The sequence below is a fragment of the Mustela erminea genome, chromosome 7 (assembly GCF_009829155.1).
Source record: "Mustela erminea isolate mMusErm1 chromosome 7, mMusErm1.Pri, whole genome shotgun sequence".
Lineage (NCBI taxonomy): Eukaryota > Metazoa > Chordata > Mammalia > Carnivora > Mustelidae > Mustela > Mustela erminea.
In genome coordinates, this window is record NC_045620.1 from 83385848 (window position 1) to 83616405 (window position 230558).

The following is a 230558-nucleotide window of genomic DNA, read 5'->3' on the forward strand; positions in this document are numbered from 1 at the left end:
TGAAAATGGGATAAAACTTTTGGGACAACTTCTTGACTGCTGGGCTTTTCCTTCCAAGATCCTTAATTATCAAATCTTTAGTATAAGGGATCCAAGCATATCTTATCCATTACATTTATTCATCTGACAAATGTGGGCTTGAAAAGTTAAAGCTGGCAAGGAAGATTTTGTGGTTGGAGGATCTCTTAGTGTTTTCTGAGATTGAGATTACTTTTTTTAAAAAAGCTTTTCAAGGTAACAATTGGCATCACAGAAGGCCCCACGTCACAAATACCAATCCTACACAGAGTAATTCATTAGCTGTACTTCTTTATCCTTGAAGAGTGGTCACTGCTGAAATATAACCTATTCAATGAGATTTCTTGTAGATGGAAACATCATGGCTCCTCATTTTCTATTTCTAGCAACTTTTTGTTACTCCAGGAATGTCAGCCCAGCTGACTTTCCCATGGACCCTGAGTCCCATTATTTATGAAATCAGTGATTCTATTCATTATGATGTCACAGTAGGACTGGTTTTATACTAATTTTAGAAACTCTGTTCTCTTTGGATCAGACAAGCCATCAAATGGCCTGGTTTGCCTTTTAGAAGGTAAGAAATCAAAAGTATTCAGTTATGATTTTTAAAAAATCTTATTATTCGGGACGCCTGGGTGGCTCAGTTGGTTAAGCAGCTGCCTTCGGCTCAGGTCATGATCCCAGCGTCCTGGGATCGAGTCCCACATCGGGCTCCTTGCTCAGCGGGGAACCTGCTTCTCCCTCTGCCTCTGCCTGCCATTCTGTCTGCCTGTGCTCGCTCTCTCCCCCTCTCTCTCTCTGATAAATAAATAAAATCTTTAAAGAAAAAAAAAGAATATTAAAAAAAAAATCTTATTATTCTAGAAAACTAGATATTTTTCTTGGACACATAGTAGAGAGACCCATGATTGCTTTAAGGATGATCATCCAATTACATTCATTTTTAAAATATTCCAGTTAGAAGAAATATCATAACAAGTATGTTAAATATTCACTGTCAGGAAATGCACCATAGGACCAAGGTCCTGCCAATCCCAGATAGCACCTTCAGGATTTTTTTCAATTTAACATTACTAAAATTTTGTTGCTTTGATTGAGGCAAGATGAAGAAATAGTAAAGTAATGCAATGTGTGTAGATAAAAATGTAAATGTTAATTACTGTGAAGCTGTCATAGTTGTCAAGCTTTGTGCTCTATGAATCAAAGGAAGGATATGATAAGGATATTTTACCCAGCCTGGGTAAAATATATGTGAATCCATGTTTTTCTTAAATACAATTGGAAATATTGGTCCTTATATTTTTGTCCCTTCAAAATATTAAATTTGTCCTAAGCAAATAATTGGATATGTGCCAAGATTTAGCTACAAGTTGATAAATAAACTGGAATTAACCTAACATTTAAGTTGTCCAACTTTAGGAGAATAAGTAAATAAATAATGGTACATGCCTACAATGGAATTCTTGTAGTCACTTGAAAAGATATTGAAGGGGAGCATTTAATGACATAATAAGATGATCAACATGTACTAAATGAAAGATGTAGTTTGCAAAATAGACAGTATTAGTTTTCAGTTCTTTTTGGGTCACATATCTCTTTTAGAATGTGAATAAATGTACATTTGGTCTGGGTTTCTTATCTCCTATCTCCTCTTTTCCCTGGCTACTGTTATCACCCTCTTGTTTTATCATGAGTGGTTTTCTCCAAGCTTTGATCTTGGCAGTTTACACACACACACACACATATATATATATATATATATTTCTCATTGATATGCAAATCAGGTAATCATATTACAGTGGACTTTGAAATTTCTTCTAAATTTTATGTAAACAAAAACTTTCATACATAACTTGTTTAAGATGGGATCAACTGTTCGTTCAGATGATTTTAATGTTCTTAGTGCTCGTTTTTTGTGTTTTTTTTTAGATTTTATTTATTTGACAAAGAGAGAGATCACAAGTAGGCAGAGAGGCAGGCAGAGAGAAAGGGAGAAGCAGGCTCCCCGCTGAGTAGAGAGCATGATGTGGGGCTTGATCCTAGGACCCTGAGATCATGACCTGAGCTGAAGGCAGAGCCACCGAGGTGCCCCTAGTCCTTGTTTTTGATGGTCGTTCATCCATCCATTCATTCTCACATGTAAAACACTGAGCACAGCATCAATTTATCCATTCAAGTCCTTTCTGAACAACTACCTTGAACATGGCTTGTCAATGGTGAATAAGACAAATCTGGTTCTGTTTTCTTTATGTTTCTGAGAGAAGCAGACATCAATCAGCCACTAAAAACAAGATGATGGTGCTACAAAGTACAGAAAGACAGGAGCATATGGGCATATACTGGGGCTCTCAGCCTCTTCTGAGGTTATCAGGGAAGCCAAGACCCTAAGGGTGAATTGAGATTAGGTTAAAAGTTAGAGTGCATGGGAAGGAAACAGCATTCTGAGTAGAGGGAATAGCACGTGCAAAGGACCCTGAGTCAACACTTGACCTGGATTCCTATAGGTTTTCATAATTTAGAGAAGTATATGCTTAGTCATTGGCAATCAAGAGAGGTATAAATATAACTGTTTCAACGGACTCCATTCTGTTTTCAAAGTTTGTTTTCCTTAGTTGTATTTAGAAACCAGAAGATGTATGTCTGTTGCAGTTATGGTGAACTTCCCAATAGCTCCAAGGATACGCAGGATATCTTGTCAGAAGTAAGCCAGCAAGGTTTCAACTATAAACCTCAGATGTGAACACCTGACTCTCAATTGCCTGGAGGGTCCCCTAGGTGACTCAGTTGGTTAAGGGGCTGATCTTGGTTTCTGCTGAGGTCATGACCTCAGGGTCCTGGGATCAAGCCCCATGACCAGCTCCATGTTCAGAGAGGAGCCTGCTCATGGATTCTCCATCCCTCTCCTTCTGCCCCTCCCCCTGCTTGTGCACTCTCTTTCTTTAATACAAATAAATAAATTTCTTAAAAAAAATAAAAATTGCCCTGGAAATTTAAAAAGTGATATCTCAAATTGTTTGAAAAAATTAAATTCCAAGTTCTGTGTTCATAAAATCCTCCATATTCTTAATCTTTCATATTCCTTTGATATTATGTGAGATTAATTGATACTTCAATAATATTTGATAACTATTATTTTGGTGAGGGCAAAAAGGGTTCTGTTTGCCCGTAATGTATATAGATGATCTGATGTGCTTCCTTTGAAGCCTGTTTAAACATCTAAGTAGATGCAAGTTCACCAGAAATTATAGGTAGAGTAGATCATTTTGTAGTTATCTTCTGATCACTTGACTGCACTGAACCTTCTTATCAAGTTCCAGTTATATCAAATTTTGCAGCAGGCTTGAATCCATGCAACCAGACTTTCTGGAAGAGAAAGTTCAGTATAAGTTCAGAGGCAAAGGATGTGACAGAACCACTTTGCAAATATGAACGATTGAAAGAAACATTATTTCCCCACATTTAAGCATTACTGCCCTCCCACTTCCTGTATAACATCATGTAAGATAATATTGCCCACAAATGCCCAGACAGATGCTGAATTATTTATAAGAACAGGCTACTGATGTGAATTGGAGAGAAGAAATAACAAAACAAGAAATAATAATGTTATGTTACTGATCAAGTAAAAGGACATAAGCAAATGTGAGTGAACAATATCTCTAGAGATTTACACCCACAGGAAAGCTGTATGCTGTCACTTGGTTCATGTAGATCCTTACTTGAGAATAGAAACAACACCTGGGGAATTAGCTGTACTGTATTATTTAACGTTTTATTTATAACTTTTCAGCAATTTCCATAACCAGCATTATTTAGTCACAGATGTCTTTGCAATCAGGATCACAGGCTTTGACAGCCATATTTTTTAAGAGAGATGATTTGTGGTATCTCTCCAATATTCGACAATTTGGAATCTTCTGGTCCTTGCCTATTCACTATTGTGTTTTTATAACAGACTACGTCAGCAGTGGCAATTAGAAGATTTAGAAGCTCTATTCTAGTAGTCTTTTCAAAAGAAATGTCTAAAGACTCTGTTTCTAAGGACTTCATTGTTCTGTCTTTTCAGATGCGAGGGGCCTAGATAGTATTTAGATTTTGGCCATAAGCCAAGAGGAAGTCTCAATGGTTACCCCTGGGCTTAGGGTACAGGAGAGCCAGAAGTCTTAAGAGGGCCCTTTCTCTTCTCAGAAAGTTATTTTAGTTTGGAGATGTGTTCCCCAAACCTTCCTGATGAGCCACATTTACTAAATCCTTCTAATTTTTAAGGACCAAATCAAAGTTCTTTATCATGTATCAAACCATATCTAAATGAAATTGTAGGGGCGCCTGGGTGGCTCAGTGGGTTAAGGCCTCTGCCTTCGGCTGGGGTCATGATCTCAGGGTGCTGGGATCGATCCCTGCATCGGGCTCTCTGCTCAGCTGGGAGCCTGCTTCCTCCTCTCTCTCTCTGCCTGCCTCTCTGCCTATCTGCGATCTCTACCTGTCAAATAAATAAATAAAACCTTTAAAAAAAACTAAATGAAATCGTAGCTTTAACAATTAAAATATAAATAATTCTCTACACTCCTTAGGATTTAGAAAGCACACAATGTACCTTGCAATGTATTTTCCTCCATGAGAGTAGGGACTTTATCAGGAAGTCAGATTTGTCTTCCTTTTTTTATCTTTCATTCTCAGTGTCCAGAACTATGCCTGGCACAGAGTAGGTGCTCCATAAGTCTGAATGCATGAATAAATGAGTTTAAGCAATTAAAGTAAACCAGAGCAGGGTGTCTGGGTGGCTCAGTCAGTCAAGCAACTGCCTTCAGCTCAGGTCATGATCTTGGGGTCCTGGGTTCGAGTCCTACATTGGGCTCCCCGCTCAGTGGGGAGTCTGCTTCTCCCTCTGCCTCTGCCCTTGCTTGTGCTCTCCCCCACCCCCACTTCTCTCAAATAAATTAATAAAATCTTGGGGAAAAAAAAAAGTGAACCAGAGCAGAAATACCAGTATAACATATACATATAGACCTTAGTAATCTGGAACCACAAAATTAATTCACACTTAATGCCCACTTTATGATGACTTTGAGTCTCTGCCTGGCACTCAGGAAGTTAACTCCCATCAAATACATCCAGGTATTTTTTAGGGGTCCTGAGAGTGAGAGCTCATGTGTGTTTAGAAATGTAGAACCTGCAACTCTTTTTCTAGTCAGACTGCCTGTAGCATTGGGAGAGAGGTTAATGATTTCCCCTTTGCCACTCCACTCCAAGTCTGACCCCTGACTTCCCATAGCACAGCTGAGACTAAGCTGCAATTTTGGGTAGGACTTGTTTGAAAGTTTAGCACAGGGGAAGTACAAGATGGTGGATATCTCAATGATTGCTTCTCTTAGAGCCCAGCAGACCCAAATCCAGCTTCACGGGACTGGTGGAGCTCAATCTGTCTCCAAGTAGCAAGTGCTACTCCACGTAGTAATGCCTGCCACTGGGAATCCCTTGAGCTTGTCTTCACTACTTGAAATCCAAGTCTGAAAGAGAAGGAAGACTCCTCATCCCTGAGATTGATGGCTTTCCTCCCAATTCTCTGTCCCAAGAGCAGTCTTCTCCCAGGATGAGTGACAGTGGGAACATTCTCTCATTTTAAGGAAACTCCATTCTTCTCCTTATGACCATCTCTCACAGAGGTGCAAAGCCAGCATATACATAGCTTTAACCCAACTAAATTGCATAATAGACCTCTTAGTTTATGTTGAAAACAGACAGCTAGTATCATATTTAAAGTTATTTAAGGTTTTTCCTTAGGCTTTAACAGACATGTAGTATGGGTACTTGCTTTATATTTGTGTAACTAAGTATGTGAGTATATTTTCCTCCCAAACAAAGTAATGGTTTGCCCTAGGGATAAATTAATGTACTTTTTTTTTTTTTTTGAGAAGAAGTCTTTTGCAAATTTTAAATAAACAAACACTTTCTAGTTCCTAGTCATTAAATTTCTTAGGAGTGATTTTCAGCCAGGAGGCCATATTTCAATTAACGCAGGCTGGGGTAAACGCACGATAGCACCCTCAAGCAGAAAAAGAACATTAGTGGAAAAACAGGTGATGTCCAAACAGAGTCTGTGGCTGAGTTAATAATACTGCACCATGTTAATTTCTTAGTTTTCACAAATATACAAAGAATAAGTAAGATGTTATTATTAGGGGACACTGGATGAAGGGTATATAGAAACTATTTGTACTATTTTGTAACTTCTCCATAAATCTAAAATTATTCCAAAGTAAAAAAGTTTATGAAACATAAAACAAGCTGGGACATTGATTTCAGGCACCAGAATGTAACCAGCTATTATAGTTGATTGTTAAATTTAATGTTAATCTTCTTAGAAACTAAAACAAACAGGGGAATGGGTAAATTGTATGGTTCTTGTAAGAAAAAAAATGATACATTATATTCATTTGAAGATAGAAGATTTTCCAGCTTAGCATTTTAGAAGGAATTTACTGCATGAATGCTTATATAAGAAATCATGTGTAACTTAAAGGATAAAGTATTCAATTACTGTTTAATGAAAAAAAATAATTGATCCAAAATAGTATTTAAAATATTGTGCCTCAACAAGCTCAAGTGCACAACTTAAAAAAACCTCATAAATTTTTTTTGTGATGTCTGGGGGACGGCAACAAAAATTATATGTCCAAGGTATGTGACTTTTTAATTGTCTAACCTAGAGAAGTTAACGATATAGGAAGTTAGGATTATTGCTTAGAGAACCTAAATGAGTGAAACTAATACATCCTTTAGGCTGTGTCTCTTCATTAAAAGGTGCTGCAGCTTACTTTTTACCAGAGATGGGTCATAAAATCATTGATTAGTTTTAGAAATGGTCAGTAAAACTGATTAAGGTGTATTAAATTGAGAATCTTAGGGTGGTAGGTTATCCGTCTTCCTTCTTATGACAGCCTACGTGAGGCCTATAGGAAGTACCTGTATTTATTTTTATCCCCAAATCTTTGAATCTGCTCAAGTAATTGAGCAAACACATGAAGAGAATTCTGTAACAATTTATAGGTAAAAGATGGTTTGGGCTTGAGTATTTTTATGAGTAACTTACCTGTCTACTACCGAGGTAGTACTACACAAACAAACATTTTAGTATATTCCTGTAAGGTGTCCACCTTTGAGTGAAAGTGCAGACTGTGCATTCCTTACAAGGCTCACTAACTCCTCTGTGGTGGAGAATGTTAGCTGTCTACCAAAATCTGTGCTCCCATTTCTCAGCCTCCTGTAGAGCTGATGAGGATTTCTTGTCAGAGAAATGTGGGAGAAAGCAATATGGTCAACTTCTACCTCACTTGTCTGGCCCTGGACTGCTCTCATCTTTCTTCTGGATAGCTAGAATTGAGCAGCCTTGGAAACTACACGTTGAAGATGGGGGACCCAGAATGACTGTGTGGAGCAGAGTTGTCTGCCAAACCAGAGCCAGTCACCTTAGGTTGAAACACAAGAGAGATGATTCCATACTCTCTCTGATTTAGTGGGTCTTAAGTTATAGCCTCTTAGCCTACCTTGTTTAATACACCTTCAAAAACAGGAATTCTGGCAAAATGTGGTAGGAAGTATGAGTTGGATCTATGATCTCCTCTCTCTGACCCTGAATCTCTGCCTTGGGTTTCATGAATTCACAGGTGCCTTCAGGGACAGGACAAGACCTACGACACAGTTTACACTAACCTGGCCATGTGGATAGGTCAGACATCCTCTCACTCACCCATCAGAGCTGAACAGAGAGGGAAGGAGAACGTTCCTCTTCCCCTTGTGAGAACCCCTTTCTAGTTTTCTGACTATAGCAGTGGGCGGGAAGAACTGAACTCATAGGCCAGACACTGTTTCTCCTATTATGAGACCCAATCATCCCACCATCCAGAAAAGTATGGCAAAATAAATTCAAGGTTTGGGGCGCCTGGGTGGCTCAGTGGGTTAATGCCTCTGCCTTCGGCTCAGGTCATGATCCTAGGGTCCTGGGATCGAGCCCCGCATTGGGCCCTCTGCTCAGCCAGGAGCCTGCTTCCTCCTCTCTCTGCCTGCCTCTCTGCTTACTTGTGATCTCTCTCTGTCAAATAAATAAATAAGATCTTTAAAAAAAAATAAATTCAAGGTTTGACCAACTGAATCAGCCATTCCTCCCTTGGATAGCAACAGCAAGTTGGTGGGGATGGAAGTTGGAGATCCTCTTCCCTTCAGTCCCCAAGAAGAGAGGAGAGTGGAAGTTCTATGTAAAAATGTTCCTACTCAAACAAGCCAGTCCTTCAACGTGTTCCCTCAGTCGATCTGTTGCAGGAGCCAAACAGGCAGCATCCACGTCAATATTAGAGGATGCCAGCCAAACAGGATGATTTGGGATTTAGTATTTGGTAATAGTGACTTTTTTGGGCTACACCCTCTGGGAGAAGACCTAGGAGCCTCAGCTATAAAGGTAATGAAGGCCTGACAGCGGAGTAACTGCCTGGGGTACTCCAGTCCTGCGGCCGGTCCTGGGTCACTCGCAGACAGACCCCTGACGTTTGTGGAGTCTCAGCCAAATACATCAACAGGGTTATTTAAATGTTTTAAATCAAACTATCAAATTATAAAATAGCTGCCATTCTTCAACCCACAAATTAAAACATTAAGAAAAAAAAAAGCAAGAAAATTGTCTTACAGCAGCTACTGCAAAACAACACTTTGTTAGGCAATCTGCTATCCCATTAACGCTGAGGAGAAAGACTGGGCCAGTTCATCTTCTGCTTCTCTTACCCCAGCGCTTTTGCTGCTCAGATCCCACCCACCCTTTCTGATGCAGCGTTCATTTCTGAAGTCCACCGCAGCTGAACCCATAATCTGTGACAGCATTTGGAGGCAAGGCAAGGGATGCAGGGTAATGTTTCCCCAGCGGCCTGAACAAAGTCAGTCAGGAAAACAGATGTGGAGGGGTGGGGTCTCAGAGCACCACAGCTGAGACGCAGACCCGGAATGACAAAGCCCATGTGTTCTTTAACACTTTTTTCTTCCTTTTTTCTTCATGTTTGTGACATATGGGGCGCTCCAAAGCATGGTCCTCCCCGGCCTGCATCTAAGGGCAGGGTGTCTTGCAGCTTCTCCTGGGAAGGCATTCAAGTTGCCTTGCCATTGTCGCTGGGGCCACTCCTGCTCTGTCTGCAGATTTAATCTGCGGCTCTGAGGGTGAGAGTTCTCTCTAATGATTCCTTCATTAGCGTCCTGAGGAGATAGACTTATTCAATTTCCTAATAGACCTCTCCCTGGGGAACATGAGACAGGAGCCCTCGAGTTTGCCCAGAGGATATTTGGGTAGCATTAGCCTGTGTATTATCTGAAAGCATCCTTCCACACCAACAGTCAGCCAGGGCCCCTGGGCAGAATTCAGGCATCTGGGATTTTGACTCCGTCTCCAAGCTCCCTTCATTTCCAAAGTTCCCATTTTCATTCTTTTTCCCTCAGGGCTTACTGAGTCCTTCAGCAAATAAACAGGGCTTCTGCTTCCTAGTCGGGCTACCAAATGCCTGAGCTGGGGCTGCATCTCAGCATTGCCCCTTCTCTAACCCTTATTGCTACAGTTCATGCTCAGCTATACCTTCCAAAAATATCAAAGGTCAGGGCCAGCAGCTTCATACGTCTGTCCCAAGTGCCTAACAATAAACTCACATGGACCCCAGGGCAGACTCTTGTCTTTCAATCCCCTCTGGCTGGAGGGCATCCGTCTAACTCACCTGAGAGCTGTGCCAAATCATTGACCCCGATGGTCAGAAGGGAGAGGGGCTAGCATACAGCCCTGTTTTATGTCATTGAAGATTGAGACTTCATCTCTCAAAAGACTATTCCCACCCACTTTGGGTTTGGACATGTGCATTTAAATAGGATTTATAGCCTGAAATCTACACCACGATTATACAGATAGCTTTTAGGGGCTCACAGGCTCGCAGAAAACCTGTGGATAGTGAATCAAAGATGCAGCTGCCCTTAACCATAGTTTTGGTGAGATGAGGCAGAGGGCTGCAACAACCAAAAGAAAAACCTTGAGCCTGAATCTCATATTTAATAACATGATATTGAGAGGCTTTGTCCTTGAGAATGCTGACAAGAAAACGGACGTTCAATTTTGAGGGAAACGTAGCAGACTTATCTCAATACTTGGGGCGATAAGTTGTCTCCTTTTCGAGCATGGGATTGCTTGCTCTTCAGTCCTGAGAAACCAGTACAGACATAATTAGGGCTCAGCAAGGATTGAGAGATCCAGTTAGAAAGCTTCATTCCCATGTCAGGCATCTCTAGGTCCATTTGTTTTACTTTTAAAGTAATAACTGAGCATTTGCTATGTCCAGGCACTAGACTCAGCCCTGCCCCGTATTTACTCCTCACCGAAAACTTCTGTAAGTCAAGTATTTTGTATTCACTCTCCAAATGACAGAGCTGTGGGGGCGGGGGGGGGGGGGTAAGTAATCTGCCAAAAAGTTCTCAATGAGCAAATCTCAGAGCTGGAGCTGGAACTCCCATCTGTCAGACTGCAGGACCCTCTCCATGAGATCACTCTGTCTTCTACAGTATTTGCAAATATGTGAGTGTCTGGTGTTTGGTGCAAATAATGAATGTTAAGGGCATTCAGGTCCGGTGTGGGTTAAGAGTACCTTCACTGCAAATGTGAGAGCTGTCACTGCTTAAAAAATAGAGAAATGAACTGATGGCCTTGTTATTAGGTAATGCAGTTAAAATCACATTTGAAGGTAGAGAAATTTATCTGCTTCTCAGGCTAAAAAGCCAGAAAGTTTAACCTGGGTAGAAACAACCCTGAAGTAAGTCAGAATGCCAGATCCTATAACATGTTGGCTTCATGTTTTCTGTAAAGTTAGGCTAGATTTTTTTCTTTCTTTCTTTCTTTCTTTCTTTCTTTCTTTCTTTCTTTCTTTCTTTCTTTCTTCCTTCCTTCCTTCCTTCCTTCCTTTCTTCCTTTCTTTCTTTTTTTCTTTCTTTCTTTCTTTCAATTCAGGAATCTGTAACAGGTCTTTCATTTTTCCCTAGTTAGGTTGAAGTCTGCTTCTGAGGATAAATACTGGAAGGAAGGAGAGGCAGCAGAGAAGGGTCTTCACGTCGACACACACCTGTCTTTTCCTCCCCACCAGGGCAGAAGTTTCAGTGGAACATTCGAGGCCTCCAAATTCCATTTGTTCTTCATGTCCACCCTTAATGCCCCCACTGTGTGGAAAGAGCTCATCATCCCGGGTTCACGATGTTATGACACATTTCATTTGGGAGTTTTATGTCACCAAGGAAGTGATTATAGAACAATATGTGTTCGACAACCTTTAGCAACATGAACCTTAATGAGCATGGCTTTGGCATTTCCTTTTCTGTCCATATTGAGCTAAATCTGTGGCATGAAATGGAGGGAGGCTGGTGTTGCTTTTGAGATGAGAAGCAGGACTGTAGACCTGGCCCCTTCACAGCCTCCACATACCAGCCCAGCTCTCCATAGATAGAAACTTGTAAGGATGGGTACTTTCACTGAAGTTGTTTTGTTGTTGCTGTTGTTGTTAATGATTCCTTATGTCTACCTCCTTATGTCACCTTGAGTCTTCCATGTTTATTTATATCCCATGAATTAATCTTTTTGAAGAGAGAAGGTGTGATGTAACAGTTAAGTACAAAGACTTTGGAAACAAATGGGTAACCTCTGTCATTTTCTAGTTGTATGACCTTGGGAAATAATTTCATTTCTCTGAGGTTACTTTATATACTGGGGGGTCTGAGGGGGAAATTCCTCCTGTTGAGGGTTCTGCTGAGAATCTTATATGTAAAAATCTATGAAAGTACCTAGCAAAATGCCTGCCACACCATCAGGGCTCAAGGAGGGTTAGGTACTATCATCCCTGATTTTGTCTTTCATGTTCTAGTGTCCTGGTGAAAGGGCTATCACTATTTTTAATTCAGCAGGTACCCAACAAGGCTATGGATGGTGTCTGTGTCTATACCAGCATTTCTTGATCATCAGTACCGGTCATGGAAGCAACGTATTCCTGCCTTAGCTTTATTCCTCTCCCTGTTATGTGTCTGGGCAGCCTCCACCTTCTCCTTCTCCGTCATCCTACTCCAGCACTTATCACCTGCTATCAGAATCAGGGTGGAAACGGTAGGCATACCACTACAGTTCTTAGTATAGTTTTAATCAAAACACTATTCCATATAATACCATAACATTAGGTGACTCCTGCTTAAAAACAAAACCAAAAACAAACGCCCAAAACTATTGTGTGGACCAAAAAACGTATTTGGTGATTGGATTTTTCTTTTGTTGTTGTTGGTTTTTTTCCTACCAGTCATGCAATGTATATGTAATACAACTCTGAGACTATTTCAGAACCAACTAGCAAGAAGTGAAACATTTCACAGACTAGAAATTCCATTTAAATCTTTGTTTCTACCTGAGTGGACAAAGAGTTAGGAATTGCTGAGTGGTCTACCACCAAGCAAAAGGGTAGGGTAGGTTATCACCAGTGGGGTATCCTAGCCCAGTTGACATGATCTCAGCCACACTTCCTTATGCTCCTGCAGTTGCCCCTTATGCATCACTCCTGCTCTGGCCAGCTCACCCCCACTCTCCCCTGCTGTTGTGGCCATGCCCACAGATGTCTCATCAGTGCAGTGGTCTCTCTTCCTGTCCCAGGGAATTAATGCATTCATGGAACTTATTAAAAGGGGTACCAAATCTGAAAAAGGAAATCAAAATGTGGTAGAGTGGGCAGAACACAGTTTGGGGAGTCATTGGTAAATCTGAGTTCAGTCTGAACTTTAATACGTTCTGGCTGTGAGCCTCTGAGTAAGTCATTTAGCTTCTTGAGCCAGTTACTTTATCTGTGAAACAGTGCTTCTTTCATTCACAATGATATATTCGTTAGGTACTTATTAAGTGCCAGGCATTGTTCTGGGTGTCCACTGCCAGCAGAAGGGGGTTAGGGGTTGTAGGTTAATGGTGTGGGTACAAAGAGTCCAGTTTTAAAAGAAGTCAGAAAAGGATTCCTTTAGAAGGTGACATTTGAGCGAACACTTGAAGGAAATCAGAGAGTGAGCCATGAGGCTATCTGGGGGGAGAATGTTCCAAACCAAAGAAATAGCTAGTTCAAAGGCCCTGAGGTAGGAGGGAGGCTGGCGTGTCCTAAGAGCAGCATAAGACCAGTATGACTGGAGCAGGTGAGCAAAGCAGACAGTGACAGCAGATGGGGTCAAGGGAACAAGAGGGAGCTGAGTTGTGTGCAGTCTTGTAGGCCATGGTAAGAACTTGGGTTTTTGCTTTAGAGAGGATGGGAAATCACTGGAGGGTTGTGAGACTAGGACTTGTGTTCTGGAAGAGTCATTCTGGCTGCTGTGTTTAGAATAGACTGCGGGTGGGCAAGGCCAGGAAGCAGGAACATGGGTTAGGAGGAAAAGATGATAATGGTTTGGATCCAGGGAATAGCTGTGGAGGTGGGTTGGGAGTTGGTTACATACTGGACATTTCTTGAAAGTAGAAATAATAGGGTTTGCTGATGAACTGGATTGAGTGTGAGAAATAGGAAAAAGTCAAGAAGGCCTGTGAGGTTTTCAGTCTGAGCAACTGGAAGAATTGTGTTGCCATTCAGTGAGATAGTTAAGGCTGGGAGAGGAACCAGATTTGGGATGGGGGGAGCAAATGGAGAATTTAGTGATAATAACACCTGCCCTGCCTCCCTCACAGAATTAAATGTGATGATTTATGTGCAATTTACCCTCCAAATCTGCCCGTTACTCCTAGTATTAAAGAACTCTTTCTCTTCCTACTCAGAAGTGGTCTTTTCTATGGATAGTCCCCACTCTTTCATATGCTGGTGGTTCCAATTGGTGGTGGGTGAGGGGTTCCTAGCACATGGACTCTTGGATCGGACAGGTATTATCGGAGCTATGTTTAGGTGGATATTTTAGGATAGGTCCTCCAACCATGACTCAAGTATGACTTAACAGTTAATACTTTAATTTATCCTTAGCAGAATATTGTTTCTAATTTTTCTTTCCTATAGCAACTGATGTTGCCATGCAGATCTCTTGGTTGCTATGAGATGGTAACATTACTCTGCCCAGTGATTGGTCCGGGCATCCTATGCAGTGTGGTTCTCACTCAGGCGACTGACACTGAGCTGTTACTATGGTGAACTTTATAATTTCCTTTGATTGGTGGATTTCATAAATAGGTCATCAGTGGAATTCATTATACTCCATAAGTAAAAATGAAAAATAAATATCATAACTTTTCCCTGTTATCAACATGAAGGAAATTTTAGCTTACTAACATAATGAATCTCCTTTGGATGACTTCAAGCCCTTCTGAGAACTGGAGTGTGATGATGATGGTGTGCTCAATTTTGGGTGGGAAATAGCATCCCTCTTGCTTGGAGTTGATTCTTCAGAGTTCAGGACATCAGGCTGACCAGAGTTTGGAAGGAGGAGGTGTGTGTGGACCGAAATGTAAACTCCTTTCTCTCTGAGGGATTCAGGGTGACTCTGGGGGTCCGGGTGTGGAAGCTCAGAGGGATGTGCGAATTAATGCAGCATTTTAGGATCAAATACTCTTGCGGTATCAGGAAGGCGCTAAGATTTGGGTTATCGGACTCACTCCAGAAAGGAAAGCCATGAGATCTTATGGCTTGACCCAGGGTCCCAAGAGTCCAGGCAGACTTAGACTAGCTGAGTTCTCCGCCCTCCCACCCCCTCTCCAGCCTCATATGCAGGTGGGTAGGCAGATTCTTTGCTTATCTCTACTCTACAGTTAATGGGGTGGGGGGTGGAGATCGAGGAATGCTTTTTAACCCTTCTAATTTTGTGACCGAAGTCCCTTCTCTAGAAGAAGAAGTGGGAGAACGATGGAAGAACAACTTCGGAGGAGAGATGAACTATTTAAAGTAAATCAGATCTACCTTCTCTAACACTTGACTAACAGGTCTTGTTTGGAGGGGTGGGTGGGGTAGGGGATGAGCTGTATGAGAAGCAGAGTCAGGGAGCTCCAGAAGAGAAGAGGCAACAGATTAGGGCGCTAATATTTGACTCCCAGAGCGGATCATTTCTAACACCCCCTTCCTATAGGACCAAATTATTTTTGGCAATAATCATACAGTGAAACCAATAATAATAGTGGCCAGAAAAGCAATGCCTTTTTATGAAATGTTCTATCCTATCATTAAAAAGTTAAAAATAAAATAAATATCATATTCCATAAAAGGAAAAGTCTTCTGGAGTAATACTTTTAATTTGATTAACGTATTTTTTGAAGAAACAGATGGAAACTATGCCTACTTCTTGGTCTTTCACAATAATGAACAGTAATCCTACAGTTTCTGCTTTTGTCATTAACTTCTGCAAATTTGTCAGTGACTTTGTCAAACTTGTTTTTCTTCCCATTTCTATGAAACATCGGTCTCTGATCAAAGAACACTTATTAATTTTAATTTTGAAAGGCTTCTTTCACATGAAGCAACATATTTAAGAAATAGGAAAAGTCTTAAACGTAAGGACATTTTTGGCAGAGATGCGTAAAAATCCTCTTTCACAATAAATAACAGAAAATTTTACACACAGTAAAAAACAAACAAACAAAAAACTCCAAGAAGTCACATAGCATGACAGAATTGAAATAAACCAAGTTCTGTTTGTCTTTACAATGAACTATGCCATCATTATATATTTTGAATCAGTTGTTTGTATGTAAGAATACATAGTACCAGAGAGATACGGGAGGCTTGTGCCCAGGGCAAGCTTTACTGTGTACTTACCCTCAGAATGAATGCGTGGAGTTGATTCTCTGAATTAGCTTCCATGTAGAATATGTTTATTAAAGGAGAAGCAATAAAAAATGTGCTAAATTGAAGTTTATGCTTATATTATTAAAACCCAATAGCAATTGCTACAGTTCTTTAGAACTTAGCCCAACAAAAGATCTTTTTTGGTTGGGGGAGAGCGGTATATTACTGACTTTTTTTTTTTTTAAAAGATTTTATTTATTTGACAGAGAGAGAGAAATCACAAGTAGGCAGAGAGGCAGGCAGAGAGAGGGGAGAAAGCAGGTTCCCTGTGGAGCAGAGAGCCCAACGTGGGGCTCGATCCCAGGACCCTGGGATCATGACCTGAGCTGAAGGCAGAGGCTTTAACCCACTGAGCCACCCAGGTGCCCCTATTACTGACTTTTTTTAGAACTGCTCGCTGTGGTGCTAATAGAAAGCAGACTGACTTTTCAGTTGGTTTATGATTGCTTTTAAGTCTTCTCTAGGCCAGGCACCACCCCAGACTGCTTGCCCCTGGGGTGGACCGCTCCTCCTGGCCCTGGGGCCACGAAGAAGCAGAATCACTATGATCCTGCCTCACTGGAGCTGAACGGTGTAGTCAAAGGCAGTAACGCAGAAGTTTGAAGGAATGACAGAAAATCACTGAGATGCATTTGGTCAGCAAATATGTGCTAAATCCTTTGACCCTGACACAACCAAATGGGTTTTCTTTTTTTTCTTACTCTCATAATAAAAGGGGGAAAAAAAACAATCATGCATCATTAGCTGAGTGTCCTTTCCCATTAAAACATTAGTGATTCTTGAAGTTTCGTGTGCTATTCGTGCTAGCTCTTGTGTGGCCCAACATTTCCACCTGAATTTTTGCCTTTTTTCCCCCCTGTTCCATGGCATTGTTTGTTTGTTTGTTTTAAAGATTTTATTTATTTATTTGACAGACAGAGATCACAAGTAGGCAGAGAGAGACAGGAGGAAGCTGGCTCCTGCTGAGCATAGAGCTGGACACAGGGCTCGATCCCAGGACCCTGAGATCATGACCTTAGCTGAAGGCAGAGGCTTAACCCACTGAGCCACCCAGGCGCCCCCGTGGCATTGTTTTTGACCCTTAATTTCATTTTGCACTGAACTCAGCACTGAGTTTATCTCTACCAATAAAACACGGGATATGCTTTGCTGAATCTTCAGAACTGGTTTCGTCAAAGGGGCAGTGGAATTGGAGGCATGAAGTTGCAGAAACCATTATGAGGGCTAGAATGATTGGTAAAAGAAGAAGGAAGAAAATACAGCAGGATCAAGACTTACCCTTCCAGGTTTATTATGTATGATGCTCCCTTTTTCTCCTGTTGCCTCATCAGACGGATATGTTTAGATCCATACTTGTATTAATAGATGGTCTCGGGTGTAGGGTGATTTAAAAGCTCTGGAATTCTACCACTAATTCTGTATATTCTTCTAGGTTAAACATTTGCTCTCCCGGGACCTCTGGGAAGCACGTACTTACGGAGTACAGATGCCATTTGGAGAAGTCGCACATTAAATCTCTAATACTTCGGTATAAATAAGTATATTCGTTATCCTCGGTTATCTGAGGAAGGATGGGACCCTTGGGTATTCAGAAAGTCATGGAGACATCTCTCAGCTCGGGTCTGCTCAGCCTTGAATGTGTGCCTTTGCTTTAAGGAATTTCAGTTCTCATTCTCAGGAAAAATAACAACAACAACAACAACAAAAAACAAAACCAGAAAAGACCCACCCTGTTGATGATAGGCCTGAAGGAACTTAACATGTAAAGGATAACGTGTTTTAATCTCTGTTCTCACTTAAGAACCCAGAACATCCTTTTGGTCCACAACACAGCCCCTCTCTTCACCACAAGAGTGCTGGGGTCTTCATGCTATCATTTGTGTCTCATTTTTATTCTACTCACATATGTCTAGGGAGAGGGTCCTTTGAGATTTCTTCTTGGCTCTGCTTCAGGCTCCATAATAGCAATGGATCCATGCTTCTTAATACAGTGAGGGCAGGTGGCAGTGATCCAAAGTGGCCTTCACGGAGTGAGTTTGCATGAGTGGTATTTTCAGCATGCATTAAAAAATCTGGAGCCAGCCAAGACAAAAGCCCAGACTGACAGCATGCCCCTAAGAAGGGTGCCTGCGCTAAGGTTTAAAAAAAAGAAAGAAGGAAAGAAAAGCATTTTCTTTCCTAATGAATTGAGTTAATGTGCTGTGCCAGCTTTTGTTCCTAGGACCATTGTATGTGTGCGTGTGCATGTGCGTGTGCACGTGTGTGTGCGTGCCTAGTTGCTCACACAGCTACTACTCAAAAAATCAAAAGGTGTGGAAAGTGTAAAAGTGACACTGGAGAGGGTTAAGAAGGCAGCCAGGAGGGTATCTACAAAAGTTGGTAAGAGCAAATGAGGTGAACTTGACTTTGTCCATGGTTTGCCTCTTAAGTTTTAAACATGTATTTGTGTCAATATATAATCCAAGAATGTTCATTAACTGCCTGTCTGGATATTCTGGTCATCATATGTAACAAGTTGGTAATCGGACATACTAGAATGGATCTGGATGTGGAATAGGATCCATTATTCTATGGGTTAGAATTACATATCTAAATGTACTACTGTACTTCAATCCACTCCCTGCTTCTTGAGCCCTTGTCCATCACTCTGTATGGGTACTTCCCCAGGAATGTGTAAGTTAAATATTTCAAAATAAAAGTCGTGCTGATTGTTCCAAAAAATTTGAAATACCTGTGGCAAAACTTTCCTCTCTGAAAAGTATGCGTTAGGAATGAGAAGGTCACTGGCCTGGTCATTTTCCCTCCGTGGGCTAAGTTTTCTCACCCATGAAAGTAGAGGATGAGGCCCACAGAAGATTTCTCAGACTTCTTTCCAGTTTTATTTTTCTGGGTTCTAAAACTGTTTTGTGGTGTGGATAATCTCCTCACAATTTACTCAGGGCTGCCTTCACTAAGAGGGGTTCACCTGAATTGGAACTAGCAGGTTGTCTGGATTCGTTCCTCATTTCCTGGGACGCCTGGGTGGCTCAGTTGGATTCGTTCCTCATTTCCATTATTCTTTTGGGATGAAGTAGAATGAGTCCTAACTGAGGACATTACAAGAGCACACACAGGTCAGCATGAAGACAGAGAGGTACCGAGACCTGTCAGCATTTTCCCCCAGACAGCTGGAAAGAAAGCAGACTGCCGTTGCTGCCTCACAGCTTTTGTACACTGACCTGTCAGCATGAGAAACCCAGCCATAGCTGTGCAGCCATGAGCCTTTTCTGGAACCCTGCAGGCCTTCCATGTAGCAGCTGTCCTGCAGGTGTTTATGCAGGAGAGAGAAGTCTGTGAACTGTATGAATTACAGGAAGTGAGTCTTAGGGTCAATATTAGGGCAGGTTTCCCCCAACCTTTACCCTGTTGGGCTATTTCTTGAAATTCGCTCTATACCACAGAGTGCCTTGAAAGGGTTTTTTGTTGTTGTTTTTGTTTTGTTTTGTTTTTCTTTAGTATTTCCCGTGTAGGAAATCAAAAGGGTCTTCTACTAGCCTCTAGTAAAAATTAAGTAATTCTGTACCATTGGTGGCTTGTGGTGATAAAAACCCATTCTTCTGGAAAAGGCCTATTGGCTAAGAATATTGATTAATATGTTGTGGAGGAAATTGGTTGCAAGATATGATCTGCCTCTACATCACACATATTATTCAATTTGTAGATGTAGAACCATACTACTTACAGACAAAACTAACTTGGTTTGCCTTTATAGCCATTTTCTGAACTCCTACTCTTTGCCAAGCAATGTGCTAGGGAGGAAGAGATCACAACTACCTTGCCATAGTTAATACTCCTGCATGTCCCCGTCTTATGGACTGAATATTTGTGATGCCCCCCCAATAGTTCAGATGTTGAAACCCTACTCCCTACCCCGCTTGTGGTGGTACTGGGAGGTGAGGCCTTTGGAGATAATTAGGATCTGATGATGTCAGGTGAAGGGAGCCCTCCAGAATGAGAATAGTGGCTTCAAAAGAGCCACAAGAAAGCTTGCTTCCTCTCTCTGCTCTCGGCCATGTACAAGGAAGAGTTGACAGTTTGCCACCCAGAAGAGGACACTCACCAGGATTGGGAGCTCTTGCTACCTATGACCCCTGAGCAAGAGAGGTACTGAGCTCAGCTGGACTTTGCCGTTTCAACTAGGGGATGATACGGGCTCCCAGAACATTTAGAGGAGGAACAGAAAGAGATCTAGCATGCTCTGATGAGAAAATCTGATGGTGGTTGGATTCTTGATAATGTGTAGGCTTGAAGGAAGTGTCCTATCTTAGCAGGATTCCCTGTCATGGGGTGACAGAGACATGCTGAAGGGGATGGCCACCCACCCACTTGCCAAGAAAAATTCTACCCTCCTGCTAGTGGTATGTTCCCTCCAGTTCATAGATGCTTCCATTAGATGGGACAGCACCTGAATTAATGGGGGAGATAGACTTGATTGGGACAGAATAAGTCTTGGCTAAGAGAGAGAACCAGGTGGGAGGCGGTTGACCTGGATGGTGATCAGCTCTAATTAGCTAGCTCAGAAAGACTTTCATCACCACCCAAACCATACCAAGTTTAGACCATGACTGTTCCCTTCTTGATAAACTGTGTGGTACTTACTGTTCTGTATGAATTCAGTTCTTCTCAATAAGGTTTTCTTTATTTCTTTTTTTCTTTCTTAAAGGTCCCCTCCTAGCACAGGGAGGTCTCTGAACAGGGCTGGCAGAGGTCAGTTGTGCCAGCTGTGCCTGGACAGTGATGCCTTGTCTTGGGGAAGGACAGAAGCAGCAGCTGGATCTGGCCTGCTCAGCTTCCTGAGCTGAACTCTGGCCCAGGACTGGGTCAGCTGGGGGAAAGGAATACCTTTGCGTAATTGGTCTGCATTTTTCTAGTTTGTGCAAATCCTCTTAAATGCTAGTGGTATGTGACCACCTTCCCGGGTGGGGCCAGGAGCCCTGTGCAGTGGCATCCTGGTACTCAAGATGAATAGCTCATGGGCACATCTGAGTAGAGTCTACGCCTCTTCAGTTGGCCATATAGTACTCTTGTACCTAAAGGGAGCCAAAACCTTGGCATTCAAGCGTTCCATGAAGGATGGTGCTGGTCTATCTGGATTTGATGAGGGCCTAGGCTCCCTCCTGTATGGGCCCGAAGAATCAACCCTCTACTCTGAGAGAACTCCAACAGCTGTTTGATCTAGGGTGAGTCACTTATACCTTCAGATCCTTCGTTTCCTTACCTATTTAAAAGGGGATGACATTTTTTACTTTAAAGGACTGTACTGAGGATTAAACAGGAGGAGTTTCCAGAGAGCATTTTGGGACCTGTATATCCTGAACAAATGCAAATGTTAGGGATGATCATTACTCCCCATGCACACTTAGCCCCTGATTCACCTCGGGATGGGAAACCAGATGTTCTTGTTTCCACGTTGTGCAGTGGCCACTTCAAAGTCTTGGAAGTTTACTCAGTGATGCTGGTATGAATGGAGCCCCCATGTCCTGAAAGGAATGCTCTCCTGTGAGCTCTCGTTTGCTTTTGTAGGAGACTTCCTTACAGATAAATAACGCTGCTCATGGAAACTTTAGAGAGAAAAATCTTCTATGTGCCACGAAAGTTCTGTTTTTGTTTTCGTTTTGTTTCTGGGTTGGTTTTTGTGTGTGTGTAAAGTTGGATATCCATGAAAAGTAAAAAAGCAAAAGATTAGGGGACAAGCAAAGTTACGAATCTGACTCCCTTAAAATGAACTACAAAATGTTTTTGTTTGTTAATTTGTAAATGGTAAGGATAAACGTTTCAGTCAGACTGAGACAAATACCAGTCTCCCGGGCTGTGTGTGCCCCACACCAGAGAATGCCATCTGCAGCATCCTTCCCTCTTTCCATCCTTCCAAACCTCCCTCTCTTTTGGGTCTTTCTCCATGCCATCATAACCCTCTCAACTTCAACAAAGTCCTCAACAGGGGACCCATGGCTGGGTTCATGGGTGGGTGGAGTATGAATAATGAGCTTAAGAAATTCTCCTGCCCCCAAATGTTTCCTTAATATCTCATTGCTGATGACTGAAACCCTGTTATGAGCCAATTCCTTTAGATCAAAAAATCACCTCCTATTAAAATCCAAGTGGCCCCTGGAAGAGTAGCATATAAAACTGTTACACCTTAGCGTGAAGGACTTGATCCAGGAGCCAGCAAACTTTTTCTACAAAGGATCAGATGGTGAATGTTTTAAGCTCTAAGCAGTATAAGGTGTCTGTTGCTGCTACTAGCTCTGTCACTGTGGGATGGGGACAGCCATAGACGGTACATGACAAATGAGCACAGCTGGGTTCCTATAAAATTTCACTTACAAATATAGGAATTGAGCTGCATTCGGCCCGTGGGCTGTAGTTTCTGACCCCTGACCTAATTGAATCCTCTCAAAGGGAGCGACCAGCTGTGAGCAGGGAAGGGGGCACCTGCGCCTGATGTGGGGTAGGGGGAGGTGGTCAGTAGGATGTGTAGAGGTGGGACAAAAAGCCGTCGGAGAGGTGGACCTTATAAGCCAAACTTCATAAGAGTTAATCCCGTTTCATGTAGACATTTTCTTCTGAGTTGAAATTATCTGACTCAGTTTGTTTACTACATATATATTTCTAAAATTTTTATGGGGGTACACATTTTTCACTCATTTTAATTTTATTTAGTCTATCATTCTTATTTAGTATATCAGTTGATATTGTTATATACAGTATACACACACACACACACATTATATTGAATACTTTCTGACGCTGGAAATACATTGTGGACAGTCTAAGAAATGAATGGTGTTCTGATTTCCTTGAAGCTGTGCATGAAAGAAGCTTTTACTCTTTTTGTCCAGACAGCAGTTTATTTCTGGATCAATAGTGATGGATGCATGGTGCTTGGTCTTAGCTGGGACATGTTCTTGAGGTAAAAAAGAGATTTGTAAGTCTTTTTGAGCCTCATTAAGGTGTCAGTGGGCACACAGGGGAGGGCCCGCAGAGCTGGTGTCGCTGACCCACACCACAGAGGGTGTGAGCTTGTGCAGTGTTCCAGGAGCAGGGCGGGATTTGACCTCAGACATTACTCCTCTTTGCCAGTCCCTCCTGTGACAGGCAGCGCAACATGGAAGATGACAAATTTAGAATGAGGAATGGAGCCTGGAGCCATGGGCTGGCAAGATGGATCATAAACACGGCCTCTGAGACGACTAAAATTGACCACGGAAGTGGGGAGAGGAAGGGCAGTGGGGTCACTGAGTGGGTGCCTTCATTTTACCCTGAGACATACTGGCTTCTCTCCGCCTTTGGGAATAGGCCCAACACGGTGGAGACATGTGGAGACAGTCTAATTATCTTTTTATACATTCATAAAGAAGTTTATTTTTGGTGAAGACACTCCAACTGGAATATACTTGATTGGTTTACATTGGAAAAGTAATTCGGGGCTCATCATCCAAATTACATTAAAAATGCTGAACTGTATTCCAGTTATTACCTAGTCGTGCTTGCTTCATACTGTATCAGGCAGATGGAGTAACAGGGAATCACAGGGCCTGCATATACTCGGTGTTCCTAAATATGAACTGATAAGAGACAAACTGTGCTCTTAACAAGGGATTATTAATGGGGCAACTGGGGTGGCTCAGAGGGTTAAGCCTCTGCCTTCAGCTCAGGTCACGATCTTGGGGTCCTGGGATGGAGCCCAGCATCGGGCTCTCTGCTCAGCAGGGAGCCTGCTTCCCCCTCTCTCCCTGCTTGCCTCTCTACCTACTTGTGATCTCTCTCTCTCTCTGTCAAATAAGTAAAATAAAATATTAAAAAAAAAAAACAAGGGATTATTAACATCCACTAGATGTTTCATACATGGGCCCCTTTCCTCAGTCTACAGAATCTTGTCAGGGGTCAGAAGACCCACACTGTCCGGGCCGCACCGTCAGCCCTGAGGGAGAGAGGGGTGCCGCATCTATACCAGTGAGGTGTGTCCAGAGAAACAGGATTTCTTGTTCCACATACACAGTCTGTTATTCTTCACAGTAATGCTCCAGCAAGTCACCACAAACACTGAATGAGCAAATACTCAGCCATTGCTCCCGGGGGAAACACAAGAGTTAGGTTCCTTTGAGCCCCTGGTCACGACATTGCATCAGCAAAAGATGACCTCATTTTATCTGCGTTTCTTTTTAAAGACACCTAATTCAATAGATATTGTACATTAATGACCACTGAACTCACAGCTGACAACACCACAGCTTAACACCTAAATGAAGCTCATCTAATATGTGTACATTCTCGAAAGGCACCTCACAACCTCCTGGTGTTAAGAATACAAGACAGCACTTTAGTAGGACTATGCTTAGGGGCTCTTTTAAACAGCGTAATCAACACAAAGAAGCACAAAAAGATGAAAGTCATGACTGAAGAGAGAAGGAAACACTTCTTTGCAGTATGGGAGCTAAACAGGAAGGCAGAGTCACTGGAAACATGCCTCAGCTGGAAACGTGCATTAGGTGCCTTAAATTTTTTGTCACTCTGCTCATGTCTGTGAATGACTGCAGAAGCTCTGTCAGTACGGATTTGGGGGTTACAAAGCAGGCAAATCCACAAAGATAGGATCTGTGAGTAATGAGGATTGACTGTATCTCTAACAAGACTTGTTGCAAGGAACCGGTGTATACGATTGTAGGGCCTGGCAAGTCTGCAATCTGTAGGGCAGGCCAGCAGGCTAGAAATTCTGCAGCAGAAGCCAAAACTGTACTTAACAGGTGGAATCTCGACTTCTTCAGGGAAACTTCAGTTCTGCTTTTAAGGCCTGTCAAGTGATTGGATGAGGCCCACCCAGAGGATCAAGAATCATTTCCTTTATTTACAGCCAGCTGACTGTAATGTTAACCACATTACAAAATACAGCAACACCTAGACTAGTGTTTAATGGAACAGCTGGGCACTACCCTCTAGCCAAGCTGACACACTAAACTCACCATCACAGCACCCAAGTTAGAGCCCGGAAACGTGGCCTGGGAGGAGATCTTCCTTTTCCATTTTCCTAGAAGGCTCGCGTGAGAGCAGTAACCCATAAACCCCACGCTCTGGCCTGGCTCAGTGTTTGTTCAATGAACTCCAACTTCAACTCTGCAGGGGGACCTCACTCAGAGCCCTGACCTCAGGGGAGTGATGAGAGTCCCTTTCCTGAGGTGTTAAAAAACGACACAGATTGGAAACCTCCCTTTTTAATTTGCCAGATATGATATGCCATCTTTGTTTCCAATTAATTTTCTTATACCCATTGATTCAGGCATTTTCTGCTCTGGGCCCCATCTAGCAGCCAGTTGCTTAGTCCCCGCCCTGGAATGAATGGAGGGCTTAGACTGCTCCCAATCCGTGGGCTAATGTCAGCACTGTTACTGGGCAGTAGTGGTATTATTGCCTAATCTAGAGTACCAGTACCTATTTCTCTTGGTCCTGTGATGGTTAGTAAGAAAAGGGGGAAGGACCTTGCCCAGCATGTTAGCCTCTTGCTATTTAAAGTATAGCGCATGGGGCCCGTGGGTGGCTCAGTCGTTAAGTGTCTGCCTTCGGCTTAGGTCATGATCCTGGGGTCCTGGGGTCAAGCCTCGCATCGGGCTCTCTGGTTGGCAGGAAGCCTGCTTCTCCCTCACCCACTCCCCTTGCTTCTTTTCCCTCTCTTGCTGTGTCTCTCTGTCAAATAAATAAAACCTCTGAAATTTTAAAAAAAATGAATAAAGTATGGTGCATGAACCAGCAGCACTTGAGAGCTCAGTGGAAATGCAGATCCCCAGACCTACTGATTCAGAACCTGCATTTTTAGCCAGATTCCAGGTGATTCATATGCACAGTGACTTTGCAAAGCATGCTTTGTGTAGCTATCTGTAACCCATGGTTTGTCCCTCAACCTCATTGTTTAGGTTTTGCATCTTGACCCATCTTTCCACCTATTTTAAATTGGATATCCCAGAATAACCTTGCTCTACCTGGTACTGGTGGATGGATACCTCCATCCTGCTCCCAACAATTGAAAGTCCCTGTATAATGACACCTGCCAAACCTGGCGGGTTTGCCTTCCCCTGTTTAGGCATGACTTTCTATTTTTAGCACCTTCCCAGGAACACTACTTTTGCCCCATCCTGCCCTGTGTTTCTGCCAACTCCCCTCCCCCTTGGACTCCTGTTGGGTTCTACGTGCCAGACTTGGAGGGTGGTGGGGGACGGGAAGCGACTGGAACTTCCTTTTCAGAACTGACTTGGACAGATTCAAACACTGATTAGCACAGTTTGGAGAGGAAGTAGAATCAGCTGAGATATTCAGGGAATAGGGGGTCAGTTCCTGGATGTCTCGCTTTTGGAATGAACTGAGGTCAACATGTGACCTCTATTTAAGCCTCCATTCCTAAATTGATGAGAAAGCTACCTTTGAACAACTTCTGTGAAACCTATTAAACCAGTTTGGGATCTTAAAGGGTTTTTATACATCTGCTTTTCAGGACATTTTAACAGGGGATCTGTGGCCAGCAAAGAGTTACAGAGTTGTTTTTACTAGAAGTTTAATGGTCTCTTTTTATTAAGCATGGAATCCATTAACCTGTCATTATGGAGTATCATCACGCCATGCAGCAAATGGTTAATTGAGTGGCATGCCTTTAATAGTATAGTCTGTAATTATAAAAGCTATTTTCAAAACCCCACATTTGATCATTCCTGAAGCAGGAGGATTTCTCACCATGAAAACCAGCTTTAAGCTTGGACAGCAATTACTCATATTTCCTTTTCCTGGCATTATGACTAGAGGAGTAGACAGTGGATTGGTTCCAAAAATAATCTTAAGCTTCTCTCACTTAAAGTCTGTCTGTTTCTAGGCTCATCTCCCATGTCTCCAGAAGTGGAGAACATATAGTCATAAGCTGAACAATCGACTATAGCCTGCAATTTGCTGAGGGTCATTTTCCTGACTTGTCTGAATCACCACATGGTTGATATGATTGCCACTGTAGCCAGATGGACTAAGTGCATGTTGATGGATATGCAAATCTACTTGAGCTAAGTAAATTAATTATATAAGTGAATTGACTTACACATGCCTGGAACATTCTGAACTACTGCACCACACAACTCTAGGGGTATGACTCTTGTCCATGTAAATGTGGTTCATGTGCAGTGCACAACCTGTGGGACTGCATGTAATTGGTGCCTATTGGTTTCAGTCCAGATATAACCTCCTCAGAGGCTCCTTGACCATTTAACACAAAGGAGATACAGCTTTACTCCCCACTCTAATACCTTCATGATATTTATCATAGTCTGAAATGATCTGTTTTAGTCTCTGCGTCTCTACATCAAACTGGATGTTTCTGGAGGGCAGGGACATTGTCTGTCTTGTTAGAAGTCTGTTTAATACATAGTAAGTCCTTAATAAGTGTCTGTGGAATGGGGGAATGAGATACTCACTATGTACATTTAAAGCAATGCCTATAACATGGGAGATTTCTTTAGGGATCTTCTATCCCATCACCAAAATGATAAAGTAAACTTTCTTCTGTGGTTGGTTAGTCTTTCTGGAAATTTTTATTTTGTATGGTTTCTTCTGTCCTGTTTTACTTTGTCTTGTCTTTACCCCCTGCTCCTTCAAGGTACAAATAATGACTTTAAACCCCCTCAGAATGAAAAAATAAATAAAATCTTTAAAATAAATAAATAAATAAATAAATAAATAAATAAATATTTTTTAAGATTAAAAAAATAAATAAATAAACCTCCTCAGAATGAAAGAACCAACTAGTATCTGAGGGGCTACTGAATATCAGCCAGGGTTATAAATACAAAGTAGTAAAAACCATGGTCCTTACATCAGTGATGAAGTAAGACATAAACATGAAACACAGATACTTTTTGATTATTTAAGCTATACCAAAGTTCTTAAGCACTGATAGGGAAGGGGATTGTCTTTCTTGATTTTCCTTTTTTTTTTTTTTTTTTTGCACAGTATCCTCAGATTCAGAAAGATATTCCTTTAAAATACATTTTTTTTTCTAGTACAATAAAATTTTTGACACCAATTTAAGGAAGGAAGAAGAGAGTTGTCACAGGAAACACATGATGAATTACCAAATTAATGGTACAACCATGATTGCTACAGAGGCCTGTGAGTTTGTTTAGCCTGAGATAGAAAAAACTTTATGAAGATTGGTGCTGAGTCCGAGGTTCTTAAAGAGAATGTGGTGAGATTCCTGGTTTGAACCTACACTCTTTCCACCAGCAAGATTAGACACTCTCTGAGCACCTCTGACAAGCCAGCTGGGCAAATAACTCTTGGGTATCCATCTGCATGAGTAAATTTTTAAGACTGCTTCTGTGGGGCTCAGGGCAAGAGAATGGGAAGAACTCTGGTCTGAGCCTTTGGAAAGAGGGCAGACGTCCAAAGAGCAGTGTTCAGGAAGGATCTGAGTCACGGAGAGTAGTGTCCTCTGCCATCCAGAGGATGGAGGCTGGCCACGCATCTGTACCTTGAGGACTCCAGAGGCTACAGTTCTTGAGGACTGAGCCTTGGGTTCACCAGAAGGAAAGACAGTACGGTGTTTACAGAGGGCTTGGACAGGAGTGGTGGCCTCAGCTGCAAGTATAAATGTGGGGTATAAGGGTGGCTAGAGCGAGAAAGGAAAAATATTGCAGAGATCACCTGTTTGTGGCATATTGTGAGTCAAACACTGCCTGGGGTGAAATTTCTGGGTGTGACTTTGTGGGGCCTCCTAGGCTTACATTACTCAGGCGGAGCACTGTAGGGGACCTGCTGTTGCTATGACTCATAGGCCAGTAAAGCTAGACAAATTCGGGTTGCAGAATTTGAATGCAGACATTTGAATAGAAGACTTGGGCCCACAGTGTGGTGGAAAGATGTGAGCAAAACACGGGAGTAGTGTCATACGTCTTGTATTCTAGAAACAGGGTCTTACAGGGGGTGATGGAAAACCAGAGTGCAAAGGCAGACTGTAGCCAGAAGCAGAGGGCTCTGAATGGCCGAGCCAAGGAGGTGCTACGGGAGGCTAATCAGAAGGAGAGTGAAGATAAGAAAGATGGACTCCAGGAGGGCCACCTTGCCCAGGTGGTTAGCAGTCGTTTTTGAACTTGCTTTAGCAGTAGAAACATGTTGTGACATAAAATCCAAGGAAGATACTTCGCAGATGTGAAGTAGATCAAACCAGAGTAGGACAAAGGGAAGAGGAGGAATAGGATAGGGCCTACGCTGCAGGAGTCCAACAGTTACCTTTGGGTCATGGGAGAATTAATGAGTTGAAATTTTTTTAACCTCTATTCCCTTCCTTTCTTCCTTCTTCCCTCCCTCCTTTCAAGATTTTATTTATTTATTTGTAAGAGTGAGAGAAAGAGAGCACAAGCAGGGAGAAGCAAGCAGCAGGCAGAGGGAGAAGCAGGACCCTGAGATCAAGACCCGAGCTGAAGGCAGACGCTTAACTGAGCCACCCAGGCATCCCAACCTGTATTTTCCAAATTGAACAGTGATTAGTTTAATGATCAAAAAAACTTTGGTTTTTGAAAACTTAAACAATTCATTGCTTTGCTTTTAGAATCTGTTCATAGCTCATGTCAGGAAAATGTTTCTTCTTATTCTGGGCTTCGCAGATTTCCTTTTAGCATATCTTGTACACTTGTTGCTAATTGTTGGTAGAGTCACAGAGGAGCTGTCTTAGTCCCTTCAGGCTGCTATACCAATACCATAAACTGGGTGGCTTATGAACAATGGGAATTTATTTCTTACAGTTCTGGAGGCTCAAAGTCCAAGATCAAGATGCTGGCAGATTCAGGGTCTGCTGAGGGCCCACTTCCTAGAGGGCCATCTTCTCACTGTGTCTTCACATGGCAGGATGGGATGAGAGAGCTCTCTCGGGTCTCTGGTGTAATGGCATTCATCCTTTTTTTTTTTTTTTTAAGATTTTATTTATTTATGTGACAGAGAGAGACACAGTGAGACAGGGAACACAAACTGGGGGTGTGGGAGAAGGAGAAGCAGGCCACCAAGCTGGGAGCTCAGTGCCAGGCTTGATCCCAGCACCCTGGGATCATGACCTGAGCGAAGGCTTCATGACTGAGTCACCCCGGCATTCCACTCATCCTATTCTTGAGGGCTCCACCCTCTTGACCAAATCACCTTCCAAAAGTACCCACCTCTGGTTGCTGTCACACGAGGAATTTTCAGTATATGAATTTTAGGGGGACACAAACATTCAGTCTCTGTAGAGCAGCTACCTACAGCCCTAGGTGTGTTAATGTTGCCTCCCTAACCCAGTCTGTAAACTAAGATCTGTAAACTTACTAAGATCAGCTTGTCTTTTTTTTTTTTTAAGATTTTATTTAAATTCAATTAATTAACATACAGTGTATTATTAGTTTCAGAGGCAGAGTTCAGTGATTCATCAGTTGCATATAACACCCAGCTTGTCTTCATCTGGGTATCCTTCCTAATCATCAATAGGTGCTCAATTAATGCCTAGCAGCTAAGGAAAGATCCTTTTGCTAAACTAAAGGGGAACAGGGCAGGAGCCTCCAGGGTAGCCATTAAAGCCTTGTTTGGAATGTTGCCTACAGCTTTAGGAACGCTTGCATCTGCCTTGGGTATTGTCAGGTTTGTAAATCAATCACGGGATTCCTACTGCTATCTGAAATGACAGGGACACTATTTTTGGACCTAGCCAAAAGAGACTGCACCTGAAGAGATTCTGCCACTTGCCCAGGAGAACTTAATCTTTTACTAATTATGTTAGGAGAGGACACAGAAAAGAAGTGTGGGTGGCTGGATGCTAATACAGCACGGCCTTGAGGAAATGCCAGGGTGATGGTAACAGGGATCACGTGTTACTCTCAGGATTCAAACCTGCCACATGTGTGTCTGCTCAGAGGTATTTCAAGTCACACCTCCTCCTGCCCACACAAGAACATTGTGTTCTCTCACCTTGTCTCCTTCTGCCCTGGTGTCGCGTGTATGTGCATGCACTTGCGTGCGCGCACACACACACACACACACAATCTCATTGTTGGGCTGTCCTTGTTAACTCTTTCAGTAAGCCTTTGGTGTTACAGATTGTAGCTTTTGGTTAAATACCAATCCCTTTGGGATCATTGAACTCAGAGAGGATCCCCTATCTCTAGCTCTTCGTTCTTCCGGTAAGTGCCTAAGGGGAAACGAACCCCAAAAGAGAGACAAATGGCAAAAACTGGCCCCGGGGGGCCATTTCATTTTACATCACATTAAAGCCATTTCATTACGTAACAATAAAAAACCCTAAACAAGTGGAGACCAGGATGCTGATGGGTGACTTACTCTGTTTGATATGAATAACATCTACAGGAAGTTGTGGTGACAAATCAGGGATTAATATAGTTAACTCTTTATATGAATGTCTGCTCACCCCAGGGTTGAATGGGATGGAGTAGTCTCACTCATGGTCATCACGTTACCCAGATTGTGTAATCAGGATGGATTTCGCTGTGGCTAAGGAAAACAAAGGTATAAAACCAGGGAGTTCTAGCAGAAAGGAAGAAAGGAGGCTTCCTGCCAATGAAGCCTTCCACCCAGAGGAAGAGAGGAAGAAAGTGGAAGATATTTCTCAGAGATGAGCCCAAAGCAGTTTCTGTTTTCTTCTAGCCTCAGGCGGGGTCTAACTTTTAGGACTCTAGGCCCCAGAGTGACTAGAGGGAATTAACTGCATCCTCCCACGAACTTCTACCAAGCTTGGGCCAGAGACACTCATCTATTCCAATGTGGAAGATCGCTCAGTCATGAGATCTGTGGTTTGCCTCCTTCTCCACCTCTGGAAGCTAGCCAAGGCTTCCTGGCATGGGATTTCCATCTGGGACAACTAGGACTAGTCCTAGTGAGCTCTGGGCTTCAGCAGAAACTGGACTTATGGGTGTTTCCAGGGCGATTCTGCATTCTGGGGTCATTCCTAGAGACATCCTTGACCATCAGGCTCTGTGAACCTGTCAGCTGAGGCTGGGTCATGTGATGTTCTTACTCCTTCTTTTGGGTCTCCTCCACATTCCCATCACTTCATCCCCGCTGTTAAAAACCTAGCTCAACCTGTTGGGATGAGCACTGGGTGTTGCATGTGGGTGATGAATCACTGGAATTTGCTCCCCGAAACCACTGCTGCACTGTATGTTAATTAACTTGAATTTATATAAAAACAAACAAACAAACAAAAAAACACCCAACACAAAAACCTAGTCCAGTCTTATTACTTTTCATCTGGACCCAGACTGAAAGCAGTTTCCATCTCATGGACCAATTCCAGTTAATGGGCAGGGGCTATAGGAATCCATGTTGACAAGAATTTTGAGTTTAGCAGGAAAGAGTGGTTGTCCATTAATAGTGGTTGTTCAATAATTAATGTCTATTAATAATAAATGGGCACAGGGGGAAAATAGCAGCATGCGTCCCAATCCGGTCTCTTACCTTAGCCTTCTGAGGGCAATGCTTACTTCTACTTACTTTCAGAAAAAGGTTAATCTTCTAGAAGCATTAGTTGATAACATCTTATCTAAAACTTCACCCCCACCCCACTTTAGCAACTGACACCTGTTCTACCTTTGTTATCCCTATCTAATTACATATGTATGTACATGTGTATGTGTGTGTATATATATATAATCACACCATCCCTTTGTCTTTTAGCTCCATCACCCTCTTTCTCCCAGTCTATTGTCTGTTCATCTCTACTCTGGTCTCCTAGCTCATCACTGACATCATGGCTGGATCCCAGCGTACAACTCTTTGGTCACTCTCTCATCAGCAACCTCTACCTCCTTGTTCCCTACCTTCTGCTATGTCAGTCCTGCAATCCTTTCCTGTGGATAGACCTATTTTCTGTCTGTCTTCCTACATGAGGGCTCCTGAAGGCAACAGAAGGAATTCACACTCTTGCGGTCTCTCCTCTGACCTCAGCTGGATCCTCAGCATGGCCACCCTTGGTCAACATCCATTCCTCCCTTGTTCTCCCAACTGCTATCTTATACCTTCACCACAGCACCCCTGTCCTCTCCCCAGCCATGGCCACCCTCCTCTTAGCAAATGACCAAGTCTTCTGTTTTAGCTCAGGCTGCTATAACAAAATACCTTCAACTAGGTGACTTAAACAACAATATATTTCTCACAGTTGTGGAGGTTGGGAAGTCCACGATCAAGTGTTTGCAAATTCAGTGTCTGGTGAGAGCCCTCTTCCTGGTTTGCAAATGGCTGCCTTCTTGCCATGCCCTCACATGGTAGACAGAGGGAGAGCTCTGGTCTTTTCTTCTTATGAAGGCGCTAATTCCATCATGGGGGCTACACATTCATAAGCTCGTCTAAGCCTAATTACCCCCTCCTCCAAAGGCCCCACCTCCTAATACCATAACATTTGGGATTAGAGCTTCAACATATGACTTTTTAAAAGATATTTTATTTATTTATTTGACAGAGAGAGAAGACACAGCGAGAAAAGGAACACAAGCAGGAGGGATCGAAGAGGGAGAAGCAGTCTTCCTGCTGAGCAGGGAGCCCAGTGAGGAGCTCGATCCCAGGACCCTGGGATCATGACCTGAGCTAAAGGCAGATGCTTAACAACTGAGCCACTCAGGTGCCTCAACATATGACTTTTGTGGGGACACAAATATTCAGTCCATAGCAGCTTCTATTTTATGAACTCCTTCCACTCCCACCCTCAGAACTTCAGCTCTCTGGCCATCACATCCAGCCCTCTCCTCCACTTTCAAGGGAAGAGCTGGATTTCCTCCTGTATAGAGCCTCCTCTGGGACTATGTATCCAGTTTCTTCTGGCCTTTTGCTCTCTCCTTTCTCCTTCTTCTCCCCACTTCTGAACCCTTCCCAGCAGCCTAGAAACATGGTCATGTCTCTCCCTTCTTAAAATAACACACTCTTTCCCCAGCCAGTCTGCCACTGTCCAGCTCCGTCACAACGAAGCTGCTAGAAAGAGTCAATTCCTTCATGACTCTGTCCACTTTGCTATCTTACCTGTCCACTTTGCATGGAGCTGATCACTGTTCTTGGCCTTTTGGATACCAAACTGTCCTGGTTCTTCTCTTTTCTCCTTGACTTGTCCTCCTTGAGCCTTACCCTTTAAATGATGGAATAGCCTGGACATTTGAAAGTGGTTTCTAATGCCGAAGGCTGATCCTGTAAGCCCTGTGCCATGTTCTAGTTCTTTCAGAGCTGTTATCAGATGAAGAGGCAATGAGCTTCCAGGGCAGGCTTTGGAAGGTGGGCTATTGTCACTCCTGGGGATGAAGAAGATGGAGAGAGAACATTGTTTCCAACGCAGGGAAAAATACGAAGAACATTCATGTTGCACGGATTCCTAATTGAAACTAAGCCTTCAGCTCTGGCTAAAGAATGTGAAAAATGTAAATTTCCTGTTTGAATGCCTGTATTTAATTGTATTGTCATGAAGAGGGTACCTAAATACCTGTGTGCAGTGAGGGCAGCAGCTAGAACTAACTTGTTGGCCCAGTTCAGGGACCTGAAACATCCAAGACACCACCAGGGTTTCGCTTGTTTCAAAGAGGGTCTGCAGAAGGCCCTTTTCCAAGTCCTGGATGTCGAGATATGGCCCTCAATAAAGGGCAGAGAAAAGAAAGACTTCCCTTAAACTCCTTTATGAAATGGAGAACTTGCCCTGAGTGGGAGGGTTTGAGCTCAGGGTCCCAAAAAACGTTTGAGAATCAGACCTTGCCACTTTCTAATCGGTCTGGTTGAGACTGGTCCTGGAGTCATGGGACCGGGCAGGAGATCTGAAGCTGGTAGGCCCATATTTTCTGAGGCCTGCAGGGCAAACTTGCCTCCACATGGAGCCAGGAAGCTCAGAGCCCAGGGCAGGAACAACCCGAGGAACCTCTCTGAGCTCCGGTGAACGTTGATATCCTACAAAACCAGGTGGTGCCTAAAATAAAATACCTCTTTGTAACTCGTACCCTTGTTTTCTCTTCCTGTAGCCAGTGATACTTGGAAAATAAGCTGCCTTTGGAAACGTAGACCAGAGGTAAACAACTGAGCAGCACACCAACCCATTGGAGAAGTTCCACTTTGTCTGCCGAGTGTGGGTTTTGGAATAATAACGCTCTTCTTCATAAGCTGCATTCCAGTTTCGAGAGCCCTGTGACTGTAACCATTCATGTCCATAGACAATTAGTCTCTCAAAGTCCTTTTCAAGCTGGGGAGGATTTCGTGTCTGCTCCATACCAGCTCTGGGGGGGAGGGGGTGTGCCACAGCGAGGCAGGGCCCGAGATTTGAAAATATAATCAGATTCACCATTTGAGAAACCAGAGTGCTAATTTCCTAAAGTGCTTAGTCACTTTGAACCCTTGACTGCCTCCTCTGTGACTGGGCCCAGTGTGGATCTGAGTGAGTCATTTATGGGGGTAGGGCAAATGTAGGAGAGAAGAGCAGGACTTTTTATCAATCTCAGACTTATTGGCTAAATGAATTTGGCATCTGGTTGGTGTTCCTTGCATCTCATCATTTTATTTATTTATTTATTTATTTTCAAAAAAGGACATTGGGAAATAGACTTCAGTTGTTTCAGTGGAAGATAGAAGCAGTAGTTAACCTACATTTGGTGCTATAGATCCTTCCAGTATCTGTCCTGTGTGCAGAATCCCCACTTTTTCTCAGTTTCCAGTGAAGTTATGGAGTCCAAAAGAAGATGGAGAGAGAGCATTTGGAAGAGCTGCCCACCCAAAATGAACACAACCCAATTCCAGATGACTTGCCTCCATGTTGAATGGGGCTTTCATATTGTTTTCTTTTTTCCTTTGAGATTGGTTTTCATTATCCATTGTTTCTGTAAGTGGATGAAAACTGAAAACTATGGGTATTATATTTTTAAAATTATTTTTATTAACATATAATGTATTATTTGGGAGTATTACATTTTAATTTGGGCCAGTACTGTTCTAACAATTAGGAATTTAACTGATTAAAAAAAAACAACAAAAACTCAATTTGCTGGCATGAAAAAAAATCATTTTCCAAAATTTTTCATATGTTGACACAGAAGGATAGGGAAAGCCATTTATGACCAAAATAAAGTATTTTCAAATAGTAGACTATTACTCAGTTCCACATTTCTTTTATTACCCACAGATAATGGGGTCCTTGTAGGAGTCCCCAGCAAGCTGGTCACTACCAATCTCATCCCATAGCATTCTTTCTTTCCTTATTAACCTTATTGAGTGGTTTGAGACAGAAAACCATTCTTTCCAATATTAGAACTTCCAAAAAGAACGATTTTAAAGAATTAATCATATTCATTCTTTAGAGCAGAGCCAGAATAAATGTGATGTGATGCATTATCACACATCCTCCATTTGTGAATAGAAAGACATCAACTAGGAATTAATGTACTTGCTACAAACTTAGGGAAACAAATTAAAATCCCCATTCTATATAAAAGATCTAGTTAATTTATCTGCTATTTGCCTTATCACTTGAAAATGTAAAAAAATGCCATTTATACAAATTATATAGTTTTGGTCATATTTTATTTTCTAGACTATTTCAGTAATTTCTTACCTAATAGATTTGCAGCTTTCATATGCTTTTGTTATTTATTATTGTCGTTTTTATAAGTTAGAATATACTACTGGTGGTCAAATTGTTCTTTAAGTTGTATAAGCTATTTACCTTAAAAACTGGGAAATTCAATAGTTTAGTATCTACCTACCTCCAGGAAATAAATATCTGACCTCAATACCAGTCTACACTATTTCACAGAGCCTAGATTTAGTCTTCAGAATTCTGGAGGGGAAAGTGAAAGAGGAGAGTGACTTGCTTAGTTTTTAATGGGATAGAACACAAATGTGCTCACTGCCCCTAAATGGTCAAAAGAGAAACCACTTTGACCCAACAATCTGTGAATATTTAAAATCTGTCTAGTTCAATTCTTTCCAATTCCTGGAACTTTCAGGAAAACACATACACACACACACAACAAATGCACATACACACACATACCCCACACACACTTTAAAAAATGGTTCAGCCTGGTTCCTTAGAGAAGGAGTAATGAAGTTACTAATCATCTCATTAGACCTGTTTCCTTAAGAACTCACAGAATACTTATGACCTTTTCATTCATACCATACTTGCTTGTGTTCTAGACATCAGGGTGTTTGACTGGTCTTGTCAGTACATTTCACTATCAGGTAGGCAGGGTCAGGGAGACGCTGAGTGAAATTGAAAATCAGAATTGACTGATTCTTATTATTTGGTTATATAACCTGTAATATAAACAGAATTTATGTAGCTCCTTAGGATTTAAGTTAAGGCACTCAAAGGAGAGTGGACCTGGAAGAGACTCATGTGATTTGTAAATGGATCCCAATAACTCTTATGAACTACTTCTTCAATTCCCATTTTTGATTCCAGAGTTTGTTAAAATACTGGCCCTCAACTCCCACTTGATCAACCCCTTATTCTCTGGACTAGATATTGAGTGCTATACAAATAATACTCCACTTTGCATAGAAGTCATCTAAGGATGCGAGTTTCACTTATATAGCTGTAGCTCCAAAGACACAGCTGGAAGACACAACTGTATTCCTGTGCCCCTGGGCATCTGAGCTTCAGGAGCAGGGTCAGGACATGACAACTGACTGGCTGGCCTTCTGGGGATTCCACAGCTACAGTGGCTACCATAATCAGGTGGGCTGGGGGATTCCTGGGTTTTCCATTACCTCTACCTCACCATGGAGTGAAGATACTGTAGAATCACCCACAAAGCAGAAGCAGAAAAGCAGGTGTTTCAGCCACTAACAAAGCAAATGTTAATCTCTCCCCATCCCTGACCATCCAATCAGTTGAACATCTCAAGAAAAAAGACTGAGAACCCCCAGAAGGAAGGAATTCTATCTTTGGGCTTGACTGTAACATGAACTCTTCTTCCCTGAGTCTTCAGCCTGCCATGTAGATTTCTTGTTAATTCCCACCATTGTGTGAGAGAATTCCTTAAAACCTCTTTCTCTCACCTGTCTCCTATTGGTGCTGTTTCTCTGGAGAACCCTAACTAATAAAGTGGGGAAGGTAGGCATTGAAACAATGGGTACAATAATATTCCTGAAATTTTAATGTTGTTTCATTTTCCTGTTTTTTTCTCCCTTTGTCTATCCCTCAAGCCAAGCTACTTGGTACTTAGTGCCCATTTCTTTAAGGCAGATGTAACAGAAAAAAAAATGAAACTTTCTGGCATTGGCCTCCAAAAACCTAACAGCCCTTAGGGAATTCTGAGGACTCTGTTTAGAGTCAAAATATTTGGGTGATACAGAGAGTCAGGGGAGCAGTGTTTCCCCTGGACTGGAAGTGATGCCTGAGGAAAGGTAGGAGGAGGGACATGAAGAGGCAAGAAATGTTATCAGTCCTGAAGATCCAGTGGGTGCAGAGGGTGGATCAAGTGAAGGCAAGACCCTGGCTACAAAAAGGCTGTGCAGTGAGTCTGGACAAATATTTCTTACTCAGAGAGAGTTCTTACACTGTCTCCGGGCAGAAAATCCTTTCTCCCAAATGAGACATGAAAGCCACAGTGAGAGTCCACTACCACTTGTGAAGGGGCAAGTAGCCCAGGATCTCCTCTTGACAGTGATCTGCCTGTCTCCATGGCCTATAATTAGGAGGATGAAGGATGTCTCAGTTGACATCCTTGTAAACAGGAGAGTCGAGATCAGTGGGCCTTCACCATTCCAACAACCTGGCACAACTTAAATGTTTGGAAGTTAGACAATACCCAAGAAGCTCCAGATTGGCTTAGATAAGTTTCCACCACTCTGTAGAATGTTTTCCGTAGAATGAAAACTCAATGGTTTTGAGAAAAATATATGTCTTAATCATCTAAACTGAAACAAGCAGCATACAAGAATGGGATAGTTTTGCAGAACTGAAAGGTGGCCTTGAGGCCACATGGAGCACATTGAGTGGAGGAAAGTAGCCCAAGGTGAGACTGGGAAGATGGGCAGCAGTCAGATTGCATAGGACTGCATAGAACATGTCAGAGAATTTGTATTTTAAGTGAGTTGGAAGGTGTTGAAGTATTGTAAACACTGCCCAATTTTTAAAGATCACATCCATTGCTATGTGGAGAATGGGTAGCCTGTGTACAGGTTGGGACAGCAGTTGAGAAGCCACTGCAGCCTTCTAGGTGAGAGGAGATGGTTGCTCAAACCAGATGGGGGGTAATGGAGCAAGTGGATGGATCCTTGAAGTATCTTATTGGTAGAATAAGCATATCTTGCCATTGGGGTAGATTTGGGAAGTGAGGCAAAGTGAGGAGTCAATAAGAACTCTCAAGTTTCTGTTTGAGTAATGAATGGAAGATGAAACCATTTACTGAAGGGGGGATATGTGGGGAGAAAGCAAGTGTATGTAAAGAAATCCAAACTTCTTTTGTGGGCATAAGTTTGAGACACCTGAGAGATAACCAAATGGAAATCTCCAGAAGGGTGTGGAGCAGACAAAGAAGATGTCTGGGTTGAAGATAAGAATGTCATCACCATTAGGCTTCGCTTCTTTTTGTTTCTTTGTCTTTGCCTTTTCTCTAGACCCTGCACCTGCTCAATTCCCCATCATCCTTCGGGTCTCAACTTCAATGCCGCTTTCTCAGAGACACCACCTCTACCCCCTACCCCAGTATCAATCAGTGTGAATTAGGCTCTTTACTGGACTCTGTATTTCAATTTTTTTCTTCAAAGCACTTATCATGGTTTGAAATTAGAGATTTATGTCTGCTTGTTCTTTAGGAATGAATCTCAGTCCACGATGAGATGCTCTAGAAAAAATGACTTTACTTTTCTATGAGGAAATCATTTTGGCTCTAATTTGAGGAAGAGAAGGCAGGTAGAAAAGAAAAGAAGGCCCAGAGCGGAGTGCAGATTGCCACATTTACAGATCATACAGATGAGAAGTTGACAAAACCACCCAAGAAAGAGCTAAGAGGAAGCAAAGGATCTGGGCTGCCACGGAGACAAGAGTTGGGCGGGAGCATGTCAGGACCAAGAGTGTGTCACTGTATCAGATGCTACTGAAAAGTCAAGTATGTAAAGACTGGAACGACTGTTAGATTTATAGCATGGTGGGCGCGGGGTCCTTTGTAAGAACAGTTTGGGTGGAGCATTGTGGGTAGAAGGCCAGCTGCAGTGAGAAAAAGAACAAATGGAAAGGAGGAATGGGAAAGAATATGTGAACACTCCTTGTTCCAAGGAGTGGTATTATTGGAGGAGAGAGAAGAGGGCAGTAGCTAGAGGGTCTATGGGGTTAAAGGGGATGTTAGAGCTGCATGGTACAGAAGCAGGTCTGTGTACAGGCGGGAACCATGATTGAGAGGTGGAGTGGAGAGAAATAATAACAAAAGGAATTAGAGATGAATAAGGATGGCAGAGGAGGGGAAAGAGTCCTTCCCAAAGGGAATGGAACCAAGGAGACTTTGAAGCCCACCACCAGAGCAGCCCCCAGCCATGCCCAGATCCAGACGAGCCAGGAGGCTCCCTTGCAGCCTGCAGGCCAAAGAGGAGATGGCAGCTGCTCATGGAGAGGAGGCCATTGTTCCGGCTAAGTGGTTAGGCAGTCGGTCGGCAGCCAGACCCTGGCCCCTGGCCAGCTCCATGTTGGGAGCCGAGTAACGAGTCTTCTGGCAGGTGTTGTAAAAGAGGAAGGCCCGTGTGGGTGAGCACTGAGCAGCGAGCGGGAGGGCGGCCAAGATCCAAGTCAGAAAGAGCACACTCCGTGGGAGTCTGCAGGGAAAGGGCTGAGAGGTATCACCACCCCCCCTCTCCTTTGTTTCCCTTGACTACACAGCCTCTAACCAAAGGGGTGGGGGTGCAGCTTAACCCATTTCTCTTATGACCTCTCCGTTCTGCCACTTCTGGGTGCCGGCCCCTACAGACACCGGGCCCTTCTGTAGGAGCAGATGGCCACAGCTCCCAGCTGCCCTGGAAGGAAAGCAGAGGGATGCTGTTGAGGGGGCCTCTGCAGCCCCCCCCACCCCCCACCGCTAACCTCACCTTCACAGGGGAGAGCCTGGAGTGAGGAGGCCCAGGCGGGGTGGAGGTGGGGGGGCCAGCCCTGGCTGCTCTGTGGGAGGCCCCAGCTGGCTAAACCACAGAACCACACACAGGAGCAGAGCTGCAAGGCCCCAGAAGGAGGTCTGCAACAACACACCAGAACAATCGTCCAGCGTCCCCACCCGCCTTAGGGCAGTGCTTTTCAAACTTAACATGCAAGAGAATTAACAGGGGTATGGGTTAAAATGCAAGTTCTGAGTTCACAGATCTGGGGCAGGGCCCGAGAGTCAGCATTTCTAAAAGCAGGGTGATGGGCTGCGTTTGTTGCTCCCACCACACCCTGCATAGCAAGGCCTGAGACCCCATGGGGGTAAGACCTGAAAACCACATAGAAGTTGATACCACAAACTCTTCACCACATGGCAGTCACATATGCACAAGGGACAATCTTCTTTCCTTTGACACCCAAGACAGTGAGCCCAGTCCCACATGCTTATTGCCAAATTGTTGCCCTATCCCTTCACCCCTTCTCAGAGGCTGCCAGAATTCAGAGGCTCTCAGAATCACCTGGGACACTTGTTGAAAATACAGGTACCCTTCCCCTCTTCTCTTTCCCAGGGGAGCCGATTCAAGAGGTCTGGGGCAGGACTCAGGAATACATATTTTTATTAAGTTTCCCCAGCTGATTCTGACCCAGGTATTTTCATTGTACACACCCGAGAAACACTAAGTAGAGGCCGAGGGTTCATGGTTTTCCGGGGACACATGTTTTGAGATCTGCAAATCTGAAGGCTTGACAGAAAGCTGCTTTGACTCAGAAGCTTAGGTGACAGGGTTGGCATTTTGGGCAGGGGACTCTGCTAAATCTTCTCTCACATCACCCTAAGGGGTTATTTTGATCACACATTGGATTGATCCTACCTTTTGGCACACCAGCTGGTGCCCCCCCGCCCCCGTTGGTGAGAATATTTTTCAACATTGGTGATGGATTTGAACAGATCAGGTCCCCCAGGAACTAGTGAAACGCCCCTACTAACTGCTCTGTCCTCTCCTTTGTGGGAGGGTGTGTGGGTCTTTTAGTCACTTCCGTTCGGAACATAGGTAAGACAAACCCGCTAAGGTGGTAGGCAGGAATCTTATCCCACCATCTACGTTATGTGACAAATGTCACATTAATTTGCTCTATTTACACGTGATTCTCAGTCTCAAATTCCCCAAATTTGAGCTCAGTCATTATTGGAGATCTTAATATACCTCCAGGATAGTGTGAAGATTCCCCACAGACCCTCAGGTCTTTCAACTAGCTCTGGTCCCTTTTCAAGATTGTTATCTAAGCTTGCATGGCCCCTTTGATTAGTGACTTTAATCAGGGGCCACACTCTGTACTTAGATCACCTTGGAGGCTGGGAATGCTCTGCTTGGGATCCAGCTCCCTGGGTGCCCTGGTCAGCATTCTCCTCTGGAAATCCTGCTAGTTTTCCAGGACTCTTTGAGAGAGAGTAGGCTAGAGGTCAACATAAACTTTAGAACCTGTGGGCCCATAACCTTCTCAGCCTCAGGGAGTCTGCCCCACTCTGTCTTGCTGCTTCTGCCTTCTTTCCCTCCCCACTTAGCATAAACCTGCCAAGAAGCTTAGGCTTTGGCAAAACAAAAGCCAGAGAAAGAAGTTGTCTGTAACATAAACGGTTTTGAAAGAACATCGAATTTTCAAAAGGTTAAAAGGCACGGCCTTCGCATAAATATAAAATGAACACATGTTGAAGACTGTATTCAACTCCAATTTATGAGGGAACCGGCAGGACACTAAACTGCTCTAAACAGCAACTGAGAATCTTGTACATGACCTCGTAGATTGCTGGGTCAGATACAAAACTGGTTAAAATGCCAACAGGGCCACAAACCATAACCTTGAGGGTTATCTGTTCTGCTGGACACAAATTATTTGCATCTCTACCCAACAAGGAGCTCTAGGTTAACCTTACCCCTGCATAGTTGTAAAATAGCCTTAATTAGTAAATAGAAAGTCAGGTCCAGCACTGTTCTAAAATAATACCCAGTTCTACTCTCTCTTGGCTATTTCCAAGTTTGGACACTTTTTCTACTGGAAGAAAACTCAAAGAGCCCAGCTACCTTCTTGGAACAGGGAAGGAGAAAACTAGCCAGGCTAAACCTCAGAATAATATCTCAATTATGCCATCACAGAAATATATAACCCCCTTTAATGTGACTCCATTCTTAAGCTAGGAAAGAATCTATGTCTTTGCCTTGTCTCACCAAAGGACTCTTACCCCTTCCTACTAGGGTAGGGGGATGAAAAGGACATAAAACTTCTTCTCGCACCATATTAAACACCCATGTGGATCCTCAGCTCTCTGGCCTGTCCCTGAAGCGCATTTATAGACCTTCTGCACACTGCTTAAAAATCCATGAAGAAACAGGGAAAGCCCACTTGATTTCATTACTGAGATGATAGCCCACCATTCCAGTGCCAAAACCTGCATACTTTCTACAGTCTGCTGTCTGCTAACCTGACTTAGTCACAAGGAGTGCCTGGGTGGCTCAGTTGACTGGGCATCTGTCTTCAGCTCTGGTTGTGGTCTCCAGGTCCTGGAATCGAGAATCGAAGCCCATGTCAGGCTCCCTAGAGCCTAATTCTTCCTCCCCTCTCTTGCTTGTGTGCACGCTCTCTCTCTCTCTCTCAAAAAAAAAAAAAAAAAAAAAAAAATCTTAAAGAAAAGAACCTGGCCTAGTCACAAGATGGAGGAGAATTTCTGGATACTTTGAGACAACCTATGGTTGTCCTAGGTATAGTATGTCATACCTATGGCTGCGCATTGTTACGAGGAGGGGACAGCCAGAGAAATGCACCTGTGGGGAGACTTCTCTTTCCTTAGTCGGCTGCAGTGGCCTCTCTCACTTTCCCAGGTCTTGCTCTGTGCATCTGAGCCGTCAAGGGGAGACCCACTTGCTGTGAGCAGATAGTGTTTGCCTTCCTTCGTTCTTCTTGGGTTTTGCCTTTGAGGCTCGCAGCTGCTCCCTCTGCCACATCTTTTCTTTATTTAATATGAAGCTCATTGGGAAGTCAGCCTTCGGGCAGGCGTCAGGGTAACCTCTGGCAGAGATCCTGAGTGGGGGATCAGAGAGATCGTGAGAAAAATGTCAAGCCATCGCTCTAACCGGATGTGTCCCAAGATGGGAGGAAGGTGGGTCTCCCAGAGGAGAAACTGTTATTTATTCCAAGTCTTTTGGATTGAAAGCCAAAGCTACACAGAGAGGTTAGAGAAGTGAGTTAACCCCCAAACCTCTCTGAAATACTCAGCTGCCCAGATTCCCTAGTGGATTTGCAATCTGAAATTGTTGCTTTAACCCTTTAGGATTGTGGTTCGGAAACCATCAATGGACGGCCTGTTAAAACGAAATCCTGAACCTCATCTGCCAGAGTGTCCAATTCAGCGGCCCATGAATTTGCATTTCTAACAAGTTCTCAAGTGATGCTGCTGTTCCTGCTTCAAGGAACACACTTTGAGAATTCCTGCTCTAGACCAATGCTTCTCAAACTTTACACGATAATCACTCAAGAAATCTTTTTTAAAATGCAGATTCTGAATCAGTGGGTCTGGGGTGGAGCTTGCTATTCTGCCTTTCTAACAAGTTCCTTGATGATGTCTACACTGCTGGTCCTCAGACCACACTTAGAGTGGCAAGAGTCTGACCTAGTGGTTCTCAACCCTGATTGCACATTATAAACATCTGGAGGAGTTTTCGAAAAATCCCTACACACAGAATTAAATCAGAATTTCTGGGAACGAGGTCCAGACATCAAAAGATTTTAAAGTCCCCCTGATGAATACAGTGTGCAGCCAAGACTAAAGACTATTGTATTAGAACAGAGGTTCCCAACCCGACTGCATATTTTAAATGCATGAGATCCTTTTGCAAAATACCTATTCTTGAGTCATATGCCTAATACCCTGCTAACCAGTTTCTGCAATCTGTTATTCAAGTACACACACACACACACACACCCCATCCTTAAAGCCTTCTGTAGTTTCTCCTTGCCTTTAGAATGAAAACAAAAATCAATTTCTGGACATGGAGCCTGGTGTCTTTCTATTTTAAAAAATACCCACAGTGATTTAACCGCACAACCAGGATGGAGAACCACTGCTTAATCACATTCTACCTCCTCTTTAACCTTTGACCATTAAAGGCAGTCTGCTCTGCTCACCCAGGCAAGTAGAAACCTGCTTTAGGCAGCAGCCCTGGATTACTGACCCATCTCACTTGCCTGCTCAGCCTACTAGTCCTACTTCCCTCACTGTCTTTGCCTGACCCTCTGCATTTATTCCTTGCCTCCCCACAGCGGCCTTGGGGCTCCTACATGTTTTGATTCAGTGTTGGCCCCCCTTCTCTGGTTTGGACTCTGCTCCACATTCTCCCATACCCTGGCTTCACTCTTGGTTCTACTACTCTCTCAGCCTCAGCCTCTCCCCCATCCTCCAATACTGGCTGCCCGTTTAGCCTCCCATCTTCCAGGTCAACTATGTAGACCTTTTGCAAATATTTACCATGGGCCTCCAATGTGCCAAGCAGCCAAGCACTGTTCTGGGCAGGGACTGCCATGTGAACCAAAACAAACACAGTCACGACCCTTGGAGACCTTTACATTCTGGTGTGGGAGACAGTGATCAAAAATTTCCTAGGGAAGTAGGCCATAACTACTGATTATTAGAGGAAGAGATAGGTACCATGGTTTATTTTAGCTCACCAGGCACAGGTAAAACATCCAAAAGGATGTTCAAAATGGACTTCCATTTTAAAAAAAAATTTTTTTAAATCTTTATTTCAATTCAATTTAGTTAGCATATACTGTATTAGTTTCAGGGGTAGAATTCAGTGATTCATCAGTTGCATATAACACCCAGTGCCCATTACATCAAATGTCCTCCTTACTGTCTGTCACCCAATTACCCCATCTTCACACCCACCTCTCCTCCAGCAACCCTCAGTTTGTTTCCTGGAGTTCAATGTCCCCTATGGTTTGCCTTCCTCTCTATTTTTGTCTTATTTTATTTTTTTTCCCTCCCTTCCCCTATGTTCATCTGTTTTGTTTTACTCATATGGTATTTGTTTCTTACAAATAGCATATGAGTGAAATCATATGGTATTTGTCTCTCTTTGACTGACTTATTTTGCTCAGCATAATACCCTCTAGTTCCATCCATGTCATTGCAAATGGCAAGATTTCATTCTTTTGATGGCTGAGTAGTAGTCCTGTGTGTGTGTGTGTGTGTGTGTGTGTGTGTGTATTACATCTTCTTCATTCATCTGTCAATGGACATCTGGGCTCTTTCCATAGTTTGGCTCTTGTGGATATTACTGCTATAAATGTTAGGATACATGTGCCCCTTTGAATTGTTATGATTCTATCCTTTGGATAAATACCTAGTAGTGTGATTGCTGGGACATAGGGTAGCTCTATTTTTAACATTTTAACCTCCATACTGTTTTCCAGACTAGCTGTACTGGTTTGCATTCCCATCAGCAGTGTAAGAGGATCCCCTCTCTCTCTGCATCCTTGCCAACATCTGTCAGTTCCTGACTTGTTAATTTTAGCCATTCTGACAAGTGTCAGGTGGTGTCTCACTGTGGTTTTGATTGTATTTCCCTGATGCCAAGTGATGTGGAACATTTTTTTCATGTGTTTGTCTTTTGTTAGCCATTTGTATGTCTTTGAAGAAATGTCTGTTCATGTCTTCTGCCCATTTCTTGACTGGATTTTTTTTTGGGGGGGGGGGCTTTGAGTTTGATAAGTTCTTTAAGGATTTTGGATACTAGCCCTTTATCTGATAAGACATTTGCAAATATCTTCTCCCATTCAGTAGGCTGACTTTTAGTTTTGTTGACTGTTTCCTTTGCTGCGCAAAAGATTTTTTTTTTATCATGATGAAGTCCCAATAGTTCATTTTTTTTTTTTTTCTCTTGCCTTGGAGACATGTCTAACAAGAAGTTGTTGTGGCAGAGGTCAAAGAAGTTGCTGCCTGTGTTCTCCTCTAGAATTTTGTTGGATTCCTATCTCACCTTTAGGTCTTTCATCCATTTTGAATTTATTTTTGTGTATGGTATAAGAAAATGTCCTAGTTTTATTCTCCTGCATATGGCTGTCCCATTTTCCCAACACTATTTGTTGAAGAGACTCTCTTTCTTCCATTGGATATTTTTCCTGGTTTGTCGAAGATTAGCTGACCATAGAACCATGAGGGTCCATTTCTGGGTTCTCTATTCTGTTCCTTTGATCAATGTGTCTGTTTTTGTGCAAGTACCATACTGTCTGACGATTATAGCTTTGTAATAAAGCTTAAAGTCCAGATTTGTGATACCTTCAGCTTTAGTTTTCTTTTTCAACATTACTTTGTCTATTTGAGGTTTTTTCTGTTTCCATACAAATTTGGGGATTATTTTTCTAGCTCTGTGAAAAATGTTGATGGTATTTTTATCATGATTGCTTTGAATGTGTAGATTGCTTTGGGTAGCATAGACATTTGAACAGTATTTGTTATTCAAGTCCATGAGCATAGACTCTTTTTCTACTTTTCGTGTCTTCCTCAATTTCTTACATAAAAGTTCAGAGTACAGATCCTTTACCTCTTTCGTTAGGTTTATTCCTAGGCATCTTATGATTTTGGTGCAATTGTAAATGGGATCGATTCCTTGATATCTCTTTCTTCAGTCTAATTTTTAGTGTTTAGAAATGCAACTGACTTCTGTGCATTGATTTTATATCCTGTGGCTTTGCTGAATTCCTGAATGAGTTCTAGCACTATTTTGGTGGAGTCTTTGGGTTTTCTACATAGAGTATCATGTCATCTGTGAAGAGTGTAGGATTGACTTTTTTTTGCCAATTTAGATGCCTTTAATTTCTTTTTGTTGTCTGATTGCTGAGGCTAGGACTTTCAGTACTATGTTGAACAACAGTGGTGAAAGTGGACATCCCTGCCACATACCTGATCTTAGGGGAAAAGCTCTCAGTTCTATCCCATTGAGGATAATATTTGCTGTGAGTTTTTCATATATGCTTTTATGATATTAAGGTATATTCCCTCTATTTCTACATGTACAGTGGATCCTATTAGTGAGTCTCTTGATGAGAATTTTTGCATCCATGTTCATCAGGGATATTGATCTGTAATTCTTCTTTTTAGTGGGGTCTTTGTCTGGTTTTGGGATCAAGGTAATGCCTATCATAGAATGAGTTTGGAAGTTTTCCTTCCATTTCTATTTTTTGAAACAGCTTCAGAAGAATAGGTATTAGTTCCTCTTTAAATGTTTAGGAGAATTCTTCTGGGTGGCCGTGTGGTCCTGGAGTCTTGTTTGTTGGGAGATTTTTGATTACTAATTCCATTTTCTTTGCTGTTACGGATCTGTTCAGGTTTTCTATTTCTTCTTGTTTTGGTTTTGGTAGTTTATATGATTTTAGGAATGCATCCATTTCTTCCAGATTGCCTAATTCATTGGCATATAGTTGCTCATTATATGTTCTTATAATTGTTTGTATTTCTTCAGTGTTTGTTGTGATCTCTCCTGTTTCATTCATGATTTTATTAATTTGGTCTTTTCTCTTTTCTTTTTGATAAGTCTGGCTGGGGATTTATTGATCTTATTCATTCTTTCAAAGAACAGGCTCCTAGTTTCACTGATCTGTTCTACTTTTGTTTTTTATTTCTATATCATTGATCTCTGCTCTAATCTTTATTAATTTTTGGCTCCTGCTGGATTTAGATTTTTTGCTGTTCATTTTCCAGCTCCTTTGGGTATAAAGTTAGGTTGTGTATTTGAGACTTGTTCTTTAGGAAGGCCTGTGTAGTTATATACTACCCTTTTAGGATCACCTTTGCTGCATCCCAAAGGTTCTGAACTATTGTGTTTTCATTTTCATTTGCTTCCATGTATTTTTTAAATTCTTCTTTAACTTCCTGGTTGACACATTCATTCTTTAGTAGGATCAAAATGGCCCTTTGTTTTACATTCAAGTTGTGCATCTTCTAATTCATATGCTGTCCATAGAGACTAGAGATCTGGGAGACACTTTTGTATCTGATTCAGTTGCCTCCAAATCCTTAGCAGTGAAGTGTTTTCCTCCTCCTTAGCTCTTGGAGGCCATCCCCATCTCGTCCAGTCACTAGAGAACAACAGCAAGAAGAAGAAGAATCTTCCCCTTGTGCCCTATTTATAATAAAGTGTTCTGGGAGGAGTTGACTGACAGAGTGAAGGAGGGACTGTTCCAAAGGACTTCATGATTTAGCAGGGAACTCCAGAGCATCTGACCTATGGGGTGTGCTCCTAAAGAACATAAGTGGGTCTTTGAGTGCCAAAAATGGGTGAGAACTGGCCTCTGCACTTGACCCACTGAGAACAGCCTAAGGGAAGATGCTGAAAGAAATAGCTACAATTTTAAGTAGAGAAAAATGATGTGTCAAAAAAAAAATCTATAACTTCCTCAACTTGATAAAGACGATCTATAAAAAACTTACAACTAACATCCTACTCAGTGGTAAGAAACTCAAAGATCTTCCACTAAGATCAGGTGCATAGCAAAGATGTCCCTTCTCATGTCTCCTTTTCAATATAGCACTGGAAAGCATTGCAAATGCAATAAGGCTTAATTAATTAATTAATTAAAAGATGTACAGATTGGGAAGGAAAATATCAAACTTTTTGTCCACAGATGACATGGTTGGGGGAGAGCAAAAAGGGGAGGGGAAGGGAAAGGGAAAGGGAGAAGGAGAGATAGGCTCTATTTTCTAAACTGGCTCCCATGAAATCCCCTCTCTTTCTTTATGATTCCTCCCTGCTTTTTTTTAGTTTCCTTAAATGTATTTCAGTATTTTATAACCAAAGAGTCTCAAACCAGACAAGTAGAATCAGAATGTCAGAGATGACCACAATGCCATAAACCCAGGGGAAAACCTAAAGAAGACTATGAAAACAATGAGGTAGAAATACACCATGCCTGATGCAGGTTTTGACTCTCCTTACTGAAGGACTATTTCCAGTACATGGTTACCAGGAACATACAGGTTACTAGTCCAAGAATTTCAGAGAGTAGCAAACAAGGTCTGGTGAGGAGATGCTGCATGCCTAGGAATCTGGAGCACCTAATTTATATCTGACCCACAGAGAGATCTGATCATCTGAGATTGACATGAAACTTTAACCCAGGTGAAAAAAATCACCCAGAAATAACGGTATCTCACTAATCATGTACATTTAGATGGTTCTAGTGGTATGCAGTTATTCTTTTATGCAGTTATCCATCCATTGATTCTATATATATATTTATTTAGCACCTACTAAGTAACAGACATTGGAGGTACCAGAACAAATGAGCCATACTCTGTGTTCTCAAAGGGCAGTGAGTACTGCTCATTCATAGAACTTGAATGGCTTCTAATGATATGCTTTTGTGGGATTCTTTGTTTAAATTCTCTCTTTCCTACTATGTCGTTTTTATAATGGCACGAATCACGTCTCATGTCTTTTTTGTGTACTAGCAGCTGGCACACAATGGGCACTTAATACATATTTGGTGAGCAGATAATGAATAAAGGGCTTTCAGTTTATTTAAGACTTAGAATTGTCTTTCTTCTGTTTTTACTAACCCTTATTATATCCCGTCCTATAGAAGGATCTCTTTATAGAAGATTCAGGCAATAATACATTTTGAAAGCTGACTTATGTCCCCCAACATTTGAAAATTGCAGACTCTGTGATGGTTGCCCAAGCTAACAGAACCTGATAACTAAGAATCCTCCCTACAATGTATATCCGAGGTGTCTAGGGACTCTTCCTTTCTCGATAGCTCTCAGATTAAAACGGATCAGGAGAAGGTGCATAAAATGCAGCTGATTCATTGACCTTCAGGAAAACTACTCTGAAAAGCAGAAGTGAATGAGAGAAATGACATCTCTACACTGGCAGGAGGAAATGGGCAGATAGGACAAGGGACCCTACGCACAGCCGTGCAGTTTGTGCCCTGTGCAAGGGCATTCAACTAAGGGCATATCTAGCCAAGATCTTCTCCTTGGCAATGAACCCTGGCAAGAGGTTGTGTCACACTAAGGACCAAAGGTGGCCCACATTCACTCTCAGCGGGGAATCCTCAGGTTCTTAGGAAGACTGACAAAGTTAGAGGGAGACTGTAGAGGGAAACTGCACTTAGCATTCAATCAGAAATCAGTGAGGTGGAGGGTTGCTCACCCCACGGCTTTCCTCTGTGAACCATTGACTGCTGCCCCTCACCTACCCACACCCCTATAATCCCACTCTGGCACCTTCAGTTCTCAGAGTGATAATGGCTGTCTGCTAGTAACTGCAGGAGAGATTGGTAAGAAACATCTAAGACCGAAGCTGTCAGAAAGAGAAGAAGGCCCTGCCTGCTTCCCTGAAGATGAAGGGAGATGGGAGAGCAGAAAACAGGGCTGCTGGCCGGCCAGTCCAGGACTCTGGACTGGCTGGCAGTGAAGTCTTCTTTTCCCCAAAGGTTGGATAGACTCTACTGACTTTGGAAAGGACTCATATACGCAGCCTAATAGAAAAACAATTAAGTACCAAATAGCTTGAAAAAAACAGTTACCCACACCCATCCCGATTCTGTTCTTTCTGGTACTTGGAAACTGCAGGGCTATTTCTAGCTCGAGATGCAGGGGTGCTGATGAACAGCAGGGTTTCTGCAGCTAAGCTCTGATAGGACCGAGCTGGTGCCACCCCGCAGAGGTGCTAGGGACAGGCAGCTTAACTGCACACGGCCAGCACATGGTGGGTGGGCGGGAGGACGTCTGGCTGGTTGGGGCGAGAGGGAATGGAAGCAGCTCTGAAACTGCATTTTGGAAGCAACAAGCCGAATCAATGTGGCTCTGTGTGCCTCTAACACCACCTTGCTTCCAGAGCTCTGTGCTTAAAAAGGACCAAAGAAAGAGAAAAGAAAAACCCCACAGATAACAGCGCAGCTCCTGGTGCCGTTTCTCTCTCGCTTCCAATCGGCAAGGTCATTGCGGGGGGTCAAAATGCAGTTCTTTTTTCCTGTTGGAGAATGGGTCCTGTTTAGGAAAACCATCAAAACATCATGGGAAGGGGAGGGACAGAAGGATCAACTTCATCAGTAAAATTTCATAGACTTCGAAACCGGATGACTTTGAGTTCAGTTCCTGTCTCTTTTATGGTCAGCGGGGTGACCGTAGGCAGCTGCTTCATCTTTCCATGTCTCGTTCCCCCCACCAGGCATGTGGGGATAGTCCTAGAGGTAATGGCATGAAATGGTTTTTGTTTGGTGGGGGCCACCCCTGCTCCATCAGGCCTTTGTCTATGGTTCTGCAGGCTTGCTTCCTGTGAGTCAGTTGGTTTTTCCCAGCCCAGGATCCTGCTGACGCTCCCTCAAACTCTCCTAGGACAGTACTCATCGGTTTTCTGCATTTTTATATTTTATATTCCTGGAAAGCTTGCAATTTTTGCACAAAGAACAAGTAGAAATGTGACTTACATATGTGACATTATTTACAGAAAATCCAAACCCTGTTTAAATGGTTTAAAATATTTTTGTCCTATAGGATATAGGATGTCGGACATTTCTCCCCATCAAAGCTGTGTATAATTTAATGGTAATACATACACGGAAATGATTTTTGTGAGATGTTAGCATGTCAAACTTAACTCCAGTCCCGGTATGTAAATGCTAAGGAAAAACAGTGGTTTTGTGGCATGTATGTATTTGTAAACAGCACACTTAGGTGCAAAAACATCTCCCTGATTGCTTTCTAAATCAAATGACATCTTATGCTGAGCCTCCACTCTCTGCAGCTTATTCATTATTCAAACTATTCCCCTCAAGCTAGGGGAGGGTCTGAGGAAACTTACACAAAGCAGAACTTTCCAGGAGGCCTTCCGCTCACACCAGTCACTTGTTGATGTGCTTGCTCACTATGCAAGCACTTAGAGGGGGCCACTCTGCTGCTCTCATTCCTTAAGTTCACAGAGTTGCAGTGGCTGAAACTCCAGTTCCTAGTAACCGGGTCCACCCACCTCCCAAGCCCCCCAGCTTGCTTTTTTCCTCTGAGACTGAGGCATCTCTCTGATGACTACAAAGAAGCAAAACCTCTACTACTTGAAATCCCTTATGACGCCTGGAGCCCAAGCCATCGTTCTGTTCCCAGACTTGCCATTCCCTGGAAAGAAGGAGGGGCCAGACAGCCTCTCTTCCTCCGAGTGTCAAGTAAACACCTTCCAATGCAGTCATTTCTCTTTTAATTCATATTTGATTGCATTTATCGTTATTATTTTTAAACAAGATATGTCATCTGATCATAGGAATATAGGATTCTTTTATCATGTTTTTATTTTGAGAGTCATGAACACTCAGAATCTCATCTAGTCTGACACCAAATGAGGACCCAAAGACACAGAGCAGAAATTAGCTCAGGCCCATGGAGAAACAGAGCTCCATCTTCCAACTCTGTTTCCTGCTCACTTCAAGATAGCACTGTGCTTAACTTCCCAGCCATTCTCTGCGAAATATCCTCTGCTTACCCTTCTCTGTCAGAGACATTTCCTACCTCATCTATGATTTGTTTCCCTTGACTGCACTGTGTACGGGGGAGAGAGAGTGGTTCTGTAGGAGTCTGATCCTCTCAAGAGAGGAAATACGTTTGCCTGGGATTTTTTTCTGCAGAAGGCAGCCAGCAACAGTCTTGTGGCCTATATGTAAAACATCTGACTTTCTCACCAATGTGGTTAAATCTTCTGTTTTCTTACTCAGCAGGAGCTTGCTGAAAACTGACATTGTAGTTGCTGGCTGAGATCACAGCTCTGCAAATTCTTTCTAATGGTATGCAGTTTTTCTAAAGGGAGTCAAGCAAGGTCAACACAATGGACATTTGTCTGATAGCCTCCGGGGTTAACGGGGTTAACGGGCATTTTTGTTACAGCAAGGAGGAAAAGAGAGGAAGGAATAAAGACCTGAAATCTGCAGTTCAGAAAAGTTTCACTATTGGCTATTATCACAGATGTTTCTCAATTTTTCCTTCCGTGAAAGAAATAACAAATATTTGCAAACTTAGCAGTTAGCTCTCAGTGGGTTCACTTCTGCTATCATTGAGTGCTTTTAAAAAAAAAAAAAAAACGATTTCAGTTAATTATTTGACAGAGATCACAAGTAGGTAGAGAAGCAGGCAGAGAGAGGGGTGGGGAAGCAGGCTCCCTGCTGAGCAGAGAGGCCCGATGTAGGGCTCAATCACAGGACCCTGGGATCATGACCTGAGCCAAAGGCAGAGGCTTTAATCCACTGGGCCACCCAAGTGCCCTCACTGAGTGCTTCTTAAAAGTCATTGGAGTATTGAAGAAGTAGATGTGCCTTTGTTGACATTCCAAATTAAGTCAGGAAGCCCAAAAGGAGCAGGATAGGAATTGGCCCAGACAGACGGGGCTGATGACAGAAGGACAGACAGACATTGTCCTCTCTATCGCAGACTTGCCAACCTCTGATTCATTTGTGAAACTGAGAGATGTTCTGCAGAGTTATAGGGAGGACTTTGGCTAAAGATAATAAACACACTAGTGGAAGCCCTTCACTTACTCTGGACAGTATAGAACTTCTAGATGAAATGTAATCAAAATGTTTTTGTGTATAACTAAGCATGAAGTCAAGAAAGGAAAATTACCAAGTTGCAAAAGTAAAAAGAAAACTCAAAGTCAGAGGTGAATAGAAGTATGTGCTTTAAAAAAAGGGGGCGGGAGGGACTTGAGCTCCTATGTCATTTCACACACAGAAATCAATTCTACGTAGATGAAATAGTTAAGTGTTAAAAAGTCAAAACTTAAACATTTTACAAAAAATGTGGAATGTTCTTATGACAACTAAGGAAGGAAAATTTTCATAAACCAGAAAATTTGTAAAAATATAAAATAAATTACTTGCAATTTAAGTATGTTAAAAAAAGTAAAACAGCAGTTCATCATAACGTGCCTCTAAAAGAGTGAAAAAGCAACATATAAAATGAGAGAAGATATTTGAAATAAACATAACTAGCAAAGGATTAATATTTTGACTATATAAAAACCTCTTTTAATAAGAAAAAGACGTAGCTAATGAGATACCTGATGTATTTGAACAGGCTAAGAGAAGGTTTAAACAACGGGTTTGGGATTACATGAGCAATAAATTCATAGGAAAATAAGCAATTGAGAAAAGCAAGTATTGGTTCCATGGGAAATAAAACTGTTACTGGAAAGGAAAAGTATTCTTCATACATTACACTGCCTGGCCATCAAATGTGTTTATATAGTCACAACAATCCAAATACTGAGCAGTGATCTAATCAGATGAGAGCATAACCATAGGAAGGATGGAGTGTGAGGAGAATGGGTGACGTGGGGAAGCATGAGTGGAAGCAAACTCAACCCTTATCTTCTATAGTGGGATTGCAGCGTAATGCCAGGTGCCCAAGCTAATAAGTAGGCAAGAAACAACAATATGAACACGTTGTTTAGAAAGAAAGCAGTTAACCCCAAATAATTAACTAATAGAGCTGAAAGTGACCTCTCTGAGGAGAACAGAGGATTCCCACATAGGACTCTTTGTCTCTTTTAACAACGAGTACATGTAACGTCATAAAAATAAAAATGGATTCCATGACTGACTAATAATAACAAAGAACCAAACTAGAAGTCTTGCCATTGGAATTAAAAGCTTGAGAGATGGATTCAACCTAAGAATAGACACAGCTCGCTCAGGAGTTTTTTGGTCCAACCCATTAAGTTGGAAAATGAAGATCAGACCGCGGCGAGTGAGAGTCTCCACTAGGAAACAGGCCTACTGGGCAGAGGGGGTTGATTTCCAAACCAGTCAGCACACCCAGCCCTTTCTCTCTTCTCTACAGACTGGCTAATGGCCCAGGAAGAGAGAGGACAGCTGGTGGTGCCACCTCCTCTTCGCCCTCTGTAGAGAGCCTTGATTTCAGCATTACCTGCCTGCCCCACACCAACAGTAACTCTTCACAGTAAGTGAGCACCTGTTCTAGGTACTTCCCATGTGTGAATGTCTTAACATTTCATCCTTACAATCACACTAAGAAGTAAGTCTTATTCTCATAATTTAAGCTGAGGTACATGGAATTAAAGAACTCACTTAAAGTCACTCAGCTAGTTAGTGGTGGATTTGGGATTTGAACCCAGGCAGTCTTCCTTCAGAGTTCACATTGCTGTGTCTTATTACATATACACCCTCCTACCTGAAGTGTTCAGTGAAACAGCAAAGAGCTTATCTTTGAAAACAGGTTAAGATTCCCTCCTACAGGGGTGCCTGGGTGGCTCAGTGGCTTAAAGCCTCTGCCTTCGGCTTAGGTCATGATCTCAGGGTCCTGGGATCAAGCCCCACATCGGGCTCTCTGCTCAGCAGGGAGCTGGCTTTCTCCTCTCTCTCTGCCTGCCTCTCTGTCTACTTGTGATCTCTGTCTGTCAAATAAATAAATAAAATCTTAAAAAAAAAAAAAAAAGAATCCCTCCTACATCACAAATGAGAGTGAGTTAAAAGCAGAATGAATTCACAAAACAGGGGATTGCAAATGGTTTATTGATTTTATTTATTCCCTACCTCATTAAAAAAAAATGAAGTAGCTTCCAAAAATGTCATGTATAGGAAGTAAATAAAATAGGAGCAAAATAAAAAAAAATAAAATAAAATCAAACAGAGTGGATAAATAAATATGTCAACCAAAAAAATCCAAGAAGATTGTTGAATCTGAAAATAAAACCCAAATATGAGCCTCCTGGAAGCCAACACAAAGAAAGAAATGCAAGCAATCACAGAACTCTCATTATAAGATAGGAGAGAGTTGATTGAATGTTTATGTGATATACAAGTTAAGTGCATGATAGAAAAGTAAGAGTGGGTGGAATATCGTGTAATTATATATTGAGTCACTATGATTTTGAGAAAGTTACCACTTTCCTTCAACAATTGGGAAAGCAAATTTGGAAAAACTTCACATGGCCCCTCTATCTGCCTTAAAACTATCTGTCTCCTTCTTTAGACTCCCAACGTTAAAAGCACACTGCAGATTGCTTTCATAAATCATTAGAGCCATCCTTAATAGGAATCAAGCTACTGCAGGGTCAACAAGAAAAGCATCCAGCAGAGGTCCAAATGGGACCTGAAGCCAGGGCTGGGAAAGTGGAATGTGAATGTATTTCCCAAGCTCATGGGGCTTGTTGGCAACCTTCTCCTTTTGCTGTGTGGAGGAATTGATAGTGCAGATTTTGGAAAGCTGTGGTGTTCTTAAGTCAAGCTGGGATGGAGGCCAGCCGTGGACTGGCAGCCAAGTGTGCCAGACACTGGAGTCAAGAATAGAGTCCTTAGGTGCTCCTGGGATCCTGGTTGCTCAGAGAAGATATCAGCCATTGCCACAGTGATATTTAAGAGAAGATAGCCAACCAGCAAGCAATTCAAGTGTTGCATCCTTCGTTACCTCCTTGACCTGCTAGCCCAGGCATCCTGGGGTGCTTTCTTTTCTGGAAAATTAGTATTCATCCTAAGCACAAGAAGACTTAAAACTCAACAGAAATTCAAATAATCATTTGAAGTTACGCAGATGAGGCTGAGCCCCTCTCAGCACAGCCATCACACCCTCCTCCAGCCTATCTCTCTCTGCCATAGCCAAGCTTCTTGAAAGGGCTGTCTACACTTACTGTTTCTACTTCTTCATCTCCCATCCAATATTGCGGCGAAACTGGTCCAGGTAGAGTAGCTAATGACCTTCTCGTTGCTGGGTGGGCACACCTCAATTCTTGTCTTTCTTGGTCTCTTTGTCATAGGAGATTTTTCTTTCTTTGGAAACACTCATTTCCCTTGGCTTCTATAACTCCACCATGTCTTGACTTTCCTTCACAGGGTCATCTCCAGTGCCCTGCATTCTTAGTGTGCCTCCTTCTCCATGTGATCCTGGTGCCCTGTGAGCTCTTTGAGGGGAGAGAAGGTTGACTTGCTCACCATTGTTTCTCACTCTACAGTATGATGAAAGTTCCAAGAGGAGGGAAGGTAACTAGTGGTACCATCTCCTCTTCACCAATGTGGAAGTGCTAGGCAAGTGATCAATGAATATTTTTGAAGGAATGTATGAATGTGAGTTTTATTCATATTTATTTAGGATTTACATCCTGATGACAAAAGTACAAAAAGGTTTAGAGGTGGTTTACAATGTTAAAATATATCCATAAATATAGCAAAACTTTTCAAGATAGAAATAATGGAAACCAGTTAAAAGCAGAATGAGGTAGACACACCAGCTTTTTGGGATGAATCTGTTATTGCAATGGAGCATTCACTTTAGTGCTGAGCTTCCTGGTAGGCAGAGAAAAATGAGAAATACACCAAGTTGTATAGCTCTCATTGACAAATAAAAGAGAGCACACAAGTTCGAGTATGGATAGAGATATCCTCTGGTACTGAATTTTGATACATGTTTTATCATGCAGTTACCTTCATAAGGTAAAACATTAGGTAATATATCAGGCACTGTCTTTGACCATTTTTCAAAATGTCTAGATGCTTCTCCAAAGTGTTCTTTCAGACATTCAGAGAATACTAATGGAAGGGGGTAGGTAAGCCAAAGCATATTACAGTTGTCTTAATTAGGGAAGGAGATTGAGATGACAGAGGATACACTCCAGGGTATCAGGCACCCACAAGATGCATTTGTAACGCGAGCTCAAATACTGTGGCTGGCTTGCTTGTTCTTGTTGGGAGGCCTGCGTCAATTTTGGTAGAGGCCAAGAAGATCTAGCTCTACTGATTTTCACAGGAAAGCCCACACAAAGAAATCCTAACTCCATTTTCCTTCAGAGATTCAACACTCCTGCATCATGAGAAATCCAACTTGGAAGTGGGGAAGACCTGTGTTCTAACAATCAAGGCTCTTGGGAGCGTGTGATGCTCAAGTCCCCAAGGGAGGCCAGCCAGGATCTGTGCTCATGCTTCCCTCTCTTACCAGGTTTGGGCCACATCCAAAGAACCAGGAACAATAGAAACCATGTTCAAAAAGAGGTACAAAGAAATTATTTATAATGCCCTCTCAACAGACAACTTAAAAACAGAGCTAAGAGGCAAGATTTTCATTAAGGATTTCTGGAGAAAGCCGATGGCATGCTGAGCCGAGGGCTCCCACATCTTTGCACACTTGTGGAACCGAGGCAGGATGCGCCTCCTTCCCCTCCCCACAGAGGGGCAAATGAAGAACTTAATGCATGTTGCCTTCAGTTTGGGGGTCACTGTGGCTTGGGCCAACCTGGACTAGTCTGCATGGACTAGGGCTGCTGGCCTCACTGGCAGAGCTGGGAAAGAGGACTGGCCGAGGACATGCAGGACAAAGAACACAGCCACACACTGTGTATGTTTAGAGAACCAGTATGGGGGCATGGGCACTGCACCCCGGGGAGTCACCTTGAAGGCAGCGTTGCTAGGAGGTGGAGTGTGAAAGGACTTCTGCTAAGAGAAGCATAGACATCACTGAATTTCCAGGAACCAAAGAAGTAGAAGAAACCACTTAGATCTTGTCCCATTCACTGCTGTCCCCCGGCACACAGGTGAGAGAACCCAGCAGTGCTGGTAAGGGGGTTGGTGGGGTCTCTGAAGAAAATGGAACTGTCATATTGGCCAAGTCTGGAGAAGGTCCACTCTGGCACTTTCTTGCTCCCTCCTCCAGTTCTCCTTTCTCCAGCTGTGTGGGGTTGGGGGGCAAGGTTGGGGAGGTGGGGGGGGCAGCATGTGGGGAAACTGCAATTTGTGCTTTCAGAGAGGAGAAGTAGGGGAAAGAATCAATCAGGGCTCTCCCCACCCCCACCCCAGCCCAACAATTGGCCTGAGCTGGGAGCCAGGAGAGGCCTCAACTTTCAATCTGGTTCAGATTTTTCATTATGACAGAAGACTGGACCTTTTAATTTCTGGATTGAGACTATTTTGTGACTACAGTGACCACAGGGCTCTAGTTTTTGCTAAGAGGGACCATAAAAGTCAGAGGTCCTGCCTGGGTTTCTTTCCAAGTCAGGGGAAGAGCCCACACTACAAGTTCAAAGGCATCCTGAAAACCAAAACAGAGCTTCTGGCCCGTCACATTGACATAGAGTAGAGGGACATGGACATAAGCGAGCCCATTCCTGCCCTGAAGCCGGGACAACGAGGGCACGGGGTCCACCCAGGGCAGGTTTGGGAGTCTCTGCCCGGTCAGAGGAAAGGCTCTTTCCTGGCGCAGAGGCAGGAAGCTGAGCTGCCTCCCTGGCACCGGGGAGTCTGGGGAGCCAGGGCGGAGGTGGAGAGGCTCAAGAGGCAGGGATGAGACACAGCCGGTTCAGCACTTCTAAAAACACCAGAGGCCCAGCACCAGGGCAACGGAGAGGTGAAAAGAGCCTCCATCAGATAACACGGAGTGGGAGGGCAGGCCAGACACCCGGGAAAGTGAGCCCGGGTGATGCGTTCTTGGGCCTCGGGCTCTGGGAAGGGAGATGAGTTTAGAACCAGAATCAAAAGAAGGTATAATTAGAATCTGCAGGTAGACACAAACGAACTTGTAATACCTGCCCTCACGCCGCTGAGAATGCTCTGAGCGCTTTGGAAGAAAGGCACAGGGAAATGCAAAGTAATATTATTATTCTCTTAATTATAATTAGAACCTACAAGTTGAGTCTTGAAAGACATTTATAGCACATCCTTACTTGTGTAGGTCATCTTCCCAGAAAGAGGGGAAAAAATAGATGTGGACGTTTTTAATTTAGACAAGAAACAGGCCCATGTGGCAGGACAGCTATCTGGAGCTCCCCTATTTTAAGGAGGTCCTTTGGGGCTCAGGTATATTAACGTGATGGCTGGCGCCGGAGAGCTCAGTATGGTAGAAAATAGGCTTGTTTTGAAGATTGGGAGGGCTACAGGCCAAATGGAAGCTTCCACCCACTGTGAAGTAATGTAACTGGTAAAAAAGCTGGTAAATCATCCATGACGCAGGGCATGTTGAGTGATCTGCAAAGCAGAGCATGAAGGGAGGATGCTGAAAAATATCTAGGGGAACCCCCTAGATATGCTGAAAATATCTAGGTGGTTCTCGATGATTCCAGGGTGTCTTGTGTGGGTTGAGGACAACTCAGAGGTGCTGACCTTTTCCTTTCCACCTCCCAGCCCTCCCGGAGGGCAGGAGGTGGCAGCAGGGGGCCGGAGGGGAAATGCTCCCGTATTAGCTGTTCCAGGCAGTGACAAGGTCTGAGAGCAGGTTGGGGCTGCTGGTTGTAATGAGCCGTCCACCTCTGTGGATTTCAGGCACCCGCGCTCCTCCTGTAGGCAGAGTACTTTGGAAGTGAACCATCCAGAAGTGGCTGTGATTGGTAGTTCCCCTGGAAACAGCTGCGTAGACATTGGGGGAAGAGTCATGTCACTGTGTGGCATAGCCGGGTTTGCAGGCTTTGTGATGACTGAAGACAAGTCTTGCATAACAGCTTAGGAAAAACTGATGAAAGAAATAGGTGTACCTGTGTCATAGTTGACGAGGATTTAATGGAGAGGCAGTCAGGGATGATTTTCATTCTATCCCACCTCCTAGTTCTAAAACTCAGGCACCCAGGTTCCCTTGGCGACCTGGGGCCACCCTTCATGCATGGCACTGTCCCATCTTTTACTCTGAACCTATTTTTTTTTAATCTTTTTTCCCTTCTCCACTGGGTTCCCAATTTCTAGCTTTACCCAACCCTAGGCTTTACTTTGGAAAGTAAAGTAAAATTTTTTGGAAATTTTCGAAAATCAGTTATGTTGGATTGACATATCCCTTCGTCCAGATAACATATTATTCTGCTTTGTAGAGATGTACCTCTACCTAAAAGGAGACTGGTGGGAGTGTTTGAGGCATCCCATGGCTCAGTGGGGTAACTAGCTGGATGTGAGGTATCTTTCAACAGCACCAGACACATGCAAGTCTGAAAAGTCTTGGAACAACAGGATTTTTCCCCCCCAATTTTGCTCTGAATTTTTTGGCTACAGTCCTTGCTCAGATAAGTTTTCCTCTTTCTAAGTTTCTAATCCCTAGGTTTGTCATGACTCACATTTAAAACAAACAAATTTTACTTCTTTCCCCCTAAGTGTTATAGCAGTTTTTCCCTGGGTGGAAAGAAACTTCAAGTTGGCTCCAGAAACTTTGGAAAAGGAAACCCCCAATCTCTCCAATGATTGCTCTAGATTTTTCACATACAGGAATCATTTACTGAAGTAAAGAGCATTTTGTGATGCCTTCTAGGTAATTTTGTGCAAAAATTCACAATGTCAAGAGGACATGGGTATTAGAAGCAAACTGTACAACATCTTATCTGGTTCTCTACAGGCTCAAACCATGGTGGGGGTAGGGGGTTGGGGGGGGTGTGTCAGAGCCATGTGCCAGCTCTTCGTGCTAAAAACGTTCACAGTTTGGTCCCTGCCAGCAATGAGGACTGCAGAGTGAATTTGTGAGAATTTTTGCTCCAAACTGGCTCGACCCACACTCTGTAAATGTCATTTCTTGGGATCCTATTTTATCTGAGAAGACACATTTCACCAGCAGCACTGAGACTAGCTGAAGATGCTGTACAAGTTCTAAATCCCGCAGGGAGAAGTTCTTTGGAGGCCCTTTTCCATGCCAGTGACACACTTCTCATGTTTGAGCCTCTTTAGGATGAAGTTGAACTCCCAAATCACTATCAGTCTGACAGAATGAAAATCAGATTCAGTGGTTTTACAGCTGCTCAAGACTATCTTCTCACTTATACATTCGATGTAACTGTTCATGTAACAGAAAATCCAAAAACCCTCTTCTTCCTCTCTACCTATGGGGTAATACAGGTTCAGTATACACCAAAATACAGAACTGAAAATACATCTTCTATTTGAAATACAGATTTTTAAAATGTAACAGGAAGGTAATTCTGGAGCTTCCCCTTTAAAAATTAATGTCATAATACAAAAAGTATTTTTGATCAGGCAAAGTCAGTATCAGATAAACCTCCAGTTCTTCATTCTAAGATAAGAGATACTACCTTAAAATGGAAGAAATCATCTTCTTCCAGAATCATTGAATACATTATTTTACTTGAATAGTCTTCCAATGAAAGAGTGAAGCTGGCTGTGAAGCTGGTCCCTAGGTCCTAAGAATGGACATAGAGGTGGTTGCCAGAGGCAGGGGGTGGGAGGGATGGGCAAGATGGGTGGAGGGGGTCACAAGATACAAACTTCCAATTATAAAATGATGGGGATATAATGTACAGCAATGGCAACTATAGTTATATTACTTTACACATTTGGAAGTTGCTAAGAGAGTAGATCATAAAGTTCTCATCACAGAAAAAAATAACTATGTATATTGATGGATGTTAACTAGATTTATTGTGGTGGCCATTTCACAACATATATTCAATCACTACACTGTCTGCCTGAAACTAGTATAATGTTATATGTCAGTTATACCTCAACAGAAAAAGGTGTAAGAAGTATACTATGCATACAATCTTCAATCAGACACTTTGTGTTTTAAAATGAACTTCATTAAGGTTTAACTAAAAAATTTCAACACATGTATTTTCAAATGAAATATAATTTTCCTACAAAATACAAGGTTTAGTGAAACTGTGTGTTGTTAGTTTGGCTGGCAATAAGTAACAAAATGAGTGAGCTATGTATCTGTTCAGTCGAGTTGGGGTTGAAAATGACCATTTACTGTTCAAATTACAATAAATTCTTATTTGCCTGGAATCAAACTACTAGAAATGTCGAGTCACAGAAACATGTTGGAAACATTCTGCTTTTATGGTTTCTGTGATGTGGCTAGTAACTAAGTTGATAAAGACATGTATGGAACAAAACCAAAAACAGTACCTTAATAGCCGTGTAGTTTTAAGCCAGGATATTTACCATCCGAGGGTAGAGTCTTCTGCACTAAGTTTTGTGCTCATGGTTCTGAAGGGTTGTGTGTAACCAGGGCCTGAGTGTAACACCTACAGAATAAAGAGGCAAGAAATGGTAGTGACAAGTGTGTGGACCCTGATGGCAGCTGGCCTGGGTAAAAATCCCCTGCCAGGGGTGCCTGAGTGGTTCTGTGGGTTAAGCCTCAGACTCTTGATTTTGGCTCAGGTCATGATCAGGGTCATGGGATGGAGCCCTGAGTTGGGCTCCATGCTCAGCAGGGAGTCTTCTTCTCTTGTGCTCTCTCTCTCTCTCTCTCTCTCTGCCTCTAGCTCTCCCCCATCTCTGCTCACTCTCTCTCTCTAATAAATAAATAAATAAATCATTAAAAAAAAGAATCCAGGGGGCCTGGGTGGCTCAGTCATTTAAGCATCTGCCTCCAGCTCAGGTCATCCCATGTTGCGGGGGGGTGCTGCTCAGCAGGAAGCCTCATTTTCCCTCTCCCTGCTACTCCCCCTGCTTGTACTCTCTCTCTGTGTCAAATAAATAAATGAAATCTTAAAAAAAAAAAAAAAGGATCCCCTGCCAGACCACTTACTTGCTCTGTGACTATGTGCCATTTATTAATCTCCCCAGCCTCAGTTTCCATATCTGTTAATATGCAAAAAAAAGTTGCATCACAGAATTGCTGTGAATAATATACAAATGGAGCATAATACTAGCACAAAGAAGGTGCTCAATGATCATCAGTGATTCTTATTCCCAAATGTTCTTTTCCTAATGGATCCCAACCTTGAGTCTATGCCTAACCTGAATAAAGATGGGATAGCACCATATTTAAGAGGGTTTCCATAGAAATGCCTGTCCCCTTTCCATTGCCCCAGGGGCAACCCCTTAAACTCCATCACTTGGGGCGCCTGGGTGGCTCAGTGGGTTAAAGCCTCTGCCTTCAGCTCAGGTCATGATCCCAGGGTGCTGGGATCGAGCCCCACATCGGGCTCTCTGCTTCCCTTTCTCTCTCTCTGCCTGCCTCTCTGCCTACTTGTGATCTCTGTCTGTCAAATAAATAAATAAAGTAATTTTTTAAAAAATAAATAGAACTCCATCACTTGAGCAAGTGTAAACAGAATATATTTGGATGTTGAACACAAGTGTTACTCTCAGCAGTAAGGACAGCAAACACCTTCCAGCAAATGTTACATGCTCTGCCTCAAGAGCCAGTCCAGCTATGGATTCCAGCTTATCCCAAGCTCCTGTTCCCTATGTCTCCAACCACCTGGCCCACTATTCCATCTTGGCCCTCTGACCGATGACAGATTTTCTCACTTCTTCTAATGATCATGTACTCTAGATTTAAGAGGAACAGATCTCCTGTAATCCAGGCCAAAGCAGAGAAAGCAAGAAGGAAACAGTTGTTTCCCTTCCCATCTTGGCTGTCAGGGCTTTGGGAGTGGGCCAGGAGAAAGATGGTACCATAGGGAACTGCAAACCAATCTCAGCTGCCTGGATATCACAGGCTATAGAGACATCTTGGGGTGACACTTTTCTCTAACATTCAAGCAGAGTGGCAGAATGGTGAAAGCCAGCATGCTCCTTCCCACAATATCTCTGGGGACGCTCAAGGTGCTTATTTGAGTCCTAGGCACCTCTTGCTCAGAGTTCTCGCTTCCTACTACACTCCCGAGCTAAGCCTCAGTCTTGCCTCCTAGGACTGCTTTGTCTCATGCTTGACGCTGCTCTAAATCTTTCATTTTCTCCAGAGCCCCATCAACACTTTGGCTGTGGTGTACAACAGTACTTGGAACAGTGGGGAGGTCATGGCACAGAACAGGACCCTACTGGTCATATCATCTCTGAGGCCTTTCTTGATGCCACTTTCTCAGGTCTCTCCTTGTCCCTTCTCCAGGCCCTCTTTCCCTCTCTAGAAGCCAGTCTTCCTCCAAACTCGATTCTTTCTCCTTATGCATAACCTCTAGCTCTATTCCTTAAACCCATTAAGTTCAGGTCTACTTTTGCAGATCTGCCCCCTCACCAAAGTGCTTTGCTAAGCAGAGGCCTCTTATTCTGGGGGTCTGCCCTTCACCTGTTTAAAGACCTGGCAAAAGCTTTGAAATCACATGATCAAAATCATAGCTGGGACATTTGTTCCCCACAATCTCTGTAAAAGAGACGTGGGCAATAGAGTGGTTAGAACAGGATATAGGTGTGGCTTAATCTCAGTGACCTAAAATTACAGTGGCTTAAATGAAATAGAATTTTAGTTTCTCTCACGTGTACTTGTCTGGGCTGAAAGTAGGGAACTGCCACCTGAAGTCATTCTTGGGGACAAAGCTTCCTTTTATCCTATTGCTCCGCAGCCCCTATGGTGTTGTCTTCATCGCTTAGTTCCAGACGGTGCCCAGCTCTGTCCATCTCTGGCCCGCAAGAAGAAGTGGAAAGCATTGAGGGGTGAAGGGAACGTCTCTTCCCTTGAGGTCATAGCCTGGAAGTTGTCCACATCACTTCCCCTCACATCCGTTGGCCAGAATTTCATCATATGCCTGCAAAAGAGGCTGTGAAACTTAGTCTTTATTTCAGGTGACCACGTGCTAGGCCACAGCTCAGGGTGACTCTAGAACTCAGTATTCAATACTGGTAACCATTAGCCACAGGTGGATTTTAAATTTTAGTGAATTAAAACTAAATAAGATGTCTAATTCAGTTCTTCAGTCAGTGTAGCTGCATTTCAAGAGCTCGATAGTCACATGTGGCTCATGGTTGTGATTGTATTGGACAGTATGGATACAGAACATTCTCATCACCACAGAACAGTCTACTGAATGGCACTGCTATAGGAGAAAGAGTGAGGGGCGCCTGAGTGGCTCAGTCAGTTAAGCATCTGCCTCCAGCTCAGATCATGATCCCGGGGTCCTGGGTTGGAGCCCCTATCAGGCTCCCTACTCAGCTGGGTGTCTTCTCCTTCTGCCCTTCTCCAAGTTCATGCTCTCTCTCTCTCTCTCTCTCTCTTTCAAATAAATAAAATCTTTTTTTTTTTAAGATTTTATTTATTTATTTATTTGACAGATCAGAAGCAGGCAGAGAGGCAAGCAGAGAGAGAGAGTGGGGGTAGCAGGCTCTCTGCTGAGCATAGAGCCCGATGCGGGGCTTGATCCAAGGACCCTGGGATCATGACCCAAGCCAAAGGCAGAGGCTTTAACCCACTGAGCCACCCAGGCGCCCCAATAAATAAAATCTTTTAAAAAAAGAATAAAGAGTGAAGTCCCGGGACAAAATGGGAAGTCATTCTCACAGAAATAGAAAGATTTATGCTGGTCATTTCAGGAGTAAGTCCCTTGGTGTAGGGAACTTTTCCAGCCCTACAGTGTGACTCTGTACCAGATTTGCTCCCTTGTTTGAGCACGACCTGCAGGCAGTAACACAGGGAAAGTCTCTAACACACACCTGGCCCATTCTAGGTAGTGAATAAATGTTGGTTCTCTCTCCCTGTGCCCCGCCCACCATGTCTCCAAACATACTCACAGTCCTCCTTCCCTTTGTGGAACTTAGTTGCAGAGACTTGTGTTTCCTCCTTTGGTAGAGAAACATTATTAATGCCCACCCCATCAAAGAAGAGGTACTGACCAGTGTTGGCTTTACCAGAGGGGGCAGGGAGAGAAATGTCTGCCGGGTGGGGACTGCAGTTCTCTCTCCCTCAGTCTGGGTGTCTTCGGGTGTCTGCACTGATGTCATTGGAAGGCTGACAGTGACAGATGACCACTTGGTCATGACTTTTGAAGAATGCATGGAAAGAAAATCATCACATAAACTTGTAGAAGAGAGGTCAACCTCTCTCACTAATTCAGCCCTTAGCCTGCAGGTCCATGAGTCTTGGACCACATCTGCTGGGCACCTCACGGGCCACCTGAAAGCCTGCGCCAGATCTTTGTTCTGAAAAACTGTAGGCCCGGAGCGCTGGGGCACTTGGTCTCCTTGACCCTTGGCCTCTGGGACCCTGTGGCCTCAGCTCCCCTCTTCTGAGACCAGGAATTTATATATGGTGGCATTAAAAAGCCCCTAGATGGTGAAGGGTGGCGGCAGAAGAAGAGGTAAGAAAACAGAGTGAGGGAGGAGACACAAGGTGTATAGACGTTTCAATCAAAGTCCCTCCTGTCAAACATCTGTTTTGGGGCATCAAGTTGCTAATTTTCAAACTTCATGTGGTCACATACGCATCTGAGAATTTGAGACTGTCCCCTCAGAAAAATGCAGGTAAACACCAAAATATACAAACATCTTAGAGTTCATGGACCTACTTAATTAAATTTAGTTACCCTTTGGCTTGGAGTTCTAAAAGCGCACTGTGGTTTCTTAACATTTTATGAGAGAGCATTATTAGGCTTAAAAAAGTCCTCTGGGGCCCCAACATCATTAAGGGCCAGGCTTAATAGAGGCCAGTCATAAACTGAGGTCACAGCTTCTAGGTTCTATTTTCTTTCTGCCTCTTCTTTTCTTTTTAACGTTTCTTTGTTTCCGGGAACATGAGTAACTCCTTCTCTAGAATTACACCCCAGGGATCAAGGCAGCCACATCCACCAAGGCTGAGAAAGTTTCAGCCAGGAGCAAAAATGACCCAGATTGGAAGAGAGAGAAATGAATGAAAATGCATGAGGCTCTACTGCCCAGATTTTCAAATGAGAAGATAAAATTCCTGATTTGAAATCTCCTTGGGGAAGAGAGTTTTTTGTGATGCTATGGGAACAAAAGGTTATTGCATGGTAGATGTTTTCTCATGAGAGTGTGGGTTGACAAGGGGCTTCCTGGGGGCCTCTTGGCTGGAGTGCAGGGAGTGAAGCAGGAGGGAAGAGGGGAGCAAGGCACGGAGCAGCCCACGTGTAGTGACTCTGTTATTATGGTGTGTGCAGCGTCACCTGGGGCTGCCACCAGGGACCATGTTAGCTCTTCCTGCATTGTCCAGAGCCATGGCTCTTGGGGAAGCTGGTGCTCATGGCCTCCTAGAGGCTCTATGCCCTTAAGGCAATGGTCTTCACCCCTGGCTACACATGAAAACCAGCTTCAGAACTCTTTTTTTAGATACTTTCTTTTTTTTTTTTTTCCATTTTATTTTATTCCTTTTCAGTGTTCCAAAATCCATTGTTTATACACCACACCCAGAGCTCCATGCAATACGTGCCCTCCTTAATACCCACCACCAGGCTCACCCAACCCTCCACCCCTCTCCCCTCCAAAACCCTCTGTTTGTTTCTCAGAGTCCACAGTCTCTCGTGGTTTGTCTTCCCCTCCAATTTCCCCCAACTCACTTCTCTCTATCTCCCAATGTCCTCCATGTTATTCCTTATGCTCCACAAGTAAGTGAAACCATATGATAACTGATTATCTCTGCTTGACTTATTTCACTCAGCATAATCTCCTCCAGTCCTGTCCATGTTGATACAAAAGTTCGGTATTCATCCTTTCTGATGGAGGCATAATACTCTATTGCATATATGGACATCTTCTTTATCCATTTGTCCCTTGAAGGGCATCTTGGTTTTTTCCACAGTTTGGCGACTGTGGCCATTGCTACTATGAACATTGGGGTACAGATGGCCCTTATTTTCACTACATCTGTATCTTTGGGGTAAAAACCCAGTAGGAAAACCACCTGCAGAACTTTAAATGGGCTGCCAGGACACCGCCACTGACTGGACTGGAGTGGGACCTGGGAGCCCTTGGAAATCAATGCACCCCAGGTGAATCCGTTGCTCACTTAGGGTGGAGAAACCAGTACTTTACAGTGTCGCTAGAAACTGTTGTAGGTATTCTGAGGATCTGCAGGGCATTTAGATATTTAATAATCAGAGAAAAGCTAAAAGGACTGTTCTTTTAACAAATGCAACTGCCTTCAAGTTAGGATAACTGTGTTGTCAAAGGAGGTTGACCAGAAAAATGGGTCGGCGTGTCTGACATTCGTTCTCCTTTCAGTCATTAAATAACAGAATCCGATCAGCTTCGGTAATGAAGCTGAACTTCTGTTAAGTACTTAATAAGATGAGATTTTCCAGAGAGAATTAATCAAGAATGAGTTTAATACTATTCCAATTAGGTGTGGGTTAAATAATGCACTACATAAAAATTCAAACCAAACATCAACTGGGCGAGGAGACTGTGGGAGTCCCTCCAAATCAGGGTAGAGGTCATGGACAGAACCATGGTCAGGAACGCTGGCCGAGCATGGTACTGGCAATAAAACCTGGTGCCTTTACACTTGGACAGGGTTCAATACTACAACTCCAAGGAGGTGTCGGTGAAGTACCACATCCTTTACAACTTTCAATACTACTATTCCAAGGAGGTGTTGGTGAAGTACCACTTCCTTTACAACGAGATTATTCTTGTTTCTAGGAAACAGAGGGTTAAGGGTGAAACCTGGGGACTGTTTGGTCACATGTACAGAGCAGTCGATGAGTTGGGTGTCTTAAGTTGGTTCTCTAGAAGCAGGCTCTCAAACACCTGACAGTCGGGGCAGGAAAGTCCTGTCCTATCTTTGAAGGCTTTGCTCCTGCCAACACAGCCCTTCACCTTCTCCAGACCCAACCAAAAGCACAGATTCTTGAACAGCTCTCTGACGTTTCTTTCTAATAACCAAGAAATCAAAGAGATTCTCACCAGTGAGAAGCCAGAAAGGAGCCAGAATCTAGGGAGGGGAGAGAAAGGGGCGGCATGGTCTTGGGTAAATGCAGTCATTTCATGTGCGGATTCTTTGACTTGGCCAAAGGAAAACACACACTAAGTCTTTGGCTTTTAAAAAGCAAGCATTACTATGAAAAAAAAAACCAATCTCCCACCACTGCTGGCCTTCCTTCCTGTATTGGTGAGTGGGCGGGTAAGGGGGCTTGGGGTGAAGCAGAAGTTGAGGAAGGAGACAGTGAAGGGAGGAAGGATGACACCACTCGGCCGTAGAACCAGCCTCCTGTTTGGCCTCCATCTACTTAGCTTACTTAGGAGGCGCCATCCATCAGACCAGCAAGCGGGTGCCCTTCTCTGAGAAGCTACTTGTCTCTTCATGGTCCGCCTCTCCAATCCTCTGCTGGATCCCTTAAAGTTAACAAGCCATTGTGATGAGACAAGGAAACTGAAAGGACCCCATGAAAAAAAGACCTTTTGTTTGTTTGTTTGTTTGTTTGTTTTTTACCTTTGCTCCTTTTTTGGCTTCTATTCCAGCTAGGACTTGCACCCCTGCCCCACTGTACACATGCCTTGGGATGTGAACACCGTATGTCCTCTTGTAAGGGACAAAGAGATGAGGATATCTTTTGAGTCTTCCAGCATAAGAGCCGATATCTAAGGAACCACGGAGCAGAGCCACCGTGTGCCTCCCCAAGGCCATTGACGCCCTGGCTTCAGGGGATGAGTGACTTATGAAAGACACCTGGACCCTGTCCTTGTTTAACCAGGTCCCAGATTTCTGACAGGACCCATACACCACAGTTGCCAAAAACAACAACAACAACAAAATGCAGACCCCAAGTAAAGGAGAGACTCCCTCCTTTGCTTTCCGAGTCTCTTAGAGTTCATCCAAATTTGCTCTCTATTTTCAACAAATTCTGCTTTCCCTTCCTGCTGGCTCATGTTTGCTCTCCATCCTGTGTGAAACCGAAGACACCTCTTGGTCGGTTCTGCAGGACCTCCTCTTCTGGGTCCTTGGACCAAGCCAGCCGGCATCAGGGGTATGAAGACAATGAGGACATTTGAACCATACCATTATCTCTTTTTCTTAACTTTAGAATGCCCAGAAAAAACTTCGGTTCAATTTCCAGCGCTTCTTTAACTAGGTTCAATGAAGGACCTCCGTTAAATTTTGATTTTTAGAGACAGAATTAATGTCCCCTTAGAGTCTTACCCAGTTCTGACAGGCTACGAACATTCTCTTTATGGTCTTTGCTGATTATAAAAATAATTTACCTTCTAAAAATTCAAACAAAACAGAGATCAAGCAGACTGGGAGCGTCCCTCACAGCCAGGGTGGGGATTGTGGGCCGCACAATGTTGAGCGTGTCAGCTGTGCATGTTAGTTGGCAATAAAACCGAGTGACTTTGCACTTTGACGGGACACCAATGTAAAAATGACTTCATCAAACTGGCCTTTTTAAAAAACTTCTTGTCTTCTGGGACTCAAGAAGTGGAGGCAGCAGGCTCCTGGTCTTTCCTGCCACGCACATCCTGCAACATCATTCCACACGTGTTTACCGGGCGTCAAACACTGAGGAGACACTGAGGAGATGGACAGGGACCCCTGGAGGAGACATGCGCTCCAGAAGCCCAGCACTGGTGGTGAGGGAAGATAGACCTAAATAAAATAACCACACCCTTCAGTGCACAATTACAGTCAGTGAGGAGAACACCTGAAGAAGGCAAGAGAAGTTATAACAAAGAATCTGCCCTAGACTGGGAGTTGAGAAAGACTTTCTTGAAGAAATAATGCTAGGGGCAGAAGGAGGCAGTGTGAACCAGAGGAAGGGGTGGGGCAGTGGGAAGGGGAGGTGGCAGGAGGAGCATGTGCAAGAGCCCTGGGGTAGGAGGGAATCTTCCCAGTTCTGAAAGAAGGCACATGTGGGGCCGGGGAACAGAGAAGGGCAGATGATGCTGTTAGACCAGGCAGGGCTTGTTAACCAGGTTAAGGGTCTGGGAAGCTCAGGAAAGTTTAAGTGGGGTTTGTGAGCCTGTGAATAGGGGGTGGAGACATGTTTTTGCTGGTTGCCATTGGAGGGTGGATTGGGCAGCGGGGGGTGGGGGGGAGCGGCAGCATTGTTGATGGGTGGAACCCCAGTTAGTGGGCTATGGCATTTGTCCTGGCAAGAGCAGTCAGAGGCTTGCGGGAGCCCAGCATGTGTCTGAATCCTTTTACAACTACAAACAGAGCATAACTCTTTCTTCTACTGGCTTCCAGATGCCCATTCACCATGCCAGGCTTACTGCATCAGTTCCCCTGGGGGAGCTTCCTGGGTTCCCGCACACATCGATTCTTATTTACAAAGTCTCAGGAGTGCCCAAGAATTTGAAGTCTTAAAGCTTGGCATACACATACAGATGTGTATCTGTATTTTTTCTACTTTCTCCACAAAGATTTACCTGGAAAGATGGTGTGGAACCCTGAACCTAGCACTAAGTGTTATTTCTATTCGGCCACTCCTAACAGCATGACCTGAATCAAATGGCTTCACCTCAAGAGACTTCATCTGAGTCTCAGTTACACTATCTATAAAATGGGCATGACTGTTTTCTTCTAGTGTGCTTCATGGGGTTGTTTTGAGGATCTAATGAGATAAAGAATTTGAAGGCATAACAAAAATACCTGATATTCTTTATCCACAAACAAACAATAGTTTTCATTGTCGGAAAAAGCACGCACCTTTATTATGTGGTATTATTGTCCTTTTAAATCTTGGCTCCGCCAGACAAGTGAGGCTTTGGTTCCAAATGCCCCCTCCCAATTCCCTGAGGTGGGTGTGCTCCTCCTTCCCTCCTTCCCTCCTTCCCTGAGTGTTTTCTTCCTTCCAGGCACTAGCGACCATTTCCCCACCCACCCCCTTGTACTTGCTCACGCACTCCTCACACAGTGGCTAGTGTTGACAGCTCCCGCAGCCTTTGGCTGCACATGAATTAATGTTTGCTATGTGCCACCAATTGAACTACGCTCTCTACACATATTATCAAAAATTGTCCTATGAGGGGGCGCCTGGGTGGCTCAGTGGGTTAAAGCCTCTGCCTTCGGCTCAGGTCATGATCCCAGGATCCTGGGATCGAGCCCCGCATCAGGCTCTCTACTCAGCGGGGAGCCTGCTTCCTCCTCTCTCTGCCTGCCTCTCTGCCTACTTGTGACCTCTCTCTCTGTCAAATAAATAAAATCTTAAAAAAAAAAAATTGTCCTGTGAGGTACCTGGGTGGCTCAGTCAATTAGGCATGCAACTCTGGATGTCAGCTCAGGTCATGATCTCAGTGTCATAAGATGGAGCTCCAAATCATTATCACGAGTCTGCTTGAGATGCTCTCTCCTTCTTCTGCTGCCCCCTCCCCAACTCATGTGCATGCACACTCTCTCCCCTGCTCTCTAAATAAATAAATAAATAAAATATTTTTTTAAAAAAATTGTCCCTCTTATCCCCTTTTAAGAGGTGAGGAAACTGAGCCTTAAAGAGGTTACATAACTTACCAGAGGTCATGTGGCCAGGAAAGAAAAGGGCTATTTGAACTCATTGACCACTCTGTTTAATCCTCCTTTATGGGAGCAGAGAGTTTCCGTCCTCCCTGGGGTGTGACTCTCAGAGCCAGCATGGCCTTATTCCCACTTCCTATCTGACTTCTTAATCTCTCATCCTAGAGGTCTGAGCATCAGGATCAAACTTCACTTTCACCTTTCCTCCAGAGGAACAAGATACCATCAGGCAACAGTCACTCTTGGGGTAAGTGTGTGGACCAACCTTGAGACTCATGAAGTTATGGAAATGCTCATAAGATCATGAGCCTCCCCAGGGCAAGGACCCTCTCTCATTCATTTTTTAAAAAGATTTTATTTATTTATTTGACACAGAGAGAGAGAAAACCCAAGCATGGGGAGCAGGACAGGGAGAAGCAAGCTTCCCGCTGAGCATGTCAGGCTTGATACCAGGATCCTGGGATCATGACCTGAGCAGACAGCAGATGCTTAATTAGCTGAGCCACCCAGGCGCCCCTCTTATTTATTTTGTGTAATTGGCACAAAGTAGGTGCTTGGTACAGTATGTTGATGGACAAAGCATTGGCAAGATAACTAAGGGTTTGGGAGGGGGACCACTGATCAGTCTAGTGCTGGCTTCTCATAACCTGCTTTGAATTGGAGCAATAAAGATGCTAATTTAGAAGGTGAGTGGTGCTTTATAGTCTCTGTGCTGCATCAACACTGCGATGTTCATTTCCCCCACGAGGAGATGTTTTTTTATCACCATTTGAAGGAAGACAAAACTGAGTCTGGGGAGGCTAAGTAACTTGCAGTGCTGCAGAGTGATTTGTGAGCCCTGGCACTGAAGTTGGGCAGATGTGTTTGAGGCTTCCAATAACTAGTACGATGTGGCCATGTGGCGCAGAATGAGGTGCATACGCTCCGGAAACCATACCCTCCCCATAAGGAAAATGGAGATGGTGATAGCACTATTTACACTCGATTTTCTAGAAGATTAAATGAGATCATGCCTAAAAGGGCCAGGCACCACCTAGTAAGTGCTCAGCAACTACCTGCTCTTAGCAGGGTTATAGAGCTGGTGAGCTCTGGGCACCTGACTTTAGCCGAAATGTCTTTGCCTCCCTTTGAAGTCTCTAGTCACAACATTTATATTGAAAAAACACAGGGCAGAATATTTCAGAAGACTTTATGACACTATTTTCCTAAAGAGTTAGCTTTACACTGATCATAACCAAAAGTAGTACCTTTAGGAAGGGGCAGGAAGAAAAACTGGAGGTGTCTTTGACAAACTTGGGTCATTATTTTGGACCTAAGAAAGGATGATCCCTGCTGCTTGTAATTACAGTGTCTGGCCCAGTGGCTCTGGCTGATTTCCATAGTTCCCTGAGGCATCACGGCAGAATAGAATATTACTCATTTATTCAAAATACATTTATTGGGCACCTCCTAGGGGTTAGCCACCATACTTGGAGGGATGAAATGGTGAGCAGAAGAGGCCAAGTCTGTGACTGCATGAGAAGCACAGTCTAGTGGGAACACTGGAGGGGCTGTCCTTAGGCCTGGAGAGTCTTGGCACCCAAGGAGCCCCACCCCTCGTGCGACATGAGACTATCAGGTCAAGTGACCAAGGTCTGTTATGATCCATTTTCTCTTAGTGAATGTTGTGACTGTTTCTTCTTAGAGGAAAAAGAGGCAAGAACTGGTCCTAGAAATAAAGTCCGAAAGGAGAAATCTTTCTTTGGGTGGTGTTCTAGAACCCATGAAGACATCTCCAGATGGCGGACGTCCTCTAGCTGGAAGGAGAATCCCTTGACTTATCCCGACTTAACTGGATTGTCTATCCTCTTAAATGCTATCCCAAAAGATGTGTATTCTTGGCTGAATGGGCCAGAGAAGGGAGCCCCTTTGATTTCCTTTGGTGAGAATTATCTCCTTTCAATGTTGATACACAGAAAGAGGGTCCCTTCCTAGAGAGGTTTTTTTTTTTTTTTTTTTTTTAAGATTTATTTGACAAAGAGATAGAGGATGCACTAGCAGGGGGAATGGGAGAGGGAAAAGCAGGCTCCCTATTGAGCAGGGAGCCTGATGTGGGGCTTGATCCCAGGACCCTGGGATCATGACCTGAGCCAAAGGCAGATGCTTAACCAACTGAGCCACCCAGGTGCCCCTCCTAGAGAGTTCTTAATTATCCAGATTAACAACTGGAAACATAAAATAACATTTATAAGAGAGGCTAAACAACATCTATAGTCTTAGACTCAAAGATCCTCAAACGGAGTCAACCAGAGCTAACCAACAGTTTGTAAAGGTAGCAGCCCAGCTTCTGCCTTTGAGGAGCTCCAGAGAGAGAGGGCAGGGAGTCAGTGATGAGCTGGCAGAACTCACAGAGTAGAAGAAATGGTCCCATGTCCACAGGGATGGAAAGGCAGGAGAATGGGGTTTCCACTGGTCTTGCAGGGTGAGTGGGATTCTAAAACACGGCAAGCAGAATGGAAGAGGGAGCAGCTATGCGTGAAGGGAAGCAGGACCTTTTGACCGACAAAGTCAGAGAGAGAGAGTTGAACAGATAAAGCATCTTGGCCATTAGGGGGTGCATGAGGGCTGCGGGCCCTGGAGGTGGGGGTACAGTTTCGCTGGCATGTTGAGTTTTTTGGCAAGGTAGAATTGGAGTTGGAGCTTGACTGATTGGTAAGATGCAGGACAAGGGGTGCCCTTTGTGGAGATGGAGTGGTATAGGCAAAGCATGGTGTCCAACCAGCAGCAACCAGTATCATCTGGGAACTTGTAAGGAAAGCAAATTCTCCACCCACCCCAAATGTATTAATTCAGGAGCTCTGGCAGTGATGGACCCAGCTGGCTAGTGTTAACAAGTCCTCCAGGTGATTTTGATGACTACTCTAGGGCAGTCAATGTGCTGAAAGCCTCTTAGGGAACTGGACAGGCATGGCATCTGATTGCAGGGTCCTAAACACCGGATTCTAGAATTAGGGCATTTTTTGCTTACCATGGAAAAGCTACTGGAAGTTTTTGAATGAGAGTCATTTAGTCCTACCTTCTTTCTTGCAACCAGTATTTCGAGAGCACCCCCCTGGTGCCCGGCCCCACAAAGGGCACAGGGATCCCACAGTAGACACACCCACCTTAGCTCAGAGCAGTGTTTTCAGTACAAGCTTATCTGGAGACAAGATTGCTATTGTCTCTTTTTTTAAAAATCTGATTTATGAAAGGAAGGATACACCTATTATGCTCTCCAGAAACAACTGTGCTGCTTGTCTGTGCCATCCAAAGTCGCTCAGGCAGGCATTTACTCAAGTCTTGAACACTAGTGATGTTAACTGATGAAGGCAAATCAGGCACGGGCACAAAATGGAAAGGGTGGGGTCCGGAGGAGAAGGTGTTTTCTTTCAGGTCTCTGTGGCCTGCCTGAGGATGGCTGTTTTCTCTGGTCTCAGATGGACTTCGCAGACTTTGACTTTCCCCACGTGAGGGGTCAATTAGCTCCAGGTGTTTCTGTGTGTCCCTCCCAGTCCCAAGAGGCTGTGGGCCAGGAGGCTGGGTTGGAGGGGAGGGGAAGAGGATGAAAGAGGCAGGCTGTGGGAGGTTCTCTCCTGATCTCCCACACCCGTTCTGCTGCAGCTCCACGAAATTGGAGCATGATTTCAAAGACAGATACGTCTCCCATCTGAGTTCAATGAAACCAACCAGCGTGCTCTTCTGGGAGGCCAGATGTCCTCAGGATGGCTCTTGGCCCTCTTTTTGGTTTGGACAAGGAACCAAACTGGGGATGAGGATAGAGAGGCCGGACCCCCTCCCCGGTCCCCATCTCTGAGCCCCTGGCTTCTCTGGGGGTTCTTTCAGGCAGGTTGAGCTTGGTGGCCTGACCAGGAGAGATGAGTTCAGGCCAGTGATGGTCACATCTGGCAGCAGAGGACGGGATTTGGAGGCGTCTCAGGGCTGTTCCAGTCTGAGCCCGGCTCCCTGACCTTTAAGAAAACAGAGGTGGGTTTCTGATGTGCCCCAGCCGCTGTGTCTCCCACAATTCACACCTTGTCAGGACCCCCAAAAGAGGCCAGTTTCCTCTCCAACCCCAACAGAACAAGTGTTTCCTTCGTCCTCTGAACAATCCCCAGCTCACACTAGATCTGATGCAGAGGAAAGGAGCAGAAGAGGGACACAGAGAAATCTGTCCCTGTCCAGCATCGTGCTGCCAACCCTGCATCCATTTTCCCTGTCCTGTGTTAGACCCAAGCAGCCTGACCCTCGTGAGCCCCCTCTCCTCGTTCGCTCCCTGGGAACTGCGCGCAGGAGCCCCGCATCTCAGAGAGCAAGTGCCACTTTAACAAATCTGTAGGCAGCGCACCGTCATTGTACCATGGGTCTTATTTTAAACTAATTACATTATGGAGGGGTGGGTGGGAGGGAGGAGAGGGGGTAATGATAATCGGGGACTTTTTTTTTTTTTAAAGACCTAGTTTCAAAAACCTCAGACTTAATTTAGTAAATTTCAATTACAAGAGGAGTTACTAAGCTGGAGATCATTTGCATTCTATCCTTAATTACACTTCATTTGTACCCGAGATCATCAATAGAGATTCTTGGGAATGTATACCCAGAATAAGTGATTGATCCTAATGAGGCCTTTGTTCTCCCCAAGCCTCCCTTATGAAGCTATTTCCTCCCTGGTGGAGAGGCACAGAGTTTGCCAAACCGGGTAGAGACATCTTAAATTAGAAATGGAGCCTGTGAAGAAATCAAGAGGTTTCAAACTGGCTTTACCACCAGGGAGAAAAGGCCACGCTCAACCTCCATCTCCCTACCAGCTCTTTATCAGGGTCGAATTCCTCTCCCCTGGAAGGCACTAGCTCTGCTGGGCTGTTGGGGATGGTTCCCCTTGGCATCAACCACAGACGTCCATCTTTATTACCTGGCAGTTCAGGAAATATACTTTTGAGGCCTTCCTCCTGCCAATAACGGACACTGTCATACATCTTCCTGGTTTTGCTTTTCCTGCCTCCCCTAAAGAACGACCTGGGGACCATGGGGTCTTTACTGGAAAACCTTCTTCCCAAGGTCATTAGTTCTGAAAAAGTGCTGACTCCTCAGGAACTATGGGAGTATGTGTACGTGTGGGAGGTAATGTCCATTTTGTAGAAGGAGACAGATGTCAGGGGGCAGTTAGGGAAAGGGGAAAGTGAATAAAAAATCTCCTACCTAAATCCTGCTCATGCCCGCTCTTCCTACATACGGCCCCTCCCACCCTACGGGCTTTGCAAAGCCTTGTTCACCTATTACCTCACAGGTAAGAGAAAAATGGCTTCATTCTGCAAATGAGGAGACTGAGGCCCAGAGAGGTTAAGTGACTTGCCCAAAGTCTGTCAGCTGGGGGATGACAGGGTGGGGATTTAAGTTCAGGTCTCTGAATCTGGTGCTCCTTCCATTACCCCAAACCACTTCCCACGGACTGCCAGTACCTCAACATTTACTACATTTGTGGAGGTCAGGGTCTGCATTCCCCCGCAGTGTGTTACCCCATTGAAACTCTATTTCTAAATCTGTATATTTAAGAACTACGGATTATTTCTAAATCCATATATTTGTTTCAGAGGCATCCAGAGAGTGACCTCACTTCACTTGGCTCTGGAGGTGTGTCTGTTTGGTGGAGAATGGTGGAGGGGGTCACGAGGGAAGGGAAGGAGTAACCAGCAGGGAATTTCCCCATTTTTCCACTGGATAAGGCCAAAGCCCAGGGAGCTAGAGACAAATCCCTGATTCTCCTGGCATCCTGAACATTTGCCAAATCCCTACTCTTTGCTCTCATTATTCTTCTGGGGTGGTTTCCAACTGTGGAGGAGTGTAGCCTGTGGAAGTGTTTGCGTCAGGGTGGGAGTAGCAGGACAGATGCTGGGAGGGGGATGTTTATAGGATTAGGCCAGCCAAGGCTTGGGGTCCCAGGGGCTGGTCCTGAGTAAGACGTGTCCTCTGAGCTAGAGCCGTGTTTATCTTTTCTAGAACCTCCTGGATGTGGTGGCTTCCTCCACAATAGCTGGCTACCCCCGACGGAATAACCCCAGGAAGTCACTTACCCTCCCCAAGAATCCAATACCAATATCCAATATCCAATACCAAAGTACCCATATCCACTCCCTGGACTATTCTGAATCTTAAATTAACTATGTAAAACAAGTAGCAAATGGTTTTAAGTAGCAGAGGTTTTTAAGGCAGTTCAGAAGTGGAACAGTAAAGAAAGGGGACGGTTTGGTCCGCGAAGCATTAACAAGGAGCAGGAGTGGGTTCAGTGATGAAACAGCTTGCAAGTACTTTTGTAAACACCCCATATGCTTGCTGGCTCTAGGCAAGCACTGAGAAACTAGTTTGAAAAGCATAGAAGTCATAAAATAGCACCAGTGTTTTTTGTGGGGTTTTTTTTTTTTTTTGTTAGTGTGAGCAAAAATATTCAAGCAGACAAACCCAAGCCAATCTTCTGGGACGAAGACTCTAAATATTACTTGTGAGTCACCCCAGCTTCCTTCCAAGAGAAAGACTCCCCCATGCCCTCACTCAACACCCCCATCTGTGACGCATTAGGATTGTAGCTTTTCAGCTTCTCCTACCAAAACCCTAGTCTTTCATCGTGGGCATGAGGACAGCCCTGTGCACGGGAACGTGTTTCCTCATTTCAGTCCCCCTCCTGTCTAAAGCCAGTTTCCCGCAAAAAAAAAAAAAAAACCCTCAGCAAAAGAGCAGGGTGCACGCCAAGCCCCGAAGATGACGCTAGATGGCGCTGGACCCCACGTTATCCGGGCAGTTCGCCCTAACACTGCACTCTTTTCTGGACAAGTGTTTCTGCGGTGAGGTCGTCTCCTACCCAGAGACCCGGGGGTACTGCAGTTTATACTATGAGCATAAAGCGCCACCATGAGATAGCCCCTGGCTTTGCTGCTAACTGGGACCGCAGCCCCGGAGTGGCTGCAGAAGGCAGTTGACCTGAGGCTAGAGACCCAGCATTTGCTAAACTATAAATAACATTAGGAATAAGTAACCCACTTCTGCTCTGCCCAGAGGAGCCGGAAGAAGACTTTTCCCCCTTTAGATGAGGGGGTGGAGGAGTGCCAGGTCCCTGAGGCTCCTTTGTGAGAACTGCTCAGCCTCTGCCCTTCCATCTGGGGCAGAGCAGAGGACTTTTGTCCTGACCAAAGGCCATTTCTTTCCAGGCCCTGCCCTCTCCAGAGGGAGAGCAGCTTCAGGGCTCCTGGGGAGCTGAGTTGTGGGTTTATTTTCTGTATGGAGATTGGGGCTGAGTGAGGTTGCCTTTAAATGTTCATTTCCATTGTACTGAGAGTACACCCTCATTTATATCGAGAGCATACTGGGACCCTTACTGCTGCAATCCCAAAGCTCTTGTGAATAATAATGGGAAGTGACAGTTATAAAGCAATTTCCAGTTTTTTAAGCATTAGGAGCTCTCTTTGTACCTGAAGAGGCAGGTGACTTGCACTTTGTGTTTGCAGATAAAGCGACTGGCACTCCAGGGTCTCGTTGGAACCATAGGCACTGATGTTGTCTCTTTGAAATTATGATGATCATTGTTGTTTATTATCATTTCCACTGTTATGTTTCCTTTGATGCCCAAGCAGAACACTTGCTTAAATACAGCTTTTGGCTAATGGGTTTCCGTTTGGCTGATACCATCTAGGCAAAGAAAGGCTGAATGTGGAGACCCACAGAAGGGAGAGGAATGCCTGAGCAGACCCTTGACTTCTGGGCCCCAGGGGAGTTTTTCCCATCCTGGGAGGCTGGGCTTTGCAGAGTCAGAGGGCAGGTGCATTGGCAATGCTGCTGAGATGACTGGAGAGTCCCCCTCGATCAGCCAATCAGCACATTGTACACACCTACCATATAGAAAGAAATGGTGTGCTTCCGTGAGGTCACAAAGACCTTCAGTCTTTGCCTCAAAGGCTTTCTGGCTCAATGACATTGGGGCAAGGATAATATACACAAATAGAAAAGTCCTAGCAAGAGTCCAGAAACCCAAAATCAGAACTTGGTTGTGCAGAGCTTCCCTTTAGAGCAATGAGGGGGCACTGGGAGGAGGTGGAAAGAAGGGACCTGGGTCAATATTCAGTATTCCTGGTGGCTTTCCCTGCGGAAAGCCACCATCTGCTTTCCCTGCGGAAAGCCACCATCTGCGTAAGAAGGGGCTTGCCCCTCGTCATGTCTGGCCTGGAGATGATTTGCTGTGGTCAAAGTGGAATCAAAGGCCCAGAGTGTCTGGGTGATGGTTTGTGCCTACTGAAGGCTTGTGCTGTGGCCCAGGAAATCATCTCGAGGCAGGCAAATCTTCCACCCTCTAGTCCTCCTCACCACAAGGTTCTGTTCCCCAGGTCCTCAGAGATGGGGACCAAGTTCTAGGCCCATCACCCCTACTTCCACTGAGCCACCAAATCCTGGCGACTGGGCTCCTGACTTTCCCCCTTTCTCCTACTCCCCAACCGCCACAACAGTTCAGGTCCTCCTCATACCTTCCCCAAAAGGCTTTTCTTTTCAAAATAAACAATAGTATTTTTATAGAAAATAAATGCACATGGAAGTAAAAACACACACATAAATCCAACAAAAGGATATATAGTAAAGAGTAAGTTTCCCTTCTGCCTCCAGGTTCCAGCTTTCTAGATCCTTACCCAGGGGCAGCACTGATCCCTACCTCCAGCCCCTTCTCTCTCTACCCACCCAAGCTGCTTCCACCCACCCTATTCTGGTTTCCAGAAGTGCATTTTTTTTTCAGAGCTCAAATATCCTGTGATTCCTCATTGTCCTCAGGGTTTGCAAAAATGCAAACTTGATCAGGCTTTACAGACATCTCCAGCCTTGTCACCATCCAGATGCCACTCACCAGCTCTGTTCCAGCCAGGCCTAGCCACTTGCAGTGGCGTATTATAACCCAGAGTAATTTTTTAAATAATTTTTAATTGACTTTTTCGAGTAGATAACATGTTCACACATACACACTCCCCCAAAGATAACCGTTGTTGAATCATGTCATGTGTTCCCATCTAGATAATTTTTATTGCATAGTCAATAGAATACAACTATGTCCTCCATTTTTTTTACCCAAATGATAACGAGCAATTCACACTTTCTACATCTGCTTTATAAAAATTCAATAATAATATCCCAGGAACCTTTCCATGGCAATACATGATGGGCTTCTCCATTGATTTCATATCTCTGCGGTATTCAGCTGCTCAGGGACCCCGCATAGTAACCATGTTTTGTGGGCCAGCCAGTCTCTGTGGCCACCACTCAGCTCTCTGTTGCAGAACAAAAGAAGCCACAGATAGTGTTCACACAAAGGGGCGTGGCTGTGTTCCAATAAAACTTTACTTGTGAACGCCAATATTTGAAATATATGTGATGTTTATGTGTCACAAAAAAAAAACCATTCTTCTTTTGATTTTTTTGAGCCGTTTAAAGATGTTGAAACCGTTCTTGGCCACAGGCCCTACGAAAGCAGGCTGAGGGCCACTTGGGCCCATTTGTCAACCCCTGAGGTATTTAACCAATTCTCTATTCATAAGCATTTAAGTCCTTTCTAATCTTTTGCTGCAATTTCTAATCGTCAGCATATGTTACTTCACATGCAGAGCAAATACATCTACCTGTAGGGAAAGCTCTAGGACACGGGATTGCTTTGTCAGAAGACATAGGCGCTTACTTTGATAAATACTGCTACGTTGCCTTCGAGGGGCTATCGAGCTGATGTGTCCCCAGCAATGTGTGGGATCGTCTGTGTCCTCGCAGCAAACCGTGTGTTTTCACACGCAGCTTTCTGCCAGTCTGGTGGGTTTAATAAAAACACAAACAGTGGGGCACCTGGGTGGCTTAGTGGGTTAAAGCCTCTGCCTTCGGCTAGGGTCAGGATCTCAGGTCCTGGGATCGAGCCTCACATTGGGCTCTCTGCTCGGCGGGGAGCCTGCTTCCCCCTCTCTCTCTGCCTGCTTGTGATCTCTCTCTCTCTCTCTCTCTGTGTTAAATAAATAAATAAAATCTTAAAAAAAAAAAAAACCCACAAACAGCATCTTAGCACTTAACAATGTGCGTTGGCGGTTGGACATCTTTTCCTACTTTTAACAGCCCTTTATATCTTTTTTTTTTTTTTTTTCCTGTGAGGGATCTTTTCATACCCTTTGCTCATGCTTTCACTGGTCTTTCTTCAGAGATTTGTCCATGTAGCTTTATGATTTCAGGAGATTCACCCTTTGCTGAACAGCATGCATTCTTTCCAGGTTTTCATTTGTTTTTTTTTTTTACTTTGTTTATGTACATTTCCTTTGTTTGTTTGGCATGCACAAGCTACGAACATTTTTGTTTGTTTGTTTTTACTTTTATTGGCAAATTTATCAATTTGTTACTTTCTAGCTTGTAATTGGGAAGGATTTTCACACTCTAAGATTGTAAAAGAATTCTCCCACATTTTCTCTCGGTACTTTTGTGGTTGATTGGTCGGTCGGTTGGTTGGTTGGTTGGTTTACATGTAAATGTTTAATCCATTCGGAGTTTATTCTAGTAGATCCTGTGATGTACGGCTCCAGCTCAATTTTGTTTCCAGCTGGCTGTCTGGGGAATCTCGACACCACTTACCAGCTAGTCACTGGGTTTGGTAGGCAGCCTTTCTCATACATGAAATACATTTATATTCTTCTGAAGCGGTTCCACTGATCTATCTGTATATACACTAATACTATGAAGTGTTTAATCATCCAAGTGCTATAAGCCTTTTTTATATTTGGTGATCTAGGCCAGAAAGTCTCAACCTCGGCACTCTTAATGTCTGCCAGATAAGATTCTTTCTTGGTGAGGGCTATCCAGTGCCTTCTAACATATTTAAGAGCATCCCTGGTCTATACCCATTAGATGCCAGTCATAGATGTGCACACATACAGAGTTAAGATAAGAAAGAAAGGAAGGAAGGAAGGCAGGCTTCCAGATGTTGCCAAACGTCTCATGGGGGACAAAATCACCCCTGTTGAGAACCACTGGTCTAGGTTGCTTTTTGCTTTTTCATGGCTTCTTGTTTATTCTTACTTATTTCATCACTGTGTGTTTGCACTGTTCCCTCTACCTAGAATGTCCTCCTCCTCCTCACTGCCACATCAGAGTTCATCTTAGACACTGCCTCCAGGAAGCCTTCTTGGATGACTCTGCTCCATCCTGTGCTCCCTAAACTCAGGTGCTGACCCCCATCATTCTCTATGAAAATGAGCCATCTGCCTGTCTCTCACCCCTGACCAGGGTGTCAGCTATGAGAATATAAGGGTTTTGTTAATCTCTTTTTTGATCTCTGGCCTCTGTCACTGAGCCTGGCACAGGGCAGGTGTTCTATCAGTCTCATTGGGTCAAAAGGTAAGCAGGTATTTCTGTTACCCACCTCTTACCAAGAGTCATGAATCCAGTTAAAGACATATGTGAAAGATGGGACCTCAACTGTTACCCAGAGTGAAGCCCTGGTGTTGAGAAGCAGCAGGGTGTGGGGAGAGTCTTGCTCATGTAAAGTGTCTACTGTGTGCCAGGCCAGGAAGTAGATGAAGTGGACGCAATCTCCTGTTTAATATCCTGCAGCGTAGTCTGATGAGCAGGAAAAGGAGAGCTGTGGAAGCCCGAAGGGCCTGAGTCATTCGTTCCTGGGAAAAGCTGGATAAATGGTGTCTTCAGCATGAGTTCAGATGTCAAACTCTTAACTCCATTCACTTAGGGGGTGCTTAACCTCTGTAAACCTCAGTTTCCCCATTAGCATGGGGATACTAGTCGCATCTACCTCAGAAGTCTCCTGTAAGAATGTACGGTGTTTCAACTGTACTGATGCATAACAAACATTCAGTATACAGCGGGCCCTTATTGTTTTTATTTTGTCTGCTAAGCTTGGACTTAGCTGGAATTTTTTCTAGCTGGCGGTTGGTTTAAAAAATCTCTTGAGGCTACTATAGACCCAGGGCAGGATGGTTTTCAAGGGGTGGCTCCTTGCAAAGAGGTAGGGGATCCCTGGCAGGAGCCTCCCCGAGGAATCAGCAGTGTCCCCTTGAGCTGGTAGTTCCTATTTGACTCGTTCTCCCAGATCCCCCAACCCTGAGAGCCTTGGGGAGAGAAGAGGAAAAATGAAATAGTTACTCTGGGTATGGGCCAGGCTGTGTGTGAGAGAATGACGGTGTTAGGGGGCCTCTGATTGACTTTTTTCTGAGGCAAGGAGACCCCAGAATAACTGTGAGCCTCAGGGGGTAGGTAAAAAGTGCTCCCCCCGCCCCAAAAGTTAGCATCAAAAGCATTTACCCAAGATCTTAGATGAAGCAAGATAATTCAGATATGCATAGGAGGAAAGGATAGCAGTAAATGGCATCTGTTAAATGCCAGACACTGTACCTTGACTGGTTGACACAGAGTTACATGCGCCATCCACACGTCTCCCTCTCTTAGAGTGAGTCTTCATCTGGTGATAGGTGGGGTATAGCTGTCATACCCAGCGCCCCAGCTCCCAATTTCAATTCTCTTATTAATTCCAGGCTTGTTTATCTCTAACTCCAAAGCCCTCTCCTATCAGCCATGCCATGCTCTGTGTAGGTTCGGCTGGGAGCCAGAAGAACACGCTCAGTCAGCCACATGTGGATGCAGGCCTTTTCCTCACTACCACTGGGGCGGGACAAGGGGCGGTCCAACATGGCCCCAGCAGCCTGGCCTGCACCCTCAGACCTCCTGCCCACAACGCCATAAAGAGCATACTTGTCCCCCGTGAAACTCTCTTCATCCAAGGAAGAACGCGTGCTCCTCTTCTGAAGGTCCTTGGATGCCTGCTGAGATGTTGTTGGTGAGTTTGCTCCGGTCTGAGTTACAACTCTCGGGAGGTAGCCCATGCCAGGCGGTAGGGTACCGAGGCCTCCTTTCAGAGGTATTTCCGAGAAGGGAAAATGGTGTCTCCCATTTATTCTCCCCTTTACTCCCATTTCCTCCAGAGTCTTTGTCCAGGCTGTCTGTCACCCTATCTCCCAGAATCTACAACACTTTCAAGATGTCTCTGCTCCTGGCCTTACCTGCCTGAAATAGTGATCCATAATAAGAAATATATATCTGGTCTTTGTCCTCCCATGAACTTTACCTCATGAACACATCAGAGAGCATGTAAATGTCCTCAGAAAGGCCTACCCCCAATGAGTCATTACCAACTGTCCTGGCTCCAAGTACCACTGCTCATCTCAGCTTTGATTTCATATTTATTTGTGTGATTATTGATTCGTCTTTCCTTCTCTAGTCCATGAGGGCAAGCGGTGTCTTTTGTTTTCTTACAACTTATCCCCAGAGCTTAGCATAATGCCTGTACATAGTACATACTCAATATATATTTGAGTGAACAGCGAATGAAAGATAGCATAATTTAGTAGGTAATGCTAAATATTTATGTGCCAGTGATTTTTTAAGTGTGTTTTAAATATTTCAATCTTCCTAATGATCTATAGGAATGAGTAGTATTACCCCCATTTTATCTATGAGGAAATTCACTTATAATCTCATAACTATTAAGATCCAGGATTTGAACCCAGGGAGTCTGGCTCCAGAGCCTGAACATTTAACCACCATATTATTCTGGCCTGTGTTGTTGTCCCACGTTTTAGTAAATCCACAAATTTCATTTGGTGCTAGATTGTTATTATGTCATGCCTTGTTCTTCTTACTTGTGATGAATTGTACTCAACATGACATTGGAAAATTTCTGTGACAAAACGTTTTATCTGCCAGATAGGACTCCAGGAATACACATTCTACATTTTAGCAAACACCAGTTGTACATATTGATCAAAATTCAGTGGCAAAGCAATGAAGAATGGACATCATAGCACATGAGCTTGAGAACTGTTGGTGTGCTCGCTAATAACAAATGCTTGGTATCTTCAGTCATTCCATTCTCTTTTACAGGGTATGCATAAAAGTTTACCCACCTCTGTCCTGAGAAATTGTCTTCCTGGAGTTGGCAGTATGCTTCATATTTTTTTTTTTGACAAGCCTTTCATCCTGGGGAGAAGCAAGGTCTCCTATCCCTAATACCCTCAGAACCCCTCTCTGTCCTCTGCAGTGGTCAAAATAATGTGGGCCCCTATCTCAAAGGGGATATCCATCCATCTCTTGTATTCATAGGTTTTGATTTCTTTTCAGCTGCCTTCCTGGTTCCTTTGTACTTTGCAAAACCATCCTTACCCCTTGCAGGAAAGTGCCGGGGACATGATTCCTGGCTTCCTTAGGTAACCTGCACTTTTTTACTTTTCTAGACAGAATTGGAAGTGGTCTACCACCACTGGAGATGATTTTAGCACCTGTGTCTTGGAGATTTGTCTGGCTCTTTTGCCAAGATCAGTCCATGCAAAACAGTGGACATCAGGGAGCTGGCCGTGTAGCGGGGGCTCTGGGGACTCACTTAGGATGGCTGAGCCAGATCCCATGTGAGCTCAGGCTACTCCTTCAAAACACCAAGCTGACCTGACATGTTGAACTTCTTTTGTTTGTTTCACCGTAGCCCCCTGCCCAGATCCATCCCCTACCCTTTGTGCCCTTCCCTGGTTCCAGGTGGGTTTGGCCAGTGGGATTCACTGCAGACTGCAAAGGATCCAGGGATGGGAAGAGAGGGTGGTCTAGATATTTATCCTTCCTTTCTCATCCTGACTGACTGAGGTCCTGGCCATGGCTGGGGTCCTCTGTGACAGGGGAGCTCCAGTAAGAGCATTTCTTCCCCTTGCTTCCTTTAGGGCTAGGGGAGATAATGGCTCCCCACAGTGGCTAGTCCCTCTGTGGTACCTCATTACCTTTTGTGGTTCTTTTAATCTTGCCCACCTCCATCAACAATCCCTTCAATAAAGCCTCATTTTTTAAGCCCTTTCAAGAGTGCCATCTTCCTGCTTGTACTCTGGAACTTTTTCTAGGTGCATCTTTACGGTTTTCTCAAAATGTGTACGGTCCTTGACATTTCTGGAGAACTGCAGCAGCCTGGGCTGCCTCTCCCATGTTCAGGAGCTCATGCCATCTCCTGCATGTGGAGAATGCCTACACCACTCCAAGTACAACCCCTGTGCCTGTCAGACCCTGATCCCAGGCTCTCAGGGGAGGGAACTAGAGTGAGGGGGGACGCCTCAGATGTTAGTGCCCATAATGCCCTCTTGGTCAGACCAGATCCTTATTATACTCAAGCTTTCTCACAGCCTCGCCCTCCCTCTACCTCCAGCCCCATTCATTCACCAGATCTTTCTGGGAGACCTGCAGACACACTGATCACACGGCTCTACCATCTGCTGTCCTATCAGCACTGCACTTGAATGATGTTCCTTTCTGGGTTTTGCAGTGGATGCTCCTGGGCAATGATTCACTTAAAATCTACATTTGCTCACATTTAAAATCTTCAAATACCAGAGAAATACAAATCGTCTATCACTTCATTCCTGGGCCAGTCTTTCAAAGAAGCAAACCCAGTTGGAGGCAACCTCCTTAAGGCATCTTGTGCTTTCCTATTTTCTGACTGTGGGACACTTAGATTTTCTGGGCTCCAGCCCTCCCATGTGGTCCCCAAGGAACTGGACCTTGGCGACAGCCACCAGCATGGCTCTAGGTGCGGTGGTGCGAGGATCTGAATGACGTTGGGTCTTATAGGGGTTCTTGCTCAGACCCAGGACAGTGCTTCCCCGACAGTAGAGGGGCTGACTACCTCCAGGCCACACTGGGGACAGCTGCCAATGTGGATGATAGCAAACATGTTACTTGGTATTCAGCCTGCAAAGGTTAAAAGTATTTACTTATATGACAGTGAAATTTTTTAAATGACTTAAATATCTACCAATAGGAAATAAGTAAGCTGGAGTACATATGTCATTACAGAATATTATACTGCCATTAAAAAGAATTTAATGGATCTATGCGTACTGAAATGGAAAGATGTTGAAAACATGACTACGTAAGAAAAAAACAGTTTCAGGATAGCAAATATAGTAGAATTCTGTGTTATAAAAATACTTGAAAGCTATATATGTTTTTTAAGAAGCCTAAATGTATATGTGTGTGTGTGTGTGTGTGTTACATATATATAAATTATAGAATAGAGATAAGAAAAATCTCTAGCAAGAGTAGTCACCTCCAGGGGCGCCTGGGTGGCTCAGTGGGTTAAGCCGCTGCCTTCGGCTCAGGTCATTATCTCAGGGTCCTGGGATCGAGTCCCGCATCGGGCTCTCTGCTCAGCAGGGAGCCTGCTTCCTCCTCTCTCTCTGCCTGCCTCTCTGCCTACTTGTGATCTCTCTCTGTCAAATAAATAAATAAAAAATAAAAAATCTTAAAAGAGTAGTCACCTCCGGAGACAGAAGTAAGAGAGGAAAAGATTTGATGAAGGCGGTCTTCTTCAAATCTGGGGAGGTGCTATGCTTCTGAACATTTGTATCTTTACAGTAAGAACAAATTCATAGATCAGATAATTAACTCCTTCTTCCCCCAAAGAAGAGAGACAAAGAAAGAAAGAACTATTATTAACACACAGGAAGGGAGGGAGGGGGGAGGGACGGTCACTGAAAGAGCTCTTTCATTTTTTCCTCTGTGTACTTCTGTATTCTCGAATTTGTGCAATAGGAACACACTTGCACATTTTTGGTGTAGCTATTTTTTATCATGCAAAGGCTCATTTATGTATTCAACAGCTAATATTTTTGTCTTCGCTCAATGCTGAGCACCGTGTTCTGCAAGGCTAGAATCCTAGCAGTATTCTGTGAGTCACGTATTATCACCCCATCCCTCTTCTGAGGAACCTGGGGCCCAAAGACCAATTAGGTAATCGGTAATCTGCCCAATTGCCCATCTAGCTAACATATAACAGGGCTGAGATCCAAATAGAGATCTCAAACAGAGATCCTGATGGCAAAGCCCATGTTCTCACCTCCTGTACTCCACATGCCGGCCACTGTGGTAAGTACCAGCAGGAATGAGGCTTCCTGCCTTCATGTAAGTGGAACCTAGTGAAGAGGGGAAACTTGAGAGAAAGGTGGAAGAAATAAACAGACTGAGGAGAAGAAGCAGAAGCATTTACTGGAAAGAAGTGCTCACAGAAATAGCCCTCGTAAAGTTGAGTGACACCAGGAAGACAATCAGAGGTGGTTTGTTGTGCAGGAACACCCATAAACATTTTCATTTGGTTCTGCACACCCAGACGCCTCGTGTCACACTGCAGCTCCGTCCAGATGATTCTAATAATAGCCCAGTGGAATCCTGTGGTTGGAGGAGACTGAGAGAGGTCACTGAGTCTGTCTTCTGCCTGCAGAAGGGAGTAAGTGTTCTTTTTGTGGGAAAATGGAGGCAAAGAGTAACGGGTTATTAGATCAAAGTCAGCTCCCCACCGTACCCCTGAAGTTGGCGAAAGAGTGGAACCGTGTACTGGCTCCTGGGGCACTGACAGTCTCATGAGTCAGCATGTGGAAAATTATATTCATACTGCAGCTCTCTACAAAGGAAACAACTGTCCGCCCCTCTTTTCCAGCTGGTAGACATCTGGAGGGGGGAAGGGTGTCCGCTGGGGAAATGAGAAGGAGTGACCAGACTGCCCCTTTTCGCACAGTGGCGTCCAGAGGAGGAATGGGGACCGTTGGAAGGAGCTGGTGTTAGCTGTTCATGCATCATTGGGTCACTCTTCCTTCCTGTCACCCTGCTTCATCAGGACACTGGATCAGGCAGAGTGTGTTTCGAGTGATTAAGGGCCTTGCAAGAGATTAAGAGAATTACATTTGTAGACTCCATCTAGCCAAAGGCTCAAGGGCAATGACTGGTGATTCTCTGAGTAGCTTTATGCATGGAAAATAGAGAATTACTGGAGTTGGTTCCAGGGCTGAGGGCTTTGAATAATGAGAACAATGAAGAAACAAGTTCTCTGAGAGAAAATGGCTCCTCAGTCATGGCATTGAGAGGACTGTCAAGTTGGGTAGGATTTGAATGAAGATGCAAATCTGACAACAGTGATGCAGGAAGCAATCCATAGGGCAAAGGTCACCTTTGGGTTGCTTAGGTTAATTGGGCCAGAACTATGGCGAGATACTTGACTTGAGTGCAAAATTTAAGGGAATATAAAAAAACTCAGTAATCAAGAAAAATAATATTTTAATGTTGTATTTCTTAAAAATCAGAATTATGCTCTCAAAATGCCGCAAAACATCCATGATGAACAAAATAACCAAATTTCAAATAAAAAAGTCAGTGCCAGTTTGAACCATATTAGAGCCTGAGACAAAAGGAAAAAATGTGTGCCCCTGGCATTAGCAGAAGAAAACTCCATATGGGGATTTTCCAAATATGCTTCTTTGCTTATCTCATTTTTAATTGAGATAATTCCCCTGTCTGACAATTGCTCTGGACTAAGGGACAATCCTAAGTAATTTTTTAAAAATTTAAGCAGAACTAAAGTGGCAGTAAATTCTACTTGGGCAGAAGTCAGATATTTAAAGTTAAAATAATGCTGTGAGTTTTAATACACCCACTTTTCGATCTTTTGATATTTTTCACCTACTTTAATGTTCTAGATGGAAATTAATCATTTAAAAAATGCATATGGAGATGCACAGCTTTCCTTCAGACTCCACCATAGCCCCTCATGTCTTGGTAGTAAATAAACCACAGCCGGCAGTTTCCCCCTGAGAGTGGGGGGTGTCTGTGTCAGACATGGTGGGGATTTTTGCTGATTACTCCTCCCCTCAGTCTCCAAAAGACCCTTCTACCTCTCTGGGGTCCCCTTTTGGGGTTGGGGTTGCAAGGAATCATCTTATCTCATTTCACACTTTTCTCAGAGGCCATGAGATTATAGAACCAGGGATGACATTATCCCATATTCATTGCTTGAGGAGTTCCTGGCCTTTGAGAGGCGGTCACCTTGCATCAAAGGCCAAGGGCATGTAGCACATGCCTGATAAAGATCTACTGGTAGGAATTCTCTTCTCTAGGCAACTTCAAGAAACACCGTTTGGAAATTCTTGGCTAGAAGAAACTTCCTGAGACAATGAAGTTTTTTTTCTTATTATTTAAAAAAAAAATCCATAATATGATCATATGGTTCCAAAATTCAAAAAGATATGAAAAGGTAAACATTAAGAAGGCTGTTTCCTACCTACACTCTCCTCTTCCCCCATACAAACAGATAATAACATAGTAGTTTTCTTGGCAATTAGGGCTTTTAAAAAAATAGTATTAAGACAAGTTTCATGAGTAAGACTGGGACCCACACAACTCTTTCTGGATCAGAGTGTCTAGCTCTGCGCAGAGAGGTCATATCTTGCATGGAGTTGACACTGGCAACTTGGAGCTGTTGTACTTGGGTGATACCAGAGCCCACAGGCAGGAGGCCTCTCTTGCAGACAGGCAAGATGTCTAGTGTTGGTGCTCCTGGCTAATGGGGAATGGTCTGAGGCCATCAGCATGGCTGGGGTTTTCCTCCTGTGACATCTTAGGTCTAATAATAATCCCCAAAGGAAAGGGTATCAGTGTTTCTTGGAAACACATGCCAGAGTTTGTAATCTGTCCCACATTCAACCACAAGCAAACTTCTGCATACGCAGGATTACATGTATCCTCACAATGGGAATGACATTCCAAACCACAAACACAACTCTTTGTTTTTGTGGTCACCACGAACCCTCAAGATATCAGTTGCTCCAAAAGCAACTGATTTCCTTTGTTTTCTCGGCTATGACTGAGTAGATCACTAAGCCAGGCATGGAGAAGCTCCTTTATGAGCAAGGGTCCCACAGTGCTCAGGGCTGGAGTGTAAGCAGAAGCTGGGCCAGGAGAGAGCTCAGTATGAACCAGGAGAAATGCTGACTAAACTGCCATGCCACATTAACTTTATAATGTGTCAAAGGCGTCTTCTCTTCACGCCTCTCTTGGCTACATCCCTACTCATCAGTCTTCTCTATAAAGTTGTTTCCCACTGAGTCACCCTCTAGGGCTTGCTGGCAGGTTCCCCATTCCTTCTGGTGTTCAACTGAGCATCCGCCCCCCCCCTTCCCCCACCAGACTTCTCCACTCATCCCCACCCTTCACAAAGCCCTGGAAACATCACTGAAAACGTGAGTGGTGGTGTGATCTCCCAGGTGCTGCAAGATGTCTTGAGCAAGGTTGTCAAGGAAAGCAGAGTGGACCCTATGACTTCCTCTGGGCCCTCTGTCTCGCTTGAATCTGGGAGGGCATGGAAACCATAGAGTAAAGAAAACGGAGCTTGTGGTCCCACCCTAGGGCAGCATGTCAATGTTTACCTAACCCAGAGTCGGCACATTTTTTTTTTTGTTCAGTTCAACTAGTGTTAATTAATGAGTTCTAGAAAGTGGTCATTGCTGTTGGGGGCAATAAGAGTAAGAATTCACCTGTGAGGAGGAGGGGCAAAGAGTGGTAGCCAGTGTTCAGAGATAGGAAATGTCTAAAGAGCTCTGGAAAGAAAGCCTGTGAAATTATGACAAAGATCAAATGCTTAAATACTGAAGGAAATTACAGGAAGAAAGAGGAAGCTACAGGTTGTATTCTGAAGGGAGCACTACTCATGAAGCAAGATCCCAAGCACTTTCCCTGGTTTCCTTAAGCCCACGGAAACTTCTCCGTTCCTTCATTTGTGCAATGCATATTTGCACTTACTTAACTGGGGACGCTCAAGAATCAGCTAAAACGATGTCTTCCTCTGCATACTTTTCTGTTTCCTTGGATATCTCTTCTTTGCTTTTTGAGAAGAAATACAAGGTTTTTTAAAAATCCAAATAATTCTTCTCTGGAAGACGAATTTCACCACCAGTTGTGCATTTCCAGAGATCTATGCTCTGTCCAAGGAATACGACACCCATCAAACTCACTCCTGAGGGTAACTGATTGTTCTTCTGTTAGTGAGTATGGGTAAAGACTAGATCATTATTTCACAAAGTTAGACAAAAACAGAGTAGAGTGGTGTCACGTTGGCTTCCTAGACTATTTGACTGCAACACGTGCTGTATTTTTTTTTTTTAACTCTACAATTTTTGAGGCCTGTGCTGATGAAATGTTCCTTTGTACTTTTGCTGTTGTCTGGAAATATTTGTTTTCATCTTAAGGATTAAAGAGAGCTCAGATTTCTGTATTTTAATAATTGCGACCTAGATAGTGGTAAACAGCCCACATTTCACCCATGCCCTTTTGATAGTATAAAGTGCATCTACATAAACCTTTTGAAATTCTGATTAGCTCAGGCAGGCTTCATTCCAATGTCAGGAATCTTGCTGTTAAAGGAGACTTCTCCCAGGCCCGCCTATAAACACAAACCACCTGGAGGGAAAGAAGCCAGAAACACTTTATCTCACAGCTAAATTGAATAACTTTAACTCCTTTCCTTCACACATGAAGTGTTAGATATCTCTCATCTTACCAAATGCCAGTTCCCCTCTCCTATGGGATGACCTCCCCATCTTCCCAAAGACGTTAGTCCTTGGTTGGCATTGCCCCTCTTTCTCCTTTCTGCTGCCTTGATGCCTCCCCTTCTCTTCTGAATCATTCCCATCTGCATAAAAAAAAAACATGAAAAACTCCCCTTCTCTCATATCCCCCAGGTACAGCCCCACCTCTCTGTTCCCCCTCCCACCCAAATTTCTAGAATGACTTCTCTACCCACTATTGAGGTTCCTACCTTCCTGGAACTACTGAAATGGGCCTTGTCAAGACCCCCGTGACTACCATGTTTTGTCCTAATCCTTTCAACCTGACCCCTTCCTCTTCCTGGACCCTAGGTTGGTTTCTGGGTCAGCCTCTCTCCTGGTTTCCTTCCTCCCTCCCTGCCCACATCTGCTTAGTCTGCTCCACCCACATTTAAACACTGGGGCAGCTCAAGGTTTTGGTCTCATGTTCTGTTTTCCTCTGCCTACACCCTCTCCCAGGCTCATCTCATCAGTACCTAGGGACTGAAATGCCTCTTTCTGCTGTTGACTCCCAATTTCTCTTACCAACTCAGATCTCTTCAACCCAAGACTGTCCCACAGAACTACCTGCCTATGTAACTTCTCCTTACTTAATCTCATGGATGTCCCTAGTCTGACCAATCCGAAACAAGGGATAATACGCATGCTGAAGATTTGAGAATTAAAGGAATTTGTCCTTGTCTTCTTCCTGGATGGTGATGTCTGCTCATGAAATCTGTGTGTGTATGAAGTGTGGTTTAGGGGTGTGTGTGTGTGTGTGTGGCGCCTAGAGTTCTACTTCCACTCACCATATGTACAGTGTCTTGATTAGCAGCTGTGTGTTATTTTTTCTGGGCTTATCTCTAGTAGACTATCTTTCCTGTTGGTTCTGTGATATTTTGAATCAGAACCTCAACACCAACAAAAGCCCATATCTCATACATTTCCTGGAATGTTGCAAAATCTTCTATAAATCTTGATGGTTGTGTTGCTGGGACCACAGGGCTAGGTCATACCCTTCCAGGTGCCGGTGGTGAGAGGGTCTACCGGGAAAGAAAGAGATCTTCTCAGAGCCATCAATCCCAGAAGTGTTAGTTCAGGGTCTCAGATGTAAGTGAGGAAAACCATAATCCTTGTCTGTGTTCAAGGCCTTGAGACATTGAGGATTACAGCAATGGGCAGGTCCCTGAGTTACAGGAAGATAAGACAACATTTAAAACTTTTATGTTTAAATCACCTTACTCACTAGTCCATCTCCTATCCTGGCTGTTCCCCTAAGATCCTACCTCATCAACCATGATGCTTCCCATCAAGGCAGGTGGTGGGGGGGATATAGTGGGGGGCAGGTATTCCCTGAAGCAAGAACACAGGAGGGGCTGGGAAGCTCTGGCCAATCATTCTCCCTGCTAGACATTGGAATAACTTGTGAGGGGCAGGGCTTTAGAAAATGCTAATGACTGAGACTTTCCCTGGAGATTCTAATTTATTTGTTCTGGGTGTGGCCTGATCCTTGATAGTTTTCGAAGCTTCCCAGGTGATTCTAATGCAAATCAAGATTAAGAGCTCTACTCTGGGCCATGCTGGCACCAGCTTCACAAAGTTTTTCACCATAGCTAATTTCCAGCGGTAGGATTTCAGCTCCAGAGCCTGGGGCTTGTATCTATCAAATGGCCCTTCCGTAATGATCTCTTTCCCCAGTAAACTTCGAGGACTGGGCTGTGTCGTTGGATCTCATTCTGTGTCCAGTATACAGTGGAGCTCAATACTTGCTCAATGCACGGATGAGTGTCCCGGAAGTGAGGGAGATGGTTGCCACTAGTCCCCATGCCCTTAGTCATGGCGACCTTCTGAGACTCTGCACCAGCAGAGCACATTGCGTGTGCACTTGGTATCACAATACATTCCAAGCTGAGTCTCCCGGGTTCCCATGAGGGCACTCTCTGTGGAATTGTTCTCCATGCTTTCATTGTTCTGCTGCTGCCTCCTCAGGGCGGGGACACTCTCCCCAATAGGTCAGTTCTCTATTTGCTGTGGCTGGAGACTGTCACCTGAGGATAATCCAGCCACTCCAAACCTGCTCTCCCACTGGCCCGGGAGTGTGGAGCCTTAAGAGCTGGAAGGTCTGGAACCTAATGGGTGGTCCTGAGAAAGCTCCTGAGGGCCTAGGAAGCCAGTGTTCCATGAGGGATGATTTCTCTTGGGGATGTGTCCCTCATTTCACATTGTCACCTGTCAATCTCTGAGTCTCAGGATGACAAATGACATCATTTAGCTTGGGACTCCAGGTGTGTTGTATGCGGTGCGAACATTGTTTGTGCTCTGCCGTTGTGACTGAATCCTTCAGGTTGGGGGATCTTAATGCCAGGCCAATAGATGGGTCTTGGAGAGGATCCAAGACTTCCTAAAATTGTATGTACAGTATTGCACCACTATGATTTAAGCCTATCTCTCTAAAGGAAGAGCCCCTTAATTTTCTTCAGATTTAAAGTTGTCCAAGAGACTGCAAAAGTTCTGGCCCATCAGCTTCCTACTGTCTTCCCCACAGTTTTAACTTCCTACTGATCCTAGAAGGCCTTGAGAATGTGAGTTCTGCCATTCTGCTACAAAGATCTGGAATGAGATTGTCCAGGTTAGACCTGCTTCTATGTACATAGAAAGAGACTATGGGTTATTTGGTTTTCTGAGAAGTTGGAAGGTAGAGGAATGCATTAGTGGGCATCCTTCATTATCCATCTTGCACACTGATATTGTGTGTGTGTGTGTGTGTGTGTGTGTGTGTGTGTGTGAGAGAGAGAGAGAGAGAGAGAGGTGTGAGTTAGAGAGAGAGAGAGGGAGGGAGAGACTGCCTCACACTGAGCATGAGTGTAACAATCTGACAGGCAGCTATGTCTCATTTTTCCTGTGCCAACCCCTGTTGGCAGGTCCTAGTTTTCCTGAGCTCTATAATGCTTGTTTAAAATGGCTGGAATCTCCAGAGGGAGACCAAGCTCCTGCCACCAACATTCCCACCCCCTGCCCATCTTGAACGCCTCACATAATCGCCAATATCATCCCTTTCTCCAGAGTGGGTTTTGTTTCTTTCCAACAAGATGCACGCCCTACCCATCCCTCCCTGGGCAGTAGCTGTGCCTGAAAGGCAGCATTGTTTTCCCACCCAGGAGAGGCAGCAACTGGTGGACGAGCACCTCCAGCGCATGCTCAGCTCATTCCCCTTAGCAGCGGAAAAAGGGACAAGGAAGGATTAAAACTGGGAAGCCAGTGTGGGGACTGCTAAGGCTCTAAGAAGACCGTCTCAGAGAGAAGCTGGGGTGACCACACCCAGAACTGAGTAACATCGGAGTCAGCCTGGGCTGGCCTGGAAACACAGAGTCAAACCTGCTTTCTACCCTCTGACAAGCTGGGGACTCTAGTCCACCGCTGTTCTGGAGAAAACAGAGTGCGTGGGGACTTCCGTCACTGCCCTCCCTACTCTCCCCAGTGGGGTGATTTCCAGCCTTCATTTCCACGACCTTTTCCCACAGCGTCTTGTACATGTTTCTTCTCAGAGAGCAGGCCGGGGGCCTCTTTCATCAGGCTCTTGGTGCTGGTGTCATGAAAAGGTGGGATAGTACCAGGGGACACTTTTCCTGGCAGATGCCCTGACCCAGTGCAGAGGTCCTGGGCTTTGCTGTGAAACTGATTGGGGTGCGGGGGCTGAAACTTTTGTCTTCTTGTCCGGAATTTTCTATGTGTAAACCCCACACATTATTAAACACCTACTTCAGTACACAAGGTACTGCAGCTGGTGCCTGTCTTGGATGGCAGTGTAGTGTGGAGATGTATCTGCACATAAGAATATGACAAGCCGAGTACTGAAGTCTCCAACCATTTCTGTGGAGGAGTGTGTACATCTCCTCGATTCTATCCTTTCTTGTCATGTATTTTGGGGCCCTCTCAGTAAGAGTGAAAAGTTCATAATCATCTCCTTTAAGAATGGCTGGTTTTGTTACTATAAATTGTCCTCCTTTGTGTAAAAAATGTCATAAACTTTGTCTTAGATTTAAAGAAAGAATAGTGACAATCATTTCAAAACCATAGCTGGCATTTATTGGGCATGGATCATGCCAGAGACTTTGCTAAGCACGTCATATGGATTACCCATTTTAATCCTCACGGTACAGCTGAAATAGGTACTACTGTTACAAATTTTACAGAGGAAAGTAAAGCTCAGAGGAGTTAAATAACTTGCCCCGGGTCACAAAGTAGGCAAAGGTTTAAGCTGAGTATTAAATCCAAGTCCATCTCCAAAGCCTGTGCTCATAACTTAGCATAAGCTCCCCCTACAAGGATGGCTAGGCAGTTGGAGTAGTTCAGAGAGTGGATGATGCAGGAATTTAACTACAGATGTTATAGGAATTCAGAAGAATGAAAAAAATCAGGTAATAATAAGAAGGGAGAGTGGAGTGGGAAGGAGAGATATAAATCTGGAAAAGAAAGCTTGGAGCTCTGCCATGAAAATCCATTGGTTCCACAAAAAAGAATATTGAGAGAACTTACTAGGGAGACTTACAGTGATCTCAGAAATCATACCCGATCTCTCCACTCTGATAAGCCATCCCTGGCAACTGTGTGCGAGCCCTTGGTCTTATACTCCAAGCCCCACCCCATGTCCACTGCTTCCAGCGGGGGGTAGTCACCCCTCACCTCCCCATACTCTGGTGATGCTCCACCCAGATCCTCTCAGATCCCTGCTTCTGGCTGTGTGTGCTTTGCTTTGAACAACCCACACCTGTGCCTTCCTCAGTGGCACTAATGGAGCCACCTTTCCCTCCAGGAGCAGGAAGTGCCTGGGAATGTATAACCCCCCAAGGTCTCCTGTAGCCAAGGACTGAGGGTTGATGAAAGCTCAGCAAATTTGCCTCAAGGTGTACAAAGGCTAAGGTGTAATTTCTACTCAGGAGCTCCTCAGGAGCCAGGCTGGTGCAGGACTTCACCAGAGGTTGCATCCTTGCTTGACACTGTCCCTGCCTTGTTTACTTCCCCACTCCCTTGTGATTGCTCCTAGGGGCACTGCCTTCATAATCCTGTGCACACACACCTAATCTCAGGCTCTGCTTGTGAGAGCCAGACTGAAGACCGTGTGGTGGTGACATCCTACCAACATCGCTGGGAAGACCAAGTTGACTTGAGCTGACTAGATACCACAGGCTTGGGGACATTTGTGGGTCAAAGAGTCCCTAAAGGAAGTGGGAGGGACTCCAGAGGGCAGGGAAATGATATGGGCCAACATCACTCCTCCCAAAGAATTGCCAGTTGCACACAGTGACTTCTGGGTTGGCAGAAGGCTTTGCTTCCAGAGATGGAACTCTGCCTTTCCGCTCTGCTCCTTTCCAAATCACAGGCATGTGAGGGGCTAGACTTAGCAGAAACAGAGGAGAAATCAGTGGGTTCTGAAGGATAAATGAAGGGTGAGGGAGAACGTTCTGGGGGGTGGGGGAAGAACAAAATGAGCAGTGAGGAGAAGGTCCTTTTGGGACTTTCATCCTTCAGTGGATCCAGAACAGCACCACAACCCTGCAGCCCTTCACTGAGGGTCAGCCCTCTTTGGTCTACCTGCAAAACCCTCACCCCATGGCTGGAACAGCCACTGACTATGAGCTTTTCCTTCCTTCAGTAATCCTACAAACCACACCACACTGAAGTGAGAGTAGATTACCTTACCTGAGGAGCCATGTTCCTTAAGTTTCAGGTAAGAATGCTCTAATGAGAAGACACACAGTGCATAGGACTCCCTCTGAGGAGATTCCACATCACCTTCTAAATACACACACACACACACACACACACACACACACACACACACACACATATCTTTCCTATATTCTTTCATCCATGGGTTGCCCTCAGTCAGGGCCTGCTGGGTCAAGGAAGTGACCAGGTTTTGAGGCCTATTGTAAAGCCAGACTCTGTGGCTCATGATTTTTCCTGATTGAGGAAGCCCAAGCTGGCTGGCAGCCTGGCAAAGATAACTACCAACTCAGGTCATAGGAAAAGTAGTGGGGTTGAGAGAAAGAAAGTGAAGCACCCCAGGGCCTTAGGACCTGCCTGACAGAAATACGCCACTCCCCTGCTCAAGAGTCATCTCAACTCTCTCCCTCCACACCTGCTCAGAGAGTGTGAGCTACTGCCTGGAGAATGCAGGTGCCTCCTCCACAGCCTGGCCACAGGGGAACACCTGTTCTACCTCTGGGGAAAAGGAGTCTCTCCCTTGACCTCAAAGGGATGCCCTCTCTTGCCTTCTTCCTCATTCCTGAAGTTGTGGCAGTTCTTCCTCCCTGGGTGATGCCAGGTGTGGTCTTCATGGGAGTTCATCCTCCACTCAAGGGTGTTTATCTATCATGAACTAGGAATGTGTTTCCTCCTCTCACATGGGAAGGTCCTGAGGTGGTGCACAATTCCTCCTCCCTAGTGAGAACTTACACTGATACTTCTCATTGCCTACTTGGGCTTCAGAGTAGCCTGAGAAAATCTTCAGCAAGAAAGATAGAGTTCCCAGGGGTTTATTTCTCTCCACTCAGGAAAGGCAGCAAATTCAGATTCTCTCAGTAATAACTCGAATCAACCCTCTGGGACACTGTGGACAGTTGTGTAGGCTATATACCACACACATATGCCTTGTTGAGGGGATGAGTGGAGGCTGAAATTCAACCAGAGCTTTATTTGCTAAGCTGTGTACTCTGGTGTGGGATGCATTCTTCTCTCATTGCACAAAAACACCCCTAGTACACTTTCGTAATTCATACAAAGACTCTCTATTATCTAGTCTCTGATGGGGCTGCTTTGTTTCCTTACCTTCTTACCTTCTTCTGCCTGAAAGTGTTTTCACCTTGGCAGTCCCAAAAAGTAGTCTTTTCCTTTTCCTCTCTTCCTCTTCTGTCTGGGATGGTCTAATAGAATCAAAACACCGACAGTCTACCATTGCCATTGAGAAAGCGACTTCCATGTGCCTTCTCGAATTCCCCATCTGCAATGAGTAGGAGTCCTAGTCAGTCTGGACAAAACTCTCAATGCTGCTTCACTCATCCATTCTGACTGGTCTTTCTTCTTTTCCTCCCACAGCATCCAGCAAGATTATTTCTTATGAGGCTTTCTCTTGAGGAGGTGAAAGAGGCCAAACCTGAAAGATCCCTTTGGCCCTCCTGTAGCCTTAAGTGGCAGCAGGTGGAGTGACCAGGTCTGGCTCCAGTCCCCCCCTTGCTCTTCTAAGGGATATTTCTTTTCCTTTGTTGTATCTTCTTCTGCTGGGCTTCCGGCTAGAACTAAGCACCCCAGCTGGAGGCAGTGCCCCACCCCAAGAGCAGCTTAAGCAAAAAATCATGGAAAGCACCTGCTTGGGGTAAATGGCCCTCGCCAGCTTCAGTCTGTCTGATGTGGTAGAGGCACATGTATATCCCACACAGATGCTCCCTGTTCCTTTCTTTCCCAATAGTCTCTTTGCAAATTTTTTCCCCAGCTGTTTTCAGGAAGCACAAAGCAAAAGTTTGTTCTTGTGTTGTTGGAGCCCCTCAGGTTTAACTCTGAAGCCCCCATTGGGGCAGACCTCCCTTGGGCCCATCTCAGGGATGGGACTAGGGGGCTGGACAGAGAATTTGGAACTAGTCTGATCCTACAGGGGGACACAATCTGCAGCCCAAACCTTCACCAATGGCACAGGAGGGCCCAGGCCTATCTGTTCACAGTGTGACTGAAAGCATGTGTCTTGGGTTGGAGTTCTGTCAAGCTCACAGCCAAGCCTCAGCCTTTTCCTATGTCATGTTTGGGGGTTCCAAGCATAGTTTAGAAGGATGGAAAGAGAGGCTCAAACAGACCCAGGACTTGGTTTGTAAACACCATTCTCTTCTAAGAGGACTCACACTCCTTGGAAAAATAGCCATTTCTAGGGCTGGAGTGGACAAAGTACATGAGCCTGGAATATCTTGAGTCAGAGAACCAGGAAGGACTCACAGAACAATGGGAACATGTCAAAAAGACACAGAAATTAGCTTTAGGAAATTCCCGTTGGGCATGTCTGGAATGATTTGTGCACCATAATCATAATGATAGTGAATTACAATCCAGTCAGTAAGATTGGGATCTTTGAGTTCATAGTCATATAAATAAATGAATGAATAAATTGTTAAAAAACAAGGTGTTTATACAATCTGAAAGGACTTGTTTATGGAAAATACTTACTCATTACGGGGGTAGGGGGAGGGAAATAATATACCATGGAGAAACTGGCAGACATCTAGTGATCTAGGTGAACATCACCTAGATCCTGTGATCTAGGTGATCATCAAGTGATTTAGGTGATCATCACCAATTAAGGGGACAACTTGAAATTGGGTACCACCTGATGAAATGCAATGTCAGGGGCACAACATCATTGCTTTGATGTAACTACTCAAGAGGCAGAACATGAATCTATTTGAGACAAAATTAAACTCTACAAAATAAATGGTCTGGGATCTTCAAGAGTGCCAAAGACGTGAAAATCAAGGAAAGTTACAAGAATTATCCCAGAATGAAGGAGACTCAAGAGACTTGACCACTAAGTGCAATGTGTGATCTTGACCCAAATCCTTTCACTGTAAAAAAAAAAAAAAAAAAATCTGAGACAAGCAGCAAAGCTCAAATATTGTGTAAGAATTAGATGGTAATATAATATCCATCTTCATTTACTGATTTTAACAGTTGTGGTTATGTAAAACAATATCCTTGTTTTTAGGAAATACATGATCAAGTATTCAGGGGTGCTGGAGTATCATATTGTAAATCTACTCTCAGTTGTTTCAGGGTAAAACAGTACACTTCTTGCAACTGTCCTATAAATTTGAGATTGTTTTCAAAATTAAGAAAGAATTTAAATTGATTACATTAAACCTTGAAGCTTTGGTAACTTCAGGATAGAGAAACCAATTTTCTCAGAAGTTCGGATACAGAACATTTGGGGATTCTATTTGGACACAAACCCCATACATACAAAAATGGCAATGATAATATACAGCTTGAAATGTTGCTAGGATTAAAAATAATTCCACTCAGCTGTGAGGGCAGGAGTTTATCTGTTTTATTTACTACTATAGTTTCAGTACAGTTTCTGACATTTATACATACTTGTTAAATAAATAAATAATATGTGGCAAATAATCATCCCTCAATAAATGGTAGTTTCCACTATTATTGTTACTAGGAAGAATGCAAGTCAATTGTCTGAAGCTGCCAAAATGTTGGTCTTCTGGGTGGTACAAGGTAGACGTTAGTGCAAACACATACCATTATGGTCACCTAATGTGGAACATCATGAGTAGTTCTGAATGCAGCATTTTAAGGAGCATCAGATATAACCGCTTTCAGTTGTAAATAACATGAAGGTTGGTTCACAATGTCCTAAACAATTGAGGATTTACTTTTCTCATGAAGCTGAAAGAATGACATTAGGCAGTTGGTGGCACGAATTCTACACCTCAAAAACTTCATTCCTAGAGCGTCTGAGATTTCTTTTTTAACTCTTCCTCATGGTCATAAAATGGCTAACCTAGCTCCAGACACCACATCCACTTTCAAGGGAGCAAGAAAGGATAAAGAGACTGTGCAAGTAGTGTCTATCATTTCAATTAGAAAAATAAAAGCTTTGGGGCACCAGGGTAGCTCAGTGAGTTAAGCATCTGACTCTTGGTTTTGGCTCAGGTCATGACCTCAGGGTCATGGGATCCATCCCTGGGACAGGACCTGCACTCAATGCAGCATTTGCCTGAGATTCTTTTTCCCTCTCCCTCCGCTCCTCCTGCTCATGCTCCCCCCACCCTCTCAAATAAATAAGTATATCTTTTAAAAAAAATAATAAAGGAATGGTAGAAGGTACTGAAGATGTTTGGACTGAAAGAGAAGCACACTAGAACATGACAGTCACCTTGTAGAATTGTCACATGGAAGGGACATTTACTTCCTCTGTGCTGTTATTGAGAACAAGAGTAAGAAAACAGGCAGGAGACATGAAGAGGTGCCCCACACCTTGGGCGGACCCTGCCCAGGCCTGGAGCTGGCCCTACAAGGCATGGCTGTCTTGTGAGGAAATGAGGGCCCCTGGTCTGGGAGTGGCCCGCAGTGGCTCAGCTACCGCCATCAGGGACATCATCCATCTCATGGGAGATTGGAGTGAGGAACATCTAGGACCTCTGGCAATGTAAAGAACCCCCGGTTTTCCTGTGACCCAGTTAGAAGCCGCCCCAAAAAAGGGGAGCTGATTTCTCTCTGCATTTTGTCATCACCACAGTGTCACTCTATCTTCAGCAACTTGGTGAAAGAGAGCAGCTTGCTTTCAAAGCGCTTGTCTCTGCTCATATCCTCCTGGGCCTCTTCTCTCCTGCTTAGAGCTTCAGGCACGGTTTATCTGCTCGGCCTCTTGAACTTGGTGTACAGTTGAAGAAGGAACAATACTTCCTAGCCGACAAATGCAGCAAGATCTCAGGCTGGGCAGAAGATAGAGCAGAAAATGTCACATTTTGATGCCAGGTCTCAAGTTCTCCTTGGGGATGAAGACAATACGTGATCTGATTGATTCACACAGTCGTAAGACCTCTTTGGTTAAAACGCTTTGGTAGCCCTTCCAAGGCTGAACTAAGGAGAGTCAACATTATGATAATCTAGTCATTCTGTCCTGTCCTGTCAAGGAGACAATATTGAACCCACAGAACCTCTCTATTACTAGAAGTCTCTCACCCCCAAACATAACTGTTTTCTCCTCATTGGTCCTTCATCGGCCATCGTTCAAATGTTTCATAAGCTTTCCTTCACATGCTCCAGATTAGTGGTGATTTTTCTACTTCCGTCTCAGGAGGCTGAAGCAAAAAACGACCAGTCTGGGCTTGTTCTTCTCAGCCGTTCTAGCTACACCCCTGATCCTGCCACCTAGCACTTGCTTCAGAACATGACCCACAGAACGGGCCCCGGCAAATATAAAATACCTTCAGACAAAAGTGTGCTTTTCGGAATCTGAAGAGGGAAGCCATCGAGGGAGCTGTTGCTAAACAGAAGAAAGACAAGGGCACTGGGGTTAACGGCACGTCTAGCATTCTCTATCAGGCACTGTGTTAGGTACTTTAGGGTCAGCACTTGTCATTCTCCAACCAATTTGTACAAAATAAAGAGGAGTGTCCTTACAGAACAAGGGAAATGAAAGCTTCAGTGAAGTAGCTTGCCTGAATTTCCACACCTTACAAGATGCAACTGGGTCTGAAACAAGCATTTTGACTTTGTCAGTACATGCGTGTACTGACACAGTACACAGGGTGGCTCAGCTGATCCCAGACCTTAAGGATTTTAAAGCTGGCATGACGGGAAAGGAAGCAGGGCAGGGACGCCATGGGGCTAAGTGTTTTAAAAAATGACCAGTATTTTAAAAGTGCAGAGAGTTTTTTAGCTTTTAGATAGGGACCCTTCTATTTGCCTTTAGGAATGAGTACTCCTCGGTTTGGGGGACTAGCTAGCCCCAGCGGGGGCTTTCTGGTACTGAGCACCACTTGCAGAACTTGAGGCGAATGGTCTCCTGAGAGACTTGGGGACCTGGCTGTGTGCGCAGCTCAAGCTTGGCACACATTAGAGAAGATACCAGGACCAACCTCAGGGTGTGGGAGTTCCCAGGCAAATATTTTGTGGAGTCTCTGTCTATATAGGATGTTAGAATATATGACCAAATACACATATCCATAGTAGACATAGCCATCTACCCATAAAGATTCAGAACAATGGGCAGAAAAGAGAGACTTCCATATGTGTGTGTTGTTCAGTCAGTACACCCAAAGATCCTTTATAAACACTAAGCATGTAAAAAGGTAGCCATGTTGTTGTTCCTCACAGTTCCATGGATCTTAGAACTCTGTGTATCGAAACAGTGTAGATCTTCCTACCTCTGCAGTTCCCTAGGACTGTTATTTAATACTGGTTATATCATTACTCACGGCTACATCATCCATCATGCTACCCACTGTCACCCACTCTCTCAAAGGTGGCTCTCTGCATCCTTGATAATGGCTACAAATGGTAGGCTTACTCAGAGTATGCAGGAAAATGTGAACAGTAATTTGCTTTTTAGTCACATGAAGTTTACTGATAGGAAATTTACAGTGAAAGCATTAGAACATCTTCTGATTTTGTCTTCGCTTAAACTCATGAGGCCATAATCACCACATTCCTAGAATGGGATCTCTTTCAAGAGAAGGCACCCCTGCCTTCCAAACATCTACCACCAGCAAGGAGGATAAGTGAGGGACTCAGGGGTGGGGCAAGGAGATTTTTTCCATGAATGCAAAAAAAAGTCAACCTCTTGTCCTGCAAGACCCACCTGGTAAAGCATAATGTCATTGATGGGAAAGATCTAGTAGCACTGCAGAGCAGCTGCTCACAGTTCACTCATCAGGCATCTGTCCTGGAAGCAAGGCTCGACAGGGGTCCTAGAAACTACCCTAAATTTCAAGAAAAGTGGACCAAAGCAGGGGTAGAGGGAGTGTTGAGGTAGATGCCCCACTCTCCCACTCTCAGGATGTTAGACACTATCTTCGCGTGTCTGCCTGAAACTGAGCCACTCTGGGATGAGACAGTGTCTGCAGGAGGTGCTCTGTGCACTGGGGCACCAGGACTGGAAGGGGAGGGACCACAGCCAGAAGTAGCTAGAAGGGAGAGAGAAATTCCATAGATTCTACACAGTGATGGCCACAGACAGACTGGGTTTGTAGGCTCATGGGTGATAACTTTGTAAGGACTTCCAGAAATTCTTAGAAGACACTTTGGAGTGGATGGAAGTGCTTGGGCCACAGTGCTGAGATCCAACAATCCCTTCTCATCTGGGAAATTGCAAGTTTGATCTCATTTTATACTCACAAGTGAGGGGACCCACAGAAGTTTAGTTCGGTGGTTTTTAAAAAAATTTTAGTTGCTATAGATACTCAAATATACTTTACAAGTAATTACATAGCACAAGATGTTTCAAACCTGCTTTTAATTAAACAGTACAGCATGGTTAACTTCCAAGATCAATGACTACTTGCTCATTTTATTATTTTAATTTTGGAGGTAAAATTTATATACGGTGACATGCATGGATCACAAATATATAATTTGGTAAGTTTTACCAGATATATACAGCTGTGCAACCCCCACTCCAATCAAGATATAGACTGTTTCCATTGCCGTAGAAAGTTCTATCATCCCCGGCCAGCCAAACCCAACTCCATTGGCAACCACTGTTCTGATTTCTATCACCATGGATTGGCTTCATAGGTTCTAGAATGTCATATAAATGGAATCCTACATTATTTACTCTTTTATGGCTGGCTTCTTTCACTGAATATGTTTCCAAGATTCATCCATGTTACAATGTACACTCATAGCTATTCCCTTTTTTGCTGAGTTTAGTCTTTTTATTCTTTTTTTCCCCATTGTATAGATGAACACAGCTTTATTCTCCTGTTGATGGACTTTGGGTCGTTTCCATTACCTGTGATTTCAAACTGTGTTCTGAGGCACTTTAGGGTCATTGTAGGGGTCCATCTAGGATTAGTTGCTAAAGCAGAATTCAAAACAACTGTGTTGTACCTTGTGGGGAAAGAGTTGTTTTGCTTTCTAGGGGCTGGGATCCCCTTGGCTCTTTTGTCCTTGGTGCAGCATCGTATCAAAGGAGAGGCGACCAAGGTAAATGAGAAACCAGTAAACCAGGTATAGGTGACGACTGGCTGCCAAGTAGACCTGTCCAGATATGTCACTTCAGCTCACTGGGTGAGTAACTCTGGTCCTGAAACAATGGCCCCTCTGTAATAAACAAAGTTTGCAAAATGAATTGGACTCTGACCATCTGCTACATTCCAAAACAGTGAGCTAACTGAAGGCCAGGATGGGAAGCTCAGCTTCGGCTCAGATTTAGGACAGGCTTGAAATACAAGGGGATAAGAAGAAACGTAACTGTCTGCAGGGTATCTGACTTGTCATTCGTCCAAAAAGTGGAATATGGGTGATACAGTTCTTATAGGAGGAGCGTAGGGGAGTGGCAAAGCTGGGGTTCTCAGTGGGTTCATCAGCTGGGTTTGCTGAAACCGAGCCCAGAGAAGTGGAAAAACAGGAGATGAGGCCATTTACAGAGCTGGAGTTTCTAAGTGAATCCTCCCTCCCAGCCTTCTCTTCCTCTCCACCCCTAAATATTGAACCAAGAGAAAATGTAAAGCAGGGTCTCCAAACCCAACCCCACTAAAGAGGCCCACAGTGAGCCGCCTACATTCTCCCATCAGCCAGAGTCCCTCTTTCTTCACCTAGGTTCATAAGAAGTTCAGTGCCTTCTGCTCTTGGCCACCGGGAAACTCAGATGTATTTGCCACTCTAATATCTCCAGTGTATAGAAGGCCTTGTCATCTGGAACATCTGTTCTGATTCCCCTCACTCTAATTTGGTTCTATATTTATACTTCACTAATGCACTGTGTATTTCTTATAAACAAGACCTAATCCTTTATGGAATGAGGTGAGGTATGAATAAATAAATCAGTCACAAAGCCTGACCTCAAAGCTCAGAAGAAACAACTACCTCTCTTATGTACCCCTACCCCACAGGGGCAGCAGTACAATGGCTCCTTCTTCCCACAGAAAGAGTGAGCCAACAGGAGTTGAGCCTCCTCTGGAGGTGATGCTGTCCAAACTTCTCACCAGTATTTTCACTCACTCATTCAACAAGTATCTACTGGGCACCTACTATATGTCCAGTGCCAGGGGAAATAAGAAAGGTCCCGCTCTTAAAGAATCTACATTGCAGTAGGGGAGACAGCCAAGCAAGTAAGCAAAAAAGTAAATCATATGATTTCAGATAAGTGCTACAGAAAAGGTAAATGAGGATAAAGTGGTTCATTGTTTCAGCTAGGAGGGCTTGGGAAGGCCTCTGGGAAAGGAGATATTTGAACAAAGACATTCGAATGAGGAAGTGAGCCAGAGAATGTTCTGGAAAAAGGGTTTTCCAGGGAGAGCGAACAGCTCTGAGAAGCTTCTGTGATGAGAATGTGCTGGATCCATTCTGGGACCTATAAGAAAGTTCCAGGGAGCGACTGGAGTGTGACAAGTAAGCGGGGGAGGCAGTGTTGGGAAGTGAGGAGCCGGGTCGTGTAGGGCTGCACATACACATAATAGGAAGCCGTCGAAAACTTTTGAGTAAGAGAGTGAGGTGAACTGATTTATAATTTTGAAAGATCTCTCTGGCCGCTGCATGCTGAACAGACTGAAGTGGAGGGGGAGTGGAAGCAGGGAGATGGGTCAGGAGGCCACTGCAGGTGTACAGTGAGAAGATTCTGGATGGGACCAGAACGTTATGGAAGAGATGGTGAGGGTGGTCAGATTTCACTCTGGAAGGAAGCTGACATTAATTAAACTATGGTATGCCATCAACTCTAAGGTGCATTCTGCGTTCATAGATGCTATCATATGGGGAGGTGTGTCCTAGAATAGATGAAATGCGGTATTCAGAAAGTACAACCCAAGATTCTTGCTACAGATTGGATATAGAGGGTTGAGGAGAAAAGAGGAACCAAGGATGATTTCTAGGTTTTGGGCCTGAGCAAATGGGTAAGTGCTGTGCTCTCAGAGATGAATGGGAAAGAGAGAAAGGCACTGAAGCAGTGGGAAACAGTGGGGAAGGTGGGGATTTGTGGGTCTGTGCTACATTTGAGCCACCTATGACATAGCCATGTAGAGAGATGAGGCAGTTTGGGCCAATTTAATTTGGGTTTATGAGTCTGGACCTTGGGGGAGCTAAGGGCCAGATTTAGAAATCTGGGAATCCTTAGCATTGGGATGGTATTTATAGACTAAAACAGGGTACACCCTTTTCCCCTTTTCTGGAACCCCACCTAGAGACCCTCTCAGGCCTGCCACACTACAGAAAGTGGAGGGCAAGAGCAAGAAAATCTTAGGTCATGTTGCACCCCCTAGTCTTTTCCCAGGGACCCTCCAGTATGTCTATCCTACCTGGATTTCCCCCAAAAGACAAAGCCCAAATCTAGGGCTTTTGTATAAATAGTTTATTTGGGGAGTGAATCCAAAGAGCCAAAGTTCAGGAACTTGCATGACCAAATGAGGAAGGAGGGAAAGCCTTTCCAAGGGTCCAAGGGATGATGCTGGTCACCACTGTGGGCAGCTTGATCCCACTGAGGACCTTCTGAGGAATCGTGTTGAATGCACCTGAGAATCTTCTACCTGAGACTCAGGAAAAGGGATTATTCATCCACTCTGTTCCATAGCCCATTGGCCAGCATTTCCCCTCAAAGTCCCAAGTGTATGCATGCCCCAGCAAGGTTAGGCAGCTCTCACTGGCTTCCCCCACCAGTAGGGTGGAAGCAACACACAAAAGGGCAGCTGAAGCGAGGCACTGCCCCAGTACACTTGCAAGTGGCTGCTTGCGACAATGGCTAGAGCCAAGAATGGACCAAGATTCTGAGGCGGGATATGAAATCTCTGCCAGAGTCACCTTGAACCCTGTTGTAAATCCAAGTCAGCGTTTGAAGGCATGTGTCCTCGATGCCCTAAGGATACATGGGACATGGAAATGCAATGTAAAGTGAGATAATTAGTCAAGGTCAACTGGATTTTAATATTTAGTCTTAAGAGTTCTGGAGGCAAGAGGCTTTTCAGAACAGATTCTCTAATATTAAAATGCTTCATTCCAGTCCTGTCTCCTTCCCACTCCAGATACAGAAAACTTTTTTTCTCAGGATGGAAGCTCTCCTAGGGTTTGCCAGAATCCCAGGTCCTGTTTATTTGTGTTTGTGACTTGGGTAGAGATGTGTGACTATTGTTCCTGCTTTAGAGGTCTTTGGCCTCTCACCTAAAAGTGGGTAGGTAACACCTTCCTTGACCCAGAAATGATTTCATTTGACTCAAATCAAGGTCATATTGCCCAGGAATCAACACCGTCAGCACAGCTTGGCTCTGTGCCAGGGCCTACAGTAGACAAGGTAGGACTCATTATTGGTAAGCAACTCTAGGGTGCTCAACCCTGCAGTACAAGGTCATGTACCAACAATACAGGATCTCTCAGTGTCCTCTGATCTGGTCTCCATGAGCTCCTATGGTATTCACATCACCCCCTTCACCATCACCACCATCACCACCACCACTATCACCACTACCACCACACCACCATCACCACCACCACCACCACCACATCACCATCATCAACACCACATCACCATCACCATTACTCCCCTCACCACCACCACCATCACCATCATTACCATCACCGCCATCCCACTTACCACCAACACCATCACTACCACCAACCCCCTCACCACCACCACCATCATCACCACTATCACCATTACCCCCCTCACCATCAACACCATCATCACCATCACCACCATCACCACCACCACTACCACCATCACTATCACCACTTCATGTTACACCAAAGCTTCCACAATAATTATACTAATTATTATATATATATTCACTAGTAAATATATAGAGAGTAACATATATATGTGCATATGGAACCTATTGTGTGCCAGACACTCTTCTCTTTTTTTAAGATTTTATTTATTTGAGAGAGAGCATGAGCAGGGGAGCAGCAGAGGGCCAAGCATAATAGCTCATTTAAGCTTCACATTTAATACATAAATTTATATATAACTTATGTAAGTTTAATTTATATATAAATGCAAAGCCCACATTTTCACATAATAGCTCCTTTAAGCTTTAACAATGCTGAAGGGAGAGTACTATTATTATCATAATTCCCAATTGACAGATAAGGAAACTGAAGCAGGGAGTGGATGAATTAATTGCCCAAGGTTAACTGGCTAGTGAGCATAGAGCCAAGATTCAAACCCGGGTGGTCTGGCACTGGAGTCTATCTGTGGCCATCTTCGTGCTACGCATCCATACCTCCTATGCCAGGGTCAATGGCTGCATTGCGGGATTTGAGGGGAGGGGCATGCTCCCCTTCCGGCTTTCCCCTATGTTTCCAGCTGGGATGTAGAGTGGCGGTGAGCATCTCAGAGAAAACAGATGAAAGCAATAACTGAAATTTAGCAAAGCAACAAAACAGAAGGAACCTGGGTCCCCGATAGGATGGAGCCCCTCTATCTATTCTGTACCTGCTTAGGGGAGAAAGAAGTCAACTTCTGCTCTGTTAAGCCTCTGTTATTTCAGGTCCTAATATCAACAGCTGATGCAGCAGGCAACTCAACCTGGAAAGCAGAGGTTTGACAGCAGAAGAGCCACCTGCCCCCATCTCAGAAGTGACTGTCCGTAGCTGTGACATACCAAGGGGACAATTCTGTCTCTGTATAAGGCTGGAGCTTTCTGGAGACTGTGCACTCAGCTGTACAAACCAGACTCACGGGCTGGAGGTGGGGAGGGGCCCATCTCCATGACAACGAAGTGGTAATGTTTTTATTTATGTAGAGCCATAAATGCCCCAGTAGTTTTTATGAGCGTAAAGCAGAAAATTATCAAACCAGAGTAAGCCTTCCTAAGCAAAGAGCTGACACTCTAAAAAGAGTCTTCCCCTCACAAAACAGGGTGTGTGCCTATTTGGAGAATGTAAGATGACAGGAGAAACTAGATAGGCCATCTAATCTGATTTGAAGTCTGGGAAAGAGAAAAGGAGAGCGAGGCAAAGGAAGCCAAACAGAGTTGAAAGGTTTGAGCACAGTGGTTTGGGAGGTGCAAAGAAGGATCCGAAGTGTTTTTCAAATCACATTTTCATTGAAAAATCAATGTAATAGTGAAAGAATTGTTTTTAAGTTTCTATAATCACTAATCTTTAACAGAACTAAAACAATATTTTATATGTCCATCCCTTCTAGTCTTTGTACCCATAATTATCAAGCTTATCTACAAATTTGTTCAACTTTTTTCACGTCTAATTACACTTTCTCTATTTCTACATACTCACTGTAGTTGTTGGGAAAGTCACTTAATTCACAGTGCCTCAGTCTCCTCATCTTTAAAACGGGGCTAACAAAATTTACTATAAATGAAGTTATAAGTAAGTAAATAAAGCTGTAATAATTATTACTCCAACAGAATAAAATAAAATGGGACTAACAGTTCCTAGAGTAGTTGTTATAAGGATTAATTGAAGCAAAGAGGTTTCATATGCCCTCCACACAGCGTAACCCAGAGACGTCTTCCCCCCAAAGGGTTAGAGTTTCCCCAAAACTCCAGTTCAAGGCCCCTGAGTATTCAAAACATCCCATGCACTTCTGGGAATTCCTAACAGTGAATTTCCTCAAGCTTCCCTCTGCGTCCACGCTCATACTTCTCATCTGTTCACATCAGACCGGTAAAGGGATAACTTGAGTGACGGCTTGGGTACATGAACGGATTACAGTAAAGTTGTTTGGTGAAGTACGGCCAGGAAGAAGAAAAGCCATTGTCACACACAACAACTGAGATGCACGATGCTGGGTGGAAGGTGTTCGATCTCCTTGTATAAAGCTTCCGGACAGACAAAACTCCTCTGTGGGATGTCAGAATAGTGGTTTCCTTTGGGGAAGATGATTGACAGGGGAGCTAGGGGTAGCTTCTGGGGTTCAAGTAATGGCCTGTATCTCAATCTGTGAGGTGGCTACATAGGTGTGTTTGCTTTGTAAAACTACATCACATAGTTCACCCCTGATTTGTGCAGTTTATTGTATGTTCAGAATAAGATCTCATAATAATAGCTAACATTTTTGAGCATTTACTAAGTGTTTGACATAGTTCTAAAATGTTTCATAAACATAAGCCTATTGAATCCTCACAACAGTAAAGTAGGTGCTATTATTATCTCTATTGTACAGATGAGGCAGCTGAACACACAGTGGTTGAGTCACTTACTCAAATTCACACAGCTAGTGCATCTTCGAGCCAGGATTCAGTCTGGGGAATCTAGAGCTTATACTCTTTTCTAATCACCCCTCCCAGAGAAAGGAACAAAACCTGCTTTCCACTAATGCCAGGCTCCAGCCAAGCATGACCCTGAGCTAATCCCAAAGTTGAGATGTGGACTGTTCCTCTCAGGATGAGATGGGTTAAAAATAGACAAGCATGTTGGGTCCAGAGGCTGCTTTGTGAAACTAGTTGGAAATGCACAAGAGGGCTAAAGTCTTACAGGACATTCCTGGGGGAATGTGGGATCTGGCTACTGCTTAATAATCCCTTTCCTTCTCATTTTCCACAGTGGCCATACCAGAGTGCCCTTGTCTGCAGAGCCCACCTCCCTCACTCTCAGCTAATGGCCTTATTACCTGTTTTTCCAAGGAAAGAAAGTATGAGCCCCTCAAATTCCCACTCCCATAAACTTACTAGTAGCTCCAAAAAGTACTGGGTTCCTGTGTTCAGAATAAGAGGATGTATCCTTTATCTCATCCAGAGCTTCCCTTTCACTCCTGACCCCATTCCTTGCTCCCTCTGGAGATTGTTCCAGGCCTGGCCCAAGTCCCTCCCAAAAAACAAAAACGGCAAAAATCCAACCACCAACTCCTTTTCATTGCCACACTTTATGAAAGAGGTCTACAGCAGCGTTTTCTACTTCCTCAAACCCAGTCCTTCCTCAGCCCTCCATCCTCTGATTTGTGCCCACCACACCCCTCCTTTTACACATTGTTCCTTTGTCTTGACATGACTTGACATCCCTATAATGTTTGAATTGTGAGTATGAGTCGTAGAGTGTAGCAGTAGAGAGTGCTAGCTCAAGAGACAACGACCTGAGTTCCAATCCCAGCTTCTACCTGGGTGACCTTGGGTGAGTGACTTAATCTCTCTGAGCTTCATTTTCCTCAGCTATCCCTTGGCGTTGACAATCTTCTGCCTCACAGGGCTGCTTAGGGATGAAGTGAGAGAATGAGTGTAAAGCAGGCGTCTGCACATGCTGTGCGTCCTCCATCCATCACTGACCACCTCCCTGCCCTTGGTGCTGACTTCAGAAGCAGCAGACATCTACAGAACTGTGTGGCCCCCTTAGGGGAAGCCCTCAGGGACCCACACCCTGGCCAGAGAACATGTCTCCCAGAGCCCTTGGCAGATATGTGTCACACTGAGTATCAGTTAAGTTCTCTTCTCGTTTATACTGTTTGGTCTCAAGTAGGTCAGATTCTGAGATTTCATCATTTGGGGGTATAGCCAAGGTCAGATTCCTGGGCCATCAAAGGGTGTTAGAGTGAGGTACCAGTAATCGAGGGACCCTGCCACAAGCCGCCTGATCTGCAGCCAGGTGTGAGGGAGAAGGAAGCATCTAGAACAACACTCAGCTTCACTGTGCGTGATTGAGGACCCACAGGAGATGGGGCTGATCCAGGGAAGGGGACTCCCTCTGCTGTGAAATGTTAGAGGCACGGAGACGTCCCACAGCCAGTCTCGAGTTAGTTACAGACTCGGTGTCCCCAGCATGAGGATGGCCCCAAGGAGAAGGTTCCGCTTTCTGCTGTTCTCCCCAGATTGCTGCTGGTTACCCTATGTCCTTGATTCAAATCAAAATCCATTTTCTCATCCCAGTGACCACGGATTGTGTTTGCTTCCACCATCTCAGCTGAGATCCATTTACATTTTCCTCTTCACATTACTTAGACCACATTGGGGGTGTGACTTCAGACCTCAGGCTTGTGTGAGTGCTGTTTGGGGCACAAATTCCCAGGGCAGATTGTGTTGTGTCCTTCAACCTAGTGCCAAGGTGGAGGCATTCAGGCTAGCCCCTTCTGCAAATTTCTCATTTATCCTTCCACTGAGAGCGGAGCCCTTTGGTGTCCTATTCTGTGTCTTTCCCATCAGAGGTGTGTTTTCTTTCTTAGAGGCACATAGAACAATGATAGGTCTTCCAATCAGATACCTAGGATTAGATAAAATGGGGTACCTTCCTAAATACAGAGGAATGTATGTCTCCCTTTAAAATCCTTCATGGCTCTCTTTTGCTTGGATTATGAAGTCCAACTCCTTAGCCACAAATACACAACCCATTCTCATCCCTGGACATTCTCCCCCAATGCCACAGAAACTTTGAGTCTATGAACACCAGATCACAAATATTCCTTAACAAACTATACTCATCACAACAGGGCACCAGTGCAGAGGGAAATATGAGGGGATGCTGCTGGAACCTTTTTATGGAAAAGAGCAGCGAGACCTGCTTTCTGAGCTTTCCTCCTGAATTATAGCTCATATTTTATTTTTCAGTAAGAAATAAAATTGGTAAATTTTCGGGTTTTATCTTATAGAGAACAATTTGGGGGAAAAGAAGCACTTAAACTAGGATTAAATTTGGCAAATAAAGAAAGAGAACGCATTTGGAGAAAAATAAATGTTACTTTGTAGATGTATAGCTCAATATACAGGTATTTTTAAACCCAATATTTAAATGGTCTCCATATTTGTCATAGAAAGAGTTGATTTGAGCAAGAAATGTAGTACTTAACTCAAGCACAATTCTACAATAAACATTTGTTAATAGTGTTCTTGAACTTGGTTGTTGCTTTTTATTTGTTACTGTTCATTTGGAAATACTTTTAGACACAAGAAATTGTAAAAACAGTAAAGGAACTTCTGTGTACTCCCCGAGACTTGTTCTTAACAGATGCCAGAAACTAGTATAATAAAACCTTCATAATATTTGAAAGTTCAAAGACAATTTAATAAAGTGCGGTTTCATGCATTTTTGTCTGTTATATAATAAGCCTGATATTGAAGCTTTTCCTAATTCAGTACTCACTATCTCCTACTTCCCCCAGGACTGGTGTGAGCCTAATCACTCACTAGGTTTTAAAAATTAAATATCAGGAGCACCTGGGTGGCGCAGTCGGTTAGGCATCTGCCATCTGCCTTTGGCTGGGGTCATGACCCCAGGGTTCTGGGATGGAGCCCTGAGTTGGGCTCTCTGCTCAGTGGGGAGCCTGCTTCTCCCTCTCCTCCCAGCTTGTGTTCTTATTATCTCTGTCTCTCTCCGTCTCTCTCTTTCTCAAATAAATAAATAAAATCTTTCTAAAAAAATTAATATCAGGACGCCTGGGTGGCTCAGTGGGTTGAAGCCTCTGCCTTTGGCTCAGGTCATGATCCCAGGGTCCTGGGATTGAGCCCCTCATCGGGCTCCCTGCTTAGCAGGGAGCCTGCTTCCTCCTCTCTCTCTCTTCCTGCCTCTCTGCCTACTTGTGATCTGTCAAATAAATAAATAAAAATCTTTAAAAATAAAATAAAATAAAAATGAAATATCAAATCTCTTATAGATTGAAAGCAAATAATTAAATCTAATGATCATCTAGTGGAATCATGGAAAGAGTGTGTTTGAAACCTATTATTTTGCAAAAAGAGCCCTACACATCTCAGGGTCTGACTGTGTGAATTTCCTCTTCCTGCTTCCTTGGTCTAACCAGACTGTTCTGAGGCTGATCAGGTGAGGTGGTCCTCCCTGTGGGAAGTCTGGGCTAGAATTTTTCTACAGAACTCCCTCATCTGGTTCCCCCAACAACCAGAGTAATTCTTCTCAGCCACAATATAGAGACTTGTGTGTCTTGCTCTCTCAGTAGATTATAGGAAAGCCATTCAGTATGGTGGGAAGTACAAGTTTTAGAAGAGAAACACTGTATTTCAAGTCCCAGCTACTCCATTAATCTAAGACTTAAACCTTTCACTTATAAAATGAAGACAACCTTAGTTCAAAGTTGCTAAAACATCATCTGGCACAAAGGACTGTTGATATTACAGACATTGAGAAGAAGAAAAACAAAAACCATTATTATTTTTAAAATTAACAGTTGTTTGAATAAATGCTTTTAGCAGATAAGAGAAGTTCTCTTAGAGACAACCGTCCTTTTATCTAAGAAAATTTCATAGATCCTCCCACACTTGGTTGTAAAAACTGAGGCTCCCCAGGACATGGTATAGAAGGGAAAAGCTGAGGTTTAATTATAAAATAATAATAATAACAAGCATGAGTGAAATTCATCATTCTTTTTCCTCTTCTACTTGTTGCTTCCCTTTTCTTCCAGAACCATTTTGTCTTAAAGCCATTAGAGGGGAAGACGAGGTAGGTGTCCCCAGTGGAGACCTTGGTGGCCCAGAGCATTGCATTCAAGCTCTAGAAGGGGAAGGATGATATCCACATGGAGGGACAGCCCTACGTGCAGTGTTAGAGCCTCTATGTGGTGAAGAGAGCAGAAGAGCTGGGAGACAGATTACATATGGGGAGATGGATCAGCTTGTGAATATATTAAGGATAATAGATGTCACTGTCAGAGAAGGGGGTTACAGATATGGAAAGAGAGAAAAGTGAAACTTTGCAATGGCTCCATTGGAATTGTAGGCATCAGAGTGAACTCATAGTTTTCCATATGTACAGATTTAGGAATCAAAATAAATGCTAAATGTGTGTATATATGTGTGTGAGGAGAGATTGCTAAGTAGTGTTTCTTTGTATGACTATTCCACAATTGTATATCCATCCTGTTGATGGGCATTAGGATTTTTTTCCAGTTTGGGGGCTATTATGAATAAAGCTTCTGTGACATCTTTATAGAATTCTCTGTTGGTGGTATATGTTTTCTTTTGGGTAAATACACACAAGTGGAATTATTGGGTCATAGGGTAGGAATCTTAATACATTCAGGCTGTTATAACAGAATACCATAGAGGGAGGGTCTTACAAACAACAGAAATTTCTCACAGTTCTAGAGGCCAGGAAACCCAAGATCAAGGCACCAGCAGATTCAATGTCTGCTAAGGGTCTGGTTCCTGGTTCAAAGATGGCTGTCTTCTCACTGTGTGTTCATATGGTGAAAGCGGTGAGGGAGTCCTTTAGAGTCTCGTTCATAAGGGCACAATTTCCATTCATAAGGACTCCAACCTCATGGTCTAACCACCTCCCAAATGCCCCATTTCCCAAACCAACATACAAATCTGGGGAGAGGAGAGGATATAAACCATCTATAGCAGTAGACCTATCGTTAGTCTTACAAGAAATCACCAAATGGTTTTTTCCCAGGTAGCATTTTTAGGACCAGTAATATAGGAGAGATCCAGTTGCTCCACATCTTCACATTTTAATTAGGTCATTTGAGTAAGTTTGAAATGATAATCACCTTTTGATTTTAATTGTCTTTCCCTAATGATTAATGATGTTGAGCATCTTTTCATATTCTTATTTTCACTCATATATCTTCTTTCATGAGTTACCTGTTCAAATCTTTTGCCCATCATTTAAAATTGGGTTATCTTTTTTATTTTGACTTGTAAGGGTTCTTTCTATATTCTGAATATAAGTCTTTTGTCAGATACATGCATTGCAAATAGTTTTCCTGCCTATTTATTTTTTTAATTATTTCATTCAATGAGCAGGACAATTTAATGTTGTGGAAGTCTAATTTATCTTTACTTCTTCTTTTTTGACTATTGTTTTCCATGTCTTAAGAATTTTTGCTTAATCTGAGAAAGATATTCTTCTTTGAATCTCTAGAATGTTAGCTTTTGTAAATACGTCTACATTCTATCTGGTTTTAAACTTTATACTGTGTAAAATAGTAAATATTGAGCTTTGTTTTATCTAGTTTAGTTTATCCCAGTTATTACAGAACAATTTGTTGAAAAGATTATAGTCCCCATTGACAGCTGTTGATACCTTTGCAAAAATCAATAAACTGTATATTTATGGGTGTATTTCTGTACTCTCCACTCTGTTCAGTTGATTTGTGTATTTGTGTCTCCTTACCTAAATAACACATTCTTGTGATTACAGTAGCTTCATAAGAAGTACTAACATCAGGGCATGTGAGTACTCCCGCTTGGGGCTTTTTTCTTCCCAAAATTGTTTTGGCTATTCTAGGCCTTTTGTATTTCCATATAAATTATAGAGTCAACCTGTAAATTTCTACAGAAGCCTCTCAGGGTTGTAATTGAAATTGTATTGAAACTTTAGATCATTTTGAGTAAATCTGACGTTGAAACTATATTGCATCTTCCAATCCATGACATGTATCTTTCAATTTTGTAGGTCTCTAATTTCTCTCAAGATTCTCTTACAGTTTTTAACATAGATTTATTATACATCTTTTTATCAATTTAATCCCTATTTTATATTTTTAATTTTTATTTTCCAGTTGTCGGTTGCTATTATATAGGAATAGAATTTATTTTTGTATATTGGCATTTACAATCCTGTCATCTGCTACTACTATTTATTCTTTATTTCCAAACTTTAATTCTTTTATTTACATTCTTATCTTATTGTACTGGCTAAGACCTCCAATTACAAGTTGAAAAGAAGAGCTAGAAATGGACAAACTTTCATTTTTCCTGATCTTAGGAGGGAAATATTCAGTATTTCACTATCATATAAGATATTAACGTAGGTTTTTTCACAGATGTACTCTATGAGATTCTCTTCTATTCCCTTCTATTCCTAAATTTCTTGTTGTTGTTTTGTTTTGTTTAATCATGAATGGGTGTCCTATTTTGTCATGTGTTTTTTCTGCCTCTACTGAAATGATTATATAGTTTTTCTCCTTTATTCTGTTTGCATTATGAGTTAAATTGATTTTTTTCAAATGTTAAACCAACTTTATATTCCCAAGATAAACTCTATTTGGTCATAATGTATAATTTTTATGTATTTTTGAATTCTATTTGCTAATATTGTGTTAAGAATTTTTGTGTATATCTTCACAAAAATATGTATATATTGACCTATTTTTATTTCTGTAAATGTCTTTATCAAGTCTTGACATCAGGATTATGCCAACCTCATAAAATAAATTGGGAAATTTTTTCTTCTTCTCCCTTTTAAAAAGTGTTTATATAAAATTTCTATTATTTTTTCCCCCTTTCAATGAATCAAATTCACAAGTGGAATCATCAGGTATAGAGTTTTTTTTTTTTTAAGATTTTATTTATTTATTTGACAGACAGAGATCACAGGTACACAGGCAGGCAGAGAGAGAGAGAGAGAGAGAGGAGGAAGCATGCCCCCCACTGAGCAGAGAGCCCAATGTGGGCCCCATCCCAGGACCTGGAGATCATGACCCGAGTGGAAGGCAGAGGTTTTTAACCCACTGAGCCACCCAGGCATCCTAGGTATAGAGTTTTCTTTGTGGGAGGATTTTGATAGTGAATTCAGGTTGTTGTTTTGGTTTTTTTTTAAGATTTTACTTATTTGACAGAGAGAGAGAGCAAGAGAGCACAGGCAAGGGGAGCAGCAGAGGGAGAGGGAGAAGTAGACTCCCCACTGAGCAGGGAGCCAGAGTTCCATCCCAGGCCCCTGACCTGGGATCATGACCCAAGCCGAAGGTAGTCACTTAACTGACTGAGCCATCCAGGTGCCCCTCAGTTTCTTTATAAAATATAGGCTATTTAGGGGTGCCTGGGTGGGTCAGTCTGCTTACATTAAGCAGCTGCCTTCAGGTTAGGTCATAATCCCAGCTTCCTGTGATAGAGCCCCACAGTGGGCTCCTTGCTCAGCAAGGAGTCTGCTTCTCCCTCTCCCCCACTTGTACTCTCTTTCTCTCTCTCTCTCAAATAAATAAATAGAATCTTTAAAAAATAAGTAAAATATAAGCTGTTTAGATTTTTCCATTTCTTCCTGAGTCAGTTTTGGTAAGTTGTATTTTTCAAAGAATTTTTATGTTTCATCTAAGTTATCAACTTCATTAGCATAAAATTGTTCATAGCATTCCTCTATCATAACACTTACAGGATTAGTAATGATATCCCTTCTTCCATCACATATATTGGTCATTTGTATTTTCTTTCTTTCTTTTCTTTAATTGAGCAACCCTGCTAGGGATTTATAAATTTTATGAAACTTTTTAAAGTACTGATTTCCAACTTTGTTAAAAATTCCTACAGTTTGTTTTTCAATGTATTGATTTCTGCTTTTGGTTATTATTTTAACTATTATTGTAGTTATTACTTCCTTTGGGTTTAATTTCCTTACCTTGTTTTTTTCTCCTTTTTAAAATGGAAATTTGGATAATTAATTTTAAAACTTCCTTCTTGGGGTGCCTGGATGGCTCAGTCAGTAGAGCACATGACTCTTGGTCTCAGGGGTGTTTAAGTTCAAGCTGGGCATGGGCACAGAGTCTACTTAAGAAATAAATAAACAAAATAAGTAAACTTCCTTCTTTTCCAACACGATCAGGTTAGTGCTATTAACTTCACTCTAAGCACTTCTTTACCTGCACCCTACAAATTTTGAAATATAGTATTGGATTATCATTCAATTTGAATATTTTCTAATTTCTCTTAAAATTTCTTCTTTGATCCATGGTTAGAAGTGCATTATTTAATTTTCAAATATTTAGGATTATCTAGGTAGTTTATTAATTTTTAATTTAATTCCACTGTAGTCAAAGAACATATTCTGTAAGAATTCAATATTTTGAAACTTTTGAGATAAAACAAGTGTGTAATTTATCTTACAGAAGTTGGAAAGTGGACATGAGAGAGGTGTAGATAAAGTTACATGGGAGTTAGAGAAGAGAATGGTAAATTCCAACTGGGGTCTATCATGGAAGACCTATGAAAGGAGGTGACATTTGAGCTGCATCTTGAAGGATGGGTAGAATCAGGAAATAATGAGACAGAGGACAGTGCCTGAGGCAGAAAAAACAACTAGACTAAAATTCCCTTAAAAGGAGGAATTGAGATTATCTTTTATGAAACCCAAGACCCAAGAGCATTGCTCTTGGGAAAGTGACTACAGACTACAGACTATAGACTCATGGCCCCAATATTCTCCTTTAAGCTACCTTGAAACATCTGCTGCCAAATAACTACTTAGACATTTTGAACTCTGGGTCTGACCATCTCCTATTTTAGACACTAACAGCACCACATACTTTAAAGTAGCCAGATTCCATAACTTGAAAAACAATTTTCTTTTTCTTTTTAGTATACTCAACATTCATAGATTTTTTTTCTGCCCACAGGCCTGGGAATGTAATAGGAGGGATACACTGGGAAGTCTATTCCCAGTCACAGTCTCTCCCTTCTGGGATGTTTAGAATTATTAATGGCATCATCAGAGAAAAGCTTCATTTGTCACTATAGTCATGTGGCAAGAGTCACTCTTACAAGTGTCACAGGCAGGAGGCAAGTGCCTCCTGGGGATCTATGTCATCTGAAAATAGCTCCTAGTTAGAGTCCCCTGATGGGTGAGTGATGCAAATGAGTTTAGGCTTGACACCATTATCTTTCAGGCAAGCACTGGTAGGCCACCATTCAGCTCCAGACACATCTTGGGGCCTTATAGTTACCACCCCAGAGCTCAAGACATGGATGGTATTCTATTTTCCCCTTCACATGCTTTAGAGTAGCATTTGTGGAAGTCCATCAAGTGAATGAGTGGAACTGAGCTGAGTTTCCCTCTTATCCGAGTGCTGGCACATAGCAGTCATGGCCTTTACCCTATACTTCCCTCTGTGACATGGGACAGTTGCCCTTATTGTGATCGTTGCTTAGGGGTTGAGTTCCCAGTGTGGAAGAGTTGGTTTGGAATGTCTTCTCAGATCTACTTTGATATGCTAACACCTACATTCCCGGCTCAACTTAATACTCCTGCCAACCCTGCCAGATGTCATGGGCTTATCTGTGTCACTGGTGCCCCAGAAGGGGGTGAAGGGTTGACCCAGAATAAAAATGCACTTTTGAAAGTTGACTCTCAAAAGACTGAGAATCCACACCGTGGTCTATCAAGACCTTCAGTTCCAGATAGAATCATTTAATACAATTCCTGGCAAGAAAAGTTAGGTAATCCAAAGTCAGGCTTAGGGTTAGTCCTCTGTGAGTCTAATGAACCCTATTTTAAAAAATCAACTTGCTGTTTCCTTTGGCTTTGCTGAAGACAGTGTCATCTAGCCAGAAGCTATATACAGGGCACACTGGTATACCTGCCCTCATGTAACACATTTCAGCCATGTGTTTGCAATGAAACTGTCCCAAGGACCCCACCTCCAGTGACTAGTTCCTCCTTGACTTCTGTAACTCCAAGTCTGTAAGGGTTTCCCAGCCAGGACACCATGGCAAAGATGAAACCCTCTCTGGAATATCTGCCCTCAGATGTGCCTGACAATTTTATGTCAGAGACAAAGACAAAGTGTGAGAGCAGAAAGTGCTTCATCTAGGAGTGTGTCATCTCCAACAATGGCATCTGGTTATGTTTCAAGGCTGAATGATCTTGACAAAGCCTGCCAAGTCATTTTATAACAAAGGACAGAGACTGGGCATCTCGTCCCTCACCCTCCAAGTGAGGAGGACAGTATTACAAGGTGCCTATGAGCTAGAGGCTCCCCTAGGTCTGTTTAGCCTACATGAACCTTAGAAAGTTTAGGGACAAACTCTTCAAACTCAAGTCTGGTACCTTCTTCCTTGATGCACTGTTTTATGTTGCTAGTTTTGTGAAACTTATCAGTGACTTTTCCACAGCTCCCTCCCTGCTTTCCTCTCCCTTTGTGGAAGGGGGGCCAGTATTTGAGAAGAGCAAGATTTGGGGGCATCGGGGCTGAAACTAGAAAGAAACCCAAGTGAAAAATCTAAATGCCTAATTAATCAGGCATATCTTTGTCAAAGGAGAGAAGGAGAGAATGCTGATAACCAGAAAGGCCAAGAGAGGCCTCCTTGCAAATGCTTCCTACAGATTCTGAAAATATATTTATAAGCCAAGCCAAATGCTACAAGGAGACATACTCCAAATGTAATGAGTTCAACATACTGGAGTGACACCAATGTCATACTTGTTTGAGATGTTTCCAGCATCTTCCCAGAATGTGCCCAGAGCAGTAACTATTACAACAACCTCATCGAAACAGGAGTGCCCAAGAATGCTCCACCTTCCACTTTAAGGATGAGGCTTTGTGCATTAGCATACATTCCCTCCACGTACTAGAACTCCCTCCTTGTGTATAAGATGCTTGGGCTCCGAAATAATTGGTTTGCATTTAAATGCCCAAATGTGATTATATAACCTTGATTCAATTAACAGGTCTGACTTGATTCAAGCCTTGCTCAGAAATGAGCCAAATAGTCATCTAAATAATAATTAAAACAAGACAAACCAGCCTTGCCGGTCTCCGATGTTGGGGATTGAAAGAACTTCTGAGTCATCAGATGGAGTTGATGGATCTGGAGGTCCAACTCCCAACACTGCTCATTTCCCTTTGAGGTCCAGGGCTATAGGTCTGGGGTTCCCATCAGGGCTCTGAAAATTGCTCCCTCTTTTGAACTTAGCAATGATAAAATGGAGCCCCGGAGAGGTGGTGTTCTTGGCCCAGGGCTGTTCAATCAGCTGAGAGCAGAACAAGGACTTAAGTTCAGCACAAAGGGGTACAGAGTTCATCTGATCCAATCTCCCACCCAGTTTGGGAACCCTTGACTCTCATCATACCTCTGCTTGGCCTCTATTGGCAACAGAAGTCCACTGCCTCCCCCAGTCTTGGATGACTCCAACTATGACAAATTCTTCCTTGCTTTGGTCCCAAACCCACTTTCCAATAACTTTATCCAAAGATCCTTTTATCTTTTAGGCATCCCAATGTCATTTCTTAACTTACTCATATTTACTCCTTCGAAACAAATTCTGAATCCCAGAAAAACTTGCTCTGCTAAGATATGTTGATAGCAACTTAGACTCATGGTTTCTTACGAAACCCAGTCATGAGCTTTGCCTTGACTTTAGAGTATTTCACCTGCCTCAACAGTGAACACCACCACAGCCTCAGACCTGGGTGGGGGTGGGTCAGGAAATTAAGGAATCCTTAGCATTGTTGGACAAAGTTGACTCAAAGACTAGAACAAAATTGGAGAAGAAAATGAAATGATTAATTCATGTTTTTGCCAGTATAGTGACATATGTTGATGAGAGAATCTGAATTTTTTCTGAATAGATTTCTGTATTAAACTGACAGTGTCATTTATGATTAGTTCATAATGGTATTGTGCAATTTCCATGATGTTAGACATGGATCCCCATGTATAACTGCTAGTTTGCAGAAGGGAAAACCAGATAACTCAGTATTTTGATTAGATATTCAACATGAAGACATTAGAATTAATCAGTTTACATAATGCATGGCGCCCAGAATGCCATACCATAGTGACCTGTATGCCTACCTGTCTTTGCCTTTAGACCATTGTGGGCCTTGGAGGCAGAAAATGTCCCCTCATCACTATGCCCTCAGGGTTGGCACAGCTGGCTTCTTGGCAAATAGTTATTGGATAAACTGATCCATAAAATGTTTTCATTCCTGGCTGGTTTGCCAGTTTGAGGGAGTTAAGCCCTATATTCTGATGTCGACCTTATACTGTGTATCTCAGTACACCTGTATACTGGAGATTTAGATCAGGAAGCAATTTACCATACAAGAGAATTATTTCCTTAAAAAATGGATTCGCCACATATCCCTTCTAAACAATAACCCCCCTCCCCCACAACTTTTTAAATGATCCAATTTACAAAACCCTGGTCAGTATTTCGTAGGAACATGTATCACAAGTGGATGATACCCCATATAGCTTCTAGAGATACAGCAGTCCATTTTGAATGATATGTTTGAGTTCAGCTATGCCAAACTCAGGGATCAATCTTAATGCCATTTTGATCTTTTCCACACCTCTGCTGGCATATGCCATCAAATCAAAGGGACTGGAGGATAAGCAGGAAAGAAGGAATTTCAATAGTCAGAAATCAGCTCCTCTCCACATCCCTGAGCTCCGGGCAGGCAAAGCTCTGGAAATGAGTGGGGTTGGAATGAAATGGATTATCAGTCCTGTCTTTCATTGTTTACCCCAGCCAGAGGAAGCTTTGTCTAAGATAGCTGTGATTGTATCAGCCCCCAGTTAATAATCTCCTTGCCTCAACACTTTACCCTTGTGATTTGCTCAATCACAGCCCTTTACCCCTGGCCCCACCCAGCCTCCTCCAGCCTCTCTTTGCCTGTCTCTGCCCATGCTTTGCCCTCACTCTACCTGCCTTTATCCTTAAACACACTATGCTCTTTGACACATGGAGACTTTGTTGTCCCTTCTATCTGAAAGAGCCATCCCCCATTCCTTTCTTTGCCATGTACATCCTGCTCAGATGTCACCTCCTTGCTGTAGATTGCCACAACATACCAAGTAAAATGAATTACTCCTATCTGAATTCCCCATAGTACTCTGTACGTCACATCGTTGTCACATGGTATGAAAGTATTCACCTGTCTCCCTAGTTGGATGATGCACTCTTTGGAGGAGAGGGGTCATTTCTCATTCTTACTTACACTTCTGAGAACATAGGAAGGGCTCTGTGAATGTTGTTGGAAAGTGGCCACAGCAGCAGCAAGGGAAGACATATTTTTGTGTGCTGCACATGTCCTGGGAAGCTCCTTGGGGTCAGGAGCACAGGAAAGGCTCCTGAGTGACAAGACCTCTCGTCCTTCCCTCACTAAATTCTCTAGAGGGGCTCAGCTTGGGTCCTGGAGGACAATGTCCACCAGCTATAGTGCAAGGAGGGTGTGCAGGGGAACAGAGTTTTGTTTTGGGGGACCAAAGTACCCTTTGTAGGACATCAAGGTTGTTTTTTAAACTTATGATGATGGCTCCCCAGAAAGGAAGGTAGACAGGGAAATGGGGTCATCATTTCTGACCTGGGTAATTTTGAATAAGTTACTTAATCTCCCCTGGGCTCATGATCCTCACCTATACAGATGGGGAGAGAATGCATACCTTGTGTTGTTATGAAGACTAATAATCACTACTTACTGAATTTATTGTAGTGCTGAGGGTTTTTTTAAACTTCACCCAGGGAGAAAGCAATGGAGGCAGAATCAGAACTCGAACCACTACACCACATCCAAAGAACAAGGAAAACTGCAAAAGGTGACACAAAGAGTAGTGATCATTAGCTACTGAAAGAGCGTTTAGACCTCAAAACCTCTGTCCTGTTAGGAGTCAAAACTGGCGGGGGGGGAGGGGGACCATTTTTCTCCCTGAGCCATGGCAAATAGTTGTTACAGGAAGTACAAAGGTGAAGGAGTGGCAGGGACACCAACAAATTGTGCCTCCCCTTCCAAAGACTGCCTTCCTTCTGGGAAGTGGCTGCCCAGCCAGGGATTACGTGTCCTGATCACGCTCATACGTAGGTGGAACTCTGCAATGGGTTCCCTTATGGAATGCTGTTAGAAATGACATGGGTCACTTGTAGGTCGAGATGGTTAAGAAGAGGGTGTGAAGAACAAAAGGTAAGAACAACCAAAGTGTCCCTTAATGAAAGAATTGATAGATAAAGTGTGGTATATAGTTATGATGGAATAGCATTTGTCCTTCAAAAGGAAGGAAATTCCTTTTTTTTTTTTTTAAGATTTTATTTTTTATTTGAGAGAGAGAGAGGGAAAGCACAGATGGAGAGGGAGAGAGAAAGAAGCCGACTTCCTGCTGAGCAGAAAGCTAGACGTGGGGCTCAATCCCAGGATGCTGAGATCATGACCAGAACTGAAGGCAGACGCTTAACTGACTGAGCCATCCAGAAGCCCCCAAAGGAAGAAAATTCTAACACATGATGTCACAGTTTCCCAAAACAAGATGGCAGAAAGCTTCAGAGCTTGGTTGGGGCTCTTGGTTTTCAGAGCTCGGTTTGGGGCTGAGAAGACATTTGTGCTGAGGGCTCACTTTCACGTTCACAGTTCTCACAAACAGAGTCACAACCCCTTCCTTGGCTTCCAAGGGATTCCAAGGACTTTGTTACTAAGGAAACCTATTAAAGTTTGCCTCCTTGAAAGGCACTTCACTCATTCACTGAGAGGAGCTGGGTATGGGCTCAGGATATAGGAAAGCAGGGGGAGAAAGGAGCAGTGGCTCTGGGTCAGCCGAGGCAGACATGGGAATCTGGCCTTACGCCGGCCTGCGCAGGGAGGACTAGGCCCGGGTCTAGGTTGCCTAGACGTAGGCCTGGTTTGACCTGCTCAGTAGGACATGGCTGCTCGTGGTTCCAGATAGGCAGCAGCCTTCACTGAGTATAGCATCGAAGGGGCCAGGGATGGTCCTCTTTGTACTCAAAAGTGGGACATGGGCTAGGGCTGCTGGCTGTGCCACAGACTCCAAGATCAGCAACCAGAGGAGTCCCAGCCTTGGGGGTGCAGCAACCAGGACTCTGGAGCTTGAACAAGGCCATGACCTTATAAACTGGCAGCAAGTACCAGCCATACTAGCTGGTTGTCCAGGCTCTGGCCCCGCTGGTTTTGGTGGCCATCTAGGAACCCTGGCATGACTGAGGGGACCCCCAGCCTGAAGTCATGCATCCCAGGTGACTCTAGTGGCCCAAAAGATCACAAGTGACCCTGGGGTTTCAAATCATCATTCCAGGACCCTTGTTATCTTGGGCTTATCACAGGACAGTGATGCTGGGAAAGAGAGATGGTCAGACTGACAATGCAGGGGGGCCGGGGGAGGGGATGAAGCTGGAACCAGACTGGGGAGCCGATAAAAGAGATACAACTTCAGCTTATTATCAATTTTGCAAAGAATTGACTGCTTTAATGAATTTGAGCAATTCGGTGTTACCGTCTAATGAAAATACTCTTACATGCATTCTCCCTGTGCTCCCAGGCTGGAGAGGCAGAGACGGAATTAGGACCAGGGAGCTAGGAATTGCACACAAATCTGACAGTTGTCTCAAAATCCTGCACTGTCCATGGGGCTGAGTCATGCAGGGAAAGGTCATGTGAATTGCATTAAAATAAAAGTTGAGAATGATTGGTTTTTAGAGATTTTTTTTTCAGGGATTCAATGTCTGTTAAATGCATGAATGTCTCCCTCTCCCTTATTCCAGATTAAGATCTCCAGAATTCTCCCGCAGCAGCCATCAACATTGCCGTTGGCTCTTACATCCCTTGCCCCAGGCATCACTACGCTGATGGGCCACCAGAGCCTGAGGCATTCCGAGATGACACATAGCACAAGACACAAAGCACAGATAAGTGCCGAGGTGGCCTCTTCTTTACATCTCTTGTCTCTTGGAGTCTCTTGGAGTTATTACCCCCCGTCTTCTCACAATGTAGTGTTTGTGTTTCCTCCAGCTCTGGGCTACTGTTGGCATTTGCTTTCACTGAGGCCAAAGAGGTGTGTAAGTACCCTGCCTACAGCCTGAGCCCTGTCTAAAGAAAGCTGTGTTAGCTTCCCTGCATTTTCAAAATTCTTATACAGTCTCAGCCTGGGCCTTGTGCAAAATCCTGCGGATAAGCTTTGGAAACCAGCCTTTGAAGTGGTGTCAAGGCCACCTGGGTCTTTTGCTGTTTCCCGGGAACTGGTCCCAGCGTGATGCTGAGCACGGGCCCCTCCCGCCTGCCAGACCTGGGCTGGCCCTGCGGAAAGGGAGGCCTGGCCCTTGCCAATCAGAGGGTGACTCAGGACTGCCAATCCGGAATCCCATTTCCCACAACATGACTAACACTGTCCTCCCCACCCACTTCCAGAATGGTGCACCCCCTCTGGCTGTCACTGCTCCCTGTTGTGGGAGGCAATCCCTGCCTCTTGAGAATAGTTTGCCAGTCCCTTCAGCACCATGGTAGGTTGGTGGCTTTGGTGACTTGAGGTCATTCAGAGACCTGCCTGTCATCTCTCCTGTCCCTCCTGCTCTCTTGCTGCTGCTAAGAACGGGCTGAGCCATCCCTGATACCTGGGGTTGAGCAGCGCCACAGAGAGGCCAGGCTGGAATGAGGGTCACAGGGCTGGGTTCATCACACCTGAACCCCAGCCTCAGGCCCACTTCCATGGGAAGCCTAATGCCTCCAGATATCTGCCTATTCTTCGGTGGGAGGGTGAGAGTGGACTCACGTTCTCGGGCTCACCCTGGCTACTAGGTTGTGCTTCTGCTGGATTCTTTCAGCTTGAGTCACTCTGCCATCTGTGTGCTCTGCACCTGCGACTCGGGCCCTGGCCTTGATTTCCACCAAAACCGAACAGCCATGCAAGACCTTTGTGTCGGTCAAGGGCTGCTTAGGCGGAGGAGTGTTGTAGTGATGCAAACCACTTCAAACAACATCTTTGATCATTAATGATCTTCTCTGAGGCCTCCCTCACCTCTGGAGAGGTCTCCGACCACCCCACATCGCTAACTGAGCTCATTTTTCTCCAAAGAGTAGTTCATGAACTCCCCACACTAGTGTAAGGGGGGGGGGAGTGTCTCTTGGGTGTGTGTGTGTGTGTGTGTGTGTGTGTGTGAGAGAGAGAGAGAGAGAGAGAGAGGGAGAGATGGGAAGAAGTGTGTATTTTTGGCTTGTGTATTTGGATTTGGGTTTTGTTAGAACACTTGTTTCCAAGTGAACTTGTACATTTGGGGATGTATCCCCATGATATTTACAGCACCCACTCACTAGAGTGACCCCTCAGATCATATCTACAAAATCCAAATTGTTGAAAGGAACAATGAGTCCCATCTAGTTCAGGAGTCTACAAGCATTTTGTTTGCACATCCTTCAAAGGAATTTTGAAGTCTTATGCACTCCCTTAAACATTTGCATGTTGGTCTCCGAAAATTTTCATCTTAAGTTGAAATAGGGCAAAAGATTAAATTCCACTGTAAATGTGAAACATTTTAACATTTAACAGTTTAAACATTTTGAAATAACTATTGTCACTCATTTAAATGTATCTAAGTAGAATTTAAATGTGATAGCAATTGATACTATCCCTTATCCTTTTTAAAATATTATGAATGAGCTCTTTGTTAGAAATTTTACATGATTTCATTTCCTCCTTGAATATCGATTCCCATTTCTCTTCCCCTATAGAACTTCATATGATATAATATACATTTATGATTAGAAACTTTTATTAATCACCTTATCATATTTCTCTTAAAAATGTATACAAATGCAAATTTAATTTCTTTCTTTTTCTGTGGTCATGAAGTTCTACAGCCACGCTGTCTAATACCATAGGCACTAGCCACATTGTGGCTATTTACATTTTTTTTTTAAAGATTTTATTTATTTATTTGACAGACAGAGATCACAAGTAGGCAGAAGGGCAGGCAGAGTGAGAGGGGGGAAGCAGGCTCCCTGCTGAGCAGAAAGCCCGACTCGGGGCTCGATCCCAGCACCCTGAGATCATGACCCGAGCTGAAGGCAGAGGCTTAACCCACTGAGCCACCCAGGTGCCCCTATTTACATTTTTTAATTAAATAAAATTCTAAATTCAGTTTTTTCTTTTTTTAAGAATTTATTTATTTATTTGAGAGAGAGAGCGCACAAGCAGGAGAAGCAGCAGAGGGAGAAGCAGACTCCCCATTGAGCAGAGAGCCAGCCATGGGACTCAATCCCAGGACCCTGGGATCATGACCTGAGCAGAAGACAGACACTTAACTGACTGAGCCACCCAGGCGCCCCCAGTTCTTTTTTAAGATTGTATTTATTTATTTGTCAGAGAGAGAGAGAGAGAGCACAAGCAAGGGGAGTGTGAGAGGCAGAAGCAGGCTCCCCGCTGAGCAAGGAGCCCAATGTGGGACTCAATCCCAGGACCCTGGGATCATGACCTGAGATGAAGGCAGACTCTCAACAAACTGAGTCACCCAGGCATACCCAAAATTCAGATCTTCCTTCCCACTAGCCACACTTCAGGTGCTCAGTAGCCATGTCTGACTCATGGAACCGCACTGGACAGAGCAGATAGAGGACATTTCCATCATTGCAGAAAGTTCTATGGAACAATGATGATTTACAGTATGAAAAAATTGTCTCCCAGAATTAGTTAGCAACACAATTAGTAGCAACACACAATTTGTAAAAACAACATAAATGTATCACCTGTTTATTGAACATTTGGGTAAGGTACTATTATTAAAAAGGTAAAATTTTATTAGAAACGCCTTTTTGGGGGGTGCCTGGGTGGCAGAGTTGTTAAGCGTCTGCCTTCGAGACTCTGGTCATGGTCCCAGGGTCCTGGAATCAAGCCCCGTATCGGGCTCCCTGTTCTGCGGGAAGCCTGTTTCTCCTCTCCCACTACCCCTGTTTGTGTTCCTGCTCTGGCTCTCTCTCTCTGTGTCAAATAAATAAATAAAATATTTTAAAAAGAAAGAAAGAAAGAAAGGAAGGAAGGAAGGAAGGAAGGAAGGAAAGAAGGAAGGAAGGGAAACCTTTCTTAACGTGATGGTTAGTACTTTTTTTCATCTATCCGTGGACGAATAGAACTTTCTCTGAGAATAGTTTCCACATCAATTCTCATCTGTAATTTTCACTTTTAAAAATATAGATGCCGGGCGCCTGGGTGGCTCAGTGGGTTAAGCCGCTGCCTTCGGCTCAGGTCATGATCTCAGGGTCCTGGGATCAAGGCCCGCATTGGGCTCTCTGCTCAGCAGGGAGCCTGCTTCCCTCTCTCTCTGCCTGCCTCTCCATCTACTTGTGATTTCTCTCTGTCAAATAAATAAATAAAATCTTAAAAAAAAAAAAAAAAAAAAAAAAAATATATATATATATATATATATATATATGCCAGTCAAATGCTCAGAATGGAGGTGTATTTTTATAGTGGCATTATTTGATTGTGTGAACTCTTTCTGAGTAGTGTGCCCAGATCACACATAATGACAAGACTACTGTTAGCGATGTATCATCTGATAGCATTAAATGTTCACTAGTTTCTCCTTCACCTTTGTTAGAGTAAGAGGATAATGTCTGATTTGCCAAAGGATTTGTAGTCCAGTCATTAGTGTGGTTCACTTACTCAGCCTTAACCGGTACTTTGAATTGTGTCTGATGGGAGTCGAAGATTTTTACAAATGCTCAGATTGAACAACATAGACCACATCCTACTTCTGCCAAACATGGGAAAAGGACAACTTCTGCAAGAGGGAAGGGGGAGAGCGACCCAAACACGGGAGCATTCACAGGGAGACCAGCTTTAGTAAAAGGGGACACTTGAATGTGAGCATCTAGAAATGAGTATCTCTAATATCATCTGCACCACAAACCGTTAGAATGTCTTTGTGTTCCCTGGGCATAGCCCACCCCAGTTTAGAGACCGCTGCTCCAGGCATTGCAAATGCTTCTCCGCCCGCTCTCGCCTTCCCCTCTCTCAGCCCCCAGGTTTTTTTTAATCCAAATACATGAATTTGTTCAGCACAATTATGGGCCTATTCTTTCTTTCTCTCCTTTCTTTCTCCCAATATTTTATACTTAAAAATGATACACATATATAAGATATATACATATACAGTATATAATAATAAACATAAATCTATCTATAAATATATGTAGTATGTAATCATTAGCCCTCCACCCACCTTTAGAAGTGGAACAACACCAAATGACCCTAACATCTCACTTTCCTTCCTGGGTCCATGATCAGATTATACTTGAAGTTACATCCGGCCGTGTGATTTGCTCCAGGCAATAGAATGGAAGCAGAAGCAACAAGTGCCGCTTTGAGATGGCCTTGAAGAGGACTTGTCATGCTCCCCCACCCCCACCAGTTTTACTGGAGACATGGGCGGCCCATAATGAACCTTTTCTGTCCTTAAGCTATGAAGATTTCAGCACTTGTTCCTGCAGCGTAACTAGCCCATTATAACTGAAGAAAGTGTTTCTGAAACTTCAGGTCTATTCCTCAACATGGTATTACAGAGACCACCACCATCCTTGCCATTCCTTAAGGTTTTACCGTAGATATACACCCCTAAGTGACATATTTTATATGGTTTTGATTCTTTTAATATAAAATCTTTTTTTTGTTTTTTTAAAGTAGGATTTGTGAGATTCATCAATACTATGAATATATCACAATTTAGCCATTCTACTATTTATAAATGGTTAAGTCGGGTTTCTTCGCTGTTATAAATAATGCCACTCTGAATATGCTCGTACACATCTGCTGGGACAGATATAGGAAATTTTCTCCGAAGCAGCAGTTCTCAAAGTGTGGTCTGGAGACTTCTGGAAGCCCCTGAGACCCTCTCAGGGACATCTACAAAGTCAAAACTAGTTTCATAATAATAAGATGTTATTTGCCTTTTTTACCCTCATTCTCACCTAATAGTGGCATTTTCCAGCAGCTACAAGCCAAGAGATATCTCAACACACTGATGTGGAAGCCCTGACAATCCTGTCCTCTAACAAATCAGATTTGCAAGACTATTGAGCAGTTCTACTCATCCCACTGGAAAATGTAGTTATTTTTCACAAATACATAATTTATGTTGTTATGTTATAGCTCTGTTACTGTTATGCTTACATGAATTGATTTTTTTTTAATTCTTAGTTTTAATTTCTAGCATGGTAAATATGAGTCAAGTGTAATATAACTCACCTACGCAAAATTATTTCAATTACTTGGTGTCCTCAATAACATTTCAGAGTGTAAAGGAGTCCCAAGACCAACAGTCTTGAGAACTGCTGCTCTAGGACATGTAACCAGAAATGGAATTGCTGGGCTGTAGCTTTTGTACATCTTGAACTTTCCTATATCATGTAACAAGAGTCTCCCCAAGTGGTTGTAACAACTCACCCCCCCCACACACACACACAATGAGCAAGGCATGGGAGTCCCTATAGCAGCCCAGATGATCTACCATCTTGGAAAGCCTGGTGGAGGCAGTGGGTTTGAAAAGCACCCATTTCAGGGGCACCTGGCTGACTCAGTCAGTTAAGCATCCACTCTTGATCTCAGTTCAGGTCTTGATCTCAGGGTCTTAAGTTCAAGCCCCCTGTTGGGCTCCACACTGTGTGTGGAGTCTAGTTAAAAAATAATTAATTAATTAATTAATTTTTAAAAACCTATTAATTCCCTCTGTCTCCCCCTACCCAACCAGTTTTCCAGGTGAACCAGATTTGAAATCAAAGCGATTGTGAGCTGCCCCAGATTCACTGAGGACAGCTGTGGGTTGAGGTTCTGGAAAGGAGAGTGGGTTATTGCAGACTGGTGGTTTGTTCATCCACTTTGGGTCTTTTGGCAACCATGCAATTGATCTTTTTGCAATTGAAAATGGTTACTATTCCCCCCACTCTCCTCATTAAGACCCCTTGGTCTCTCCCCCACCCCCACCCCCACCCCACCAGCCTTCCTTCCCAGAGTTCAACTTGCTGAAATAGCGAGGGCAAATTTTCTGCACATCAAGATTCTTTAACCTCTCTGGCCTAAAAAGAAAGCCCTGAGGTGGCCATTATTGGCCCTCTGGCTAAACTGAGCTGGAAAGAAACTTCACCCCAGAGAAAAAGTAAGTTTCCCAGCCCTGTCCTGGAAGGAAGAGCCGAGAAAGCCTGTTCCTGTCTCAGAAACCTGAAGAGGTAAAGCTGATTTTGCATTCTGTTATCCCAGTGCATTCCCAGGCAGGGGCCATTAATAGCTTATAATATTCTTTCTTTAAACACAGACACACACACCTGGGAATAACTGTGCTCCCAGGAAGTAGGCCAGCCATGCGCACAACAGCCTGGAAGAATAAAAACTCTCCTGATTTTCAGAAACATGTTTACTTCAGAGCAGGGTTTTTACCAGGAAAAACGCTGCTGGCTTGTGTTGGCTCCTTCAATGCCCTCGTCCCCCCTCCCTTCTCACAAATCTCCTACTTCCGTCGCAAGTTGGCAGGAACTTGCTGTTCCCCGGCCCTGGGAGTCCTGCCAGAGCCCTCCCATTTTCCGGAGAGGTTCTCTTCAATTTCTAAGGAGAGTTGTTTAAAACCGGATGCCACACGGAGCCCGGGCTCCTTGCCCTTCCACCCCCGGGCCCCCCCACCCCCAGGCCCCATGGAGCAGGCGCCCTCCGTTCACCATTCTTGACTTTGGAGGCCACAGTGTAACTGAAGCCAACCTCCTTCTGTGGGGCAGGCAGGCACAGGCTCCCGGCCAGTGTGGGGAAGCTGCCAGAGGAAATTTCGCTGGGCGACGAGGCTCCCAAAAGCCTTCCAGCCACCACTTCCCTCAGCCCCTCCCGTTACATTCTCCCTGCCCCTACGACCAGGAATTCTGAGGCCAGAAGAATTAGACAAACTCATCTAGCCAGTCCTTCAATGAGGGCCAGATTTAAACCATCACAGATTACAGGGAGATATCCAGCTAAAAAAACAACCGAAGGAGTGTCTACAGCTTTCATTCATTAAGTCTGAATACACTATTCTTTGAGCAGAAGGTGTTCATTCATACTTGTATTCATTCATTCATTTGCTATTCAGCGACTTATCTAGTGTATACCAACCACTGTTCACAGCACTGTGCCCCCTGTGGATCTTACCTACTGACGAATGTTGGGAAATTAATACAAAGGAAGGAATAGGAAGTCATTGGAAATATGACAATAAAAACAGTCATTAGGAGGCTGCTGAGTGCCAGGGAACGATGATATCCCCTGACCCTGTTGCAAACTTACAGATGCATGCAAGGCTCACCAGGCCTGAAGCCCAGATCTGGCCACCGGGAAGGCCAGAAACCCAGCCAGAGTATAACAGCTAATGGGAGTAGGAAATTGGAAACGTGGCTTTGGATTTTCCCCAACATATGTGTGGAAGGAGGTGGGCCATCTGAAGCTTTGGGGAGGGGCTGGAACCAGCAGCCATCGATGTCACCGCCCATGTCTGGGGAGCAGCTGGCAGTCAGAGGGTCTCCCTCACCACCCATCCAGGTTGGGGGAGGGGCCTTGGTCTCCTGGCCTGGTGCTGCTATTCTGGTTGTCGCAGGAGCTGGGACATTATTATACCCACAGGTCACCCATGATGACAGAGGGGGAGAACCCAAAAAGATGCCACCACTGCCTTCCTCGAGAGCTGTGGTCATGTCCACGGCTCTCCAAATCAAATTCTGTTTTCCTCAGTGAACTAGTCATCTGCGTGGGGCGGCGTTATCACTGTTTCTGATTATGTTTCTTGAGCAATGCCTCCACCATTTTGCTTTCAGTTTCTCTGTTTAACTGTCACAGCTTCCTGTTTAACTGTCACATGAATTGTGACCTATAAATACTCTTTCATTCATTCGGCAAACACACACTGGGTGGCAACCATGTGCTGGGCTCTGTGCAGGATACAGAAAATGTGCTTTGGGGGGTAAGGCAGGTCCTGCCCTGAGGGTTGTAACAGGAGAGGAAGGCACAGCACACACCTGAGAAATGTTCTCTCAGAGGGGTCACTGAGCCGAGAGCTCTGGGGACCGAAGTGAGGGCATGCCTTTACCATGGGGTCACCTCGAGATCTCACTTGGTGTGGAGTATTTTGTGCTTGGCACAGAGATCTCAAAGGCCTCAGCTCAGAAGGGACAGTGAGCTCATTGGAGATGAATGAATAGAAGTTTCCAAGGCAGGCACCTGATGGGGAAAGAGTAAGGGAGTATTACGGTCAGAGTGCAAAGGCTGAGAGACAGGAAAGAGCAAGGTTCACTGCAAGGCAAATGCACGTTCCCAGGGCCAGAGCCTGAGTATGGGGGCGGGGAGGTGGCCTATTGGAGGGGACCTGGGGACAGAGGGTGGAGAGGCCAGAGGTTATGGAAGCCGTGCCAAGGAGTGTTTGGACCTTATCTTATAGGAAGCAAAAGGGGACTGTGGAAGGTTTTTAAAGCCAGGCATGACCCAATCAGATCTGAGAGGTACACTCACATACATACACTCACATACATACGTCCATACATATATTTATATATTACACACATACATGTTTGTAAACACAAATAGATATCTATAAAGTAAAATCAATGAAAATACCTAAATATTCTAAATATGTACCCACTTTAAATACATATGTGTTTTATTTCTCCCATATAAACCTGGATACATCAGTTGCTATGCTTTTCTTCTTCTCTTCTCTCTCCCCTAGCCAGTCAGAAACTTGAACATTACCCAGGAGAATTCCAGTTTTCTTATTAGAAATATAAAGAAAAAGGGGTGCCTGGGTGGCTCCGTCGGTTAAGCACCTGCCTTCAGCTCAGGTCATGATCCCAGAGTCCAGGGATCGAGCCCCATGTCGGGCTCCCTGCTCAGTAGGGAGTCTGCTTCTGTCACCCCTCCCTGTTCCTTCTCTCTCTCTAATAAATAGGTAAAATCTTTTTTAAAAAGAAAAACGTAAAGAGAAAAACATAGTTAATACTCAATTGGGTTTTTTTTTTTTCCCTTTTCTTCCAAAAGATGCTTTTGAAAATTAATAGGCAAGGCTATAGAGAGGTGGATTCGGAAGTGAACAGGAGGGAGGGGTAGGAAGGTGACAAAGAGGCCTCCTCCTTCCCCACCGCTGGGGTGACGCATGGCATGGAAGGAGGCTGGAGGCACTGGCCCTGACGTGGGGAAATGGGATCCAGTGAAAGGCTGCCAGCACCTTGGATCTGATGACTCGAGGGCCATGCAGAAATGATGCCCACCCCTGCAGCCCCTTCCACCTCCTTCCTGGGAGCAGATCTCTGCATCTGGGCAGAAGCTGTTGGCATCTCTCTTGGCCAAGCTATCCATCAATAGTTGGCTCTGTGGTGCTGGTGGCAGTCCTGAGGCTGCTGAGCTCAAACCAGCCTGGCTGAGTTGAGAGTCTAAGGCAGCCCTCGCTCCCCTTCCTCCAAAGTACCCCAGAAGTGCAGTGCCCAACAACCATGCAAGAGGAGGAGAGAAGTGGTGGGGAACTGGAAGCCATATACATATCACATATTATTAAAGAGTATTTTGAGGTGACTTACAAAATCCACTCAGTAAGTCAGAGATTTTGGGATTACCCGTAATTCCTCCCTCCTCCTCACTCTTCACGTTTAATGCACCTGTCAGTTCTTCCTCGGATGCGTATGGCAAGTCCACCTACATCTCTTCATCCCCGCCAAGTCCAAGACCCGTCATCTCTCACTGTGTGGGTGAGTTCGCTAGGGCTGCTTGTAACAAAGTGCCACGGACAGAGTGCTTTATAGAAATTTATTCTGGGGGCACCTGGGCACCTCAGTTGCTTAACCATCTGCCTTCAGCTCAGGTCATGATCCCAGGGTTCTGGGATCGAGTCTTGCATCAGGCTCCCCGCTCCATCTGTCTGATGCTCCCCCTACTTGTGCTCACTCTCTCTGTCAAATAAATAAATAAAATCTTATTTAAAAAAGAAATTTATTTTCTTGCAGTTCTGGAGGCTGCAAGTCTGAGATCAACACATCAGGAGGGCTGGTTTCTTCAGAGGCCTCTCTCCTGGATGCTTTGATTCCATCATCTCCCTGTGTCTTCACATCATCTTTTTCTGTATGCGTGTCTGTGTCCTAATCTCTTCTTATAAGGAGACCAGTCCTATTGGGTCAGGGCTCACCCTCATGACTTCATTTAAGCTGAATTTATCCTGTCTCCAAATACAGCCCCATCCAGAGGTCCTGGGCACTAGGACTTCAACACAGGAGTTTTAGGGGAACAGAATTCAGCCCATGACCACTACAAGAATAAAGGCAGATGCCGACGTCTTATGACTGCTCTCCCCACTTACATCTTTGGCCCTCTCTAATTCTCTCTCTGCACAGAATCCCTAGGGAATTTTTTAAAACATGCATCTTATCATTTTCCTCCTCTGTCTCCAACTCTTCAGTGCCTTTCTATTGCACTGGAACAAGACCTAAACTCCTTGCCCTGCATGATCTGGCTCCAGTCTACCACGTCAGTCTCTTCTCGTGTCCCTCCCTGCCTCAGCCACCGCACTGCTTTCCCACCCAACTTCTCTCCACTCCCCGAGCAAGCCAAGGATTTATCCAGCTCAGAGACTTGGACAGCTGATGCACTTGCTTGAAAGCTCCTTCCCACTTGTGTAGCGTGGCTGTCCCCTCTGTAGTCTTCCTGTCTCAGGTGAAATGTCCCTCCTCCGTGTTCTCCTCTACCACAGCACGTCCTCCACGGCGCTCACACATGACTGCTATCCCTTTGTCGGGTTATCTATTTATTGACTGTGTTTTATTTCCTCTACTAGGAGATGAGCTTCATGAGGACAGGGACTTTGTCTCCTTTCCATGGCTTTCTCTCTAGCACCTGGAAGAGTGCCTGCGTATTACAGGGGCTCTGTAAACACAAACTAAATGAATGATCATGCCAGAGTAAATTATGTGGAAGATGGACCCATAAGAACTGAATGACTTGAGTTGTATAAAATAGTGTTGGATACACATTTATTAAATTTCAAAGACTTTTGCCAAAATGACTATTGTAGAATGGTTGTTCTCGAACCTGCCTTTCTGGCAATAGTGGAAGAGCAGGAGCAATTTCCTGTTGAATCTGCTTCCAGTTCTCCACCATTAAATCATCTCATCAGTGGAGGAGAGCACGCCCCTTTAATTGCCTAGGGCATGGCCAGCTGGCCATTAGAGTGCCCCATTAGAGTTGCACAGCCTTTGGCATTGACATTTCCAAATGGTTCAAATCTTGCCTCTGCTATTATAAGCTACATGGCCTGGCAAGGTCTAAGATACTCCCTGATCCTCCCTCTCCTTTAGAGGTGGATTGGAGAGAAAAGTACCTACCTCTCAAGAGCGTTCTGAAATTAAATGACATAATAAATAAAATTCGATGAAACGCATGACACAATGAAGTGTCTAACATAGTTCTCCACACGCAGGGAATGTTACTGAGTGGTAGCCATGATTACAGATCCGGGAAGCTATGAGGCCGGACTTTGGAGCACAGTCATGGAGGCAAAGAACAAGAGATAAATTAACCATGTGATTATGAGATGGCACTATTATTTGAAGTGAGTGTGAGAGATGAAGCAACATTAATAGAACGGAACTCAAAATTTCTAGCCAGTTGATTGTGCAGTCATGTGTTGTCATGCCATCAGCAGACACTTAGCTGCCGTGTAGAATACCTCCACAAATCATTTTGAATTCAGATCACTCACTGCTTGATCTTTAGCTCTGGATATCTTGAAAATGGGGCTTACTTGTATTTAAGAAGTCTTTGTGAGACCTAGTCACTTCCTGGCCAGTGGGGAGAAGAAATCTTAAGCCATAAGGAAAACCTGGAGTGTTTTTCTTTCTGTGTATTTCTAAGTTGTATTCATCACCTGGCCTTTCCCTTCATATGTGACTGAATCTTCCCATTTCTTTTGCATGGTAAGGGGAAAGGCTCCTTCCCTCCCTGAAGGAGGGAGGGAAGGAGCCCTCCTACAGTCCTCCCAAGGTTACAGATTTGGGCCCCTGTCCTCTGGAGAGCTCCACCTGCTGCTGTGGAGGTCTTCTGCTGTCCAGGACTCTCAGGCAGGAGCATGCTGAAACTACGCACCAGGGAAAGCATAGAAAATAGTGTTCCTGAAAACTGGAAACCTGTATCCCACTGAAACCAGGTTGGCAGCTGCAAGGCAGTCTCTCAAGTTTAAGATGGGTGAAAGAAAAGCTAGAAGGGAAAGGAATCATCAGGAAAGCATTAATAAAATTGGGATCCAATCACCACTACCTTTGACAAGGGGGGGAGGAGGTGAACGTAATTGTCACAATGAAAGTCAAACTCTTTTATCCTCCAGTTCAGTCCCAAGTCATGACTTTTTTTTTAAGATTTTATTTGTTTATTTGACAGAGAGAGATCACAAGTAATCAGAACCCTGAGATCATGACTGGAGCCAAAGTCAGAGGCCCAACCCACTGAGCCACCCAGGGGCCCCAAGTCATGACTTTTAAAATTACAGCAAGAAGGGCTGAATGTAAATAAGTGTTGAATAAAGTAAGTTACAGGAAAAAAACCCAAGCATGCTCCAGAGAAATAAATGCATATGTTCATCTAGAAACATGTAAGAGAATGTTTAAAACAGAGTTATTCATAATAACCAAAAAGTAGAAACATCTCAAGTATCCATCATTAGTAGAATGGGTAAATAAATTGTGGTCTATTTATGTAAAGGAATGCTACACAAAATGAAAAAAAATGAACAGTGAATACACTCATCAACACAGACAAATCTCAAAGATATCAGGTTGAACCTAAGAAGTCAGACACAAAAAAAATGTGGCAGATATACTCTACAGTGACCCCCAGGAAGTCACATCTTTATATAAGCTCCTTCTTTTGGCTGCAGGTGGAGACTGTGACTTATTACCAACAAATAGAGCATGACAAAGGGGATGGGGTGTTTCTTCCTTGATCAGGTTATGGTATATGTCATAGTAATGAGACATCACTCTCATGATTTTTTACTTTTTTTTCAATAGATTTGTTACTTTATATAAGACTCTGTCTTTGTAAACTAGAGAGAGATATTCTTCCTTACCCTCATGAAGTAATTTGTCCATTGTAAGAGAGCCCATGAGAGGGCCATGTGGCAAGGAACTACAGTTGTTCTCTAAAAGCTGAGAGTAGGGTGCCTGGGTGGCTCAGTCAGTGGAGCGTCTGAATCTTGGTTTTCACTCAGGTCATGATCTCACAGTTGTGAGATGCAGCCCTGTATCAGGCTCTGATCTCAACCCAGAGTCTGCTTCAGATTCTCTCTCCCTCTCATTCTCTGCTCCTGAATCCACTTGTGCACTCTCTCTCTCTCTCTCAAATAAAGAAATAAATGAATAAAATCTTTAAAAAAAAAAAAATAAAAGCTGAGAGTGGCCCTTAGCCAATAGTCATACAACCACAAGGAAGTGAGTTCTGCCAACAAACTGAATGAACTTGCAAACAGAGCTTTCCCAAGTGCAACTTTCCCAAGGACAACCAGATGAGAACACAGCCCAGCCAACACCTTGACTGCAGCCTTGTAAGATCTTGAACAGATGATGCACCTAAGCTGTGTCCTGACTCTTGACCCACAGATATCGTGAGATGATAAATGTGTGTTATTTTAAACCACTAAGTTTATTGTAATTCTTTTTTTTTTTTTTTTAAGATTTTATTCATTTATTTGTCAGAGAAAGAGAGAGAACACAAGCATGGGGAGCAGCAGTCAGAGGGAGAAGCCGGGTCCTGGGATCATGACCTGAGCTGAAGGCAGACACTTAACCAACCGAGCCACCCAGGCATCCCAGTTTACTGTAATTTGTTATACCACAATAGACAACTAGCAAAAAATATACTGAATGATTCCAAGTTCATGAACCAAAAAAAAAAAAAAAAATCAGTGGTGAATAGAATTCAGAATAATGGTTACCTCTAAAGTAAAGGAGGGATTATTAACTAAGAAGAAGCAAGGGTTACTTTCTGGAATGCTGAAAATGTCCCATATATTGATCTACTTACACCTTTGTATACATATGCAAAAATTCATTGAGTTGTACACCTAAGATTAATGCACTGTAGACACTCTACATATATATTGTATTCTTTGATTTGAAAATTTTAGAAAATCATAAGAAAACCAAGGGAGAAAGGGAATTCTGAAGGAGGGTCCTTTGTCTTTCTCTTCACCAGTCTTTTTTTTTTTTTTTAAGATTTTTATTTATTTATTTGACAGAGATTACAAGTCAGCAGAGAGGCAGAGAGAGAGAGGAGGAAGCAGGCTCCCCGCTGAACAGAAAGCCCGAGCGGGGCTCAATCCCAGGACCCTGGGATCATGACCTGAGCAGAAGGCGAGGCTTAACCCACTGAGCCACCTAGGTGCCCCTCTCTTCACCAGTCTTACATCCAGTTGAATCTCCAGCAAAGAGAGTGGAGGCTCATAGAATTTGGGTTCTAAGACATTTCCTCAGCCCTCCCTTGACCGATATGCACTCCCTGACTCACATGCTCCCTCCCTAGTTACAAAATGGACACTTGCAAAATTCTGGGCAGAACTAAGAATTTTTAAGTAGACTCATGGTATAATTTTATGATGAGGGTTTGATAAGCCCTTATGATGCAGAATACCTCTGATGCAGATGTCCTCTGGATGAGGCTCACTTGTGATTATCTCCCTCTGGAAGCTTGGTACTCCAGAGTGTCCCTTAGCTAGTGTGAGCAAACTTGGCCAACTGTGCAATAACTACATCACAAGAAGAGTTTATTGTTCTCTACTGTCTTTGTGTCCATATTCCACTGGGTGAAATATACCTCACATATTTGGGGATTCTGGAAGTTTTTGGTTACCTCCTGCCTCTTGAAGTTAATCACCTAGACAGGCACGCTCATTGCCCAATCCCACCACACCCCCCAATTTCAAGCAGAGTTTCCTTTCCCTTCTTTGCTGGACTGTCCTTCTGCTCTGCTCCTAACAGGACATAGTCAGCTTTTTTTCTCTCTTTTTTTTTTTTTTTTTAATTTATTTGACAGACAGAGATCACAAGTAGGCAGAGAGGCAGGCAGAGAGAGAGGAAGGAAAGCAGACTCCCTGCTGAGCAGAGAGCCCGATGCGGGGCTCGATCCCAGCACCCTGGGATCATGACCTGAGCTGAAAGCAGAGGCTTTAACCCACTGAGCCACCCAGGTGCCCCCATAGTCAGCTTTATTGCTGAATTTTCTGCTGATAATCTAGCTCTGCCTGTGTTCTCCAAGTGGGTGTCAAGGAAGTGCTACTGTTTCTCAGCCCTTCTTCTAGGTACTTATTCATCCTAGAATTTTCCTCCCTGCTTCTCTTGGAAATTAACCCTTATCTTTATATAGAGCAGAGTCAGTGAGGATAACTAACTGGAGAATAGCAGCCAAGATGCTTGGACAACTGTGACTCTGACCTTCCTGACTCCCAGGTGGGGGTTGAGAGGCAAGGGAAGGACAACAGATGAACCCTCCACCCTGACCACTGCCATGGTCACAGCACGTCACCCTAGAGGTATGTGCCTGAGCCTTTCAAAATACTCAGAACCCTCGGGGAGGAATCTCAGCCCTGTGATTCTCACAATCAACCCTGGTCTCTGTCCTAGCATCAGAGCAGAGGTGGATCTATTATAAAGCCAATGAAACTTTAGACCCAGGTACTCTCTCTGCTTGGGCTTCTCCTTGGCTCTTGAGAGGTGCTAGCAATTGGTTCATAGGACCATGAATTTTTATAAAATTGGCAGTGCGTGTGTGTGTGTGTGTGTGTGTGTGTGTACACATATATATAGTATATTGGACAGGACATAATATACAATGTAGTCACATATGCAATATATTATAATATATGATATATATATATATATACCATTTATGTATCATGGATATATATTGCATAATGTGTTTATATGTGTGCATATGTTTATATAAAATGTACAAGTCACAGGGTTCATCTGTAATATATATTATATGATATGCACACATAAATATAGTTCTAAGTATAGTTAGACATAACATAGTTCTAACAGAATAGTTTAAAACTACTCTCCCTCCTCCTCTATCATGCATCCCCCAAGGTTGGGCAGCTCTGGAGTGGTCATAGGCATTCTGGGGATCTGGCTAAGAAGAATTAAGTTGGGGGGTACATTTGGTGTGGGTTTAAGGGAATGTTTGCATGTCATTTCCATGTGCAGTTCAATGATGGCTTGCCATCCACTCTGCCAGGTCAGCCAGAGTCCTAATGTGAAGGTCAGGGGTAAGCTGTGCCATCAGTGTGACCTGTGACACCCAGCACCAGAACTCATCAGGTAATAGAGGGAAAAAAACAAGGATTAAAATGTATAAGGTAGTATATGGAAAAATTCTTCCAGTTATTTTTTAATGATTTTTTAAAAGATTTTACTTATTTATTTATTTGAGAGAGAGAGAGCCCACACACAGCCACACATAGCAGACATGTACACATGAGCCCACATACAGAGGAGAGGAAAGTATCTCCACACTGAGCACAGAGCCAGACTTGGGGCTCGATTCCATGACCCTGAGATCATGACCTGAGCTGAAACCAAGAGTCAGATGCGTAACTTACTAAGCCACCCAGGTGCCCCCAGATTCTTACAATTCTTAAAGTTCTGAAATGAAAGAAACAGTTAAGGTTTTCCCAGACTTAAATGCAATCCCAAAAAAAGCCCACAATATTACCAGTGAGTTGTGAAGCTGAAAGAAACTTTACAAAACTATCAGTAGCTTAGAAAAACAAATTTCAAATATATTAGAGTTAAGTCTGAATTGTCTTCCTATTCTCTCCAGAGAAAGTGATAATACAAAATTATTGTCACATGAAAAGAAAGAGCGTATGCAGACCAAAAGAAAAAAAAATTATAAAGGTGTGTCAAACAACAAATTAATAAAAGTGTTATATTAGTTCTCTGGATTCTATATTTATGGCATTTTTCATAAAATATATAATTTGCAGTGATTTTATTACCCTGAATCAAGATTCACTTTTCCACATAATTTTTGAAAGATTTTATTTTTAGGTAATCTCCACACCTAAGCCAGGGCTTGAACCTACAACCCTAAGATGAAGAGTCACATGTTCCACTGACTGAGCCAGCCAGGTGCCCTCTACACTTAATTTTGTATGGTAATTTTGTATTCATTTTCTTTTTCTTTTTCTTTTCTTTTTTTTTTTCTTTTGTATTCTTTTCCTTAAGGAAGACCCTTCAAATTATATGTGTCACAAAACCGGGATCAACCCTGATGAAAAGGCCACCTGCCTGAGACTCCCACCACTTGTCTCTCACCCCTCTTCCTCTCTTTCCTGTTGCATTTTGTCCCTGCGCCTGCATAGAGATCTTCACAGAATCCCTGAGCTCCAGACATTAGTGTCATAGACAGTCTCTGAGCTCTAATGTGGATGGAATGTTGACACTTCCTTGGTCCACCACCCATTTTACAGGTGAGGAAACAGACCCAGAGAGGCAAAGCAACTTTTACAAGGTCACAGAGCAAGCTGGTGGTGGAACTTAAACACACGACCCTGATTCTAGTCCAGTGCTCTTTACAGTGCTGCTCACACTCTATTATTTGCTATTCCAGTGATTTGCAAGCCCACCAGTACATCAAAATTACCTGGTTTTCTGAAATGTAGGTTTCTGGGCCCAACCCTCAGAGACTGTGATTCATTAGAGTTGGTTTAGAAATCTGAGTTTTTAAAAATTTCTCCAAGTGAAGCTAAGGCAGAGCTGGATGGGCCTAGCTTACTTCTCCCAACCTTCTTACTTCTCACACCCTACACTGTTCCCTTCCTCTTAGCCACTCCCTCTCCCCATACAGTGGGGGAAGGGAGCAGCAGATACCAGCTCTTTTCTTAGCTTCTTACTCTCCCATCTCCTTCCAGACACACACACACACACACACACACACACACACACTACTACAGACCTCTTCCCTAATACCTTTAGCTTGTAAGGATAAATACCCAGTAAGTTCCAAAGATTGTCTAGAGTCTAAACAGCAAAAGACCCCAGATTCTGTAGTGATTTTATTACCCTGAATCAAGATTCACTTTTCCACATAATTTTTGAAAGATTTTATTTTTGGAAAATAATTCCTGGTAGATTTCACACATGCTTCCTCGTCCTCCACATGAAATGTAAAATCAGGACCTGTCATATCCAGTTTCATTATTGACCATGGGGATAACCACAGGGTGAACCAGAGAATAGTTAGTGTGATTAATTTCTGACTCAGGCCTTTAACAACACCTTGATGCTAACTAGTAGTGATCTGATCTGTCGGCTCCAGATGTCTAGGGCCTCGTGAGATGAGAAGCCAGAACAAGACACACACTGCTAATTTCCAAACAGAGTAGATGCCTTTTGAGGCCTTAACAATCATGGTGCCCGAACTTCACCTGCTCCTAGGAGTCCAAAAGAGGAACGTTTTTGCCTATCCCCAGGCATAGTTGGATAATGTACATGAAACTCTGCAAATTCTCAGGAGCGATATAAATGTAGTGTTTCTACTCACTGTCTTTATAAGTCCAGATTTGGAAGTCCTAGAAAGATGTTTTGGGGCCCAGAGTCATCAGTTGGCTCTCCCCTAAAGCATGTATGCATGGACCTGACTAATAAGTTGGCCCCAAAAGAATTCCTCACACCACTACAATTCTATTTTTATAAGAGGTACCAGGAAGATTATTAATGGAAGTGCTTTTTGTTATGAATAATCAAGCTTGCCAAAAAGTTTCCTATGGTGTGCGAGTCCTCGAGCATGGCTTGCATGGGGTTCCCTGGGAGCTTCTGGCTTTTTCTGCCATCCTTAAAGCATTTTATGACTATTTTATGTTCTTTGGCCTTTCTGCTTCTTCTGTGTTTGGTGTCCCAAGACAAGGCCACTTGTTTCTCTAAATTAAAGAGACTTATATTCTGTGCTCCAAGAAGACATTTCATCCCTACCTTCATGCCCATGGTGGTCCTGATTCTAGAGGTAATAGCTAACTAGCAGCTTGTCCCAGTGGCTTAGGAAATTCTTTTCTCCCTTTATGGGATCGAAATAAATATTACTCAGATGGATCTGTGATTCTGTCTTGGCAGAGAGTTTCAGAGTCTGGGAACCAAAATCTATTTGATGAACATTCATAGGCTTCATTTCAGAAGCTCAGATGACAGAAATATTCCCACTGATTGCAAATGAGGACCAAAATGCTTAGCTAGTTTTGATATTTTTTTAAGATTTTATTTATTTATTTGACAGAGAGAGATAAAGAGAGCACAAGTAGGAGGAGCAGCAGGCAGTGGGAGAGGAAGAAGCAGACTCCCTGCTGAGCAGAGAGCCCAATGTGGAGCTCAATTCCAGGACCCCAGGATCATGACTTGAGCCAAAGGCAGAGACTTAACTGACTGAACAACCCAGGAGCTCCTAGTTTTAATATTTTAAACTAACACCCATAAAACAATAACAAAGACCATTTTTTGATTTTCCTTACATCAAATGTATTCTCAAACTGCCTCAACAAATAAAAGTTGAAGTTCTATCATTGAGAAAAGTGCCTAATAAATTATCAATAAACATTAGCTGATATGCAAAGAATTAAGCTAAGTACCCTGGTGCCACGAAAATTAAAAGGACACCATTTCCACAGAGAAGGCCTTACAATCCAGTCAGAGAGACAAAACACATACATTGGTGTTTTGTACAACTAGACTATGAGAGGTACCACAAAAGAAGTACAAACAAAGGTATAGAATTTCTGATGCAAGAGATTACTTCTGGCTGAAGGGAATCCATGAAGGTCTTAAAGGAGGTGACATTTGAGCTGGGTCTCAAACATGTGCACTGTCTCGCTACTGGATCTGCTGTGTGTTTCTCCAGTTACCCACTCAATGAAGTTTTCTTGCCAGTACAGTTCATGGTTATGACACGTGTTCATTTTCCATTGTTGTATAACCCATTACCACAAACTGGCTGGCTTTTGTGCACATTTATCATCTTGTAGTTTTTGTTGGTCAGGAACCTGGGTGTGGCCTAGCTAGATTCTCTGCTCAGGGTCTCACAACACTGAAATCAAAATGCCAGCAGGGCCACGTTCTTTTTTTTTTTTTTTTTTAAGATTTTATTTATTTGTTTGACAGACAGAGGTCACAAGTAGGCAGAGAGGCAGGCAGAGAGAGGCGGGGGGAGCAGGCTCCCAGTTGAGCAGAGAGCCTGATGCAGGGCTCGATCCCAGGACCCTGGGATCATGGCCTGAGCCGAAGGCAGAGGCTTAACCCACTGGCCACCCAGGCGCCCCAAGGGCCACGTTCTTATCTGGAGTTCTTCCACGTTCCTTCAGGTTGTTGGCAGAAGTTTCTTACAATTATAGGACTGAAGTGTCTCTTCTCTTGCTGGCTGTTGTTTGGTGTTGCTTTCAGTTCCTAGAGGCCACTCTCATACTGTGGCTATATGGTCTTCTCTCAATATGGTGGCTTGCTTCTTCAAAGCCAGCAGGAGAATCTCTCTCTTTAGGGCAGGCCTAAACCTTCCTTTAAAGGACCCCCCTGGTTATGTCAGGCCTATTCAGAATAATCTCCCTTAAGATTAACCCAAAGTAACTAATGCAAGACCTTAATAACCTCTGCAAAATCTCTTCACCTTTGTCATCTCATGTAACCTATTCATCCCAGTAAAATCCCAGCATGTTTACGCACCCCCACCCCATCCCAGACACTCAAGGGGAGAGGATTATTCAGGGCATGTGTACCAGGGAGCAGAAACCTTAGGGTTTATGTTGAGGCCATTCTGCCTGCCACATAATTCAAGCAAGAGTGTAAGCTTTAGCACCCACACAATCCTTACTGCAAATTGCATCTCTGTCCACAAATTTAAACCAACAGGACTGTAAGAGGCAAAGAAAGGGATAGTAAATGTGGAAAGAAATGCAGCCGACTGTATTTCCAAGCACAGCTGCCATGATAGAGGGCGTGCTCGTTACATGCACAGGACATCACTACATATAATGCTTTGTACACTGCACACACATGAACGCATACACGGCACGGCACACATGCTGTGCTTTCAACTCCCCCTGTTGAGTAGTGAGGTCTGTGTCACCCCCTCTTGGACTTGGACAGGACTTTGTAACTGCCTCGGTCCATAGAGTATGGCAGAAGTGATATTGAATGACTTTTGAGATGAAATCATAAGAACAGTATGCACTTCAGCCCTGTCTCCTCAGACACTCACTCCTGGAACCCAGCTGTCATGCTCTGCGAAGGCCGGTCACATAGAAAAGCCACATGTAGGTGTTCCAGTCCATAGTCCTGGCTAAGTCCCAGTAACAGACACCAGACCTGTGAGTGAGTGAGCTTTCGATGACTCCAAGCCCCAACTGCAGAGTCACCCATCACCTTCCAGCTGCCCGAGCAGGTGCCATGTGGGAGCTGTGTCCAGGCCAAATCAGACTCGTGAGTGAAATGCATGATTGTTTAAAGCCACCGAATTTGGGGTGAGTTGTTAAGCAGCAACATGTGACTGGGCTAGATACAGAGGAGAGCTGGACCCTGGCAGCTCTGTACGTCCCCAGAATCAAGAGGAAACCCTCCCATAACCAGGAAACTGGAAGCATCAAAGACTCTGAAGCCTCGCAGCCTGACAGTCATGGAAAGTCTAATCCTCCCTGCTTTGGGGAGAGAGGGGACCTCCAGGCAGCGGATTAAGAACGCTGAGCCCCTGTCCACAAGGCGCTTGATGCCCTGCTGTGGGGCAAAAGAGAAAAGGGTCTGAGAGGTGAATGAGGAACAACAGAACCAGAGGAAGAAATGCAGAGGAAAGAAGCTGTTTTCAAAATTGGAGTCCAAATTGCAAACGTGCATATAAATGGCAGAATGCTGGAAAAGATAGAGGTTTTTATGAAAGATACCTCCTACACACACACACACACGCGCACACGCACCATGCTACTGCCAAGAGACAGTCCAGCCTCCACCCTCTCTCACCCTCTCAGGTTTGGGACAAGGAATCTGGCTTCCAAATACAGACTGCATTTCCCATTGCCATGCCACGTCCCTGGTTTTCTACAAAGCATGTAATTCCAGCTGTTTGGCTGCATCTCAAGAGGCACTGGAATGGGAAGGGCTTCTCACATGTGTTCTTGCTTACTTGGCTGGTGTGGGAGAGAACGTTTCTGAAGGATCTGGAAATCCAGCATAAACGGGGCAATGTGGGTTGTTCTGGGCAGCAAGAGTAAATAGTACATGACCCACCAAACCCATACATACTGTACACACAACCCACACATCATACACAGACACACAATACATGTTGTGCCCATGTACCACAACACACACACACACACACAACACATACACACACTGCCCATATATGCTATACCTATACCACACTCTATACACACCACACATGTACACACACACATTTATAGCCATCTAACTTTCAGGAAGAGGAACCTAGCGACAGGGAGGGTTTGACGTAAATACTTAGAAGAATCTAAATAAAATAGCAAATTCTAGAACTATAATACTCTGCCATCACTTAATCTAACCCCTCACTTTATAGACAAAGAAGTTGGGGGTTAAAAAAAAAGAAGTCGGGGTTTAGCTGACAGTAGGAGTCTCTATTCTCATTCCCAGGCTGGAACTTTCCCTCAAGATTTCAGTGCTAGGAAAGCCCTCCCTACGCCTCTCCTCAAGTTTTAAAAATATCCACAGTGGTTAAGACTTCAGCCCCAGTCTCCCCCACCACACACACACACCCTCATCTGTGCAACTGTTATTTTGACTTAAGTTTAAAGAAAAAAAAAAAGGAAGGAATTTGTTGCTTCCTTTGTCACCCAGGCATAAAACCATGGATTTCCTTTTGCTCCAACCTCTATAATCTCATCCTTTATTTTTCAGTTTGAGTACCAAATCCACATCTGAAAATTCCAAGAATAAAACTGAGTAGCTGAGGCTCAGGCCAAAGTGAGAAAACGAAGGTCACAAACAGAGCCTCTTGTTACCCAGATGTCCCTCACTTCCCTTTGTGCCCAACAGTCACCACCTGAATGCCTGAACGACCCCAGGAGGCCAGCCTTTCACTGGATCCTCTATCCAAGGCTTTCTGGGATGTCTCAGGAATGCAATCCCATGAGTCTCACTGTGGTTGGCTGCTGCCATGCTGGTCACTGGCCACTTTATAACTGGCCCTCTAGTCCATCCTGGGTCTGGTTAGACAGGACACACTTCCCACCAAGTCAACTGAGACAACTTTTGGATTCTCAGCCCCATGAGAGAAGGAAACAAATTTCCCCTCACCCTTGTCTCCCAGGGCCCTTGGGCGGCTACATAGTCAGGTTAATCACAATCTACAGGGGTTCAGCTCTACCCATCACAAGGAACTTCTGCATCTGATGCCAAGAAGGTTTTCTCCATAGTCCAGCCTGACCCAGTTTCCTCTGCTGGGTCTTCCTCCTCCACACAACCCCCACCCCTCTTGGGCCACGGTCCTTCCATCCTGAAGGGTCTTACCAGTGCCCTGGGCTGCTGTTAAGCAGCCTTGTCAAGGGTGGCATAGATGGAGTTCAGCACAGTTACTGGGTGCAGAATAGTGTCTTTTCTGTACTCTATGGGAGACTCTCCCTAGATGCCAATTATCTTAGTCTTGCCATTGGGCTGGGGCTGCCAGGATAAAATACGACAGACTCGGTGGCTTGGACAACAGAAATTTATTTTCTTATGGTTCTAGAGGCTGGAAGCCCAAGATCAAGGTAACAGCAGGTCTCCCAGGTTTCTTCTGGGTCCTCTCTCATTGGCTCATAGATGGCTGCCTTCTCTCTCTGTCCCCACATGGTCCTTCCTCTGTGGGCATATATATCTGATATCTCTGTGTGTGTCCAGATTCTATCTTCTTATAAGGACACCAGAGTAGATCAGGGTCCACCCACTTAATCACCTTTAAAGGCCCTTCCTCCAAATATAGTCACATTTTGAAGTACTGGCTTCCACCTATGAATTTAGGAGGACACAATTCAGCCTATAATAGCAGGAGAAGAACTGCCATAGGGCTCTGATCCTGATACTCAAATGATACAGAGTAGCCCCCATGGCAGGGTCCCCCAGCTTTCTCCCCTCCAGTATAGGAGATCTCTGAGTAGTCTCCCTGGAGTGTAGGCAGCTGAGGAAGGGATGGCTTTTCCTTTCTCACCTTTTTCTTGTCTTTGCTATGGCATAAACTCTGTGCCCCGAAGCCCTCAGAGCCCTGTCTTTTACTTTGCAAGGACCTGATTTGGAAACGTCCAGTAACCTCGATACTAGTATTTTCTTCTTTCCAAATTCTGACTGTAATAGGCCCTTTGAAAAAAAGGGGTCCAGGATGAGGGGAGAGAAGGAACAGCACAACAATTAGTATTTCAGGACCTTCTTTCTTAGCTCATTTTAGTGTCCTGCTCTATAAAATTCATTGTCCTAATTTGGAGGTCCAATTTCAGAACACCCCTTTTATAATCTTCCTCATCATGGCCAAAGACTTGAGAAACCAGGAGGTAGGAAACTTTTACCATGACTAACAGGAATAATTAAATCAGTTAACAGCTGAATATCAAAGTACCTGGCACAAAGTAGAATCTAATCTAAACCTGTCTGTATTTCAATTGGCTCCTGTGTGCACTGTGGATAATTATCAGGTACAGATGTTATTTCAATGTGAAATCTCATGTTTCACCCACAGTACATGCTCAATAAATATTCATTAAATTTTGAAAACATTTTCATTTTTCAGGACTCTGAATTATGTCCAGTAGTGTCCAGGTTCAGATCAATGATTCCAAGAACAGCAATGTAATTCCTTGGGATTTATATAGTGTATAATTTCTCCTTTTCCTGGAAGGCTTAGTATCAAGTCTTCAAATCCAGCACTTGGTTTCATTTTCTATATATATTTTTTTCTCTTTCAGTCTACATAGGCAGAAGTAGTGACTCCAGAATTTCTATATAGGAGGTGTAAATTGGATTAAAAAGATTAGTCCAGGAGACTTAAAGATGCATTTACGTAAAATATAGCTGCCTTATACATTCACGTGCAAGTACTTCTGTGAATGCGAGGCTTGGTTTCTCTGGGATAAATGCCCAGGAGCATATTTGCTGGGTTGTATGGTAGTTGCATGTTGTTTTTTTTTTTTTTTTTTTAAGACACCATCACACTGTTCTCCAGATTGGCTGTGCCACTTGACATTCCCACCAGTGATGTGTGGAAGATCCAGTTTCTTCACATCTTCATCAGCATTTGGTGGTATGGTCATTAATTTTTATTTTAGCCATTCTGTTAGGTGTGTACTGCTGTGGTTTTAATTTGCCATCCCCTGATGTTTAGTGATGCTGAACATATATTCAGGTGTTTATTTGTCATCTGTATGTCTTTTTTAGTGAATGTATCTTCATGTATCTTTCACCCATTCTCTAACTGGATCCTTTGTTTTTGAGTTTTAAGAGTCTTTTCTATATTCTAGATGCTACTTCTCGGTCAAATATGTGGCTTACAAATATTTTCTTCCTGTCTGTAATTTGTCCTTTCATCCTTTTATCAGGGTCTTTTTCAGAACAAAAATGTCTAACTTTGATGAAGTCTAATTTATTAATTTTTACTCTTATGAATTGTGCTTTTGGTGACAAGCTTAAAAACTTTCTACTTTGACCAAGATCCTGAAGATTTTCTCTTATGTTTCTTTCTAGAAGTTCTTTGCTTTTACATTTTAAACTTTAAATCCATGACCCATTTGAAGTTAATTTTTGTATAAATGTGCAATGTAGGTCAAGGTTAAATTTTTTTTTTTTTAGCTTATGGAGGTCCAATTGCTATAGCACCATTTATTGATCAGTCTCTCTTTCCACGTCTGAACTGCTTTTGCACCTTTGTCCGAAATCACGTGGGCATGTTTGTGTGGGTTTATTTGTGGGTTCTCTGTTCTGTTCCATGGATCTACGCATCTATCCCTATACCAATATTACCACATAGTCTTGATTACAATAACTACATAACAAATCTCAAAATCGGATAGACTGATTCCTCCTATTTAATTCTTCTTTATCAAAAATATTTTAGCTATTCTAGTTCCTTTGCCTTCTGACATAAAACTTAGAATACTCTTGCTATAGCTATAAAAGCCCTTTCTAGAATTTTGATAGGAATTGCACTAAACCTGTGTATCAGTTTGGGGAGAAATGGTATCTCTGTTGAGTCTTTTAATCAATGAAGATGGTATGTCTCCATTTATTTAGGTCTTCCGTGACTTCTTAAGTGTTGTGTAGTTTTCACCACAAAGTCCTGCCGTATCATCTTAGATTTACATGTAAGCATTTCTCTCACTTTTCTCTGAGCAATATAAATGATACTGTATTTTTAATTTCAGGGCCCACATGTCCATTGCTAGTATATAGAAGTACCATCTGTTTTTGCATGCTGGTTTGCACCTAGTTAACATCTTGTCTCCTCTGGCATTGCTGAACTGATTACTTCTAGGAGGGTTTGTGTGTATGTATGTGTGTGTAGAGTCCCTGAGATATTCTACATAGTCAGTGATGTTATCTGAAAAAAAAGGATATTTTCATTTCTTTACTATGCTTTTGCTTTTTATTTCCTTTCCTTGAATTATTGCATTAACTGGTTTTTCATTTTTCTTCCGGTCTATTTTCTCTCTGTTGTATAGACTAGGTAATTCCTATTGTTGTTTCTTCCAGTTCACGGATTTTTTCCTCTCTCTCCTCCATTCTGCTGTTGAGTCCACTCACTGAGTTTTTTGCTTTCCTTTTATATTTTTCACTGCATTTCATTCTTCCTCACATGCTTTTATTTCCTCTATTTCTTTTCTGAGACTTTCTCTTTCTTTGCTGAGGTTATTTCAAGTGTGTTTATAATTGCTGAAAGAGTTTTATTATGACTGCTTGAAATCTTTGTCAGATAGTTCTAGCATCACTGTCATCTCAGTGTTGGCATCTATGGATTGCCTTTTTTCATTCAGTCTGAAATCTTCCTGGTTCTTGGTATGATGATTAATTGGAATTTTAGACATGTTTGTATTATGTTATGGATCTTTACTTACACCTGTTTTTAGCTGGCTTTTTCTGACATGGCTCTGACAGGTGAAAAAGAGAAAGGTTACCTCTTTACTCTCGGGTGGAGGTAGAAATCCAAGTCCCCCACTCAGCCAATGAAAAGGGAGGGGGAGGTCCTTTGTTACTGCTGGACAGGGGTGGGAGTTCCAGCTCCTCACATGGTCACGGTTGACAGTGCGGTGGAGTGGCTTCATTACTACTGTGTGGTGGTGGAAGTCCTGACTCCTCACTAGGCCTCCTGTGGCACCAACCAAGCAAGGGGGAGAATGGGCTCCTCATTCCTGCTGGGTGGGGGCAGAAGTCAGGCTTCGATGTGGTCTTCATCAGAGAACCCATCATTAGTAAGCTGTGGAGCTGACACTCAAGCCCAAGTATCTTGGCCTCCAAAGCCCAGGTTCTTAACCACTCCATCATAAATAAAGCTGTGAACTATTGTTATAACCTCATACCAATACTCTTATGTATGACCAAAGACTGGGCAGTTATGGAGCCATGAGAGTTGTAATCGTGCTAGAGTGAAAGATGATGACCCTTTTATTTAAAAAATATTTTAAAGTACTTTTGCTTCTAAAAAGATGGAGTACACATACTTTTCTCTATTTCTCCAAAACCCTGGATATTACATATAAAACAAACATACAAAAACCCTGAGAGGTGGAGAGAAGAGAGTAGACAAGCAAGAACATCAAGGCCTGAGGAATGATAGTGGTGAGTTCTCCGGTTTGTACGTCATCTTCATAAACCTAAATTTCTCCATCTATTAAATGCAGATACTAGAGGTACCCCATGAGGTTGTTGAGAGGATTCAGTGAGAGAAGGAGCCCTTGTCATAGGGTTTGGCCTGTAGGAAGCGCTTAATGTTAGAACCATCATTGTTTTTAATTGTCATAATCAAGCATGGCTTTTAAGGCAAGGAAATCCCTGTTGCCAGTGACATATCATTATCATTTTCAAGTTTGCCATTTCCACTCAGATTGATTCGAGTAATATGAGGTTATAGATTTTGAACCTTCTTTCTAAAACATGTATTGTCCAGTTGCTCCAAATGACAGTTCACTCGCTATATCAGAATGATTTGGAGCCCTTGTTATAAATAAAATTTCCAGGACCCACTCAACCTACTGAATCAGAAAAATTGCGGGTACACTCACTTATTTTCCCTTTCATTGTTAACATTTCTGGACAGTTTACTCTTTGCTTATCCCTTTGTTTTCTTACTGACTCAGATTTGGAATTCTTTCCTGCCTGCTTCTGAAATTTTGGCATAATAAAACTCCTTCAAGCAAGGAATAAATTCTCCTATCCAGATTTTTTTAAAAGATGCAGTAATGGCATTAACATTACATGTGTTTCTATTTAATTGCTAAATTATGGAAATTAAATAGCTTTCAATAACATTCAAAAGTTGAATTAAGTGAGACCTCGGATCCATAATCTTGTATCTATTTGTGAAGGTTTATATTACCAGCCATTCTAAAATATCTTAATGCCAGAATATCTGTGCTGAATATTTTCCACTTGTTCTTCTAAATGCACTCCTTTCTTTTTCATCTTACTTAGAGCTTAGGAGACTGACCTTTATAGATGGCCTTAACCACCCTCTGGAATTTGGGCTGAGTCAATGAGAGGCATCCCAGGAGATCAGAGGTTAAGTAGAAATCATCATCGAGGTCAGGATATTCATTACCCGTTCCCTCCCCACTGGGTCACCATAGGCTGACAGTGTCTCTCCAAAGGCCACACCTCCTCTCAGGCAGCCCTTTCCGACAACTATCTCTCTGGGTTCCTTTAACTGGTGGGTCCTCCCTTTACCACTTCAGGCCTAGAAATAGTATCATTATTGCTAGTCTGGGTACTGTACCATTCTCTTGTTAACTTCAATATTCAGCCTCAATTATTATCCAAACACAGATTAAGCAACGATGAACTCTGTTTTCAGCCAGTCTGTTCCCATTATGCTGGCAAAAATATAAAAAAATAATGATATTCCTAGTTCTGGTAAGGATATGGTGAGACTGGTTGACTCATACTTTGGTAACAGGTATAACCTTTGGAAACCACATTAATTAATACAACTTTTGGAAAGTCATTCAGCAACATACTTTGAAAACTATTCACTGTTCACCGTTCTAACCCTTTGGGGCAATAACTCTGCTGCTGATAGTTCATCCAAAAGGAAATAATTTATAAAAATTAGAGGGCTATATTAATGTTTAAGTTAATTAGATCATTGCTTAAATAAACTTAAAAAACAACATTGGAAACAGCTCAAATTCCACTGATGGGAAAATTATTGAGTAAATAAAATGATAACTAAGAAAATTAAGTAACCATAAAAGAAAAGTCTTAGGGTATAATGCTAAGTTCAAAAGCATGCTTCCCCAAAATAGCTATGTAAAATGTATATAAGCACATGGTCAAAGACTAAAATACAAACATTAAAGTAAAAAGAATTTATTATTAAGATGATAGAATTATGGCTGATTATTTACCTTTTTCACTTATTTTGTCTGTACAACTAATTTTTTAATGGGGCCAAAAGACATTTCACTAAGACAACTATATATATATAATAGAGTATGTATTATGTTGATACTATGTTGTACACCATTTACACCATATTACATGGTACTACAATAGGCACTTACCTATAACATAGAATCTATGTAATCCTCATTTTTACATACGAGGAAGCAGAGGCCTGAGAGGTTATGTAAACTTGCTCAAGAACACAACATAAATAAGAAATAGAGCTGGGAGCCAGGCCCAAGCCCCACACCACATCATTGTCTGCTATAAGATCTGGCTGGAGGGAGAGGACCTTGAACCCTTCTAAAGGCTTTCCTTCCCTGACATTTGTAATGAAGTTCTTGACCGTTTGCCTCCTCTGGCCATCTCTACTGAATCCCAAGAGCACAAGCCTGGAATGTAGGCATTCCTGTGGTTCTATTCTTGGCTTTACACTTCATCCCTTGGAACACCAAGCTATCCCCAGAGTTGGCTCTGTCTGTGGATCTTGACCCCTTCATTCCCTTGTGTTAGAAACCTGCATTTCCAGCTGCCCAGTAGGCCTTCATATATACTGGCCATCTCAACCTAAGCATGTCCAAGACCAAGGCATCCTCTTATCTCAGAAAGTATTCTGGCCTGGCCCCTAACCTTTAACTTCCATTAGTGAAACAATCACCTTTCCCAATAACCCAGGCTGAAAACATCTTTGAATTGCTCCCCATTCAATCTTATCCTCACATTGGATCACAAGGCATGTAGATTCTTGCCTTACTTAGTTTATTGCATCCTTCCCACTTTTTTTTACTCCGGCTGCCTCCATCCAAGTACTACTCTTATTAACTTTCCACTGAACTATCATAATCCTCACAATTAATTTGGACTCATAAATTCCAATGTTAGCTTTTGCTTCAGAATCACACACACACACACACACACACACACACACACACACACACAATATCCCACGCCCAGCCCACACCTACTGAATCAGGACTCTAGAAATGCCGTGGAGTCTGGGAATTTTTTAATCCCCAAATGATTCCAATATGTAGCCAAGTTGAGGAGTCCCTGACCTAATGATTCCTTGTCTCTAGTATTTTCTTCAAGCGCCCTCTTCCCCAAATTTTGATCCAGGTTGTACATTGCTTTCAGAAATCTTTCTAAAGCAGTTGTTTACATGACTCATTTCAAAGACCTGCAATGCCCCCCAACTGCCTCAGCAGCAGCTTCCAAAGCATATACATTTTAACAAGTAATATAAGGAGAGTAGGGGAGAGAGGAACCCAGAATGGATTTTAACCAGCTCCTTTAATGCAAAACTTCTCTGCATTTAAAATGCAATTACAGAGTGTGAGTTTTCAAGAGAGAGTGATGTAGCATGTATAGTTCCCAAAATTATCTGACCATGGAATCCTTCTTTTATGAAATATCTCATTGCTCTGGATTTCTAAGGAAGCCTTTGGAAAAGACCAGCCTACAGGATAAATTCCAAACTCCCGAACCTGGCCCCAAAGGCACCCTGTTAGATCCCTGATCTACCTTTTCTGCTTTGTCGTGAGCTGGCCTCAAATACCCACTCACCCTGAACTATTCATGGTTCTACCAACACTTCTTGCTCTTTGGTAGAAAGGCATTTATTGTGAGAGTCAAACAGGAGTCCACACCTCTGATTCTTATCCTATCAATCCTTGGACCCATTTCTATTTGCCAAACTACAGTGTTTGTTTACACAACATAAACTAGATCTTTAACTGAGGGAAAGGAAAGTCTAGGTTCCTCATCTGTGCTAAGGAACAGTATCAGTGCTACATAGACATACTTGTCCATGGGCCCATAAACAAATGGGCACACACTAAGGACATTTTGATTATTTGGTAGAGCAGAATATGAGACTGACTTGTTCTTGATGTTCTCATTTATTAGAGAAGCTTGCTGGATGATTGGGAGAGGGAACCTTTTATATAAGCATTACCAGGGGTGCACGGACTGACTCTATAAAGTTACCTTCTCCCACTAAATCTCTGCAAAGTTGAGACCATCAGACAAATATCTTCTTGCCTTTTGGGTCACAGTGCCTACTGGAAGCCATTCAATCATTACGAGGGGAATCTCCGAGTTTTCTTTTCTTTTCCTTTTTTTTTTTTCCAAATCAAATCCTCAGGATGTTTGAAAATTGGTCTTTCTTAAACCCTAAGTGCAGTGATGTCATGGGAGAGCTGAGCCACTCTGGTTTAGAACCAGAGCTCCTTGGGTAAGTACCCAGCTCTAAGGAAATGAGGCAACATGTATTAGCACTTCAGATGCCTGAAACAGAAACATGACTGCAGTGGCTAACACAAGTGGTTTATATCCCTGGCATAAGAATTATAGAGGCAGCACTGCAGGGCTCACCGTCTGAATGTTTCTGATGCCATCAAGGACCAATTTCTCCTACCTTCCAGCTCTGCCATCGCTAGCGTGTAGCTCCTGCTCTCATTATATACATGCTCCTGTAAGAAAGAAGTAGGAAGAAAAAAGAACAAAAGACACAGATGAGCTTTTTATGGGAGAATACAGTGGCTTTTCTGAAAACCCCTTCAATCAGGCTTTTATTTAAATCCCATTGGCCAGCTCTACATTACACGACTACCTTTAACAACAACGAAGTCTGGGGAATAGAGCTTATTAGCTGGCAAATAGCCACTCACCTCAAAATAGGTTCTTTTTGCAAAGAAGGGGAGATTGGAAATTAGATAATCGGCCAGAAGTGCTTAACCTAGCGGAAGCACCAAGCTCCCTGCACCATTAGGCAGAGAGCACTTGTAGCTTCTGTCTGGGCATAAGGTTAGTAAGATAGCCAAGATATCTCCTCTCCCTTCCACCAGAGCACTTGTAGCTTCTATATAGACGTAATGTGGAAACCTTAAATTACGTGCCTTAAATTAAAAGGCCTAAATAAATGTCCATGCTCTGTTTACCTGTCTGTATTGCAAGGTGCATACACACTTACCATACCTTTGGGCATTCCTTCTATATTTAAAGCATTTGGCAAATTGCTTACCCAGGAATTACCCAACATCACTGAGATCTTCTGGTTACTAAGCATTTAAAGCCAAATTTCAGCATATGGAATAGAAAACATGGCATGTCCTGAAAACAGCAGTTGTTATAAAAACTAAAAACTACTTTTGCCCCATGACAAAAAGGTCAGTAGGCCTTTGAAGGACAAGTTTTTTTCGTGAATTCCGCCAATTCAAGTATTTACACAAAGCCTAGATAAGGGAAGGATTTTCTTTCTCGACTTGCTGTTGCTGGATCCACTATAGGTTTTTTAGAAGAGATTGTTCCAGAAGAGTCTAGTGTGAGTTTTCTGTGTATTAAATGACTTGAATGTAAGAACCTGAGCAAACCTCAGAGCAAATAATTGGGGCAATGAAAATGAGGGACTGGTTCCTTCTCTAAAGGTCCAAGAGAAATAACCAGGAAAGACGTAGACATTTTCCAAAGAGCTTTCTTGCAGTTTCTTGCAAGGCTTTCGGGAGCTTTCCACTTGTGTGACAGCAAAGCCAAGAGAATTGAGCTGGTGCCTTCTCTTTCTCTGCGACTCAGGCCAAGTAGGTCTTTTCAACAGCACTTGTTAATCTTGTTAAATCTTAAGTGCCTCTTAGTTTTATGAGCTACACTCACTTTCTCTTCCAGCCCTCACTGACCTTGCTGTCTTTGTGGCTTGAATGTCATCTCATGAAAGAAGTGTACAGTTGATTCTAGGACAACACCAGACTGGAAAGTCTGTGTATGGCCTGCATCATGGGGAGAGGCACAGACCAAGGGTCCATACTGGATGCCATCAAATTCATTCTCAATCTGTTAACAAACATCTTTTAGAGACTAAATATGGTTGAGCTGCATGTTGCATTTGTCTTTGTTTTTTAGAGGGAGAAAATGAATTTGTCCTCAGGGTCGTTCGGCAGAGTGGAGGTGCATAACACATGGGAGCAGAAAATGTATTTAGTTGCTCCAGCCATGCTGGACAGAAACTTAGCCGTATCCACAAAACTCAGACGTGCATTCCCTGTGATCTGGCAATTTCATCTCTAAATGGGTCAATGCTTAGATGTTTCACAAGAGCATATCCTGGTTTTGCTTGTGAGGATACCATTCAATGAAGCAATTCACTTTTTAAAAAAAAGATTTATTTATCAACTTGAGAGAGAGGGTGTGAGAGTTGGGGGCGGGAGGGAGAGGAAGAGAGAATCTCCAGCAGACTCCCCACTGAACACGGAGCCTGACTTAGGGCTTGATCTCACAACCCTGATACCAGGAGCTGAGCTGAAACCAAGACTTGGAGGCTTTGCCTATTATACCACCCAGGGGCCCCCAAATCAGTTCACTATTTTTTTTTTAAGATTTTTTATTTTATTTATTTGACAGACGGAGATCACAAGTAGGCAGAGAATCAGGCAGAGAGAGAGGAGGAAGCAGGCTCCCCGCTGAGCAGAGAGCCGGATGTGGGGCTCTATCCCAGGACCCTGAGATCATGACCTGAGCTGAAGGCAGAGGCTTTAACCCACTGAGCCACCCAGGCACCCCATCAGTTCACTTTTTGATACTAAATCCAGCTTCTTGGGAGAGACAGAAATTCTAGAAGCAGAGGTAACTTCCAAGTGCAGCATCTAAGGATACAGGTATCTCAAATCCTGAAACAGCCTACCTTTTCAGTACCACCTGGAATCAGATCCATGTTCACTGGGTTCCCTGCACTATGCCCCTCTAAGTGACTGCAGAAATGCAGCTCAGAATCCTCAAAGACAAAGGGATAGGATGAGGATTTCAAGATCTCTCCTCTCCCTTCCACCATCACTCAACCCCTCCAATGACCATCAGTGACCCTCCAGACTTATTCCCACTTCTGCCTTCAGAAGGCTGTGGCATTTGGGAACACATTCTTCAATAAAATCCTCTAGAGTTCAGGAAGAAATTATTTGTCCCCCACCCCAAATACAAACCATTTGCTCCAGGAAACAGCTGTTTTTCTCTGAGATCATGCTGGCTTTCAAGAAGATGGCATTAGAAACACTGTGCTCCAGATACAGAAGCACCTGTTTACATTCCCCCAGCTTGGGTCAGTGTCAAAGGAGCTGGAGGATCTCCTTTAAGGAAGATCTGTACTTGGCATCGTGAGTTCTCCCATAGTTGTAAATTACTTTTTAACATCTCCGTACTTCCTTTGCTCTGTGAATTCTTTAGAGAACCATTATGCTGTGAGTTATCGGTTTTCTAAGACAGATTTAGGTGTTATGAAAATGGGTGAATCTTGTTGAAATATGCATAAGAGAACGGAACAGAGCTTACGAGAAGGAAAAGAACCTGCTTCCATAAGGGTCAGTGACAGTGATCGAGTTAGTTCGGTAGCAAGAATGACCTTTGTTCAGATCCCAAGTAGAATCCTTTAATCCCTCTGGCTCGGAGAACACATTTGGTCTGCTGGGCAGTTTACACAGCATGTTGCTGAATGTTATTCCTGATGACTATTTTTGCAAAGAGCACTTACTACCAAGTTTTGTTCCAGCCTTTCGGACAGGATCTCACATATAAATAAAGTTAGGGATTAAGACAAAATTTCTCTCTTGGGCTCAAAGAGGGGATTTTACCAAACATCGGCAAAAGGAATGAGAAGCCAGTAAATTCTACTGGAGCTAAAAGTCTTAAGGATAATGACCGGTACTTTGTGAGCTCTTCTGGGCAGAGATAGAATTGCATGTAGGGGGAGATGTGTTCTGCGTCATCCAAAATAAAACTCCTCATCTTCGGATCTCTCCCTTACCTAAGCCTGGTCTTCAGAAATAAATCTAATTCCATAGTATAGGAAATGATTTAAAAATATTTTTAGGGACGCCTGGGTGGCTCAGCTGGTTAAGCGGCTGCCTTCGGCTCAGGTCATGATCCCAGCGTCCTGGAATCGAGTCCCGCATCGGGCTCTTTGCTCAGCAGGGAGCCTGCTTCTCCTTCTCCCTCTGCCTCTGCCTACCACTCTGTCTGCTTGTGCTCACTCTTGCTCCTCTCTCTCTCTCTCTGACAAATAAATAAATAAAATCTTAAAAAATAAAATTAAAAAAAATATCTTTAAAAGAGTACGTGTGGGGGCACCTGGGTGGCTCAGTGGGTTAAGCCTCTGCCTTCGGCTCAGGTCATGATCTCAGAGTCCTGGGATGAAGCCCCACATCAGGGTCTCTGCTTAGCGGGGAGCCTGCTTCCCTCTGACTCTCTGCTTGCCTCTTTGCTTACTTGTGATCTCTGTCTGTCAAATAAATAAATAAACTCTTAAAAAAAAAAAAAGAGTACATGTGTGTATAATGCCAAAAATGGTGATGGAAAAAATGTTCTACTGGATTTCCTCTTTTTCTCTCCTCTTCTAAGTCCACACACTTCCCCTCTGAGGAGCAGCCCGGACCCCTGTCTCTTTCCTCCTCTGTTGCCCTCCTGGTCCTTGACAGTGTCGTACTGTCTTACACCCTCTCTGAAGGGCCCAGGGCCCACCGTGCTCACTCCTGCTGAGCCTCACTCTCCTTCCTTTACCCTCTTCCCGTGGGGCCACCTGCTAATCTTCAGGTTTTTTTAGCTAACTCCTCACTCCTGTGCCTGGCAGAGCACAGGACTGTATTTTAGTGGCTTTTTTCTACCTACTCACTCTCTTACCCTAAACTCGAAAGGGGCCCTTCCTTCTTCCTGGCCAACATGAGAAGCTTAGCACATGCCGTCTTGTTCTAGACTTCAAGTCCAGTCACTGTCCCTGAGCGTCTAGTCCTGATTCTTAGATTTTTACAGGCAGGATTTAATATTCAAGTGTAATAGGTAACCCAAAATGATCATTCTTTTGATGTTGTTCTTAATAAATTTACTAGTACCAAGCGAGCATGCACACATAAATACACACATACACACACACACACACAGAGGCAGGCTTGCAGGACTTTGGAAAGAACTAATAACAAACAAAATTGCTACTGTTACTATTTTTAGGTACTCTGCAACCCTCTGAAGGAACAGCTAAGACAGCATTGCTGAGTCCTTAAGAGCTCTGATCCTGGATCTGCACTACCTGGATCAAATCTCAGCTCTGTTACCTGATCTAATTTGGCAAGTTAACTGATTTCTCCATGCCTCCATTTTTCTCATCTGTAAAATGGGAATAATTAAAGGACATACCCCATAGGATTGTCTGAGGGTTAAATGAGTCAATATTTGAACAGACACGGAAATGTACTGCCCAGATCCCCCTTCGTGGGCGAACTTGCTGCCCAGGTGCAGAAAGGATGGTGGGCAGACTCCAGCTCTCAGCACCTTCAGTGCATCTCAGGCAGGACTTGCCTAAGGCTGTGCACTTCCTTGGGGAACACATGCTTGGTGACTAAGTGAGGCGGGGGCAAGGGGTTATTAAAGCAGGCCATTCTGGTCTGATGTAGGATGCTGGTGGGCACACTCGTCTCATGCTCCTGCCATGCTGGCCAAGGCTTTACTGAGCCTGAGTTGCAGTCTGACATTTTCTTGCTTTCTCCCCTTTTCTTCCAAGGTGTTAATTGCTAATAAGCATCTCACATCCCAATCTCTGTCTCAACTGCTACTTCCAAAGACCACAATGTGAGATGGCATTTGTCAGGTACTTAGAGAAGTCCCTGGAGCACAGTGAGCCCTCTGTCAGTGCTGTTAAATAAAATCAAATAAGGATTCTGGAGAGGCGGCACCTTCACCACTCATCCCTCTTAGAGAAGAGGTTATAATTAATGTTCAATATCAGGTTACTTTAAAGAGCCTAAGAGTCTCCCTAATCAGGATGAGGAAATGGTACCACTAGTATTAACCATTTCATTGCTATGTTTATGCTTTAGGATTTTTTTTTTCACTGTTATCTTTTCTGTGCTTGATCTTGCCAACCCAATTTTTTTATTGCTTGCAAGAGTATTTTCTGATGTTTTAAACTGAGGTTCAACAATGTCTCCTAATGGCTAACATGAATTTCAATATAACTCCTATGGCTTCTAGAATTAAAACTTCTCAGTGGTGGGAAGGACAGCTCAGTGCCGTCTTTACAACCCAAAGCCTAAACTCTCAGGGCCTAAACTAGGAAAGGCCCTCGTGGGAGGGAGCACTTAAGGATGGAAGGGTGACAAATCAGAAAAGTGCCTAAGGAAGCACATTCCAGGCAGGAGGAACAGCAAATGAGAAGACCCTTCGTAACAGGTGCACTTGGCTGCTGAGAGAACACCAGGGAACCCAGTTTTGGCTGAAGAGCAGCTGAGCAAAGGAGAGTGTGGCCCCCAAGTGAAGCTGGAGACATAAGACCAGATCTCGTAGGCCTTAAAAGCCACAGAAGGGAATTAAGGTTTCATTCTAAATACCGAGAACCCACCTCATGATCTTAAGGAGGGTTGACGGGGTACAACTTATTTTTTGAAAGACCATGCAGGGGGGTGCCTGGGTGGCTTAGTGGGTTAAGCCTCTGCCTTCGGCTCAGGTCATGATCTCAGGGTCCTGGGATTGAGCCCCGCATCGGGCTCTCTGCTCAGCGGGGAGCCCGCTTCCCTCCCCCCACACCACCTGCCTCTCTGCCTACTTGTGAACCCTCTCTGTCAAATAAATAAATAAAATATTTCTAAAAATAAACAAACAAATAAATAAAAATAAAAGACCATGCTGGCTCAACACAAGTTCAACATTGAAGAAGGGAGCTGAACTACAATTTACTAAAAGATGCCTTTACGAAGATGTCTTACGAAAAGATTCCCGGGTAACACTCTATTTTAACACTGTATTATTATTTCAAAGGGCTTTTAGGTGAGTCTGTGACTGTTTTATGCACCACTAGGAGGCCACTGAGAATGAACAATATTACATAGATTAAAACCATCACTAGACCTGAAAAAAACACTCATCCTGCCCACACTCAGAAAGGGCATCCGTCATTTGTTGTCACTAAGCCCATTCCTTCTCATTTCCATTTATAGCCTATCACCTGGCATCGACAGTGTAAATCATCTCTGTAAATCATCTAGAGCCAACCTTTGGTTGTAACTTCTCTAGAATAATTGTTAGCTCATCATTTTGCCTTGAAATGCGATGATACCTACTTTTTGGCCTGTCCTGGCTATGGCATCAGTCTGTCAACAGTGACTAGAATTAAAAAGGATGGCTTTCCTCCTGCCATGGCAGCCGCAGCCATGATATGCTCAGGTTTCAGAAGAGGCTTGCCTCCAGGGTCCTCTGCTGTGACAAAAGAAGGTCTGGTTGGCTCCAGGGAGACCAAGGAGATCACCAGTGCCTATGCCTATCTGCAGATCCGGAAACTAATCAAAAACAGACTGATCATCTGGAAGCCTGTACCCTCCATTCCTGTGCTCCGTGCAGGAAAAATACCTTGGCCTGCCAGAAGGGCTCTGGTGAGAGAAAAGGTTCTGCTCCTGCTGGAATGCCCCAGAAGGTAACCTGGATGAGGAGGATGAGAATTCTGCACTGGAGACTGACCGCCAAATGCATCACAGCCTGTACCTAAAAGTGAAGCGTTATGTGTTCACGAAAAAGCCTATTCTTGTGGAACACATCCACAAACTGAAGGTAGACAAGGCTTGCCAGAAGCTTCTGGCAGACCAGGCTGAGGCCCACAGATCGAAGACCAAGGAGCACACAAGACTATGAAGAGCGGCTCCAGACCAAGAAGGAGGAAATCATCAAGACTCTGTCCAAGGAGGAAGAGACCAAGAAATAAAACTCCCTCTATTTTGTCTGTACATAGTGGCCTCAGCAATAACACAGATCAGTTTTTCAAGAAAACAAAACTTTATCTGCCCAAAAGAGAAGGGGAGAGAGAGAGAGAGATGAGTATTGGCCTCCTGAAAAACAGGGACTTCTGCTTTCCAAAGAAGGGCCGCATGTAAACAAGATGTGTTTGTTTTTAATTTTCTTTCAGGCTGAGAACCTACTCACTAAAGACGGGTGGAGGAAGAGCCTGCCCAAAAGAGCTCAGAGCTAACAGAAGGAGTAGGGAGGAATCTAACAAGCTAGGAAGGAAATGGGCCAACCTGTCCAGGGAAGAAGCTGCGATTACCAGGGCAATGAGCTACTTTGCATCACTCAGTGCAGTGCCTGTGCGAGGTGGACAGGACTGCCCAGGAATCCAGGGGTGTGCGGGCAGATTCCAGATTAGTGTTAAGGTGGACCCTGGTTAATAGAGAAAGCTTCAAAGGATATGAATTTAATACTTGTGTCTCTGCCTCATTCATTTCAAAAACAAACAAGGCAAAGCAAAAACAGAAACAAAACAACAACAACAAAAAAACTTTTTTTTAAAGCATCAGTTTCTTCTCTTCTCTTGATGGAGTTTTTCCCGGGCACTAAATGGATGGGATCAAAGGCACGGGCAGGCCTTTTGTTTCCTCTCCCCAATGTACTTGTGTTTATTCTTGGTAATTAAAATGAGGACTGGCTTTTAAGATAAGTTGGAAATTTCCCTCCCTCCCCATTCAACTCAGCCTTCACACACACACACACACACACACACACACACACACGCGCGCGCACAGAGGCACCCGTGCCAGCATTCTTAAAAAGTCACGTCTAGGCCAAGCCCTACTGAATTTATAGATTTCCAACTAATTCTTACGTGTAGAAGCAACACTAGCCAATCCAGGCCAAAGCTGTGAATGAATGAAATGTGACGAGTTTCATCAGTGTAGACTGCCAACTTGAACTTCTGCGATTTAAAACATTTCTTCAACTTTTCACTTCCTCTTCCTCTGTGAGATAAATTAATCATTTAAACAATTCAGACCTAAAATAAACACGTTGCAGATAATCTAAATTTAGATAGAAAATGTGTTATCTGATTGGCAGCGGAATATAACCAGCCTCTGGGTTCAAAACATTCTGTTTCTATTTTCTGGGCTATATTGCCATGTTGGTGGGGAGCTCTTAGCCCCATTCCGAATATTTTCAGTTGGAAGAGGCAGTGTGCAGGAAAGGAATCTACAGTCAGAGAAGACCAGACATACTCTCAAGGAAGTCACATGGAAGAGGAAGCAAGTATTCTAAGTGTGAGCATGTGTATGGTTGTTTTTCTTTTTCTTCTTCCTCCTCCCCCTCCCCCTTCTTCTTTCTTTTCCTCTTCCTTTTCCCCTTCCCCTTCTCCTCCTCCTTTGGAAAGGAAAAAATTATCATAGTAACGACCAAAATGGAGCCCGGCTCCATAAAGAATAAAAAAATAAATAATAAATGAGTGAATAAATAAATGAAGTCTCTTTTCTCTGAATCTCTTTGTTTGGTCAAATTTGGATGCCAAGTTTCCATTTCCAGGGCTCTCCTGGCTAGCGGTCGACCCAGGAGCTGCGCTGTGTTAATGCCTACTCCGTGTAGCTCACCTTTTACGAAATCCAGAAATCTGTGTCACTCAACCCCACTTCCTCTAAACACCAAAGGAGCAGCTGGCAGCCTGCCTCCTGAGTTTTCCTCCCCGCTAGCAGGGATCTCCAAATGTCATGACCGCCGAATCCGAATGGGTCGGTCTCCTTCCACCCAGCTGAGCCACCCAAGTTTCCACGAAACTACCAAACCAAGAAACCCTTTATGCCACCTGACGACAAGAAAGTAAAATCACAGAGGCAATAAAAGGGAGGACTATAAACCAGCAAATGAAAACCGAAACATAGAGCATAATGAGAAGAGTGAAATTCGGCCTGGGGCGCTGTCACACAGGCCTGTCACATTCCTGGTAGGCAAAAAGACTGGCCGAAGACCAGATCTGCCTCTTGGAATCGCTGAAAGGTGAGGCTGGGGAGAAGGCACAGAAGCGCATCTGTGGCTCTCAGGATACGCCCAGTGCCATGCTGGAAAGAATCTTAAAATATCTTTCATTCATGCTGCCAATTCCAAACGCTGGAAGCAGTGTTCTTTCTGTTTTCCCTGGGAGAAGGCTTTCACTTCCCCGTCAGCAATTGTCACCCTTCCCAGGAGTGAGCTCTCAGGACAGGGTGCACCCAGAGGCTCTCAGACACACGAAAGGGCCCAGAGTGACATCCCCTGGGGAGGAAACAGCAAGTCCCTCTGAAGCCCTGAACTCCTCTGGGGGATGGGTTCGTCATTATCTCCTTCAGCGCCGAGGGTTTCTGAAATCAATCCTTCTTGTGCTAAGTAATTAAAACACAAGCAGCAGGCTAGTTCTAGTTTCCTCATAAATAAACTGAAAATAATGGAATGTTAGGAACTGCCATTGACTGCCAAGTTTTATGGTTGTCCTCTAATTACTTTGGTACAACACAAATGTGTGCGTGTCTAAAATAATTATTTGATAATGGTCACCATAGTTCCTGCAGTAATTAAGAATTTTAATCATGTATTGAAATACAGAAAAATAGCTTGATAAATGTGTGCCCTCCTACCTAAGTAGGTAAACAAAAGGATGCTGACTTTGTGTATTTTACCGCTTACTTGAATATTTATCCTGAGCAGAGACTGGCCTGGCAAAGACCATCATGGGGAGCTGAAAGCCTGATGGGCTGATAAAACTGTGCAGTGTCTTGTTCCTCAAAGGAGGCTGCAAGCACCATTTGGGGTCTGGGGTGGGAAGGGCATCAAGCCGTCAGATAAAAGAAGGTAAATATTTGGGATGTTTCCCTTTTACTGTATTTAGAGGTGCAGGGAGCACATTAGGTTTAAATCAAAAATAAACATGCAATATGATAAAACAGAATGCAAGTTTCTCCATATTATAAAGACATTTTGAGCTGGGAATTATAGCTACGGGGACTTTCACGGGTCCTGCTTCATCTTAGGTGCTCCTTGTGGGACCACTTGGGTAGTATAAGGAGGCAATGACTCGCCAAAAAAAAGAAGGCGTTTCTGGTGTGCAAGTTTCTACTCTAGATTAGACTGGATAAATTTTGTATCATGTATAAATATATGAATAACGGGAATCTTAAAGCAACTTCCACAGTCCCGCAAAAGCATGTCTTCCAACACCACATCGCAGTTCCACTTATGGCCCGAATTCTAAATCCACTCTTCCCTATTCTCTCTGGCCCAGCAACTAGCTAGAACCCTGCTTCCAGAGTAACCCTGTTATCTTCTAAAGAACGGGTTCTGAATCCGGGGCAATTTTGCACTCCCCACCCGCATCTCGTGGGGTCCATCTGTCAGTGTCTGAGGTCCTCTCCATGGAGTAGGGGGTGGCATTACTGGCCTCTAGTGCTCAACATCCTATAATGCACAAAACAGTCCCCCACAGCAAAGAATTTCCCTCAAATGTCAATAATGCTGAGGTTAGGAAACCCCGCTCCAGCCAGAGTGTCTACACACACACACACACACACACACACACACACACACACGGAAAACAGGTGGTCGGAAGGTCAAAGTCAGGCCAACGGGATCAGGACCCACAGAAAGCCTACGAAGGCAGTCACAGTGTAAGGGAGGGAGGCATGTCTCTGCACCAGAGCAGGAGACAAAACACAGCCTCTGGAAACAGGGTTCTAGCTAGTTGTTGGGCCAGAGAGAATGGGGAAGAGCGGATTTAGAATTCGGGCCATAAGTGGAACTGTGATGTGGTGTTGGAAGATGTGCTTTTGCGGGACTGTGGAAGTTGCTATACACATTCCATCAGAAGTTTGCCACCTCCTCCAGAAAGCGGCCTTAAATATGGGAGTGAATCTCCCCACTCAGTGCTCAGGCTAGAGGTGTGAGGCTTTTATTACCTTACCAACCATGACATTCTGCCATTGTTTCTCAGAGTGAGCTGTAAGCTCCTCGAAGGCAAGACTTGTGCCTTTTCCAATATTTCTTTTTGGTCCATGGTATTATAGAACAAAACACCCATACAAAGAACATAGATACAATACATAGATACAAAATACATAGAACAAAATACCCATAAAACAGTTGTTGAATGGACATCAATGTTGTAGTCTCCTCCCAATATTAGAAATGCGGCATGCGCACATATGAATAGAACACATTAAATGGGAAGGAGAAAAGGAAGTGATCTACTCTTTTCATCTGGGAAGACCATTTAGCAAAATCTTCAAAGACCTGTTTATACTTCTTTTTTGATGTTAACCATCTGTTTGACAGGCCTTCCCCCTCTTCTTTAGCCTTTTTAGCAGTTTCCAGTAGTAAGGCTGTTCATCTTGGAATTTCACTGGTGTATCCCATAAAAGGGTCACAGTCGTGGTTTATGTTGTTTTTGACACAAATGCCTGAAATCCAAGTATAGAGCAGTCTGCCTTCACCATAGAACTAAGAATAAAAATAAAGCTCTGCAATTAATTTGCCAATAACCTTCTTCCGTAAAAAGTAGATTGACTCTGCTCAGCTTTAATTGTAATAAAAAGTCATTCAAGCTTTCTCCTTCCTCTTCATATTTAAAATGAGACATTCTGTAGACTGAGAAGGAATCAAGCATTTGGGGGATAAAAGGCAATTTTCCACGTTAAAGTATTCTGGGACAGTTCAGTACCTTCCTATTTTTTAAATTCCCAAGATGTAAGAAACACATCTCAAGCGATCCAAATATCTTCAACTCCACTTACAAAACAAATCAAAGGATTATTCTTTACCTTATAAAATCACTTATCAAGCCGAGATTCAACCCAAGATTGCTTTCATTCAGCAGCCCTTACTCTCAAACCCATTCAAATTCAGATGGTATTTACACATCTTTTCAGGAAACCCAAAGAACTTTCTAAGAGCTAAGAAGGATGAATGAATGAATCCAACACTTCATTTTGCAGGTGAGGAAGGAGGTTCAGAAGTCAGTATGAACTGTCAAAGCTGCAGAATGGTAACAGCTAGGACTTATCAAGGGCCCACAGCTTCTCACATCTTTATCACTTCCAAGGGTTTCTGAGCCGCCATTATATCTTGCTGGCCTGGTACAGGAGTCCTGCTTCTACCCTCCCTCCTGGGCACTCCCCTCCCCACAAAGGCCAGTCCACACAGCAGCCAGCGGGATGCATCTACTACAGAGGGAATACTCTGTCACTCCTTTGCTCAGACACTTCCAATTCTTCCCACTTCTCTCAAGTAAAAGCCAATCCTCACCTGGTCTGTGTGCTCTAATCTATTTGTAAATACTTATCTCTTCTGCCTGAAGCAACCAACACTTTTCACATACTTCACCTGGGACTTTTCCATTGCACTTCCCTCCACTAGAAATCTCTTCTTCCAGACTTCCAAAGGACTCCCTCCCCCTTCCCTTTTTTCAGAGGTCTTAGCAAACATCATTTACCAGAGGTGGCCTCCCTGTCCACCCCTATGTAAATAACATCACTCTACCTCCTACCCCTCTCTCCCCCCCTTACTTTCTTTCCTGTTTTCTTCTAACACTTTTATTGCCTGACATATTATATATTTATTTGTTTATGGACTGCATTTCCCCATGAGAAGATCAACAACAACAAAAAATTCCTGCTGGATCCCTAGTACCTGGTACATGACAGGCACTGAGTATTTTTGTAGAGTAAGTGCTGCTATGTGCCAGGTACTATTCTAAGGAAGGTACAAGAACCCATTTACTTAATCTTCCCAACAAGAAGGCACTATTGTCATCACTGTCATCTCTGGTTCACAGATGAAGAAATTAAGGCACAGAATAGCTTAGAAACTTGTCCAAGATCACTCAGCTAGTAAACTGTAGAGTCAGGATTTGAACCCAGGGCACAGGCCTTTTAACCACTAAGATGTTCTGTGTCATGCTTAACTAATGACAAAAAAATGACTTCGGTGGTTTTTCCCCATACCAGACTCTCGGAAACTGAGATATATTCAAGTGCGCTTTCAAAATGTCAATAGTTTCTTATAACTTCCTAATATATTAACAATCACTAAGGTGTGATTTTGAGTTAAGATTTGCAAACAAGATAAAAAACGTGAACCACAACTGTGTTGCATTGGAGTCTAATTCAGAGCACACAAAGGATAGGACTGTGGCATTACAGACGTGTGCAGGTAATTCTCCCTACTGGACTGAGATTACCACGATTAGCTCTGGTCCATAAAGGGAAAGCTAAGGCACAAAAGCTACAGTGATGTTCCAGGCCACAGAGCCAGCAGCACTGGCTGGAAGTGAGCCTGTGAGGGCCCCTCTGGGACTGCAGTAGGTCACACATGCTCCCTGCTTATTAGCGTAAAACACCCTGGTGATTCATACAATGGAATGTTTAAGCCAAGATGTCACCTAATAGAGGGTATGTTGATACAGCTTTATCTAAGAAGTTACATAATCATCCTAATGTGGAAATGCCAAAAAGGAATTTGTGCCTTGGAATAAAAGACGGGTATACCCCTGGGAATTACTCCACAAAGGATATAAGGAGTTTTCCTGTGAGAAACTTATTGGCGCACACTGAGCAGGTGACTTGTGAAAAACAGGGCCCAGTGGGGGCTGAGGATTCATTGGGAGCAGTTCTGCTTGGTAAGAGGTAGCCAGACCCCTGCCCTGGAGAGCCTCCAGGGTCTCCCAGACCTGCCCATCAGTCCACAAGGGAGAGAGAGGCTTATTCTGTACCTAGCTTCCTGGGATTAAAAAATGTCTTTGCCCTGAGTCCTCTCTGCCTTTTGCTTTCGCGTCAAATATTTATTTATGCAAATGTAGAGTCCTCTCATTATCTTTCTACCCTAGAGGGCTGAAGGAATCTTCTGCTCCACTTTGTTGGAATTTTCTGACAGAAATCTGGAGCTCTGGAATACCGTCCCCACCCTCCAGTCTTCCCTTGACCTCGGCCTCCACCGTTCCACCTGCCCCAGGACGTGACAGTAGGAAGGAGGTTGGCTGGAAGGGAGGGGCGAAGGTGTCACAAGCACCTGTCACCTGTCAGGCCCCGGTCCCCACTTCCCCAGCCCCCAGGGTCCCCGCCCTCCCGCACGCCCCGACTGCGACTGGCCCGTCCCTCCCCCTTTCAGTCTCTCGCCACCTTCCAATGGCCGAGGGGCAGGGCAAGCTGAGCAAGCCGCGGCAGCCCAGCCGGGTCCCCGCCCTGTTCCCAGTTCCCGAGCCGGGCCCCGGCGGCCTTTAAATGCCGCCCAGGGCCAGCGCGACGCGGCCCTCGTCACCTTTCTGCCTCGGGAGGCGACAGCAGCACCCCGAGGAAGAAAGCAGCCGCCACTCGGCAGCGCCGGTCCGGGCAGCTGCGGCCACCTCCGACCTCCCGGCCCGCGCCGCCTCCCGCTCCCCTCCCCCTCCACCCCGGCCCAGCCTGCCCGGTCGGCGCCTGGCCCCAGGCGTGCGCGCGCGCGCGCGCCCGCGTGTGTGTGCGCACGCCCGACCAGCCTCGGACCCGCGCCCCCGCCCGGCGCAGGACCGCCCCGGGATCCCCGCCCGCGCGCCGCGTCCCACGTCCCCTAGCCGCCGCCGCCGCGGGGCCGCCAGCCGTGCACCCCGGCGCGCTGTGCAAGAAGATGGCGGGATCGGTGGCCGACAGCGATGCCGCGGTGGTGAGTGCGGAGGGGTGCACGCGAGGCGTCCCCTTCCCGCGGCCCCGCACGCTGCCGCCCGCTCAGCTTGGCTGCGGCGCAGAGGAGGCTGAGGCCCAGCCAGGCGCCCCCCGCGTGGGAAGGCGCCCGGTACCTGTTAGCCAGCGCCGGCTGTGAGCTGCCGGCCTGGAGGGGGTGCGGGGGGCAGGCTTGATGCCCCGGGTGCACCGGAGAGGGTGCATGGGGGCGGACGGCGGCGTGGGGGTGACAGACAGCCCCCGCCGTGCCATGCAGCCGGCGGCCAGGTGTGTGCACGCTGCACGTGTGAGCGTGCGCTTGTGTGAGTGTGTCTGGGGCGCGCGCCCCGCGGCCGCCTCCGACGTCCCGGGGATTCCCCTTTGGAAATGGGTCTGGCCGGGACGGCGGGAGGGGGGCCGGGAGAGAAGTTGAGCTCGGCCCTGCACCCCGGCCGCGTCCCTCAGGACAGGCCTGGGCGACTGCGGGTCCAGGGGCGTTTGCGGTTGAAGACGGGCCTCCCCTCCTCCGACGCGGGGCTCTGGCTCCCCGGCGTGCCTCGACCTGGATTTTGATCTAGATCTGAAGGTCTGGGGATCTTCGGCAGCTTAGCTACGGGGTGGAAAGGACGGGTTTTGTTCCCGGGCTTTATGTGGTTGTTCAATGGGCTGTGAGGTGGCAGCATCTGCAGACGCTGCCTGTGTCCTGTGAAGGCTGCTGGATTCAGCCAGACTCGGATAGGTGCTTCCCCACTCCCTCCCCTTCTCCTCCCAGCCCCCACCCTCCAAAACTAGAGCCTCTGGAAAGCCAATCTGTGTGCTGCTATTTTTAGAAACTAGATGATGGGCATTTAAACAACTCCTTGGGCTCTCCAGTTCAAGCCGACGTGTACTTCCCACGACTGGTAAGTGGTTTAGTTCTGTGCTCTGTGTCTCTGCCTGTACCCTTTTCCTTTCTAATTACATTTTCTAATGAGTCAGGTACTCAGGATCTGAGGGCTTGGCTCTTCTCAGACAGGCAGTAAACTTCCTGTTCTCCTGTCATCCTTTGCAGATAGTTCCATTCTGTGGGCACATTAAAGGTGGCATGAGACCAGGCAAGAAGGTGTTGGTGATGGGCATTGTTGACCTCAACCCAGAGAGGTAAGACAGAGAGTCCTTTCACCCCAAGGCTTATCAGGCAGTTACAAGGCCCTGCCCACTCTTGTTGTGGTTGTTTGCTCCTCCTCCTCCTCCTCTCCCCATGGCCAGTGTTGCTAGTTGGAAGTGCCAAGAAAGTACCATGTTCCCATGAAAAGAATGTGTATGAATCCCAGCCATCATTTCTCCAGACAGCTATTTATATCAAAGATTATAAATATAGGCCCACATCATTTTCTCTTTGACCCTTAAGGAGGCCAAAGTATTTTTTTTTTCGTTAAAGGTTTTTTTAAACATGGTGCTTGGAGCAAGATCTATCAATATAAATGACAAGCGACATTAGAGGATACTATTTCCCCTGGTCAATTTCTGGGGCTGTTTTTGAGAATCTGAGGTGGATATAGACACAGATGTGTGGGTGGTTTGGGGTATCTGAAAGTCCTAATGTTAGTCATGTTCAACTCTACCAGAGTTTGTTGTTGTTGTTTTTAGATGTATTTATTTGACAGAGAGAGAGGGAGAGAGTGATCACAAGCAGGGGGAGTGGGAGAGGAGGAAGCAGGCTCCTCACTGAGCAGGGAGCCTGATGTGGGGCTCGATCTCATGACCTTGGGATCATGACCTGAGCCAAAGGCAGATGCTTAATGACTGAGCCACCCAGACGCCCCTCCACCAAAGTTTTTACCAGAGCCTCCTTTCAATATTAAGATGTCGGGCTTCATTTTAATCCTCCTCCTGCATACACGGTGTAATCTCCTGTGCAAACAGTAGTGGCCCATTCAAGGCAGACCAACCCCAAGGAGAAGGAAGAACTAGGGGAACCTGGGTCATTGATAGCCAAACCCAGAATAAATTAGAGGATGTTCTTTTCAGCTTTGCCATCAGCTTGACCTGTGGTGACTCTGAAGACCCTCCCGCCGATGTGGCCATTGAACTCAAAGCTGTGTTCACAGACCGGCAGCTACTTAGAAATTCTTGTATATCTGGGGAAAGAGGTGAAGAACAGTCTGCAATCCCTTACTTTCCATTCATCCCAGACCAGCCATTCAGGGTGAGTACCTCGAGCACTTCCAGTCCAGCTCCTGGCAGAGTGATGGTGCTCTGCTCCTCCAGCAGATGCCAAGAATGCTTTAAGCCGCCAAATTTTTGCATGTCTAGGAAATTTGTCACCTGATGGTGAGAGAAAGAAAAATGATGAAAAGAGCTCTGTTTGCTAATACAAACTAATACTCTCCATAGTAGTTCTTGGCTCTGTTTACCCAGTACATTTATTTAGTAAATAAACCCATGTCCAGATTGTTAAGAATAAATACTTTTCTGTGTAGTACTACTCAACCTGGTACTAGGCATGTAATCTATACCTGTCCCAAAATATCCTGATTGATTAATAAATACTAAGTGCTAGAAGTTTCCTCATTTTTTTCCAACCTATAAGGAGCACTAAACCTTGTTAGTTGTGACTTTTTTAAAAAGAACAATAGCAATAATCTTTTCATTTTCTCTTGTTACTTTTGCTAATGAAGTCTGGTCCTTGTTTCTCCTTCTGGGTTGACAAGCCTCAGTCTGCTTTATTGTCACAGGCTCTGTGGCTGACAAGTTCCTTCCCTTGGACCTGGATGGGTATAACTTGGCTCTCCACCATCTAGTGGGCAGGAAGCACAACCCAAACTTCCCATCCAACCAAGCAATGTTAGTAGAACCTTCCTCTGTGAAGGACAGTGCCGAGTAAGAGGTGCAAGTAATGTGGGTAATGCGTTAGGACAGGATTTACTGAACCACCGGGCCTGGTGATGAAGTTGTCCATATTACACCTTGTTAACACACATCACAATAATAACAGCTCAGTTAAAAGTTCCATGTTGCGTAAATGCCTAATAAAGCACAACTGCCCTTAACCTGTTGCTCTTTGTCTAGACATTCACAAGGGCCTTATGAAGAAGTAATAATTTTTCTTCTCACCTTACCATCTGGTAGAGGGAATAAGAATCTATGACTTTTATGTCTGTGATGGAATTGAGATTGTTGCCTTCTAATCATAGTCTGGGGAAGGTACCCGTACGTAACCTGTGCCCTTTCCTTCTCTAGAATGGTAATGGCCCCTTAGCTTCCTCTTGACTGTGACAGTTTCTTTATCTCATTTTTTTTTTTTTGACTGTGACAGTTTCTTAATGATGAATCGTAATGCATACGTAGCTCATGAATATGAGTAACCAGAGCCTCTGTCTGCCAAGAGGCATATAATGCTCCCCAGCAACCAAATTGAACTGAAATCAGCCCTTCTTGGTGATATAATTTTAGTAATAATATGAATTAAATGTGACTAATATCACATATGAAGTCTCTTCTTACATGGTAGCCACTGATGCTTTTAATAAATACACAGCACAGAACCAATGATTAAAATCTATAGCGAATTACTTAAGGAAAAGAGGAAGAAAAAGCTTTTACCATATGGAATCAGCATTTCTGTTTGGCTTAACAAAGCCTTGTTAATTACACATCCTTGGTCCAGTGGTAATTACTGTGTAACCTTCTGTCTGCTTTAATGTTTACCATGCTTGGGTGCCTGGACTGTTATTACATGCTACTAAGTGGAGGCCAGTGGATCTCTGTGAGGGTCTCTTCTGGGGGTGGGATAGGTTCAGGGGATGACCATGGAGGCATTAAGTGCCATATAAATAAATCTGTTCTGCTTTATGTCGCTTTGGAGAACGGAGAAGTGTTCAAGCATGAACAAATAAAACCTTTAAAGGATATTGAAGAGTGAAGAAGAGTGGTTCTCAAAGTGTGTTCCTCATTCCAGTGGTAGTAGCATCATGCTAGAACGGGATGGAAATGCAGATTCTCAGATCTTACCCTAGACCTGCTGAATTGAACATTTGGGGGGTGGGTGGAGTCTAGTGGTCTCTGTTACACTTCTGTGTGATTCCAGAGTTTGAGAACTGCTGAAGATGTTGCCTTTCTCTAAAATAAAGTATTGTGTGTGTGTGTTTTCCCCAGCAGATTCATTGAAATTCTGATTATGTTTCTTCTAGGTGGAAATTCTCTGTGAGCACCCACGTTTCAGAGTGTTTGTGGATGGACACCAACTTTTTGATTTTTACCACCGCATTCAAACGTTATCTGCAATTGACACCATAAAGATAAACGGGGACCTGCAGATCACTAAGCTTGGCTGATGCTGTTTAAACCTCCTCTGTTTCACGTAGGATCAGGTGCCGCAACTGCCTGACTGTGGGTCTGGAAGGAGTGCTAGCAAGACCTGGAGACTTAAAAAGAAAACAAAAACAAAAAGCAGGCTTTACTGTCTCTTCTTTCTGTGCAGTTTAAACCCAAAATGACAACTCCAAACTGTGGTTTGCCCTTAGGAAGCTGTCAGAACAAAGACACCGAGCCATTATTTCCAGAACAAAGTAATACATTTATGCTGGATTTTATTCAGACTATATTGACATGGATTTGTGATAATTTGTGATCTGGTAGCAACTTTTTCATCTTTTCAAAGCAAGGTGATACTTAGAAACAAAAGTGCTAAAGACTTAAACAACACCACCACCAACAAAGACGGTACACCGAAATCAACTCATTTCTGCACTGAAGTGAAGTGGTAGCACAACCAACATTTTAGTCAGGGTATTTACATAGAATGTAGGTTGTTCAAGGTTTGGTTGGTTTTGGTTTTTTTTTTTTCTTGTTTTTTGGTTTTTGCACAGCATAATGTTAATTCAGATTTTTAAAGCTTTCTCGTAGTTATTTATTTATACTCAATGTATGTATTAGAGAATGATTAATGTCTCAAAAACAGCAAGTTATGAACTTTTGAATGTACAGATATCTTAGGTCCAAAGGGGAAAATTACATATTACAATCATGAAAGAATTGTTATCTTCCATACCCCTAAACTTAGGATCTCTTGATATAAATTGCTCTAAGTGCTTTTGGGAAAAGTTTGCAACATTTCGATAAAATTGCTTTTCAAGTAATCGACAATTACATAAATTCTATTTATATCATGTTTTCTCCTTACTGTGAATTAGCACAGTATTGGCTTCCTTAAGACTAATTAACTACATTTCCCTAGGTCTTTATAACAGCTCATTAAGTTGTTATTAAACTAGGTGAAAATATATGAGACCATTTTTTAAAATAACTATTATATAAACTTTTCAAAGTATACTATGAAAACGATTCTGGAATGCAGTGTAAAGCAGAAGCAAATGGCCCCAGATAACTTACTTGGAAATAATTTATATCAACTTAAGCTGTTAGGTCATTGTGTTAACTTTTCTTATGTGACCCTCACCAATATCCCTAAGCAATGTCTTTGGAACTTCAGAGGAGAGGCTGCTTCCTACTGTGTTAGCTGCGCTGAGACATTAGGATGGGGGTGGGGGGCAGGGGGAGGATCCAGATTAGGAAATGATCCAATTAGTTTATCTGGAAGGTTAACTCCCAGGACTCCAGATCCCTGGAGTCCAGCCAATAGTGTGAATGTTTCAAATTAAGCTGTAAGAGTTTCCCTGCGTTTGTGGAGCTGATCTGACCGCAGACCATCTCCAGGAGGAGGTGGCCGTGGTGTGAATATCACGGCCTGGCAAGGGATGGCTGGAGTCTGGGTGCATTGGCGCTAGAGAGAAGGACCCTTGGCATTGCTTTGGTCAGGTAGTGGGGGTGGGGGGAGGACAAAGGGGTGCTGGGGTGGGAATGTATTTATATATAATTTAGGTTTTGTTTGTACAGCGTACTGCATCATGTTAGGACGCGTCCTTGTCCTGCTCCGCTTTTGCGTTTTTTTACACGACATGCAGAGGCACGGAAGTGCCCACATCACTTCCACGTGTCGAGAATGTAGACAGTGTTTCAGTACCAAAGTCTAAGAAAAAGCAAACTAAAATTGTGACTTTTTTATAGGTGATATATTTGGGTTCTTCTCAACTTTGAAACTGTTTAGCACAGTTCCATCGCGTTATATAAGAAGATAACTTTATCCAACAAGACTGGCTGAGTGTTGAAAAGCTTTATGTACCAGCTGACTTAATCAGCCATATTCAGCCAAGAGGGCTCTTCTTCGGCTGCAGGTACTTGCAAGCCTGTGATTCACTTCTCGTGGCTTGTGAAGCCACTAGATTTTGAGGTGTGTTCATGCAGACACTTTGAAGACACCCTAAACTATATTTGTAGGCGTTTTGGAGGAAGACCCCCACAGGAGGTTTCCTCTGAGTGGCCGTCCATCCCCATGCACTGCATAATTCAGCAGAAACCAGAGGAGCTGGGCTTGTGGCTGGTTGGAAGGGACACTGTTCTCTCTGCTGATCAGCTAACCGCTTAGCTGCCAAGCCCTTAGGCAGTTCAGTTTAAAGATACACTGTTAACCCTTTGTCTGAGAGGCCCAGTGGGAACCTCTTGGATGAGCCTGCTGGAATTAATCTAAATGATGTGATGGATTGATTCAGGTGGAGCTCAATTAGCAGGGGGCGGGTGCTGTGTTACTCATTAGCTGTCAACTGGAAACAGTGTTCTTGCCTCTCATTGGCATGTGAGGTCTAAGGTGAGAATTCAGGGTGGAAAGTGCAATTTAAAGCTTCACAGGAAAGCATTTGGTAAGTAAGGAGTTATTTCTGACCAGAGCCCTAATTTTGCAACATGACCAAAACCAAGGAATATAAATAACAATCAGACTCTGGGAGAATAAAAGGCAGGCTTTAGACAATCTGTCCACTTCTGCATCATAATTGGAGTGAATGTATATATCTATTTAAAAATTAATAGAAGTGACTTTATTTTCTGGGCTGTCCCAGAATTGTCTTAAAATTATTATTTTTTTAAAATCTGAAACCCCATTTCAAATCTTGCCAACCTCAGTTCAAACCCCCTAAGAAATCACTCTGGGAAATGATGGCAACTTGTTAAAATGGCAGATCCTTTCATTTCTATTAAGAAGAAAATATCCAAAAAGGGAGGGAGCCCTGTTGCCTTGAGAGAAAGAGCCTTGGCATTTTCCGGCATTAATGTAGGAATAATGTTCTTATGATGACATATTTTCAAAGAAACACTTTCTTATTTACTGCGTGGTGTAAAATGTTGCTAAATGTGTTCTTACATTATTATGTCACTGCTGAAAGTTATTTGCACTATAATAAAGGAATTTTCTACAAAATGATTCCAGTTTATAAAATGCTAAATTTGGCACCAGGTATGATATACTGAGCCTAAACCATGTGTTATAGCAGTGTTCTCTCCCTTTCATACATGCTCCCAAGAACCAGCCGTTCATGTTTCCCTCCTTGATAAACTGATCAAGAGAAGGAGAGGGTCTCAGAGACCTAATGAGCTTAGGTTGTGTGTGCAATGGGGGTTTTAAAATATAGTTTATATACAGTAAATTAACTTTATTTGGTGTACAGTTCCATGGGTTTTAACACATTCATTAATTCCTGTAATTACCGCCTCAAGCAGGATACAGAATTGTTCCATCACCCTGAAAAATGCCCTTGTGCTCTCCTTTCGTAGTTAAACTTATCCCCCTTCCTCACCCTAATCAGGCAACCACTGTTCCCTGCCACCTCCCTGTAGTTTTGCCTTTTCCTGAGTGTCCCATAAAGAATATCATACAGTATCTAGTCTGTTGAGGTTAGTGTTTTTCCATTTGCATAATGCATTTGAGATTCATGTGGTGTACGTATCAATAGTTTTTTTATTGCTGAGTAGTGTTCTGTTGTATAGATGTACAAATTTCTTTATCCATCTACCTGCTAAGGATGCAGTGGTTTCTTAATAAATCATTAAATATAGTCTTAGCACTTTGTATATACAAAAGCAAGATTGCATTTCCCCCATCTTCTCTTTCCTGTGGTTTGAATGATTAGGAAGGAAACTTGATTCCTTGGCTCTTCTGCCTGCAAATAAAACCATGGCTTACAGAAGTTTGCCCCAGCTTCACTTATGGGAGATGAGTAGAGAGGTATTTACTCACAGGCTGGGTCTGGTGTCCTACTTATGTCTTGTTTTTATTCCCCCTTATTTTCCCTTTTTTATTTTTTAAGGATGCAAAGCTATGAGGCTGGTCTCTGTCACAGTTTTTGCGGTTAAGTACAGGCAGAATGGCATCTATGTGGGCACCTGTTAAAATAGGGACAATTTGCTGAGCTGTTGGACAGAGATGGGAGAGTCTCCCCTGCCCCACAGCCTCTCTAGGAGGATCCCTTGTGGAATATGACATTTCACTTGCTGTGCGACAGCAGTGTGGATTAGGTGGTGTGGAAGATAACCATAATTGGAGCCTCCAAGTGCCTCAAACGCTTGAGGGCCTCATTCATTCAACAGGTGTTTATGGAGCTGTGTTAATTGCTGTTCTAGGCACCAAGATACATCAGGGAATAAAACTGACAGAGGTTTCTGGTGGCTTTAAACTTTAGTGTACTTAAAAAAAAAAAAAAAGAATCACCCAGAAATGGCTTAAGGTTAAGTGTCCAGCTCTTGATTTTGGCTCAGGTCATGAGCTCAGGGTTGTGAGATCAAGCGGTGTTGGGCTCTGCACTGGCATGGAACCTACTTAGGATTGACCCTCCCTCTCCCTCTTCCCCCAAACCCCCATCTGGCTCGTGCACTCTGTCTCTCCTGGAAGATCGTTTTGATAGGTCTGGAGTCGGTCCCAGGACTTTGTATTTTTAAGAAACATCCTGATATTACTCAGCCATCAAAAAGAGTGAAATCTTACCATTTACATCGACATGGAAGGAACTGGAGGGTATTATCCCGAGCAAAACAAGTCAATCAGAGAAAGACAATTGTCATCTGGTTTCACTCATATGGGGAACATAAGAAATAGTGTGGAGGATCATAGGGAAAGGGAGGGAAAACTGAAAGGGAAGAAATCAGAGAGGAAGACAAGCCATGAGAGACTCTTAGCTGTAGGAAATAAACTGGGGGCTGCTGGAGGAGAGGTGGGTGGGGGGACAGGGGAGCTGGATGCTGGGCATTAAGGGGGGCACATGATGTAACAAGCACTGGGTGTTATATACAGCTGATAAATAACTGAGCTCCACATCTGAAGCTAATGAGGTGCTGTATGTTGGCTAATTGAATTTAAATAAGAAAGAAAGAAAGAAAGAAAGAAAGAAAAGACAGAAAGAAAGGAAGGAAGGAAGGAAGGAAGGAAGGAAGGAAGAAAGAAAGAAAGAAAGAAAGAAAGAAAGAAAGAAAGAAAGAAAGAAAGAAAGAAAGAAAGAAAGGAAGGAAGAGAAAGAAAGAAAGAAAGAAAGAAGGAAGGAAGAAAAAAACCTCCTGGATGTCATCAGTCATCCTGGATCCTGAATTAAGCAGATCTGCCTTGGTGAATTCCATTCACCGAATCAATTGGATTGTTGGATTGTATGGGGTTGTGATATGCCGATCTGTGGACCTCTTCCTCTGAAAACTGCATTTCAACACGAGGGGGTCCTGCCGCCCAAAATCATGTGACTGTCATTATAGCCCTACAGCTGTGGGTCATTATCCCCGATTTAACCTCCTCCTCTCTTCATTCTGCCCCCACCTCCAATATAAGACCCTGTAGTAAAAGAAAGAAAGTGACTTTCAACCAAGTTTTATGAAAATCTCCCTCATTTGGGTTGTCTTAGGACCTCAGGAACACCCTGACACCTAGTTTAAACAGTGCATGCTCTGAGAAAGATCCAGGTTCTGGAAGAAGCCTGCCTTCCTTGCTGGTAAGCATTTCAATTAGTTATTCATTGGAGAAACGCCAGGGTGGGGCCTAATTGTTCTCTGAGGCAAATACACAAAGTGGCTTATAACTTGGAAAGAGGGCAGAGGGCAAGCGGTAATGGCCCCAGTGAGCTGTTCATGGCATTTTGAAAATGAATTTAGAGTCTTCCTTTCACAAGAAAATGCTGGTGAGTTGGTACATGACCCTGCATGCTTGCCTTGCTTACTAATCACCATGTTCATTTCACAATGATTTTCCCCTAAAAAAAAGTCTTCACAAGGCAAAGAACTGCCTTGCAAGACATATACTTAATAATTAATTAATATGGGTGTATACAAGATGCCAAAACAACACTCAACCAAGAGGGAAGGGGAGAAAAGAGGCGCTGACTCTTTCTCTTGCTTTGATACACCCTTCCATCTCCCAGGGAAGATTGACTGACTAGGTGAGCAAACACTTCTAAAGTTAGGAGACATCATTGTTTCATAAGGCAACATAGTCCCTAAATAATAGGCCCTGGGAAGCAACAGGCCGGCCACAGGCCTTGGGGATGATGTCAGGTTTTGGGGGCCTTCCAAGCTTTCATGAGTAAGAATGATAACAAACATTTTCTAATGACCCCAGCACCTCCCTTTCTGGCAGTATTCTGTCATTAATTCTAAAATGATAGATGCAAATAATCAAACTTGCTTCAACAGCTGGTCTGGGAACAGGAGGAGGAGAAGCGGTAAGGTCATGGTGAGACGTGGGACTAGGGCACCCTGGCCTCCTCGGGGATTCCTTCTGTAAGCCCAGGTGGGCATTCTTGTTAAAGGATAAAAATGTTTTGGTTGTTGAAATACATTGGTAAATTGAATAATCAACATTGCAATACTAAGTGGTTACACATGGTCATCACCAAATTAAGAACTTTCCAGGCGTGCCTCGTGCCCAACTCCTGTTTGGCTTAGGTCAGATCTTAAGAGTTGTGAGATTGAGCCCTCCCTCAGCACGGAGTCTGCTTGAGACTCTCTCTCCCTCTATCCTTCCTCCCCGTGTGCACACACACTCTCTCTCTTTTCCTCTCTCTCTCAAGTTAATTAATTAATTACTTTTAAAAAAGAACTTTCCAAATACCCCATAACCATCAATCACAAGTTTAGGTGGGCACTTAAAACTTCCAGCTTTACTTTGCCTCCCATGAGAAATGGAAATAAGGACACCTGTGTCACCAAGTTTGTACAGCTAGAGTTAACAATAGATTTTGTGGGAGTTAAACATTCATCACAACTGAAAAAAGCCAGAGTTAAAATAATTATGATGCCGGGGCACCTGGGTGGCTCAGTCAGTTAAGCGATAGACTTGATTTTGGCTCAGGTCATGATCTCAGGGTCGTGAGACTGAACCCTGCGTCGGGCCCCACGCCGGGTGTGGAGACTGCTTGGGATTCTTTCTTCATCTCCCTCTGGCCTGCACTCCCCCAAAAACAAATAATAAGAAGAAGAATCATGATAACAATTTCTATAACAATCCTCCACAACGTTGTAAAACAGTATTAAAAGTGCTAGTCTTTGAGACTATATCTAATCCCTTAGAATATGCTTTTTATATTGTTTCACTGAAGTCTATTTTATTTCAAATCTAGCCAAAATTAGCAGCGTATTAGGCAATATTTAGAATGATGTTCGTAAAATATAATTAGGGATATTTTTCTACCCTAAATTATTACAGCTGTTCCAAAATTAGAAGCATGGGTTTCTTCTAATGCAGTAAAAGTAATCTTCAGTTCAACATAAAATGATTTTTCACATTACATTAAAAAATGAACAAGAAAGATATATGCACAAAATGATAAGGAACTACTGAAAACATTCTCTTTTAATGAGAATCTTCATGGGGTACATGTGGTCTGTTACTCTAAGATTCTAATTCACCATTCATTTACCCTACATTTTTTAAATCCTCAAATTAAAAACAAAACAAACAAACAAAAACCTCATATTCTAGAACATAAGACCAATCTCTTTATTTGAGGAGGTTGGAAAAGACCTGCTTAAAAAAGACTCTGATTAAAGTTGAATATTGGGGTTACCTCACAGTTTGGTTTTTTTTTTTCTTTTTTTTTTTTAAGGCAACTAACATTATCTCTGCTTTTGTAAGCAGTGTTAATTCCTGACTTGGGATTCCCCTTGTAGTCCTCAATAACTTTGAAATTACGTAAATGATTTTTAGAAATTCAGCTTGCCAAGTGGAAAGGGCAAATACGTTTATACAATGTGTGCTCTTAAAGCTTGTCTGCATAGCTATTCAGGTCCACAGCTCCTCTCTCCAGTCAGATAATCACTCAAAACTGATTCTAATGAAGTGAAGCCGGATATTAATGGAGCACTTTTATACAAAGACTCCCTATTAGGCACTGTGGGTTACAGAAAGAGATAAAAGAAAAATGTCACCTACCCTTGAAGAATTGATGATCTAACTGGAAAGACAGGTCATGTACATATAAAATATACATAAAGATGAATGTCAGTAAATAGGGCCAGACTGAGTGGGCAGAACATTGCATGTTCCAGAGGGCAGAGCTTGCTGGGGAGACCCAGGACAGTGTCTGGGTCCAGAAGACTTCAGGTGGGCTTCCAAGTGCCTGAACGCCCTTGGCACCTCCGTGCTACCCCAAAACTCAGCAACCTCTGCACAGCTGCCCGCAGTCAGTACCACTGATGCCACCGACTCGAGTCGGGAGCACAGCTGTCCATCTACATGGCAGTGATGATCAGAAGCCTTCATTTATTTGTAGGACGAACACGATTGTGTTTATGTGTTTGTCTAACCCATGCATGGCTGGTCTCCTGTGAACAGTCTTGGGTTCACTTGAAGCCAGACTTGGAGGAGGATGCAGTGCTTTTTCATAGCCTCAAAAAGCCAGACTACTCCAGAAAGTGTTAGGCAGCAAGAGATTTTATTGGCCATTTTGTGGGAAGAAGAGCATTTTATCACATACACCTAATGAACGGAGGAATAAAAATCCCTACTAGACATTTCTTTCTTCCCAAGTACCTCTTGAACTTCTAGCCCTCCCCAACCCTCTCCTAGGCAGCTTCTGCCTCTCCCCAATTCCCGTTATCATGCAGAGCTATCTGGCCTGTACCAGCTCTCCGAGGGGGCTGTTAAAAGGCCATTTTCTCTATGGAGAAGATTCAGGCCCAAAGAAAACTAAGAATTCTCTATTATTTCATTTGCTAGTATCTTTAATACCTTGCCTCCTTTCCAAAGCAACTCAAGGCAGCAAAGAGTGAGGACATCAAGACAGATGGGGAGGAAAATGCCAGAACCTCCTGGTTCTTTCTATCCTCAAGACTCAGGTTTAATATTTCCCCTTCAACCTTCCCAGTAAGTTAATTTTAAAGATGGTATTTCCTTCTTGGTGTTCTCTTATTTGCTTGCTTGTTTAATATCCCTCCCTCCCAAGAGATGATTATTTCCATCAGGACAGATACCATATTAGTCTTGTTCACTACTTCATTTCAATCATTTAGCAGGTTGCCGGTCACAATTAATAGTAAATAAATGTTAATTGGGTGAATCCATGGTAGCCAAGATGATGTATGTTATCTACTGCTTTGCAACAAATTATCCCAAAATTCAGAGGCTTAAAACAGACAGTAAACATTTATTATCTCACACAGTTTTTATTGTTCAGGAATTTGGAACAGCTTAACTGGGTAGTTCTGACTCAGAGTCTCTCATGATATTATCATTAAGGGGTCAACTAGGGCTACAGTCATCTGAAGGCTTGCCTAAAACTCTGTAATTGGGGTGCCTTCTTTGTATTTGACAAAATCTTGGAGAGGAATCACTTTCTCTCCACTTAGAAATACTGTGTAAAGCACATAGATCAAAGGAATAGTATAGAAATCCTAGAAATAAATGCATATTTACATGGTCTATTAATCTTTGACAAAGGAGGAAAGAACATACAATAGGAAAAAAACAGTCTCTTCAACAAATGGTGTTGGGAAAACTGGAGAGCTACATGAAAAACAATGAAACTGGACCACTTTCTTACACCATCCACAAAAATAAACTCAAAATGGATTAAAGACCTAAATGTGAGACCCGAAACTATAAAAGTCCTAGAAGAGACCACAGGCAGTAATATCTTTGACATTGACCATAGCAACTTTTTTCTAAATATGTCTCCCGAGGCAAGGGAAACAGAAGCAAAAATAAACTATTGGGACTACATGAAAGTAAAAAGCTTCTGCACAGGGAAGGAAACCATCAACAAAACTAAAACACAACCTACTGAATAGGGGAAGATACTTGCAAATGACATCCTCAATAAAGGATTAGTATCCAAAATATATAAAGAACTTGTATAACTCAACACCGAAAAAACAAAGACTCCAATTATAGAATGGGCAGAAGACATGAGCAGACATTTCTCCAAAGAAGAAATACAGATGGACACATGAAAAGATGCTCAGCATCCCTCATCATCAGGGAAATGCAAATAAAAACTACAATGAGATGTCACCTCACACCTGTCAGAATGGCTAAGATCAACCACACAAGAAATAAGTGTTGGTGAGGATGTGGAGTTCTAGGAACCCTCATGCACTGTTAATGGGAATGCAAACTGGTGCAGCTGCTGTGGAAAATGGCAGAGTTTCTTCAAAAGTTAAAAATGAAACTACCCTACAATCCAGTAATCACACCGCTGGGTATTTAGCCCCAAAATACAAAAACACTAATTCATTTACATGCACCTCATGTCTATTGCTGCATTATTTACAATAAGCCAAATTATGGAAACGGCCTAAGTGTCCGTCAGTACACACACACACACACACACATGCACACACAATGGGATATTAATCAGCCATAAAAAAAAGAATGAAATCCTGCCATTTGCAACAACATGGATGGATCTAGAGGGTACAATGCTATGTGAAGTGAGCCAATCAGAGAAAGACAAATGCCATATGATTTCGTTCATATGCAGAATTTAAGAAACAAAACAAATAGGCAAAGGATAAAACAGAGAAAAAGAGACAAACCAAGCAACACAGTCTTCACTCTAGGGAACAAACTGATCATTACCAGGGGGTATGTGGGGGTGGGGGGTGGGGTGAAATAGGTGAAGGAGATGAAATGTACCCTTGTCTTGATGAGCACTGAGTAACGTATAGAATTGTTGAATCGCCATATTTGACATCTGTGTGTTAACCAATATAACACCGTGTGTTAACTACACTGGAATTTTTTTCAAGTTAATTAAAAGAAAGAAAGAAAGAAAGAAAGAAAGAAATACTGTGCAAAGGAAGAGCCTTAGGACAGAAAGATTGAGGTTCACATCTTGCTGCTTGCAGCTCCATGATCTCCCTGTGTAAGTTTTGACCAATCTGAGCCTGTTAGAATACACAAGAAGGATGTCTCCCTCACTTGATACTTAATATTCTGGACCTCAGCTCAGCATTTCTGAAGCTACCTAAATAGCAGAGCTTGCTAGGTTCTCAAATGGCAGGTGAGAAAAACCAAGTCCAAAGAACTCAAGTGACTTGTCCGTGGTCACTTGGGAGGAGGGGTCCTGGGCAGGGCTTTCTCCGGAGACACAGTGAGAACCAGCTGAGGAAGGGTGATGAGTGGCCTGAGACAGCACTGTCCTGCCTGAGCTCCTTGGGGTCATTCTGGGGTGAGTGGGACACTGGTTACTATCTTGGTTGATTCTTCAGGGGAGGCTTATGTCCCTGACCCAGCTCCCAGCGACAGTCTGAGGGGATTATTTAGTGGCTGGTAAAACAGCAGAGACGGGGCAGCCTTATTCCAATAAGCCACCTGAGTGCATCCGGCAGCTAGAACCAGATGGAAAACAACCACTTAGGCCTTAACGAGCTTGCTCAACTGTAATTCTGGGGAGTCCTAAGAGCCTTACTAATTATCCCTTCTTGTTGTTGGTGTTGTTTGGTGTTTTGGGGTCTTGTTTTGCTTTTCCTTTGTTATGGGGTTTGGGGGCTTTTGTTTTGTTTTGTTTTGTTTTAAGTTCCCTCACTGGGAAGATTTCTGCTTTGATTAGTCATCCACACTTCCTGGCAAATTTTAAGTCATTTGCAAATGTGAGCTTATGAGACTGTGTTTGTATTTGTCTGGGTCTCCAAGTCACTTGAATGGCTTCCCTCTTCATTCCAAAGACCACACACTTCTTCTTTTAATCCATTCTAGAAAACCACCGCAACCTATCCAGGGCTCTAGAGCAGAAAAGGATCAGCTTTTCTCTTTTCCACAAAAAGTAACTCCCCCGTTAAGCAAAGAAAAATGCACCCAACCTTTTTAGGTCAGGAGGATGGGAGGTCATGCCCTGCACAGGCTTTTATGAAAAACTCTGTATATATGAAGCATCACCATGAAAGTTAAATTGGAAGTCAATCCGTGTTCTCACAGGACAGTAAATTAAAAGGAACCCCCTAGCCCACCCATAGCCTAGGAGAGAGAGAAAACTCCTACTTATGTGTGAAGTTTGCTACAAGTGAATTGTCTGGGCACGGAGAAAAGAACCCCTTAGACAGGCAAGTTCTGGGTGGCTGACTGCAATGAGTGGTAGACACCACAAAATCAGGCTCCGGAATTCCACTCACACACCTGATGCAGGCTGTGGCATTCCCATCAGCAGAGTCAAGCCCTGGAGATGAGGCCTGCCTCTAGAAGTCACCCGGGGAAGAATTCAAAGAAAAGATCTGGAAAGACAGATATGGGACTTGGGACTTGGAGCACTGGGACTTGGAAGGCTGGGTCTCAATAAAGCGAGGGAACTGACAGAAGGCATAGAAATCATTTTTTTTTTAAAGATTTTATTTATTTATCAGAGAGAGAGAGGGAGAGAGAGCGAGCACAGGCAGACAGAATGGCAGGCAGAGGCAGAGGGAGAAGCAGGCTCCCCACTGAGCAAGGAGCCTGATGTGGGACTCGATCCCAGGACGCTGGGATCATGACCTGAGCCGAAGGCAGCTGCTTAACCAACTGAGCCACCCAGGCGTCCCGCATAGAAATCATTTTTGAGGTGATCTAATAGTGCCATTTTACAGATGAGAAAACTGAGGTCCAGGGAGATGACGTCAGTGGCTTAAAATCGCAGTGTGTCAGAGGTAGATGTGGAGATGGAATGCAGATCTTCTTCTTCCTAGACCCAGAGTCTTTGCAGGGCAAAGGCAGGGGCAGGAGGAGGGGGTGTGAAAAATAGAGGTGAAATGGAGTTCTAGACCACTAGAGAGGCCCTGGAAGGCAAGGAGTTGGATACCCCAAATACATCACACGTTTTTCCAGGATTATCCCAGCTTAGAAAGTAATGAGGGTGGCCCTCCAAGAAATTGAGCTTTGCTACAAGGTCAAGGAAAACAGATACAGAAAGAGAGAAGGGCCTCATCCGCTTACTCAGATGCCCTACAGAAGAGAAGGGCTGAGACGAAGCACTGTCAGGTGACCTTGGAAAGCTGTCTGCAAACACCATAGTTCACTGGAAGCATTGTAGATGGTTCAGATCTACAGAGATGCTTCCAGCAGAAAGTCTGTTGAAAGAGAACAGAGATAAATTTATCATCTGTGGTACCCAAGAATAACATTGTTATCTAAAGACAGGTGCCAAGGGCCACCTTTGCCAGACATGCCCATTGCCCACACTTCGAACAGGCATTAGTTCACCAGGATGGCTCACTCATGGCTCCTTGGACTCTCCGCCTTGTGGAGACCTGTTCATCCCTATAAAATGGGGAGGGCGAGGATTCCTGAGAAGCCCTCCAAACTGTAAATAGGAGTATGAGTGCCGAGAGGACATGTCGTGGGGACAATAAGAAGGATGGCTAGACCTTAAGTTCCCTAAGTGTACTGAGGCCCCCACTCATATCCGGAAACAGAGTCCTGAGTAGTCCGTGTGGGTGATGAACAGGGCATGCATTGGGCTCCCTGGTGGGCAGTTCTGTGGAAGACAGTGTAACCCAGAATGGAAGGGTGAGAATATTCATCACAGGAGAGTGGAAAGGCCAAACCATGAAGACTTGGGAAACAGATTCTCAAATTTCAAACTGCCAGTTACTAGCTGTGGGACCTAGAGCAATTCATGTATGTTATGAACAATTTCTGTGGCCTCGATGTTGGTCATTGTGATAAGGAAATAATCTTCATGTGAATATGCTTTACGATGTAGGTTTTATCATCATGCGTGATACATCTTGGTTCTCAGGGCATTGATAATGAGCCTAGCCATCTAGGGCTCTGGCCCATCTCCATTCCCACATGGGAAAGAGCCAGGCAGCAGCCTTGTGTGGTCCTCAGACTCACACTCCTCTTAGTAGACGTCACGTCCCCACAGCTTTCTTATCCTGTGGCCCTTGGTCTTGAAAGGGCTCTGTTTCTGTGGACTGCATCGTAGAAAGAAGTCTCTTTGCTTGTCATACAACACTTAATGGACTGCAGAGTGTGTGAGCAGAGTGTGTGAGACTTTCTTCTTTCTGCTCCTCATTTGAACTGCTAAGGGAAGCTTATGGGCCAAGAGGCTGCTCCAGATCTACCCCCCCCCCCATGCAGCCAGCATGCCACCTCCTGGAGTACTGGAAGGCCCAGGGCCAATGTTTCCTGTCTCTCAGGAGTCTCACCTGGACAGGAAGAACCAACAGCCCTTCTAAACACATTTGCTAAAGCCAAAGGAGGCTTTTTAAAAATCAGACCTTTGAAAATAGACACTCTCAAAACACAGGTAGAAGCATACATTGGAGCAGTCTGTTGGACGACCAGTCAGCAAAAAGCATCCCAAGTGCGTCCACCATTCGAGCCAGGAATTCCACTTCTAGGAACATACCTCGTGGAAACAGTCTAAGATAGACCTGGAAATTGAGATGCCAGGGGATCCATTACAGCCTGCTGTGTGTGTGGAAAATCTGGAAACAACCTAAAAGGGAGAACATCTTCAACAAATAAATGGGATCATGGGATGAAATCCTAGAGTCACTACAAATGAGGTCGCAAAATACTGTAAAGTGAAAAGAAGAAAAAAGAAAGGATGAGAGGAAGAGAGGGAGGGAAGAAGAAGATAGAATAGTATGTAGAGTAAAATCCCATTTTTTTTTTAAAGATTTTATTTATTTATTTGACAGAGAGAGACACAGCGAGAGAGGGAACACAAGCACGGGGAGCGAGAGAAGGAGAAGCAGGCTTCCCGCTGAGCAGAGAGCCCGATGTGGGGCTCGATCCTAGAACCCTGAGATCATGACCTGAGCTGAAGGCAGTGGCTTAACCCACTGAGCCACCCAGGCGCCCCTAAAATCCCGTTTTTATAAAAATGTATGAAGGTCACATTTCAAGAGGTAGTGGTGGAATTCTGTGTGAATCTTATTTCTTCCTTAGACTGCTCAGTATGTCCCATATTCTCTGCAGGCAACAAGGGTGATCAGTCTTTCAATAAATATGTATTGAGCGCCTACCAGGTATCAAGGGCAGTGCTAGGCTGGTACTGAGTGATAAGATTCCAATCCACCAGAACTTCTTGGTCTGATGCTACTTGAGCAATTACTGATTATGTGGAACACAGAGGGACACCTGTGGTAAGAGATGAGCGGCTGGAGGAAGAGCCAGGCTGGCTGTGGGAACAGCCCTGCTGAAGCATCTAGGTGGCCTGCAGAAACTCATGAACCTCTGTGGGCCACACTTTCCCTTGTGGGAAAAATGAGAACAGTGACGTCAGTTCCGCCTGTGTTCCATCTGAACGAAATGAGGGAAAAAACACCAGCCCTACCTACCTGCATGGAGAGGTTGGTTCAGTTCTCACTGACCCTCTGCAGAGCCAACCTCACCCCAGGCTGGGCCTCAGCAGCCGGTGGCCCATGGCCACCACTGACTGACCTCATGCAGTGCCAACCAGACTTGCTGTCCTGCTATCTCAGAGTGGGTATCAGAACTGAGACTCAAGTTCCATCTGGGTTGGTGTTTTTTGAGAGGGAGAAATAAAAACCTCTGTTTCTGAGCTTGGCCACCCTTGATAGAGGAAGCCAGGTTACAGAAGAACCAGCAGCTGATTGACAGTCCTGATGGATTTCCAGTTCTGGAACCCTGACCTGACCTCAGGCTGGCCTTTATGCCAATCCTTAAATCTGTGGAAATGCCCCAATAGGTTTATCATAAATTCCCCAATTTTGCTTCAGCTAGCTTAAATGGTCTCTGATTCTCATACTAATGGGTTCTAACAAAGCCTCTGTTAGAATCAAACAGACTCATTTTAGGTGAAGGATTTGAAAACTCCTCTGAAAAGGCTGTCTACTGACTTTGCAGAGTTAAGGTGGGATCTCAGGGTCTGGGTGTCTTTTTAATCTGAAAATGCAAACAATTCTAATTCTAATCCCACCCTTGCCCCACATTCAAAAGTATCTGTTTCTGGGCACCTGAGTGGCTCAGTCAGTCAAGTGTCCAATTCTTTGGGCTCAGGTCATGATCTTGGGGTCATGACACTGAACCCCGCATTGGTACATTGTTTCCACATTTATCACAGAGTCTGCTTGAGATTCTCTCCCTCTCCTGCTGCCCCTCTGCCCCTCTCCCACTGTCTTGCGTACTCTCTCTCTCTGAAATAAATCTTTTTTAAAAAAAGTATATATTGCCCCCAATTCCTGGACTTTCTGGGTGTCTGTGGCACAAAGTAACATGATTCTTGGGTTCTGCACTGGTTCAAAGAAGTAACCTTGGTTGCTATAACAAACCAACCCCCAATTCTCAGCCAATGTGCAAAATGAAAAGTCAATAGCAAAAAAAAAAAAAAAAAAAAAAAAAAAAAGTCAATGGCTACTTCCTGTCTAAGTATGACAGTGTCGGCTGGGAAGCTCTGCCAAACCCTACTATCTGGGAATGTAAGTTCCTTCAACCACATGACTGCAATTTCTGGGGCCTCAGATTTCTCCCTGGGCTCCTACTGTACCAGCCAGCAGATAAAGAAAGACCAACCAAGAACACAAAGGCCAGGCCTGAAAGAGGCATGCCTTATTTCTGCCCGTATTTTGCTCTTCAGACTCAGCCACATGGTCCCACCTAACTCTGAGGGGAGCTGGAAAAACACAAACTCATACGTCTATACAAAAATGGGGTTTGGTGAACACATAGCCATCCTTGACTCCATTTTCTAGCTCCATTTTCTCCCCCTTCTATTTGTACCTATCTCCAGTCTGTTATTATTTAACCAATAATACAAGGACTGGCCGAAAATGAATGGCCTGTGGCCCATATCCAACCCATGACTGTTTTTGTAAATAAAGTTTTATTGGAACACAGCCATACCGATTTGTTTACTTACTATCTACAGCTATGGTCATGCTATCAGTACAGATACCGGTACAGATACCATCATGCTATCATGAAAGAATTAAATAGTTTTGACACAGACCACATAACCCCCAAAACCTAAACTATTTGCTACCTGGACTTTTACAGAAAAAAATTTGACAACTCGTGTAAAAATACAGCAGCTTTCCAAACTCCAAGAGAGTGTTGACCTGTCTTGACTGTGTCTTTTTTTTCTGCTTCTTTCTCCCTTGTGGGTCAGCATGGTGCACTGGGAAAACCACATGAAGAGACATCTAGAGAAGAGTTCCGATGTGTTGGAGAAGAACGCGGTGCTTGTTTGCTTTCAGGCTTCATTGGAGGCATTTTGGTCATTTTGTAACATAAATGAAATTTCTTTTATGTTGTTGAGGCTTAAGAAAATTCTTCCTGAACTTAATTTCTTTCTCTTATGCACCCTCTAAAAGAAAGTTCCCATATCACCTGGAAGTTTTGTATGTATTTTCAACTAATGGAACAGAAAGTAAACCATCTGAGTATGATCAACTAGAGAACAACAACAATAACAAAAAAAAAATGGGTTCTAGAAGAAATAAAAATTGGGAAGAGATGAGGGATGTTACAAGTATCACAGACTGTTACGCCAACTCTACTCTTCTATTATCTTCTTGCTGTTTCTGAAGAAGACCAAGTGCAGAATATGCTGTATGGTGTAAGTTGTGCTCTCTTTGTAAATTCAGAGATTATATGGCACTTCCATCATTTTAGTTAAGCAGGACCATATATATTGCCTCGTTGTCCTTTATCATAGACTAAGTCATTAAACTGTGCTGTATGATCAAGGCTTCCCGGATCCTTTATTTAATAAAAATTCTGGTACTTCAAAAGAAGCTGCCTCTTGCTCAGATGGCCTCTTCTCGCCCGGATCTCCTGTGATTCACAGCAGCGCCCTCCCACTCCCAGGGGCTCTGCCAAACCCTTCTGCGGTGTTTCTAAGGACATAGGTTTGATTTCAAAAAGCACCGACACCTCCCTGCCTCTCCCAGCGCTCAGAAAATAAGTTTCCAGCCTCCTGGTTTGCTGGCTTTGGCTAGAGCCCACACCCTATTCCCCTGTTTGCAGAAGGGAGCCTGGGCCCTCTGGCGGAGGCACTGTCCTCTCATCCCACAGAGTCGCTGGTGGGGAAGGAGTGTGGGTGCCGCCCTCCCAAGCTGCAGGGAGACTCTGGGTGGGGTTGAAGGCTCTCTCTGGGCCCCACTCCCAAAGGGCTGTTGTTGCCTACAAATCATCTATGGAACTTTGGCTTTCTGCCTCCTGGGCCTTTTTAACTAATTCCCCCCTTTTTTTGGGTCACCGAGGCCATCTCAATGGCCTGACATCTGCCCCCCTCCTGCTGAAATCTCCCTTTCCTTCACTCCCTGGAGGGTCCTACTGGAATGTAAGCTCTGTGAACACAGCACTCTTTGTCTCTTCCCTAATGGATCCTGGAACAGCCCAGTACATGTTAGGTGCTCAGTAAATATTTGTTGAATGAATGGTTCTCACATGATTTACCTATATGATACTTGGGAATGACTCTGTGTCTACTTACTAGTGTTCCTGTAGAACCAGGCCTTTTTTATTTCTTATACCAAAGAACTTTTATTTAGGTAAAGTTTACACACAGAGAAATGTCAGGTTTTCCATGCACAAGAGGTTTGAAAAATATATTCCTTGTGCAACCAAAACTCCAACCAATATTTATAATATTTCCATCACCCCATAAAAGAAATAATGTCCTTTAGTAATCAATGTAGGGCCCTACCTCACTTTACATCCTCCCCTTTAGGGTTCTTTTTTTCATTTTACACTTTAGAGGGGCTCGTGTCTGCCTTCATCTACCAAAGTATAACTTCAGTGAGGTTGGGGATACCATGACCCACTGTGGCCTCTCCAGAGCCAGGCAAGTGAATAAATGTTGGAGGGCCCTCCTGGATAAGCAGACGGCAAAACTTCCATTACAGATGCCCAGATGTGTGGTGCCTGGGTGGCTCAGTCGGTTAAGCCTCTGCCTTCAGCTCAGGTCATGATCTCAGGGTCCTGGGATTGAGCCCCGCATCGGGCTCTCTGCTCAGCGGGGAGCCTGCTTCCCCCTCTCTCTCTGCCTGCCTTTCTGCCTACTTTGATCTCTCTCTGTCAAATAAATATATAAAATCTTACAAAAACAAAAACCAGGACAGGCTTCAAGAAGTGCCCCACGATGGGACGCAGAAACCTATCGGTTTTGCCTCAAGACGGATGCACTTTTCTTCCAAGCAGAAGGATTCTCTTTCCAATCATTCAGTGAAAGATTAGCATGGTTCATCTCTGCACCAAAACCTACACCCTGGGTTTACAAGTTAGGGCTTTGCAGCCAACAGATATTCAACACATGATTCTTGAATAGAATTTCATGAACACCTGTCTTGTCTCATGATAGAGCTGCACCTGGTCCACCAACAACAAAGGCCTCAAGGACCCTGCAGGAAACCGGCCAAGATCTGGCTCCAGCCAGTAAGAGCAGCCTGATGAACACCAGCTCTGAGCCAGGCTGACCGAGTTCAAGCTCTGAGACCAACACTAGACAGGTGACACCGTGAGCGTCGCTTAGCCTTTCTGTTCGTCGGTGTCCTCATTTGTAAAGCAGGATGATGAGGAGAACAAGCTTCTTGTGAGGATTAAGGGGAACAACACACGTGAAGAGCTCAGCACGGGTCTTGCTTATACTAAGCGCTCAGCAAGGGTGTTCATTATTAACAATCCTCCGAGAAGGGCGAGTCTTCCAACAACAGCCCCCGGCTGCAGGAAGTAGGTAAAAAGTAGCCAGTCCATTCCACGGCCAGCCACAGCCTGGGGGAGACGTGGCCGCAGCAGGTAAGAGTCCGGGAGAGAGGGAGCCTCGGAGAATCTGAGAGGAGGGAGCAGAACAGCCCAAGGAGCCAGGAAGAAAAGCTTGGAATGGCGGGGGTGGGCAGTGGGGATTGAAGACGAGGTACAGGGAAATCCTGATGAGAGGATGGAAACTGGAAATGAATGACTTGTCCCTGAAATGGGAAGAAATCAGTTCAGCCTTCAAACCTCAGACATCCGATTCCTTCCCCATTTTTTAAATTGGGCTACGGGCCCACACCAGGTATGTGCTGAATATTGGCGTGTGTACAAATATAGCACAAGTCTGTCATGAAGAAATGATTGCGGCAATAAACATAGGCCTTTGAAAATATAAATGGGGGGAAAAGAAGATGTGACACGTTTCTGTGGGAGCAGTCTCTGCTGGACAGGTGATTGTCGGCTCTATAAATGAGCTAATACCACAAAGCAACTGCAAGTCAGTAAGGCCCGTGAGGGCTTTGCTCTGGAAAGCAGACCTGAGTTTTGCTCATTCCTCAATGAGAGCAGGGAAGGGGAGGCACGAATCAGATGCAGAGCGGCTTCCCAGTGATGATTTTCCTGTTCCAGGCTACTCTCCCAGCATCACGGTGATTAATTATCCATCTCTGTAGTCCCTATTAGAAGCATCCTCCCAGGGAGAAAGCAATTGACCTTTAAAAAATGTAGCCCCTTCAGGGGCGCCCAGGTGTCTCAGTCAGCTAAGCGGCTACCTTAGGCTCAGGTCATGATCCCAGGGTCCTAGGATCAAGCCCTCACGGGGCTCCTGGCTGAGCGAGGAGCCTGCTTCTCTCCTGCGTCTTTTGAAGGTTTAGGTCTATGACTGTCCCCTCGGTGATGTTCTAAAAATGCTTCCCTGGGCAGTTCGGCCATGACTCATCTGGCATAGCGTAACATTTCAGGGCAATTATTTTCTCTCTGTCTCCAAAACCAGGCTTATGGTCTAGTCGCTGTTGTAGGTTTCTCTTGCTGGGCTGATGGGACTTCACACAGCCATCTTGGTGATGGAATCGGAGTTACGTCTGTGCACAGAACCTCTCCACTCTGTCTGCATGTGGTGTGACAGGAGAAGCTAAGGCAGAGGTTTCCCACTTGGTGCTGTGGAGGCCTGGGACATCCTCTCTGGGCCCTGAAATTTCTGGCTCCCTTTTCTGCCGGAATGGGCAGCTGTCCTCAATAAACAAGGGCTGTCGCTGGCACCTGTGGGAGCAGGTGGCCCTGCGTCCTCCCTGGCACGCTCAGTCTTTGATTGAACACAGAAACAATTTGACTTGGAAAGTGAAGAAGGGATTCCTTCCCAGGGGATTTGTTCACCTGGCAGCAGGTCTGGTTAGAAATTTACGGGCTGGCACAGAAAGAAAAGGAGAGAGGAATTCTGTGGAAGCCATACAGTCAAACTGGGCAGTCCTCTCTGAGTGAGGGCCTGATGTTGGTGTCCATGCCCCATGAGCAGGAACAAGTGGGCCTATTATTGGATAAAAACAATTACCTGCATGCCAGGAGGCAGCAGGCTGCTGGGGAATGGCCAGGGTTTTCTTGTGTCCCAGCCTTGTCCCTTCCCTGATAAGTGATCTTGAGCAAGTCACATCAACTCTCCAGGCTTCAGTTCTCTTACGTGTAGAAGAGAACTAATAAACACAAAAGTAGTGTGTGGGGGAACGACTAAATTAGATCAGTCACTGAAAGTGCTCTGCAAAGTGTTTGACACATAGAGGCTCCCCATTCTTGTGAGTTTCCTAAACTATTTCTCCTTTCCCTTTCCTGCTCGCTCTTAGAAGAGCATGGAGAATGGGAAAATAAATAAAGAAAAAGCATGAAGAAAAAAAAGGATAATCCAGGCAGGAAGGAACACGGAACTGGAAGGAAAAGTCTCAAAAGGAAAGTTTAGGATGGTCAGAAACGAAAACAATGGTGGTATTTTGTGTCCTAATATGTTCTATGGTGGATAGCTATCTGTTTTTCCTATCTGCTCAGGGTCATTCCTTCTTGTGCTGGTTTTCTATTGCTGTGTAACAAATTACCTCCAAACCCAGCAGCCTAAAGCAATGCATATTCATTATCTCTCAGTGTCCATGGGTGGGGAATGTGAGTGTGGTTTCGCTAGACCATGCAGCTTAGAATCTCTCACAACTACAATCAAGCAGTTGGCCTGGGCTTCCCTCTACTCGAGTCTCAGGTGGGAAATCATCCACTCCCAAGTCCACTTGGTGATTGCCAGCAGGACTCAGTCCCTTGGAGGCTCTTTGCCAGAGGGAACCCTCAGTTTCTTGCCACATGAGTCTTTCTGCAGGGCAACTTACTTCATGGGAGCAGGCTACACCAGAGTGAGTAAGAAAAAAGGAAGGGGCAGGGGTCCCAGACTTTGGTTATGCAATATCAGAAGGGATAGCTCATCACTTTTACCATATTCTGTTCATTCTAGGTCAAGCTCACAGTCCAGGGAAGGAAAGGGGATTATAGGCCTGGATACAGGAGGTGGTAAGGATCATTTAGGACTGTCTTAGATGGCTTATTACCTCACCGCTCTTCTGATAAGAGCAACCCTCCTTCCTCTATAAAACCACAGATGATTCTGGTGGAGCTGCTCTCCATAATACCTGCCATCCCCTCCCCTCCCCCACATGGGGATAGCATGAGACCCAGGTCTGGTCAGTCATCCCAACACCTCCAGATGGCCACAGTGCTTGGGCCAAGAAGTATCCATGTGACCCAAGTTTGGCCATCAGTCTTTCTCTGGGATTGATGTACACTGAAACAAGGAGACAGAAGTTCTCTTATCTAAAATCACTAGCATGAAATGGTATAGCCTGGGGTTTCCTGTGGTCATATCTTCTACTAGCCATATAAAGGATTTCTAACTATAATAAGAACAACTGAAGCCAGGACATTTTGAAGTAGAGACAAAAGATTTGAGGTTGAAAAGAGAGCTCAAATCAACCAGTGACATTAAAAAAAAAAAAATTCCCTGAAGCTAGCCCCACACCTGAAAGCTAATATATTTCTTTTTTTCACTTGAGATAGCTTAAATTGTGTTGTTTCTTGAAGCAAAAAGAATCTTGGTTAACTCAACCTCAGTTTTTGCATCTGTAAATCAAGAAGCTGAGCTAAATGATCTCCCTGTTTTTTCTCCTGTATTTTGAGTTCTAAGATTCAAATTTAAATGACCTGATCCTTTACTAAGAAATAGATTGTTTAAAAGTGGAAAAGGAGGGGCACCTGGGTGGCTCAGTGGGTTAAAGCCGCTGCCTTCAGCTCAGGTCATGATCTCAGGGTCCTGGGATCGAGTCCCGCATCGGGCTCTCTGCTCAACAGGGAGCCTGCTTCCCTCTCTCTCTCACTCTGCCTGTCTCTCCACCTACTTGTGATCTCTGTCTGTCAAATAGATAAATAAAATCTTTAAAAAAAAAAAAAAAGAACATTTAAAAAAATGTAAAATAAATAAATAAATAAAATAAAAATAAAAGTGGAAAAGGAGCAGGAGGAGCAGCCTGGAGGAAGAAGAACACATAAGAGGGGACCAAAGGCACTCCTGTGACCAATGGGAGCCACAGACCAAGACTGCCTTCTTCATAATGTGGGCAAGGCTCCAAGTTTTAACTCAGAGCTTTAAGAATGCCACCGAAAAGGACTCATGCCTCTAGTGATCCAGGGTGAGACCCAGACATATGCCTCTTTCACATGCTTCTGGAGCCGTGATAACATGGTGTAAGGGGCATGGGCTTTATTAACTAATTTACAGAGTGCTTACTATGTAATGTCTCACATCCCAGCTCCTTGACTTACTAGGTTTCTAACCTTAGGCAAGTGACTTAACTTTCTATAAGACTCTGTTTCCTCATCTGTAAAATGGGCATAATTTAAACAAGAAAGAAATTTAAACAATTTCTTTCTCACAGGGATGTTGTGAGCATTCCATATCCATCAATGCCAGTAAAGCACCAAGCATAGTATTTGGCATTGCTGTTCTTAAAATACTTCTGCCTTGCCTTTTACATCCAGCTCAAATATCAACTCTTCCACAAACCTTCCCCAACTGCCCTCCACCTCCTCAGTACTCCCACAGTACTTCATCACTCCCTGTCTTTCTAGCCCTAAACACCACATCACGCTTCCCTGCTCACACACTGATCACTCCTGGCAGACTATACCTTAGTTATCTTTGCATTCCTGAAGGCTAGATCAATGTCAAGCACATAGTGGGAACTCAACAAATCCAAGTGGGTTGATAGACATCCACTCAATCCAGGATTGAGTCTCTCAAGAAGAGGAACAGACAGGCTGATTAGTATTTGACCACACCTTTTGGTTTCACTGCCTCATTGGGCATGAAGGGTTTTTGTCAAGTGAAACTCTGATGTGTGTTTGTAAAAGCGCTTCTCAAATGAAACCACCAATTGCTCAAGTTAAAAGTAACAATTCCTTACAACTAAGAGGCCAGCCCATCAGTCCCTGGTGTGGAGCCCAGTGTTAACGGGTGCGGTGCTGCTGGTTTGGAAGCTGACCAAAGAGACAGTGAGTAAACACGACGGTTGCCTGGGTGCATAAGCAAAAAACCAGTGTCTCAGCGCCTCATCCCAGAGACACTCCAGCCACTGCATAGGTGACGCCCACAAGTGGTTACTTGTCAGCTCCTGTCAAGTGCAGCAGCAAGGGCCAGCTATACCCAAGATGCAGATATTAAGGACAAAACCAGAGTAACAGCGTGTGTGTGTTTGGGAGTGTTCAGAAAAAGAGATTTTTCTTTTTTTTTTTTTTATTAAAATTTTATTTATTTATCTGACAGAGACACAGTGAGAGAGGGAACACAAGTCGGGGAGTGGGAACACAAGTCGGGGAGTGGGAGAGGGAGAAGCAGGCTTCCTACCAAACAGGGAGCCCAATGCGGGGCTTGATGCCAAGACCCTGGGATCATGACCAGAGCTGAAGGCAGACACTTAACAACTGAGCCACACGGGCACCCCAGAAAAAGAGATTTTTCTGAGAGTAGAGGACAAGGGTCTGTGTTGAAGGGAGAAGGATTGCTCTACTTTCGACACCATATTCTTTTGTCCACCTAGAGGCTGGGGGGACTAGAAGGGACATTTTGTTGGAAGCACCCACCCACCCGAGCACAGAAAGTCCCTCTAGAGAACAGTCTGCTATGCTACATGAGCCTGACTGTGTGGCACCTGATTTCTCATTAGCACAAATCCCAGGAAAGTAGTCCAAAGTACTTTTGGAACTGTAAGGGAAGTAGGGGAGGAAATGAGAAACCTGCCTGGCTGGGGTGGCATAAATAATGGAATAAATCATTTTAAATACAATTTATATTCCCCTGTGTTGACTGGAATTCAATTTGAGGACTTACAGGACTGCAGGGGAAGGGGGTGGCGCGGGTCTCCTATCACAGGACAGGAGTACAGTAAAACTCTTATTCCCAATTCCTCTTCCCCATCTGTTTGTTTCTGTTCATACCCTGCCTGGTTCCTGAAAGCAAGGCAATCTCACCCTCTATAAGCACTGAGGAGCTATTAGTGGCTTTTAAACAGGGGAACTCCATAATCACATATGACTTTTAGATCATCTGGAATCAGCATTGAGAATGGAATTTGAGGAGACAGAGGCTAAGAGGCTATAAGGCTAAGACACGTCTAAGAAGACGTGAGTCCTCACTGGTAGCTGTGGAGGGGAGAGGACAGAGATTATTTAAGAGATAGAATCATCGGGACGCCTGGGTGGCTCAGTTGGTTAAGCAGCTGCCTTCGGCTCAGGTCATGATCCCAGCGTCCTGGGATCGAGTCCCACATCGGGCTCCTTGCTCGGCAGGGAGCCTGCTTCTCCCTCTGCCTCTAGCCTGCCACTCTGTCTGCCTGTGCTTGCGCTCTGTATCTCTCTCTCTAACAAATAAATAAAATCTTTAAAAAAAAAAAAAAAAAGAGATAGAATCATCAGGAACCTTTGTTGGCCCAATATAGATGGCAGAGAGAGTAGAAAATAGAAAGTTTCTTGTTTAGATGACTTTGTGAACGCCGACAGTAAAAAAGCAGATTGACAATACTGGAGGGGGCCAGCTTTGGAGACAGGGAGATCGAGAGCTCAAGGAACTGCCCTAGTGCCAAGTACCACTAAATGATGTGTCCATTACCAGTGTATGGGACAGATAACATGGTTCCTGAGGGCCAGTCATGACTCTGGCAGTCCGTTGATCATTTAGTATTGCTCTGTCCTCCATCCACAGCTTGTCTTACATGTTCCACCGGCATGGTCACTATGGGCACTAGAGAAACTTTGAGAGAGTGAAGGACTAGAACAGTACTTCAAGCCTAGAATCCACCTTCAAAGAGCCAACCAGAAGGCCTCTCTTACTGAGACTGAGGCACATGGGGTACCACTTTCACCTAGAACTATCTGGAAACTGGACAGAAATCAGCACATCCTGGAAAAGTGAGTACAGGATAGATAATGTGACTGTTGTGATTTTTCTCATAGTGCCTTCTTTTTTTTTTTTTTTTAAAGATTTTATGTATTTATTTGACAGAGAGAAATCACAAGTAGATGGAGAGGCCCGCAGAGAGAGGGAAGCAGGCTCCCTGCTGAGCAGAGAGCCCGATGCGGGAGATCTCAGGACCCTGAGATCATGACCCGAGCCGAATGCAGCGGCTCAACCCACTGAGCCACCCAGGCGCCCCCTCATAGTGCCTTCTTGAGTCTCTACCCAAATCTGACCTCCTAGACTGAAGGATGGACAGGAGAGAGAAGTCCTTTCAAATTAGCCTAGTTATCTCTCTTTTGCCCAAAACACCTTCTTCCCATCTCAGAGCCTCTGCTGCTCCTTGCATGTCCCCAGAATGCCTTCCCTTTCCACTATGGACAAATCTATAGGCTCGCCAGCTTCCTGAGCTGAAGGATTGCTATCTCTTAGAGCAGTAATACCTCTGGATTTGGTAGGCTGGCTGTTTGTAGTACAAAAAGAATACTGTTGTTCAGGTTGGGAATTTTTTGTGTATTGCTTATTTATTCTCATCTTGTTTTTAAATACACCTTTGAGACATTTTGTAGTATAACTTTTATTCCCCCCCAAATAAGTACAGAAGGACTGGCGGATGTTTCCCTTGGCCTGGAGAACCTACAGAGCAAATGTAGAGGCTCCCCCTGCTGGCTGGTTTTGCTCCTGCAGCCCTGTGTCCGCTAGCCTTGGAGAAGTCCTGTGTCTCCTCAAAGGGGAGAAGGAATCACCCAGCTTCAGAGGACACCCTTGTCTTCACAAACAAGGCTTGGTGTCCCTAGTAGACTGACTGTGTTTAAAAATCTTTCCATCCCGAGGCACATGGGTGGCTTAGTTGGTTGGATATAGGTCTTTGGCCGGAGTTGTGGTCTCCGGGGGTCCTGGGATGGGGCCCTATGATGGGGATCCCTGCTTGCCCCTCTTCCTCTGCCCCTCCTCCCATTTGTGCACTCTCTCATGCTCCCTCACTCTCTCTCAAATACATAAAAATAAAGATTTAAAAAACTCTTTCCATCCCTTTCTGCCCTTCTCTTTTCACTGGCTCTTGCACAAATACTCAATTCAGGGTCTTATAGTTCCTTTGTGGAACATATATCGGGTCCTGAGTCTGAGCCAGCCCTTTGCTAGCAGCGGGAACACTAAGGTGAATGTGACCCACTCCCTCTGTGCCTTTAGGAGTCCCCCAATAGCAGAACTGTCCTCTTTCCATACTAAAGCCCCAGGTACCCCATGTTGGGAACACTCAGATGGAAGGGGCTCCCCACCCAAGGGCCCAGATAGATAACATCTGTCTAGGACGTCCAGGAAATAGGAGTATTTTATCAGCAGTTAACTTCGAGGTTATGGTGGGAGTGCTCCGCTTCACCCAGGGGGAACTTCTTCTTTGAGGGCTTCCCTGCCTGGGTGAAGGGGAGGGCTAGAGCAGTGGTCCTCAACCTGTGATTCCCACACTAGGGGCAGCAGCATCACCTGGGAACTTGTTAGAAATGTAAATTCTCAGGTCCCACCCCAGTCCTACTGAAAGGCAACTGGCAGAATGGGACCCGCAGTCCCATCCAGGAGATTCTGTTGAACCCTCAAGTTTGAGACTCTCAAGGTTGACATGGTCACATCTGGCAGCGCTGCCTGCTAGCTTGGCTTCATGAGATCCGGCACCCTCTTGCCTCCTACCAGCCTCAGATCCACACTTCAGAGGTCCCTGCTGCATAACCTTTCCCTCACAAATGAGAACAGTGAGGCAGGCGGATGCGTGGTTTGCCAGAGGCCATCTTGTCAGGGAATCTTCCCCCAGGCTTCCCAAATTACCAGAGAGGAAAAGGGAGGCCAGCAAAAATGACCATCCGGTGTCCCTCAGACCCAGCTGCTCATGGTGGTCTTCCTCTCCCAGGCCTAGCCGGGTACCTAGGAGCCCTGGGCCCAGGCACAGGCTATGTGGCACCCCACCTGGTCCCCCTCTTCTCTCCTCTGGGGTGACATTGCAGTCAGCTTTTTCCTCTTTGATCACACTGGTCCTGCCTGCCACTCACTCAGAGATGAACACAAAGGGCCCAGCTGTGAGAAGATCACAACAGGATTTGGTTTTGTTTTTATCAATCCCCAGCAGCTAAACTCCGTGCCAATCATAGAGAGATGGGAAGTCACTAGAAAGACAGGAAATGTTTGAGGATGGAAACGCACCCCCCTTAGCCTGTTCATATGGCACAGATGTCTTTTCAGATAAGTGCCAGGGTCCTTTGGGCAGACTGGCATGGGCAGAATGCTCTGCCCTCCTCACCCCACAATAGTCACAGGTGTTGATTTTCCTAGAAAGGAAGTGGGGGGGAGAAAAGGAAAGAAGAATGCATCTTTGTTAATGTTAATATCTTTATTGGTATCGTCAGAAGCATAAGGTCACGAAGGGGAGGTTGTGCTTTTAAGATGCAACTTTCTCTCCAGGAACAGAAAGATGATCATTCCCCCCGCCTTTTTTTTTTTTTTTTTAAGATTTTATTTATTTATTTGACAGACAGAGATCACAAGTAAGCAGAGAGGCAGGCAGAGAGAAAGGGGGAAGCAGGCTCCCCACTGAGCAGAGAGCCCCATGTGGGGCTCGATCCCAGGACCCTGGGATCATGACCTGAGCTGAAAGCAGAGGCTTTAACCCACTGAGCCACCCAGGCGCCCCCTCCTTTTCTGAGCACTGTCTGTGTGGGGCTGCACTTAGCCCTAGACAGTCTTCCTGTTCCTCCCCACCTGTTACGGCCTCTGCAACAGGTCCCGTATTCCTTTGTTTCAAAACAACACCACATACACACTTCCATCGCTTGACCAGTGGGCTGGGCAGGGAGAGGAAAGAACTGTATACAAAGGAAAAGCTATTGTTTCTCACCAAGTGTGGAGAAGTCATTCTCACAGGGTGCTCTAATTGGACATTGCAGGATTGAGGAAGCGCTGGGGAAATCATCCAGTTAAGAGGACAACCCTTTCTCACACTCGCAGTGGGAGCTCCTCTCCCTCCAGCCCTCTTGGTAGGTGGGCTTTACAGAAAACCCTGTTCTGTTCAGAGGGGTTTCGGAAGGTATTCGTAGTCTAGCTGGACTTTGGGACTAGAATTAAGAGGATTTGTAGCTATATGGTAAGGGGGGCTCAGGGAATAAAAGTCTTGAGAATCTTACACACACACACACAAACTTACACACCTACAGCTGATTCTGTTTTGTTTTCTGGATATCCTACTTCATTCCAAGATAGTGGCCCATCTTATTTCTTAACCTGAGGAGCACTTGCTAGGTGGAAAGCTGATGTTTCTAAAAGATGAACTCTTTCCCAGGCTTAAATGGAAGTTTAATCTCATTGTGGATATTCTGGAAGTAGGCAGTGTCTGGGGAAGGGACATGGGTTGAGCTGAAGGAGGAGGAAGATTCATAGGTTCATTCGTGGATTGGGACCAACTCTCTGTGCCCTATTTGTGCCCCAGGGATATGGCAGGGCCTCTAGGAGGAATGAGCCATCCAGGGAGGCTAGAGCTAGGTCTGGAGACTACCCAGTCCACACAAAGGGAGTGTCTTGGTTAACAGAAATAAGATGGCCTGGATTTGAACCTAGGCTCTGCCACTTGCTGGACATGAGATGTGGGATAGCTACTTCCCTTTGTGTGTCTCAGTTTTCTCACCTGTAAAAAGCATTTATTGAGCTATATGCTAGCTACTGTCCTAGGGGCTTGCAAGACAGGAGTAAACAAAATAAAGATCCTTGTGTATGGTGTAAGAGAATGGTCAAGTTTCATTCTTCTATACATAGCTGTCCAATTTTCCCAGCACCATTTATTGAAGAGATTGTCTTTTTTCCACTGTACATTTTTTCCTGCTTTGTCAAAGATTAGTTGACCATAGAGTTACACGTCCATTTCTGGAGTCTCCATTCTGTTCCACTGGTCTACGTGTCTGCTTTGTGCCAGTACCATGCTGTCTTGGTGATCACAGCTTTGTAGTAAGGCTTGAAATCAGGCAATGTGATGCCCCCAGTTTTGTTTTTCTTTTTCAACATTTCCTTAGCAATTTGAGGTCTCTTCTGGTTCCATACAAATTTTAGGATTGTTTGTTCCAGCATTTTGAAAAATGCTGGTAGAGTTTTGATCAGGATTGCATTGAAGGTATAGATTGCTCTAGGCAGTATAGACATTTTAACAATGTTTATTCTTCCAATCCATGAGCATGGACTACTTTTCCATCTGTTTGTGTCTTCTTCAATTTCTTTCATGAGTGTTCTGTAGTTTCTTGAGTACAGATCCTTTACCTCTTTGGTTAGGTTTATTCCCAGGTATCTTATGGGTTTTGGTGCTATAGTAAATGGAATCGATTCTCTAATTTCCCTTTCTATATTTTCATTGTTAGTGTATAAGAAAGCAACTGATTTCTGCTCATCGATTTTGTATCCTGCCACATTACTGAATTGCTGTACGGGTTCTAGTAGTTTGGGGGTGGAGTTGTTTGGGTTTTTCATGTAAAGTACCATGTCATCTAGGAAGAGAGAGAGTTTGACTTCTTCATTGCCAATTTGAATATCTTTTATTTCTTTTTGCTGTCTGATTGCTGTTGCTAGGATTTCTAGTACTATGTTGAACAAGAGTGATGAAAGTGGGCATGCTTATGGTGCTCCTGATCTCAAAGGGAAGGCTGTCAGCTTTTCCTCATTGAGGATGATATTTGCTGTGGGTTTTTCATAGGTAGATTTTATGAAGTTCAGGAATATTCCTTCTATCCCTAGATTTTGAAGCGTTTTAATCAGGAACGGATGCTGTATCTTGTCAGATGCTTTTTCTGCATCAATTGAGAGGACCATGTGGTTCTTCTATCTTCTCTTATTGATTTGTTCTATCACACTGATTGATTTGCAAATGTTGAACCCATCCTTGTGGAGCTTACCTTCCAGTAGGGCAGGCAGACAGGAAACACTATTAATATAAACATCATAAAGCATAGTATATTAGAAGAAAGTGCTCTGGGAACAAAAGTACCACAAAGGAACAAGATGGGTGGCTGTTGGGGGTGAAGCCCAGATGCAGGCAGTCAGACTAGGCCTTGCAGGGAAGGCAACAATTGAGCAAAGACTTGGAAGAGACAAGAGAGAACCGTGAGTCATCTGGGAAAAGAATGTTCTAGACTGAAGAGTAGCTGCATATGAAATTATTCATGTGAAGCACTACTGAGTCCCTGGCACTTGAGTAACATTCCATAAACACGAGCTGTTGTTATTATTATTTTGATGCCCAAGTGTGGCCCAGCAGCTCCCCGACACCAGGGTACCATGTGGGCGTGGAAAAGGAGCATCTCCACAGTTACCAGCATGCCCTGAACTGGGGCAAGCAACAAAATGTGCCAGCAAAAGAACAAAATGTGCCAGCAAGGATCCTGCTGTATCTAGTGTCTGGAGATACTAGAAGTTGCATAGGTAGGAGGGGCTCTGCCAGCAGGGGCGGGGGGATAGCCTTAGTCAGAGGGGTCGGTGGTGTGGAGGTAAGGAACAAAGGCAAAAGATACAATTAAATTTCCTTATAACCTGCAGCCCATGGACAAATACTGGAGGCAAGCAAAGTAGGCTATTCCTCCAGGAAATTCCTCTATCTGTCTTAATGTCAATGGTTTGCTAGGGGGGAAACATAGCTTGGCAATAGCCAGGTCTCCAGGATCCTGTGAGTCTTAACCATATGCAAGCTCTTTTGGAAATGGCCCTTATCCTTACTACCCTGAACTCCACAGTATATAATCGGTTGTTCCTCACAATCCAGGGGCAGCCCTTTCTGCCCAAGAGTCCTGTCTCTGTGCATTAACAAAACAACCTTTTTGCAATGAAGATGTCTCAAGAATTCTTTCTGGGCCTCCGAATCCCAACATTTCCTACATCAGTGACAAGGCAGAGCGGCATGTGACTCTGGGGAAACAAGTTCACCTACAGTCAAAAATGTTTGGGCTCCATAGACTGGGGGCCTTAATTGTGTTAGAATTCTATAAAGTGTTGAAATCCTGGAAAAGGCTTTAGTGCTTTTCTAACCTGACCCACTCCTTTTTTTTTTTTTTAAGATTTTATTTATTTATTTGACAGACAGAGATCACAAGTAGGCAGAAAGAGAGAGAGAGAGGGAAGCAGGCTCCCTGCTGAGCAGAGAACCCGATGTGGGGCTCAATCCCAGGACCCTGGGATTATGACCCAAGCCAAAGGCAGAGACTTCAACCCACTGAGCCATCCAGGTGCCCCCTGACCCACTCCTTTTTATAAGCAAAGGAACTGAGACTTGGAATCATGAAACAACTTACCCAAAGTTACATTCAACTTGTCAGGACTCTTTGATTCACAGTGACGGAAACCCAACTCAAACCCAGCTCAAACCAAAAGGGAAGAAGACACTGACTCTTATAACTGGAAAGACCAGGACTGGTCTACACACCAGGATCTAGACAGAGATTTAGGAATGAAATCCAGGATTTATAATAGAGACAAGATGAAAAGCAGACTGCTGTCCCAGTATTCAGAGAAGACAAAGGCACCCATGAGGCTCACTGAAATATACAAGACTTTTCTTAAAACGCATTGTGGTCTATTTCCCAGAACAAAATAAATCAAACATCTACTCTGTGGGAGGCAGAGGATTGCTTGCAACCCTAAATGGCACTTTTCTCCAAGGTCTGCTCTGTAAGAGTCTAAAAGGGAAGTTGTGAATTTGTGGCCCTTGAAACGAATCAAATCTCCAGGTGTGCTTGGTCTGATTCACATAGTTAGGGTGTTTTTTAAAAAACATTTACTTAACACAGAACTTTGACCACTATTTGCCAGGTATTGTTCTAGGCACTTGGTGTACAAAAGCCAGCAAATTAAGATAAACGATTATTGCCCTCATATTCCTTGAGTATGGTGGTAGGAAATGGGCAAAACAATCATTAAGTTTTTTAAATTATTATTTATTTAGAAGGTGATAAATAGTATGGAGGAGGAGGGAAAAAAAAAAAACAGGAAAAGGGGAGAGAGCACAAGTGGGAGGAAGAGGGTGTTGCAATTTTAAGAAGGGTAGTCAGGAAAGGCTTTGATAAGATGATGACATTTGGACAAAGACCTAAAGAGAAGAGGGACCAGGTCTTGCAGATGTCTAAGAGGAAGATCATTCCAGAAGGACCAGCAATTGCAGAGAACTTGAGGCAGAGGCATATCTATGACGTTTAGGAAATGTCAAGGGTATCTGTTTTTGGTTTTGACTTCATTTTGTTTTGAATCCATATGAGCTGCCAACATTTAAATTTTGAGGGAGTTCACATTAACATCCAGATTTCCAACTTCTCTCAAAAGAAGAAAAACTCAGTTAAGACCTAGTAATGGTGGCCCCAAAATATTTCATAAGAGAACGAGCTAGATCTGAGCCCTGCTCTTCTATAATGGCACAAGCACCTCCAGTTCAACACAGTTCCTCTCCCACTCCCAGGTCACGGACAGCTACTTTATTCATTTTAATTGTGTGCTAGTCAGGCCCCTTGCAAGGATTTAAACCCCTGTAGTCTGCATATTAGGTTAGGCTAAGCTGTGATCATAAATAAACCCTGACTGCTTGATGGCTTAATTTCACAGATTTGTTTGTTTGTTTGTTTGTTCAGACAAAATTCAGCAGGGTGGGGTTATTCTTCTAGGCTTCTGTCCTCCGTGTACTGACTCCAGGATCCAGATCATTTCCATCTTGTGGCTCTACCATTTCAACGTATCAGTTTCCCAGTCACCACGGACAGGAAAAAGAGAGCATGGAGGGGACACACTTGCCCTTAAATACTTCCCACTGGAAATGAGACACATCACTGCTGCTCACACTTTATTGGCTAGAATTAGTCACATGGCCTTGCCTAGGTTTAGGGAAGCTGAGAAGTGTAGCCTTCAGTGTCCAGGGAAGGAGAAAGAACTGGATACAGGTAAGAAGTATCAGTCTCTTCCCTACCGTTGTTTAAAACTCTCTAAAGGGGCGCCTGGGTGGCTCAGTTGGTTAAGTGTCTGACTCTTGGTTTCAGCTCAGGTTGTGGCCTCGGGGTCATGGGATCCCACCCTACATTAGGCTCCCCATTGGTCAGTGAGTCTGCTTGAGATTCTCTTCCTCTGCCCTTCCCCCCACTCATACACACACATGCTCTCTTTCTCTCTAAAAGAAATAGATAAATCTTTTAAAAAGAAGAAAAAGAAAAGAAAAACACACTGTGTTTTAAAACTGAATATAGTCCCAGTCAAAACCACCTGGTTATATCTACATGATGTGATGTCACTGAGAATTTTCTGGAGAGCTGAGCTAGCCAGCCAGATGGCTGATTAATCTAAGCAATCTTTGGTAAATTATACATGACACAGAGGTAAAGTGCATGAGCTCCGGAATCAGAGAGCCTCTCAAAATTATGGCTCAAATATTTCCAACAGTGTGTCTTTTAATCTCGCTACACCTGTTTCCTCATCTTTAACTTGCAGATGGTCAGAGAACCTGCCACATACAGTTAATGTAAAGATTAAAAGGTATTACACATACAAAGTGCTTTGAAGAGTATTTAGTAAGTATTCATCAAGTCTTCAATAAAAGTTGGTATTATTATTATTATGAGATTTTTTGAGATATTTTTAAATTTTATGTTGTGAAGTATTCGAGACTGATAAGTTACAAAAGTAGTACAAAGAATTTCCATATACTTTTCTCAAATTCCCCAAGTGTTAATACATTATCACACTTTATTATTTTCATCCTCTCTCTATACACATGCAGTTCTTTCTGAAATATATGAGAGGAAATCACAAACAAGATACCCAAAGATCTCTAAATATCTCATTGTATATGTTCTAGGAAAAAAAAAAAAAGGAATTTTCATATATAACCATGGTGTAATTGCCAAAATCAAAAAACTGGCATTGAAGCAATAATATGTAATCTTTGAGCCTTATTCAGATTTTGCCAGTTGACCCACTAAAGTCCTTTCTCTGGTCCAGGATTAGACTCCCAACCATAGGTCGTGTTTAGTTGTCATGTTTCTTTAATCACTTCTGAGACTGTTCTTTCATGACCTTGACATGTTTTAAGAATACAGGCTAGTTCTTTTGCAGAATATGCCTCAGTTTGGGTTTGTCTAATGTTTCTTCATGATTAGATCTGAGGTTATGCATTTGTGTCAGGAATATTCCAGATGCCATGAGGCTCTTCTCAGAGCCTCATCTCAAGAGGCACATGATGCCTTTTTGTCCCATTCATGATGGCGTTTCCTTTGACCCCTTGGTTAAAGTGGTATCTGCCAGGTTTCTCCATTGTAAAATGACTAATTTTAGCTTTGTAGTAAGTATTTTATGGGGGGATACTTTGAGACTATATTCATATCTTGTTTCTCATCCTACTGTTGCCCATTAATTCTTAGCTTTTCTTGGGGCAACTGGCTGGCCCAGTGGGAAAGAGCATTGACTCTTGATCTCAGGGTTGTGAGTTTGAGCCCCACGTTGGGAGTAGAGATTACTAAACTAAATAAATAAACTTAAAACAAGTTTTTTTAGCTGTCCTTGATGAATCTTGCCTGAAGCAGTTACTACTGTGATGGTAGGCAAATAGTAATTTTCTAATGCTGGCTTTCCTTCTACATTCCTCATGAGTTATCATTATCCATCAGTGCGTCTCAAGCCTCTCAAAGAACTGGGCCCTCTGGTATAAGACTACAAAATGAGCCATTAAATTAAAGATCGTGAACAATGAAAGAATGTGGAAATATCCAGGGAATTGTGGAATGTGCAATGATGTTTCTATAAGAACTTGTAATCTCCAGCATGAATGACTGTGGCCAACATCACCACCCACAGACTTCCAAACTGGTGAATTAGGGCGGGGTAGCCTGGTGCATGTTTGCACATCTTTCAGATTATCCACAATAAACTGTTCCTCCTAGGACCTAGTATCCTCTTGGTCACATCAGAGGAGGGTGCTTCACCAGGCTTTCGGAGAACATGGGAATGAAAGAGAAATCAAGGGTGGATGTACTGAGAGAATCAGTATGAAGGGGAACTCAGGGTGTTTTGACTATTACAGGTCATGCGACAGGTGAACCAGTAAGAGAGGAAGACCAGAGAGGGAGGAATAGCATGGTGTTGTGGAAACCATGGTAAGAATCCGAAGAAAGAGAAAGTATCCAAGGTTATCTTCCACTCTTGAGTATAGTGTTGGATTTGGAGTGACGTGGGTGCTTTTGATTAGAAACACTCAGGTTGAACATCGTCAATATGCCTGACTTCATAAAGTAAGAAAGATTGAAAGATTTAACATTTGATATCTATTATGTATTATATATTATTATATATTGTATATTATTTGTTTATTATATATTGTATATAGATATAGATATTTGATGTGAGCCCTGGGGTGTCTGTCCAACTCCTTTCCCTAAAACAAAAGTCATACGGCCAGTCCTCTGTCCAAACAACCCCATGCCCAAGTCCACCAGGATGTACAGGGCCTGCCATTAGGGCTCTGACAACAGGGTCTGGGAGGCAACTCGGCTCCCTCCAGCCTCCATGAAAAGGAACCAAGCCCAAGGTCCTGGTATGTCTGACTCAGCTTTACCTCAGTAATGGCAGCTTGCAAAAACTGCACCTCCGCTCTGCAATCTCATTTACCTTCTTCTCCCTCTCCAAGCCCCACTGCCTCCCTTTCCTACATATGACCCACAGTCAGGAGTATCAAGGGTTACAGAAATCAGCAGCATGAGGTCATAGGGTGTGGTGTTTAAGTAGTGCATTGATGACCTTTGAGAGGCCAGTTTTAATAAAAATTGCGATCATTCCAGATAAATCGGCTATAGCCTACACTTTCCAGAAAGACAGGTTAGCTAGCAATCTGACAGGAAAGCATAACTGTGGTATAGGTTTTGCAGTCAAGACTACAGGACCTGCTTTGAGAAGCTAGAGGAGAACAAGAACTTGAAGATGCCAGCAAGAGGGTGATAATGAACATTGGGGATTAAGTGGAGAATCACTGGAGAAGATCCCCAGGAAAGGCTAACTTTGGGGTGCAAAATAGGATGTGGCTTCTCTGGAAATAGGAAGAATGAAGGGGGTGAGACAAAGGATGGATGGAGACGCAGACAAAACTGAGAGAGTAGAGAGAAGAGCTGAGGCCTTGACCTTCTCAGTAAATTAGGGGTAGAGTTCATCTGTGGCAGTAGAGGGAGGTCAGAAGTTTTTTTAAGGAGAATGAGAAGAATATGGAACAGCTGCCTCGATGAATACAATAGAAAGCTAAGAGGACTAAAAGCTGTTCTGACAACAAAATGACTCATGAATCTGAAAAACAAACATACCTGGATAATGCATTGGATACAGATTGACTTTCTCCAGAAAAGTCTTTACAGGTCTCTGCTGATTGTAGTGTTTATGGGATCATCTATCTGAATGTCTAAGTCTGATAGGAATCCCTGGCAGACTAACCAGTGGCTGGAATAACTATTAGCATGTACTTCTCAATACTTAGAGAAATGAAATTTTCCATTCACTGTAAGCTCTTAAAATCCTAATTATCCTCTTGGAGGCTGGCCCTCTCAATTTCAGAAGCTAGCTCAGCTCCTTTACAAAGGAAGGAAATCCCACATAAACGCGCGTGCACATGCACGTGCACACACACACGAGTACCCATTCATATACACCACAAATAAAATAAATCGATCTTCATTTCCTCATCCAGTAAGATACTCTAAGTCACTCCTTGACACATTGACTTTCTGGTAATCTCATCATTAATCATTCCAAACACAGTAAGCTTTCTACCCACTCCACTGACAACCAGCAGCTGGTTTTGGTTAGAAGATGCATTTATGTCAACTCTGGAGAACATTTATTCCTACTCTCACTGCATCCCATACCATACAGTGGCCAATTATGAATGAAAGGCCAGTTTCTTTCCTCCTGAGCTTTTGTGGAGAGACTAAGAAAATCATTTCCTAGGGAAATGAAGGCTGAGAGACCTGGCGGAAAGGAGACAGCTCTCCAGAAAGGGATAGGGAAAGGTTGGCAGGGAGAAAGACGGAAGAGACTGAAACAAGGTATTGAATGTTGACAGCACTTTCTTCCAAGCCCTAAAGGGGCTCTTTGTGGGCTCCAGCTTTCAGAAAAAGGCAGCTTGCAGGAAGCAGTGAGAAGAGTTGTACTCACTTGGTCCCGAGCAAAAAGAGTGAGTAATGCGACCTAGGAAACCCCAGATCAAACAGAAGCCCCATGGCATGTTGCCCAAAGCAGAACCCAAGAACGGAGTGGACATAGGAGGAGGTTTGGGAAGCAGAGTCAAGCTTCAACCAAAGGTGATCAATGACAGAAGGAAAGAGAATAAGTCTCCTGTGAAGTTATGCCTGCAGAGAAAATGGAATTAAGAGTTAAAATAATAATAAATAGCATCAAGAGACTCAAATATACTCTACAAAATTGAGAATTTACGACATTTTGTTATTTGAGGGCTTGTGTTAGATTGTAGTTAGTTGAGTAGTTTAGCATATAGATCATATAATATATAGTTTAGTATATGCAGATGATATCATTTTATATATCACTATAATTATTGGAGTTACTTTGCTCTTTGCAAAATATGCCTTCTAAGAAATTACCATCTCCCCAAATAAATGATGACTGAAAAAGTGATTCTGTTGCAAGGGAAAGTAACTGTAAAGTCAAATGCTTTAGAAAAGTCAGGCTTGGACAGGGGGGTGGGCGAGTGTATTTACCTTTAGAAGTTATGCTAGAAAATGCTGCAAGTGTGCATTATGAACCAATGAGTAGTCAAAAAGAGAAGAAACCAACAGGGCTATGGTGTCCATGGGAACATAGTTCTATACAGTAAGAGTACAAATAATATGAAGTTAAAGGAGTAGAATGGTTACCCCTGGAGATAAAAGTAAACAATTGAGTTGAAACACAACCAGATAGGTGATATATTGTGTTCTTTCCCACAGTTGGCTGTTCTTTAATTGTGCTGTTTATCTCCTAAGAACGCTTGAGTGGTCGCAAAGCAAACTTCTGAGTTGAGAACTGAGGTCTCAACTCAAGCACAATCCATTACCAGCTTCCCTGCGGTGGTAACTCCTTGGCGCAAAATTTAAAACCCTCCCTAAATTGGTCTCAGCCCATCATCCCAAACTAAGATATAGAAGAGCCAGTCATTAGAACGTTATGTTGAGAAGAGATGCATTAACGCTGGGCTAACACCATGTTGGTAATTGAACGAACTCACTGTTTGCCTAAAAAGGACTGGGATACTAGGAAGAACAAGACCTGCTCACTGATCCAGGCATTGTCCCAGCTCCTTGCCTCCCTCTCCAATTCCTCCTTCCTTCACTCTCACCTCATTTCCAAGGCATCCAGGTGCATTCTAGAGGTGACTTCAGACTTGCTGTAGCCATCATCATATCCAAAACCAAACTTGCAGCCCGTCCTTTGACATGCTCCAAACTTACTTCCACTTTCTGCCTACTCCCCTGATGAAGAAATCATGGCATTATCTGTCACAGTAAAACACAATAGAGTATGTGGAATTCATTCATTTGTTTGTTTGTTTTTTAATGCATAGTTGGCCACATTGTGGAGTACTATGCAGCCATTAAAAGGAGAGAAAAGTACTATATGAACTGATGGGGGAAATGTCCATAATATACAACTGAGTGGTTTTTTTTTTTTTAAGTAATTAGCCCAAAACTGTATCTGGAGTCAGATGATTCCATCTTTGGAAAATAAATGAAACCAAACAAAACTACATCGATATCTTAAGATCCCCAGGGTAGGATTGAGGAACAACTGGTGATCTGCTTGTTTAAGGCCAAAGACGCTTGCCTTGTCAGGTTGGATTGAAGGTACACATACAAAGCACATCTAGAGGTGACGGTGGAGAACAAGAGCCAGTTCTCATACAGGGAAGCTGGGAGGAGGCAGCTTTGGGAGAAGGGTAGGCAGGAGAAAAGAAAGGGCGAGAGAGATCCCAGAGAGAGAACTATCTAGAGAGTATCCTGCCAGCTACTCTACAAGTCACATGGGGTTGTGGTGTGATGGCCACTGCCAGAACAAATTGCCCAGCTCAGAATTTTTTTTAAAGCATGCTGCAGAAGAAACAAAACTCCTCATTGAGTTTTAGGTTTATAAACTGTCAGAAGAACTTTTATTTATTTATTTTTAAACCACTGCAAAAGGAAGATAATGGAGCTGGTTCTTGCTGCCTCAAACACCAGAAACCACACTGTCTGGTCTTAAAGAAGAAAACTGAGAGACAAGTGAGAAAGGAGAAGGGAAAAAAAAAAATGCTTTGAGTTTAATGGGATTTCATATATGTATCTCTCTGTGATGAACACTAAGGTAATTTGTGAACCGTCATCATTTCCTATCATTGTTTTACTACCTTCCACGACTGGGTGATCCTTTATCACAAGCCTTCCTGTCCATTTAGATGTCCTAGGTTTATATTTGACATGGACAAGGCTCTGTAGAAAAACCATTTGACAATAATGGTGATTTTATCCTCCTATAATCAAGGACAACAGAGAAAGCTGTACTTTGAAGGACATCAGCACACAGACAAGTTTACACTAATCTGCGACCTTCATCACTATCCCAGGAGCCAACTAACAAAGGCTTTTTGTTTAGTTTATTAGGTCCCGATTTCAGCTTCTTCATCAGCTGAATTTTCAACACAACACTGAATAAATGAAATATTTTAGATCCAAGTGATTTTTTTCATAGAGTCCATTGAATAAAAACTTATTCTCTTCTCCTTTTTCTTTAAATTTCTTTATTTTAGAGAAAGCGAGCATGCATGTGCGTGAGCAGGGGGAGGGGCAGAGGGAGAGAGAACCTCACACAGCCTCACCCGGCTGAGTTGAACTTGGAGCCCCACATGGGGTTTAATCTCACTACCCTGAGATCATGACCTGAGCCAAAATCAAGAGCTGGACTGAGCCACCCAGGCACCCCAAAACTGATTCTATTCTTTTTTTTTTTTTTTTTTTTTTAAAGATTTTATTTATTTATTTTACAGAGAGAAATCACAAGTAGATGGAGAGGCAGGCAGAGAGAGAGAGAGGGAAGCAGGCTCCCTGCTGAGCAGAGAGCCCGATGCGGGCCTCGATCCCAGGACCCTGAGATCATGACCTGAGCCGAAGGCAGCGGCTTAACCCACTGAGCCACCCAGGCGCCCAAAACTGATTCTATTCTTAAGGAAAACTATACTTCTGGTTTTTTGTTTCAAATTTAAATACAGTCATGGATGTTAACTAGACTTATTGTAGTGATCATTTCTCACTATATACAAATAAATCATTTACCTTGTATACCTGAAACTACTAGTATCATGTTATATTGTGTCAATCATATCTCAATTAAAAAGAAATTCTGGAGAAAAAATTGCTGCTTGGGATTTTGATTAGGATTGTGTTGAATCTATAGGTTACATTGGGAGAAAGTGCCACCTTAACAATATCAAGTTTTCTGCTGCATGAACATTATATATTTCCATTCACTGAAGTCTTTGCTAAAGTTTCTCACAATGCTTTATTATTAGCAGAATAAATGTCTTGCAGATTTTTATCAAGTTCACTTCCAAATATTTTGTTTTTGAATGCTATTATAAGTGGTATTTTTAAAGATCATTTTTTTGATTACTGATAGCATACATACAGAGTTGATTTTTTTTTTTAAGAATTTATTGATTTGACAGAGTGAGAGAAGGAGAGACAGCAAAAGCAGGGGGAGCAGCAGAGGGAGAGGGGGAAGCAGGCTCCTCACTCAGCAGGGAACCCAATGTGGGACTCGATTCCAGGACCCTGAGATCATGACCTGAGCCAAAGGCAGAGGCTTAAACCACCGAGCTACTCGGGTGCCCCCGGAGTTGATTTTTGTATACCAGCCTTGTAATACGCTATGTTCTTAAATCAACTTTTCAGTTTTAGGATTGTTTTTTCATAGATTTTAAGAGTTTTCAATGTAAACAACCATGTTGTCCATAGCAACAGGAGTCTTGAGAAATACCCCACCAGAAAATGGTTGCCATACATGGCCAAAAGATTTAGAATTTCTGTATTTGCAGATCTAGATTGCTAATCTGTGATGAAGCTGGCAAGAGTGAACTTCAATAACATTCCTCCAGGCTGGGTATTACAAAAGATGGGTAACTTGGATTCTCTCGGCAGGAGCAGATCAATGCGCTAGGATTCAGGGGGGACACATTTTTAAAGAAGGTAACACAGACTTAACACTGATGCATTTTCAACATTTGTGCTCATTCATTCAATAAACATTTGAGTGTCATATGTGCATAATACTGATGGAAGGATAAAAGCACCCTCATAAGCTCATAAAAGCTCCCAGGGGCTAGGAACCACCAACCATTCCCTTAGTGCATGTTTCTTTTCATGTTCTCTTTTATCCCTTAGTACAACCCAAGATTCAGCCTTGCTTTTTCCCAGTCCAGAAACTGTTTTGAGAACATCATGGAAGGAATGGTCTTGGAACACTGATCCTGAAACACTGATCCACTTGAACCCATGCTCAGGAGTCCTCAGGGGTCTATCCACACGCCAGGCACCTGATACAGTAGGAAGAGATCAGTTCTATCTCCCAGTCGGTAGGAATACAACACTCATGGAATAACCACATCAGAGACAGCTAATATTTGCTGGTACTTAGTATGTTCCAAGCCCCGTGTTCTGTGCCATATTTACAGCATCTCATCTAAACCTCGGATAGGTCCATGAGGTAGAAACTGTTAACGACTCTTTTACTTAAGTATGAAACATACAGAAAAGTGCACAAAACATGTAAAATTTTTGCATGTACCTGATACCAGGCTGCAGATTGCTGAGGGCTAAGAAGTATCTTGGGGCACCTGGGTGGCTCAGTGGGTTAAGCCTCTGCCTTCGGCTCAGGTCATGATCTCAGGGTCCTGGGATAGAGTCCCGCATTGGGCTCTCTGCTTGGCAGGGAGCCTGCTTCTTCCTCTCTCTCTCTGCCTGCCTCTCTGCCTACTTGTGATCTCTGTCAAATAAATAAAAATTTAAAAAAAAAAGAACTATCTTGTTCATATTTGTCTTCACAGCACCTGAGACAGTGCCTTAACACAGTGGCTAATGTTGTTACATGGTTAAATAATAAGCTCATGGCCAAAAGTGGATAAATAGTCCCTTGTCTTGGGTGCGCCTGGATGGCTCAGTGTGTTAAAGCCTCTGCCTTTAGCTCAGGTCATGATCTCAGGTCCTGGGATCAAGTCCTACATCGGGTTCCCTGCCGAGCGGGGAGCCTCCTTCCTCCTCTCTCTGCCTGCCTCTCTGCCTACTTGTGATCTCTCTCTCTCTGTGACATATAAATAAATAAAATCTTTAAAAAAAAATAGTCCCTTGTCTTGTTATCAACTTTTTGGCACATCATTATCATCTATGGAAATTTGAAGATTTTTTTTTAATTTATTTATTTGACAAAGAGACAGTGAGAGAGGGAACACAAGCAGGGGGAGTGGGAGAGGGAGAAGCAGACTCCCTGCTGAGCAGGGAGCCCAATGCAGGGCTTGATCCCAGGACCCTGGGATCATGACCTGAGCTGAAGGCAGATGCTTGAATGACTGAGCCACCCAGGTGCCCCATCATCTGTGGAACTTTGAAAGACACAGCTGACTATGCTCCAAGCCTGGGGATCCTGAGACAGGGGGAAACTTTTGATTCAGTAGCTGGATTCTTGGCCATATAAATATTTTCATTAACCTTTAACCTGATGCTGTTCTCAAATGAGAACAGTTTGCTATGACTCCACTAAATCACATGGCTAGAAGCTTCATAATGTGTATCTGTCATCGCTTTACTTCTAAAATTACTTTTTTAGGAGAGCCTGGGTGGCTCAGTGGGTTAAAGCCTCTGCCTTCGGCTCAGGTCATGATCCCATGGTCCTGGGATAGAGCCCTGCATCTGGCTCTCTGCTCCGTGGGGAGCCTGCTTCCCTGCTTCCTCCTCTCTCTCTCTGCCTACTTGTGATCTCTCTCTGTCAAATAAATAAATAAAATCTTTAACAAAAAAATAAATAAAAATAAAATTACTTTTTTACACAACTCTTTATCTCAAGTGCCTAAATTAAAGTACTCTAGGGGATACCACTAAAAGGGTTTCTTAAACCCACACTTTCAACATTTTTACATCAAAAAAAGAATAAAAGTAATCATTGGAATAACAATGAAAATGTCTGGCAGTGCACAAAAGGGAAATAGTTACTAGATTAAGAAGGGATCCATTAATATTATGGGTATCGGTAATACTCAAAGAATTTACAGTGGTATTTTATAAAAGCAATACTCCAAAATTTGCTCTATTTTTCTTGTCAAGAGAACCTTATCGATGTTCTATTATGACAAGAATGTAAATTGTAAAGAAAAAAAAAACCTTAGAAATGGTAACAATTTATGTCCAGAGCTGTTACAAACATACTAAATTTCATACCATCAATTTCCTGCACTCAATTACTCACTCACCTAACAAATATTAGATAAACATCATACTAGGCACTAGAGATACAGAGATGAAGAACATAGTTCTTTCCTTTAAAGTTATGCGTTTAGTAAGAGAGACAGTTCAGGAAATTAGAAATTACAATGGATGTGATAAGAACAATATTATAGATACACACAAAGCACAACAAGGGCTTAGAGGAGAAGAAACAAATTTGAGGGGGGCAGGGAGTACAGGGAAGAGGTCAGTGAAGGTTTCCCGGAGGAGTAATTCTTGTGGTTTGAATTTTATCTTAAGGAACAAACAGAAGCCACAGAGGTTAAAGGTTATCTGAGTTCTTAGTCTCCAGCAACATAAATGGACATTAACTGTTTAAAATATTAGGTAGCTCACAGAATTTCCTATATGATTCCAGAACCAGGCTCAGAGTCCAAACAGCCAGAAACATCTCCCCCAAATCATGCCATAGATCTGGTCCAGTGAGGAGGCTGCAGAAACTGGTCTCGACCACGCCACTGACCCTGGATATGAGGCAGTCCCCAGACCCTGCTGCCTCAGAAGCTCAGTGTCACCAAGAGAGCGGCCATCACCATCAGAGGAAGTTCTCTGTGGTTCTTGCTTCTATTATTAATTAGCTTCTAATTCCAAGTCTGGGGAGGGGCATCTGTTCAGCAAAGCCTGGATCACATGCTCCACCTTTGCAGCAGCAAAGGAAGCTGAGAAAGGAAGTTTCTTCCTGTTTTCATTGCCAGTTGCTGAGTAACAAACTACCACAGAACTTAGTGGCTTAAAACAGCAATGACCATTATATTTCAAGAGTCTATGGAATGACTGGACTCAGCTGTTTGCTCTTCGGCTCTAAGCTGTACCTGCTGGGCCTAAAAATCATCTGAACACTCGTCTGCCTGGAAGGTCCCAGACAGCTCACTTACATAGCTGGCTGTTGGCTGGGAGTTCAGCATAGGTCACTTTCCCCATCCTCATGGAGACTGGGCTTCCCACAGCATGCTGTAGTCAGGGGACTTGTATGTTTTATGTGATGTCTCTCTTCCAGGATGGTCGTGCCAAGCAGCAAAGTGAGAAGCTTCAGCTCTCTTAATGCTCAGCCTGAGAACTTACGCAGCACCCCATCCATTCATTCTGTGGGTCAAATTAAGCCACAGGCTACATACCACACACTCAAGAAGACTGATAAACTCCATCACAGAATTGCAGAGTGGCAAAAATCTGCAGGGTCCTTAATTCCCCACATTGGCCCTTTCAGCTGTTAAACTGGGAGGAAGGCGTTGCCTCCCACCTAGACTCATATATTGGTAATTTTCCCAAACATAGGAAAGGGGTTCAGATTCTGAGCTCTTCAAAACGAGAAAGAAAAAAGAAAGAGATAATCATCCACTGAAAGAATCAGGAAGAAAGGCATTTCAAGCAGAAGGAACAGTCTTGGAAAGTCAGAGAGGGCTCGGCAGAGACTGCCACTTAAATAGTGCTCTACTCTTGATAATTCCTGCTGTGCCCTGCTAACACTGCATTAGAACAGCTCCTTGTTGAGCAGAGCTGTAATTCTACTGTATTTGTGCGTATTAGAGGATTTAAACTAATTACAATTGATTTGGAAGTTGCAGTCCTTGCTTGTTTTCTCCTTTCTACATCTTTAAAACCCCTTACAAGACCACAGTTTACAAGGTCTGCTCCAGAACCAGAAATGTGTATGTGATACTGATTGCCTAGGGAATGCAGTCATTTGGAAATAAATGTAAGGGAAACCCAGACCTCATCGGTATAGGTGGTATTGTTTAATAGCCTTTTCTTTTACTTCTTATCATGAAATATTCAAAATAGCAGAAAAGTAAAAAGAACAGCATAATAAACACTAGGACATCCACCACCTAGATTCAATTTAATAATTTCTAGCATTTTGCCATATTTGTTTTATCTCTACGTAAAGACCTGAACCATCTTATTTTTATCTCTTTATTTATAAAGATTTATTTATTTATTTGAGAGAGACAGAGAGAGCAAGCAGGGAGGAGGGGCAAAGGGAGAGGGAGATAAGAAGACTGTCTCCCTCCCTGATCTGAGCAGGGAGCTCAACAATGGGGCTAATCCCAGGACCCTGAGATCATGACCTGAGCCAAAACCAAGAGTCAGACGCTTAACAAACTGAGCCACCTAGACATCCCTTCCTGAACCATTTTAAAATAAATTATATATATATATATATCATTACATGTCAGGCATCTCCAAAAAGTAAGGACATTCTCATGCATATCCATAATTCCATTAATCTATTTTAAAAATTAATAATTACTCAGAACACTTAATGCCGGTACATACTCAGATTTCCTCTCTCCCCAAAATGTCTTTTTTTTTTTAATTTGACAGAGAGAGATCACAAGTAGGCAGAGAGGCAGGCAGAGAGGGAGGAAGGGAAGCAGGCTCCCTGCTGAGCAGAGAGTCAGATGCGGGGCTAGATCCCAGGATCCCGGGATCATGACCTGAGCCGAAGGCAGAGGCTTAACCCACTGAGCCACCCAGGTGCCCCCCAAAATGTCTTTTATAACTGGTTTATTCAAATAACGATTCTATCAAGAACCACAAAGTGCATTAGGTTGTAATTTCTCTTAAGTAGTCTCTTTTAACTTAGACTATCCCTTTTGAAGAGAATGAGTTATTTGTTTGTAGAATAATCCATGTACTGGACTGGTACAGTTGTTTCTCAGCAGTCCTGCTTAACTCGTTCCTCCAGTATTTCCTATAAACTGGAAGGTCGTTTTAAAGGCTTAATGAGATTCAGATTAAATGTATTTGGCGAGAATACTATGTACTTCTGCCATCTCCATACTTTCTGTGATCTGTGTATTTTAGCTATGATCTGCATCACATTAGGGGCTCATTG

General features: G+C 43.7%; 2 protein-coding genes, 2 long non-coding RNA genes and 1 pseudogene across 5 annotated transcripts; 4 read left to right on the forward strand and 1 right to left on the reverse strand.

Moving 5' to 3' along the window:
• The first annotated feature begins 565 nt into the window (after positions 1 to 565).
• Positions 566 to 171146, forward strand: LOC116595652 (annotated as a pseudogene).
• On the reverse strand, positions 70864 to 86743 carry LOC116595653. The gene is made up of 3 exons (XR_004287794.1): positions 86492 to 86743; positions 71827 to 72211; positions 70864 to 70959 (listed from the first exon to the last, which is right to left on the reverse strand). It is a non-coding gene; the product is annotated as an uncharacterized LOC116595653 (long non-coding RNA).
• LOC116595654 lies at positions 156790 to 171441 on the forward strand. 2 transcript variants are annotated; one of them, XR_004287795.1, is made up of 2 exons: positions 156790 to 156878; positions 171153 to 171441. It is a non-coding gene; the product is annotated as an uncharacterized LOC116595654 (long non-coding RNA). The 2 variants fall into 2 exon arrangements; XR_004287796.1 differs by lacking the exon at positions 156790 to 156878 and adding an exon at positions 168779 to 168848.
• A 6788-nt stretch (positions 171442 to 178229) lies between these two features.
• Positions 178230 to 178617, forward strand: LOC116596380 (translation initiation factor IF-2-like; the record flags this gene model as incomplete). The annotated part of the gene is made up of 1 exon (XM_032353691.1): positions 178230 to 178617. A coding segment is annotated over exon 1 (369 nt), but the record flags the coding sequence as incomplete, so codon positions are not given.
• On the forward strand, positions 178537 to 185959 carry LGALSL (galectin like). The gene is made up of 5 exons (XM_032352268.1): positions 178537 to 178666; positions 179493 to 179564; positions 179714 to 179802; positions 180673 to 180850; positions 182835 to 185959. Exons 1-5 carry the CDS (start codon positions 178631 to 178633, stop codon positions 182976 to 182978), a joined length of 519 nt encoding a protein of 172 aa, XP_032208159.1. The 5' UTR covers positions 178537 to 178630; the 3' UTR covers positions 182979 to 185959.
• Positions 185960 to 230558: the final 44599 nt, after the last annotated feature.

Bases quoted from the DNA above. Each gene is read 5' to 3' on its own strand.
- LGALSL (XM_032352268.1), top strand. From the start codon at position 178,631: ATGGCGGGATCGGTGGCCGACAGCGATGCCGCGGTG. The intron at 178,667-179,492 runs GTGAGTGCGGAG...TGCTATTTTTAG, and splicing joins CCGACAGCGATGCCGCGGTG to AAACTAGATGATGGGCATTT. The intron at 180,851-182,834 runs GTGAGTACCTCG...TGTTTCTTCTAG, and splicing joins TCCCAGACCAGCCATTCAGG to GTGGAAATTCTCTGTGAGCA.